Source organism: Protopterus annectens, chromosome 1.part1, assembly GCF_019279795.1.
Source record: "Protopterus annectens isolate FY-2018-M chromosome 1.part1, PAN1.0, whole genome shotgun sequence".
In the NCBI taxonomy this organism is placed as follows: domain Eukaryota; kingdom Metazoa; phylum Chordata; order Ceratodontiformes; family Protopteridae; genus Protopterus; species Protopterus annectens.
This window is the reverse complement of record NC_056726.1, coordinates 1708408049-1708696406: the sequence shown is the minus strand read 5'-3', so window position 1 is coordinate 1708696406 and position 288358 is coordinate 1708408049.

The window sequence follows — 288358 nt, the reverse complement described above, 5'->3', positions numbered from 1 at the left end:
GACAAAGACATCAGCGAAACAAGGCTCACCATGACAAAACAGTAAAGATGCATGACTTGCAACCAGGGGAGAGAGTTCTTTTGAGAAATTTGAGACTACAAGGAAAGCATAAACTAGCTGACTGCTGGGGATCCGAGATTGACATAATTTGTTCTCAGCTACCTAATATCCCTGTCTACCAAGTTTGCCCTGAGGGGAAAGAAGGACCCATTAAAACCTGGCACCGCAACAACTTAATGCCTTTGGCAAAATCAGTGAGACTCATGAATCTGGAACCCAGAATGGCTCAGCGGAAGCCTAACTCAAGGCCATCCAGAAAAGTAAGGCAAAGAGGAACTATCCTCTCCAATGTTCAAGAGCTTGTGCTTCCTCCTGCTGAAGGAGAGGAGGACAGTGATGATGACTGGAGTTTCAGTGGGCTTTTTTATGAGGACATTCAAGACTCCATGAACTGTAATCTCAATGTAAATGCACCGGAATTCGTTCCTTGTCATTTTGAGCAGCCCAGACCTTACAATAGACTAAGTAATGTTTCTGTGCCTCTTGCAGAACCTGATACTGATGGAGGCAGCCCTGCTATGCAAACTTCAGAAAATAGTGTTGTGGACAGTCATACTGTTATGGAAAATGAAAGTGAAGCTATACAAGGGGAGATATTAGAAGTAGACAATATGCCTACTGAAGAATTGGACATTGAATGTGATGTGAGTGACAAACCTTCTGATCAAAATTCCTTAGCTGTCTCTTCCAAACCAAAACTGCAGAGACTGATTTGGCCCCCATAGAGACTTACATATAACAGTTTGGGACATAGTACACAGGCACCTGTGACCACAGCTCATTGGAGAGTCGGCGCCCATAATCCCTTTGCCTCCTACTCCAGTGGTGTCACCCCATCCCAAGTTAAGCATAAGACTGATTACCCTTGGTGGAATGTACCTTTTGAATGCAAAAATATTGCTCAGTTCTTGGGGGACCTAAGATTTTCAAGTGGGGAGAGAATGTAGCTCCCAGTGTATTTCATTGTAGAAGTAATAGACTGTAGTTTTCAATTACACCACAAGGTGGAGCTCTTTTCAGGAATATAAAAGACCATTTTGAAAGTGAAAGAGGAGTATGGAACACTAGCTGAAGGAGGGAAGACTGAAACAGGGAGCTGAAGTGAAAAAGGGCCTTGCAGCATGACTGGATTTTCTTTTCTAGTGCTTTGGGACAGGGTAGTGAAGTGGCAGATTGTGTCCATCTTTTGCTGAAATCCTGGATGATGGTATTTTGTGAAATCAGGAGAGAAGTCTGAAACCAGTAGTTCCACGCCTGCATATGATTGAGCAAGAAAAGGAGTTCCTTTGGGCCTAGTACAGAGAAGCCATAGATGATTACCAGAGTTCTAGCAGGTGATTTTTCTACTTTTCTCATCAGAGGAACTACGGTGCCTGGTCACTAGGATATTCTCGACGGAGTAGTGAGAGGCTCTGGCTGTCATTTTATATTTTTATAGGATTGTGGATTCCCCCCCTAAATGCTTTGTGGATTACAAATAACTGGGATCCATATGAGCTCCAACTTGGGCCCCATCATGCCGGCAGCAAGACTGTAAGTAGTCACTGATCAGTAAACAGGGTATAATAGAGTGTTTCATAGTTGGTCCATTTACAATTGAGCAAGGGGGTTGAGGGTGTTAGTACTGCTCAATGACATTGCATTTTCTCATATTTGTATTGTTGCATTATAAATCTTCATTCTTCAATGACATTGCATTTTGCTCGTGTTAGTACTGCTGCCTTCAATAATTTTGCTACTCAATGACATTGCATTTTCTCATATCTGTATTGATGTATTATAACTCTTTTATTGCTTAATGACATTGCATTTTTTCCCGTGTTTGTATAGCTGTATTATAAAGCTTTACTGCTCATTGATATTGCCTTCTTTGTGCATGTTTGAATGTCAAGACCTTTATTTGTTGAGTTCTGCGGAAGAGGGTAAGTGTATGGTTTTGTTGCATGCATATCTCACTTTGCCTTATTGCTAACTGGTACATTGTTGAAATAATTTGTTTGTGGTCGTGCTATTGCCTTTTAAACTAGATATGTCACCTAGAATAAAATCTGTCATTTTGCCACCTTGGTGTGTTGGGCCTATAGGGGTGTCACCAGAGTTAGGTAGGAAGAAACCCAAATCTACTTCAGCTACACCTGCAGGTGTGCTACAGTTATGTATACATAATACTGCTTGATGTTGTTTGCATGTCAAGCCTCTTGTAGTAAATTCATTCTGTTACACTATGTCAAGCATTGTATGTCACACTGAGGCAGTAAACTGAATACACTCATCTCAAAATCACGTCTGCCCTGTTGCTTGAAGGGGATCTTCAGAATAGTCCACCTTCCAGGTTTAGTTTGATAAACACAATTAAAAAATCAATCCTTTGATATAGCTCACAACAGAAAGCACCAGCACCATCCATGTAGATATGAATGTATTGGAAGTGTTCATGCGAATAGGGAATATAATGTATAATTATATAACAGGTGCATGATTTCTGCAAAGGATTGTTCTTGAGGAGCGTGATAGATTGAGTTCACAGGATTTGTGACTGACATCACTGCTACTAATTATATCAGGGCAGGGGAATTAAGTGTTGAATCCCACACTGGTGCCACAAAATATTTGACAGCAAACTGATACTGAGCATGGCAGATATTTTGTACTGCCTTAGATAATAACCAATATGTGTTACACTAACTAAACTTTATATGGTATAAGTAGAAAACTATTATAATCGCTGGTGCCTTGTGATTTTATCCATCTTGGTTTGAACCCAGAGTTTTATAGTGCACTGTTACCAATAGTAACTAAGACATAACTAAACACCCATATGCAGACACACACAGACATATAACCACAAACATACACAGACACAAAAACACAAATATACACAGACAGCCATACACACACAAATACAAACTCTACCTCAGTTACAAAAACAAACAAACAAAAAGCAAACACAAACAGATAAACAAATATACACAAACAAACAGACAAATGAAATCCATCAAATTACATTTTCAATACCCAAGTGATGCTAAGATTCCCGCTTTGTTTAGAAATTTTTTTTTTTTTTTAGTATAAAAGATTCTTTTAACTAGTCAAAGGACTGGCTGTTAAACTTTTCCATAATGTGACTTTCATACCTTACCTTGCAAATAGTCTCAACAGGTTTAGTGTACAAATGTGTCTTTAACACTGGGTCAGGTTCAAATGATAAATTACCCTCTAAATTCTTAAAAATGCAAGCAAATGCTATTATTCCTCAGACAGTTCTATTAGTAATTAACATACTTTCTTACTAGCATTTGAAAAAACACACATTTATCTCTGTATGTAGTATGCACAAACACAACATAACAAACAAACACACCTACCCTACCTATAAACAGGGGGGGCAAGCCCCCCTGCACCCCCCACACCTCTGCTACTTATATATACTAACTCCGACGTCGCATTAAACACACAAACACATAAAACCCACCACTACACACACACACACTAAAAATCCCTACCCAGTACCCTTACAAGAACACCACTTACCTGAATCCCCAGGTAAACCACACCACACGTCACGAACGTGGCAACACAACGGCGGATTCGACATTTCCGCATTCGATATTATGCAGTTTCGCGTAACTGCACTTTTGACTTTATAGTCTCGAGATACTAAAATTCGATATTTTAGTATTTTGAGATTTTATATATATATATATATATATATATATATATATATATATATATATATATATATATTTATTTATTTTTTTAACATATATGTATATTTCCTAATAAGGTAGGTGGACTGGTCATTCAGCCCTCTCTACCCCTGACTCAAGCTCATCCAGTACAAAAGTATACAAAGTTATACATACAAATTGTAATCTAGAGATATACAGAATAAACCTTGCCTGTGATATAAATAAGACCTGCTGGAAAAGCAGGTATGTATCCCAGAGATTATCCTGTCTATGGAACAGGCTCCCCATCCATGTGAAGCAGAGTTCCTCTCTAACCCAATTCCATGTGAAGGTGAGTTCCTCCCTAACCCAATTCAAGTTCAAGTTGGACAATTGGATAGAGAACAGGAACTTCATCCCTGGTTTGGCACCTATGTCTCTAATGGACACAGGGAGCTTGTAAATGATTTGTCTCCTAGACACTTACTTGTAAATGTTTAATCTCTCAAACCTCTGCTTACACTTATCAATGATATCAGAACTTGTCAGAGATTTGGGATTCATGGCTTGGCTTAAAAAGGCCCTTGTGGTCTTTAGCCTAGTAAACACATATGAACCTATGTTTCTATATAATTAATTACACATGGATGCAGTATAAATGAGACAGTTGTGTTTAGGCATTCTTGTGCATGAGTACACCCAGCACAGAACAAACATACTTGCACAATACGGAAGATACCATACAATAAAGAGCAAACATATTTGTGCATACATATTGAGTAGCAATACAGGAGATAACTGAAATAAATTGTTAAGGAAGATTTTCATGGCATCTAAAATTTACAACAATATGAATATATAGCTATGACACCATAGTCCTTTATGCAGTCTAATTTTCAAATCAAGAGTTTTACTGATTAATTTACAAATAAAAAAGTTTAGAGGTTTTAACACATATACAATTATAATAGTAGGAGGTCTCACTTTCATTTTGTGAAGTTTATACTTTAAAAAAATGAATTAGGAGTTTTTTGAATTTGGCAATTATCCCTAAAACACATGGTATGAATTTTCCTTAGATACATGCTGTCTTAATTTAGATCATAAGGTTTGGAATTTTTCATGGACACACAGGTCTTGTGGAATTTAGCTACACAAAGAAAGGATTAATAGGATAAAAATGTTTTCTCTTGTAGATGACGTTGAGGAGATCTTACTGATAAGAATGAGTCAGCATTGCTTCTCAAGAAGTAAGAAGTGTTCCAGATTGCTACTGTCTTACTGTGAGGTGGGCAATATTGTAGATTTAGTATTTTGTGTATTAGGATGTCAAGTAGTTTAGTGGATCTTCTGTTTCCAGGCAGCCACTAGAAGTTTCTTTAACTGTAATTGTACAACAGTGCATTGCCATTCAAACACAAATATGCTGATTGGACAGCCCAACCAGTGTGCCTGTTTTAAATTGAGCATATGCCAATGGAAAAAAGACCAGCCACTGAAGTATCATTAAGCAACCAGATTTTCTGTTGGCATATGCTGGGGACAGAGTAAAAATAGAAAAATCAGGTACATTCTGCAGAACTAAAGAGACAGAAACATACCCGATTTTCATTGTATTTCTACACTCTCTCTCGAAAAATCTCAATTAAAAAAAAAACAGCAATGGAGATTCTGTTTCTACTCCTGCACCGTAGTGATATAATGTGCAAGTGTGGAAGCACAAGTCCCATATGCAAGCTTGCAGAAGACAACACAGAAGAAGCCTGAAGTGCCGCTATACACATTATTTAGGAAGGATAAGCAATTTCTTTCTTAAATAATGTAATTGTATAATAACAATAATACACTCCTGTCAGTGGGTGTATCAGGATTTATCCACGGTTAGCTTTTATTTAATCACGTGGGCTTCTCCCACATGATCAAACCATACCAACCATGGGTAAATCCTAATATACCCACAAACAGTGGCGGATTATTGCTTAACTATACAATTTTGTGTTTGTTATTCTTTTAAGTAAATAAAGGGAATGGTTTTGTTTTCTGCTAATTGAAATGATTGTGTGTTACCTGCAGAAAGGAGCAAGTTTGTAGGTAGACTGTATTGCAATTTGGCACATTTCTGGCAAGGGATTCTGATGGTTTTACTGACATTAAGTTTATTAACCTATAGAATAATTTCAATCGAAACAGAACTTCATTTATGTCATTTTTGGCATGCATTTTGAATAAGATTGAGGAGCATAAAATGACGTTGAAGTATTCCTGTTGATTTATACAAGAAATTATGTTATTAAGAGTTTCATAAATTCATAGAGTGTTACTAGGCTGGCTAATGAACCAGGGGCATTTCTAAGACTAGCCAACTTTTTCCGAAATATGATGATGTCCTTTATCCGAATAGGACATTGAGGAACATGCATTTATAAGCTGCCTTTGTCCATAAGGGACATTGGTGCCAGGCCAGGTGTAAATTTCCTATTCACCATCCACTGGTCTAGGCTGCATTTAAATTGAGTAACAGACAAACTCAGCTTCATATGGATGGGAAGCCTATTCCATAGGAGGGGCTGTCTCTGGGACACAATTCTCTCTCCAGCATATTCTGTTTAAGTTTCAGACAAAAAACAGTTCCTTAGACCTTGTATTTCTGGTACTGTTTGACTTACAAATATGCAGGAGATTCATAAGTGAGGGGTTTGTGGATGCCTTGTAAGCCAGGCATAATTCACCCTTCAGTGTTCTATAGGAGAATGACTAGAGAGAAGGGGATTTGAGGTGCTCTGTGTAAGGCAGGTTTATTACACCATGTATTCTTTTTGTAAGGAGCCTCTGTGGTCAGTCTAATTGTTTCATATGCCTGGTCAGGTACACACTGAAGGGAACACTGTCCTGTATAATCTGATAAGGGCTGAGTACAGTGGGATTAATGACTTATTTGGACCTAGATGCCATGCCCTAACTTATATGTAGCACAACATAAAAGGTTTTCCTTACCACTGTGGCCATGTGGTGGTCAGAAGTTAGGCTACTGTCAATGTGCGTATCCAGATTCCTGCCCACCGGGTCGACTCTTAGGGGCATATTATCGACATGGCAACTAGCCAGGATAGTTGACTTCCAAAAGGGTAGAATTATGAATTTCTTAGCATTGCATTTAAGACCACCATTTGTTAGTCGGTGATAGGCCTTCTTGAAGAATGCTAGTGTCTGTAGGGGAGATGATGATAACCTCCAGCTTGTAATCATCTGCAAACTTAAGTCAGCTATAAGCCTTCAGCATTTTCTTCTCCTTTAAAGAAATAGATGCCAAAAAGGAGTGGGCCCAGTACCATACCTTGGGGGACATTGATAGTGACTGGTTCCTTGGTGGAGGTGGCCTCACCTATTTTTGACCTCCTGGGCCCAATCAGTGAGCCAGTTGGCTATTCAGAAGGTGATAAAAAAGATTATACCTAATTTAGTGCACTTGTCTATAATGCCCAAGGAGAGTATCATATCAAAATCTTTTGACCAGGTTGAAGTAAGCTACATGCACAGTCTTACCCTCACCCATTGCTTTGGTGACCTTCTCAAAGAAGTCCACTAGATATAATAGATATGACCTTCCTTTAACAAAGCTGAATTGTGATCGGTCCAGTGTTACAGATACCTATGTTCTCATTTATCATTTATCAGTTTCTTCAGTTTCTTTTAGATTTATTATAGATTTTTTTGTCTATTTATGTGTGAAGATAAAGATTATTACAGCAGTTGTGCCGAAGCGACTAATAGTAATAAATAATGGTCCATAAGCATAATTGGCTGAAGTTATCATTTAATGTGTTTTGTAGGAGTAGTTTATCATCTGCATGTTACTTAAAGTATACAGGTGGGAGTTTCAATATTTATTAAAGGCATACACACCTCCAGGCTGGTCAGACAGTATGACGCACAGGAGGCACTCCAGGTGCAGTTAACTGTTGACAAAACACCTATTCAAATCATAGCTAGCTACAGACCCCCAACTATGACTCAGGAGGTCTACTCCACTTAGCTGGACTTACTTGAATCTATCAAGATTCAACCTCTACCCTGATCCTGGGTGGCTTTAACTACCCAACCATAGAGTGGAAGACCTAGCTCAAACAGGAACGATCAGAGATTCTTCAACTTCGTCAGTACCAATGCATTGGATCAGCTGGTTGACACCCCCGCAAGAGGTGAATTATCCTGGACCTGGTACTAACCAACATGAGTAGCCGCTGTAGCACCCCTACAGTGTCATCCTCCTTGGTAAGATTCGACCATAAAGCTATCACTTTCGAAGTCACCATCACCCCTGAACCCCCCCTTGCCAGGGTCGACCAAAAAAACTTTTCCAAAGCTAACTAAAACCTCCTGAGAGCAGGTATAAGCAGCTTCACAGACACCATCCCCTCAGTTGGAACAAGCACAAATGTCCAAGCCTACACCACAAAACTATATGAGCACCTATATAGCTGCATGGACTCAGCTATACCTGACAGGACCAAATCATCCTCCTCAAAGAAGAGTAAACCTGTCTGGTGGACAGCAGCAATAAACAGACTCTATAATAAAAGGAAAAAAATTGCTGTCCAGGACCAAGAAGGAGCAGATGCCAAGTTGGAAGCAATCTCTCCTTTGTCTGAACAAGCAAATAAGGTCATTGGTGAAATCCTCTAAGGCTAACTTCGAGTCCAAATTGGCCACATCCACTAAGGACAATCACAAGGCCTTCTTTGCATATGTCTGCAATGCAGTCTCAAAGGTAACTCCCAAATCTGCTCTGAATTGGTGGCCAAGAATACCACATATACCAATGCCATAGATATAGCCAACCTGCTGGCAGACAGGTTCAGTGAAAACTTCACCCCCTGCCCCCCATCAGTAAACCAGGACATCCCCAGCACCTGCTCCCCTCCCCTCATCACCAGGGAGCAGATAATTAATACCCTCTCAAAGGCAACAAATACAGCCTCCATGGGACCAGACAAATCCCTGTCTGTGTCCTACATTAACTGAGGCATGATCTCTCAGCACCACTAGGCACCCTATTCAACCAAAGCCTGTACACTGGCTTCATCCCAGTAGAATGGAGGGCAGCTAGTGTCATTCCTCTACACAAAGGTGGAGCATCCACCGACCCAGGCAATTATAGGCCCATCAGCCTAACTAGCCTGATCTGCAAGGCCATGGAACAGATTATCATGGACCTTATAAACAAGGACATCGGCAACTTCCAAACGCTTGATCCCACACAGTTTGGTTTTGTCAAAGGGAGATCATGCCTGTTAAACTTGGTCGCCTTCTTCGAAACAGTCACCAAAGCCATGGATGATGGGAAGACAGTGCACACTGCCTATCTTGATCTAGCCAAAGCCTTCGATACTATTCTTTACAGGCAAAATAGATAAACTCTCCCAGCTAGGCATCAACAAATATGTTACCAGATGGGTAGCTAACTGGCTCACTGATAGAATCCACTCAGTCAAAATGGGGGAAGCCACCTCTAGTAGTAGACCCGTAACAAGCTGTGTACCACAAGGATCGGTCTTGAGGCCTCTACTGTTTGGGATATACTTTTCTGAAGTGTAAGCCAAAACCAGTGGTTTGTGGCTGACCAAGTTTGCAAATGACTGCAAGCTGGGCACTGTCATAATTTCCCCTAGTGATGTGAACATCCTCCAAGAGGGCCTTACCCAAACTAATGACTGGTGCCAGAAGTGTAGCTTCAAACTAAATGCCATGAAATACATCATTATTCCCTTTGGGGAAAATGGCATCCCCACTAACATCACATTAATAACATCATACTAAGCATGCAGTCAGTCGTGAGGGACTTGGGCACCCAGGCTGATAGCAACCTGACTTCTGACCACCACTTGCCTCCATTGTACGGAAGGCTTTCTACATGGCCCACCTCATAAGTAAGGGTATTTCATCCAGGAACAAGGAGGTCATAACATCCCTGTATTCCTCCCTTATCAGACCCGTTATCGAGTTCAGTGCACCCTTCAGCATGTACCTTGCCAAGCGCATGCAGCAGTTGGAGAGACCAGTAAAATCCAGGGTCTCAACTACCTATCTTATACAGATAGTCTAAAAGCCCTGTCCCTCTACAAAGTCTTGCACAGACTGCTCAGAGCTGACCTGTGTCTGGCATACAAGGCCATCTCAGACTCAGCCTTGATGGAGTTGCTGTATATCCGAAAGTCAAACGCCACTAGTGCAACCTGGACACAAGGCCTCAACCTGGTCTGTGACATTAATAGACCTTGCTGGGATAGATGTGTGTCCCAATGACTACCCCACCTGTGGAATGGACTCCCTCTCCATGTCAAGCAGAGTACCTCACTAGCCCTCTTTAAGAGGAACCTGGATGACTGGATGGGAAAAAGAAAATATACCCCTAGGGAAAACAAGTGCTGACTTTGTGGGAACATGGGTGAAATTATTGGCTAGGCTTAAAAGGGCCACCGGGCCAATAACCTAGTATTGTCCTATGAACCAATGAACCTAAGTTCTAGGCTTATGTCATTAATAAATAATAAGAACATCAGTAGACCTAGCAAGAATCTCTGTGGTACAATACAGTTTAAAATTCAAGTGAGTAAAAATGTGAAACTGCACTCGAAACCATCCAACACAGAAAAAAGTGCAGCAGGCAGACGAGGGAATACTCCAAACTGTAAAATCACTCTATTTATTGAAACATCCACGAAACAGCTCCACCAGCAACACACAGCATTAACGCACTAATACAGCAGCACTCGTTTTTCGTCCACAAACAACTTGGACTTCATCAGATAAGCCATTAATTACCTTAATTGCCTCTTAAATACTAAATAAAAAACCAAGCTAGCCAATAACAATCACATAAAGGAATTCAAACATGCAAATCAGGCTACTACATTAGGCTCATTAATATTAATTAGGACAATATTATTGAATTTCTATACATACACATATTACAAATCAAATAAAAATTCAAGGGATTCACTTTCCACATTTAAATAAAATCATGATGTTAAAATATTGAGAATTACATGATATATAACCCTAACTAATTAAAATCTAACCTATATTTGAATATTAAGAAATATATATTTAAATACCCATTATGAATATACATCAGTACATGCTTGTCATTAAAATCAATGGGTGCAAGTGTAGTGGTGCCATCTACTGGCTGAATGCATAAACAGCACTATTTCACATTCTAGCAGCTCTTAATTTTAACAAAGGTAAAAGTGAAATATGTTCATTTAAACCAGGTGTTCTTGCTGCTTCCAAAGTAATCTGCCAGCATAATTCCTTGTATTCTAAGAATTCTTCCCAAGGACCACCTCTTTACAACATGAGAAGGTTGTTATTATGGGGCTTATGGACATGGTCCTTAAGCATAATTTTTTGATTTTAACGGGGAATATTTCCAACAGATACAAGGGGTATCTATGCATGTGCCCGCTAATATAGTTTTGGCACATTGGGAGGAAAATTATATTCTAAATTCTAAATTTAACAACTGCTGGACATTATACCGCCATTTTTTGGATGACATTGTTATCTTTTGGACGGCAGGTTATGATAAATTCAATGAATTCTTTGAGTATATCAGTATGACTACTAACTTTCTCAAATTTACATACAAGATTTCAACTGATATGTTACAATATTTGGATGTTGAAGTCTATAAATTGAATAATAATTTCGAAACTAGAATTTATAGAAAATCTACCTTCTGTAACTCCTTCCTTCACTTTAATAGTGCACACCCCTCACACTGTATAAAGAACATTGTAAAAGGACAGTTTGTGAGGGGTAGTCGCATGACTAGTTTGGAGTTAGATTTTACTAATGAATGTGCCCTATTAGAGAAGATGTTTTGAAGGGGTACCCTGAAAGGGGTACCCTAGTATGTTCATTGAAAGTATTAGGAAGGAAGTGGAGGAAGGTAGGAGTTCTAAATTCAGACCCATTAAGGGAATTATATTAGAACTTCCATCTGTTATACAGGATGGTAACAACATTATTCCCCTCAATGATTACCAACAGGCCTTATTATTGGAATATAATGTTTCTAATTTTAGGGTCAGAGAGATATTTCAGAGAGAATGGGATAGGTTTGTGATATTATCAGATATTGACGAAATATCCAAATTAAGACCAAAGGTAGTATATAAAAATTCATGTAACATGAAAAAAATCCTAGAGATGGGTAATAATATAGGAAATACTAACTATAGTGAAAACGCATATCATATGGGAGGAACGAAGAAAATGGGCACCTTTAAATGTGGAAGGTGCCACCAATGTGAGTATATTATGAATGAAGGGGAGATCTATATAGAAAGTAGAAATAGATGGATAAGTAGTAAGGGAAATTTTGGTTGTGATACAAAAGGATTAGTTTACCTGGCAGTTTGTCAAAAATGTAAATCATTTTATGTGGGTAAAACAGAGAGGGTTTTGAGGAGACGTATTCATGAACATTTGTATGAAATTTCAAAAGGTAAAGAAACCAATGCCTTATACAAGCATTCTAGGGTTTGTGAAGGGTATAAATTCCTCTTCTTTGTTTTAGAGCAGGTTATGAAGGATGCAAGAGGTGGTCCTTGGGAAGAACTCTTAGAATACAAGGAATTATGCTGGCAGATTACTTTGGAAGCAGCAAGAACACCTGGTTTAAATGAACATATTTCACTTTTACCTTTGTTAAAATTAAGAGCTGCTAGAATGTGAAATAGTGCTGTTTATGCATTCAGCCAGTAGATGGCACCACTACACTTGCACCCATTGATTTTAATGACAAGCATGTACTGATGTATATTCGTAATGGGTATTTAAATATATATTTCTTAATATTCAAATATAGGTTAGATTTTAATTAGTTAGGGTTATATATCATGTAATTCTCAATATTTTAACATCATGATTTTATTTAAATGTGGAAAGTGAATCCCTTGAATTTTTATTTGATTTGTAATATGTGTATGTATAGAAATTCAATAATATTGTCCTAATTAATATTAATGAGCCTAATGTAGTAGCCTGATTTGCATGTTTGAATTCCTTTATGTGATTGTTATTGGCTAGCTTGGTTTTTTATTTAGTATTTAAGAGGCAATTAAGGTAATTAATGGCTTATCTGATTAAGTCCAAGTTGTTTGACGAAAACCAGCGAGTTGCTGTATTAATTGCGTTAATGCTGTGTGTTGCTGGTGGAGCTGTTTAGTGGATGTTTCAATAAATAGAGTGATTTTACAGTTTGGAGGATTCCCTCGTCTGCCTGCTGCACTTTTTTCTGTGTTAAAATTCAAGTGAGTAATAGATCCGAGTGTACATAAACTTTGAATGTTGTGTTTTTTTAGGTAATTCCTAAACAAACTGACTATGTTTACATCCAAATTTAACTTTACTTAGCCTGGATAAAAATAAGTGATAGGCTAAATGTTCTGGCAGTTAACGCAGAAGAGCAAGGCTATGAATTGGTAATGACATATTTCTTGTTGTCTAGGTTTGGTACTCTCTTCCTCCAGTTGCCTACTGTGTGACTCTGTACAAGTCCCTTAACCAGACAGTGCCCTGTGACAAATGGAAATTTGGCTAAACACCTCAATGATCTTCTTGATCGCATGCCAAATAGGTATCTAAGAATGCTCCATTCATCTTATTTCTACAAGAAGGAAAAAATCAGATGCAGTAGGCTCATAGGTAATTACTAGATCCCATCCAGTCGTCCAGGTTCCTCTTAAAGTACAATCCTGAATATTTCTCTGACTGCTTAAAACAAATGGACTGGAACCCTCTAAAAACCCTTCCACTAGACCATGCTGTGACTTACTTTAATACTTCATTCATTATCATACTTAATAACTTAGCACTACCTAGAACTAAAAGAGCAAAATCCAAAACTGTCCACTAGCTTTCTAAAGAAACAATAATCCTCATGCATAGCCATGATAAATTTTGGAAACTCTACCTAAAATACAAAACTCCTACATCCCTTGCAGAATTCAAACAACTCTGTAATACTATTAAAAAACTAATTCCCTCCAATCGCAAATCGTACTACTCTAAGCTTCAAAACAATCACAAATCCAACCCCAAGAAATTTTGAAGCAGTATCTCAGCCCTTCTTACTCCCAGCAAAAAAATCAACCTTTGTCCTGACCCCACCTCCCCTGATCACATCATAGCCTCCAAATTTAACTCCTTCTTCATAGATTCAGTAGCCAAGCTCACCACATCCTTCCATAACAACTCATTACCTCCACCCACTTCCCTTACGCATAACTCATCTCCTTCTGCTTCTAGTACAAACTACCCTCCTCCCTTTACCCTCAAACTGATTCCCATCAATGCTATAAAAAAAACTTCTCCAAAATCTAAAATCATGTTCCAATGCCCCTGACACCATGCCATCTAACTTCCTTAGACTAGTTGTTGATGGCGTAGCTCTCCCCATCTGATCTGTATTCTAATCAATCATTCCATACATGACTCCTACGTACCCCTCCTCTGGAAAAAAGCCTTCATTATTCCCCTACATGAAGGAGGCAACAATACAGAAATTTCCAACTTTTGCCCCATAGCAATTATTTCCCCTATCTCCAAAATTCTTGAAAAATGTATTCATCTTCAGCTATTACCTCACCTCTTAGACAACCATCTGCTAACTCCAACACAACATGGTTTCAGACCCAGACATAGTACCACCACAGCCCTTCTATCCTTCCTCAATAACATTAACCAAGCTTGCAACTCGGGAAATATTGTAGCCACTCTTCTCCTCAATCTTTCTAAAGCATTCAACACCATTTCCCATAACCTACTTTTGTCTAAACTCTCTCAACTCAGCCTCTCCTCATCTTCCATCAATTTGTTCTCCACTTACTTCTCAAATAGGCATCAAGCTGTCAAGTGGAATAACTGTACCTCTTCTTACCTAGACACTCTGACAGGTGTCCCCCAAAGATCTATCCTGGGACCTTTACTATTTAACATCTTCAATAATGACTTTCATCACTGTATCCCAAACACTAAACTAGTCCAATATGCAGATGATTCTGCTGTCAAATGCTCAGCTAACTCTCTCTCCCCAACCTCATGCATGTAACTCAAGTCGCCTTTACCAGCACAGAGACATGGATGCTAAATAATCACCTTGCTCTGAGTGCATCTAAAACCAAAATTATGATCTTTACCCCATCTAAGAATACCAAATTAGACAAACACTCCTTCTCCTTACTAAGCCAAAACATGACCCCAATTGAAGTAGCTCCCTACACCAAGCTCCTGGGAGTTTACATCGATGAACAACTAAAGTTTGACATTCACCTTCAAACCAACATGAAGAAAACCCACTGGAAGCTCGGAATGCTTTATCGTCATAATCGCTTCCTAACCCCTTCATCCAAGCTTTCCCTCTCTTAACACCTACCTCCTTCCCTCCCTCATCTACGGTGCCCCTATCCTTACCAATCTACAAGCCACATTTAAGGCTAAACTGGCAACCTGTTACAATAAAATCGCCAGGTTTGCCACCAGTTCCAAATCCTCCTCCCACCATTGTGTCGCCTTTCAGTCCCTGAATTGGCTGGAACTCCCCAACTATCTCCTATACATTCAGCTCTCCACTGTTCACAAGCTTATCTTTAAGCCAGCACAATGCCCTTGTCTCTCATCCATTTTTACTTTACATCTCCCTGATCGATCCCTTAGGTCCAACAATCAGAATCTCTTCAACGTTTATAAACCCTTACGTGCTCTTGGGCAACTTCTACTGTCATTTTCCATAGCACGTAAATGGAATTCACTTCCACCCCATATCCAAACCACCCAGAACCTCTCCGCTTTCAAGATCCTACTCCACTCCCATCTCTCCTCTACTTGGTAATACTCCTGCTCCCAGCCCTCCTGATCTCCTACATCTCTCCCCCTTTCCCCTAACTCATAACTCTATTAATACAAGACCTCTTTCCTCCTTAACTTCCCTTTGACTATCTTTTGCTCCCTTCTATCCCTTACACATCATAAGTATTTCTAATCCACCCAAAATTGAATTCTTACCATCTCAGGTTGTTCAGAACCTATTATCATTGTGAACTATAATCATACTGTGACACTGCTTACAATACGTACACTTGATTTTGTAAATATTAGACTAGAGCAATAGATCAGAGCTTCTTAACTCATTGTAAAACTTCTAATGATCCTGCTGATACAGTCACTTTGTATAAATTCTATATTACCTTACAGTGATTCTTATTAACTTTGTATTGATTTTTGTTTTTGTTTGATATTGATTCTATTGATTCTGTTGATTATATTAATTTTGTAGTGTTTGATATGTCTGTAAATGGAGCTTTTCTCCCCAGGCCTCGATTGAAAAAGGGCTCATTTCAGCCCAGTGGACTCTCCTGGTTAACAAACCGCAAATAAAAAAATAAATAAATAGTTGTGTGGTTAGGGAGACCATTAATGAGCCTAACCAAGTTTCAAATAATATCTGAAATGAAGTGTTAAGTGTTTTAACTTAGTTTGTTTTTGTATTTTATGTCGGGGGGAGGGTTGGATCTTTGCTTCTGCTTCTTCATGTTCGATATTGGGAACGTTCAGTATTTTGAGTTTCGGTGTTGTAATTTTTCATTATGGACTTTCGTGATTGTGGTCTTGAGATACTGAAATTGGGTATATTTCGAGATTTGAAAGTAGAATCATATAAATATAGATACAGATATAGATAAACACACACACACACACACACACACACACACACACACACACACACACACACACACACACACACACCAGCTTATTGTACATGGTGTATCTCCATAGAGGATATATACTTCGAATGTAAGAAAATCTGATGGAGGATAATGCCGAAGTGGAGCTCCAATTCCTGGCTGAGATGTTAGGAGGTGTGAGACATATGCAGGCAGGCAGGCAGGCATCTCCACTGTTTTCCAATGTGTATCATGAACTATTTAAGGGATTTTAGCCAACATTTTTGTGGAGCATATGGATAGGTGCCTAAAAACATAAAGATATGAGGACACTTTTTAACATTTTTATTGCATTATCACTTGTGACATAAGCAAACTTGCATTTATATAAAAGTAACCAAACTGTGTTAACAAGTTCACATTTACAAATGGTGTAATCCAAGTGGAATAAGCCAATGAACCAGCGAAGCTATAATACACCTCTTTAATTGCAATACACTCAAAAGAACATATACAATTCAAATAAAAACAATAAAATTTCATCCACTAGATCATGGACTTCATCAGAATCAAATACAGTCGTAGAATGAATCATTTTATAAGCTTTGCCATATTCATCGTTTTTTTTCTACAACACGTTGTCTATCTATCAATTCGTATTTCAAGTAAAGATTAGTGTGCTGTGTGTTCCTGACAAACAATACTAGTGTTGAAATAAATAATAAATAATTTAAACCCCCTTTTAAATAATATCCTATCAAACTTATATTAAATTTGTTGATTAAAACATCAAAATTCAGTGATATATGTTATAATGTTGTTAAAACCAAACTTGTAAAATTACATTAATTCATATATAAACCAAATGTATGGGCTGATTATCAAAGTGCACTTGTGCTAAATAATAAATAAATAAATACGTATATAAATTAAAGAGGAAAAATAAAACAATAAATGTATGCTGGAAAATATGTATATGCAAATAACCTAAGTATTTAAGTACTATATACTGTTAAAGATGTGTATAAATAAATACTTCAGTATGTTAATACAGTCCATAAATATCTTCTAATCTTTTCTATATTATATAAAAAAATGTAAAATAAAATCATAAATATTAAGTATCAAACCATGAAATTATAAATACAAACTATTAAAATTAATAATAGTGTGTATTCTAACTCATATTGATTGATATATAATAAATATAATGAATTATGTTAAATGTGATGAATTGTAATGAATTTACAATAAAAGATAATACATTATAATACATTAATGGCAGAGTTAAGAAAACTGTCACTTCTTATCCAATTGCTGTAGGGGAATTCCACAACATAATTTTACATAGGACACATGAATGAAGTGTTTTATGTTAAGAATGGTCTTAATGATATGTATTCATTTAGTCCTGGCTTTGTGGAAGCGTCAGTCAATATTTGCCATTTTGCCTCTCTAGCCGCTATATAAGCCTTAAGATTGCCTCCCCTAATATTGTAATTCACACGTTCTAAAATTGCAAACTTGAAATAATGTCTATTGTCAGTCTCTTGAATGTGTCAACTTAAGGCATTGCTACTATCTTTCTTTTTAACTGCATATAAGTGTTCATAGATTCGCCTTCTAAATTTTCGTTCGGTTTTACCTATATAGTAACAACTGCATAATTGACATTTAGCTAAATATACAATATTCATGGTATTGCAATTACCATTTACAAATGTAACTCTAGTCTTATTTATATTATCCAAGACTAAATTAACATCTTCATTGATGGTTTTACAATACTGACAACTTCCACATTTGCTAGTTCCTCGAGTATTTCCTTTATCTCTAATCTGTCCTGTGTTCCTTTTCAGAAGGGACTTCAAATTCATTCCCATTTTGTATACAAAAATAGGTGACTCACCCAATACTTCCCTTAAATCAGTGTCGTTGAAAGATACATTCCAATATTTTTTCACCATTTCTTTAATGTAATTTGCCTGAGGAGTATAATATATAATACATGCCCTTTTGTACCCTTTGTCTTCATTTTGTACTACTGTATTGCTAAAACTCAAACGTCCTAAGACAGGGAAGTATTTAATTCCCCATTGTTCAATCACATACGTTTTAACTTCTTTTATGAGATATTCTGGGTACCCCCTACCTATGAATAATTTGCTAATGTATTCCATTTCCTCTATCATTTCGTCTTCCTTTGAAGTCATTCAGATGCTTTTTTCATTTTCAAGGATTCTAAATAATTGTTTGAGAATGTATTTTTCTATATATACGGGAAGAAAAACCATCATTAGTACTGGACACAAAAGTATCTAAGTAAGAAATTCCTTTTCTACTGTAATTGTATGTAAACTTTAGGAACGGACTTGTTTTATTCAAATATTCTACAAATTCATCCAAAATGTTTTCTTGTCCTTCCCATAGGATAAATATATCATCTAGGAACCTTGTATACAATTTAATATATTTGTAGTATTGACTTTTAAATACATTTTCCTTTTCCCAATCCAAAAGTCTGCCTGTAATATTCTCCTTCATAATAGATATAATTATGGTCCAATATAATGCTCATCAGTTCCATGATTACCTTACTTTTCTCAAGGAAGGGTGTTCACCAAGGTACTAGCAGTGGTACCAGGAACTATTTCCCTTCTATCCTGCTGGGCACATGGAAAACTTATAGATTTCATAGCTGAGGTGTCATATCTATTCCACTTCTTCTCAATGCTACACATGCGGGTCCTTCAATGGACCCTACAGGTCCAGTGGTCTCCGCTGTACTCTTCTATATAAATGTCCTGGAGATGAGACAGACAACATGTCTGTAGTCTGGTACATCAAGAGAGGCCATGAGAGTCTGGGAATGGCGCTTTCTTGTAGACCATTTTTGAATGGTCTCTCAATCCTCTAGTAGGAAGATTTTCTGGGGCAACCCTGTTGCGATCTTTTTGCTTCTCACTCAAATGATGCTTATCCTCCACTACCTCTAATCAACCTTGGTTCCCTTATGTATGGTCTTCACAAAGTGAATCTTTGGATTCTAGATCCTATCATCTCATTTCCCATCCTCAAGGATTCAATCTACACACCTTGATTGGCAGCCACTTCCATCCTTGATTAGGACTCCCGTATCTCGTCAAACCTTCCACTAGGAAGGGTTCTCTATTTGGGCAACTCAGAACAATATTGATCCCTTTTCTGTACCTATGTCTGCGGTACTGGACTTCTTAACAGACATCTTTCATCAGGGGGCCAGTTCTTCCACCGTAAAGGTACAAATGGCAGCGATTTCCCATTATCATGTGGGTCATGAGTCAGCTCCCCTCATGATTGCAAAACTTTGCAAAACCTTTCTTAAAACCTATCTTTAGTCCTACAGGCCCTTACTGCTCCTCCCTTTGAGCCTACAGCTTCTGTAGATCTAAAGTACCTTTCCTGGAAGACTGCCTTCTTGGTAGCCTCTATCGTCAAACTGCCTTACCTCTCCTTTTTTCCCGATAGGGTGTTCCTCAGGACCAATCTTTCTTTTCTTCCAAAAGTTTCTTCAGAATCTAATATTAACCAATCAATCAACTTACCTGTTCTTTTCCCCAACTATAAAAGATGGATTGCTAATTGTATTTTGCAGGCTTATGACACCCCTGCTCCTCAAAGGATTACAGCTCACTCTACTAGGGCAGTCTCCGTGCCATTGGATGATATCTGTGCAGCAGCCACTTGGGCCTCGTCTCATACCTTCATTTCTCATTATAAGGTGGATGTTGTTTCCAGATGGAGAGCATCCTTTGGTTCTGCGGTGCTCCGGAACATCCTTCCATGACTACTATATAGAGTAAGAGTTTATTCCTGTGTTCAGGTATTTTTATACTAGTATTCACCTCCTACTCAGATGGAACGTTATGGTGAGTACATAACTTCTAATTATTCCCTATAAGGATCTGCATCCAAAATCCCACTTTTTCCTTACTTCTGCCATTAACCCCTACTTCATAATCTTCCCTTTCAGCTTTCAATTATAGCTTTCTGCTTGTGTTATGTGTAAGTGCCTAACTGTATAGCTCTAAAATGTCTCTTAAAATTAGGTAATCATAAACCTCCTTGTTCTATTGGAAGGACCTACTTATTCTACATGACTCTTGCCCACTTCCCATCTCAGATAAAATCCTTCAACTCATTATTAATTACTATTCACAAGTTCTCCCTGGTTGATAAAAATATGCCTGACCTGTGTATAAAACTAAAGGGAGTAAAAACATTTTTACAGCCTGTATCTTGCTATCCATTCATTCTCTTCCCACATATCCTTGACTACTATAACAGAATCCTTTTTAACCCATACTCCTTACTACTTTATTTTATCATGTTCCTGTAAATATGGGTATTGCATAACCAATTCATATGCGAATGCATAGTTTACAGCTATAGCCTTTATTTTATCGTCATTAATTTTATACCCCGAAAGTACCCCAAACTGTCTCAGAATGTTCTACAACAGAGATATGTCCATTTCTGGTTTTATCATCTACAGAATAATGTCATCCTCAAATAAAGCCATTTTTTCTTGAATGCCAGTTATATCTTTGAAATTCTGAGTCCTTTATTTTCTTTGCCAATGTTTCTAAATGTAACACAAATAACAAGGGGGAAAGAGGACACCCCAGGAGCAAGGAGCTGCTGCAATGTCACCTGTCATTGACAGACATGATTCTTTTAGATATGAATCCAGGCAAATTCTTTTTCCTTATACCTTTAATATTCTATTATGCCATGGAATTATAAATGGTGTACAAACCAATTTAGGTATGTCTTTATTCCAGTGTATAGTAAAAGGGGTGCTACTGTCTCACAAGACCACAGTAGCTGCATTAAAGCAGATCAGAGCAGCTGGATAGTAATTCAGTCCAGATATGTCCTCAAGAAAGAGAGGGGAGATAAGTATGAGGCAATTTGAGGCAATTATTCTGTCCCACAGCATCCTGTAAGAAATTCAAGGTTCTGTTTAGAGGTTCATTAGCTAGTACAAATAGTGCTGGAGACTACTGGCAACCCTGTCTAGTGCCTTTCTGTATTGGGCAGTTTTCTTAAGGCAGGCCATTAATGAATAGCTTGGATTGACCTTTACAGTAAAGATTTCATGCTGCAGATATAAAATGGTTTGGGAATCCCATGCTCTTCATTACCTTACATCTGTAATTCCAAGTGATTAGAGTCAAATTATTTTTCAAATTCTATCATTACAGCCTTCTCTGGCTTTTGATCCTATCAGCCTATAGTTTGCTTGGTTTGCATGATCTTTATTAGGCTTAGGGAGGATTATACTATAGCTGACTTTGATTAGAGATCCATCCCATCCCACTCATGGAAGGCATAAACTGAGCAGGCCATTGGCTTGGATAGCAAGGATTCTAAGGTGTAATACATTTTCTGCATTCAACCTATTTGAGCCAATCAGCCTTCATTTTAGGTGATGTTTGTAATATGCACTTTTGTCTACATGTCTGCAGATTGCACATCTCACTGAGCTATCATCATTATATATATTTTTTGACAAAAGTCTTAAAAGATAGCATTTATCCCTAAGTTGTCCAGCAGAACTGATGCTGAATGGAAAACAACACTGTAATTATCATCTTATGCCTCCTCTCTTTAACTCTATAAGCCACCAAAAAAACAAAAACAAAAAAATTCTTGTTTCCCGCCTTTTCTAAGCTAGATTAGTCCAGATTTCAGGTTTTGCTGAATTCTGGGCTGTGGTACAGTTCCTGAGTTGCCCATATCCTTACTTGGATAGGAGGAAGCTTCTCTGTTCACCAGTGAGAGTGGGGAGCTTTGAGCAGCCAATCTGTCCCTGGAGGAGTGGTCTTAGCCCAGCAACAAGTAGTTTATTGGCCGTTTTGGGCCAATTCCTATCTCTTTCAAGCTCCCTGCTTTAAAACCCGCATTGGAGCGGTTTTGCGCCTGTATACAACTCAGCACAGCTCCTCGTGGTGTCCTGCAGAGTGTTGCAAGCAGCAGAGAGACCAAAGGAGAGACTAACTGATTAAGTATTTCTTTCTGCATTTCTACCTGCGACTGCATTTTCTCACCGAAAAGCGAGTTTTCTAGCATACCTGTGATTTAAAAAAGCTATTTTCTAACTGCACTTCTGTAAGTAGTTTTTTTAGTCATTTTTCTGTTGTTTAACTGTTGTAGGCTACACACTCAAGTGTGCTAGCCTGTTTATAGCATTTACTGTGTTTTTGTGTAAGTTACTGTTGGTTCTGTAAAAAAAAAAAAAAAAAAATATTCTTGTTTCCCGCCTTTTCTAAGCTAGATTAGTCCAGATTTCAGGTTTTGCTGAATTCTGGGCTGTGGTACAGTTCCTGAGTTGCCCATATCCTTACTTGGATAGGAGGAAGCTTTTCTGTTCACCAGTGAGAGTGGGGAGCTTTGAGCAGCCTATCTGTCCCTGGAGGAGTGGTCTCAGCCCAGCAACAAGTAGCTTATTGGCTGTTTTGGGCCAATTCCTATCTCTTTCAAGCTCCCTGCTTTAAAACCCACATTGGCACGGTTTTGCACCTGTATACAACTCAGCATAGCTCCTCGTGGTGTCCTGCAGAGTGTTGCAAGCAGCAGAGAGGCAAAAAGAGAGACTTTAACTGATTAAGTATTTTTTTCTACATTTCTACCTGCAACTGCATTTTCTTGTCGAAAAGCGAGTTTTCAAGCATATCTGTGATTTAAAAAAGCTATTTTCTAACTGTTTGCAATTCTATAAGTAGTTTTTTAGTTATTTTTGTGTTGTTTAACTGTTGTAGGCTACACACTCAAGGGCGCTAGTCTGTTTATAGCATTTACAGTGTTTTTGTGTAAGTTACTGTTAGTTCTGTAAAAAAACAAAAAAACAACAAAAAAATATTCTTGTTTTCCGCCTTTTCTAAGCTAGATTAGTTCAGATTTCAGGTTTTGCTGAATTCTGGGCTGTGGTACAGTTCCTGAGTTGCCCATATCCTTACTTGAATAGGAAGAATCTTCTCTGTTCACCAGTGAGAGTGGGGAGCTTTGAGCAGCCTATCTGTCCCTGGAGCAGTGGTCTCAGCCCGGCAACAAGTAGCTTATTGGCCGTTTTGGGCAATTTCCTATCTCTTTCAAGCTCCCTGCTTTAAAACCCGCATTGGCGCGGTTTTGCACCTTTATACAACTCAGCACAGCTCCTCTTGGTGTCCTGCAGAGTGTTACAAGCAGCAGAGAGACAAAAAGAGAGACTTTAACTGAGTATTTTTTTCTGCATTTCTACCAGCGACTGCATTTTCTCGCCAAAAAGCGAGTTTTCTAGCATAGCTGTGATTTTAAAAAGCTATTTTCTAACTGTTTGCACTTCTATAAGTAGTTTTTTAGTCATTATTGTGTTGTTTAACTGTTGTAGGCTACACACTCAAGTGTGCTAGCCTGTTTATAGCATTTACAGTGTTTTTGTGTAAGTTACTGTTGGTTCTGTAAAAAAAACTAAATATATATATATATATATTCTTGTTTCCCGCTTTTTCTAAGCTAGATTAGTCCAGATTTCAGGTTTTGCTGAATTCTGGGCTGTGGTACAGTTCCTGGGTTGCCCATATTCTTACTTGGCTAGGAGGAAGCTTCTCTGTTCACCAGTGAGAGTGGGGAGCTTTGAGCAGCCTATCTGTCCCTAGATGAGTGGTCTCAGCCCAGCAACAAGTAGCTTATTGGCCATTTTGGGCCAGTTCCTATCTCTTTCAAGCTCCCTGCTTTAAAACCCACATTGGCGCAGTTTTGCGCCTGTATACAACTCAGCACAGCTCCTCGTGGTGTCCTGCAGAGTGTTGCGAGCAGCAGAGAGACAAAAAAAGAGACTAACTGATTAAGTATTTTTTTCTGCAATTCTACCTGCGACTGCATTTTCTCGCTGAAAAGCGAGTTTTCTAGCATACCTGTGATTTAAAAAAGCTATTTTCTAACTGTTTGCACTTCTATAAGTAGTTTTTTAGTCGTTTTAGTGTTGTTTAACTGTTGTAGGCTACACACTCAAGTGCGCTAGCCTGTTCATAGCATTTACAGTGTTTTTGTGTAAGTTACTGTTGGTTCTGTAAAAAAACAAAAAAAAAAACAAAAAAAATATTCTTGTTTCCTGCCTTTTCTAAGCTAGATTAGTCCAGATTTCAGGTTTTGCTGAATTCTGGGCTGTGGTATATTTTCTGAGTTGCCCATATCCTTACTTTTTATAGGAGGAAGCTTCTCTGTTCACCAGTGAGAGTGGGGAGCTTTGAGCAGCCTATCTGTCCCTGGAGGAGTGGTCTCAGCCCAGCAACAAGTAGCTTATTGGCTGTTTTGGGCCGATTCCTATCTCTTTCAAGCTCCCTGCTTTAAAACCCGTATTTACGCAGTTTTGCGCACTGCACAGCATCGCGCAGTTTAAACTATTCCCGGCTCCACAAAGTCTGCTCTTCAATTTTTCCCTTAGAACTAGTCAAACTCTCAAGTTAAGCACTAAACCTTCATTTTTCAGCCTAGCAGTTGCTCAAATTTCTCAGTAAAGCACTAACAAATGCTAGAACTGCACCCCCCTTATACTATATAGAAGTAAAAAGCTCCCTATTAGTCCCACCCGGACAATCAATAAAACAGTTCATTATACTATTCAGGCATGTCCAAAAGGGCAGTTTCAGGTCTACACTCCAGTCCAGCTGGTGAATCTGGGAATCTTGAGGCAATGTTACAATTGCCTTAAGTACACAGACAACCCTCGCCTCCTTCCAACAAACTCAAATATATGTGAGAGATGCAACTATACAGCCAAACTGGAGGGCAAGCACTCTCAACCCAAATACTGGAACAGACAGTCAGGAGGAGAAGGGAACCATTTTCACCCAAAACCAGTCTCACATAGACCAGTCATATCTGCACCAACATACAGGACACATAAACACACAGACATACTCGGAGGCTCTAAATAAAAACCTGCCAAAGCAGCAGAGACCTCCAAAGCAGACATCCAAGCAATCGCTACCCCATAACAATATTCACGTATCACATACTTCACAAAGTCTGTGTGCCACACAAACACAGCCCTTAAGGCTAAATAACACACCAAATATGCTAGTAATAGGAGACTCTATTGTCAGGCACACTGATGTCCCGCTCACCAGACTGAACAAGGAGAAGGTCACTGTAAGCTGCCTGTCGGGTGCCTAGATCCGCCATATAACACAAGCACTCCGGTTACTCCAAAGCAAGTACAAATATGACTCTGTGATTGTCCATGTTGGTGTGAATGACCTGAGATGTACCTCCTTGGACTACATGAAAAGAAACATAGAGGAGTTCTCTGATCATGTAGCCCAGGCCGGTATGACTCTGACCCTGAGTAGCATCTTGCCCTCACCAAGAATTATGCCACAGTATAAAGACAAAATGATCAATTTTAACAATTGGCTAGACTATTGGTGCCATTCAAGGGGGATCCAGTGTCTGTCAGCCTGGGATGACATGCTTGACAAGCCACACTGCTTCGCTAGAGGCGGCTTGCACCTGTCACCCCTGGGCTTTCGAATACTGGCTAAGGCTCTTGCCACCCCCATAGTGCCTTTTTTAGGCAAGGCTCAAAAGACAAACCCGCCTCCATAGACAACACAAGAAACAAAAATCTGAGGGTAATGCTACTCAATGCCAGAAGTCTAAACCTCAAAATGCACACACACGAGGCACTCCTCAGTATGGAGAAAATCGATATCTGTGCAGTAACAGAAACCTGGTTCAAGGCTCCAGAGAGCACCCCAGCACTACCAGGCTATAACTCTTACCATAGCTTTCGGCCCCAGAACCCGGACCGAAATACAAAATGTGGGGGTGTATCCATCTTCATCAAGGATACCCACACCTCCAGGTTAGTGGCATTGCACGAGGCCTCTGAGACCATCCATGTGCAACTAATAGTAGGCAAAGCTGCTTTTCAGTTTGTAGCTTGCTACAGATCAGCCACCTTGTCACAGGACCCCCAGTCAGCTTTCCTGAGAATATTGGAGAATATGAAGGTCTCACCAAAGAACATGATATTGGGTGATTTCAACTACCCAAGTATTGACTGGGAAAACTACTCAAGTCCCAACTCCCTTGCCCAACATTTCCTGTAATTTATAAACTCTAATGCCCTGGAACAACTGGTCACCACTCCCACAAGAGGTGACAACATATTGGACCTGGTCATCACCAACATGGGGGCTCAATGTTCCACACCAGAGGTAAACCCTTGTTGGTAAGATCAGACCATAAACTAATCACACTGGACATCCACATCCCGACCCCACCCCCAGCCAAGGAAACCACTGTGAAAAATTTCTCAAAAGCAAACTTCACACTTCTCAAGACAGAGATGGAATGTTTCAAAGCTCCCGGGCTAATGGAAAATGCTGCCCAATCCGCAGTATCCTTTACAAATGCATTCTATAAGCACCTACAGGAATGCATGGATAGAGCCATCCCAAGTAAAACCAAGACTCACTCCTCCAAAAAAGAGGAGACCAGTCTGGTGGACCCCAGCCATAAATAAGCTATACAACAGAAGAAGGAAACTACTACATGATAGAGCAAAATCCCAAAAAGGGAAGGCATCCCTCATCAGTATTAGCAAGAAACTATGATCCCTCATAAAATCATCCAAGGCCAGTTTCGAAAGAAAAATCGCCAAAGACTCTAAAGATAATCACAAAGCCTTCTTTAGCTATGTCAAAAATCTAGGGTGCAACTCTCAGATCTGCTCTGAGCTGGTGCAAAATGGCAAAAAGTACACTGAACCCACTGACATTGCCAAAATCCTGGCTGACAGGTTCAGTGCAAACTTTAACCCCCCCCCACCCCTTAAAGGGCCCGTGTCCATCCCAGAATAATGTAGACCCCCAGACATCACAGACACACAGGTGAAAACAGCCCTCTCCTAAGCCAAAAACACAGCATCAATGGGACCAGATGGTATCCCAGGCTGCGTCTTACATGAGCTCCAAAAAGAACTAAACCCTCACATAAATTCACTATTCAGACTCAGCCTTACCACAGGATATGTACCCAAAGAATGGCGTACAGTAACAGTTATCCCACTCCACAAAGGTGTCGCCACAACGGCTCCCAGAAACTATCGCCCTATAAGCCTGACTAGCCTGGTCTGCAAGGCTATGGAGCACATCATCATGGATCTCATAAACAAAGACATTGGGAACCTCCAGACACTGGACCCTACCCAATTTGGCTTTGTTAAAGGAAGCTCTTGCCTCTTAAACCTAGTAGACTTCTTTGAAACAGTTACCAAGGCCATAGACGAGGGAAAGGTAGTCCACACATCCTACCTACACCTCGCAAAGGCTTTCGACACAATACCCCACTCTGGCATTATAGATAAGCTCACCAGCTTGAACATTAATCCCTATGTCACGAGATGGGTTGCAAACTGGCTCATGGATAGAACTCACATGGTCAGAGTTGTGGGTGCCATGTCCGACTCTAAACCGGTTACAAGTGGCATCCCACAGGGCTCAGTCCTGGGACCCCTCTTGTTCGGTATATACTTTTCTGAGGTACAGGCAAGCACAGGAGGACTATGGCTGACCAAGTTTGCAGATGATTGCAAACTGGGAGCCATAATCAACTCTCCGGCTGACACAGACATCCTCCAGAAGGGTCTTACGGAGACTTATACATGGTGTCAGAACCATGGCCTCAAGTTAAATGCCAAAAAGTGCATAGTCATCCCCTTTGGGAAAAACAAAGTGCCCATGAACTACCACATAGGTGATAATCCACTAAGTACAGAAGATGTAATTAGGGATCTGGGGACCCAAGTAGACAGCAACCTCTCCTTTGATAATCACATTACCAAAGTGGTTAGAAAAACCTTCTATATAGCCCACCTAATCACGAAAGGGTTCACATCTAGATCAAGAGAGGTCATTGTGCCCCTCTACTCATCCCTCATCAGGCCCATATTAGAGTACAATGCCGCATTTGGGATGTACCTTACCCGACTCCTGCAACAGCTGGAAAGACCCCAGAAGTACCTCACCAAGAGGATCATGGGACTCAACCAGATGCCCTATGCAGCTAGACCAAAGAAACTCCAGCTCTACTCAGTTGCTTACAGCCTACTCAAAGGTGATCTCTGCCTGACGTACAAGGCCATGTCTAACCCGGAATTAATGGACATGCTCCACCTCAAGAAAACCAAATCCCTTAGAGCTACACGTTCCAGGGATTTAAACCTCAGCACAACAATAAATAGGACAAGCTGGAGGGATAGATTCATATCCCAGAGGCTTCCCTCGCTCTGGAATAAAATCCCAGTCCATGTTAGGCAGAGCCCCTCACTGACCCTCTTCAAGAGAAATCTTGACAAGTGGCTGGGAAATCGTAACTTTACTCCGGAGATCACTGCTATGGCCCTACTGGACAGAGGCTCAGGAATCTAATCAAATCCAAATGAGAGGTGTAAGCCAACACATTCTGGCTAGGCTTATAAATGCCCTAGGGCAGATAGCCTAGTACCTACCTATGAACCTATGAATCAATTTTCCAAGCATGTTCTCCAGTGCACATATTCATATATTCATTCTTCATATGTGCAGTTGGGGCATTATGCCAAATATGGAGCAATGCAACCTTTTTTTGTGTTCATACCATTTTAGGGTGACAGCATCCCTGAATTTTTTTAACCTGCTTTGTTCAAGCAGAAGTGCTACCTCACCCCTAAAGTTTATATTTCTGAATCCATACCTTTATACAACTTGGCTTTCACTCAGCTACATAGGCCTTGCATCTGAAACCTATGAAATTCCCACAATTTGTTAACTGGAAAGCTTCCTACTGGGTTACTTTTCATATGATTTCTGACTCCCTCTTTTGTATATTCTACTATATCCAGTTTAGTAATAATCAATGCGTCTAATCTCCAAGTGCATTCAATTATTGCCTTATTATCTAACTCATAATTGAACAACACGCTATATGGACTGTTTGCAGTGAAGGCTATATAACTGATTAAGTATTTGAGCATGCCACTGGCTTGGACACTAGACAACAGTCTAATCTATTTGCTGAGTATACCTCTCAACCTCTTAGAGCAAAAAATCTGGACAAAGCAATAAGTAAAAGAGGGACAAAGGCCCCAAAATAGGGACAATTTTTAAATATTGCTCTTACAAACTTAGAAAGTTGATAGAATAATAGGTTTTGTATTAGCATGAATTTTCTGAAGGATATGAAGTCTGAATCTCAAATGCCTGTCATTATTTTCTAACTCCAGTCTTTAATGATTTGCCACTAATTTGCCTGAAAACCACAATTTTATGAAAAACAGAACAAAAATATGAGGCAAAAATCTGGACAGTCTGTGAAAAATCTATACAGTTCAGAGGAATGTTGCTGAGTGAATAGTGAGGGGAGGCGAATGAATGTGAATTCTTCCTAACAGGGATGCTACATTTGCCATATGTCTATTAAACTTAAGTGTTCTATTCTAAGTTAAATAGTCTGTGAGATAACAAAAACTTGTCTGAAGGTGGGATCACCTACTCCATAGCAGAATATAAAATTCTGCTGAAGTTCCCTGTTGTAAAGACTGGATAACTGGGTATGCCATCTGCATCAGTGTTTCTAAGATATTTTGTAAATTATACTGAATACTGAATTGTTCTTACTCTACCTGGTACAGGGTTGCCACTAGTACAGTTCCTTTCTGCATCCAAAATGTTTCCAATACACCTTCCCTGCTTACCTAAGTGTGTCTGTTAATTCCCATTCTAACTGTTCTTTAGCCCTGTAATTCCCCTTGCTTTTGACACATTATCAAGGATGCATATACATATATGTATACCTATAGATATACATATACATATACGGGTCTATATCAGATAGTCGAAGTTCCGTAACTCCGAACATCTAATGGTCGAACGGTTATGTTCGAAGTTACAGAACCTCGACTACGTAAAAAAAAAAAAATACAACAGACAAAAAAAAAAAATAAAAAATAATAAATCTGCTTATGGAGATTTCCATTCAAATGCTCAAACGTTTACAAATTCGAACGTATTCGAACTTCGACTATGTGATAGGAACCCTACATGTACATATACACATTGTAAAGATAGGTAAAGGCTGCCAGCCTAGCCAGATAGAATTTTGTATATAATTTTGTCATTTGCAAATATTAATGTAAGCCACAGGATTTTTCACTTAAATGTGAAAAGACTGCATTGGATATTGAACTGCAAACGTGTACAACAGTCCACTCTGCTGTAACAAAGCTGATGTCAATTTTTTTATGTCAAAATTTGGAGCCGAGATGTCTAGAGGGAGGCATCCTGCCTATTGTTTTGAGGCCAGAGTTAATGGCTAGAATTTGCATGTATAATTTCTTTTATTGCCCTGGCTTCCTGACCAGCTGCAAGATCAATAGGGCCATTAACCTCTGAGTTCTGTTAGCCTGGGAACCAGAAAGAAATGATGTAATCTGAAATGAATCAGTGGCACTGTGCTATCAATTTAAGGACACAAAGCATGAGAGCATTAGAGCATTTGTCTTGAGAAAATCCAACATCACCAGCACTGTCTTGCTCTATATGTAAGTAAGATCTTAGACTTTAGTGTTTCTCTTAGATATAGCTAGGAAATAGGAAGATTAGACTAGTTTGTTTTTCTGTGATGTCAGAACTTTTCTACTGTATTATTTTAAACATTTCTCAGTTATCTCTGAACTCTTGACTAGCACAGTGTAGTAAGAAATATTGTCTTGTGTTTTTATTATTTATTATTAAATATTTTTAAACCTTTCAACTGTGGCTGTTTTGTGTACAGATAATTTAAGCTCTAGAATACATTGCATATATATACATATATATATATATATATATATATATATATATATATATATATAGTGATACTGCTGTACCAAGTCACTCCAAATAAGCTTTACCGTTCGGTTACACTTACCATTTGGATAATAATATTGCACAGTAATAATTGGACACCCTAATAAGGGCCTTTGAGTAGCTGATAAATATTATCTGGGTGGTGGCAGTGATTTCTACCTTATTGTCTGGGTAAAAGGGGCACAGCTGGAGAACCTGTGCCAGCCTTCCCCAGGAGTGCCTGTGTGGTTGTATATAACTCTTATGTCAACGTTTGTGTGTGCCAGCTACTTGGGCAGGGACACAAAGCACTGGTTGGACAGAGAGGGTACTAGAGATTTTAGCTTGCCCACTAGGCTGAGATCTGGACACTATAGCTGTGCCAGTGGGGAGTCTTATTGGGGGCCAGGAGAGAAAAGGAGAAACCAGCCCCTGACTGACTGTGATCTCTGTGTGCTCTTAAGGGAAATTGTACTTTACTGCTGTGATGGCTTAGTGGTTAACTATTGTGACTATAGTGTACAGGGTCCTGGGTTCAAGACCTGCAAAGGCTGTTTATTTTTGGGGACCCAGGTTGATAGTAGTCTGTCATTCGACACCCATGTAGCTAAAGTAGTTAGGAAGACCTTCTACATTGCCCACCTTATCATGAAGGGATTCTCATCTAGATCAAGGGAGGTCATAGTCTCCCTATACTCATCACTCATCAGACCAATGATTGAGTACAATGCCCCATTCGGAATGTATCTGACCCGACACTTGCAGCAGCTGGAGAGGCCACAAAAGTTCCTCACCAAAAGGATAAAGGGTCTCAAACATCTGTCCTATGCTGCCCGACTGAAAGAACTCCAGCTCTATTCAGTCGCCACCGCTTGCTCAGAGGTGACCTTTGCCTAACATACAAGGCCATGTCAAACCCAGATTTGATGAATATGCTTCACCTCAAAAATCTAGATCCGTCAGAGCCACAAGGGCGGAGACTTAAACCTCGACACGGCTATTAATAGGACGTGCTGGAGGGATAGATTCATCACCCAAAGACTCCTATGCTGTGGAATAAAATCCCGGTATATGTGAGGCAGAGCACCTCGCTGGCCTTGTTCAAGAGAAATCTTGACCAATGGATGGGAGATCGCAGATATACCCCAGGGATTACCTCAGTGTCACTGCTCGACAGAGGCACAGCAAAATAATGGGTATAGTTCCCCGTACTAAAGGGGTGGCGTAAGCCACAAAACTATGGGCTAGGCTTGTAAATGCCCTCGGGCAGATAGCCTAGTATGAACCTATGAACCTATGAACGAACCTACTGTGTACGTATTTATTATCCTCTCCCTATATGGACACCCCTCACTGGTGCTAGTGGTGAGGACTGAAGCTTCTTGATTGCTGGGCCAGTGCACGGGCATCACACACACATATATATATATATATATATATATATATATATATATATATATATATATATATGTACATATACATACATATGCATATACCCTAACAAAGCTTTTGTAATACTAGTACATACTTCCATGCAGTTCTAAACTCTTGAAAACATATTGCATCATTTTTTCACTTTCTGTAACCAGTTGCTAATAGTATGTCTGTCATATGGACTACTTAAGTGGCTAACATTCAGTGAAACACACAATGCGAAAACATTTTAAAAAAGGAACAAATTACATGTTTTTCAAACTCTGTATAGTGTGAAATACTGGGCCAGCACAGCTTGGGCTTTTAAGCATTACTTAAAGCCAACAAAACACAGTCTGTGCTGCAGTTATATAAGTCAGTTGCCAGCAGTGAACAACCCACCTTCAAAACATCCTTACTCATAAACCTCAGAAAACCTAGATAAATCAAACTCCACCTCCCCTCTTGCAAGTTAGATTTTGAGTTTATATTTTTCAGTTTAAGAGTCTTTATCTTTTGACATAATGTTTGCTCTGTCCATAAATCATTTTAGGTACAGTTACTAGCAATGTTTATCTGTTGATAATGCTTGACCTATTCCCTTCTTGTACCTAAAACATGCTGTCAGGTTCCATTTGGTTGATATCCTAAGCAGTTTATAATGCCTTGAACTAATTCACAGTAGGGACATCTGAAGTGGAAAGTTGTTTTCTAAGGCCTTCCTGGCTCATGGAGAGTTCCAGAAGTGTGCACCTCAAAGTTCATAACCATTGTAGCATTCTCTAGCTGAACATCTTAATTAGTGACAGGCACTGTAGATAATTTCCCCAGACATGAGATAATTTTGACCTAGCAGAGGAGCTGGAGTCTGGTGTTGCAGCTAGTAGGTTGTTTTAACTGGTTGCTAACCAGTTTAGTTAGCAGATGTTTCTGCAGAAAGCCATATACTTTATTGTGCTTGGTAAAGGTGTGCAACTTATCATTCTGTCTAATAAGTAGGAATTCTGGGTCTTTAAAAAGGAGGTTACATGACTGCTAAAGCACAGACTTCTTAACTCATTGAATGCCATATGCTTCTGCTTTGTGGCTTTGGAAAAGTCCTCAATAAGTCTGATTTTGTGACCTTTCAGTAAGTTTGATCAGCCCTCCTTAGCTTGTAAAGTTTTTCCTCACCATAAGTGAGGTCGCTCTATTATGATAATAGAGCAAGGTCAGTTATGTTGATTCCAGCGGCCTTAATGCCCTGTGGGCACATTCAGTCAGGGGTTTGTGGGTAAGTGAACCTCTAAGGATGCTGACAGATATTTCACTAGAAAAAGGCTGTAATATCCCTTACTTCAACATTTTCAGGTAACTCCAACAATCTCATATTGTTTCAATACATCCTGTTTTCAATGTCTGCTGTCTCATCATGAGTCACTTGGATATTTTCTGAGTGCAGATTCATTACTCCTGTGCATTCATAAAGCTTCATTTTGCCAGTGCTGGTATTATAGTGGAGCAAAGCTGATGTGAGTGGAAACTGTCAGATGGCATTTATAGCTGTGCTGAAGAGCAGACGATCGGGTGTAAGCAAAGTGATGACAGCTTGTATGTTCAGTGATAACTCCAACAATGTAACTTTCACAACACAGTCTTCTTGCATTGACTGCTGTTTTGCAGCCTCACTCTTGATCAATACATTTTCTTCCAGCACTCCAGCCACCACTGCTGTAAGTTTGTTCAGATTTTCATTCATATTAAGAAAGTACAAATTTTCTTTGGAAAAAAAGACACTACCAGCTTCCACCATGTTTCTCAAGTAGTCATTCTTTCAGCTTTAAAAATGTTGCTGGTGGGTATTTATCTCATAAATGTTGGGCTTACAGTATTAGAGACCTGGCAATCATTTGAGGTAGGGGTGCTAATTAAGTCACTTAGAAGGTTATATGAAAGTACTTTCTATGTGGAGCAACATGAAAAGAGCCAGTACTCTGCCAGTGGCTGGCTCCACCTCTCTCCATCCTCCACCAGCTCTCTGCTACATATGATAAGAGAGCTGATAATTCTGAAGTGCCTAAGTCAAGTACAGTACCTGTTGACTGTCTAAATTTTCACCAAATGTCTATATTGTTTTCTAATATTTTAGGTCTGTTGTGATTTTCTCATAAGCCATTAAGAAATGAAGTCACTAAATAATGTCAGATATTTGAGTTTCAACTTCATATCCTTCAGAAAATTCATGCTAAAAAAAATGTGTTGTTCTAGCAACTTTCTTTGTTTGTAAGAGAAATATTTAAACTCTGTTCCTGACTTTTGGCCTTTGTCCCTCTATAATTTTTGGCTTTCTGCAGATGTCTTGCACTAAGAGGTTGAGAGGAATGAGCAAGAAGAAATATGTTAGGTTTATAATCACCTAAATGCAGTCTTATTTCTTCTTCAATGATAGTGATAAAGCAGAGAGCCCTGAAATAAGATTATGCAGGAAACATATCTCAGCTAGGCTTTGTAGAAACTTGTATGTGCAGCAGTCAGAAAACACAGGCTTCTGCTGCAGAGCCCATGCCAAAAGAGTTAGTGGTGACAAAAATGGAGTGATTTTCCACTGTCAGATCCTGCTGAAGATAAGTAATTGTCACTTTTTGGTTGAAAAACTACCCTGAGTTATCACTACCACAGCATTGTTCTAACATGTTATCTGATGCACCCGAAAGGAAATTTATGCTTTTCTACAGCTTTTCTCTTTTTATATCTGTTCTTTTTAATTGCTCATTTTTAACAGAAACAACCAAATATGTATAAATATTATTTTTATTGTTGACATTCAAAATTATAAAGAGTTTAAAAGGAAATTAATTTACATAAAACTATAATACTCAATTTAGCACAGCACTTATCAAATTAAAAGCAACTTAGTACATGCTTCTAACTAAATTGTCATGACAGTAACAGACTGTCAAAGTGGTTTCTTCATGAAACTCTCCCACTCACTTTTTACCTAGAAAATATGCATATAAATAAATACATTGAGTCATGACATGACTGGGAGACATTGTTTAGTCTGCATTCCACTACCAAACAAAACGTGCAGTGATTTTTAGGATGCTATCTACTGTGTAAAGATAATGCATATAAGTGAGTTACATGAAAATGTCAGTGATATGGAAGGACACAACTTCAGGATTCCCATAGAGGAAACAAACAAATAAAGGCTGCTAGGTTGTTTCTAAATATACACCACAACTAAGTACCTGGCCTGTCAGCTTTAACTATTTTCAGTTTTGCAAATTATTACTGTTTGCTTTTGTTTCATTTCAGAGATGCACTTGATTTTATGAAGTATGAAGTGCCAGTAATCAGACTGCTCGAAGCATGCTGTACCACAAGAAGATGGTCTCTAATGGTTGATGCATAGGACGTCTGATGAGCTTAACCTTCAGTCTCTGATCTCATATACCTCGAAAGCATTCTAACTTAACAAATGAAAAATACTGAATGAATATGTGGCCTTAATTATGTGGATGAAGTGTAAATTCCAAATTTGTCCACAGTTTATTAGAACCTGCTGGACATCAGGATAGAGATGGTAATGGGAGGGTATGCAAGTGTACATATATAAAAGTATGGTTTACTATCAAAGTTTTGGACGGCATTCAGTCGAACTGGGATAGTCAAAAGGCTATTTTCAAGTTGATGGAAGGCCGAACAGAAGAATACTAGTGTGCATTTGCTGTTGTCAGGTCGACGTTCTGCTTGGAGATCACAGTACAGTGGGGATTGGGAAATGTACCCATTTCCTCACTGTAGTGCAGTGTCAGAGTTTGTATATATAATTAGCAGCGGATGAGGAGGGTGCCACCCCCCACACGGGGGGTTGCAGAGAGGCTTGCCCACCTGCAGTACATTAGTTGGAAATGGCTGGTAGGCAGGGTATGCTGGGTAATGTCGAGTATGTTGAATGACGACGTGTCGACATTACCGGTTTCGTTCCTTTGCGTGATCGGTAGTTTTTGCAGATGTCAGCATTCGATGGAATGCATTTTGGACATATGATAATAAACTTAAAAGTGTTATATATATACATGGACGGCGCAGTGGTGCAGTGGTAGCATTGTCACCTCACAGCAAGAGGTTTTCCAGTTCGATTCTTGGCTGGAGTGCCTACTGTGTGGAGTCTGCATGTTCTCCTGCATTCATGTGGGTTTGCTCCGGTACCTCCTCCCAGTGTTTATGTGGGTTTCCTCCCACAGTGCAAAGACATGCATCTGTAATGTTTCTCCCTGGGCCTCTGCTGAAAATTGGCTTTGTTCCAAGTCAGACTTTCCTGATACACAAATGTTAAATAAATAAATATATATATATATATATATATATATATATATATATAGAGAGAGAGATAGAGAGAGAGAGAAATACATAGATATATGTGCACGTGAAGTAAATCATGGCTCAGTTCAGGAATATAATCTTTTGAATGGAGAAAATCTCCAGAAAAATACAAATGCATATACACATTGCATATTTACATTACAGATTATCTCATAGGAATACAAAGTAAATATAATAAGTAAAGGTTAACAATGATAGAATACATCAGTATAGTTTGTAAAACAGCAATAAAAAACTTTTTTTTTACACAAAAGTATCAGCATAGGGTAACTGTTAAGTAGTTGGTCAAATAGTTCAATAGAGATGTGGAATTATAAGAGGCAGTAATGGCGTATTTAGTTCTAGGAGAGTAGGAAGTGGTATTAGAAGGATTAGGTAGGATGGAAACAGGAACACAAAGGTATCAGAACTTGTCACAGCCTTGGGATGCCTGGCTAGGCTTAAAAAGGGTATCAGAACTTGTCACAGATTTGGGCTGCATGGCTAGGCTTAAAAAGGCCCTTGTAGTCGTTAGCCTAGTAAATACCTATGAACCTATGAATGCTTAAATAAGTCAGTTTATACAGGGATAATGACAGAGGGAAGATGGATTGGACTTGGTATGAGAAAAATCTTTTGACTGAAATGTAGATGGATCCAGCAATAAATGAAATATATTGACATCCACCTCTCTGCTGAATGTACAGAGGAAATCATCTAGTGCAAAATCAAAAGTATCACCATAACATGACATTTGAAGTATTTGGAAATCCTTATGATGAGAATATATTAATGTGTAAAGCACATATCCCTTTCACGGGTCTATATTATAACATCGAAGTCTTACAACTTCGAATGTTATAATATCGAACCCAGTAGAGCGAAACACCAGAAAACTGAACAGTCAGAATAGCAAATTTCTTCCCAGGGTAAAAATTTGCTGTTCTGACAAACATACACACAACACAAGCACACCAAAATAAATAATCCTCACACACACACACACACACACACACACACACACACACACACACACATACACACTTCACATAACCATACACTAAACCATACATACACCACTAGCTATCCACTTACCTTAACCCAACCCTAACCCTAAGGTCCGTCACTATCGCACACTCACCTTACCCATTCCCTAACCCTAACTCACCTACCCCACCCTAACCCTCACGTCCACATAATCGCACACTTATCTGACTGGCGCCCTAACCCTAACTCACCTAACCTGCACCCAATCGCACACTCACCTTCGTTCGCACATTTACCTTAACCTGGTCCATAACCTTCGTTCCACAGTCGAGGAAATATCAAAGCTGCAGAAACGGCCCACCGAATACTTTCCCTAGGAAAGTATTCAGTGTTTTGCAGCTTCGCTATTTCCAGCGTTCACTCTACTGGGTTCGATATTATAACATTCAAAGTTGTAAGACTTCAATGTTATAATATAGACCCTCCTTTCACTTGGGCTTTTACCTAATTTCTGATAAAACTGACTTGCAATTAATGATTCTTAAGTAAGAGTCTGAATAATCTCATCATCATCATCATCTTTCATCTTTTCCCGAATAATCTGACACTTTGTAATCATTTATTGTTTTATAATGTGTATCATTCTCTAACTCAGATGAGCAGTTCACTAGAAAATGGCATACCTGTCAAGGAGGCCTTAAGAATGTATATGTGCATGTCTGCTTTTTTTTTATTTTATTATTTGTATTCCAAAAATATTTTTATTGAAGAACAACAAAGAAATTATCGACACAAACCACACCAAGAGAAAAATTAGCAGCAACTTTATCTAATACTCTATCCTATATGAACCCTCATCCTGTCCCTCCATCTCCAAATTAGTCTCCTTCTATAATCCCCCTCGTCACCTCTGTACTGATGGTAAACACCTCCTTCAGTTATACAAACCCAACAAAAACATTGGTAAGACCCTTTACAAATACTCTGTAGCCCATGTTTGGAACTCACTCCCTCTCAACATTCAGCATAAATACCTGTTTAAGAAAGAACTTAAACCTTTTCTCTTGAAGACTTGGTCATGCCCTTGTCAAACCCCACTTGAACTAGTCTCCTCTCTTCTCATCTCATCTGCTTTTCCCTATTAACTTTTTTCTTCTTCTACTTGCTCTTGCAAACTATATTCATACTGTACTTTGTAATATTCTGTAAATCTTTTAATTGTTATTTTGCCTATGCTATGTACTGTTCTCAAATTTTGGAAATTGTACTTGTTAACTGTTATTTTACATATGCATTGTACTGCTGTGCACACATTTTTTTGACTTATACTATATTTCTGTGACCCTACTTTAATATTTTGTAAATATCATAATTACTTGTATTATTTCTGGAGCTTTTCTCCTCGTGTCTCAACTGAAAATGGGCCTCTGGCTCACTTGGACTAACCTGGTTAACAAATGTCAATGAATAAATAAAATAAATAAATAACTTTGCATACAACCAAACTCAACCATTTAAATCCAAGCATACACTATAACACAGATGCTATTCGGTATCTACTTCTTGGAGGTAAAGGCTAATGTCAAGGGCCATTGGCCGACTAAGTTTGTAGATGATTACAAATTGAGAGCTATCGTACATTACCCCATGGCACAAACATCTTACAAGAGGGTCTAACATAGAGAAATGGCTTGTGCCAAAGTCACTGATTAAAACTTAATATGAAGAAATGCATTATAGTACCTTTTGTGTAAAATTCTACCCAGGCTAATTACTCCATCAGTCAGACACTCCTAGGAGTTGCCGAGGTAGTCAGGGATCTGGGAACATATGCAGGCAGTAATCTAGCTATTGATCAATATGGCCAAGGTAGTAAGAAAATCTTTCTATGTTACCCAACTTATAATTAAGGGCATGGCATCCAGGTTCAAGGAAGTCACAGAGCCACTTTATTTGGCCCTTATCAGACCCATCATTGAATATAATGCCCACTTCACCTTGTGCCTGACCGGATATGTGGAACAGCTAGATCACCCACAAAGGTTCAGTACCAGGAGAATCCAGGGTATAAACACCTTGTCCTATATGTATACCTTAAAGCCCTATTTCTATACTCGGTCTCCTGCAGGTTACCGAGAGGCGATCTATGCCTGGCATATGAGGCATCTTCTTGGTGGACCTTTTGCACATATGTAAAATGAACATCATCACAACCACTAGATCCAAGGATTTAAATTTAGCCTGTGACATAAATAAGACTTGTTGGTGAGACAAATATGTATCTCAGAGTATCCCCATGCTCTGAAGTAAGCTCCCCATCCATGTGAAGCAGAGTCCATCCCTAATGCTATTTGAATGTAACCTTGACCAGTGGAATGAAAATTGGAAACTGACCTTTACTCTCTACCCCTCTCCACATAACCTCTAGAAACTTCTTAACTAACATACCACCTCCTAATAAATTCCCATGATACATAGGGACATAGTTGATTTGGGTTGCACAGCTAAATTTATAGCAGCCCTGGTGGTCATTAGCCTAGTAAATACCTGTGAGCCTATGTCATTGACAAAGAAATATCCTTGCCAGAATAGCCAACATCCAAAAGTGGGCAGCTTAGAGATGTGGTACTGAACATCTTGGCACCCAAATTAACATGTCAATAATTCTAAACTACATGGAGCAGAGTTTGGCACAGTCTAAAATCATATGAAGATAATTGGCATCAGATGCCCTATATTTTCAACACTTCCCTAGACCATTACCTAGTTTAGTCTTAAAAAAAAAAAAACAATGGCGATCTTTTCCAGAAATGCAATCATTTAAAAACAACATACCTAAGCACTGGGAAATATTGCTTCACTTAAAAATACAGAATGCCATTCTCAATTTGTTAACTTACAATGTAATAACTCTTGCCACTTCTCAGCCAGTGCTTTTGTTACCTTGTCCCCTGACATATTGAAAAATTTGAATAAAGAACACAGTCTTACCTGATCTTCATTAGGCCATGAAATTCTTGTTGCTGGTCCCTTAATATTCTAGCCATTGCATCCCCATCTGACTTACAAATGCGTACCCTGGTGATCCTTGACTTCACTTGTAAAACCAGCTGCCACCTGACATCCAAGTGTGTCCTTTCTCGATGCCCCACCTGAATTCCTAAGTGTCTGAAACAAACAATTATCATCCTGGACATCTTTTACAAACCAGATCCCCTGCCCTATCCAAGCTCACAAATAAAGTCACAGTTCCCCTCTTAGAAATCCGTTGTAGGCCCACATATAAGAGGTATCTAGCAATGCTGCTCCACTAACTTGAAGGTCCTTGCAGCTAAACTGTTTCTCACACTACAAGTCAAGAGACCAAGGGTCCCATACCTCATTAGAAGACTAACTCTTCCTTAAGGGTAATGAAATCCTTATTTTGCAAAATTCACATCAAACCATAGTGGCTTATACCTCTGTCATAGGTTCATAGGTTCATACTAGGCTATCTGCCCTAGGGCATTTATAAGCCTAGCCAGAATGTGTTTGGCTACTTACAATCTCCCATCCACTCATCGAAGAGAGTCAATGAGGGACTCTGCTTAACCTGACTGGGATTTTATTCCACTCGTGTGTGTAGCTCTCGGGGATTGGATTTTCTGAGGTGCAGCATGTCCATTAATGCCACTGAGTAGAGCTGGAGTTTCTTTAACCGAGCAGCATACCCAGTTTGCAGTCATCTGCAACTTGTCAGCCACAGTCCCTTCTGTGTTGGCCTGTAACTCATAGGAACAAATAAGCTAGTTCAACTGACTTTTGGGACACCAGTCTGCCCGACATGGCTCCAGCAATAACCATGTGGGTTCTTCTGTCCTGAGCCATTTGGTAAATCATCTAGTGACATAGGGGTATATATTTAAGCTCGTGAGCTTATCTATAATGCCTGAATGGGGTATTGTATCGAGGCTTTTGGCAGGTCCAGGTAGGCTGTGTGATGGAGGACCACTGCACTGTTGCGCAACTCTTTGGGCACATACCTGTAGTAAGGCTGAGATTGCACAGTAGTTTGTTTTTAGTTTTGGTTTTCTCCTGAGTGGAGTTCATGTAGGCCCGACACACAGTCTGCTCCATTGATGCTGTGTTTTTTTTTTTTGGAGAGGGTTGCTCTACCCGAGCATCTGAGATGTCAGGGGGGCAGCACTCTGCTGATAGATATTTGCCTTTGGTGGGGAGTGGAAAGTTTTTGCTGAACCTGTCAGCTAGGATGTACTGGGAATTACCACCCACATAACTAAACCAACTAAAGAAAGCCTTCCCCCTATCCCTAGTGTCCTGTTTTCTTTCGAAGCTGGCCTTAGACAATTTTATGAGTGCCTGTAGATTTAGCAAATACATCAGTGAGAAGATCCCTTTCCCCCTTTTTGCTCTATCATTTAGTAGTAGCTTCCTCCTTCTATTGTATAGTAGTTTGTTTATGGCTGGGGTCCACCAGAGACGCCTCGCCTTGGAGGGATTGGGTCTTGTTTTATTTGGGATCGTGATGATCCATGCCAATTCCCCTGCCAAATAAATTTCATAATCTTGTTATGTCAGTCCTTTATAACTGAGGTTCATACTAGATGCCTCAATATGTACATAAAATCTTAGGTGGAGTCAGAGTTTTAACCACTTTAGAACTGCTCAAAAAAGGGTGGTATAGCCTAGACCAATCCCTGCACTTGTCATCCAAATATCGTGTCAGTGGCTTTACATTCAATTGAATCTTCTTGGACCAGTGTAAAGCCATCCAAATTCCTAGATATAAAACCTGTGATACAGCCTTGCATGGTAGATCATATTGCTTCACCAGGGCAGTATATTAGCATTATTAGTTGAGGTATAGATACAGAACTTTTTAAAGTTGACTTTAAGCTCTGAAACTTTACCAAACTCCTCAAAACTAGACAGAATCCCACCAATGTTATTCAGAAGCCGGGACAGCAAAAAAACACAGATATCTGCAAATCAAGGTATTACAACAGACTGCGAAGCTACAAAGTAGATAGCATTTGCCATGTATCTTGCATGCAGCTACTTGTAGAACAATGTCATAGCCAGTATGAATAGCAGCAGAGACAAGGGACACACCTGATAGGTAACCCAACCTAATTATAGAGATGAAGACAGAATCCCATTAACGAAAACCCTTACTTTAGAGCCCTGATATAGCAATTTACCTCTCCTGGTAAAGGACAATGATACTGTTCATTTTAGCATGATTCACAAGAAACTCAATTCAGTATGTTATCAAATTCCTTCTGAAAATCAACTAAGGAGGCGCAAGATTGCTCATGCTTCTTAATAATAAGCCACAAATGTACGAAGTCTGAGCCTCCTGCCTCTGCCTGACAAACCCTTTTTCATTTTCTGGAACTTACTGTGGTAAAATACTGTCTATTCTTTGGACCAAAATTTTAGCATAAATCTTAATCACCATCTGTAAGAGCAAAACAGGATGATAATTCACCACCAAGTATTTGATCCTGCGGGTCTATATTGTAAGTTCGAAGTTTGAAAACTTCGAATCTCATATGATCGACATCATATGAGCGAAGTTTTCAAACATTGAGCATTACAATGGAGATTGCCATAGGGAATATCTCCCTTTGCTTCAATGTAGTGCAATCTCTGAGTTGGTATATTTAAGTAGCTGGGGGTGCAGGGGGCTTGCCCCCCCTGCATAGAGCATTCAGATATATATTTTTTTATTTTTAGTTTGTTTATATTTTATGTTCGATGTTTGAAAACTTTGCTCATATGGAGTCGATCATATGAGATTTGAAGTTTTCAGACTTCGAACATATAATATAGACCCAATCCTGCCTGGTTGAGGTAGGGAGATGGCATTGGCAAGGTTTGCATCATCCAGTAACTTTCCTGTCTTTTCCATGTAGTCATACAAATTTTTGAGAGGATTTACCAGAAGATTCCCATATGCTTTATAGAAGTCTGAAGTCAGACCATCAAGCCTAGAGGCTTTGCTCACCTTAAGTACCTTAATTGCTCTGGAAATGAGGGAGACAGAAATTTCCTTGGCCAGAAGCAAGCTGTCCACTTGGGATATTCACTTCACAGGAAGGTGGTTCAGAAATTCCCAGCACTCCTCCAGAGCAAAAGGATGGTATCAGTAGACCAATATTCCATATAAAAAAGCTCATTAATAAGTGGAGAACTACCAGTCCCACCTTGATCCTGAATACTAATGAGTGCAATCTCCTTTACTCTTTCCTGACTCCATCTCATCAGTATATTTGGAAATGTTATTCCTTTTGCCCAGAAGAATGTTCTATATCTATCCCATTTATTACAAACATTCTGCAGTTCTAAAGTTGGGCACTGAACCTTTAACATATTGACTTGAGCATGAACAGTGGTAACCAGAAAGTTAGACCTCCAATACTGATCATCCAATCTTTTCATCTCCTCTAACTTCTGATTATAACCATCCTGAATACCATATGAGTGAGCCCTTTGCAGCACACTGCAGAAAGACTTAAATGCCCTTTTAAAGGAGGTCCATTTCACAGCTAAGGAGGAATAGAAAATATCCTCATTGAGCTCAAACTATAAAAGCCATTATTAAATGCTGCTGTGTTTTTGATTATCCCTGAGCCACAAAACATCAAATTTCCTTGCATAAAGGTTCATAGACTGGAAGTAGGCTAGCTGACCTTGTGGGTCATTTTTAAGCTTAGCCAATTAACCCATGTGAGAATCAAACGCTGCCCCTTGTGTTTGTAAGGTAAACACCTTAATCATTATGCCAACCTCCCACACTTTACTCCAACCCCTCTCCTGAGTACAGAAACTAATGAATGATTAGAAAAGTGGACCGTCATTCAGTACATATAAATCATGCCTGATATAAGATTCCTGGAGATCAGTTCTACTAGCTACACTAATTATGAGTCCGGCAAAAGCAAAGTCTACAGAGTTTGGTGGAGAAACCTACAATCCACCAGCTCTAATTCCTCCGTGAAAGCACTGAAGACTCTTGCCTTGTTGGGATATTTCCAAAACCAATAAGGCAATGCTAAGTTAATCCATTTGTAACCAAAAACAACACAAATATCCAATGAACCACGTCTGAAAATCATGAAAGTGGCCCATGGCCAAGATGGAGAACTGTTAGCAGCACTGAAACTTTGCTCTGCTTATTTTGATTTATTCTGACAGAATTGTTTATCAGAAAATTCTGCTTATAGTATTTTTTCACTGGAAATTTAATATTTAAGCAGTTACCTGTAAGCGTTTTACAGAATGTTAAATAAATTTGTTAGAGTCAGACTGTAAAAATCATTGAGTTATTCAAAAACAATGTCAATCAATAACAAACAATAATGCAGGAGAAACTCAAGTATCTTAAAGCTCTAATGTACATTAGGAGGCAAAAAAACATACACAAAGTTGTATAGAATTTTGACTAATTTATTCGTACAGTGTTTGCCATTTTATATTATTTACAATCAGCTTTTGCCCACCTCACTGACGTGGTCAGTGACAGGGTCTTTACATCATAGTAACTTAGTAAAAAGTGCTGACATTGTGTTTTTCAAAGAAGTCTTTTCCCATGAGAATGTTACAGCCTTGCAAACACCTGGTCAGTCACGATGACCTCCTGAGGATGTAGCCAATTCAAGGTTCTCTGATTAGTTCGAATACAATAGATGTATGTCTTCTTTTAATGCCTCTTTGTCTTCCTCGTTCCCAGCTGCACTATCAGAGATAGTGTGCACAAGGCTACTCTCCTGGTGGAGGCAGGAAAGAGGATACACATGAACAGATTTATTATTTTCTAACTTTGCAAAATAATCTTTACTTGAAAGACATGAGCCAGGCTGTGTTTGCAAGCTGCCAAGGTCAAATTTCTGATTACACTGCAGCTTGTGCTTCAAGCAATAATATGCAGGTTTATTTCTACTATTATTCTAGTAAGACAGAATTAAATGCATTACATAAACTTTGTTCTCTATTATGGATTTAAGTACATTTATTCCTAACTAAAGCACACATTTCTCTATATATTTGATCACACAACTTATATATGTTTGAATGTTTAAATACACATCTTCCTAAGCAGCACACATTGTAAATATATTTTTCTAGGCTGCATGTATGTAAATATATTTTCTAAGCAGCATGTATAGATTTTTCTAACATTCTCCCTCCTGTTAATGCATTTTATTCTGTTTAAAACATAAACAATATTATTTCATTCCTCAGCCTTTCCCTTTCAAGGGCTTTCAGCTAAGTAAGTCATTGGTTTTATATTTCAGAAAAAGCATCATTTGAAATTAAACTTTTAATTTCAACACTTTGGTAAAAAGTTTCAGTAGCAGATATATCAACAAATTTTTGATTAATCTTTTCATGCAGGGAATTTCACAGTAAACACATGTTCCTATTAGGAGAATACCCACACAAATAGCAATTAAATGTTTAATAGGATGGAACCCCACCCCCCCAAACAGATTCTGGAAAAAGTCCGTCAGTGGGTTTGGGCCTGGTTTAGTCATTGCTGATACTTGCTGAATTACCTCTAGGTGGTCATTGATTTCATGTTGGTTGTCTGGAATGTACGCACAGCATTTTTCTTCGTGTACCACCTCTTGCCGCTAGGGTGAAGTAAAGAGCCATTCGATTTTGTAGCACAACAGTTTTTATTGCATTCAGTTCATTAGTCACCAATTCTAGGGTGGAAAAAGTTGCATTGTTCATGACTTTTTGACAGCTTCCTCAGCTCCCAGATCGATTTGACTGCTCCATAGGCTGGTGGTATTCCTGCCCTGGATATAACACTGTTGCCCAAGTTTATATGAGTCAATTTACTTTTGTCTTTCATTGAATTATGGCCTTTTCAACCAGCTTCGATTTTACCAACTGGATTCACAGGGTTTTTTTCTCACTGGACCTTCAGATTTTCGAGCTGTTTTCCTTACGTTTCGTATTTTACCCAAAGGTAATTCTGCAGTATGTCTTATTGCTGAAACCAGATAACCCAAAAACAACTGCCGGACCAATTCTCAGGTATCCATTTATATGCCTTTTTCCCAAAAATCATTACTTTTGGTACTGATACGTGTTATCCCTGCATGAAACATTTTTCTATTCTTAATAGACAATTGCTTAGTTAAGACTGGATTGTCACATACTGCATTTAATGTAGTTTTCATTGAACTCAGATATGAATCATGGTTAGTATTACAAACAGTACCCTACACTTTTCACTTTAATTTCACATGTATAAGACATTGCTATCTTACCATTTCTCCAGTCCGCCTGGAGGGTATTACTTTGTAGAGACATACAACTCCTTTTTGTGTGAACAGGTATAAATAAAGCAATTTTGTCCTGTGATCTCACAGTTTCTGTATAAAAAACTTTCCAAAGTCTTATTTTATCCCAGAGGGACAGAGGACGTTAAAGTCTATTATATTTTGTTGGTATAGCTGTACAAACTCAGCAATTTGAAATGTGCATAGTTTCTGTATACACTTGCTTCATGGCCAGGTACGTGTTAAAATTTGGATGCCAGTCTATAAACAGTTCATCACGTCTTCTCACTTTCACTTGTGTGGTTGGGTGCAGGAAAACCACAATAAGAGAAAAATTGTCACACTTATAGTTAACAAATACATAGTTAAAATAATTATGCAATAGTTCTTGGGTTGCTCTGCTTTTTGTCTTCTTTACTCTTGGCCATTTTGCCCTTGTGTATCAGTCACAAAGTTTTTATTCAGCTGAAAGTTCTTTTGTCTGAAAAAGAGTTAAACTGCAAAACAGATTTATTCATAACAGTTTCTTTATTTAATTAGCTAGTGAACTGTCAGCCTCCAGCCCTGCAGGCATGAGAGCTTTTACTGAAGCACATAATATGCCCTTCCAAATACTACTTTAAAGGGGATCAAACCCTTTACATTTGTTACTATTTTCATGCTCAGCAATGCTAGAGGTAAACAGCAAATCCAATTCTTCTGAGTCTTACTCATCAACTTTCTTAACTTGTTTTTTTTTTTTTTAAAATCCCATTGTACCTCTCCACCAGTCCTGCTGACTGTGGGTGGTAAGCACAGTGATTCCTTAAGGAAAAGCTTCTACCCATTTTGAAAACATATCTATGATCACTAAACAGTATTTCTTTCCTTCACATTTATTCAATTCTATGAAGTCCATACAAATAGTATGGAATGGATATGGTGGTGTAGGGAAACTCCTTGCTTGTTTTAAATGCTCCTTGTGCATGGTGCTTGTTACAAGTATGACAAGCTGCACAAAATTTTATTGTATAATTTATGTATCCATATGTTTGGAATATTTTATTTACTAACTGTACCATCCCCTGTTGAGACATGGCTCTGCCCATGGCTCAACAAAGCTGCATCTCTAAATAAATTAGACGGTAATATTGTTTTTTCCTTTGGAAATGTACAGTCCATTCTTAAAATTGCACCTTGTTTTACCCAGTTTTGTTTTTCTGCTGTTGTAGTAAGCATTTGCATTGTTTTTAACATGTCTAAATCTAAAATCTCAAAGGGCTGTAATTTTTCATTAAAAAATAAAGTTCCTGAGTCTGAGGCTGCTTGCTTTGCAGCTGCATCAGCTCGTGCATTACCTTTGAAATCTTATCCTGTTGTTTTGTATGAGCTACACATTTACAAATAGCTACTTTGGTAGGCAACTGAATAGATTCTAATAGCTCCAAAATAAATTGCATGATTAATAGGTTTTCACTGGATGTAATCATCCTCTATTTTCTTTATTATTGTGCAAACACATGCACTGTAGAAAAGCATACTGATTATCAGTATATATGTTTACTTTTTTTGCCTTTTACTAAAATACATGCTCCTGTCAAAATTACCAGTTCTGCTGCTTGAGCATACAAGTTGTGTGGCAAAGTTTGTGCTTCTAAATTTTTAGTGTCTGTAACTACTGCATACCCCACCAGATTTTTCCCTGTAGGACCCCTTCTGCATGAGCCATTCACGTAATATGTCACCTCAGCATTATTCAAGGGCATATCTGTAAGATCTTGTCTAGGTAAAGCTAAACTGTTTATATGAGGTTGACTCAGCAGTATGGTCATACATGAAAGATGTCTAGCAGGAGAAAGGTATGCAACTTTTTCTTGTAGCAGAATTATTGCAACTGCATGAGGCATTCTCAATGTGAGAGGGTGGAATAACACCACTGAGGCTGAAGCCTGTACTGCCATTGCTGCTGAAACTACTGCTTGTACACAGTGAGGCAAAGATTGCACCACTGGGTCTAACTGTGATGAATAGTAAGCTATGGGGCATTGCTTATCCCCATGTTGTTGCTTTAATACTGATGTCATGTACCATTGCTTACAATCTATGGTCTAAAAAAAACGTTTGTGATAACTTGGAAGTCTTAAAACTAATGAAGAAGCTATTAACTGCTTCAACCTGCAGAAAGCCATTTCTGCTTTTGTTTTTCATTGTAAAATAATTTGATACCCAGTTCCAACAAAAATTAGTTGTACCTAGGAAAGACATTATTTCTTTTTTAGTTGTTGGTTTGGGTGCTTGCAAAATTGCTGTTTTTTTCCTTTTCTTTTCCACTATTTAGTATTTTACCTTTACTGAATATCACATATTCCAGGTATCTAACCTGTGTTTTTTTTCCCAAAGTTTGTAACTTACTCTTGTTTACTTTGTGTCCTTGTATTACTAAAAATTTTAACAGTGCTACTGTATTCACCCTGCACTGCTGCTGGGTGCTGCTAGCAAGATGTCATTTACATAAAGTAAAATTTGACTACCTTCTGGTGGGGTCAGGGTTGCCAGATTTCCGGCAACCCAGGTAGGGACAAAAAAAAAATAGAAGGTCTCTCACGAAGTGAAGACCAAAAAAAAGGTCTCGCAACTGAAGACCAAAAAAGGTCTTTAATGCGGAACACAGTTCCGCATTAAAGAACTGCTCACTCTGCCTGCAATAAACACTGAGCTTCTCGTGTTTAATGCATTGCAGTTCCGCATTAAACACGAGAAGCGCTTTTGATTGGTACCGTATACGGCATATGGGCCAATCAAAAATCGCTAAACACGGAGCTTCGTGTTTTAATGCGGAGCAGCGGAACACAAGAAGCTCGTGAGCAATTTTGATTGGCCCGTATGCCAGGTATACGGTCAATCAAAAAACAAAACAAACAAAGTGGAGGCTGGCCGATTTAAACCGCAGGGCGGACTCGGGATCAGGCTACTGATCTCGGGACAGTCCCGCCCAAATAGGGACGTCTGGCAACCCTGGGTGGGGTAGACCCTGCCAGATTGCTAGCCATTTTTTGTGCAAATATTATTGGGCTCTCACAATATCCCTGTGGTAGTCGAGTATATGTATACCTTTTACCCTGAAATGTAAATGCAAACCAATATTGACTATCAGGATGTATAGGTATTGAAAAGAAAGCATTGCTTATATCTACCACAGTAAAATACTTCTGTTGTGGCTTTAAATAATTTAACAAGGTATAGGGTCTGGCAATCGTAGGTGCTTTAGGTATTACTGCATTATTCACAGCTTATAAATCTTGTACCATCTGCCATTCCCCGCTTGCTTTTTTAACAGGAAATAGGGTGTATCACATGGTGAATCAGAAGATTCTACCAGTACTCCTTTTTGAGTAATGCTGCTTATTATAGGCTTAATTTTTACTTTTGCATTCTTTTCCAAAATGTATTGTTTTTTTTCTGTGGTTTAAAAGCTGACTTTGGGGTAATTGTAACTGGTCCTGCTGCTTGAATAAGCCCTACATTTAACTTGCCTGTTGACCACAGAGTTGTTGGAATTTTACACAAGACCTTTTCTTTTTCTTTTAATAAATATGCTAATCAGCTGTCCTTACTAGATTGCAAGTGTACAGCTGTATGTGTCTGTGTCAACCAATTCAGTTTTGTTTTTATATCCCTTGTCCTGACATTTTAAATCAGTCTGTTTTCCCATTTTGTTACCTTTTTTTCTAAGTCTGCCCATTTAAAACTTTTGTTTTTTGTCAAGCTGACATGTGGCAGTCTATTGGACTTATACAATCTCATGAACTCCTGAGGTAATGAACAGCTTACTACACTGTTTCCCAGTATCCCAGCATAAAGTTTGTAATATTAATTTGTCAGCAGGATTTTTACTTATATTTCTTATTAGGTCCTGGTGTGCTACAGTAGTATGGAGTACAATGTAACAAGTGCTGCTGATCAGTGTCAAGGGAGGGTACCTTACTGATGGCTACGTTTATCAGTTCTTTGGTTACTGCCCTGGACCAATCATAACTAGGTCCTGGCTGTACCAATAATAGGCTTCACCCTCTGATCACACCACAAGAGCATTCATTTGTCTTTGTGCTTCCATACCCTGCATGGTAGGAACTACTGTTATGCCAAATATTTGCACAAGGTCTTTTCCCAGTAAGTTTACTGGATATTTTTGCAGAAACTACAATTTTACTTTTCTGAGTCATACCTGAAACAGGGTCAGTTATTGCTATATTATGGGAAAGTGGTTCCCTGTATAGCTGTCCATTTGCTGCTTTTACTAATATATAATCAGGTGATTTTAGAATGTTTTGGTAACTTGGAGGGTATATCAAAGTCCGTGACGCCCTGAGTCACACAGGAATTTGACCTTTCTTCCTCCACCAGAAGTGTTACTTCTGGTTTTGTATTTGCTAGGTAGAGCTCCAGGCTCAACAATGCTAAATCTAAAATTTTATTTTCATTTTTATTCTCTACATCTGTTTGTACTTCCTCTATTCCCTCTACTACATTCACATTTTCTTTTGTTTATTAACCTTTCCTGATGATTTTTGGTTATTATCACTATCATATAGTCAGTCCACATCTCCTTTATCTTCTGTCATTGCTTTCTTATTTTGTTTATAGTCCCTAGCTAGATGCCCTTTTACCTGACTGTAATACAAATACTTCAGCTCCATCTTCAGCAGTGAAGACTTGTGCCTTTTTTCTTTTTTACTATTAAAGTGTCTTTCAGTACGCTAGCAGCATTCAAAGTAAGGCTTGCAGCCTGCTTGTTCAGTGATTTATCATATGCCTTGTAATAAAACTACTAACAGAGGCAATGCAACCTTTAAAATGTATATATATATTTTTTTTTTAATTGTTATTTTAAGCATTTTAATAATCTAGCATAATATCCATCTACTGTCTCATTTCCTGTTGTATGCATTAATTAATGCAAGTCCAGTCTGCTCTAAGTTTTCATTTTCAGAGATTCTGTCTGTTAGACCTTTCACTCTGTTGTCTAAAAATGTTTCAGAATTTTTAAGCTTCTGTTTTTCTTTTGCCTGACGCCCTGCATCAGATTAAAGCTTGTTTAAGGAGTTTAACTAGTGAAAGTTTATCTAGTTTACTATCAAATTTATAGTTGTTAACACATTTTGCAAAATATCTCACATTATTTGCTTACTGTAATTGCATATGCTTCACATTATCCTTAGTGCACTGATTTCCCATGTCTTAAAAAGACTGTTACGTAACCCTTCTCTTGTACCACGTGGTATCTTATTTCCCCATATCCACAGTAGTGTCTAGAATGACTGTTTACTTTGCTTTGTTATTCCCTGATCTATGACTCAAGATACAATACTGACTCTCTCTCCCTGCTATCACAAACCTTAGCAATAGCACAGTGTAACCTGGTCCCTGATCTAAAACAAAGACAAAGAGGGAAATTCTTCTTACCTGAGCCTCCTGCTCTTATTGTTTCTCCTTGGGGCCCAGTCTTCCGCTTTTCAGCCACAGATCAGAAAGTGGACAGCCTCTTTACACACAACAATTCAGTCGGAGGTCTTTTCACTTTAAGAAGAACCATTCTTTTCGCAGCTTCTCCCGCGCAGATTTATTAGCACTTATGCACTCTGTGACCTGCAGCTTACCAAGGGAATTCCGGCACGATTAGGACCAAAATGTTAAATAAATTTGTTAGAGTCAGACTGTAAAAATCATTGAGTTATTCAAAAACAATGTCAATCAATAACAAACAATAATGCAGGAGAAACTCAAGTATCTTAAAGCTCTAATGTACATTAGGAGGCAAAAAACCATACACAAAGTTGTATAGAATTTTGACTAATTTATTCGTACAGTGTTTGCCATTTTATATTATTTACAATCAGCTTTTGCCCACCTCACTGACGTGGTCAGTGACAGGGTCTTTACATCATAGTAACTTAGTAAAAAGTGCTGACATTGTGTTTTTCAAAGAAGTCTTTTTCCCATGAGAATGTTACAGCCTTGCAAACACCTGGTCAGTCACGATGACCTCCTGAGGATGTAGCCAATTCAAGGTTCTCTGATTAGTTCGAATACAATAGATGTATGTCTTCTTTAATGCCTCTCTTTGTCTTCCTTCGTTCAGCCGCGCACTATCAGAGATAGTGTGCACAAGGCTACTCTCCTGGTGGAGGCAGGAAAGAGGATACACATGCAAACAGATTTATTATTTTCTAACTTTGCAAAATAATCTTTACTTGAAAGACATGAGCCAGGCTGTGTTTGCAAGCTGCCAAGGTCAAATTTCTGATTACACTGCAGCTTGTGCTTCAAGCAATAATATGCAGGTTTATTTCTACTATTATTCTAGTAAGACAGAATTAAATGCATTACATAAACTTTGTTCTCTATTATGGATTTAAGTACATTTATTCCTAACTAAAGCACACATTTCTCTATATATTTGATCACACAACTTATATATGTTTGAATGTTTAAATACACATCTTCCTAAGCAGCACACATTGTAAATATATTTTTCTAGGCTGCATGTATGTAAATATATTTTCTAAGCAGCATGTATAGATTTTTCTAACACAGAATAATTTAGTTGGTGATTTTTCTTTTACTTTCTCCTGTCAAAACAACTTACTGCTTCATTTTACGAGTCACTTGAAAGGAACTACACAAGAATCTATAATGAATAAAGAACTGGATTCCATACTAACTAGTATCCAAGATATTGCATCAAAATTCGATAAACTGGAGATGAAAACAGACAATATTAAAGAAGAAAATAAGAAACAGATGGAGCTATTGAATGAAGAGATTAAGTAACAGTCACAGCAAATAACAAGAAGTGAAGAAGCAGTAAATGGCATGGATGGGAGAGAGACTGAAAATGAGAGTTACATTGAATTTATTCTCAAACAGAATTCTGACCTCATAGAAAAAAAATAGAAGGTCTTGAAAGTAGGTCAAGAAAAAATAAAATAAGAATCTATGGAATACCAGAAAATGAAGGAGACAGCATGATTTTATTTTTTAATAACTCGCTTCCCAAGTCCCTAAACTTACCTGAAGCTCTCTCATTTGAGATTGAGAGAGCACATAGATTTCTCTCAAACACTTCACTATAAACAATTCACCTTCTCCTAGATCAGTTCTAGTTAAATTCATGTCAAATTAAGATAAAGACTTAGTCCTGAAAACAACCCGGGCTAATTCACCTATAAAAATAAGAGACAAGTCCATAAGGTTTGATAATGACTATACCACTTCTATTATGGCTAAAAGAAAGATGCGTGTTTTGTTAATAAAATCTTAAAGAAAGTAAACATCAAGGCACAGCTTGTATTCCCAGCTGAAATAAGCAAGGGGATTCAATAAAGCCTACATGTTCGTTTTTCACTGTGTGCACATCGTGGTACAATATGCTCATGGCCGCGGAAAGTTTGAGCTTCAGTAAACAATGTGTAGTGGTGTACACCCCCATGCAAACAAGGTAAACACCATGGCATACTAATTACAGCATAAGCAGCTGAACTGCATGCTAATTAACCAATCCAACACAGTTTAGCTATTTGATAAGCTATAAAGCATTCATGTAGACTCCATGCTGGTTTGCCCTGGGCATTCCAAAACTTTTGGAATACAGCCACGGAAAGGAGCCTAAATGGACAGAACATGTCAAGTGCTGCGCTTACAAGGTAAGTCTTGAACCTGGAGTGTATTGTGTATTGTGTAATCATAGGAATGAGTGGCATATCCTAATAGAGCAACACTTCCTTGTTTGCACCATAACAGTAACTCACCTATGCTCCCCCCAAAAAGAACAGGACAATGACATAATTTGCTAACAACCCCTCTTTGAAATGCTAAAAGTTCTATCAAGGGAACTGTCCTTGAAACATTTGTACATATTTATCACACAGCATTCCATTTTCATGTATTGGCAGTCACATATACTTCTGAAATGGCTTGACAAATATGTCCATGCCATCAGTACACTTCTAACTAATGCATAGAGATAAAAGTAAAAACCTATGCTTCAGATATTTTTTAAATACATTCCAGCATATACAGTTTATAGCTGACCAAATGGAAGCATACCTTTTGAAGTGCAGTACCTCTCTGTTCAGATACATCCTGAAGAAATAGCGTTATGTGCTGTCTTTCCAACATAAACAAGTTTCCCCACCATCAGTTTAGTTTGCTTAGCTACACAGTTGCCTTTATGATATAGATTCAAGGCTGTTAGCATGGTCAAGATGCAAATGGGGCGTGAACTCATTAGAACTGCTGAATTCCAAAAAGATGGATCTGTGTATGAGATGTAAACATAGTGCAGGCACTCCCTCATTGTTTGTTTTTAGTGGATTGCAAGTGTGACTGATTAGTGGTTGGGAGACGTAAAACACAGCATTACTGCAGGCTGCCTTACTTCCACTGGGTATGCCAGGTTAGGTCTACAAAGTGTAAAATGTAAGTAAGCAGCACACAAGTCACAGGTTGTGTTCCTTAACATGCAACTTGCTCTTCTGTTGGCAACTGCATATGATTTTATTTCCACTTAATATCCTCACACATTTTAAGGACAGTGATATAAAATGGCTTACACGCTGCATGCCTCAGAGTAGTGCTGAGATAAATGAAGAATGGCCAACAAATACAGAAATGTAAGACAGAGCTTTATATTTGCAAGCAATAATCATGACAGGTTGTGTGGTCACTAGGTTCACCACATCCAAAAATAATAAATGTACAAATAACACCTGTATGGTTTGATCTCACTGTAGATGCTGTTGCAGCTGGTTGTGTGCATATTGATTTAAGTTCTTTGCTACAAATCTGTTTGTGTGGCAAAGAAGGGTAAGGCACCCATCCTGTGTTCTATGGGTGCATTGGAGTGAGAGTTCAAATCCAGAACTATGTAGAAATGTCTCGTGTACTAACATTTTCTAGTTGTGTATGTCATAGATTGCTTTTCCTCCTTTCAAGTACCTCAGCCTTTTCCATAATTTTTTTCTTTTCTTTTTTTTGTGGGGGGGGCACTGTTTGTGCGATGTGCCACTTAGCACAAACTGGACAACTAGCCAGACAGGACCCCAGACAGAAACCAGATGCATTCAATTAATACTATTAGGCATAGTACAAACCTGCTAAGCAATGTTGTGTGATAGTTAACAATGAGAACTTAAGAATGATTAGTAAAATAGGGAATGTCATGTAACCATTCCAGTGGCAACAGGTGTAAGTGTAGGGCTGGAAGGCAGATGATGTTGGGTTGTAGTACAGTGTGTGCAACCTTTGTTTTACTGTTGTGACATTGCAGTGTATAAAATGAACTGCAACACAGACAAGTGAGTTCTCAATCTTCTTGTGGCAGCAAGTATACATGTAGGGCTGCCATACACATGGTTCTGGGTTTGAATACAGCATGATGTTCATCGTGTTTCACTGTTGCAGTCATGACTGTAGGGTTCTCCCCTGCTGGCAGGCAGTCCTCGGTCAGCCAGAATCCCAAAGTCTCGGCTGCTCAGCCATGCTCCCGCCAGAGCCAGGAGTACAAAGCTGACAGCCTTGCCGGGTGATAGCAAGTGCGGTCGGCTGACTCCTGACAATTTTTTCTAAACGCATTTCAGTCCAAGACTTTCTTCTCCTACTCAAAGCTAAGTAACCGTTGGGGAAACTTTTTCTTGCTCCAGTCCGATGTCAGAAAAAGTTAATAATTGTATTTCATGTGGGAAGCAAATACCTCATAAGGATTTTCATTCTTACTGTATTCCTTGCTTAGGCCCTGACCACGACGTAGCTAGTTGTCAGTTTTGTGCTAGATTTAATCAACGTACGACGATTAAAGGGTGATTTTGCATTTCATTACTTCGGTAGGCGTTTCAATTACAAAATGTTGCCGGACACGGTTCCGGCTACCGGAGTTCACAAATGACGCAAGGATAAAGACAGGCCTCCGAGGTCCAAATCAGATGAGATTGTACAAGCAGAGCCAGCTTCAGGTTCACCCGTCATCAGTGAGGTGCTTTTGCAGCCCCTGTCGTCGGCCATTTCGGAACCGATGGCCGAAACTGACTCCCACGAGGAGCCAACTAGGCCTTTGAATATTTCTGTAGCAGGACCTTCGGACAATGCTCCTTCGGATGGGTCCGGAGCCGCTGTGCAGGTACCGGCTTCCGAAGGGGTTTTCAGGCCTACGCAGCTTCTAATAAAGGCAAAGACAAAGGCAAAGACTACTTCAAAATCAAAGACTACAGCCCAGGCCTCTTCTGATCCGGGACCCAAGTCTCAGAAACAGTTACTTAAGATAGCGGAGGACTTACTTACTATGATTAGGGGTTCACATCCCCCTCCAGATAAAAGGCCAAGGCAGGAAGTGTATTATGACTCCTCTGATCAGGCTTCAGTTTCTTCTTCTGACCAGGAATATTCTTTCCCTCCTTATGAGGATTCTGATGCTGAGGAATCCATTCCTTCAGCTTCTCCTCCTGAGGATTTCTCTTTTGTGGAAACTTTACATGAAATGAGGGAACATTTTCACTGGGAAGGACAGGAGTACTCGGAATCTAAGAAAAGACTTAGGGATTTTCTTCTTCTTCCCCAACAGAGAAACTGGCTATCCCTCCTATTTTGGATATTGTGGATGATGCTTTTTCGGAGGCTAACTTAACTCCTGACTCTTTTCCTCCAGATATTATAGGGTTCCTGATTCCCACCAGTTTTTATACAAGAATCCTACTGCTGATCCTGAAACCATTTCTCAGGGCCCTAAGGGGGTTAAGGCCGCTACTGCTAAAAACCCCATTCCCACTGAGAAGGATTCCAGATCTTTAGAAAGATGGGGCAAAAAAGTGTACACTTCAGCTACTTTATCTATTAGGGCTTTAAACTGTCAATTTCATATGCTGAAATACCAGCAATTCCTTCTGTCTGTTTTGAAACAAAAGCTAACTTCCATTTCCGCCTGTGCAGATGATAAGGAATTACATGACTTAATGCATGCCACTGAACAAGTTGGGAAGCATGGTTTACACTGTGGATTTGATGCCTTGGAGGCTTCTTGTAGGGCTGCTGCCTGTGGTACAGTCATTAGAAGGCATGCTTGGTTAAAGGAACAAAACTTGCCAGATCAAGTAAAAGCTAAGTTATTGGATGCTCCTGTTCAGCATAATGTTTTGTTTGGATCTAAGGCTGAAGAGGTGATAAAGAAGATGGAGGACAAGGCAAAATCCATGCAAATGGTTAAAGATTTCTTACAGGTACAGCCACCCAGATTTAGTAGGAATTGGCCTACAAAAAATTGGTCCTTTCCCAATTCAGACAGGCCTCAGAGGGGATACAGATGCTCAGGCCTCAAACACAAGCCTCTTATAGACCAAGACAGTGGACTGCTTCCACCCCTAGGGGAGGAGAGGACAGGTCGCAAGCTCATAGAAAACAGGCTCAATGACTCCCTCTGTTGGGCTGCAGGAACTTCTTGCCTGGAAGCCCCTCTTGGGAAAAAACTTTCTTTTTCACCTAAATTGACTCATATAACCCAAGACAAGTGGGTTCTGGATGGTTTCAAGAGGTTACAAATTCCATTTCATACCCTACCAAGACCAAGCGGATGGCCAGATCTTCCAAAACATCAATGGTTAGAGGCCTTAAACCAGGTGGAAGCTCTCTTGGCTATGAAAGCCATAGAACTGGTTCCACTTTCAGAAATGGGACAAGGTTTTACTCAAGGCTCTTTCTAGCCCCAGAAAGCAAAATTCATGGAGACCCATTCTGGATCTGTCAGTCTTGAACACTTTTCTCGAGATACCAAAATTCAAGATGCTTACTCTACAGCAGCTACTTCCAATGCTGACCAAAAATGCATGGATGGTAACTTTGGATTTAAAGGAGGCATATTTACACATTCCCATCAGGCAGGAATGCAGAAAATACCTCAGGTTCAAGGCTGGATCGAGGCACTATCAATTCTCTGCGCTGCCCTTTGGATTGTCTACTGCGCCCAGGGTCTTCACCAAATGCCTGGCTCCAGTAGTAGCTTATTGCAGACTCAAGGGAATTCAAATTTACCCTTATCTGGACGACTGTCTTATTCAGGCAGACAGCAAGGATGTCTTACTCCAGCATCTAGAATTTGTTCAGAATCTTCTCAAGTTCCTGGGATTCACTGTAAACATAAAAAAGTCAAATTTGACACCCTCACAACAGATAACTTTTCTGGGTGCTCTTCTAAACACAACAACCCAGATGGCATTTCTGACATACGAAAAACAATTACAGCTGGCTTCAACTTTCAAAACTTTGGCAACATTAACTCAGCTATCTGCAAGGAAATTCCTGCAGGCTTTGGGTTACATGGCCTCCTGCATCCTTCTCATACCATACGCAAGACTACATATGAGGAAAATACAGTGGTACCTAAAAAGTGTATGGTCTCAGCATTGCCACAGTTTAGACATACAAATCACCATCCTGCCTTGTCTTCAAAAGGAATTCCTTTGGTGGTCCAAGGCATGTACTCTAAACAAAGGAAAACCCTTCAGTCTGCCTCCAGCCAGTCAGATACTAACCACGGACGCCTCAGATTATGCATGGGGAGCCCATTTGCAGGGCAACTGTCTGCAGGGCCTTGGACAAAGGATCAGAAGCACCTGCATATCAATTTAAAGGAAATGTTAGCCATTCAGAATGCTCTATTGGCCTTCAGGAATCTTCTACAACCAGGACAACTACTGATACGGACAGACAACACCACAGTTATGTGGTACATAAACAAGCAAGGGGATCACATTCCTATCCCTTTGCAGACTAGCCATGAATCTATGGAACACAGCTAGCTTGCAAACTGGACCTTCAAGCTCAGTTTCTACCAGGGAAGCAAAACTTCCTGGCAGACAGTCTGAGCAGAAACCTGTCGGACCCACACGAATGGATGCTGGACACCGAAATATTCAAGATGATTACAGCAGTCTGGGGATGTCATCACATAGACCTCTTTGCATCCCACCTCAATCATCAACTACAGATTTTTTGCACAAGGACATTCCACGAACTAGCTTGGAAAGTGGATGCACTATCATTCAGTTGGAGAAACCTCTCGGGGTATGCCTTCCCGCCTCTACCTTTTCTTCCATGGGTGTTATTAAAGATCAAACAGGACAAGCCCAAGATGATAATTTTGCTGGCTCCAAATTGGCCTTGACAGTTCTGGTACCCAGCACTGAAAAACCCTTGGTTTTACAGACTCGAACCTTCTGTCCCAACACCAGGGTCAGGTTCTGCACTCCCATGTCAAAACTCTCAGCCTGGCGGCCTGGTTAATCCAGGGTCTATGATTCATTCTCTCCTACCCAAGCAGGTTATGGATGTCATTTTAGAAGCCAGACGTCTTAGCACTAGAAAATCTTATGCAGGAAAATGGAAAAGATTTTGCTCCTGGATGCAGGCTCAGGATTCGGATCCTCTTATTCCTAACATTCCTCTGATTTTACTTTACCTGACAGACCTCTTACATAAGGGTCTCTTCTTCCATAAAGATACATGCCTCTGCTATTTCTGCTCATTATAATACAGACCCTCCAATCTTTTCCCACCAGCTCATGAGACAGTTTCTCAGAGGAGCTAAGAACTTAAGGCCCCCCTAGATCTCCACCCATTCCTGCTTGGGATCTCAGCTATGTTTTGGAAAACTCACCTTACCTCCTTTTGAGCCTGCTGCCACATCTGACATCAAGTTTTTATCTTGGAAGACAGCCATCCTGTTAGCTCTGACCTCTGCCAGGAGAGTTTCGGAGTTGCAAGCTCTCATGGCTGTGGAACCTTATATTATTTTTCATCAAGACAGGGTGTCTTTAAGGACTAATCCTACTTTCATGCCTAAGGTGGTTTCCAAAGTGGCTTTAAATCAAACTATTCACTTGCCAACTTTTTTCCCTAGTCCTCAAAAAAGGAAAGGATCTTGCATTCCTTGGATGTACACAGACAACTACGTTTTTACCTGGACAGAACCAAGGACATCAGGAAATCAGAGCAATTGTTTGTTTCTTATGCTTCAATTTCCAAAGGTAAAGCCATTTCAAAACAGACTATTTCTAAATGGATTGCTCATGGAATTAGATTTTGCTATTCACACCATGGAAAGCAAATCCCAGGGAGTATAAGGACTCACTCTACCAGAGCTGCTGCCACTTCAGCTGCCTTCCTCAGGGGAGTTCCTACCAAAGACATTTTGGAAGCTGCAACTTGGAGTTCAGTGCATACTTTTTCTAAGCACTACAATCTACCTCTCTACTCTAAGTCTAGGGCAGGCTTTGCTTCTGCAGTCTTGCAGGGCCTTTAGCCGCCTCTACTTTATGACCACCTCCTTTTATTCTGCTTTGGGATTCAACCCTACAGTCATGACTGCAACAGTGAAACACGATGAACATAGTACAGTTGTGTCGCTATGTAGATGTTCGAGTGTCTTCACTGTTGCAGTCTGCTACCTCCTCCTGTCCCTCTTATTTTTTCTTTTGTGTGGTTCCCTTCTTCACCCTTCTTCTGAGGTATATTTGCAAAGGGTATGGGATCTTACTCATTTTGGAACACCTGACATCTGGGGCAAGAAAAACTGGAGAACATGGCGTCGGCTGTCAGCTTTGTACTCCTGGCGCTCTGACGTCAGGGAGCATGGCTGAGCAGCCAAAGCCGGACCCAGACTTTGGGATTCTGGCCGACCGAGGACTGCCTGCCTGCAGGGGAGAACCCTACAGTCATGACTGCAACAGTGAAGACGCTTGAACATCTACATTTATGGTAAGTGTACACAACTGTACTTTTTATACACTTTTACTGCTGTTCCACTGCCCATTATAGTCACTCTCACTTATAACATTTGCCATGTGGTAGCTGATATTAATTATATGTATGAGGGATGAGACAATAGTATTTTGTCAGTTATGCATTCATTTATCTATGTATTATCACATTTATTCTCAAATGTATGATTGTGGATATATTGTGTACTATATTCCTTTAAGTATACTTCTGCTATTTGGACTTTCATGGCCTTCACATTTGTTAACACCCATACACAAATCCCTGTACATCCAATAATCTTTTATTTGCTTTGCTTGACAATGTTGTGCTCCTCTTACCATTGCACAAGCACTGTGCTGGGCAGTGCCCACTGCCAAGTACTGTATTTGCACTATGGTAAGTGGAGTGCAACATTTTCAAATGGTATGCTTGCACTCACAGTAAACTAAATGATTGGAATTGGTGGGAAAACATCATTCTCCTTTGTTCTAGATCCATGGCAGATGCTTTTGGGAAGGTTTCAGATTTAGGGCATAGAGGTGAGGTGTCCAGGAAGTCAAGATTTTAATTGGACTCCTAAAGAACTACAGTGACCACAGGGGGACTATTCTGGCTCCCAATATAAGTTAGAAGCTTGGGATAGTTTAGCCTGGACTGTAACTGGTGCCACTGGTATCCCACACACTTGTGAACAATGTAGGCATCACTACAATGACCTCTGGAGGAGGAAGAATGATACTCTTGACTGTTGGATTAGGGAATTTAGGACTGTAGATATCCCACACCTTTGTAAGTATCAACTACAGAGAATACTTGTAGGACTTAAAAGCTGAATATAGGCAAAACTGATATTCATAATGGTATTCTGTTCTGTTTTTTTTTCACAGCTTCCAGGGACCGGGAGGTCAATGTACAAACCTATGGGGCTAGACTGGCAAGAATGAGGGAAGCATGTGGTATGTATGCCTCAGAATAGTAGTGTTATTCTAGCATTACAAGTTAAAGATAGCTGATTTGGTACTTTATAGTTGTACCAAATTGAGCATGCATATCTGAACTGTAAAAGTAAGTATGCATGCATTAGCTTGTAGCACAAACCAAGAGTCCAATATTACAATATCAAATTGAGCATGCATATCTCAGCTGTAAAAACAAGTATGCATGGATTAGTCTGTAGCATGAACCAAAATTACAATATTAGATTTAGTTGGAGGTTTGGGGAATCAATGTCCACTGTTCCCAACTATACAATTCTGTTAATTCTTCAGTTATGTGTAATTTAAAGATTTAAAGCAAAAGCTGTATACCAGTGGCACACATGCCCTGCTGTAAAGTGTAATCCTTATAACTGGAACAAGCATATGTGCAATATATGCGCATGTCAAGGAGTACTTGCTGCAATCTGTAGTATAGCGTGCATCTGTTAGGAACTGGTAGTCTTAAAAGTAAAAGTTAAGATAATAGAGTCAGTTAATTGCATCAGTGCATTGTATGTCACATATGAAGGTACTAATTTTATCGCTTTTTTGTCTCACCCCAACCTTTATTTTCTCTTTATTATATTTTAATTTTTTTATTGTTTTATTTTTTTATTATGTGTCGTCAAATTGTGTCCATGTCATCGATGTTTACCACATCACTAAAAGCTGCACAGCAGAGTGGGGTAGGCCTGCTCTATAAGATCTGACAGCCACAACTCCAACAGCTCCAGCACCATTGCTCAGCAAATCTGGGAACCAACCTGGCAGCACCACCTCTGATACCCGTGCAATACCTTCCCCCTTAGGTAGTCCTGCTCTAGAGGCTTGTCCAGTGCTGCCCCATGGGAACAGTGGAAGAGGTGATGATTTTATCACCTGCAATGAATTGCCAGGGATGGTGCTTAGGACTTGCACCACACTGTTGGTGCATGCCTACACTGTGTGGAGAGGCTGCTCTCCCTCACTTTACAAAATACCAGGAGGAGAAGGAGATGCAGACACCAGGCAGTCCAGCCAGTGGTGGAATGAGGTTACAGTGATGACAGCCCAGTGGGTGAGAACTCGATTCTCACTGTAACCCAGCTTGACGACCATGGGTTCATGATGTCCCCTCACTCAGCCCAATCATGGTGTCCCCCAAACTTCTGCGTCCATCACTGTCCTAGTTTCTTGCCTTGTTTTTCTTGTGTATCTTCAATTGCTTCCTCACCTACCCAACTTATCTCACCCACAGATTTCTCTGTCCCGTCCCTTCCCCAACATTCTTTTCCCTCTCTCAAAAAAAAACAAAAAATGGGCACCTGTCTTGAAAAAAAAAAAAAAACAATTGTCCCATACATATCTCTCCACTCTGCATGTGTCTTCTTGACACACTAGATTTGGTCCAATTGGCTGTACAACATGATTGTGTTGTAGTCACCTCTCTCTCTGGAAGTGATGGTCCACATTCAGCTAATATTCTGCACAAATGATCACTTTTTACTGTTGAAGAAATGGATAGCTGTGGTTCTTTCCTACCTCCCTGCTGCACATTCTGTAGTACTTTCCCTTTGTTCTTCCCCGCTTGCTCCCCATTTCACCACTGTTCTATCTTCCCCATTTCTTTTTTTAATGCATTATTGTACCATGGTGTGCATTGTGCACCAATGCGCAGCAACAGTAATGCAAAAGTAGTTAAAAGTATTACATATAGCTGCATCCAAACCTAGTACTATATATTCCCTAAAAGAAATGTATCCCTATATTAACACGTGCTGTCACACAGCAGCTGTATTCCAGTCTCAGTACTAACTGTCAGATTTTGTTCTCCTTGCTTGCTCCCTATTTCACCACTTTCCTATCTACCATATTTTAACACCTTTAATCTAGTCAAAAAATAGAATCACACTCAACATAGATAAGTAGCAGAAAAAGCAATGGATCCCTTCATGTTTTAGGTTCCATGTGTGCACGGAGGTGCACATCACACAGTGATGGTGAGCAGAGGAAAAACCTCTGTGCTATACCAACACACAGCAACATATCTCGTATAAACAACTGATGTCATTTCATTATCACTATGTAACAAAAAGTATTTTAAAGTATTAAATAAACCTGTATTTGAACCCAGTACCATCTGGGCCAACAGAAAAAAAAGGAATGTATTAATGCATTAACACATGTTGCCACAGAGTCAGGTAAGCAGTAGGTGTATTTCATAGACTCAATAACAGATGTCAGGCTTTAGCAATGCAGCTCACATCTATCCACTGCTTACCTACATGCAATCATGTATATCTTGCATGTGTATGCACTTTGCTAACCAGTGCTCAAACCCGCTGCTTACCGCGCTATGGAAATGTTTATATTATGCTGTATTACTGCTGTTTACTATCCATTTCCTGTGTATGACATGACATTGCATGTGGAAACATTACAAACTGAGGGCCAGATCTAACAGTATGTCACATATGTACAATACATCCATGTGTTTGCACCCCCTGAAGCACTGTAACCCTGGGGACTCAGAAGATTTTCCACACATAGATCAACCACACTACAAAAAGTAATATCAAATGTTTTGTGCTATGCAGTGCACATCAATCTGGTAACATGCAGAAATGCAACTATTGACCCATACACCTAAAAAGCCTTATCTGCACAGCTAGTGCAAGAATAAGCATGGACCATATCCACAGGGACATAGGCGACCTTCAACATTGACCCTACCCATTTTGGTTTTGTAAAGGGCAGATCCTGCTTAATGACCCTTGTGGACTTCTTGAATACTGACTCCAAAGACCTGGATTAGAGATGACAGGACATAATGCCTATGCTGAGTTATCCAAGGACTTTGACATTATCCGCCATTCATGTTTTAGTGAAGATCTCCCATCTGGGAATTAGGCCATGCAGTACTAGATGGATAGCCAATTGGCTCAATGACAAAAACACACACTCTCAAAGTTCGGGAATGCATATCCACCACTAGCCCCCTCACCAGTGGAATACCTCAAGGATTTGTGCTGTTCCTTCAGCTGTTTGGGAAATACTTCCCTGAAGCACAGCAAAAGTAGATGGCCTATAGTTTACCAAGTTTGCAGATGACTGTTAACTGGACACACTCTTATGGGGTCCTCCAGTGATGCTAGCATATTACAGAATGGGCTGACACAATCTAATGAGTGGTGCCAAACTCACAGACTAAACCTTAAAGCATGCTACATTGTCCCCTTAGTCAATGATGTATCCCTGCTAATTATGATATACATAGCACTCCCCTAAGCTCAAACACAGTGTTGTGAAACTTGGGAACACATGTTGATAGCAATTTACACGTTCATCACTATGTGCCCATGGTGGTGACATACACAATCTGCATTGTGCACATCATACATATGGACATCTCATCAAAGACCAGCTCTGCTGTACTCTACCCTTATCACACCAATAATGGAGTACAGTGCTCACATCTGTCTGTACCTCACCAGACACCTGCAACAGTTGGAGAAAACACAGGGTTTTGCCTGGGAGACGCCCAGGCCTTCAAACATGACATACATGGAAAGACTGCCATACAGGCTTCTGAGAGGTGACCAATGCATGCCCTGCAGAGCAGTCTCAGCTCCTGCCCTTCTGGAAATGATGGACATCTGCAATTCAAATGAGTCAAGAATAATTCCCCCAGGGTTCTCATCCTAGCCTGTGACATAAACAGAACATGCTAGAGAGACAGATATATTCCACAACAATTCACATTCGTCTGTAATAGACTGCCACTATGTATGAAGCAGTACTCCTCAATTACCCTCTTCAGGTGCAACCTTGTGTACTGTTTGGGTGATTGTAAAATCACCTCTGCGTTGGTACCTATGTCCCTCATAGACATGGCCAGTTGGTGCTGCTCACAAACTTGCTCTGCTAAAAATGGCCATCAAACTATGCTCAGTAAGGATACTTGTGTGTGTACACAGCTCAGCTTCTACACATCCTAGTGCTATTAGATAGTGGGCTCATTTGAACATATGAAGCTATGTGTCTTTGCAGGCCTCCCAACCTGTTGTCTCCCACATGAGCTGCTGATGTCATCTACTGTATGTTCACCTGCAGTCTTATATAAATCAGACTTTTGCTGGAGTGCTTGAGTAATGTACTGGATTCTGTAGTCTGTGCACTTAGGTAGGTAGGGGTTCTGTTCTCATTGCAGTTGACTTGCTGTGTGTCTGTGTCTAGACAACAGAGCAGATGTGTGTATACTACAGTTACTTCTCCAGTTACATGGATTGCCAGTAGTTTGATACTTGCTCATGCCTACACATCCATTTCCTTCAGGTCTCCCAAACTTTTGTCTCTCACATGGCCTGCTGATGTCATCTACTATAAGGTCACCTGCACTCTTGCATAAATCAGACTTATGCTGTGGTGCTTGCATTAAGTAATGTGTTCTGTAGTCTGTGTATCTTAGATAGATACGGGTTCTGTTCTCACTGTAGTCAACTGGGTGTGCCTGTATCCTGTAGTTACTTCTCCAGTTACATGAATTGCCAGATTTTAGTACTTGCTCATGTGTACATATCCATTTCATAAAGGCCCCCCAACCTCTTGTCTCCCACATGGCCTGCTGATGTCATCTACTATAAGTTCAGACTTGTGCTGTGGTGCTTGTGTGAAGTACTGCGTTCTGCAGTCTGTGTGCTTAGATAGGCAGGAGTTCTAGTCTCACTGCAGTAAACTGTGTGTGTTGGTGAGGTGTTGTTTGATATCACAAAGAGCATTTTACATCAGCATGTAGGACACTGTTATCTTCTCCTCAACAGACACTTATGATGCCATCAACTATAAAGTGTTGTCTGACACCTTCCAAGTAGAACTTGAGCTGCAGTGCTTGTGTAAAGTACTGTTCCATACAGTCTATGTACTCAGATAAATAGGGGTTCTATTCTCACTGCAGTCAAGTGTGTGTGTGTGTGTGTGTGTGTGTGTGTGTGTGTGTGTGTGTGTGTGTGTGTGTGTGTGAGCTCATGCTTGATGTTACAGAGAGCATTTTACACCAGCATGTGGGACACTGTTATCTTCTTCTCAATAGACACTGCTGATATCATCAACTATAAAGTGTCATCTGACACACTTCAAGTCGGGCTTGAGTTGTAATGCTTGCTCTGTAGTCTGTGTACTTAAGTAGGCATTCTGTTCTCACTGCAGTCACCTGGCTCTGTGTGTGTGTGTGTGTGTGTGTGTGTGTGTGTGTGTGTGTGTGTGTGTGTGTGTGTGTGTGAGCTGCTCCTTGATATTACAGAGAGCATTTTACACCAGCATGTGGGACACTATTATCTTCTCCTCAGCAGACACTGCTGATGTCATCGGCTGTATCACATTTTTGGATATGCAGAACTCCCACCAGGGCAGGGTCAGAGACTGGTTTGGGGGCCAGGCAGAAGTCACGTCATCCTATACAGTAAAGTTTACAGTGACATGGCTTTTAATCTATCCACATACATCATAGCATGATGTGTAGGCCCTGTGTTATCTTGCTGAGAAAGCCCTGTGGTCTCTCCAGCTGCTACGTTTGTCTGGTGAGGTATATGTAAAAATGTGCATTATACTCTGTTGGTGCTGTTATAAGGTTTGACTACAGTACTGTCATACAGTCTTAAGATCTCAGTATGATGGTGCAACTTATAATGTGCACAACCTAGATTTCACTAGGAGTGTGGACACTTGGTAGTCAAAGTTCAGTTTGGCTGTTTAAATGTGTTCCCAGTGCATGCATCACTGGGTTTCTGCATAGCAGAATTGTTGTTAATGCTGTGATTAACATGGAACTCCACTTCTCAGATGGACAACATTACAAACACACATTTCTGCATTTATTTGTAGATATTGTGCCTTTGTCACCATTCATTTGTAGGTGTGTGTTAGCTCCTCCTGTACTATGTTATCATCATTGGTGGACTCAATGATTTAACACAATATGCAAGAATCAGTCAATCTGGTAAGCCAAAGGCCATATACTTTAGCCTGAACTGCCGAGAAATGCAGTTCAAACAGTGAAGGGCCTAGCACAGATCTTTGGGGTTTGCCAGTGGTGACAGCTCTTCAGGTACAGGATGATTCACATACTTTAAAATTATGTGTTCTGTCAGTGAGTCTGTTATTTACTCATTAACTGATGTATGGTTTAATCCACAGCTTGGGGGTTTCCTCAATGATACATATGTGTGTGATCATGTCAAAACCCTAGGCCAGATCACAATAGGCAGTATAAACTGTCGTACCTTCACCCAGGCCTATCACACAGAATCCATGTGCTGTGACAACATCACCAATCACCAATGGTGTGACCCAGCACATACATCTTCCTGATACAGTTGAATACACAGTTGAACACACCCTGCACATGGCCTATGTTCCCATACACGGATGTGCATCAACATCTATCCACCTAGGTTGGGGGGAAAGCACCTGATGCATGCATGTATAGGGGCATCCTGACTCTCCTCTACTGTGAGGTAGACCAACATGCTATCATGGACCTCTTCTACACATACATTTGCAATATTCCAGGTGTATGTAATAGACCTGTTTGAGTTGTTACCGGTAAATCAGGTCCGCTCCATCAGATAGATATCCTCAAAGAGGTCATTGAGAGCATGCATGATGACAACAGTATCGTCTTTTGCAACTTGAACTGCTCAAGGCATTTTTTTTCGAAACATCTTTATTAAATTTTTTATGACAAAGACAATCTTACATTTATATAAATGAAAAACATACAAAATTATACCACTTTAGTTGCAGACAGTTTACATCACAGACACCACTGAAACTACTGTAGATGCAAACATTATACATCACTTATAAACCATCCAGTTATTATCAGTTAAGCATTATATTGCTCATTCAAATCCTGCTTCTTAAACCTCGTTTGTGCTCTGCATATATTGTTTCCACAATTCACATTTTTTCCTCGTTAGTTTGCTCCTTCCCTTTTCTAAAGATCTCAGTTCCAGTTGTTTTATCTCTGTTATTATATTCACTACTTTTAGTAAAGGTGATCTAGACTTTGATTTCCATTTTCTAGTAATTGCTTTTTTGGCAGCCATCATAATTAGACTCAGCAAGGCTTTCCTATGTTTAGACAATTCCGATCCTGTAGCATAACTCAAGGCATTTGACAAAAATCCACATTGAGGTATTCAGTCAACACTGTCATGTGTGGCTAGGAACAGCTATATCACCAAATGGGTAGATCAGTGTATGACATACATGGCATCTCACTATGCTGAAATGTGTGACATGACATATAGCTCAGGTCCAGTGATCAGATCAGTACATCAGGAGTGTCTGCGAGGCCCTTTTCTGCCCATTAGTTAAGTGATGGACATTACAGATGACACACATCCTGTGTCCAAACAGCCGCCTGAAATACTACAGTTTGTAGGCAATCATTGACTCCAACTGTGATATTAGTATAATATAGAAGACAGTATCAACACATACCAAAGACTGTTGTCACAGCCATGACAACACCTGCACTGACAAGACACATGCAAGGATTTGTTGAGTCAGGAAACAGACATACCACCCAAGTATAATGTGGATATCCCACCCTATAATCAGACCAGTAGGTATGTGACCTGTCTCCTGGAGTACAAGATAAGTGGAACATCCACCAGCATGTGGTCACAATGCTGACTACTCCCTTGAATGTAACTCAAGTATTGGGTATGTGAAGGACATGCACATCAGAGGCCATAATAAAGTCATGGTTCCCACCCTTCACCAGAGCAATAACTCTGTACAATGCACCTTCCTTCATGTACCTCCCAACACATCTTCCAGTGATGTGTAACTGAAGTGTACCACCTTTGTCACAGCGCTTATAAGATTTTCTTTCTGGGGAATATACATGACTGTCTGATGGTGTGGAACACAAATAGGTTCAGAGGTTCATAGGTGTTTACTAGGCTAATGACCATAAGGGCCTTTTTAAGCCTAGCCATACATGTCAAATCACTGACAAGTTCTGATACCATAGATAAGTATAAGCAGGGGCTTGAGAGATGAAGCATTTACAATCAGTGGCCTGGGAGGTGAACCTTTTACATGTCTGTATCCATTAGATACATAGGTGCCAAACCAGGGATGAAGTTCCTGTTCCTCATCCGATTGTCCAAGTTGTAGTTGAATTGGGTTAGGGAAGATTGCTGCTTTACATGGATGGCAAGCTTGTTCCTGAGATGGGGTAGTCTCTAGGATATATACCTGTCTCTTCAGCAGGTACTATTTATATCACAGGCAAGGTTTAAGTCTTACATTGGGTAATTCTGGTGCTGTTTGTTTTGGGGATATGCAGGAGATCCATCAGAGTCGGGGTCTGACAATGCCTTGTATGCCAGGCATAGAGGTCCATTCAAAAGCCTGTAGGAGACAGAACATAGGGCTCCAGGGAGCACCCCTGCAATATTAGGCTACAACTCTTACCACACTTTTCGGCCACCAAACCAAGATCGAAACACTAAAGGTGGAGGAGTGTCCATATTCACACCTCCAGGCTAGTTGCCCAACACAATGCATCTGAAATTCTTCAGGTGCAACTAACATTGTAGCTTGCTACAGATCCCCCACCATGCCCCAAGATTCTCACTACACCTTTCTAAACATACTGGAAAATATTAAGATACAACCAAACACCCTAATACTGGGTGATTTCAACTACCCTGCCATTAACTGGGAAAACTACTCGGGTACCAACACCTTTTCCCAACAGTTCTTTGAATTCATAAATACCAATGCCATGGATCAACTAATCCATTGTCCCACCAGGGGTGCCCATATCCTCGACCTGGTCATTACCAACATGCGAGATAGATGCTCCACACCAGTGGTCACCCCCTCATTGGTCAGGTCTGACCATAAGCAAATCACCCTTGACATCCACATCCCACCCCCACCCCCCAGTAAGGAAACCTCCTTAAAAAACTTCTCCAAAGCCAACTTCATGCAACTCAAGTCAGAAGTGACAAACTTCATGGCACCCATGCAGACGGGATCTGAAAGTTTGACTGCTGAATCTAAGGCACTGTACGAGCACATCCACTCGTGTATGAATCGTACCATCCCAAATAGAACCAAGATGCTCTCCTCCAAAAAAAGGAAGCCAATCTGGTGGTCTCCTGCCTTAAACAAACTATACAACCAGAAGGAAAAAACTGTTGCAGAAAAGATGAAAATCCCAGGATGCAAAAAATCCCTTACTAGCCTCAGTAAGAAGCTGTGATCCATCATAAAATCCTCAAAAACTAGTTACGAAAATAAAATTGTCAAAGATTCCAAAGACAACCACAAGGTATTCTATAGTTATGTCAAGAATCTAAATGGCAATGCTCAGATCTGCTCTGAGCTACAACAGAATGGCATTAAATATACTGATCCCAAGGATATTGCCAATATCCTGGCAGATCAATTTAGTGCCAACTTCACCCCCATCTCACCCCTAAAGGGGCCATCTCAATACCAAAAGATTGCCAAATTCCAGTAATCACGGCCACACAGGTAGAAACCGCACTCTCCAGAGCTAAGAATACAGCATCCATGGGACCAGATGACATCCTGGGCTGTGTACTACATGAACTAGAAAATGAACTGGCACCTCACCTAAGTGGCATGTTTAATCATAGCCTCACCTCAGGCTTCATGCCCACTGAGTGGTGCACAGCTACAGTTATCCCACTCCACAAGAGGAGATCCACTTTGGATCCCTGGAACTACCGTCCCATCAGTCTGACGAGCCTGATCTGCAAGGGCATGGAACACATTATCATGAAACTTATAATCAAAGACATTGGCAACCTTCAAACACTGAACCTCGCCCAGTTTGGATTCGTGAAGGGCTGATCTTGCCTCCTGAACCTGATTGGCTTCTTCGAATCAGTCTCCAGAGCTGTGGACGAGGGTTAGGCAGTCCACACAGCCTATCTGGACCTCGCCAAGGCCTTTGATACCATCCCCCACTCTGGAATCATAGATAAATTTACTAAGCTGGGCATAAATCCCTACGTCACTTGATGGGTTGCCAACTGGCTTACTGACAGATCCCAGAATGTAAAAGTAGCCGACTCCAAATCCAGCTCCAGACAAGTGGAGTACCTCAGGGTTCAGTCCTGGGGCTGCTCTTGTTTGGCATCTACTTCTCTGAAGTACAGGCCAACACTAAGGGACTCTGACTAACAAAGTTCGCAGATGACTGCAAACTGGGAGCCATTATTGAATCCCCAAATGATGTGGATATTCTACAAAAGGGCCTTACAGAAACAGATGCTTGGTGCCAGAGCCATGGGCTCAAGCTTAATGTCAAGAAATGTATAATTATACCCTTTGGGAAAAAACATGTACCCATGAATTACCACATAGGTGGCAGTACACTAAATACCGAAAGTGTGATGAGAGACTTAGGGACACAGGTGGACAGTGGTCTCACCTTCGATAACCACATTGCCACAACAGTCAGGAAATCCTTCTATGTGGCATGCCTCATCACTAAGGGCTTTTCATCCAGAAAAAAGGAGGTCATTGTCCCACTGTACTCATCCCTCATTAGACCCATTATAGAGTATAATGCCCTGTCCGGTATCTACCTTACAAGACATCTGCAACAGCTGGAAAGGCCGCAGAAATACCTCACTAAAAGAATCACACATCTAAAGCAGATGCCATATGCTGACCGTCTAAAAAAACTCCAGCTATACTCTGTGGCATATCGTCTACTTAGAGGCAATCTCTGCTTAACATACAAGGCCATGTCAAACCCTGAGCTGTTGGACATGCTCTCCTTAAAGAAATCCCAATCCCTCAGAGCAACACGCTCCAGGGATCTAAACTTTGCCATCACAATGAGCAAAATACGCTAGTGGGATAGGTTCCTGACCCAGAGACTCCCCATACTCTGGAATAGACTGCCCATACATGTCAAGCAGAGCACCTCCTTGGCCCTCTTCAAAAGGAACCGTGATGATTGGATGGGAGATAGGAAATTCACCCCGAGGATCATGTCAGTCGCCCTGCTAGACAGGGGTCCAGGGAAGTAAATATTGTGGGAAGAAATATCCAGGGAATTGTTAAGGCTAGGTTTGTATAGGCCCTAGGGCCGATAGCCTGGTACCAACCTATGAACCTCTGAACCTAAGGCCTTGAAGCAGTCTGCATAGGACATTTTTCCATATGCTTTGAATTCTTTTAGTGAAGAGCCTCTGTGGATGTTCCAGTTGTTCGATATACCTAGTTAGATACATAGGAAAGGGTGCATTGTACTCAGTGATAGGTCTGATGAATGTCAAATACAGTGCAACAATGACTTCCTGGACTTAGATGCCATACCTTTGTTTATAATTTGCGCAGCATAGAATGATTTCCTCAGTATTGCAGACACGTGGTGTTAATAGGCTAGATTACTGTCTATGTGTGTTCCTAAGTTCCTGACTGCTGGGTCAACTCAAAGGAGTGAGTTGTGAATATGATAGTTAACAGGGGTGGATGACTTTCTAAAGGATACTATTATGCATTTCCTGGCATTTAGTTTTAGTCCATGGCTCTGACATCAGTTGCTTGTCTATGTCAGCACTTCCTGGAGAACATTTATGTCAGTGTGGGATTCAGTAAGATCTCCTAATTTGCAATCACCTGCAAATTTAGTCAGCCAGAGACCATTGACATTTGGCTTGGCTTCAAAGAAGTAAATGCCAAAAAGGAGCGGTCCAAGGACCAATCTTTGATGGACTGCACTTGTGACTGGCCTCTTTGTAGAAGTAGACTCCCCAGTTGTAACTTCCTAGGTCCTGTCTATGAGCCAGTTGGCTATCCACTGGGTGACATATGAGTTTGTACCTAACCTCTTGAGTTTGTCAACAAGACCCAAGTGGTGTATTTTGTCAAATGCCTTGGCCATGTCAGCGTAGGCACTGTCAACCATTTTTCCCTCATCCATCACTTTGCTGAACTTCTCAAAGAAGTCCACCTGGTTGAGTAGGCATGACCTGCCTTTGACAAAACCAAACTGGGTGGGTCCAGTGTCTGGAGGTTTACTATATCATTATTGATCATTTCCATGATAATTCTTTCCATGGTTTTACATAAGACTAGTAAGACTTATGGTTATGTAATTTCCAGGTTCTGTAGATAGACCACTTTGTGCAGAGGGATGGCTGTTCTCTAGTCATGAGGCACAAAGCATGTTTGGAGGCTACAGTTAAATAGTAATTCCAGAGGACTTGATAGGTCATGTTTTGTTCTATTTATAAGGCATCCTGGGATATTGTCTGTGCCGACTGATATAGTGTTCTTGGCCTTAGGGAGTTGTGCTGCCTGTTCAGCTTATTCACACACAGCAAACATTGGTGTTTGACAACATTAATGGCATGTATATTATTCATGTGGATTGTGCCGTAGATATATGCCAGGCACATAAGGCAACTAACCTGCATTGTCGATACTGTCACATACAAATATAGCAGTGTCCCTCCTAGCAGCTCCTGCAGATATTACAGTACCAGGACAGTGTGATTGGTTACCCTCATAAAGTTTGGATGCATCATAATAGTTGTCAAATGTGTGTGTGCAGGCTCATCTGTTATCAGTCCACATCACATATGTTATGTCAGAAGCAGGGGGTATTAGTGATGGTATTATTCTGATATTGTCCATGATAGAAGTTGGTTCTTGTAATGTTTGCCATGATCTTTAACCTGTGGCCAACTTGCTGGAGACGTCTGCTGAATGTTCACTCATATTCAGGCATATCTATTTGCACAGCTTCACAATATGCATCCTACTCCAATTTTATGTCAGATCCCTGATAGATGTTCTCTGTATTATTCATGTAAGGATGCTTATGTCACACACACATCCTCCCCATTGTTATGTTACCTTGCGTGAGTCACAGGCAGCTAATTTTCAACGTACAGTCCATACTGTACCATATAGATATGTGCTTGGTGTTGCTGCTACTACAACCATCTTCCATTGACATGCCCTCCTATGCTGTAGATGCAGGAGTTTTACCTGTACTCTTTCTCTGTGTTCATTCCTACCAGTCATCTGTGTGTCCCTAGTCAATGCACACACTTCCTTTGGTGATCATTTTACATGGCAGCCCCATGTCCTGTTACAGATCATTAACTCAACTTCAGTACAGAATGCTAGGAATGGGATCCTACAATACTCTGCATTGCAAGTACACTGTTCTGTACTGTGTTTGGACCATATACTTTGCATTCATACCTCTCAGCTGTGCAGATATTCCTAGGATGCCCGAATGTTTTCCTTATCAAATATGTAACTTTCTGCCATATCACTGGGATGATGTCTCTACTAATGTGACAAAATAATGCATACACTGAGTGCATACCTCTCATCTCCTGATCTGTGCAGAGTATGCAGTTTTTGTCTCATATTTTGATCTTTTCCTCATAAAATTTATTTACTGGCAAATCATTGGCATGTCATTACAAGTGTAGTCAGAAACTGTTGACTTGACATTTGAGTTTCAAATTTCGTGCTCTTCAAAAAGTTCATGATATTGTACAACCTATATATTCTATCAACTTCCCATGTTTGAAAGTGCAATATTAAACATCTGTCCCTATTTATGGCCCTTTGTTCCCCCATTTTTATGGTTTTGTCCACATTTCTCGCTCTAAGAGGTTGAGAGTGTTACATTCTAAAAACATTCCTATGTGACATCTGTGTCAAATATGTCCCTATTACTAGTTATTTGTCCTCTTATTAAGTTGGCCTCTGTGCAGATGTGTTGCACTAACAAAATGACAACAATCTGTAAAGCCCTGGTGATCACTGTGACATTTTATGCAAATCCGTGCACCGTACACTGAACTGCTATCCTCGTTCGCTTAGATGGTGTCAAAGCCACCAACACTACTGCGAGCCACAAAACCCAGCTGAAGCGTGCTGCACCACATTAATATGCATTGTGTGTAGGTGAATGCTGCACACCGTCTCGCTAACATGTATACTCCGTGTAGCCTGAAGCCTACACAGAGTTTATTGAATCCCCAAGACATCTTTATGTAGATAGATAGCTATATCCACATCACATCTAAATATATAGACATATATGTCTATATCTATATATAGATACATAAATACAGTTCTTAGCTGCAGTTCACTGGATGTTTTTTTTTTGTTTGTATATTTATTACAACCTATCTGTCTCCTATCCAGGTCTGGGTCTAGGACCATATTGAAATCACCATCAGCAATCATAAAAACCTCCAAGCATGGATTCTCCAAGGTGTTCACATAATTCTATCCATGTACTAGGAGAGTCTTCATTACAGCAGTAATAACTGATTAATACTCATCTGGTATCCCCAGAATGAATTCTTACTAAAACCCAACTATCATCCTGATTTGACCAACTCTTAGGAATAATCCAGTGCAGAGAAGCTTTTAAGCAAATTGCCTTATCTTTTTTAGATGTACTGGCACAATTGTAAAAAAACTCTCCCTTTCACCATTTCCTCGTTCATTGAACAAGGGCTTTCAACTTCATCTGCTGCAAAAGGAATACTCCAATTGCTAACCTTAGAAACCACAATGTAAGGACTTTCATATTGACTAACACATTAATACATCTTACATTCAAAGTATTCACTCAAAAAAATGCTGTCTGCATTGAATGATCTTGCTTATTATTTGCATGTAGGGGACCCTGACTGTTAACCATCCCAACCTAAAAAAATGTGACAACTAGAGAACAAACCAACAGTTGGCAACCTTGAAAATCTATGGATGACTGGATATACCACCCTCTCACCCACTCACTAGTAGCTTTTTGTGCAAGAACAGATCATAAAATCTCACAAAATGAAGGACAGGGAACACAAAGGACTGTGGAGTATAATATTTATCCTCCTACATGCTCCTAAGCCTCACCAAAACTATAACCTCCATCCTTGTACATTCAAAGTGTCAACTGGAGGAAAAGAAATGCTTAAGGCAATTCACGCGACTGGCCATTGAAACAGTTATAGAGGTAGAAAGCAAAGAAAGAGAATTGTACATAGACCCAATAACAACAACATTTTAACCCTGTGCATTTCAAATATACATTAAAGCAGTTAAGCTGAGATTATTCATGCTAATGTCACAGATTATCCAGTAAGGTCTACAGTCATTAGAACAGATCAGTCTCTAATGCACTTTTGCACTAATGTTCTTTTAAGGATTCAGAGCAGATTGGCTATTTAGGTATTCCTTAATCTCACATATATCCAATGGGGTAAGGTTCATGTCTGGCATACTGTCCCCTCCCTCTCCAGATGATACACCATGTCCACTTTGCTTACTGGTGATTTTGCCATAAACACTGTAGCTTGTACCATTTTCAAACTTTTAGTGAGCGCCTCCTTGATTTTCCAGTTATAGCTGGAAATCCAGGACTCATTTTCTGTTCTTGCTCCAGGAAGATTTAGAAGGCGTATTAAGACTGTCCCTTTTTTTACTATCCCCTTGAAGTGCCTCAAGGTAGGTTTTTCTCCGATTCACTTCCCAGTCATGCAGGAATGCCTCAGCATCTCCCTGATCCTGAAATGAAAGCTGTTTTTTTGTCTCTTTCACTGGAAGTAGCATAGCTGAATAATGTAAAGACACACAAATCCTAGCCAATTTCCCTTGGTGAGAATTAAACCCTGCTCCCAATTGAGTGGGAGGATGCCAACTCCCAATCCTCCTTTTTTGATATATATATATATATATATATATATATATATATATGCAAACAAGTCCCAGAATACACCCAATCACTGTTGCCAGTCAGAGCCGCAAAACCAACCGGCGAGTGAGCTATGATAACTTGGCTATATCCAAAAAATGGCAAACTGTTTGTTTAGCAAGTCCACAGTAAATTCAACAAACACGCTAGCACCAATTTGTTGACACTGTCAGAAACAAGTCAGGTAAGTCCTGTGCATACATCCAGTAGAACACGTTACAAATGCAGTACGTTGTTACCCAAATCCACGAAACATTCGAGTCACGGAATCTTGAAAAAAATCTTTTATTGGTAAGCGCTTTCACGGTTCAATACTACCGCTTCATCAGACAAATACTAACGGTTAAGTCACATCTTAAATGTCAAAAGTTAACAAAACACATGATTTCAAAGACCTATCATATTGATTTAACATACATTCAAAATTTAAAACTCTTAAAACTCTCGCCAGGTTCCTATGACGCTCCAAATAGTGCGTCAGTTCCAGCAACATAGTCATGCTATGCGGTTGCCATAGCAACTGAGTAAAACAAAATAAAACCTTGAAGCATGCTTATAATAAATAAAAACAAGTCAGATGATGGCAACAATAGTTGCTCAGGATCGCTGTACATAAGTTGTGCACGTCTGCACCACGGCGTCACAATCCAAGCCCTCTGCTGCAGAACGCCATCACACAAACCCCAGTCAATGATTCGGGGAAAAACATTTTACAAAAACAAGCACCAAAAACATATACATAAAAATATTGCACTAAAATCGTGTATACATAAAAACTAGAATTGTTGGCTTACACTCGTTATGATATTGCTTGAATGGAATTCAGGCACTAAAAATATGACACCATAAATAGATATACGGATGTGTGGAGGCATCAAAGAGATGGTAATGGTGGACTGGTGTGTATGGACATCAAAGGAACCTGTGCCTGCCATAATGACCGAGTGTGCTACGGTGCTATGGTCCAGACCTTCTGTTGCATAGCACCCTCACATAGACCTCGATCTATATTGGAGGAGAATGAATACTAAGAGGCTAAAAATATATGAAGCGCTAAAAGTATCTCTGCACAAAAGAACTGGAAGTGTGGACATAAACCAGTTGTTAAAATACTACATGAATGGAAGTCAGGCGCTGAGGATGATTGGGTGATTTGATGTACACTGAGGCATGACACCAAGTATGGTATATGGACATATACATGAGTATACGATTATGTCAGAGAAATCTATGCCTGGGGTGGTAATAATGGACCAATGTGTGTAGGTGTGAGAGAAACCTGTGCCTACCGTGATAATAGGCATTAGTGACAGGTATACAAATTAAGATGAAACATAGGAATGAAAAATGATGGGAACTATCGCAGACTTCTGTTCTTGAGATACGGTTTCAATGAAACTGTATCATTGAGGCCCAGACCTCTATGGGCTCCAAGTCTCAATATCCAACGCAACTCAGCCTCTTCAGTCCTGGTACATATGTCTCCCATGCGTGTAGACATTGGTTCTACGTGTAGAACCTGAAACAAGAAGCGGTGATCCAATCCATGTTCAAGCATATGCTTGGCCAAAGCACTGCTGGAATCCTGTCTCTGAAGACAGTAATAATGGTCTCTGATCCGCTCTCTCAACGAGCGATTCGATTTACCAACATAGAATTGAAAGCAAGTATTGCAGTGTGCCACATAGACTATGTTACGGCTCATACAGGTTGCATTTGTATGTAGCTCCCACAGTCTTCCACTTAAAGGGTGTTTGAAATAATGTGACTCATCGACATAAGGACATTGTGGACAGCTGCCACATTTTGAAGTTTTTTCAAATCCTGTGTAGATCGTTCTTGTCGTGTTGTTGTAACACAGCAATTGTTTTAAACTTGACATATTGCTGTATGAATAACTTGGAGATGAGCCAACAATTGCCTTAACTTGGTCATCACAGCATAAAACATTCCAAGAGTTGGATATAACTTGCTTAAATATATCAACATTGCTGCTGTATGGGACAACAATGCGCTCTGCATCCATTTTTCTAGGAGTTGAAACCTCCGTGTCCTGTTTCGATGAGAAATAAGGTCTTGCCCTGGTCTTGCGTAATTCATTCATACCTGAGTAGACACTCTGTATCTCACTGTGAGAATAGCCACGCCCTTGCAAACCTGTTTGTAGAGTTACCAATTCATTCTTGAATTGAACGTCTGTACTCGATAGTCTGGACATACGCATGGCTTGTCCCTTGATCACATTTCGAAATATCTGGGGATTATGCATGCTTTGTCTATGCAGAAAAGATGCTTTGTAGCATGATTTTCTGTGTATAGACGTGTCCAGGTTCCCTCCTGTCTTGGTTACATGTACATCCAAGAAGTCTATCTCGTTCTTCGAATACTCAATGGTGAACCTTATGAAGTCTGTGGCTTCATTCAATGTGGAATAAAATTCAAGCAAAGTTTCTTCTGAGTCATTCCACAGAAGAAAAAGATCATCCACAAATCTTTGGTAAAATGCAATGCTAGGATTACTAGTGATGAACTTGGTTTCATACTCTGCCATAACCAAGTTGGCGTAGCTGTTCGCACAACTTGTGCCCATTGCTACGCCACTGGTTTGTTGGTAACAGGTATTGCCAAAAAGGAAGATGTTGTTCTCTAATACCATCTCTATAAGGAGACATAGAAAGTCCACTTTAATGTTGGAAAAATTCGTTGTTCTAAGTAAAAAGGATTTCACATACTGTATACCTTGCTCATTAGGAATACAAGTAAATAAGGACGATACATCCATTGTTACTAAATACATGGAATCTATATTATCCAGTTCCTGTGTTGCAACAAAAAGATTCTTCAAAAATTGTTCTGTGTCACGTAGAACAGGTATATATTTGGCTAGACATGTCTTTAGTTGGTTATCCAGGTATATAGATACCGGTTCCGTCAGCCAACCGGCTCCAGATACGATCGGTCTAAATTCCGGTGTCCAAGGATTCTTGTGAATTTTGGGTAGGCCGCTTATGGTCGGAACAAGTGGAAATTCTACCTTGAAATATGATAGAAGATCCTCATTCATCAACCCCATTTTATAACATTCATCTAGGGTGTTAAACAGTCTGTCCTGAATTTCAGATATACTTTCCAGTGAAATTTCTTTGTATGATCCACACGCTAGATGTTCCATCATCTTGCTTGAGTAATAGTCACTGTCCAGTATAACAATCGGACCACCTTTATCAGCCGCCTTCATGACGATATTTCTATTCTGCTTCAATCTGTTTAGAGCCTCTTTCTCATTTGATGTTAGATTGCTCACTCTAGAGCTGTTGTATTCCATTTGTTTATACAGTTCTGTTTCCACAACCTTCACAAAGGTGTCCACATTAGATTGAAGATGGGGTGTAAATGTACTCTTCTTTCTAAAATTCGTCCTTGTATCTGCGGCTTGCGTGGTATCTTCAGAGCCATACATAATTCGCAGAGAAATTCTTCTGGCAAACAATCTAACAGAGAGAAGTGCTTGGCTGAGATCCATGGAAGAAGTGGGTATGAAAGAGAGTCCTTTGTTTAACACTCGGACTTCATCTTCTGTTAAATTGTATCTGGATATATTATGCACTAGAGATGGTACTGTATCATAACAGTCAGATGCATCATGAATAGATCTTATGTTGCCGGATTCCAATACTTCTGTAAAGTTGACTGTTGTTGTGGGAGTTCTTTCCGTTTCGCTGCATGTCCACTGTCGAAGTCCAATGAGCGTTTCCTGTTTGCTCTGATGGGAAGTGGAAAATCCGTGCAATTTTGTCCTTCCAATTGAATCCTCCTCCTCACAACCCCTGTCGAGGTGTTGTTGGCCACATCTATGGGCCTATCTTTGTCTTTATTTAACAAAGTTGGATTTATTGAATCATCGCTAGGAGTGGCATATACCGAGCCATTGCCATCTGGTGATATTAGATGATTCGGATCTATTACCTCAACAATATTGTTATCTGTACCAGATCTAGCGTTGTCTAGATTAGAACCATGTTGTGTTGAAGGTGGAGCTTCTTGATACTCCACTGTTCTATGCTTTGCAGGGACCTGCATTGTTCTTCTCCCATTCTGTGTCACATTGCCACTGTCCATATTAGGTAATGTACTAGTATCTCGTACACTAAACCTTCTTCTATTGTTAGAAAAGCTGGCAGTATGCATACTATTCTCTGCACCTCTCGTTGCCCCGGGTGCAGTTCTTTGTCCATTGACAGAAGTTTTAGGCCATACAAATACATTGTTATGAGAAAAATCATGGGAGTCTCTAGCTAATTTTCTCCTTTTGTTATTCATAATGTTCTTCTCATATCTACCCAGTCTCTCCATGGTTTCTTGCAAATAACCATCCACTTCTTCCACACCACACTGTTCCATAAGCTTCTGTTGTAATTCTAAAATATTATCTATCGTAGTTTTTTCAATTGGTTTAAAGAAATCAATTAACAACTTAATATACTCATAACTTGCTCTTATATTAATTTGCTGCCATGCGGCCAGTAATTTGGGATAAGTGTTCCCATAAGTAGGCATTGTGAGGATACGTAATCCTCTTGGAATGACATTGTTCTTAAGGCAAGCTTCCATATGGAAACGTTGTGCTGTGAGTCGTTTAACTCGGTACAGCTCATTTTCAAACTCTTTCTTAGTTTCTCTGATTAAATACTCATTACGTACCTCCATGTTGTCATCCATCATGTCAGTCGACTCACTTGTCTGCATCAAGGGATTATAGCTGTCTTCCAAAAAATGCATCAATCTCACATTAACGGCCTCACGAGTCCTATCTGTAGAGGTCCTGTCTGCTGCAGCTCCTTCCATTTCGCAATTTAAATATAATCCAGCACCCAAGCGATGAACCAAAAAGCAAGAAATGCAAACAAGTCCCAGAATACACCCAATCACTGTTGCCAGTCAGAGCCGCAAAACCAACCGGCGAGTGAGCTATGATAACTTGGCTATATCCAAAAAATGGCAAACTGTTTGTTTAGCAAGTCCACAGTAAATTCAACAAACACGCTAGCACCAATTTGTTGACACTGTCAGAAACAAGTCAGGTAAGTCCTGTGCATACATCCAGTAGAACACGTTACAAGTGCAGTACGTTGTTACCCAAATCCACGAAACATTCGAGTCACGGAATCTTGAAAAAAATCTTTTATTGGTAAGCGCTTTCACGGTTCAATACTACCGCTTCATCAGACAAATACTAACGGTTAAATCACATCTTAAATGTCAAAAGTTAACAAAACACATGATTTCAAAGACCTATCATATTGATTTAACATACATTCAAAATTTAAAACTCTTAAAACTCTCGCCAGGTTCCTATGACGCTCCAAATAGTGCGTCAGTTCCAGCAACATAGTCATGCTATGCGGTTGCCATAGCAACTGAGTAAAACAAAATAAAACCTTAAAGCATGCTTATAATAAATAAAAACAAATCAGATGATGGCAACAATAGTTGCTCAGGATCGCTGTACATAAGTTGTGCACGACTGCACCACGGCGCCACAATCCAAGCCCTCTACTGCAGAACGCCATCACACAAACCCCGGTCAATGATTCGGGGAAAAACATTATACAAAAACAAGCACCAAAAACATATACTTAAAAATATTACACTAAAATCGTGTATGCATAAAAACTAGAATTGTTGGCTTACACTCGTTATGATATTGCTTGAATGGAATTCAGGCACTAAAAATCCAAAACTATTGTTGCCATCATCTGATTTGTTTTTATTTATTATAAGCATGCTTTAAGGTTTTATTTTGTTTTACTCAGTTGCTATGGCAACCGCATAGCATGACTATGTTGCTGGAACTGACGCACTATTTGGAGCGTCATAGGAAGCTGGCGAGAGTTTTAAGAGTTTTAAATTTTGAATGTATGTTAAATCAATATGATAGGTCTTTGAAATCATGTGTTTTGTTAACTTTTGACATTTAAGATGTGACTTAACCGTTAGTATTTGTCTGATGAAGCGGTAGTATTGAACCGTGAAAGCGCTTACCAATAAAAGATTTTTTTCAAGATTCCGTGACTAATGTTTCGTGGATTGGGATAACAACGAACTGCATTTATAACGTGTTCTACTGGATGTATGCACAGGACTTACCTGACTTGTTTCTGACAGTGTCAACAAATTGGTGCTAGCGTGTTTGTTGAATTTACTGTGGACTTGCTAAACAAACAGTTTGCCATTTTTTGGATATAGCCAAGTTATCATAGCTCACTCGCCGGTTGGTTTTGCGGCTCTGACTGGCAACAGTGATTGGGTGTATTCTGGGACTTGTTTGCATTTCTTGCTTTTTGGTTCATCGCTTGGGTGCTGGATTATATTTAAATTGCGAAATGGAAGGAGCTGCAGCAGACAGGACCTCTACAGATAGGACTCGTGAGGCCGTTAATGTGAGATTGATGCATTTTTTGGAAGACAGCTATAATCCCTTGATGCAGACAAGTGAGTCGACTGACATGATGGATGACAACATGGAGGTACGTAATGAGTATTTAATCAGAGAAACTAAGAAAGAGTTTGAAAATGAGCTGTACCGAGTTAAACGACTCACAGCACAACGTTTCCATATGGAAGCTTGCCTTAAGAACAATGTCATTCCAAGAGGATTACGTATCCTCACAATGCCTACTTATGGGAACACTTATCCCAAATTACTGGCCGCATGGCAGCAAATTAATATAAGAGCAAGTTATGAGTATATTAAGTTGTTAATTGATTTCTTTAAACCAATTGAAAAAACTACGATAGATAATATTTTAGAATTACAACAGAAGCTTATGGAACAGTGTGGTGTGGAAGAAGTGGATGGTTATTTGCAAGAAACCATGGAGAGACTGGGTAGATATGAGAAGAACATTATGAATAACAAAAGGAGAAAATTAGCTAGAGACTCCCATGATTTTTCTCATAACAATGTATTTGTTTGGCCTAAAACTTTTGTCAATGGACAAAGAACTGCACCCGGGGCAACGAGAGGTGCAGAGAATAGCATGCACACTGCCAGCTTCTCCAATAATAGAAGAAGGTTTAGCGTACGAGACAATGGTATATTACCTAACATGGACAGTGGCAATGTGACACAGAATGGGAGAAGAACAATGCAGGTCCCTGCAAAGCATAGAACAGTGGAGTATCAAGAAGCTCCACCTTCAACACAACATGGTTCTAATCTAGACAACGCTAGATCTGGTACAGATAATAACATTGTTGAGGTAATAGATCCGAATCATCTAATATCACCAGATGGCAATGGCTCGGTATACGCCACTCCTAGCGATGATTCAATAAACCCAGCTCTGATAAGTAAAGAAAAAGATAGGCCCATGGATGTGACTGCTAACACCTCGACAGGGGTTGTAAGAAGGAGGATCCAATTGGAAGGACAAAATAGCACGGATTTTCCACTTCCCATCAGAGCAAACAGGAAACGCTCATTGGACTTCGACAGTGGACATGCAGCGAAACGGAAAGAACCCCCACAACAACAGTCAACTTTACAGAAGTATTGGAACCCGGCAACATAAGATCTATACATGATGCATCTGACTGCAATGATACAGTAGCATCCCTAGTGCATAATATATCCAGATACAATTTAACAGAAGATGAAGTCCGAGTGTTAAACAAAGGACTCTCTTTCATACCCACTTCTTCCATGGATCTCAGCCAAGCACTTCTCTCTGTTAGATTGTTTGCCAGAAGAATTTCTCTGCGAATTATGTATGGCTCTGAAGATACCACGCAAGCCGCAGATACAAGGACGAATTTTAGAAAGAAGAGTACATTTACACCTCATCTTCAATCTAATGTGGACACCTTTGTGAAGGTTGTGGAAACAGAACTGTATAAGCAAATGGAATATAATAGCCCTAGAGTGAGCAATCTAACATTAAATGAGAAAGAGGCTCTAAATAGATTGAAGCAGAATAGAAACATCGTTATGAAGGCAGCTGACAAAGGTGGTCCGATTGTTATACTGGACAGCGATTATTACTCAAGCAAGATGATGGAACATCTAGCATGTGGATCATACAAGGAAATCTCACTGGAAAGTGTATCTGAAATTCAGGACAGATTGTTTAACAACTTGGAGGAATGTCATAAAATGGGGCTGTTGAATGAAGATCTTCTATCATATTTCAAGGTAGAATTTCCACTTGTTCCGACCATAAGCGGTCTACCCAAAATTCATAAGAATCCTTGGACACCGGAATTTAGACCGATCGTATCTGGAGCTGGTTGGCTGACGGAACCGGTATCAATATACCTGGATAACCAACTAAAGATATGCTTAGCCAACTATATACCTGTTCTCCGTGACACAGAACAATTTTTGAAGAATCTTTTTGTTGCAACACAAGAACTGGACAATATAGATTCCATGTATTTAGTAACAATGGATGTATCGTCCTTATTTACTTGCATTCCCAATGAGCAAGGCATACAGTATGTGAAATCCTTTTTACTTAGAACAACGAATTTTTCCAACATTAAAGTGGACTTTCTATGTCTCCTTATAGAGATGGTATTAGAGAACAACATCTTTCTTTTTGGCAACACCTGCTACCAACAAACCAGTGGCGTAGCAATGGGCACAAGTTGTGCGAACAGCTACGCCAACTTGGTTATGGCAGAATATGAAACCAAGTTCATCACTAGTAATCCTAGCATTGCATTTTACCAAAGATTTGTGGATGATCTCTTTCTTCTGTGGAATGACTCAGAAGAGACTTTGCTTGAATTTCATTCCACATTGAATGAAGCCACAGACTTTATAAGATTTACCATCGAGTATTCGAAGGATGAGATTAATTTCTTGGATGTACATGTAACCAAGACAGGAGGGAATTTGGACACGTCTATACATAGAAAATCATGCTACAAAGCATCTTTTCTGCATAGACAAAGCATGCACAATCCCCAGATATTTCGAAATGTGATCAAGGGACAAGCCATGCGTATGTCCAGACTATCGAGTACAGACGTTCAATTCAAGAATGAATTGGTAACTCTACAAACAGGTTTGCAAGGGCGTGGCTATTCTCACAGTGAGATACAGAGTGTCTACTCAGGTATGAATGAATTACGCAAGACCAGGGCAAGACCTTATTTCTCATCGAAACAGGACACGGAGGTTTCAACTCCTAGAAAAATGGATGCAGAGCGTATTGTTGTACCCTACAGCAGCAATGTTGATATATTTAAGCAAGTTATATCCAACTCTTGGAATGTTTTATGCTGTGATGACCAAGTTAAGGCAATTGTTGGCTCATCTCCAAGTTATTCATACAGCAATATGTCAAGTTTAAAACAATTGCTGTGTTACAACAACACGACAAGAACGATCTACACAGGATTTGAAAAAACTTCAAAATGTGGCAGCTGTCCACAATGTCCTTATGTCGATGAGTCACATTATTTCAAACACCCTTTAAGTGGAAGACTGTGGGAGCTACATACAAATGCAACCTGTATGAGCCGTAACATAGTCTATGTGGCACACTGCAATACTTGCTTTCAATTCTATGTTGGTAAATCGAATCGCTCGTTGAGAGAGCGGATCAGAGACCATTATTACTGTCTTCAGAGACAGGATTCCAGCAGTGCTTTGGCCAAGCATATGCTTGAACAAGGATTGGATCACCGCTTCTTGTTTCAGGTTCTACACGTAGAACCAATGTCTACACGCATGGGAGACATATGTACCAGGACTGAAGAGGCTGAGTTGCGTTGGATATTGAGACTTGGAGCCCATAGAGGTCTGGGCCTCAATGATACAGTTTCATTGAAACCGTATCTTAAGAACAGAAGTCTGCGATAGTTCCCAACATTTTTCATTCCTATGTCATCACTCAACTTCATCTTAATTTGTATACCTATTATCACGGTAGGCACAGGTTTCTCTCACACCTACACACATTGGTCCATTATTACCACCCCAGGCATAGATTTCTCTGACATAATCGTATACTCATGTATATGTCCATATACCATACTTGGTGTAATGCCTCAGTGTACATCCAATCACCCAACCATCTTCAGCGCCTGACTTCCATTCATGCAGTATTTTAACAACTGGTTTATGTCCACACTTCCAGTTCTTTTGTGCAGAGATACTTTTAGCGCTTTATATATTTTTAGCCTCTTAGTATTCATTCTCCTCCAATATAGATCGAGGTCTATGTGAGGGTGCTATGCAACAGAAGGTCTGGACCATAGCACCGTAGCACACTCGGTCATTATGGCAGGCACAGGTTCCTTTGATGTCCATACACACCAGTCCACCATTACCATCTCTTTGATGCCTCCACACATCCGTATATCTATTTATGGTGTCATATTTTTAGTGCCTGAATTCCATTCAAGCAATATCATAACGAGTGTAAGCCAACAATTCTAGTTTTTATGCATACACGATTTTAGTGTAATATTTTTAAGTATATGTTTTTGGTGCTTGTTTTTGTATAATGTTTTTCCCCGAATCATTGACCGGGGTTTGTGTGATGGCGTTCTGCAGTAGAGGGCTTGGATTGTGGCGCCGTGGTGCAGACGTGCACAACCTATGTACTGCGATCCTAAGCAACTATTGTTGCCATCATCTGACTTGTTTTTATTTATTATAAGCATGCTTCAAGGTTTTATTTTGTTTTACTCAGTTGCTATGGCAACCGCATAGCATGACTATGTTGCTGGAACTGACGCACTATTTGGAGCGTCATAGGAAGCTGGCGAGAGTTTTAAGAGTTTTAAATTTTGAATGTATGTTAAATCAATATGATAGGTCTTTGAAATCATGTGTTTTGTTAACTTTTGACATTTAAGATGTGATTTAACCGTTAGTATTTGTCTGATGAAGCGGTAGTATTGAACCGTGAAAGCGCTTACCAATAAAAGATTTTTTTCAAGATTCCGTGACTCGAATGTTTCGTGGATTTGGGTAACAACGTACTGCATTTGTAACGTGTTCTACTGGATGTATGCACAGGACTTACCTGACTTGTTTCTGACAGTGTCAACAAATTGGTGCTAGCGTGTTTGTTGAATTTACTGTGGACTTGCTAAACAAACAGTTTGCCATTTTTTGGATATAGCCAAGTTATCATAGCTCACTCGCCGGTTGGTTTTGCGGCTCTGACTGGCAACAGTGATTGGGTGTATTCTGGGACTTGTTTGCATTTCTTGCTTTTTGGTTCATCGCTTGGGTGCTGGATTATATATATATATATATATATATATGTATAGAAATGTTTACATTATTGGAAAAGTACTCAAATTTGCAGCTGTAATAAGATCATAGTCTTAAATCTAATGAGACAATATGCTGCAGTGACACCAGCCACCTACAAACATTGTTTTCCATTACTAGTCGGCGAGAAGGGCTACTGCTACAATTAAGTCAGATCAGGTGATGTAATCATCTAAAGGGACAACTGTTGATCCTGGTGATCTTCTATTTCAACACTAGAAATACATAATCTGAAGTAGGATGTTCATTTGTCAGCAACCTGTGGGTTACGGATCCGATATCGGATCCGAGCCGGCAACTTGTTTCAAGCTAATGGATCCGAGCTCCTAGCTCCTACCTTCACCCATAATCCCCTGCTAACCCTCCATGACCTCAGATCTAGTTTGCCGCGCTTGTGGATGGCTGGATCCTTGTTGAGCTCGTCAGATAAGTGAAGAAAAGTTACTTTTTCTAAGTACTTCTTGTCAGGAATTTCTTTTTTAGTTAAAATTAATACTTTTAAAGTGTGTCGGTGTTAGGTTCCTTATTTTTTTTAATTAGTACCCTCCCTTCGCTGGTCGTTAGTGTGTGAGTGTGTGTTGCGTTTCTTTTGGGGCCTGTGTGTGTGTGTAGTTGCTTTTCTTTTTCTTTAAAAAAAAAAAAAAAAGAATGGCTGAGGCCCCAAAAGCCATATTTTCTAAATGTACCGAGTGTGGCCATAAGCTCTCCCCGGATGATGGCCACACTCGGTGCGTTCGGTGCCTTGGGGTTGAACACCTCACCTCGGGCTGTACGATCTGTGCAGTGTTCAACCCCAGGGCACTGAAAGAGCGGAGGTCGAAGCTGGTCCTGGCGGGACTTTTACCCCCGGATTTGGCTTCGGCCTCCGCTACCTCTGCTGCTCCCGTGGCTCCACCACAGCCTGTGGTCGCTGCCACTCCTGCCTCCGTCCGGGACTCAAACTCCCGCTAAAGTGTCGGAGGACAGGGAGGCCAGGAGGGAGAAACAGAGGGAGAAGCACCACAAGCGGCGGGCCGAGACCTCCGTTTCGGCCCCGCCAGCTAAGCGGGCTTCTCCCTCCACTGCTTCTAGGTCTCCTCCTCCTTGTTTCTCCCCGGGGCCCGAGGAGGAGGAGACCCTATCTCCGTCGAAGTCATCGAGGCGGCATTCCAGGCCTGCCTCGGTGGCCTCCTCGAGATCTACCTTCAGTTTATCCGATGCAGACTTGGACCGGATGATGCAAAGATTCATCCAGACCCAGCTGCAGATGGGAGTGCTCTTGCCTCCCCCCCTCAGGGGGGGGGGCTCGACACCTTTTTTCCACCCAATTGCTCCTTCTCCGACCCGCTACCCAGGTTCGGAGCGCTCGGAGCCAAGCAACCTTGGAGCCGGGGGTGGGTCGGCGCTGACAGTACTTGGTACTTCGGATCCGACCCTGCCCTCGAGCCTGTCGGATCCGACCTCTCGGAGCCGTGGTCCGAGCTTTGGATCCGGGGGATGCAGTGTGCCTTCGGCTCTGTCCAGGTCAGAGCACACTGGTCCCTCGGATCTGACGGTCTCGGTGCCGGCTCCGATCCCTTCATCGGATCCGAGTGGGAGCCGACTTTCGGATCCTTTGGAGAGTGGCTCTCCCTTGGCCTTCGATGTTGTGGAGAGGGCTCTGTTGAGAGCATCCAGACCCCCGGTCCTTGCATCAACTCCTCCCTGCACTCCCTCTCTGCTGGGCCAGGCTTCCATCACCCGGCCAAAGGGACAGCCTGCTTCGATGTCACAGATAGTTCCATTGGAACAAGATGTTGCTGGCGAGGCCTCCTCGGACAGTCCCCCCGAGGAAGCTCCCCGCAAGCATAAGTGCAAAAGGAGGCACGTGGACTCCCCTGAGTCCTTAACCGAGGACACGGACTTGGAGGAAGGGGAAGGCTCCCCAAGATCGCCCCCTGAGGATTTCTCCTTTGGAGACATCATGGAGATGCTGAGAATCAGAGGTGGGTGGTCTGCCCCTAAGTCTTCCTCTGACGAGTCCGTGTTTCTGGAGGCATTCGAGGCAGGCCCGTCTACCTCTTGGGTGTCCCCTCCAGCCAACCCCCTGATGGAACTCATTACCACCAGGGCGTGGAAGGATCCGGACACCGTGGAGCCAATACCGAAGCGACCAGATAGGATTCTTAGCCCCCCTTCAGACCGATCACATTGGAGTAAGGGGCCCCCCGTAGATGCCATGTTGACGGCGGCAGCCACAAAGAGGGAATTGGCTCAGGAGAGTCCCTCAGTCCATCCACCGAGCAAACAGTCCCGTTTGATGGATCGCTTAGGGAAGCGAGTCTTTAGTTCAGCGACCTTCTCAGTAAGGTCTCTGAACTATATGGCACATGTCATCAGGATGCAGCGGGATCTTATCAAAGAATACGCTGCATCCCCCCCTGAGTCCATGTCGGAGGAGGACAAACAATTGTACTCCACCCGAATGGCCACTCTGAGATCGATTTCAAACACCTCTATGCGGCTGTTGTCCCACGCCACAGAGGGAGCCGCTAGGGCTAGCGGAGCAGGCCTAGTCATGAGACGTCAGGCCTGGCTCCGTCATTGCGACTTTACGGAGCCCTTTAAAGCGTCCTTCGCGAACGCCCCTTTTGATGGTTCTGCCCTATTTGGCAAAACAGTTCGCGAGACACTTGTCCAGAGCGAGAAGGACGGGAAGACGTTGTCTGCCGTCGGAGTCCGCTTCTCTGCTCCCCAGCGGTCCTTTTCAAGGAACTAAAAGGGTCAGAAGAAGATGTGGTTCCAGAAATCACAACATTCCCAACCAGCTCCAGACAACCAGTCCTACCGTGGCAGAGGTGGACAGGGAGGATGTCGCCCCAGGGGCAGAGGGGCTCCGAGAAACTTTGGGTCCAGAGAACCTTTCTCTGAGCGGCCCGCGCAGCAGCCCTGAGGGGTTGCCCGACTGCTCCACTCTGGAGGCAGTCGGGGGGCGTTTCTCGAAACACCTAGCAGCATGTGAGTCCATCACAACAGACCGCTGGGTGCTTTGCATCATATCCAGAGGGTACAAAATACCAATACTTCATGTCCCCCAATCCAAGAACCTCCCCAATGTACCACCCGATCAGAGGGAGGCTGCAGCCGCAGAAATACAGCAGCTACTAAGAAAAAGAGCCATCCAGCCCGTCCCCCAAGACCAGCTCGGATTAGAGTTCTACTCCAGGTTCTTTTTGGTGCCAAAAAAGACGGGGGACTTGAGACCCATCCTAGACCTTTCCCACTTGAACCTGTCAGTAACCAAGGAAAAGTTCCGAATGGTCACTCTTCAATCTATCCTCCCCCTTTTGAGGGAAAACGATTGGATGTGCTCTATAGACCTCAAGGATGCGTACTACCACATCTTAATGGACAAATGATCCAGGAGGTTCCTTCGCTTCCGGCTGGGGGGCCAGTTACTACCAGTTCAGGGTCCTTCCCTTTGGCCTCACCACAGCCCCCAGGGTGTTCACCAAAGTGTTAGCAGTGATTGCGGCCCACCTGAGACTCCAGGGAATTCAGGTCTTTCCGTACCTGGACGACTGGCTCCTGACCGCACCAACAAGGCATCTACTTTGCTCGGCCAGAGACTTCTTTCTCCATCTAGCCCCACAACTAGGCATTACTATCAATGTCGGCAAATCTCTACTGGCTCCGACGCAGGTCATAGAATTCATAGGTGTCAGAATAGACACCAGAGATTTGCGAGCCTTCCTAACTTCCGAGAGAATCAGGAACCTACAACTTCATGTGCGGGCTATCCTTCATTCAGAGGCTTCACCAGCGGAATTGGTCCTGAGGGCACTAGGCTCCATGGCAGCAGTGATTACACTCCTTCCATGCGCCCGTTTGAACATGCGAGTACTGCAATGGACTCTGTTAGTGCAATGGTCCTTCCTATCCCTTCCTCTCCACCATCCCATTGCTATCAGCAAGGCTTGCAGGAGGGCGCTACTATGGTGGCTCCAAGCATCGAACTTCCATACGGGCCGTCCCTTCTGCACCTCTCCCCCTATCGCCACGGTGACCACAGATGCTTCCCGCCTCGGGGGGGGGCATTATTCAGGCAGGACAGTCCAAGGCACGTGGAACGATACAGAGACCTCCCTGCATATCAACGTTCTGGAGATAAGAGCAGTGCTGTTGGCGTTGCAAGCACTTCAGAGCTTTCTCCCCGCAGGAACGATTGCAATTCAGTCGGACAACATGTCGGTGGTCTGGTATATCAACAAACAGGGGGGAACCAGATCTTACCCTCTATGCTGCGAAGCCATGAGAGTGTGGGAATGGGCGATCTCCACCAACCGCTTTCTGATTACAACGCACATTCCAGGGAGGACCAACATCCTAGTGGACAAGCTCAGCCGCACCCTTCTTACCCCGTACGAGTGGTCTCTCAATCCTCTAGCATCTCCATCAAACACCAAATGCGACAATTTCTTCGCTCTAATCCCCCCTCCAGGGGAAACTCCAAGAGATGCTCTGGTGCATGCTTGGCCACCCGGTCTACTCTATGCCTATCCTCCTCTGCCAATGATGATACAACTCTTACAGAAAGCCTCGCGGTTGGGGAGCAAGATGATTCTCATTGCCCCATTCTGGCCTCGACAAATTTGGTTCCCTTACCTGTGGTCTCACCTTGTGAATCACCCTTGGATTCTAGATCCCATTCCGGATCTCATCTCCCATCCGTTGGACTTGCCAACTCCAAACCTGGACAATCTGAAACTGACAGCTTGGTTGCTCCAGTTCCACTCCTAGTTAGGACTCCCGGTATCTCTTCACCAGTCAAAGCCATCCTCGTGGCAGCACATAAGCCCTCCACCAGGAAAGTGTATCACAGTAAATGGAAACGTTTTTCCATCTGGGCGGAGCACCACGATCTAGATCCCTTTACGGCTCCTCTTCCATCCATATTAGACTTCCTAACTGAACTCCTTCAGAAAGGCGCTAGTTGTTCAACTGTCAAAGTGCAATTGGCAGCCATATCTCATTACCATGTGGGACATGATACAGGGCCCTTGAAGTCGGCCAAATTGTGTAAAACCTTTCTCAAGGGTACCTTCTTACTTAGACCCCCTGTAAAAAAAGCCGTACCCCCCTGGGATCTTACATTAGTTCTTCAAGCCTTGACTGCTCCACCCTTTGAACCCGCTGCTTCAGTGGATCTCAAATTCTTGTCATGGAAAACAGCATTCCTTGTAGCCATTACTTCAGCGAAAAGAGTGTCGGAGCTTCAGGCTCTTTCTGTAAAGCCTCCATACCTGATATTTCACCCAGATAGAGTGTACCTCAGGATCAATCCCTCCTTTCTTCCCAAGATAGCATCAGAAACCAACATAAATCAATCCATAAATTTACCGGTTTTCTTCCCTAAATATCAAAATAAGGGAGAGTACAAGCTGCACTCATTGGATGTTCATAGGCAGCTTTGTTTTTATACTCATAGGACAGCTGGCCATAGACAATCTGACCAGCTGTTCGTTTCCTTTGCCAAAATTAACTTGGGGAAAGCTATCTCTAAAGTATCTTTATCTCGCTGGATTTCCCAATGTATCCTACTGGCTTATCAAGCCTCGGGTAGACCCGCACCAGAAGGAGTTCGTGCTCATTCCACCCGCTCCATTTCTACTTCTGCGGCCTTCAAATCTAGAGTTCCTTTGGATGATATTTGTTCTGCAGCCACTTGGGCTTCATCTCATAACTTTATCAACCACTACAAGCTAGACCTGCTTTCTAGAGGGAGAGCATCCTTTGGCTCTGCGGTGCTTCGTAATATCCTTCCATGATGGCCACCCAAGGTGCAGGTAGCTGGGGACTCTGTCCCACAGGTTGCTGACAAATGAACATCCTACTTCAGATTTAGAAGTTATGTACTCACCATAACGTTCCATCTGAGTAGGTAGTTCATTTGTCTGCAACCATCCCCCCCTCCTTCCCCCTGACCTTCTTCGGATCTACTAGTTGTTAGATATCCTTTGTTGGATATATATTGAGAGGCAAACTCGATCTGAGGTCATGGAGGGTTAACAGGGGATTATGGGTGAAGGGAGGAGCTAGGAGCTCGGATCCATTAGCTTGAAACAAGTTGCCGGCTCGGATCCGATATCGGATCCGTAACCCACAGGTTGCAGACAAATGAACTACCTACTCAGATGGAACGTTATGGTGAGTACATAACTTCTAATTATTCCACATTTAATACACCCAGAAACACAGGAGCAGTGCCTAATTTTGCAAGGTGTAAATTTACAATCTCAGCACTTGCAAAGACTTCAGATGTTTCCACCAGCAGCACATGGATGGGAGTCGGAATACATTATAATAACAGAGAGAAAAATGTTAAGATGGCCAGCTATCTTTAAGTTAGACGACAATTTTCTAGCAGCCCTAAAACATCCTCTCACTGTCATTATCATTTAGACATTTAAATGTTAAATGTCTTAGATGGAGAGGATTGGGTTCTTTTACTACAATCCTATGTTTTCTCTCCATGATAGGGTAGATGTATCTGCTTTCAGCAATGCACATATATCTTTTTATATGAAATTTAGGGGTCCATACCTTCCACTCTTTCCAGCAGGCCTAATATCCACACATTTTTCCTGCTGAAATGGTTAAATAAATCATGCAGATTAGCTCCTAGCTGCCAGGCATGTGCCAAAAGCTTGGTGATCTGTCTTGTGTTTGCAGTAACCTATTACATGTGGCATATCATGTCCTGTTGCTGCTCATTTAAAAGATCCTATAACTTCTCCAGCTTATTCTCATATTTTGCCAGTACTGTCTTTATGAAAGTAACATCCTTCAAGGTAGCCTTCATGAGCTCCATTAAATTATCTAAGGAATGCTTTATGGCAGAGGTATATGTGGTATGTCCATTGAGAAGCCACCAGTATACCCAATTCGAATTCAGGAGCTCTACAGCATGAATGTCAAACCAGCACTGTAGCCTTAATTCTCATTCTTTTGTACTCAGAAGCTATTAAAATGGCCACGAATAACTGACAGCCAACTTCCTGACACAAAAAGGGGGGGGGGGCTTCAAATCATATTTGCATTGCATGCACGTCAGAGTGATCCTTTCTATTTTATTTTATTTTGTTACAATTTAAAATTTGTTAACTGGGTAAATAGACTCGTCCATGGACCCTTTCTGAGTCATGGCCTAGTCCAAAGGGGCACACTTAAATAAAATATACAGAGGCAATTTTAATGTAACCAGTCAACTAGGATTTGTTTGGGAGAAAAATGGAGAACTCAGTGAAAATGCACACAGATGGGGAGAACACAGCATACTTCCCCAAGGTCATTGTCAGGACTGAATCCCAGTACCTGAGGTAGTAAAGCAGAAATCTTGCCACTGATCCATCCACCTTCCTAAATGTTTCCAGATGCTGGATGTACATATTACAACAAACAGGCATTTAAATTTCAGTAATATTTCACTCTAATTTGTATGTTTTATTGATATAAAGTTAAGTGATGACAAATTTGAAAGCTTACCATCACTAGCAGAGTAATCAGAAAATCTAAACTGCTCTTGCTCTTTATAGCCACAGAGTGGCAGTGAATGTACGTGCATAGCATGCATCATTACACTTTTAGTACATCTGTTATTGAGCACGCTGTTACATTCACACAGAATTTCATTAATGCTGACTAATTACACAGCATTTATGTTTATGCTTGAGATTTCCTCTTTCTCAAGGTGATTTAATCTGTCATAGCCGTAATGTGGAGAAATATAACGTGAGCTAGTTATACCAGCCAGACAATTGTCATACTGTTATATCAGTTTTTAAAATTGCGTGGCGACAGGTTTGGCTTTTCTTCAGACTGAGAATGCTTCATACATGTTGTTGAACTCTTGTTTATAGCAAATGCTTACTGTGCTCCAATAAATCAGAGACAAAAGACATAATACAAAATAGTACCCCAGTACATCCAGTTACACATCTAACTGTGACCCCACCTCTGAGTTCCACGGTTTCTAAATCTGGACCATAGTGTAATGTGGAGGCATTGAGCCACGTAAGCTGTTATAACTATGAGCTGCCTACTTCGCGGATATTCATTGGTAGTCTATTCTATTCCTCTGTCAAAATATTTGTTGCCCATAGCTGCATTAGTTACAGTATGCTGTTAGCTGGTCACTCTCTTAAAGCTATTCACTGCCTTATTGTTATTAGCTAGGTGTTCATTGTCTTCCTGCAATTAATTATAGTTCACTGTCTTACTGTTACTAGTTATCTGTTTAATGTCTTATTGCTGCCTGTTAGCCATTCACTGTCTTAGTGCTGTTAGCTGTCACTTCACTGCTTTATTGCTATTAGCTAGCTAATTACTGTCATACTGTTACTAGTTATCTGTTCACTCTCTTATTGCTGTTAGTTAGCTGATCACTGTCATACTGTTACTAGTTATCTGTTCACTGCCTTATTGCTATTAGTTAGCTAATCACTGTCATACTGTTACTTGTTATCTTTTTACTGCATTATTGCTAGTAGGTAGCTGATCACTGTCATACAGTTACTAGTTATCTGTTCACTCTGGTATTGCTATTAGTTAGCTGATCACTGTTATACTGTTACTAGTTGCCTGTTCACTGCCTTACTGCTATTAGGTAGCTGATCACTATCATACTGTTACTAGTTATCTGTTCACTTCCTTATTGCTATTAGCTGGCTGATCACTGTCATATGGTTACTAGTTACCTGTTGATTGCCTTATTGTTACTAGTTAGCTAATCACTGTCATACTGTTACTAATTATCTGTTCACTGCCTTATTGCTATTAGCTATAGGATCACAGTCATACTGTTACTAGTTATCTTTTCACTCTCTTATTGCTACTGGCTGCCCTTAGTCATATTGTGAGTAAAGCTGCTCTGCTAACTATTCTGTTGCAGCACTTCATATTCTTAGGCTGTATATGAATTGTCTTATCCTGACAGACAATGAATCTTCTTCATGTGCATAATACTATCCAAGAGACAGAGTGAGAGAGAGAGAGAGAGAGAGAAGTACATATATAACCTGGAGTGTACCGTCTCACATAAAATAAATGAACTTTGTGCACCACACTGTGCGACTCACTTATCTGCATGAATACATCAAACCGTCATAAGCTGAGGCTGTCAAAAAGTGACTTATAAAGTCTCCTATAAACAGAAAGAGCAAATCTACACTGAAAACTGCTAATACAAAATTACCACCCCCACACATTAAGGAGTCACCAAGAGGCAGCCTGTAAACACTCAACTGCTAGTATGTTTGTGAGTGCAAATAAAAATATCTTAGTAATTGGTGACTATGTTGTAAAGCACACATGCTCAGTTTTATGAGGATGCACATGGATAAGGTGAGATAAGGTGACAGCAGTTGTTTCTCCTGCACCAAGATCCTTGATATTACTAGGGGTCTCCAATTTGTTACTCAGGTATGGATAAGACTTCATGGTAGTCAACATGTGTGTGAATTTCTCGTGAATTCAGTGTTGAGCAACATGCAAACAAACATAGTCAATGTCACTATTCATGTGTCAAATGTAGGCAATACTTTTATCTTGAGTAGGGTCTTATCTTTGCCCAGAATGATATTCAGATACAAAGAAGATGTAATTGTCTTCAACAATCAGCTAAGTAGTTGGTGTAATCCTCAAGGAAGTCAGTATGTATCAGCCCAGAAGGAGATGGTAGACAGGCCAAATTACTGTGAAAGGGACTTCCTTCTCCTCGCGTTCTGTGGTTTCCACCTCCTGGTCAAACCACTCGATGTATCATACTCCTTTTTGTGCAAAGTCTGGTTATTGGATATCCCATCATGGTAGATAAAATTACAAATTTTGACTATATCAAGGTCACAGTTTTCAGTGTGATAAGTCTGAAACATACATTGCCTTGTCTTGAGAATGTCCTGTAGCTTGAACATACCCACATTTGCATCATAACCGAGACTTGGCTTTATTATAAAGGGAGCATACCCTCAATAACTGGTTTTATTGTTTACCATGCATTCAGACTGGAAGAAAACTATTAAGGCATTTCCATATTTGACAGAAACCGTATCAACTCCAGATAGGTTTCCTGTTCTCCAACTTACCTAAAAAAACAAATGGTCAGTTTATAGCCTCGTATAGGACACCTTCCATGTTCTCTAATGACCATGAGATATTTCTTAATGCATTCACTGAACTACCCATAATGAAAAATTCTGTTATGATGCATGATGTTACCTATGCAGCCATTAAATGGTACAGCTATATCTCAAAATATCAGGTACATTACCATTTGTTTATATGTAATGGGAAATATAAACATACACCATCTTGGGGTCCAGCAGTATAAATAAGCTCAATAATAAAAGAAAAAAAAGCTTCTGAAGTCCTGCAACAAATCAGATCTACCCATATTAATGATTCTATCAAAACTATCGGCAAACAACTGAAAGCTGCTATAAGGAAGTGCAGAGCAACACACAAACTGAAATTAGCATCAGAAACAAACCACAGCTATACATCTTTCTTAAATTAAAAAGCAAACTAAGAAACAGTGCTTAGCAATGTCCTCAAATAATCTCAAGTGGCGTCGCTCACTGTGATCCTATAAACAATAACTAAAACACATGAAGATAAATCTAGGGATTACTTTACCCCAGAAACAGTCATTAATATTTCACAACTCTCTGTGTCTTTTACACCCACCCAAGATCATCTGGTAAAACATCATTATTGTGCTCACAAAAGTAAACATATCACTTCATTGGGCCCAGACAATGTATGTGGATGTCTGGTGAATGTCATCAAAGATGTCTTCACAGAAACCCTCCTAGAACTTATTTAATTTCTGCTTAGACATGGGGTAAAATGCACAGAGTAGCTGTTGTCATGCCCCTTTAAAAAGGAGACCTTACCTCAAGAAATATAAACCTGTCAGCCTAACTGGTTTAATTTGCAAAGCCATGAAATACATCATGTCTGACAGTGTAACAAACATACATAAAACTAGACTTTCACCAATTTGTTTGTGTAAAGAGCAGGTCATACCTACTCAGAGTAGTAAACTTCTTCAAAAAGGTCACTGGAATGATTTTATTTTATTTTTTTAGTTAGTTATTTCTCATTTGTGTACTAGGATAGTCCAGCTGGGCAACCAATCCCATTTGCATTGGAAGCCCAGGATGGCAAACTTCAATCTAAAAACAAAATGTTACAAAATAACTACAATTCCTATGAAATCTGTTTTGAAAGTTACAGTAATAATGAGCCCATGTTATATAATTAGCTTTGAAAAGTAATGTAAGTAGCATAAAAGGTAAGGAAGTATAAAAAAGCATTAGAAAATCATGAAATATATTGATGTAAACTAAAGCAGATTACAGAGCTCAGCAGCAGGAAAATATTGTAAACAAGAATTCGGTATACTTAAGATACAGTTAATTTGCATAGTTAAAATAGAAGATACAGTTAATTGGCATAGTTAAAATAGTTGATGAGAAAAAAAAGATATTTTTTGTGATTAAAAAAAGATGGGATATTTTCAGGAAGAGTAAAAGATTAATATTACAGTATAGTAAAGCCAACACAGTATATAAGAGAAAGGCAAGAATGGTGATGAGGTGAAGGAAATTGGTACAAAGATATATAAGAAAAGCAATAAATGGGGAGGCATATTAAGTCAAAGAAGAAGGAGTTTAAAAAAGTAGTCTTGGTTCAAAACACATTGGGCTGGATTTATGAAAGCTTGCACGGAGTGCTAGAAGAGTGTAGGAGCTCACGCCGGCAATATGCCTGCCGTGCGATCCAGGTACAGCCTGCAGGGGCGTGCACGAGAGCTGCTAAAGCTGCTCTTGCATGGACAGCGTCATGGTATGCAAACTACCTAATTTGCTGGTGAAAGCCATGCAAATGAAGTAAATATGCGATCCAGGAAACACTAACTTGTCCGTGGAAGATTAGTGTTAGCTGCGGAAATGTACTCTGTTGGTAACGGAGTACCGTTCTGCAAATAGCTAAACGGAGCTATGACAGCTCCAAATAAAGGATGCATACAGTTGAGGAAGCATGCCAATGGCCAAATATAAGGCCATTGGCATTTATAAATGTTTAAAAATATAAAAATGTAACTTTTTTCCCCCGATCTCCGATGTTTAAGCATTGTGCAGCACAGCACAAACATGTGGCGCTTATAAAAACAAGAAAATAATTTAAAAAAAAAGTCAAAAATAGGCATTTTCACTAAAAAGCTTATTCTGCCATGCAGGTGAATGGCAGGCTGAAGACAACATGGCCACTGAGTAGTGGTTGCTAAGGGAGGGAAGCTCAGTGTGAGAGATGTAACCATGCATTAGTAGACAATCCTATGCAAATGAGGATAAGGATAGTGAATCCCAATTTTCCCCAGCATGTGAGCCAGGTGAGTAGGTGAGTAGTAGAGCAGAATATAGGTGACATCACGAGGGGGTGTGTCAGACAGGCTGTAAGCTAATTGGAGCACAGTGGCTTATGTTTGCTTTGAGTTGCTCAGGATTGCAAGAGGTGTGCCTATAGTTGTTCTGTTTGAAAACCTCAAACCAAAGGTGCACAATGTTAAAAGATAGGAAACTCCTTGCAAACATGCACACAGCGTGTGCGCGCGTGCGCTTGTTTGCCCTGCGCTTCCCCCCGGGCGGAAACAGAAAAGCAAAAGGAAGGAAAAGAAGTAGTAGGAAGTTAACCAAGGAGAACTAGCAGAGCTGCCAGGTGAAATATATCAGAATCAGCCAATTACACAGGCAGCAGACTAGCCCAGCACTTTAAACTCTGCAAACAGCATTCCCCCGTTTTTTTTCCCAAGAACTCTGCAACACTGCAGTATACAAAGAGGGAAAGCTTAAAAAGCTTAAGTCAGACAAAATGTTAGGGGCTGCTCTTGCTATCATAAACCAACATGTGCAAGGTGCTGTGGGTGGTGATGTTGTGAATGCTGTTGAGCTACCCACAGTGAGGAGACGGAGAAGAGTGTACAGACCCAGGGTATCCTACCAGGGGCTACATGAGCTGGAGATAGTGGAGCGCTGTAGAGTCGACAGAGACCTCCTACAGCAAATTGTTGAGCTGTGCTGGCCAAGCCTCACACACAGAACCAACAGAGGGGAACCCATCCCAGTGGATACCAAGGTATGTGTTAGCCTAAGAATACTAGCTACAGGTACCTTCCAAAGACCAACTGGTGATATGATGGAGATTTCACAGGCATCAGCATCCAGGGTACTCCACCAGTTCCTGGATGCCATGTCAGCACATGTCGGTGACCACGTATATTTCCCCAATTCCTGTGAGGCATTGGCCAGAAATATCCATCTTTTCCATCAAATAGTAGAATACCCTGAGGTAGTGGGCACAGTAGACTGCACGCACATATGCATCAAAGCACCACCCGGTGAGTGGGGTAGGATCTACATCAACCACAAGGGCTTCCCCTCCATCAACTGCCAGGTCATGTGCGATGCCCAGGGCATAATAATGAATGTGTGTGCTGGCTGCCCTGGAAGTTATCACGATTCCCACATCTGGCATCTGATGCAGCTGTACCAGAGATTTGCCAATGGGGACATCCCTGATGGTCACCTAGTGGGGGATGCTAGATACACACTGGAGCTGTGGCTGATGACACCCTTCAGAAATGCACACAGACCTGAACAAGAACTCCATAATGACGCGCACAAACAAGAAACCTAATTGAGCGTGTGTTTGGGATGCTGAAGTCACAGTTCCGGTGCCTGGACACATCTGGTGGAGGCTTGCAGTACTCACCAACTGCATGTACCCAAATTGTTATGGTATGTTCCATGCTACACAATATGATCCTGCAGAAACAGCTGCAGCAGGACCGGCATGGGGCAGGGCCAAACAGTCCCCCCACTATTGCCAAGGCCTGCACAGGCACAGCATGACTCAGAGGAGGAGCAACCTGAGCCTGCCCCAGTAGGCAGAAGGAGGCATGCCCAGTATGCCCTGGCCTTGGCAAAGAGGCAACGCATAGCACATACACTGACTCGGTAGGAACCCTGGAAATTATACCTCTCTCTGACTCACACATACAGTAAAAGGGATGCCTAACTTGACACTACCTGTTTTCAAACATGTATAGGGAGTGTAATATGTGCATCCGATATAGGCAGCCCTGCAGCACCACCTGAGGCATGAGTGCCCTATTTTAAGCAATATAAAGCACTGCTAAGCACATTTTACCAGTATTGAGCACATTTAAATACAATTGCACATAGCTGCGCACCGCTCTAACCAGCGCAATGTCAGGCAACGTTGGGCAAAGTTGGCAACGTTGGCCAAAGTCGGGCAAAGTCAGGTAAACATGCTCACACCTGATTTACTGTTCCTTAACCAGTCAGGCCTGCCCAGCAGGAAAATAAAAAGCAATGACAGGGCTTGAACTCAGGATACTGTGCACTATAGTCACAGTACTGAACCACTAAGCCATGACAGCATTTCACTGGCACAGACACAACTTAAGTCACTCACACATACCAGTTGGGAGGGGTCACATACCTAACAGTCACAGCCAGCAGGACAATTGTAGACAAACGCAAACACAAACAAATGCTGTATCATGCACTCTGAAGAGGCATATGAGTAACCACCCCCCAGGCCTATGCAGACAGATAACAGCAGGCCAGGCAGTGTGATGTAGGTTGGGTAGGCAATGAAGTCACAAACTAATATGCGTGTAATTGGAAGCTAAGGTCTGTAGTACAGTGGTATGCCTCAAACCAGTATGATAGGCAACAGTACAGACTGAAATGGAGTACCTGACATAGCATTGCAGGCCTAGCAAATGTGTATAAGTGTCAGGTGTACCCCTCATCCCATGTACACCCACAGGAACAATCAGGTGTGCCCCCCCCCGGGTAGAAATGTACAAATAATAGCTGTCCCCCCTGTATGTAGAAATGTTGATAAGTCTATGCAAATTGACTCATGGAAGCCCTGCAGGCACAGCGTACTTCCTGTCGATGTACAACACAAAGGTGAGCTCTGAAGTAAAAACGAACTTGAATTTTCACACACATATATAGTATATATATGACCATAGTGAGCATGCTCACACACTTAAACAAATTTAGCAAATGTCAGTCAACATACTGAAAGGTCATACTGGGCATGCTCACACACTTAAACAAATGAAGCAAATTTCAGTCAACAACATACTGAAAGGTCATACTGAGAATGCTCACACACTTAGGCCATGTCTGAGTACAGCAGTGGGCCACACATATCTGGCAGTTACAATTCTTACTCCAGACACATGTCACTATTCACCAATCCTGCCTTGTGCACACAGTGATATGAAAACAGACCCATATAATATATTGGACCCCTGTCATAATCAAGCGATGTAATACAAGTACTTAAGTTGTTCAAAGAAAGTGAAAATCCAAAGAAGATCAATAAATCTGTGAGCAGTATCATCAAGAAACAATGAGCACTCCTAACATTATACAAGCCATGTTCTGGCAAAAATATTGCCAAAGAGTCCATAGAGAACCATGAAGCTTTCTTTAGCGATGTCATAAATATCAATGTAAACTCATATATGTTCTGAGTCAGTGCAAAGTGTAAATGAATACATGTACATAACTGACATTGCCAACATCTTATCAGACAGGTTCATACATATTTACCCCCCCTCTCACTGACAAAAGGGCCTATTACCATACTTGGAGATTGTGAAAAGCCAGAAATTACATATACAATGGTTAAACAGCTCTATCCAAACCTAAAAACACAGTGTCTATGGGATGACATGGTGTCCCTGGCTATGTCATATGTGAACTCCAAAACAAACAGACCCTGCACCTGAACAGTCTGTTGAGACTCACCCTCTGTACAGGATATGAAATTGTTGAATGGGTTACAGCAACGTTTGGCACACTCCACAAGTGTTGGTACACAGCAGACCATGGGAACTATTGTCTTATAAGCCTGATCTGCAAGGCCATGGAGTCCATCATTATGGAACTCATAAACAGAGCTATTGGGAGCCTACAAACACCCAACCCTACCCATTTTGCTTTGGTCAGGGGCAGATCATAGTCACTAAACCTGCTAGACAGTTTTCCAGGCAGTTACCCAGGACATACATCAATGAAATGAGCTCCACACAGCCTACATAGACCTTGAAAAGCCCCTTTCCAACATCCCACACACATGTCGTATCCACAAAATCAACAACCTGTGCATAAACACGTGTGTCATCTGATGGATTACCAACTGGGGCACAGATAGATCCCACAAGGTAAGAATTGTGGTCTCCCTGTTGGACTGTAAGCTGGTAAGAACTGCTGTCCCCCATGGCTCAGTCATGGGACCCCTCTTGTCTGGTGTATACTTTTCAGAAATACAGTCAAACACACGAGGGCTATGGTTAGCAAAGTTTGTAGATGACTGCAAAAAGGTTGTTATAATCGATGTTTGGGACAACAGAGACATCCTTAAAAAGGGTCTCAGTCAGACAGATGTGGTGTCAAAATTATGGCCTCGAGCTGCAGTCATACAAATACCACATAGGTGCCAACACCCTAAATATGGAGGTAATAATAAGGGATCTATGGACACGTGGATAGTCATCTCTACTTCCAGAAACACATTCACAAAGTCGTTAGAAAATCATGCTATGTGTTCCCACAAATTGCCAAGGTCTTTGCATGTAGGTCAAAGGAGGTTCCCTCTACTCACCAGTCATCAGACCCTTCAGAGAGTATCACGGCACACTTGCGATGAATCTGACTAGGCACCTTCAGCAGCTGGAAAGACCACTGAAGTACCTCAACAAGAGGATTACTGGCCTCAAACAGTTGCCCCATGCAACAAGACTGAAGTAACTCAATCTGTACTCTGTTGCATACTGTCTACTCAGGCAATCTCTGCCCAACAGACAGGTCCATGTCCAATTCAGAACTGATGTACATGCTCTATCTGAAGTAAACCCAAGTTCACTGTGCCACATGCTCTAGAGATATAATCATCACAACCATAAATAGAAATTGTTGGAGGGATACATTACTAACTCACAGACTTCCCTTGCTTTGGGACAGGCTCCCAACCTACATTAAGCTGAGTCCCTCACTGACACTCTTCCAGAGGAGCCTTGATGAGTGTATGTGAAACTGAACTTCATCAGCTCTACTACACAGAGGCATAGGGAGCTAACTCAATGTGTGGTGATAGCTGCACACTCTGGCCATACTAATATATGTCTTCAGGCAGATAGCCTATTACCTACCTATGTACCTATATATATGTAGGGGGAACACAGTATAATAAGCCAAAGATGGATGAGCAGAGATGTGTGTAAGAAGGTGACCATGACAGGGAGCCATCCAGGATTGTCCCACCCAGCACACATCCCAATGGCACAAAAGACATGAGGTGCACATCTCACCCACTGTACATAATAGCCACCTGTATCTGTAAGCATTACAGTGTATGTGGTGCATGTGCCTGCTGCACAACATGACTGTACAATGAAGTACACATCTACTATCTGTAGACATGTACCTGTCACATAGGTTCATAGGTATGTAGTAGACTATCTTCACGAAGGCATATATTAGCCTAGGCAAGTAGTGCAGCTTTCACCACCTCATTGGTTAGTCTCCTAAGCCCTATTTCTAAAGGTTAGTACCATAGGCCCCTTTCTAGTGGGTCTGCTGATGTGATGCCTGGTGTGAATTGTCTGTTTCCCATCCACTCATCAAGGTTCCTATTGAAGAGTGTCAGCGAGGGGCTCTGTCTGATGTACATTGGGGCTCTGTTCCACAGTAAGGCAAGTGTCTGGGATGGTACTCTATCCCACCAGCATGTTGTATTCATTGTTGTGATGAGGTTCATATCCCTGGAGTGTGTAGTGCGACTCAGTTTTGTTATCCGTAGATGGAGCATGTTCAACAGTTATGTGTTGGACATGGCTCTGTATGTTAGGCAGAGTGTGCCTCTGAGTAGGTGGTACGCAACGGAGAACAGATTTAGTTTTACCAGTTGTGTTGCATAATACAACTGTTTCAGGCCAGTAATCCTCTTGGTGAGGTACCTATGTGGTCTCTCCAGCTGCTGGATATGCTTAGTCGAGTACATCCAAAATGGTGCATTGTACTCAATGATGGGTCTGATGACTTAAGAGTAGAGGGCCACCACTACCTCTTTTGATCCTGATGCAAACCCTTTGTTGATTAGGTGGGCCACATAGGATTTCCTAATCACTTTGGCAACATGGTTGTCAAAGGAAATATGCCTATCTACTTGTGTCCCCAGATCCTTTATTACCTTCTCAGTTTTTAGGGGGTAACACCTATGTGGTAGTTTGTGGGTACTTTGTTTTCCCCAAAGGGGATTATTATTATGCATTCTTTCACATCAAGCTTGAGGCTATGATTCTGACACCACTCGTCTGTCTCATAGAGTCCCTTCTGGAGAATATTTGTGTCATCTGGGGAATCTATTATGGCAAACACTTTACAGTACCCAGCAAACTTAGTCAACCACAACCCTCCTGTGTTGGCATGTACTTTTGAGAAGTCTATACCAAACAGGAGGGGCCCCAGGACTGAACCCTGGGGGACACCAGTTGTTATTGGTTTAGAGTCTGACATGTAGCCAGCAACTCTTAATGTGTGGGATCTCTCTGTGAGTCAGTTTGCAATCCATCTTGTGATGTATGAATTTATGCCCAGGTTGGTGAGTTCATCTATGATACCTGATTGGGGAATGATGTCAAAGGCCTTAGCTAGGTATAGGTAGGCTGTGTGGAGCTCCTTTCAATCATCTGTAGCCTGGGTAACTGTCTCAAAGAAATCCACCCAGTTCAGGAGGCGTGATCTGCATTTGATGAAGCCAAACTGGGTGTCCTCAACTGTTGGAAGGTTCCCAATGTCTTTATTGTTGACTTCCATTGTGATTGGCTCCATTGCCTTGCAGATCAGACTCATCAGGATCATAGAGCATGAATGCCAAGGGTCTTTTGTGGCCCCACCCCTGTGGAGTAGGAAGAACGTTGCTGTGCAACATTCTATGGGTACATATCCTGTAGAGAGGATGTAGAGAGAGGTGTAGTTATCCTTGATGAATATGGATAAATCCCCACCCTATGTGCTATGATCCAGGTTCTGATGCTGGAAGGTATGGAATGAGTAGTATCCTGGTAGTGCTGGTCTGCTCTCTTGAGCTTTGAACTAGGTTTCTGTTACTGCACAGATATCAATATTCTCCATACTGAGAAGTGCCTCGAGTGTGTGCATTTGGAGGCTGAGACTTATAGGTTCATAGGTTCATAGGTTTATACTAGGCTATCTGCCCTAAGGCATTTATAAGCCTAGCCCAAATTATTGTGGCTTACGCCACCCCTTATATGAAAAAATACTGTGCCCATTAGTTTGTTGTGCCTCTGTCCAGCAGTGACACAGAGATGATACGATCTCCCATCCACAGGTCTAGATTTCTCTTGAACAGAGTCAGCGAGGTGCTCTGCCTCACATGGACCGGGATTTTATTCCACAGCATAGGGAGTCTCTGAGTGATAAATCTATCCCTCCAGCACGCCTATTTATATCCGTGCTAAGGTTTAAGTCACTTGCTCTAGTGGTTTTGGTGGATTTGGATTTTTGAGGTGGAGCATGTCCATTAATTCGGGTTGGACATGGCCTTGTATGTCAGGCACATGTCACCTCTGAGCAGATGGTATGCGACTGAATAGAGCTGGAGTTTCTTCAATCTGGCAGCATATGACAGATTTTGGAGTCCTTTATCCTTTTGGTGAGGAACTTTGGGGTCTCCAATTGCTGCAGATGTCGGGTGAGATACATCCCGAATGGGGCATTGTACTCGATCATTGGTCTGATAAGTGAAGAGTACAGGGGAACAATGACCTCACTAGATCTGGATGTGAATCCCTTCATGATCAGGTGGGCAATGTAGAAGGTCTTTCTAACCACTTTAGCAATGTGAGTGTCAAAAGAAAGGCCACTGTCAACCTGGGTCCCCAGGTCCCTGATAACCTCTTCTGTGCTTAGTGGATTGCCACCTATATGGTAGCTTGGGGTTACCTTGTTTTTCCCGAAGGGTATGACTATACATTTTTTGGCGTTTAACTTCAGGCCATGGCTCTGGCACCAGCTATCTGTTTCCGTGAGTCCCTTCTGAAGGATATCCGTGTCCGATGCACTTTCCACTATGGCCAGTTTGCAGTCGTCTGCAAACTTTGTCAGCCAAAGTCCTCCCATGTTAGCCTGTACTTCTGAGAAGTAGATGCCAAACAATAGGGGGCCAAGGACCGAGCCCTGTGGGACACCACTTGTGACCAGCTTGTGTCTGACACAGCGCCAGCAACTCTAACCCTGTGGGTTCTGTCCTTAAGCCAGTTTGCAACCCATCTTGTGACATATGGGTTTACATTTAAGCTGGTAAGTTTTTCTACAATACCCGAGTGGGGTATTGTGTCGAAAGCCTTTGCAAGGTCAAGGTAGGCTGTATGGACTGCCTTTCCTCATCAATGGCCTTGGTGACTGTTTCAAGAAGTCACCAAGTTCAAAAGGCATGATCTTCCCTTGACAAAGCCAAACTGGGTCGGGTCCAATGTCTGCAAGTCCCCTATATCTTTGTTTATGAGCTCCATTATGATCCTCTCCATAGCTTTGCAGACTAGACTTGTTAAGCTTATGGGGCGGTAATTACCAGGGTCCGTGAGGCCGCCTTTGTGGAGTGGGACCACAGTTGCTGCACGCCACTCCTTGGGCACGTATCCTGTGGTAAGGCTGAGATTAAACAGCTGCCTTATGTGCGGGTTTAATTCCTCATTTAGCTCGTGTAGCACACAGCCGGGGACACCATCCGGTCCCATTGATGCTGTGTTTTTAGCTTTAGAGAGAGCAGCTTTTACCTGCGCATTTGAGATGTCGGGAGGCTACACTCGGCTGGGATAGTTATCTCTCCTTTAGGGGAGAGGGGGTGAAGTTTGCACTGAACCTGTCTGCCAGTATGTTGGCAATGTCTGTGGGTTCAGTGATTTTTGTATCATTTTGGACTAATTCTGAGCATAACTGGGAGTTTCCACCCAGGTTCCTAACATAGCTGAAAAAGGCCTTATGATTGTCCTTTGAATCCATGGCAATTTTTCTCTCAAAATTGGCCTTAGTTGATTTTATGAGTGCTCGTATTTTTTTACTAATAATGATCAGGGGTGACTTCCCTTTTATGGATTTTGTTCTATCATGTAATAGCTTTCTCTTATTGTAAAGTTTGTTAATGGCTGGGGTCCACCAGACTGGACGTTTGCCCTTTGTGGAAAGAGTCTTGGTTTTATTTGGGATTGCCTGATCCATGCAGTCCTGGAGGTGTTCATAGAAGGCATTTGTAAGGGCTTCCGCAGCTTGGGTTGTGTTTCTGGTAATGAGTAGCATTTAGCTCACTTTGTGGTTATTTGTGTTGGTTATGGGGTTTGGTTTGTCCTGAGTGACCAGTGTTCCACACCTGAAGTCAACGCCTCATTGGTCCAATCCAGCCATAAGCTAATTACCCTACATATCTACATTCTGCCCCCACCCCCCATTAAGGAAACCATGTTAAAAATTTTCTCCAAAGCCAACTTCATGCTTCTTAAGACAGAAGTGGTGAACTTCATGACACCCATGCAGATGGACAATACAGTTACAACTACTGAATCCTACACAATTGCACTTTATAAGCACTTACATGAGTGCATGGATCGTGCTATCCCAAACAGAACCAAGACGCGATCCTCCAAAAAAAGGAAGCCAATCTGGTGGTCCCCTGCCATAAACAAACTGTACAATAGAAAGATGAGACTGTTGCAAAAGAGTAAAATCCCATGAGTGGAGGAGCTTTCTGGTCAGCCTCAGTAAGAAGCTGCGATCCCTGATAAAATCCTCCAAAGCTAGTTACGAAAACAAAATCGCCACTGATTCTAAAGACAACCACAAAGCATTCTATAGCTATGTCAAGAATCTCAATGGCAACACTCAGATCTGCTCTGAGTTACAGCACAATGGCACTAAATATAGAGACCCAACTGATATTGACAGCATCCTGGCAGATAGGTTCAGTGCTAACTTTACCCCCCCACTCACCCATTAAAGAGCCCATCTCTATAGCGGAAGAATGCAAAGTTCCTGTAATCATGGCTGCACAGGTAAAAACCACACTCTCCAAAGCCAGGAATACAGCGTCCATGGGACCAAACAACATCTCAGGCTGCGTTCTACACGAACTACAGAACGAACTGGCACCACACCTAAGTACCATATTCAATCATAGCCTCACCTCAGGCTTTTTGCCTGCTGAATGACACACAGCGACGGTTATCCCTCTACACAAGGAGGAAGCCACCACGGACCCCGGGAACTAGCATCCCAGTAGCCTGATGAGCCTGGTCTGCAAGGCCATGGAACATATCATTGTGGAACTTATAAACAAAGACAGTAGTAATCTCCAAACTCTGGACCCCAACCAGTTCAGGTTTGTAAAAGGCAGATCATGTCTCCTAAACCTGATAGACTTCTTTGAAGCAGTCACCAAAGCCATAGACAAGGGTAAGGTGGTTCACACAGCCTATCTAGATCTTGCCAAGGCTTTCGACTCCTTCCCCCACTCTGGAATTATAGATAAACTCACTAAACTAGGTATAAATTCCTATGTCACAAGATGGGTTGCCAAGTGGCTCACTGACAGAACCCAGACTGTGAAAGTAGCAGACTCTAAATCCAGCTTCAGACCAGTGACAAGTGGAGTACCACAGGATTCAGTCCTGGGTCCTCTCCTGTTTGGTATCTACTTCCCTGAAGTACAGGCTAACACAGAAGGTCTTTGGCTAATGAAGTTCGCAGATGACTGCAAACTAGGAGCCATAATCAAAACTACTAATGATGTGGGCATCCTACAAAAGGACCTCACTGAGACAGATGCCTGGTGTCAAAGCCATGGCCTCAAGCTCAATGCCATACAGTGCATTGTCATCCCCTTTGGTAAAAACTCTGTACCCATGAACTACAACATAGGTGGTAGTATACTTAACACCGAAAGTGTGATAAGAGACCTTGGGACACAGGTGGACATTAGTCTCTCCTTTGGTAATCACATCGCCACAGTAGTCAAGAAATCCTTCTATGTGGCACACCTCATCACAAAAGGTTTTTCATGCAGAAAAAAAGAGGTCATTGTTCCCCTCTACTTATCACTCATTAGATCCATTATAGAGTACAACGCCCCTTTTGGTATGTACCTCACAAGACATCTACAACAACTGGAAAGGCTGCAGAAATACCTCACAAAGAGGATTACCGGCCTCAAACACATGCCCTACACAGACCGTCTGAAAAAACTCCAGCTTTACTCCGTCGCATATCGCCTACTCAGAGATGACCTCTGCCTAACATACAAAGCTATGTCAAACCTAGAGCTGTTGGACATGCTCCACTTAAAGAAATCCCAATCCCTCTGAGCTACACACTCTAGGGACCTAAACCTTGTCACCACAATAAAAAAACATGCCGGAGGGATAGATTCTTGTCCCAGAGACTTCCCATACTCCTGAATAAACTAGCTATCTATATCGAACAAAGCTCCTCATTAGCACTCTTCAAGAAAAATCTTGATGATTGGATGGGAAATAGGAACTTCACCCCAGGGATCACTTCTGTGTCTCTGCTCGAGAGTGGCACAGGAAAATACATTTCTTGGGTGGCAAAAGCTAGGGTACCTTTTTGGCTGGGCTTGTATAGGCCCCAAGGCCGATAGCCTAGTACCTACCTATGAACCTTTGAGCCTTGCCTAAAAAAGGTAATATGGGGACAGCAAGAGCCTTGACCAGTATTCAGAAGCATAGGGGTAACAGGTGCAAACCATCTGTAGTGAAGCAACGAGGCTTGACTATCATGTCATCACAGGCTGACAGAGACTGAATCCCCTTTGAATGACACCAGAAACTCAGCCAGTTGTTGAAGTTTATCTTCTTTCTGTTATATTGCAGTATCATGTAGGTGAAGGTAAGATGCTACTCAAGGTCAGGGTCAAACCAGCCTGGGCTACATGATCATAGAGTTACTATATATCTCTTGTCATGTTGTCCTGGGAGGTATGTCTCAGACCATTCACACTGACATGTACAAAGAACATGTCATATATGTACCTGGTCTGGAGTGATGTAAGTGCTTGTGTTATGTGGCAGATCATAGCACCTGACAGACAACTGACAGTAACCTTCCCCTTGTCCAGCCGAGTGAGTGGAACATCTGTGTGCCTGACTATGGAGTCACCTATTACTGGTGTGTTGGGTATGCTGTTTTGCCTTAGGGCCTGTTGTAAGGCACACTGCTTTGGTGTATTATGTATTTTCTGGCATGTGCTTGGAGGTGAATGTTGCTTGCTTGTCTGCTTAGGAGGACACTCTCTCTTTTTCAGATTAATATTTGTATTCTCCGGGTATGGTAATGTGTATTTATGTGTGTGTTTTGCTGGTGCTTATATTGTAGGTCTATGTGAGACTGTTGGTGTTGTGGTTGTATGACCCTACTCCTCTTGACTGTATTGTCCAGTATTGGGTTGACAGAGCTTAGCCACCGGTTTGACCCTGTGTGTGCCAGCATGTGGTGCATCAACCCATATATGATATGGTCGTGGCCTATGCATACAATACACTCACAATACACCTAGTATAAGCCTGCTGAGGTTAGCAAATGTGAAAAAAACCTTTGGCAAACTGTTAGCAAGTAATGTCTGTATTGCAGCCTGTAACTCCATATTGCTTGCTGAAGTGCAAAGACGTACTTAGTTTGGATTAAGAACCCAGCACTTGCCAACTGTGTGTGTGTGTGTGTGTGTGTGTGTGTGTGTGTGTGTGTGTGTGTGTGTGTGTGTGTGTGTGTGTGTGTGTATGTGTGTGTGTGTCTGTCTGTCTCTCCCTAGGGAGAGAGCAACCTTTTTGGAGACTACTCACACCCCTTAAAAGTGGTATACTCATCTTTGTCGTCTGATGATGTCACCATCCTACAAATATACCTGTGGAAAGGTGCAATCCCAGTAATGTGCATAGCGTGTCGTGCAAATGTGTACTGCTGTAGTATCAAAATGTAGTTAGGTAGGGGTTTGATTCTTGCACTTGCCAACTGTGTGTGCATGTCTCCCTGAGAAGAAGCAACCTTAAAGTGGTGTACTCATCTTTGTCGTCTGATGATGTTACCATCCTACAAATATACCTGTGGAAAGCTGAAATCCCAGTAATGTGTATAGCATGTTGTGTAAATGCGTACTGCTGTAGTATTATAATGTAGTTAAGTAGGGGTTTGATTCCTGCACTTGCCAACTGTGGATAAGTGTCTTTGTCTCCCTGGGGAGGAGTAACCATTTTGGAGACTACTCACACCCCTTAAAAGTGGTATACTCATCTTTGTCAAGTCTGATGATGTCACCATCCTACAAATATACCCGTGGAAAGCTGAATTCCCAGTAATGTGCATAGCATGTTGTGTAAATGTGTACTGCTGTACTATCATAATATAGTTAGCAAAGAGTTTGTATCTTGCACTTGCTGACTGTGTGTGTTCCGGGTGTGTGACACCGTTGGTCAATGTGGAGTGGGTTTTGATTTTTCTAGTGTATGACATATCACAATAACAACTGTATGTGCATTACACATGTAAGATAGCTGTGGGGCAAAGCCATATACATACATGTAACCTAAATTATTTCATAGGTGGGTACTTTGCTTTCTCCATAAAAGCATGTTATCTTTGCCAGAGCGTGCTGGCGCTTTCCAGGCCTTAGGTCACTTCTGTATGTTCGTGACAAGCTTAGCCACTGCAGTGATCCCTGGGCTACATCTTCTGTTTCACATCCACTCATCACGGTTTCTATTGAAGAGTGTGAGTGAGGGTTTATGCTTGAGGTATATTTGAATTCTGTTCCAAAGCAAGCAAAGTCTGGCAAAGATAGATGACTAATCATTATAGGTGTGCAACAACCTCTGGATCTGCATGCAAACCCTTTATTGCTTATGTGCTCCACAGAGGGATTTCCAAAACCCTTTGGTAATGTGATTATCAAAGGAGAGATGACTAAACAAATGGCTCTATGTATACATTAGTACCTGTTCCACATTTTGGGGACTACTACCTATGTGGTACTCTGGGGATACTTTGTTTTCTAAAAGTGGATAACTATGCTTTCTTTGGCTTATAGCTTTACAGCATGAGTTTGACACCAGGTATCTGTCGCTATGATACCCTTTTGGGGGATGTGTGTGTCATCTGGAGAATAAAGTATAGCCCACAGTATGCATTTTCATCAAACGTGGGCAGACATATCCCTACTGTGTTTGCATGTACCTAAGAAAGCTATATGCCAAACAGGAGTGGTCCCAGGACTGAGTGCAGGTGAATACCACTTGTTACTGGCATAGAATTGTACATGGAGGCTGCAAATGTTACTGTGTGTCCTACATCTGTGCGTCAGTTGTCAATCCATCATCTAACAATCATTTATGGTCAGTCTGTTGAGGTTATGTATAATACCAGAATGTGGGATGGGTATGAATTGCTGGTGAGCTATAGCTTGGCTGTGTGGACCTCACCTCCCTCACCTATAGCCTTGTTAACTGGCTTGAAGTCTACTAGGTGTAGGATCCATGATCTGGCCTTTAGAGAACCTAAGTGGGTATGGTGCAGTGTTTGCAGGTTCATAATGTCTCTGTTAATGAGTTCCATAATGCTGTGCTCCATAGCCTTCCAGATAACATTTGTCTGGCTTATAGGGTGAGAGTTTCCAGGATCTGTTGTAGTTCTACCCTTAATCAATTTATGTTAACATTTGCACTGGGTGTGACGAGGGTGGACAGGATTAGGAATAAGTATATTAGAGGGTCAGCCCAGGTTTGAAGGTTAGTAGACCAAGCCAGATAGGCAGGATTACATTGGTTTGTACATGTGCTGAGGAGGGATGCAGAGTATATTGTGAAATAGATGCTAAGGATGAATCCGCCAGGTAACAGGAAAAGAGGAATGCCTAAGATGAGGTTTATGGCAGTGGTGAGAGAGGACATGCAGGTGGATGGTGTGACAGCGCAAGATGCAGAGGGCAGGAAGAAATGGAAACAGATGATCTACTGTGGCGACCCCTAATGAGAGCATCTGAAAGGAGAAGAAGAAGATGTTGTAGCTCAACCCTTGTGGACTGTGAACACCATTACCGTGTGTCATTCCACAAGTATGTAACCTGTATAGAGGCTGCATCTAGACAGAGTGTTTAGGTGAGTGGTGACTTCATATGTCAGCTTGTGTATGACACAGCCAGGGACACTGTCCAGTACCATTGCCACTGTGGTTTGGACTTTGGTAAAGAGTTGTTTTAACTAGAGTGTCTGTGAATCATCAAGTTTTACATTCTTCAGGTCTGGAAATGTGGCCCTTGTGTAACGACAGGGTGGGGAAATCTGCTTCAAACTGTCTGACAAGAAATTGGTAATGTCAGTCAGATAAGTGTACTTTGTGACCATTTACATTAACTGTGACCCTATCAGAGATTTCCCCTGTAGATTATAAACAACACTAAAAAAAGCTTTAGTGTTGTCTTTGGAATCCTTGCCATTTTGTATTTTTGAAGCTTGCCTTGTATCTTTAATGAGGGCTTGTATTTTCCCAATGATACTGACCAGAGAGGTTATCCCTCCTTGGTATGTAACTCTTTTTTGGTACAACTTCACACCTTCTATTATATATTTAGTTTATGGCAGGGGTCCATGAGACTAATGCACTTTTACTGTATAAGTGAGAATTTCTTGTGCTTGTGATAGTACGGTCCATGCAACCCTGTAGGTGAACAGTGTGCATTACTAAAGGATTATGCAGCTGGGACAGTGTTAACCTTAGTAATGCAAACCAATGACGGATAGCAACAACAGCATCACCCACAGCACAGTGTCAACCCGTGTCATACACACACATGCATACTCAAGTTCCAAAATGTGTGTAGTACAATGCATACTGGCCACCAATAGAAACTATGGAGTGTGAACACTGCAAAATGTGTGTAGTACAATGCATACTGGCCACCAATAGAAACTATGGAGTGTGAACACTAGCCAATACAGGGCATGTCACCCTGCCCATGTGTCCAATATGCATGTACATGCAGACAGTGCACCTCCACCATGTTCACAAATGGACACCTGCAAACATGTGTTGCACACACCCCACACTTACTGTCCACTGTATAATGCATGCTGACACAACTACACACATCAGCCAAGTGGCACATGGGCAAACAAAACACAATTGGAATAAACACTGGTGAAAACAATACAACATTGCTAATTACAGCTTTAATGCATCATGCCTGCTCAGCTACACCTTCAAGGATATCATTACACTTTACTGCTGGCAACATGCTATACATCCAACCATTGCTATACTTTATTAAAGTCACCCTGTGCATCAGCACCATGTTAGCCTGTTCCTGCATCAATGTTACAGATGACAGGAGGTAGCACAGGTTTCATCATATGCCAAGGTGTGTTGTTGGTTTGCCAGAGGCCTACACTGAACCATACAATCGACAAGTGTGTGTGTGTGAGGGCCATGAGTACTGTTATGGGCCTGTGTTGATGTCATGTGTGCGGGTATGTGTTTGCCGTAGGTTTCTGGTTTATGTGTGTGTGTGTGTGTGTGTGTGTGTGTGTGTGTGTGTCTGCATGCACACAGTTCCACCATGTGGCTGCCATATATGGGGATTTGTGAGACAGCTACAGACTGTACCTGGCAGGCTTTACAGATCACCGTCTCTGGCGACGGATACGGAACCTGTGCCTGGCACGGGTGCTACAGACAGTATCGTACTAATCCAGATTGGGTACTTTCTGAAGATGTTGACATATGTCCCCTGGATGCAGGTCCCTGCTGGGACTGGCCAGAGCCACGTGCACGTGGTCTACTAGGACGGTCTATGGACAGCCACCCCCAACATTGCTGGGGCTGGTACTGGCACTACAGTGGTGGCTGCGACTTGCTGGACGTCCACGGCGACCTCCAGCTGGTGATGTTACTGGCATACATCCATGTCGATGTCTCAACCGTCCCGCACTGTCCTGACATATGGACATGACATTGTGGAGGACATCCAATGTCTCACCCCAACGTCTATCAATGACCTCAGTGTAGTTACATATGGCACCTGCTAGGTCACGGATACTGTGATTTACAGAGGTGTAATGAGCCCTCTGTGCCCTTAGCCCCTGTCTGGTGTACCGCTGCATTTGTGCCTGCGCCTCCATGACAGCCTGGAACATGCGTGTGGTAGAAAGAGGTGTGGCATGTCTGCCAGGGGCATGATGACCAGCAGTGCTGTGACGAGAACCCCTGGGCATCTACCTATGTGGTACTGTTCCGGACATCTGGCTATGGCTGCTGTGTCCTAATACATTGTGCCATAGATACCACACTGTCCTGGCCAGTGCCAACCATACACTGTCTCTCAGCTAAGGGCAGTTCTGATGATGGATGTACAGGCAGTATGACTGTGTGCATGGATGGGGTGGAGACTTGTGTACTGTCAATTGGTGGCCCAACAACAGACCCTGACAAACCTGCCTGTGCCTCAACATACCTATCCTCATCATCACTGTCTGTCTCAGTGACATCAGTTCCCTGCTGTATTGAACCAGCCCCACCTCGCCACCTGTGAGAGGAAAACAGGAAACACACTTTAAGACCTGAACATGACTTTAGACCACATGCAGACATGCGCACATGCACACATGCACACACACCAAACTACACTCCTCCCGAAAGCAGACACACATAACACCAGCAATCACAGAACATACACAATAGCAGGTGATGGTGGGGTACAGTATCACAAGCAAAACAGTCATATCACACATGTCAGAATGCAGGACATGTTGCTCAACAGCATGCAGTGCAAGTATAGTCAGTCCTTGTTACTAACAGTATACATGGCTTTGAATCATGTGTTTTGTTATTAGGTGATGGCCCTCCCCCTGGAACACAATGCATACATGGACACACCATTGCTGTGCAGGTATTCATAACCCTGTGATTTACTGTGCACCATAGCTCACAGGTGTACATACCATTGCTGGATGTGTATCTGTGTGTCAGATAGGTATCCAATGCTGATTACAGCCTCTGTGTCTTTAGCAAATAATTGTGGACACATTTTTAGTACATGCATGATGAGTATACACACAACATCATCGGTGGTGCATGGATTGTTGTTGTTTGTCTTTTTGGCTTTTCCCGGTAAGGGGTCGCCACAGCGGAACTCCGGTCTGCTAATGATTGGCAGTCATTTTTTATGGTGCCGAGTTGCAAGCCCAACTTCCAACCTTCAGCGAAGGCACGCCCATTCACGCATGTCTTTCGGAGGCCACTTGACCGTGGGGAGGACATGCAGATTCCACACAGAAGGCGCTCCCCGCACACTAGCTGAGAATCGAGCGGGAGAACCTCTTGCTGTGAGGCAACAACACAACCGCTGTACCACCGCGGCTTATTGATGGAATACCATTCGGTCACACACCCAATGTACGGTACTTATGGTGAGTGTAGATCATATTGTGGACATGCCAGTCTCATACATGACATGGCATGCTAAAACACAACTGCATATTTAAACACTACACATACCCAATATGTGTCATATGATCTAGCCACTCAATAGCATCACAAGACATATATGTGTCAGTTGTGCAAATGGTGATTGGTATGCATACTGTTTAGAGATGCATATGTGTGCACACATGCATCATTATGGTGTGTAGCAATGACAGCTATGTGTAGTACTGTGGTTACAATAACTGGATGGGGTATAGTACCATAGGCCATCATCATGAAGCATCAGGTGGTCACTCAAGGCTACAAATGTTTCACAAACCAGCACTAATCATGCTTTGCCAGAACTGTACTACCTTGGCTAAATTCACCATTTCACAACCAGTTGTTACGTGAGTTTGTAAGGAGGACAATAAAGAGCATTCCCTGACATGAATGTGTAGTGTGTTGCAGAGTGTTTAAATGCCGCAGGATAGGCCTCTACCCCTCAGGTATATTATGTGTAATGTGTGGATGAGATTTTGGATACTGTAGTGTGTCTTTGCAGAGGGTTTGGGAATCCCTTATGTGTAGCATGTTAAAATGCTGTGTGTATGACATAGATGTGTATGTTATGTGCATGTTGAGTATCAACTGTGCCTATCCAATGGTCACTACAGTCTAGCCACATTTGTTTGAGATGGTCTGGGTATTGCATGTGTTTGAGACAGCTAATCACATTAGTGAGATGTGCGTGCTCTTACTCCAAACATGCACAGCATGCATTATGGGTAGGTGTGTTACATGTGTACATGGCCTACACCTTAACTATGACATGCACTTTTTATTTACAATAATAAATGTAGAACACGCTCACCAGCATCTGTCTGCTGCCTTGATGTCACCCCAGAGGGACCTACATAGAGATGAGACAGTTTGTCAGTGGCCACAGCTGTGGCATTGCTACTCTGTGTTTGCAGTCTTACATTACAACAACAGTTTACATTCACAGGGCTACAGATTATGTTCCAAGTGATCAGTATTGCACAACAACAGGCTCCACATCTTTGAACGACACACTCCATATCTCACATATGCATGATCTACCAATACAGATAACAGTAGTCTACAGATATGCCATGTTACCTGCATGCTCCATGTGTACTTGCTGGGTGGCTCCAACCTCCATCATGGTGTATGTTTGCTGCTGGTGTTGGGCAGATGCCACCAGGCTCATGAGCATCCTCCACTCTCGTGAGGGGGGGATCGATATTTACACGCCTCCTGTTGCAAGCTGTTGTCTACGCACATCAACGGCACACTGACGGACATGTCTGAGAAGATCACTGCAGTGGTGGCGTACCTGCTCATATGTCTGGTTATGCAGGCCTACCTCACTGACCCTGCGCACAACATCTTGCCACATTGCAGTATGCTCCTGCTGGTCCTGGCTGGTTCGTGAGAACATGAGAAGGTAGTGCTGATTCATACTGCTAGTAATGATATCATCTTTAGCACTACTGTAACTCGGGTTCCTGTGGTGGGCCATGATCCCTGGAAGACCTAAATACAAAAATATGTCTGAGCAAGTCATATGGCACATTTAACATTATACAGTACAGATATCACTGAACTGCCATATATAGCAACCTATAAGCTAACCGAGAGTGAAACACTGTAACTGACACTTATCACTGCTCACCCCACAACTGCTTGAAAGTGCCTTGCTCACTCTCTATCTAATGAACCATGTTTTGCACAGCAACAAAATAAAATCACTATATAAGACTATACAAGAGTACCTGGCACACTGTATACAACACAATGCACCACCTAGCCACAGCAGATATACATCAAGCTGACGTGTAAAGAAATATATCATCCATCACAATCAGTGTAAGGTCCAGTAACTGTATTACTATTATACCATACAACTTGTTAATGGCAAAACCGTGGCCAAAATATGTGCACAACTGGGAATATAGGTCAAATACTGCTGTAGTACACTATGAATGTTGCTAGATATGCAGTTATATGTATTACCACACATATGTCAAAGGACATGTTACAGACATACCCACACACACATCAGACATAATTACAGGACACAAAGGTATGACAACCCAGATAAGCTTTCAGTGTGTACTATACAGTACTGTGTCAGTACTTACACAACCTTAATCTTGAGAAATGTAATCTGTGATGAATACAGGGACCACACAAAACAGTGGATGCAAGCAATGTGGACATACATCATACTTTGCTGTACAGGCCCAGAGCTTTATTTAGTACTACAGTACACACAGGATTTGCATTCAACATCGGTACCAATCAATAATCATAGATGTAGTGCTTTAGCCTTCAATGACACACCCTAGTTAAAACCAAGGGGCTTAATCACACTGTATGCAATGGCACTTGTTCTGCCTAGCAACAGAATACACAGCTTAATATCATAACATAAACAGTTTCCCACTAAGCTGCCCCAAAGATACATATCTTTGACGCATTCACAAACATATTGACCATCACTGTCAGTCAACAGTACAGAGAATCTATTGCAACAAGTAGATGTAGGTGTGTATGAGTATCTAGAAATATATATATATATATATATATATATATATATATATATATATATATATATATATATATATATATATATATATATATATATATATATATATACATATACATATACACATCCATTTGTCTACATATACATTTCACCTTTCATAGTGAGAATATCAATTATACAAAGGATGTAAGGTGTACAGTAATGTAATAAAATTGCACATTCTTGGGATTAATGGATTGAAGGTGTTCACAGCCCAGGTCGCTTTAGCAGGCCTTAATGGCTTCAACATTGCAAACTGAGCAAACCACCCACGTGTTTAACCACCACATGTCATATACCAGCACTGTATGATGTCTTGTTTGTCACACACTAAAATCTACATACAAATATGCGCACACTAACCTTCACCAACATGTATATCCCCCCCTTCGCAAACAGTTGCAATATGTCCCCTGCTCTATGCACATATACAGATGTGAATATATATGATGCATATATATTTCTCCGTATGTGTGTGGCATACACACACATGTTTCACACTGTTGTAAGTTTCTGGACCTCACAGCTGAACTGTTGGGCCTTGCTGCAACACAAGCAGGTGTCACATACGAACACAGACTAACATTAGGGGGGGTATATATGGCAACAGATGCTAGATAAGCATACTAGACTGCTACAGCAGTTGCCAATGCTAAGCTACACTTTAATATAACTATCATGCATGTGTTGTTCTGTCTCACCCATGTTTATATAATGTCAGAGCTAATCCCCCCAACAGCCATTGGCCACACTACTGTACAGAACACAGATAACATGGATCAGATCTTTGACATTTAATGCTGAGCTACACATTTCACAGGTATGTCCCACTGCCCACATGTACACACAGTATTGTCCATAGCAGTAGTTAAGCAGAACATCTGTGCATAAAGAAGTACTGCTGCCACATATAAATTTTTCACATTATGTAGACTATTCTTTAATAACGTCTACTACATGCCAGTAAATACATATGTGTCACATACCTTTCCTTTGTATAATTTGGTAATATTTCTTTTTCCTTTTCTCTGTCTCTCTCTCTCTGTCTCTCTCTCTCTGTCAGTCTCTGCAATAGAGTGATGGAGTTTGTTGGCAGAGATTGCAACCTGCTTTTGTAGGAATTTGCACATGAGCATGTGATGGCCTCTGCACCAATTAGTGGCCACCATTTGCTAATTGCATGCAGCCTGCTGTGTAATAATTGCAGTAATCACTGTCATAGCAACCCAGTACTATAAATTGCTGACTCATGTAGGCGTGGCCCTTTCAGCTTTCCAAGATGGTGATCGTCCTTGTTTGGTGTGGGCACCATTGTTTAAGACAGAAGGTTGGTATAGTTCTTATATCAGAAGCCAGGGGTGTAGCCAGAGATTTACATGTTGTACTCAGACCTAATGTGGCTGCTTCCAGTACCCACTTGTCAGTGTAGAAATGTACTCACCCCTCAAAATGCTACCCCAAGATACATGGAAATATGTACTTTATTTTCAACTGTTACAATTAACTGCCATACAAAGCTAGTTATAGAGATGTATTCCTTTGGCACAAGAATTGTTTGTGAACTGCTTTACTGTGAATATTCATTTACTCAGTTCTAAACATTTTGTGCTTTTTTAGTGTTGACATGAGCACAAGCTGCTCAGAAAAACCAGACACATTTCAGTACTGTGAATATGCTTACCTACATCCTTGGTAGACCCTGCACACACAGGTATATTCTACATTTGGGTAGGGTTGCAGAAGTACAGAGAGCGTAAGTAGTATTGTGTGGATTTTATCTTACTGGACTTACAGGGTTGCTGTGTACATGTTAGTTTATCAAGGCAAGTAGTCTGTCTACGTAACTCCCAACTGTGGATCTATCCACATGATAGCCAGAGAATAGCCTGTTATTTTTTGTCTGTGCACCACACAGGTCTTTTCAGCAATAGAGCAATGGCATTCTTACAGTTGGTTGCTACCAGTACATGGCTACATCCATTTGTATTTCAGTGTTGTATTCCTACATAAGGGTATGCTTCCAAAACTCCTTCCAAAGCTATTTGCACAGTGTGTAACAGCAGAAAGGCTAATATGCCTATGTGTTTCTGCCTCTGCCAGACCTCTCAACCAGTCAGGTACATATTTGAACAGACTCAGGGAAAAGTCAAGAAAAAGTTAGGGACAATCAGGGACACCTTTATAATATTAGTGCCATTAAGTTAAAACATTGAGAGAATCAGACCATATGAATTAATACACCTTTTCTGAAGTAAAAGAAATGTCTAACTCGTAATTATTGTCATTATTCATTAAGTGTAATTCACCACCTTTCTGGCCAAAGTCAGTCGTTTTAGGAGGGATTCAGAGGGGACAGAGCTAAAATTTGTGTCAAAATCAGGGACAGTTGGGAGGTATGGCCTGTGCCCTAAACAGATATACCAGTGTTTGACCTGCTGCGATACTCTGTGGGGTTGTAAAGTGATTGTGTAACATTATTTCCTGCTAGAATGGCTGCTTCTCTTATCACAGTCATGTAATGTAATCCCACAACAACTGTTGGTCAACATCCACAGAACAAGTTGTGTGGTATGGTATTCTTAATTTTCCTTTACATTCACTCATTCTGATGCATGATATAATTATTAAAGCACCAACTTGATGTATATCTACTGTGGCTTAGTGGTACTTCATGTTGTGTAGTGTGTGCAAGGTCCGGGGTTCGAGACTTACAGAGGTGTTTTATTTTGCTCCTGAGCAGAACAAGGGCCCTCACATACAGAGTGACAAAGGCACTTTTAAGCAGTTGTAAGCGGGTTTGCGCATTGCTGCGCATTGCTTAGCCAAGTGCAAACAAGTGCAAACTCACGCAAACCCGCTAACTACTGCTTAATAGTGCTTACTCCCACTCACCCCTGCTCTAATTTCTTTGAAAGAAAAGAAAAATGGGGAGATAGGAAAGCGGTGAAAATGGGCACAAAGAGGGAAAGACAGTATGGAAAATAGCTCAAGATGTGCAGGACTGGTGTAGGGAAGGTCCATAGCTGCCCATTTTTTCAACAGCAACAGCTGTGCATAACCTATAAATTTGGAGGTAGATATGAACCCTTCAACCCCTGAGAGCAGAGTGAGGACAACAAAGTATGTTGTAATGCCAATTAAATAACATTTCATGTGTCCAGTGGACATGTGTGCAAAATGGGCAGTTATGTATGGGGCATAATTTTTTTTTGGGGAGCAGATTGCCCTTTTTATTCCAGGTGAAAGTGGAATGTGGGGTAGGGGAAGTAGGTATATTTGGGGAGGTAGGTTGGGGAGGTAAACAGACAAGACAAACAAGATGCATACAGGGGCGGTATATGACACATGTGGTGGGTGAACACCTTTGACGGGGAGGGATGTTTGGATATTGCAAGCCCATGAGCCCCCAGATGGAAACAGTGGGTCTGAGGTCCCCACCCATGGGCAGTCACCACTGCACCTTCACGGCCCAGAGGGTGGCTGTGCTGGGGGCTGTGTAGGAGGGGCAGGCTGACCTGGGAGTTGCGCCACTCGGGCCTCAAGCTGGCATAGAGGTTCTGCAACAAAACATTCAATCTCTCTACGCACCACAGCCCGGACCGTTGGAAGGTTGATAGGTGCTCCTCCACCCACGCTTGCACGGGGGGCCGAGCCCCATCCTCTGCAGTGCTTTCACCTGAAGGTGGCACAGGGCCAATGGAGGAGGAGGTCCCAGGCTGGGCACCAGATCTGCTGGTGCCAGGTGCCATGGCCAGCTGAGGTGGGACAGGTGGGTCCGCTGGGACCGGCCTTCCCATACGAACTATGTTTTGGAGAGTTTATTAAAGATATGGGTTAGTAACAGTCAACAGCATTCCCAATTAGTTATAGCAGCATGCAGAAGTATTCCCATTAAACCAACACACCAGATTTTCAACAGTTGAAAAGCAAGCATAACACATGCATGTATAGAACATTAGTGGACATTACAACAGCATGCAGGTTGAATTGATGGCAACAGGCCACCAATATTGTGGTATTTTAACAGGGCACATGCATAGAAATAAATGCAAATATTTATAAACCAATAGGACATCTGTCCCAACAAATGTTTTGAGATTAGACATACGGTTGAGATGTGGAATTGCATTTTTTATGCATGTACAGTAGGGTGGGAAAAGATAGCTCAATTAGCAACTTATATATCCTTCTAGTTTTCACTACATCCCTATTAACTGCAGTTATATGTCCCTTACATGTATTATTACACTACCCAATGTCATTATATTGTGCAATTGGATTTTGCTAGATCATTATATACATGAGCTGCAGCTTACATACAAACTGTCCAAGATGTAGATGTTACTGCAATGTATTTTGAGAGTTGCTCACACACACTACTGCTAAGATGGAACACTGACAGATCTATTTTCATATAATTATCTAGATATGTTCAGGTGAAAGTATCAGTTATATGTTAACAGCTCCCTACATTTCTGGCAGCACACTGGCATTTCTGGAGAACACAATACCAAGCTACTTGTGCCAGATTAACCTGTACATGCTGGCCATGAACCAACAGTTGAGGGCTGTACATATGCATACAAGGTACTGGCACTCCCTTCATCCACGTTATATGGGCCTACCCAAGTGTGGGTTGACATTGCTTAATACAACACTAGTATTTGTAAAATGCAACAGTACAACATATCAAAGAAAATGACACAAACGCACTCCATGAATCATACATTTATTAAAGGATTATTACACCTTTATTTATTGGGTTAAAAGACTTTTTGAAGGCTCTCTCATTTATTTTATATAACAGTACATGCAGAATAATTACTAACCTGCCTCATGACGCAGCCTTTGCAGCCTATCTTCATGGGCTTGCTGGTTCATAGCCCAGACACCTGCAGCTGTGAAGTAAATGCAGTAATATTGAGACATACCTATCCATAGTATAGACAAGCATAGCATTTCTTAACTACTTAATATAATGGCTACTTACACAGTACTGGGGCATTAGGCATCGTACGGGATTCATGGATCCACTGGTCCAGTTGATCCTCCCTACGTTGCTTCAGGTCAGAATAATGGTGCCTGACCTGCTCACCAGTCCGAGGAACACCAGTGGCACTGGCGAGATCATGGGCAAGACTGTTCCAGGCCTCCGTTTTATATTGGGTACCCTAGTACTGGCCCCGCAGGAGTCTTTCCTCATGATTGCGGACAAGGAGCCAAACCATTACTTTGGACTCCTGTATGCCCCAGCGTTGCGCTCTAAATTGAGTGCCTTCTCCAACACCAGCCATGCTGACTGCAGAAGAAAGCTACAACCAGTTATAGCAAGTATTCCTGTCTGTGGAGCTTAAATATACCTCATTTCCCCGCACTTATTTGTGATTGGCCAGTTTTGGAAAAACTCAGCTGTAGGCACACTGCTTAGCTGATGTTGGCAATGTTTAAAATTCCTTTGATAGATATGTGTCTGTTGAAAGTGCATGTTTGTGAAATGCTGTCATGGCTTAGTGGTTAAGTACTGTGACTATAGTGCACAGTGTCCTGAGTTCCAGCCCTGTCACTGCTTTTTATTTTCCTGCTGGGCAGACCTGACTGGTTAAGATACAGTAAAGGAGGTGTGAGCGTGTTTAACCGATTTTGCCCGACTTTGCCCAACGTTGCTTGACGTTGCTCAACGTTGCCCAATGTTGCCCGATGTTGCGCTGGTTAGTGCGGTGCGCAGCTACGCGCAATTGTGTTTAAATATGCTCAATAATGGTAAAATGTGCTTAGCAGTGCTTTATTTTGCTTAAAATAGGGCACTCATGCCTCAGAATGCATAACCATTTCACCTTCATATATATATAATTCGTTCACTACTACATTTAACATTTCAATGCTTTTTACAAAACTTATACATAAAAAATGTCAGGAAATATTTTTGTATACAGATTTCCCACAGAAAATGGAATGTACAGTAGTGGGACTCGAACCGGGAATGCCTCCTCTCTGTGCGAAGGCTCTAACCACTAAGCTATCGCTATTTTGCTTAATTTGCATATATTTTTCATATTATCCTCTTCTGGTGTCTAAGCTGCTAACTGTAGCTAAGCAATGGGCAAACCCATGCAAACCCGCGCAAATACAGGCAGCTATATTGGAAGAAAAAAAATTATTTTTATTTTTAATTTTGTCAGTTGTTTAACATATGGGGGAGTGTAGTGTTACACTGTGCACATGTGAGCGGACTAGCTCATGTAACTCGAAATTGCGACATTTCTTCATTGCAGGGGCGTGGATTTTTGGAGTGTTCGGCAGTCCGACACGCCCCCTACACTCGTCCACACTCCGTGTAAGATTTAGAGTTGAGGCAGCACGCCCTCATTAATATGCATGGCGCTGCCATCATACTCTTACACTAGTGCTTCCGTGTAAGTCTAATCTAGTCTTATATGGAATATTAGTAAATCCGTGGGATTATTTTATTATTTAATGGAAAGTGGTCTTTCACTGCATGTATCATAAATGGCTGTGCCAAGAAGTTTAACAACATCCCCTTGTAAGCAGTGTAAATTGGCTAAAAGATCCAAATATAAACTCTTACAAGTTAAGGTAAGGGTAAAAAGTAGAACCCATGTAGTTAAGGTGTCAGGAACCACTTCATGAAACAAGAAGTTAACTTGTGCTGTTCCTTAAGGTTCATTGCTACAATTCCTACTTCTTGGTAAATGCTTGTTCAGGTTCCTAATTGTAAACACAGACCAATGGCTAACCAAATGTGTTATTTACTGTAATCTAGGCATAATCATTCACCCCCCACCCCAGATATTGAGTAGCTACAGCATGTACAGCTCCTTATATTTATTTATTATTTATTTATTTATTTGTTAACTAGGTTAGTCCAACTGAGCCAGTGGCCCTTTTGCAGTGGACACCCAAGGAGAAGAGATCCAGTTATTACAAAGTTTCAAAAAGAAAAACATCTGACAATGAAGTTATATGCAAACATTACAGTTATGTGCTTTACATGAGAACATTAGAAATTTACAAAGGCCTGAGAATGAAGTTTACATAAACATTACAATAATGTGCATAACATGCAATACAAAAGTTAGAATTTTTTTTAATCAGCAAAAAGAGAATGAGATGCAAATGAGATAGAAGACTTGCAATAAGTGGGTGTTAAAAGTGTGAGAGGTAGTAAGGTGGGATTTAAGTGGGATCATTGCAGTGACAGGTGATGGCATTTAGGAGAAACGTTTTAAGTTCAGATTTAGAGATGTATGTTAGAAATTATTTGGATGTTAAGGGGACGTTTGTTCTATGCATGGGAAATACTATATTTGTAAAGAAGTTTACCAATATTTTGTTTGGTTTATAGGTGTCCAGAAGGAGGTGGTCAGAGCTGAAAAGCATTCTGGGAGGGCTATACTGTGATATTAGTGAGGCTAGAGCAGGACTGGAAAGTGGTTTTAAGAGTAGAGTACAAGTCATTTGCAGCTGGGAGTAAAGCAGGTGCTGGGGGAAGTCAAGCCACTGGAGTTTTTTTAGTGCATGGCAGTAATGAGATTTGTAGGGTTGGTTATTAGCAAATTTTGCAACACTTTAGTATGATTGACAGAGTTTAGCCAAAAGGATAGAGTGTAGATGTGAAAAGATGGGAGAGGCATAAAGTAGACATGGAAGGAGGAAGACCTGAGCTAGTTTCTGCCTAGAGTCATGGGCTAGGTATTTTTTATGTCTGTAGAGTAGGCCGAGTTTTTGATTGGTCTTTTTGATACAGTGCTGAATATGGGTATCAGTCTTTAACTGGTCATCGATAATAACACCAAGAAGTTTAGTATGTGGGTCAGGTTGTATGATGGCATTGTTGAGAGAAGAAATAGTGACGGTTGTTTTGAGGTTAGAGAGAGGTTTTGGAAAAAAGAGTAGTAGCTTTGTTTTTTTGGGATTTAGAATTAGCTGTTTGTTGGTTAGCCATTTTTCTACAGCTAGGAAGCTATGCTGAGTAGTAGAGAGGAGGTTAGAGAAACTATGAACAGGTAATAAGGGTAAAATCATCTGCATATTGTGTCAGGGAGGATGCTGTATAGGAAGTACACAGTTGGTTTGTGAAAATACTAAAAAGTAGAGGGCCAGGAATTGAGCCTTGAGGCACCCCAGTTTGGATTGGTAAGTAAGGGGAGCAGGTAGCCTGCAATGTTACTGATTGTTGTCTATTTGTGAGATAGCTAGAGAACCGTTTAATAGTAGAAGGAGATAACTTGAGTTGCGATAGTTTATTGTGAAGTTTGGAATGTGATACGGTATCATATGCTTTAGAAAGGTCAAGAAAGAAGCAAGAAACCAGTAAATTATTGTTCATGGCTTCGGCAATGGTTTGAGTAAAGGACAGTAGGCAGTAGATGTACTATGATGGGGTCTGAAGCCATGCTGCGTAGGGATTAGGAGGTTATTATTGAGAAGGTACTTAATAAGCTGTCTGGGAATGGATTTTTCAAGAAGTTCAGATAGCGGAGAGAGGCTAGCAATAGGGCTGTAGTTGGATGGCTCATTGCTGTTGCCTCCATTGTGTAATGGATTGATAAAGAATTAATCTGATGTTGTTAATCTTCACCTAATCCTTGAGGGTGGGTTCGGTTCTGAAGCCTTGGAACCGGCTTGGACATTCTTTTCCAGCTTGCGCTCTCTAAACTCTCGAGCCCGGCTCTACCCATATTGCTCCTCACAGAGATTACCCCAGATCTCGTTTGCCGCATCGTAGACCAGATGTGCCTTCATTATCTCTCGAGCCTTGGCAATTTTGTGAGTTATAAAACTTATTTTTCTATATCTTTAGCTATAAAATCTGTAGTACTTAATTCTATCTACCTTATCTAAGCTACCTGCTCCTCTTCTAACCGAAACCTAAGGGCTCTTCAGGTTTCAAGAGATGTACCAAATGTGAGGGGGAAAATGCCTAACTCTGAGGGGCATACCCTGTGTGTATATTGTTTAGGCGAAATACATTTGCAAGAAAATTGTACTATTTGTCACGGATTTTCCTCCCATACCTTATTGGAAAGAAAGAATAAGCTTTTGTTGAAAGGCTTGTTAAAATCTCCTTTTTACAAGGCCATTTCTGGATCTAAAGAGAAAACTGGGGAAGCAGGAACTTCTTCCCACAGTTCAAAAAAGAGACCTTCTTCAGTTCCAAGCTCTTCAGAACCAATGAGAAAAATTTCTAAAACTTCTTCAGCTCTGAAAAGTTCTTCAGCACCGGGAGATTGTCGGTGCCTAGCAAAACACCTTTGGAACACTCTGATGCCTCGGCTCTGACTTCAGAGTTGCCTATTGCACCAAGGATGTCGTACTCTCCTTCTGTCGATCTGTTTAAGAACACTCCTTTCATGGAAGTCAGACAGTCCAGATCTCCTTCCATGGTATTGGTGGGGTCTACTAAATGTTTATTGGAACAGGACATTATGAGGTTAGTGGACCAGCTGCTAGTGGCAAGAGGATTAACTTTGGTTCCGAGCCAAGCCGGCATCGAAACTGCTCATTCCATAACACCTACATACACTCCTCCTCCAACTCTATCTGAGCCCTTGGAGTCCTCGGTTCCAACAGCCCCAGCTCCAACTGAGTCTGTTCTGACAACTTTTCCATTTTTGGTTCTGACTACAGCTTTGAGTTTTTCCAGATCTTCTGCACCGGGGGATTCCTGGGGTAAGAACTCGACAGTCGGTTCCGGGATGCATGATATTTTTTCGGCTCCATCTGACCCATCCCTGCCCCTCAGAGCATCAGCCCTTGTAGTTCAGACTCAGGCTCCAGATGCGGAGGTGGTATCCTCGGTGCAGGGTGTGACCCTGGTAATGAAGCAGCCTTTTTCGGTTCCGGGCTCCCACTTCTCAAGGGGGGGCTGCCTTCCAGATCATGGAGAAGGCGCTATTCCTTGGGGATTCCCAGTCATTGCCATCCCTGTTGGGGCAAATATCTTCCCCTTCCTCTCAGCTGGAACTGCCATTGACCTCATCCCCTGGACAGAGGGTGCAAAAGCCCCAGGTAACACCCACTCTGGTGGTTACCTCTTCGGAAACTTCTCCAGAACCTCCCCCGGAATAAAGACCTTGCTAAGAGGAAGTGCAAGAGGAAGCAACTCGACTCCCCAGAGGAGTCCTACACCGAGGATACTGACTTTGATGAAGGCGAAGGTTCCCCAAGGTCACCCCCTGAAGATGTTTCCTTTGGGGACATCCTTGAAATACTGAAACAGAGGGGTGACTGGTCACCCACACAACCTTCCACAGAGGAGTCAGTATACCTGGAGGCTTTTCGCACCCAACCCTCCACTTCTTGGATTTCTCCACCCGCTGATGAACTGGTGAAATTGATCTCCCAGTGGGCTTGGAAGATATCCAACCCCATAGAGCCTATTCCCAAAAGACCTGACCGTATTTTGTCTGCACCAAAGGAGGAACCACATTGGTCCAAAGGAATCCCTGTTGATGCTTTGATGGTAGCAGCAGCCACCATAAAGGAACTCATAGAAGAGAGTCATACTATCCATCCTCCTAACAAGGAATCCAGGACCTTGGATAGACACGGGAAGTGCGCTTGTGCTTCAACAACCTTTGCGCAAAGGTCGTTGAACTACATGGCACACTTTACAAGGTTACAAAGAGACTTAATTAAGGAACTTTCTAACACCCTGGCAGGAACAGTAGCTGTGGAGGTTCATGATAAGTTCTCTTCCCAGCTTGTGACCCTTGAATCAATCTCCAGTTTGTCCATGAGGCCCATAGCACATGCAGCAAGGGACGTTCAGAGCAGTGGGTTCAGGCATAGCCATCAGCCGGCATTCCTGGACAGGCTTATGTGACTTCATGGAGCCATTCAAAGTGTCATTTATCAATGCACCCTTTGACAAATCTACCCTTTTTGGCCCAAAATTTAAGGAAACTCTGACTAGAAGTGAGCAGGATGGCAAGACCCTGTCTGCCATGGACATACGTTACTCTACTTCTCAGCGACCCTACATGAGGAATCAGAAGAGTGAGAGACTATGGTTCAAGAAATCCAAAGGGCCTTTCTGTAACTCATGCGGTATAGATTTCCCCCAGGGCAGAGGGGGAAGCAATGGAAGGTGCTGCCGTAGGGGCTGGAATGGACCACAAAGTCAAGGGTCCAGGGAATCCTTCTCTGGTACTTCCTATCAGCATCTCTGAAGGGATGCCTGACTGTCTTCCTCTGGAGGCAGTTGGGGGGTGATTATCCCTGCACCTACCAGCCTGGCAAACAATAACCTTGGACAAATGGGTGCTTGGAATAATATCCAGAGGCTACCAAATCCCCTTGTCCATGAATCCCAAACCTCAGAGAAAACTCCCAGATGATCCACCCAATCAAAGGGAGGCAGCAGCTTTAGAAATTCAAAAGCTGCTAAACAAAAGAGTCATCCAAAAAGTCCCACCAGACAAGACAGGATCCGGGGTTTACTCAAGATTCTTTTTAGTGCCCAAAAACGGGACTGAAGACCGATTTTGGATCTAAGCCAATTCAACAAATCAGTCCATCATATCAAAGTCCGGATGGTCTCGGTACAAACCATACTTTCTTTCTGGGAAAAAGGCAACTGGATGTGCTTGATAGACCTCAAGGATGCTTATTACCACATAAAGATGGAGAAAAGCTTCAGAAGGTTTCTACACTTCCGGCTAGGGGCCAATCACTACCAATTCAGAGCACTGCCCTTTGGACTCAACATGGCCCCAAGGGTGTTTACCAAATGCATGGCATTAGTTGCAGCACATCTCAGACTGCAAGGTTTTCGAGTATTCCAATATCTCAACAGCTGGCTCCTCACTACTACCACCAGGCATCACTTAGAAATAGCAAGAGACTATACCCTGGCTGTCTGCACATCCCTAGGCATTTCAATAAATCTCAAAAAATCCCACCTGCAACCCTCACAACATTTGGATTTCATATGGGGTGCAACTAAACACTATCTCAGGGATAGCTTCCCTTCCTCCAGAAAGATTACTGAACATCAGGGCTCTGGTGAGACAGATCATTCAGAACGACAGAGTCCCAGCAAGATTAATTCTTCAAACTTGGGTTCAATGGCTGCCACAATCACTCTGGTTCCTCTAGCAAGGTTGCACATGCGATTACTACAGTGGTTACAAGCAATACAATGATCTGAAACTCATCAACCATTGTCTTAACAAATTTTATTAACCAATCTCTGCAGACAAGAACTCAAATGGTGGCTTCATTCGGGTCAGATTGTCCTGGGCCAGCCCTTCTCTCTACCTCAACCCAAAGCAATTTCATGGCACACCAGAATATTGGGGCAGTAGGGGCAACAACCACACTTTTTCATCCCCATACACTCAAAATTTTGCTTATTTTGGTGTTTGGAGCAACTGTGTTCTAATATTGTTTTCAAATTCCTGCCCCTTTTGAACACCACTCATGGACCCGGCCCCATATAATCACGAATGATGTTCTCTTGTAGGAGAAGACACCAATTATTTTCCAGAATTTATTTAATTGAGAGACCTTCAGTAAAATGGATTGTAATAAAAGAATTCCTGAAGGTCTCTGTGTTTGTGTTGGTGGTCTCAGCCATAGGTGGCATTGATGTAGTATCCCCACCATCTAGGACTTCCTGACATCTGTTGTTGGTCACACAAGGTCCTCCCAGAATTAGCACAAAATGATGAGACTCACGTTTATTGATCACCTCTAGCATCAAGTTATCTACAAATTTTGTAGGATAGCCACGTTTTAAAAACATGTTTTTCAGCAATATGCACTCATCCCAAAAGGCAGTATCTTCTGTGGTCATTCAGGCTGCCCTTGCAAACTGGCCCATGACCACTGCCTTTTTCTGTGTTATAGGGTGCAGACTGTCAAAATGGAGAAAACTTTCGAATATGTGGGTTTTCTATAAAGTTTAGAGGTGAATCTTCTGTTTGTGTTGTCCTTGGTCAACCATATATTCAGGTAGTCTATGTTCACATCATTAGTCTCATAGTTGAATGCAAGAAATTGTTGTTTGATTAATATATGCCAAAAAATGGGGGCTGTTGTGAGCTTTACCATCCCACAGGATGAAAATATCATCCAAAAAGCGTGTGCAGAATCTACATGATGCAAAAAAGTGGAGTTAAATAAGAACATCTTTTCCCATTGTATTATAATAATGTTGGCAAAAGGACCTCTACATGCTGCACCCATGGCTACCCCGGGTCTATATTAGATAAATGAAAGTGTATTTAAACAAACGCTGCAATGATCGAAAATCCAGGACCTCAATATGGTTTTTGTGAGATTGCGGTACAGTGAAGATCAGAATATTTGCCCTTTCCTCACTGTAGTGCGATCTCAGAGTTGGAATATATAATATTAAGTTGTCTATCTCGCCTTCATTCTTGCTGGTTGGGTTCGGAGCTGATCCTTGGCTCCGACTCGGCCATCTTCAAAAGCTCGAGAGCTGCTTACTGGCTCGAGGCCCCCCCTATATCCCATGATGCCTGGCGCTAGATACCCAGATCTCGTTTGCCGCTTCTGCTGCGAGGTTGCGTTTACTGGCTCAGGTCGTATTTTTTTTCACTTTATTGATTATATTAGTTATAATACTTAGTATCATACATAGTTGTAGGATTTGTGGTGTTTGTTAGTGTTTAATTTCCCCTTGAAAACTCGTTTTCTATAGAGAGTTTTCCCCTCCTCCCCCCACTCCCGTTTTGCCTTTTTAAGGTAAGCCGTTTTAGTTAGAGGCTTATCCTTGTTTTCTTTTTTAAGGTAGAAAAAATTTTTCATTAGAAATTGTGGGTAGTTTGTAGGTCTTATATTATAGAGTGTGTGTGCTGTTAGTGTGTGGTAACTTGTGTGTGTGTTTTTTTCTAGTTACCTACTTCCCTTTCTACTCTTTCCTTGTATTTGATTTTTTCCTTTACAGGAATGTCTAAAGACACGAAAGTGTCTGGATTCAAGAAGTGTGACTCATGCTGTCAGAAAATGTCTCTGACAGATGGTCACACTTCTTGTGTCTACTGCTTGGGCACCCTACACCTGCAGGACTCTTGTTTGGTGTGTCACACCTTTAGTCCAAGAGTCTTGCAGGAGCGTAGGAATAAGCTTATCCTTAGGGGTTTGCTTAAACCTGAAGGATCACTGGCCAAGACTCAGTGAAACCTTCCAGGCCATCGAAGCCATCAGCTCCCAGTTTGGAGCCATCGCAGGGTGTGGCTTCTGCTTCAACTTCGATTCCGGCTGGAACTGAAGTACCTATCTCCAAGTCAACTTCGGCTCCGACTGGAGCCGAAGTACCTATCTCCCACTTGGCCCCGACTCTTCTGTCGGAACCGTCAGGGAGTCGAAAATGCTCCAGGTCACCATCCTTGGAGTCGATACACTCGGCTCCAGGGTCACCCTTGTTGCAATCGGAGCGAAGTCATCAATCCCACTCTTCTCAGTCGTCTATACTTTCTGATCATGATTTGGAGAGAGTAGTGAGCAGGTTTTTAAAATCTCAGGCCCTGGCTAAAATGCTATCCAGCCCCCCTCATCAGGGTTCAGCTCTACCTGTCTCTGCAATAGTTCCTCCTTCCACTCATCCCTTGAGTTCAGAGCCGGAGCATGCTGAGGCTGGAATCGTGGGACCGTCGGCACTGATACCTCCCCTCTTGGTTCCATCCTCGGCTCCGATCTCTTCCATGGTGCCGTCCTTGGAGGGATCTGGGCGCTGGGACTCCATCTTCGGCTCCGAGGGGGGCGAGTGGCATCGGACCCTTATCCGACCCAGTTCTGCCTCTCGGAGCATCGGCGCGGGTGAGTTCGGCTCCTACATTGGCTTCGGAGCCGTCTCTCTTGGTGCCGGGGAGGATCCCGGTCTCTTCGGAGCCAGAGCCTTCTCCGATATCAGGAAGGGGCGCCTTTGAGGTCATGAGGAGTCTGCTGGCATCTGAGTCAGCCTCACGGTCAGTCTCATCGGCTCCTCCCCCCATGGTGCCTGCTCCTGCCTCGGCCCCTTCTCCAGACCCCAAGAGTGGGGAACTAGTACTCCAGGGCACCCCATTGGGTGTATCGTCCTCTTCCGAGGCCTCCCCCGTTCATTCAGAGGAGCCCCCTCGAAAGAGGAAATGCAAGAGGAAGCATATTGACTCCCCTGAGTCTGTCACTTCAGGTACCGACTTAGAGGAGTCGGAAGGGTCCCCGAGATCCCTCTCTGAGGACGTGTCCTTCTCAGACATCCTTGAAATTCTTAGGCAGAGGGGGAACTGGACTACCCTTAACCCTTCCAAGGATGAGTCGGTATTCCTGGACGCGTTTGGATCCCGACCCTCCACCTCCTGGGTGTCTCCGCCTTTCGATCCACTGATGTCTGTGGTGGCTCGAAAGGCGTGGTCAGCTCCAGACACAATGGAACCAACTCCCCGCAGGCCCACAAAATTCATTACTGCCCCTCAAGACAAGCAATTTCTGACCAAGGGTGTTCCCGTTGATGCCATGGTGGTAGCAGCGGCCATTAAAAAGGAGTTGGCTAAAACTTCTTCGTCTGTCCACCCCCCTAAAAAGGAATCTAGGACAATGGACAGATATGGGAAGTGGATGTTTTCCTCAGCGACCTTCTTTATGAGGTCTCTGAACTATTTCTGCCATTTTACCCGCCTTCAAAGGGATCTCCTTAAAGAGCTAGGAGATACCCTTCAAGATCCATCAGCTACGGGGCCCAGGTTAAGGTTGCCTCCAAGCTGGCGACTCTAAATTCGGTAGTAAACTCCTCCATGCGGCTCATCTCTTATGCAGCCGATGGCGTGAGTAGGGCCGCAGACACAGGCGTGGCTCTGAGGAGACATGCTTGGATGCGGTTATGCAACTTTGCGGAAACCTTCAGGGTGTCTTTCACCAACATCCCCTCTTATGGTTCTGCTCTGTTTGGACCACAGGTGAAAGATACCCTTACCAGGTGTGAGCAGGAAGGCAAGACTCTCTCTGCTGTGGGAATCCGTTTTTCCACTCCTTCAAGACCGTATCCTAAAGGTCAGAAGAGTGGGAAAATGTGGTTCTGGAAACCCAGGGAGCCGTGCCTGACACACGTGGAGAGTTTCCCTCCAGGGGCAGAGGAGGGAACAACAATAGACGCTGCCCTAGGGGCAGAGGGGGGTCCTCAAAATCAGGACCAAAGAGAATCTTTCTCTGACAAGCCCTTCCAGCATCCCTGAAGTGTTTCCCGGCTGTCCACCTTCAGAGGCAGTTGGGGGAAGATTATCTCTGTACCCAAAAGCCTGGCAAAGTATAACACAAGACAAATGGGTACTTTCTATCATATCCGAAGGCTACAAAATCCCCTTCTTTCGCACTCCACACTTTACCAACAAATCCCTTCCAGATGTTCCACCCAATCTAAGGGACAAGCAGTTCAAGAAATTTCAAAACTGATAAGAAAAAGAACCATCCAGTCAGTCCCAGCAGACAAACAAGGATCCGGAATTTACTCAAGGTTCTTTTTGGTACCAAAAAAGACAGGGGACTGGAGACCCATTCTGGATCTCAGCAGACTAAACAGGTCTGTTCAAAGAACAAAGTTCTGGATGGTCACGCTACAGTCCATTTTACCCTTTCTGGGTCAAGACAATTGGATGTGCTCCATAGATCTTCAGGACGCGTACTACCATATCAAAATGGACAGACGCTCCAGAAGATTCCTCCACTTCCAGCTGGGAGCCAGTCATTATCAGTTCAGAGCTCTGCCCTTTGGTCTCACCACAGCCCCCAGGGTGTTCACCAAATGTTTGGCAGTAGTTACCGCTCACCTGAGACGGCAAGGATTCCAGGTGTTTCCATATTTAGACGACTGGCTTCTTACTGCAACCACCAGGCATCACCTGTTGCAAGCCAGAGACTACACCATCCAAACGTGCTCCAAACTAGGCATCACAATAAATTTCGAAAAGTCTGCATTGTCGCCTTGTCAATCTATCACCTTTATAGGCGCAAACTTAAATACAAGCAACATGTCAGCGAGACTTCCAGTAGACAGAGTGTTAGCTATTCGACGACATGTGCAGGTCTTATTAGGATGCAAAAGGATTCAGGCCAGATTCGTCCTAAAAACATTGTGTCTCATGGCAGCGGCTATCATACTAGTCCCCCTTGCACGTTTTCACATGAGGATTCTTCAGTGGATGCTGTTCACACAATGGTCCTTCCAGCAACTCCCAATGTCTCACATAGTAATGATCACACAGTCATGCAAAAACCAACTTGTTTGGTGGATGGTTTCCCCATCATTACACCAGGGCAGACCATTCGTTCTTCCTCCTCCGATAGCTACGGTGACCATTGATGCCTCCCTGATAGGGTGGGCGGGGGGGCATTTTCAGGGCGGAACAGTCCAAGGCACCTGGCAGCCTTACGAGTACCATCTGCATATCAATGTCTTGGAGATGAGAGCAGTGCTTTTAGAGTTGCAAGCTCTTCAGAGCTCTCTTCCCACCGGGACCATTGCAATTCAAACAGACAATATGTCAGTAGTATGGTACATCAACAAGCAGGGCGGAACCAAGTCCTACCCCGTATTTCGAGAAGCACTCAGACTTTGGCAGTGGGCGATCTCTTCCCAACGGTTTCTGATAGCAACGCACATCCCTGGGAAGTCCAACGTTATAGCAGACAGGCTGAGCAGGGCAATTCTCATGCCTCACGAGTGGTCTCTCAATCAGACTGTGGCGGACAAAATCTTCTGCAAATGGGGTCAGCCTTGCTGCAACCTTTTTGCCATCCCCTTCAACAGCAAGTGCGACAATTTCTTCTCTCTCCTTCCTCTTCCTGGACACATCCCCAGAGACGGTCAAGTTCACGATTGGCCTCAGGGACTTCTTTATGCATTCCCTCCGTTTCCCCTGATTCCCAAACTAATACAGAAAGCTACCACATTGGGATGCAAAATGATCCTCATTGCCCCTTACTGGCCTCGACAAATTTGGTTCCCGTTCCTGCATTATCACCTTCTGGAGCAGCCCTGGACCCTGGACCCACTTCCAGACCTCCTGATCCATCAATCGGGTGGGCTGCACCATTCTCTTCGATCTCTCCAGCTCACTGCTTGGTTTCTCCACTTCAGACCTTAGCCAGGCTTCCAAACATCTCCCACTCGGTGTGTGAAATCATCTTATCCTCGCATAAGTCTACCACTAGAAAGACTTATGCTAGTAAGTGGAAACGTTTTTCCTTATGGGCAGAGACCAGGAATATAGATCCCTTTTCAGCCCCTGTGCACCATATTTTAGAATTTCTAGCGGAACTTTTTCAAGCTGGATCCTCTTCTGCCATGATTAGAGTTCAGCTAGCCGCAATTTCAAACTTTCATATTGGCCTATCTGATACAAGCATCATGTCCCATAAGCTTTGTAAAGCCTTTCTTAAAGGGGCCACTTTACTCAGGCCCCCAGTAAGAGATTCCCCGCCTCCGTGGGATCTGAATTTGATTTTGGCTTCCCTGATACTGCCCCCCTTTGAACCGGCAGCTTCTTGCTCCTTGAAGTTTCTTTCTTGGAAAACCTTTCTTCTGGTTGCTGTTATGTTGGCCAGAAGAGTTTCTGAACTTCAGGCTCTTTGTGTTCGTCCTCCTTACCTAGTTTTTCACAATGATAGAGTTTCTCTTCGGACTAACCCTTCCTTTCTTTCAAAGGTTACTTCTGATAATAATTTGAATCAGTCCATAGACCTACCTGTGTTTTTTCCAAATTATTCCAACAAGGCAGAATACAAGTTACATCAGTTGGATGTTCAAGACAATTACGCTTTTACTTGCATAGAACCAAGCAAATCAGAAAATCAGATCAGTTGTTCCTGTCCTATGCTGAAGGTAAACAAGGTATACCAGTGTCGAAAGTAACCTTATCTAGGTGGTTGACATCTACTATTACATTTATATATCAGTTAAGGAATAAAGAGCTTCCTGTAAACCTAAAGGTCACTCCACCAGAGCTCTAGCTACTTCAGTGGCTTTTCAGGCCAGATTGCCAATGGAAATTATTTGTGTGGCAGCTACATGGGCTAATCCACATACCTTCATTTCACATTATAAGCTGGATGTGGCCTCCAGGAGCAGAGCTGATTTTGGTTCCACTGTTCTAAAGAGTCTGTTCCGATGAGCCACCCAGGATTGAGGTGCTAGGTGCTGTCCCAACCAGCAAGAATGAAGGCGAGATAGACAACTTAACATTATGAAGTTATGTACCCACCATAACGTTCCATGTTAGTTGTCTTCTTCTTGCCTTCTTTCTTGCGTCCCACCCTCCATCCCCCTATTCTAGTAGACCGAGAAGAGTTCCTTATGTTTTTTTATCACTGGCTGAGCCTTCTCTGGCTATTACTCCTGACTATCAGTCTCTCCAGTAGGTTCAGGTATCCTACTACAGTTTACTGTGTTATTATAATTGTTATTATTATGTCTGTAGTTAGGCTTACCAAACAAAATCTGGGTATGTAGCGCCAGGCATCATGGGATAAAGGGGGGGGGGCCTCGAGCCAGTAAGCAGCTCTCGAGCTTTTGAAGATGGCCGAATCGGAGCCGAGGATCAGCTCCAAATCCAACCAGCAAGAAAGAAGGTGAGAAGAAAACTAACATGGAATGTTATGGTAGGTACATAACTTCTTATTTAGTGAGGGGTGTGAGGGGCGCAGCCTCCCACAATTGCGAGTTCGAGGTCCGGGATTTTCGATCATTGCAGCGTTTTGTTTATCTAATATAAACCCGCTAGCTCTGTTTGTTGTAAGAACAAATCACCTCCAAATTTAACAAAATTATTTTTCAGTACAATCTCCAATAAATTGACATAAACATTAATTTGGTCTTGTAGGATATGCTTCTCCATCAAAAATTCAGAAAACCATTCCAGTGCTAAGTCATGAGGAATGACCGAATACAAGTCCTTGGCATTCACAGTGACAAAGGTGCATATGTCTTTGAAGGGATGGTCATTCATTTTTTGTAAAAATTCCCACGAATCACGGCAAACATGTGGCTCTTGGGTAACCAAACTTTTTAATCCAGTGTCCAAAAATTTGGACAAGGGATGGGTGACAGAACAACAGCAATCAACAACTGGTCGCATAGCTGGTTGATCTTTGTTTTTGTGTATCTTAGGCAAACCAAACGTGGGGGATCTTAGGGTGCATCACATTTAGATAGTTATAATCATCAATCAAGATTTGTTGGTCCATAAATTAGTCATTTAGATTTGCCTTTTTTCTATTGTAGGCAACATTGTATTCATTCACAGACACCTCCTTATAGGTGTCAGATTCAAAAATGGACCTTATTTTCATATTATAGTCACACACATTCATCGCGACCAATCCACTCCCTTTGTCAAGTTGCATGGAAAAAACGTGAGCTATTTTGGCAGCTGCGTCTGAAGCCAGTAACTGGCCTGGACTCAATGAACATGTTTCAATAGCATGTTTGCTCAAGTTAAAAGCACTGGAAAGATGAGCCCTAAATACAGGGTTTATATTTTACATATTTTTACATACTTTTGCCATCATTTTTCTGATTTTATAGGGAATGCGTTTTATACTCTTTTTTATTTATTTATTTTTTATTTTATATATATACATTTTTATATATATATATTTCCTTGTTTGCAAATGTTGTCAATTGAATTGACTCAGTGCTACACATTGTGAATTTCTTTGTGGTGGCTCTTTTAAGATGATGCTTCATTTCGTGAGGGCTTGGCGGTCATATGATTGAACACAAAAGTTACAAATTTACAAATTGTGTGTACACTTTCAGCAATATTTATCTGATGATGTTCATGTATTTTTGTGAACAAAATCGCTTATCTCTTATAGTTTTAAACAAGTTTTTATTTCAAAAAGTTTCTAGATTAAAGTTTTTCTGGATTTACTTGCAGCAGTTTGCTTCCTTGAGACGTCCACTATTACATACTGAACAAGAAGAAAATACTTTATCAATGTATTTTGGTAATGAAGGCCAAAATACTCGTTCTCTCACTCTTCTCTTAGTGGATGCAGATTCTGGGTGACCACTCTTGTTGTAAGAAAGCAGGAACAAAAAGTTTAGGACCTCTGAAAATAATGCCATCTTCCAGCAACAATTCATCTCTGTAAGGAAAATAGGTTTGCACTTCACGTGGTACACTAGATTGCTTTGATGGCCATCCAGCATTAATGCAGCGATTGAGCTTCTGCAAAATTGGATCAGTCTGAGTGCAATCTCTTAACTCTTCATGTCTAGTGGTAGAAAAATCATGCACTGACATCTTATCAAAGTCAAAATTCTCTGTGTCAAGCTGTTCTCTAGTATTTCTGGGTGACGTGGATAAGGTATCAGACAGAGCAATTTGCCTTTCATGTAGACGATTTTGAAATTGTACTTTTGCAATTTGAGCATCATTCTTTGTAATCTCGCTGGAGCGGAATGCATAGGCTTCTTTAGAATAGTAACTAGAGGTTGGTGGTCAGTTTCAATCTGAATAGCTCGACCATAAATATAATCATGAAACTTTGAATATGCAATATTATTGCCAAAAGCTCCTTTTCAATTTGAGCTTACTGAATCTCAGTTTGAGTTAGTGTTCTAGATGCATAGTCTACTGGTCTGCCCTATTGAAGTATAACTGTGCTAAGAACAAATTTTGAAGCATCACAGGAAAGAGTAAATGGTTTGCTCACATCATAGTATCTTAATGTAGGTGGGGTGGCAATTTTCTGCTTAAGGTCTTCAAATGCCTTCTGGTGTTGTTCTAACCATGACCATGCAGCATTTTGCATGTTAGCTCTCTTAAAGGTGTTGTCAACTAACTGAAGCCTGGTGTAAACTTGCCTAAATAGTTGACCATGCCTAGAAAACATTGTAGAGTCTGTACACTATCTGGTGTTGACATCTCAAGAATAGTTGCTTGCTTGGTTGGGTCTGGTCTCAAGCCAGCACTTGTAAACAGATGACCTACGTGTGTAACTTCTGGAAGTCTGAATTTGCACTTCAGAGGATTGAGCTTCAAGTTTACTTCACATGTTCTGCCTAGAACTTTCTTGACGTTTCTGTCATGCTCTGCTTCACGATTCCCTCCAACCAATAAATCATCTACTATTATGGCACAAGGATAACCCAAAACAAATTTGCTACATTGCACACTATAATACTTCAGTTGCAGAATTCATTCCAAATGGCATCATTAGGAATCTTTATCTACCAAACGGAGTACCAAAGATAGTTAGAAATGAAGATTTGCGATCAAGCATCATTTGCCAAAATGAACTCTTTGCATCCAAGACAGAGAAAACAGTGGCATTTGGTACTAAGGCTGCAACCTCTTTGACTGTGCACATTGGATGATATGGTCTCTTTAATGCTTTGTTCAGATCTCTTGGGTAAATACATATTCTGATTTAGTCTGAGCCTTTTTGTGAGTTGCTACCATGGACAGCACCCATTCAGTTAGTTCTGTGACTGGACAAATCACACCTTGCTACACCATTTTATCCAACTGAGCCTTAACTTTATCCTGCATAGGTATCGGAACTCTTCTTGCTGGGCGGACTACTGGAGTGACCTCTGGGTCTAACTTCATGGAATACACAACTGGAAATTTGCCTAACTTGTCATCGAAAACATCAGCATACTATGAGAAAATGGCTTCAGAAAAATTAGAACACAGAAATGCACTTACATGAGGAACTTCTTTAGCAAAAGATAGCAGATTCATTCTTAAACTATCTTTGAGACCCAGTAAATATTGCACTGGTCTTCAGTCTGCATACAATAGCAAGTTGTAACAGTTCTCGGCCAAATAACATGAAAGCATCACTGAACCTTTGAGTTGTTCATTAGTTTTCACTTTATCAAATGTGTCTGCTGATATAACATTACACTTTGAACCAGTGTCTGCTTCAAGCTCTGTGGATCTTCCATTAATCTGGACAGTACAAAACACTTCACTTCTTGTTAATAAATTCACTGCATCATCTCTTTCATTAAGCACTGATACACCATCTACACAGAAAGCTGAGCGCTACAGCTATACTTGATCAACTTGCTTCTTTGTGCGACCTTTCTTTACAACTTTGTGAAGCTTATTTGATTTGCACAACTTTTGGAAATGGTTTCAATTTTTACACTTGTGACATTGCTGACCAAATGCTAAGCATTTCTCTCTTTTAGACTCATGATTTGCACCACAATTGCAACAGTTAGCAATAAAGCTAGACTTGGGTTTTGCTGATTCATGCTTGTACTGCACTGAGCTGGAGCAAGCTCCTTTCTTAGAGCTTAGGTTCATAGGTTCATAGGTAGGTACTAGGCTATCAGCCCAAGGGCTTACGTAAGCCTAGCCAACAAGGTTCCCTGGCTTACGCCACCCAAGAAAGTTATTTTCCTGTGCCACTGTCGAGCAGAGACACAGAAGTAATCCCCGGGGTGTATTTCCTATTTCCCATCCACTCATCAAGATTTTTCTTGAAGAGTGCTAATGAAGAACTTTGCTTGACATAGATGGGTAGCCTGTTCCAGAGGATGGGAAGTCTCTGGGACAGGAATCTATCCCTCCAGCATGTCCTGTTTATTGTGGTGACAAGGTTTAGGTCCCTAGAGCGTGTAGCTCGGAGGGATTGGGATTTCTTTAGGTGTAGCATGTCCAACAGCTCTGTGTTTGACATAGCTTTATATGTTAGGCGAAGATCACCTCGGAGTAGGCGATATGCTACGGAGTAAAGCTGGAGTTTTTTGAGGCGGTCAATGTAGGGCATTTGTTTGAGGCCAGTAATCCTCTTTGTGAGGTACTTCTGCTGCAGATGTCTTGTGACGTACATTCCAAAAGGGGCGTTTTACTCTATAATGGGTTTGATGAGTGTCAAGTAGAGGGGAACAATGACCTCTTTTTTCCTGGATGAGAACCCTTTTATGATGAGGTGTGCCACGTAGAAGGACTTCCTGACTACTGTGGCGATGTGACTATCAAAGGAGAGACTACTGTCCACCTACTGGAAAGCTATGTGTCTTCCCTGGAAACCATGTAGCTGCCATGTGCTTGGGCCTGCGATTGTTTGTCACGTGTTGCATGCTATCTACATTTGCTCTGGAGCTAACTGAAACCATGCTGTTGCCACTCGCACGCATACTTGTGTGTTTTTCTGTCACCTCATGGATTTGACAAATGTCTATAGCTTTAGCCAAAGTTAAATCACTGTTACGAAGTAAAATGTTTCTCACAGCAGCATTGTTATGTTAATACCACACACAAGCCTGTCCTTTATCAACTCATCTTTTAAGTCACCAAACCGACACGTTTTAGTTTTGTTTCTCGGGTCAGTTATATAAGCTGCAAATGTTTCCCCTGGTTTCTGATCTCTCATGTAAAACAAATGCCTCTCTAATGTAATATTTGTCTGGGAGTTACACATTTCCCTGAACTTGCTCTTCAGACACTCGGGGTCTTCTCTTGATTCAGCCTGTACAACAATATGATGGTTTTCACCTTCTCCTTCATATACTACAGGTATATACACAAATGAGCGCTCTCTTTCTATGGCCTCTGACCCAGCTAGCTTTAGCAAAATGAATGCCCAGGTGCATTCATCTCTGTCTGCATAAGCTGCATGTATAAAAATATCATACTCTTGCTCAAATATTCTCCAGTTCTCTGCAATATTCTGATCAAATACAAGTGGTAGGCGTTTTTGAAAGCCATCTGCCATATTAACACATACCAATGAAGGGCATTGCAAATAAGCACAAACATACACACATGCACATATGCCAGTATTTGTAACTTTGTCCATTGGTTTCATGCTTCTGAATTTATACCTTTTGGGCTCTTCAAAATTATTTTTTTTTTTTATTTATTTATTTTTTTTTACATTTGTTGACCGGGCTCGTCTAACTGGATATATGTCCATTTTCAGTAGAGGCCCAGGGATATAAGCTCCAAAATAAAAATATATTATTAAAAAAATTCATTTGACAGTTACAAAGGATAACTTTTAGCACATTGATACAGTTCTTTTCAATATGACAAAATACAAATTAAAAACATATGACAAAAGAGTTAATTTCCTATTCCAATCTAGAGTAGGAAATATCATCTGGTTAACGCTCTTCCAAAGTAATTTATAGCTGATTGCTTAGCTTGTATTTATCATTTCAGCATAAGTAAATAACTTGGTCTAAGAAGAGAAAGTAGAAAGAATGAAAACGTGTAACAAACAAGTAATGGTTAGTTGGGGTTACAACTAGGACATAGCCAGTGTTTTCTGAGGTATATTTTAAGTTTCTGTCTGAAAATTGATAGGGAGGAAAGTGATGTAAGATCACTAGGAAGTAGATTCCAGTTTTTCCCAACTGTATTTGAGAAGAGAGAGGCCCCTGCCATGTTGTTGGATGTGGTTGTATAAACTAGTAGTTTATTAGAAGAGCATAACGTGTTCAGATTTTTATAGAGACAGATCATGGAAGATAGTATTGGAGTCTTATGAGGCTGGTAAAGGGTCTTATGGGCAATTGTAAGTTGGTTAAAAATTAGCTGATTCTGAAGGTCCAGCCAACCTAGCTGTGATAGATTCTGACAGTGATGTGTTCTGATGGGTTGTCCAGTGGCAAATCTGGCAATGTTACTGTAGGATTTAGCTAGTTTCAGGAGATTATGGTTAGATAGGTTAGTATAGATAGGAGAGGCACAAATAAGTGTAGAGATTAGGTGGGAGTGGGCGATAGTAGATCTGTCTAGTGGAGTAAGGAATGGTTTAATCCTGTAGAGGGAGCCCATTTTTTTGTTGACAGTTTTTACTGTATTGTTTATATGAGTATCAAAGGAGAGGTGGTTGTCAGTAGTTAATCCTTGGAGTTTGGTTGTCATATCAGGAGATATGAGTGCTCCATTTCTAGATGTAATTGAGAAATTAATTTGGGAGGATTTACGGGTAGGAGTAAATAGTAAGAGCTTTGTTTTTTTAGGATTCAGTAGGAGGCAACGTTGAAGAAACCATGTTTCAACTATACAAAATACTGATTGAGTTTTTGATTGCAGTTCAGATGAGGAACTGGCTGAGCAAATTATTGTCAAGTCGTATGCATATTGTATACAAGTGGCATGTGGAATAGCTAGGTATAGGTCATTGATGAAGATTGAGAAAAGGAGAGGGCCTAGAATGGAGCCCTGAGGGACACCTAGAGTAACAGATAGGTGGAAGGATAGGTGATTTTCCCAGAGAATTGCTTGCTGCCTATTGCTGAGGTAGGAATTGAACCATTTTATGGCCTGTGAATCAAGAGAAAGAGATTTGAGAATATTTATTAGCAGTGAGTGGTTAACCATGTCAAAAGCTTTTGACAGGTCAATAAAGAGAACAGATGTAAGAATATTATTATTTATGTTTTTGTTAATGGAGTTAGAGAAGGACAGGAGGGTGGTTGTGGTACTATGGAATGGCCTAAAGCCATGTGCTTTATGCCATTATGCTAATGAACAAACTCATAGTACCTTTGAATAATTGGACTTTGCGAAATAAACTTCTCGGGCACTTTAACATTCTTGTAATATTGTTTTGCAATGCTGAAGTCATTTATCATCATTTACGAAACATCTCAAACAACTTTATGATGCGAATGAAATAAACTCTCGGGCACTGTAATACTCTTGTAATATTGTTTTTCTAAAGTCATTTATTAACATTTAAAAAAAACATTTCAAATAACTGCACAATGCGAATAAACTGGACCTCTCTTGCCCAAAATTCAAGAACATATCAAAGGAATTGCACTTTGCGAATAACTGCACACAACATACTGAAATGTGCCCAAAATGGCAGTACCTTGCTAGGCAACTCTTTACAGTGCAAGAGACACTCTGTAATGGCAGCACTTTGCGAATAGATATACCCAGCACAAGAAACTTTTAAAAATGTCTATACTTTGACTGTATTTCACGAAATAGTTGCACTTAGCACACAATAAACTCTTCAAAATACATGCACAGTAATAAGTACACATTGTAAGCACTTTTACACACTTTGAGATACTTTGAATGACTTTAGTTATGCCTTTGATACAATATGAAGTCGTAGTTATGCCAAAACACAGCACTTTGCCAAAACACATGCAGTCGCTTTGCTTTATTTTTGCTTAATGTGCCCTTTTGCCCTTATTATATTCATTTTGCTCATTTAAGCCCTCTTTATGCACAATGTACTTTTCTTGTGCTCGTCTTACTCTAAACCTTTCCACTTTTGCTTTAAACACACTCGTTTTGCTTTAGATATGCTCGTTTTATCTTTAAACATACTTGTTTTGCTTTAAACATGCTCATTTTGCTTTACTGTTAATTGTTTCATCAAATACCTTTATTTTAAACATTTCTTTTAGTTAACAAACGTTTTGTGCCTTATGCTTGCTCAGTAATGTGGTTTGTGCCCTTGTAATGCCCCCCCCCCCCGTTTTGTCTTTTCTATCAAATAAACAGTTTATGCTACTTCTCATTACCTTTGATTCTTTTCTGGCTATTTTTGTGCTCATTTCTCTTAGTTTTACCTTCATTGTCATCTCTGCACCTCATGGTTCTGAATATTATTCTCTGTGATTCCAGTTCTGACACCATGTTGCTCTCCTACATTGGACACAATAGAAGAGTCTTCATGGGTTCTGTTCAAGCAGCTTTACTTTATACACACATCTCTATAGAAGTTTATTGATTTAACTTAAGTAACTTATATACAAACTAACAACTGCGATCTTGCATGCTCTCACTCTGGCTGCTCTTACAAAATGGCACTAGGGATGGCACGTGTCTAGAATTTATATGTGCACATACAGCCTTGTTATGCTTCCTAAAAATACAGTATGCATCATTTGCACTCTGATCTACAATTTCCATATATCTGGGATGGTGGATTCTTGAATAGATCTATTGATCAAGATAGAGATGGGGTAGGCTACTGAGTGAGTGGCTAATTTAAGAAAGGGGGTGTTGTCGGAAGAGGGGGAGCATGGCTTCAGCTTAAGCAGGAGAGATTTAATGTAAGATGCTGGGATGGGGTCGAGTGGAAAAGAGGGAATATTGCTGAAATGTGGAGTGGGGGGTATGTTTATTGTTCTCACCATTCTGGGTGAGTTTATGAATTGATTCAATGAAGTATGAATTTAGAAGAGTGGCAGTTACAAGGGAGGGTTGTCAGGGTAGGGGTTGGGGGTAGAAGGGTTGCCTAGTTGCAGGATCTTATTAACATAGTGCCAACATTTTTTTGTGTTAGACTTATGGGCGAGTGGGGGATTGGAGTAAAATTTTTTCTTATCTGTATTGATGTGTGTTTTAGCCAGATTATGTAGTTGTTTATAGGTTTGGAGCAGAATTCATTTTATTCCATTGTTTCCTGGTGCTGTCTCTTTTTTTTCATAAGAGTGAGTGTATATTTTGAGAGCCAGGGGTTGTGGGTTTTTTTTTTTTTTTTTATTCTTATTTTTCTGAGTGGTGCCAGGGAGATAAGGATGGAGAGAAAAGTGTGATTGAAATGAAGGACAGTATAATTTAGAGAGATGTGTTTCAGAACTGACCAGTCTATAGAGTTTAGCATGTGATTAAAGGTGTCACTATTAAAAGTGGAGAGATTGTGGCCATCTGTATAGAGATAGTATTTAGGTATCTGAACAGCATGACTAAGAACTCAGATAGGAAGGTGGTCGCTTAGGGAGTCTGGTAGGGTAGTAGGGTTTTGATACAGGTTAGGGTCAGTTGTTAGAATCCAGTCAATACTGGAGCTACTATTATTGTTTTTATTGAATCTAGTAGGTGTCGTAAGTAGCTGATGAAAGCCATGTAGGTTGATGGTGAGAGATGGGCTGGTGTTAGATAGCTTTAGCCAGTCAATGTTAATGTCTCCTAACAGAATGGTTTCATAGCTGATATTGAATGATAGGAGAGTATGGATTCAAGGATGGAAATGTTATTACCTGGTGGGATATAGATAGCAGCTAAGGCATATTTCTTTTGTGGGTTAAGGTGACAGTTTAGGATAAGTAATTTGGCAGGGTTGAAATATGGAAGGGTTATCGGTAGGGGCATAGACTGAGTGGTTTGGAGTATATAATGGTGATTCCACCACCTTTCCTAACCATTCTGTCTTGCCAGTAGATATTGTAATGGGGAGGGGGGGATTTCAGAGTTTGAGATGTGGGCTTTAACCATGTTTCATTTAGGGTTAGGATGTGTGGAGAATGGAGGGTAATCCAGTAGTGTATTTCCCTGGTTTTATTCATTATGCTCTGTATGTTAATTGAGTAAATACTAAGATGTTTTGGATTGGGGGGAGGGAAACTGTTTAGACTGGTGGCTGTTGGGATGGTGGAGGAAGTTGTAGGAGAAGAAGGACCTGGATTGGGGTGGATATCCCCATCAGTTAGAAGTGTGTTTGGGAGTGGTAGAAGTTTGGAGTGGTAATGGTAGTGGTTGTGACATAAGTATTTTAGCTTTAGCTTAGGTGGTAAGGAAATGTATGCTACGAATGTGTGTTTTTGAAGTTTTGAAGTTGGGAAGGGGAGATGTTTAATAGAGATGGTAAGCTAGAGCAGGTGTAGGATAATTTAGAGTTGTAAGACATAGTGGTAATCTGATTAGACGTAGTGTAAAGGGAAAATGGTGGAACTGCATGAGGTCAGGGAGCAGGGATAGGATAATTGGTTGAGGTGGGCTGGGTTTTGTATTTGGGTAGAGAGTATAAATTAAAGGAAAGCAGGGGTGTTTGAGAATGGGGTTAGGGGTTAGGGTAGGGGAGTGGAGTGAGCTTGAGCGTAGCTAGGGCAAACAGAGCGGGCTGACACCCTGTTTGAGGATTGGAAGGTTTCTCTAAGAAAAACAATCAGTAAGAGTACATCAGAGATAGAAGTTGTATGCTGCTTACTAGTCTGCTTACTAGACTGCAGTGGTGGTTTTTATTCTTTTTTACATTAGTATTCCCCTTTGCTCTTTGTTTGTTGCACACTATGTAGCGAAAGATAAAAGTAGCTTGAGACTTTGCACTTTCATTTGATGTTTTATTAGTGAAGAATAAGTACTGAGGGGTAGGAACTGAAGGCTATGACTATTGAGAGGGACTCAATACCTTAACATAACAAAACAAATAAGTTAAGCAAAATGTATCACGAGTGAAATGGATGAAAAGGGTGGGAGGGCTAAGAGGAAGAGGGTTTGCAGCTGTCGCCCCTGGGGTATGCCCTCTAGCTGATTGTAACAGATTTTAATAAGTCATAGCAGTAGTCACACAAGCAGGCACCTACACTGCTCTAAGTGGCAACAGTAGAGTTCCTGGAGTTAAAGCTCGGGTTGCAATCTTTATCTTTTGATGATTATTGGTGATTATTGGTTAGAGTTTCCTTTGTTTTTAGCCGGAGTGAGAGGAGTCCTCGCTTGCACAATTGTGTGTGGGGGGGACCGCAAGGTGACCAGGTGCTCAGTGGTGCTAAAGTTGCAAAGAAGACAAAAGGAAGGAATATAAGACTAAAAGCAACAAAATAAGGACAACAAAATAAGCAGAGACATCATATATATTCTACAAAAGGGCCTTACAGAAACAGATGCCTGGTGCCAGAGCGATGGGCTCAAGCTTAATGCCAAGAAATGTATAGTTATCCCCTTTGGAAAAAAAAAACATGTACCCATGAATTACCACATAAGTGGCAGGACACTAAACATCGAAAGTGTGATGAGAGACTTAGGGACACAGGTGGACAGTGGTCTCACTTTCGATAACCACATCGCCATAACAGTCAGGAAATCCTTCTATGTGGCACACCTCATCACTAAGGGCTTTTTATCTAGAAAAAAGGAAGTCATTGTCCCACTGTACTCATCCCTCATTAGACCCATTATATAGTATAATGCCCCATTTGGTATGTACCTCACAAGACATCTGCAACAGCTGGAAAGGCCACAGAAATACCTCACTAAAAGAATCACAGGCCTAAAGCAGATGCCATATGCTGACCATCTAAAAAAACTCCAGCTATACTCTGTGGCATATCGTCTACTCAGAGGTGATCTCTGCTTAACATACAAGGCCATGTCAAACCCTGAGCTGTTGGACATGCTCCACTTTAAGAAATCCCAATCCCTCGGAGCCACACGCTCCAGGGATCTAAACCTTGTCATCACAATGAACAAAACATGCTGGAGGGATAGGTTCATGACCCAGAGACTCCCCATACTCTGGAATAGACTGCCCATACATTTTTCAGCAGAGCGCCTCATTGGCCCTCTTCAAAAGAAACCTTGATGATTGGATGGGAGATAGGAAGTTCACCCCGGAGATCATTTCAGTCGCCCTGCTAGACAGGGGTCCAGAGAAGTAAATATTGTGGGAAGAAATATCCAGGGAATTGTTATGGCTAGGCTTGCATAGGCCCTAGGGCCGATAGCCTAGTACCAACCTATGAACCTATACAGAAAGCAGAGCGAGTTAACATAGCCCATTAAAAGTTACCGAAAACATATACATTGTGAGTCTACAACCAAACTTATTTAGGACCCCTATTAGGGCATAGAAAATCCAGTTCAGTGAACGGCATTTTCAGTGCACTTACATCGAACTGTCGATGTCGACAGTTCATCAAACTTGTCATAGTGAGATTGCGGTACAGTGAAGACTGGAAAATTTGCCCTTTCTTCACTGTAGTGCAATCTCAGAGTTGGTATATATAATTAGCAGGGGGTATGGGGGGAGAGCAGAATTCGATGAATGGCATTTTCAATGAAATGTCGTTTGTTGAAGGGGGTTTCGATTATCTAATATAGACCCACTTATTTAGCAGCACATTCAGTGTAACTAGTTAGAATATCCCATTACAAGACAATATTGAAACAATGTAGCAGTTTCACCAGTTTACCATAAATATCATTTAGCACATTACAATGTATTTTTAACTTACACAAAGTATCACTTCCTCAGCACTATCATTTTGAGGAGTCCTGAATCAGATTTAGTGAAAATGGGAGCCAGCAAAACAAAAACCTAAGCTTCTAATATCCAAATATAAACTATATCAGTAAAAATAAACTAATATGAACTAACAGTGTGCAGAAATTGGCTGACATCAAATGCAGCAAAATACAATATTGTTAACTTTAGTAAACAACTGTCATTTACAACCCCACTCAAGAGTGACATAGTCAGGGATCTTGGCACCTTGGATGTCTCTCCCTCTCATTCACCCATCATTTAACATCGGTGCTCAGGAAATCCTCCTGTCTAACTCATCTTATTCCCATAGGTCTAACATTTAGATAAGTGCATCTTTTGGCATGTATCTTTTGAGAAATATTTTATAGTTAGAAGTACCATACACATACAAAACTAAATGATTACTGATCTAATGACCCCTAACTACCAAGGCAGGCTTGAAGCCCTGCCCATGCACTCTGACAAAAATCTGATGAATATGAACTAAGCATTTTACTCTCTGCCAGAATGTAAATAAAACACTCTGGAGGGTCAAATCTATCTCATCTCAGGGAAAAAAATTCCTTTGGATCTAAAACACAAAGGCACTCTCACGTCCTTCAATATAACCTTAATATCAGATCAGACATTTATTCCTAGCATGATCAGTTTTGCTGTTCTGGAAATGGGAGGTCCATCATGAGGGTTTGAATTGGCAAAGTACAAATAGTCTCTAGACTTTCTTTCTTTTAATTCATATGATCCTGTGATCAAAAACAGAGAAGTGTCACATGAGTAATTATTTGATATCTCAGGATCTGCTTTAGCAAATCCTGTAATGCTCAGACTGAATGGCCAAAAAAACAGACTTACATATATTAAGTCCAGGATGGCCATTGCTCAGAATATTCCCTTTTCTCTAAGGTGGTATATGTAAATTTGGGTGGTGCAGTGGGGTGAGGTGAGGTTTAACCTTCAAGCAAAAAAAGGAGTTTAGAGGAGAAGAATAATGTTTGATATTTACTTTTTCTCCTGCATTTTCATTTTCTTTTTCTTTTTAGGTATATCAGTAGTTGGTGCTAAGAGTCTCAACATTTCAGCAGGGAGCCATATCACATGAGATAATGGAGCAATTCAAAGAATGTTTGAATTGAATAGAAGAAGTAAAAGTATTTAGCAGTATAACAACTCATATTACTATAATACTTGAGCAGAAATTAAGAGAACATCTTTAAGACTTTTTACTTCATTTTATGTCTGTCTGGAACCACAGAGCTTTTCTTCCATAGATTGTTGTAGTCAGTAAATCATCATCACCATCATCTTCATCAAACCCTTTTCTCATTTTTACATAGAGTCATGGCATCACATCAACTGTCACTACCTCTCTCTCTCTCAAGTCAGACTGAATGTCCTACTATTTTTGACAGTCCCATGCCCAACTGTTGCAGGTCTTCTCTAATGCACTCCCTCCATCACTTGCCCGGTTGTTCTCACCCCCACTTGCCTTTTTTCTGCCACTCTCAAATCTGTATTACCAAATTCACTTCTGCCTTCCCATGTATGTGATCAAATAATTATACTCTGTTTTACATGACCATTTCTACAAGGGGGGCTACTTTAGCTTCTGCTCAGATGAACTCTTTTATTTTCTGTCACACAGCATGTATCCATCTCACTTACATCATCTCCATCACCTCAAGTGTTTTCACTTTCTCTTCTTTCACTGCATAACCTTTTATGCCACACAAAACCAGTAGTGGCTGCCCCCCCGTTTTATGCATATTAGTTTTTAGCCTCTTTAGGAGTTTTGCTACACGATACCACTAGCACTTTGTGCCACTTGGCTGCAGCACCTCTTATTCTAGCTTTGCTCTCCCACTCAATATTCCCTTTAGTCTTAGTTTTCAGCTTCTTATTTCTCCACTTCCACTTTTACTTCCATGTTCACTGTTTCCTCTATACTCATTTTCATCCTATGATCTTTCAGTTTTGCATTCCAGTCTCTATCATTTGATGAACTTCTTGTTCGGAGTCTGCTTTGTAGTGCCACTTCTTCTGCATATTGCAGTTTGTTAACTCTGACCTGTCTGCTAATGCAGTCCATCACTAGTATGTACAGGATTGGACTCAGACCTGAACCCTGGTGCACACACCCCCTGCCACAGGGATCCACATTACGAGTCCAAACATTTGTCATACTTATGTTACTGGGTCCTTGCACAAAGACTGTACTCATTAGACCAAGTTTCTTGGGACTTTGAACCACTGCAGGGCTGCCCAGATCAGCTTTCTTGGGACCTTGTCACATGTTTTCCCCAAGACTATGAGTGCTCAGTTAGACTCTTTCTTTATATTTACCTTTGCCTACAGTATTTGTCTCACTTCAGTCATGTGGTCAGTAGAACTGCATCTTGAACTAACTCCAAACTGCTCAGCTCTCATCCTGCTTTCTATGATTCTGTATAATAATAATAATAATAATATTAATAAAAAAAAAAACAATTTATTGCATCAAAAGTAGTTACAAGGACTTTCCCCATCTTACCTGTGTGTCGTAAATCCCATGGTTGGCAACCATGGGAGACAGCACCAGCACAAGTTACAAGTGCAAGTTTGTGAGTGTGTGTGTGTGTGTGTGTGTGTGTGTGTGTGTGTGTGTGTGTGTGTGTGTGTGTGTGTGTGTGTGTGTGTGTGTGTGTGTGTGTGTGTGAGCTTGCATGCATCTGTGTGAGTCTGGAGGATCTTGGGACATCTAACCATGTATGTGCTGCTAAGGGTTTACACTCCATCTAAATGCAATTACTGAGAATACATTATAGTGGCTATATTTGGTTGTTTAAATTCATTAATTAGATGACAATCAGAAATCTGAGCTTTACACAGTTAACATTTGTGGGGGGTGTGTGTGTGTGTGTGTGTGTGTGTGTGTGTGTGTGTGTGTGTGTGTGTGTGTGTGTGTGTGTGTGTGTGTGTGTGTGTGTGTGTGTGTGTGTGTGTGTGTGTGTGTGTGTGTCATTTGATTCATAGGTTTATTGGTACTTACTACTCAATCTATGAGGATCTTAAGATCTTTGTTTCTGCATACGTTTGTGTGCATGCAAGTACTGTGTGTGTGTGTGTGTGTGTGTGTGTGTGTGTGTGTGTGTGTGTGTGTGTAGACATGATGGGATGCAAAATACTTTCTCCATCAAAAATTATATATCCTGCATCATTTTATATCAAAGATATAAAAATATGTATATGGTAATATTTAAAGAACTACAGAGATCCCATTTTTTATATGCAATAATGACCCTCATGATAAGCATTACAAGGCAATAATGTATCCTGTAACAGTGCAACAAACCTGGTGGGCAATCTCTATGTAATGCCCACCATGTTATGCATTATTGCTTGTTTGTGACAGGAAGCAATGAACATGAACACAACTCCATCTACTATACAACTGCATCACTACTAAAAAGATCATTGTACATTTCACAAACTTAATATACAACGTTTGCCTGTCTTTTAAATCTAAGAGCTTCTGCAGCTATTGGCATTTCTTTCATTTAAGAAGATATACAAACTTCTCACAGGGTGAAGACAACATTTGCCAGATGTATGGTTTTTCAAATAGGAAACATATTCTTGAGTTGTTATCTTGACAGATCTTTTCAACATTATCACATAATAATATTGGACAGCAAAACAGATATATGCAGAGTGAAAAAATGTATCACAAGTAAAGTAATTATTCAAGATCAAATATTTTTTGGAAGTAAGGTGTTCATATCTATTTCCAGTTTTGACAAATTTACATATATTACATCACTTTTCAAGTTATGAGTCAGAATGTTTCTGAAGCCAACATGCAAATAAGATATTTTAATCTGTTGTGTTAAGAATCCTGCCTATAATTAACATAGCTTTCAAGTTCTAAAGCTTCTTAAAATCTGCTAATCATTCACCCTCATAGCATTTCCTTGTAAATAGTTTGCAACCACATTCCTGGTGTCTTGCAGAAATCTGCTGAAAGCATATTGTTTGTCTCTCTTCTGTTCCCCTTTCCTTCTTACAGTCATCTTAATGTTTTGTTTAATTAACTATTCTTTCACTTACTGAATCCAAAGATTCTTACAAATTTTTACAGTCAGAAACTTGGACCATATTCATTCATCCTTTCATTCATTTGGTCATCCTTTCATTCCTTTTCCAGTATCCACTCCTTTTTTAGGGTTGTAGGGGAACTAGAATCAATCATAGCAAACAATTGACATAACATAGGGTAGAAAGCCAGTCTTGAGTTTAGGATGTCATGCCATTCCACAGCACACTGTATGCACGACCACCAAATGATACTCTACCCACATATAGTCACACACACGCATGCAGACACACACACACACACACACACACACACACACACACACACACACACACACACACACACACACACACACACACACACACACAGAAAAGCACCTTTGTGTGATATAGAGGATTGGCCATTCACCTATCAGTATGTTGTGGCTGTGGAATGAAACAGAAGGCCCAAGTGAAAATTCATATGAACACGGGAAGCACCTACAAATTCTGTGCAGATGGCACTCCAACTCGGAACCAGGCCAGAGAATTAAGTGTTGTGAGGCAGCAATATTATCCTCTCTACCACTGTGCTGCCTGTGGTCCACAAGACATTCTGCATAATTTTATTTACCTGGTCAAACAGGCCTCTTACCTTCTGCAGAGTCAAATAAAAAAAAAAAAAAAAAAAAAGTATGGCCAGAGCAAAGAAAATGCTGTTTGCAAACTCCATATCCTAAAGGGACAAAGCCATGACTATCTTGAAAGTTATAGAAGTGTGACCACTGTCTCAAGAGGCTGTAAGAGCTAACAGGGAATGTTGTGAATGAGTAGCCAATGTCAGGCCAGCAATCATGGTATTAGGGATGCAGATGTGATTCACTATTTGAGTGACACCTAATCAAACTAGCAGGTGTTGCATCCTTGAAGCACAAGCCTGTGAGCAGAATTTGCCAATGTATACCAACACACACACACACACACACACACACACACACACACACACACACACACACACACACACACACACACACACACACACATATACACGCAGCCAGAGAACATGAGAGGGCAGATAGCCTGAGGCCAGCAGGAGCTTCAGAACTTATAGTGGTTAAACAAGGTTGGGAGGTTACTCCTAGGGTGAGGATGGGCCACCCCCACTGTACCCAGAAACTGACCCACTCATTATCATCCAGTTTTAACTAGTAGTGGAATGAGTAGGCTGATGAGATTCCCTGGAAATGAATGAAAGCATCGTAGTACTCTTGCCTAGCATGAGAGTGCCTGTCTCTCATCTCTGATAAACCAATTGGCCCATCTGTTTTAATGCAATTCAGTCATCAGGTAGGTCAGGCAAAGGATTAAAAAGAAAATATTGTGCACTAAGTGCATCAAAATAAAACTAGTCATGAGCATAAAGCCAACCATTAACATGCTTAAGTCATAATTATTGTTGCTGCAGTACTGTGAGGGTAAAAGAAATGTTTTCAGTCTTGCAAAATGTTCATAAAACAAAATGACTGGACTTGATATACTCTGGGGAAATGTGAGATAACTGATATGATGGTGGCAGCACGTAGCAATGAAACTGCTCTTGGATTTAGCACAAAATGATTGCACCATGCTTTTGACAGCATATTAGATGAGGCCTTCATAATGACAAATAAACAGAAGTCCAGTAATTTGACAGCTTTGGTGGCTCAGATCATCACTACTATGGTTGACAAACTTTGCACTAAATAATACATTTCCAAATGGACTGCTAAATCCATCCACAACCCATTCTTCACATATAGGGTCGGGGGGGGGGGGGCACTTCAACAGTGACAATCATCTAAAAGCAAGTTTTATACCACCAGGTGTCCAGCCCTGCCACAGTAGTTCATCCACACCACACATATTTACACATCTATAGTCATTTTAGAGTGCTCAGTCCATCAACTACATGTCTTTAAAATATGGGAGGAAGCCCATGTGAACACAGGGAGGACATGCAGACTCCACACAAAAGGTATCCCAGCTGAGAGTCAAACCTGGGACTCTCTTGCTATGAGGTAGCAACACTATCCAGTGCACCACTGTGCCACCCTTACTGCTCCTTTGCAAGCATCATAAATGCACAAACTCTACACTGACACAGAATTACCACCAAGAAATAAACCAATGACAAAGTAAAAGGAAGAAAACATTAAGAACAATCACTAGTGAAACAATACCTCAGATTAATGGGTCTGGCCAAGGGGAAGTTGGGACAGGGCACTGCATTGCAGAAAGTACACTTCCTGCAACTCTACAACTTGATTTTCTCCCCCTTTTTTGTAGACAGAACACACAAGACATTAATTCTGATCAACAACCAATCATCAAAGGTTGCAAAAGATTTATTAGATGCTTTTGCTTACACTCCCTGGCATTAGAGTGAATCTGCTACAATCCGAAATCTTTCTAGACAACTTACAAACCTACAAACTGAGATGGTCCCCAGCTTACATATGGGTAAAAAGTTTTTTCCTTTTACTTGGGGTATGCATATATACACACACATACCCTACACACTCTTTTTTGAAATCTACAAATTAAATTTCAGCTTTAATGCAGTGAACTATATCTGTGGGTCCACAAAAAGAAGTGGTTGTGTTTGAGCTGGTGGGTGAAAATGTTAGCATCTAAATTACTCTTTTACCTGAAAATGTATTTTATTTTCAGGTGCCCCCCCCACCCCCACCAACAGTGAATAGCAAGTGGCTATTAAGAATCAAAATTCATAAAAAACAATTAATCCATCTGAATAGCATAGAGGAATAAAGCCCTTACTGCACCTCAGGTGACCCATGTTCAGGTAGTGGCATGAGTGCTACAGGAACCAGATGGGGGAGAATGGGATTGAGTGACCAACAATGGCTTGCTCATAATGGAGGGAAGGAGGTATTCTAGGCTAGCAGCATTAAGAGTTGGTCAGGCACCATCTTGCAAGTGGAATATTTTTTGATCTAGAGGTTGTGCATGTGCAGAAACATGCATGCATCTCCCAAAGTTAGCAGTTGCAGAGATCATTTGGCTACTGTGGGGTAGGGGGTTAGGGTATATTTGTGGGGTAGGGGTTGGGGTACATTTGAGGTGTAGGGGGTTAGGGTACATTTCTAGATCATAGGATTATAGGAAGTTACTAGGCTATCGATCCTGAGGCCCTTATAAGCCTAGCCAAGAGTTTAGCCCATATTTAGACAAGTCAGTACCCAAAGCCCCTGTCCAGCGGGGACACAGGTGGAATCCCAGGGGTGTATTTTTTGTTTCCCATCCAGTTATCCAGGTTGCACTTAAAAGGGGATAATGAGGTACTCTGCTTGACATGGAGAAGCAGTCTATTCCACAGATGGGGGAGTCTCTGGGACACAAATCTGTCCCGCCAACAAGTCCTGTTGATGTCACAGACCAGGTTGAGGTCACGCGTGCTGGTTACTCGAGTGGAGCTTGACTTGCGTATATGCAGCAGTCCCATCAAGGTGGGGTCTGAGATTGCTTTGTATGCCAGACAGAGGTCACCTCTGAAGAGTTTGTATGAAACTGAGTACAGGGACAGGGCCTTTAACCTATCTGTGTAGGGTAGATGTTTGAAGCCCTGGATTCTCCTGGTGAGGAACCTCTGTGGTCTCTCCAGCTGCTGCATGTGCTTTGCAAGGAACATGCCAAAGGGGGAAGTGTACTCAATAATTGGCCTTATAAGGGAAGAATACAGGGATGTTATGACTTCCTTGTCCCTGTATGAGAGACTCTTACTTATGAGGTGGGCCATGTAGAAAGCTTTCTGTACAACAGAGGCAACATGGTGGTCAAAAGTCAGATTGCCATCAACCTGGGTGCCCAAATCCCTCACGACTGACTGTGTGCTTAGGACGTTGTTATTAATGTGATAATATGTGGGGATGTCACTCTCCCCAAAGGGGATGATGATGCATTTTTTGGAATTTAGCTTGAGGCCGTGCTTCTGGCAGCAGTCATTTGTTTGGATGAGACCCTGTTAGAGGAAGTCCACATCACTCGGGGAATTGATGACCGGGCCCAACTTGCAGTCATCTGCAAACTTGGTCTGCCTTGGCCCACTGGTTTTGGCCTACACCTCAGAGAAGTATATCTCAAATAACAGAGGCCCCCCAAGACTGATCCCTGGGGTACGCCACTCGTTACAGGTATACTGCTTGAGGTGGCTTCCCTTATTTTGATTAGGTGGGTTCTATCAGTGAGCCAGTTTTATACCCATCTGGTAACATATGGATTGATGCCTAGTTGAGAGAGTTTATCTAGTATGCCCAAGTGGGGAATAGTGTCAAAGGCTTTCGTCACGTCAAGGTAGGCGGTGTGCACCATCTTCCCCTCGTCCATGGCTTTGGTGACTGTCTCAAAGAAGTTGACCAGATGTAACAGATATGACCTTCCCTTGACAAAGCCAAACTGTGTGGGGTCAAGTGTTTGGAGGTTGCCAATGTCCCTGTTAATGAGGTTTATGATAATCCATTCCATGGCCTTGCAAATCAGGCTAGTTAGGCTGATGAGTCTATAATTTCTGGGATCAGTGGATGCTCCACCTTTGTGCAAAGGGATGACAGTGGCTGTCCTCCACTCGACTGGGACAAAGACGGTACTCAGGCTTTGGTTGAGTAGGGTGCCTAATGGTATTGCAAGTTCATGCCTGAGTTCATGTAGGATGCAGCCTGGGATGTTATCGGGTCCCATGGAAACTGTACTTTGTGCATTTGAGAGGGCAGTGATAACCTGCACCCTAGAGATAAGGGGAGGGGGGCAGGTAATGGGGATGTCCTGATTTACTGATGAGGGAGACAGAGGGGTGAAGTTTTCACTGACTGTGTCAGCTAGTAGTTTGGCTATATCTACAGCAGTTGTGTATGTGGTGTCCTTTACCACCAGTTGTGAACAGATTTGGGTGCTTCCTTTGACATTGTGGGGTAGGGGGTGAGGGTACACTTCCTGGCAGCAACCTGACACTGTACTAGAGTCCTCAGTCTCATCTCTGACCACAGATGTGAATCATGTTGAGCTTGTGGGATGCAATCTGGTTGAGTCTTAGGCCTTGTTTTAGTCAGGACATCTATAGAAGTGGCACTCCACAGTTCATACTCACATAAGGCTATTGGTTGATACATGAAGCCATTACCCTGCCTACTCACAGTATGATTTACCCTAAGCAACACCATCAAAATCCTTAGAAAGTTTTACAATATTCAGCTAAAAGGAAGAGTTTTGGTGAACCAGTTGCCATTGTGAGGCCATCCAGACTTAGAATTGGTGAAAGAAGGGTTTCGTTGGTGGATTGGATAAGGACAGGTGAGTTCTTTATACCATCATTATTAAAAAAGTTTAACAAGGTGCAATGGTTTCACACACACACACATACACACACACACACACACACACACACACACACACACACACACACACACACACACACACACACACACACACACATGCGCACACACACACAAGGACACACACACACCCTTGATAAGTGCAAGCAGAGGCTTGGGAGATGAAACATTTACAAGCAGGTGCCTAGGAGATGAATCATTTACAGCCTGCCTTTGTCCATTAGAGATATAGGTGCCAGACCAGGGATGAATTTTCTATTCCCCATCCAATTGTCAAACGTACATTGGAATTGGCTTGGGGACGAACTCTGCTTCACATGAACGGAAAGCATGTTCCAGAAAAGGTTACATGTCTGTCTCTCCAGTAGGTCCTATTTTTTATCACAGGTTAGGTTTAAGTTTTTAGAATGGGTAATTCTGGACCTCTTTGCTTTGCAAATATGCAGGAGGTCCATCAGAGTGTGGACTAACAATGCCTTGTATGCAGGCACAAAGCTCTCCTCAACAGCCTGCTGTAGGAGACAGAATACAGGGATAGTGCCTTGAGGCAGTCTGCATAGCACATATTACTTACACCATGTATTCTTTTAGTGAAGAACCTCTGTGAATGTTCCAGTTGTTGATTATGCGTGGTTAGGTACATACCAAAGGGGGCATTGTACTCAATGATAGGTCAGATGAATGCAGAATACAGTGGAACAATGACTTTCTTGGACCTAGATGCCTTACCTTTTGTTTATAAGTTGCACAATATAGAATGATTTCCTCACTACTGTAGACACTTGGTGGTCAAAGGCTAGATTACTGTCTGTGTGTGTCCTTAAGTCCCTGTCTACTGGGTCATCTCTCAGGAGTGTGCTGTCAATATGATAGTTATCAGGGGTGGATGACTTCTTGTCAGATGCACATTCTGTCATCAGGTAGTCAGGGTGATATATTGTCATGATGTGTTATGTTTGACTCTCATGTAGCCAGGGTGATATATTGTAATTCTGTGCTACATTTGACTCACAGGTTGATAGGGTGATACACTGCCATGCTGTGCTATGTTTTTGACTGTTATGTAGCCAGGGTAATACATTGCCATGCTGTGCTACGACTTGTCTCACATGTAGTCAGGGTGATACATTGTCATGCTGTGCTATGTTAGACTTACATGTAGTCTTGTATTTATTATAGTGTGGATTTAGGAACCTAGAGTGACTTACGTTTTACAAACACAAAGAAGGTCAAACAGCACAGGTTCATCATTTGCTGCATACAGACCTGTCAGACATCAACACCATGAAGTCAGTATGAGATAGGATAGAATGATAAAGCTTTCAGAGAGATGTTCTGAGTAGTGCAAAGAGCTCATACTGTAATTGTGTTTTTTTTTTGGGGGCGGAAATTATGTTTTTTTTTCTCTATTTGAACCACATCCTTGAATAGATATGTGGCAGTGGGGGGCATTATATTCAATTATTGACCAAATAAGGACATAGTAATGACTGACTGTAACTCCTGAAAGATATTCTTTTCATTAGTTAGCTGAGCTAGATAAAATGATTTTCTAATGACAGTAGATTTGTAATAGCTAAAGGACAGTTCATCTTCAACGAATTTACCCAGGTTTGTAATGATGGCATCAGTTTTGTTTCTCAAAGAGTACAATTCAACATTTTTGTTTTTTAGTGGTCAAAGATACCAAAACGTTTATGACATATACTCTGTTGAGTGAAGTGGCCATCATTTTGAGTACTAATGGTTGCAAGACATTTGCAGTAATCAAAAAAGTTAGTCATACAGAGACACTCATTTTCAACTTTGATATCAGCACACTAGAGCCGAAGAGTAATAATCTCAGAACAGACCTCTGGGGGACACCACTAGTGATAAGTCTTTTGGTAGAAACTGTGCCAGCGCTGCTTATAGAATGGGTTCTGTCCGTTAAATCATTTTTTTTGTCATGCAAGTTATATAGGAATTCATTTTTGGATGGTCAATTTATCAACATCATTATCATTATTATCACCATCTCCCCTTTTCCCTTTTTCTACATGGGGTCTGGGTGTTGTACCTCTTGTCGCCATTTCTCCAGATACAATGTCACTCTTCTATATTCATTAACACTTATGCCTGATTCTCAAAGGTCTTCTATCATACAATCCATCCACCACTTTGCTGGATTCCCTCATTTCCTCTTGCCTTTTTCCTGTCTGTCCAAATCTTCTTCACCAGATTGTTTTCTGCTTTCCTGCACATGAGCATGAACCACCGTAATCTGTTCTCTTTGACTTTTTCAGCAAAGGGAAGCACAAAAGGGCTCTAAGTATTTTTCTGCAGTTCTCTTATATACTGTAACTGTACTTTAGCAATTTCAAAAAATGTACTGTCTGCTGCTGCTTTAAGTAGTTAATTGCACTGTATTATATTATATCTGTTAGTTGTAGGGCTGTTGTAGGTAGTTTGTGTAGTATTTTTACACATGGGCAGTTCATCTTCAACGAATTTACCCAGGTTTGTAATGATGGCATCAGTTTTGTTTGTCAAACAGTACAATTCAACATTTTTGTTTTTTAGTGGTCAAAGATACCAAAACGTTTATGACATATACTCTGTTGAGTGAAGTGGCCATCATTTTGAGTACTAATGGTTGCAAGACATTTGCAGTAATCAAAAAAATTAGTCATACAGAGACACTCATTTTCAACTTTAATATCAGCACACTAGAGCCGAAGAGTAATAATCTCAGAACAGACCTCTGGGGGACACCACTAGTGATAAGTCTTTTGGTAGCAACTGTGCCAGCGCTGCTTATAGAATGGGTTCTGTCCGTTAAATCATTTTTTTTGTCATGCAAGTTATATAGGAATTCATTTTTGGATGGTCAATTTATCAACATCATTATCATTATTATCACCATCTCCCCTTTTCCCTTTTTCTACATGGGGTCTGGGTGTTGTACCTCTTGTCGCCATTTCTCCAGATACAATGTCACTCTTCTATATTCATTAACACTTATGCCTGATTCTCAAAGGTCTTCTATCATACAATCCATCCACCACTTTGCTGGATTCCCTCATTTCCTCTTGCCTTTTTCCTGTCTGTCCAAATCTTCTTCACCAGATTGTTTTCTGCTTTCCTGCACATGAGCATGAACCACCGTAATCTGTTCTCTTTGACTTTTTCAGCAAAGGGAAGCACAAAAGGGCTCTAAGTATTTTTCTGCAGTTCTCTTATATACTGTAACTGTACTTTAGCAATTTCAAAAAATGTACTGTCTGCTGCTGCTTTAAGTAGTTAATTGCACTGTATTATATTATATCTGTTAGTTGTAGGGCTGTTGTAGGTAGTTTGTGTAGTATTTTTACACATAGGCTTCTAAACAGCTATATCACATTCAGAAAGTACTTTTTTGTGCTCTTGTGGCAGACCTTAGCTGATCTAACCTGTCTGAGTTGGTGATTGCTGGTGAAAGGCTTATTGTGTGCTTTTCAAATTGGTAGTTCACTTAAAACTTGTTTCTCTATCCTTTTATTTAAGCCTCATGTTGGTTAGCAGTGTCCTGTATAGATGCAAAAGTCTAGAAGCTCAGATTTTCCCTAAAGAACTGTCAGTGAAACCTTTCCAAGCTTTTCTGCTGCTCTAGGAGCATCTCAGTTGTGCATTGAATAGCATTGCCTTATTGATCAGTCTCACCCTACACAAAGTAGATGTCCCTCTTGTAGTCTTAGCGCTACCAGCACAGTCCTGTCAAATTAACCCTTTCACTTCCATAATAAAACATATAGTAAGAGTATTTATTTTATTTATTTCAGTTTGATTACCGGGTAAGTCCACTGGGCCACGAAGTACCCATTTTCAGTGGAGGCCCGGGGAGAAAAACTCCAAAGGCAGTACAATCAAGGTTACAAATGCACAAGATAAAAATACAGTAGAAATGTCCAAACAGCAAGTATACATAGTAAGAACACTGCAAAATAAGAACATTTTTTTTTTTTTTTTTTTAACTAGGTACTAACATAATTTGCAATATTTTCATCCATACAGTCAACTGAGAGTCAGCTAAAACCATTTTGGTAGAATTAGGAATGAAATCAGAGAGCAGATTGGTGCAGGAGTAGAGAGGGGCTTAGTGTATAAAATCCTTGAAATTATATAGGGTGAAAGTAAGAACATTTCCATTTGGAAGATAGGTGTAAGAAGAGTTGGGTTTTGAAGTATTCCGTGTTAGGTATAGTCCTAAGTGAAGGAAGGAGAGAGTTCCATTTTCTACCTAGAGAGAAGGATAGTAGTAGCTGGCCAGCGGGATGTTTAGGTTTGTGAATGAAGATTAGGTTTTGGTGTTCTGATCTTAATGATCGGTTAGCGATGTAAGGGGGAAGGATCTTGGAAAAGGCTGGGCATTTTTCTGGGTAGAATATTAATTTGTGAGTGGTCATTAGTTGAAGATAGTCAAGGTGGTTAGGGAGTTCTAACCAGTTCAGAGATTGAAGGGTAAGGCAGTGATGGGTTGAGGTTTTGGATTTAGTGGCGAATTTAGAGATCTTATTATAGCAAGCTTCAAGTTTAGAGGTGAGGGAAGCAGACAGATTAGTTAGAAGAGGGGCACCATAAAGTAGAGATGGAGGGAGGTAGGAGGTTGCTAAGGTGTGCCTAGAGGAGTTTGAAAGAAATAGATTATTCCTGTAGAGCATACCTAACTTTTGGTGTTTTTTTTATGTTTTGTTGTATGTGGAGATCGAATTTGAGGTGTTCATCAATGGTAATGCCAAGGAGTTTAGCGGAAGGGACCACTTTTATAGGGGTGTTGGTTTGACTTAGGACGTTAAAAGTGTTTTTGTCAAAGGAAGAAGCCTTGGTAGGGGGGAAAATTAGTATTTTAGATTTATTGGAGTTGAGGGAGAGATGGTTTTGGTGCATTCAGTTTTCTGTAGTGGAAAAAGCTATTTGTGTTTTAGACAGAAGTTCAGAAAAGTTGGGGGCGGCACAAACTAAGTTAGAGTCATCAGCGTATTGGATGACTGTAGTGTTAGGGAGGGCAGTGTGAAGGTTATTTATAAAGATGTTGAAAAGTATGGGACCGAGGGTGGATCCCTGAGGAACGCCGGTAGGAGTAGGTAAGAAGGAAGAGGTAGAGTCCTTCCAGCTGACAGCCGGAGATCTGTCAGAAAGGTAACTGGAGAACCAGGAAAGAGTATTAGGGGAGAGATTAAGGTTGGAGAGATGAAAGAGAAGGTGTGTATGGGAGATGGTGTCAAAGGCTTTAGAAAGATCTAGCAGAACAGTGGATACAAGAAGTCCAGAATCTCAGGCTTGATTAACTGTTTCTAAGAAGGAAAGTAGGGCAGTTATGGTGCTGTGGCCAGGATGGAAACCATGTTGGGTGGGTGTAAGTAACTGATTCTGAGTTAAGTAGGGTAAAAGTTGGTGGTGGACACATTTTTGTAGAATTTTAGATATTGGAGAGAGTAGGGCTATGGGGCGGAAGATAGAAATGGAGGTGTTTTTACCTCCTTTGTGAAGCGGTAGAATGTAGGCTGAACGCCAAAGTTTGGGTACGTATGACTCTTTTAAGGATCGGTTGATCAGGATGCTAATTGGGAGAGCAATTCCTTCGGCTGCGCATTTGAGGAAGGAGGGGGGAATGTTGTCGGGGGCATTAGAGCATGGCTTTAGTTTGGATAAGAGCTACATCGTGGAAACTGGTTTGAGCTGGAACATAGAGGGACAGTTATTAGGAGAGTTTATGAAGTTGGAAGGATTGTTGTCAGGGAATGTTTTGGTTAGCTTAGCTATAGAATCTGTAAAGAAATTGTTGAAGTGAGAGCTCAGTTCCTTGTCAGTTAAACTAGGGTCAGGGCAGGGGTTATTTCTTGACCCAGTATGGAGAAGAGAGTTAACAGATTTCCAGAATTGTTTTGGGTTGTTATTATTATTGGACTGAAGTTTATTGTAGTAGTTTTTTTTGTCCAAGGAGATTAATTTTTTTTACTTGGTTGCGGAGTTGGGTATATTGGAGCAAGGCAGAAGACAGTTTACTTTTCTGAAAAAGCTTCCAGGATTTGTCTCTGAGATGCATAGTATGTTTAGTCTCTTTGGTCAGCCAAGAAGCAGAATTGGCTTTGATTCATTTGTTTCTTAGGGGGGCTAGGGAGTTAAGAGTATTTAGGAAGATAGAGTTAAAATGTTCTACAGCATTGTCAAGGGAGAGAGTGTTAAGGATTTGCCAGTTGATTTGTTTGAAAATGTTAGAGAAAATTGTGGGGTTGAAGTTGCTAAGATTACGAGTTTAAATGTAATGATGTTGGAATTGTGAGGGGTTAGCTGAGCGATGAATGAAGGCAGGGAGATGGTCACTAAAGGAGTCAGGGATAGTGCCAGATAGAGAGATTTTGTTTGGATGGGAGACTAAAATCCAATCTCTGATGGTCCCTGGGGGGTGGTTTTTGTTAGGTCGGGTTGTAGAATAGATTACTTGGGAGAAGTTGAAAAGGTTGATGGCTAGGGAGGGGGAAGGTGTGTTGATTTTGTTCCAGTCAATGTTGACATCACCTAGAATAAAGGTTTCATATTTTATTTCAGATGAGGCCCAGTGGAGAATATTCTCAAGGGTGGAGATATTATCGCCTGGGGAGATGTATAAGGAAATGAAGCAGATATTTTTATGTTTATTGAGTCGGAGGAGACTTGCAGTTATTTCAGTATTTTTGAATTGAGGGGTTGGGATATGCAGGGGGATTATGGAGAGAAGGTTAGAATAGATTAGGGCAGAGCCTCCACCTTTTTTATTTAATCGGTCACTCCTGAGGATGCTGAAACCTGGAGGTAAGATTTCAGAATCAGAGATATGAGGTTTTAGCCAGGTTTCGGAGATGGCTAAGATGTCAGGTTGGTTGTGATTGATCCAAGCATGAACATGGTGAATTTTGTTGTTAAGGCTCTGGGCATTCATAGTGAAGACCTTAAGGGTGCTAAAAGAGGAAGTTGGAGAAGAAGGAGGAGGGGGAAGAGGCTTATTTGAAGTAAGGGAGGAAGGGGAAGGAGGGAAGGAGTTGTTTGTACTGAGGCAGGGGCCAGGATTAGGATGAATGTCTCCAGATAAGGCTAGGAAATTACACGAGATAACTTTATGCCTTTAAAGTTTGGAAAGTAGGAAGTTGTTTGGGGTTAGTGGAAATATAAGAGAGAAGCTTTTTGTAGAGGAGGAGAGTAGTTTGGGATGGAAAAGGTGCAGTAGGTTTGTTGGGATAAGGGAGGGGGAAATGGAGTGGAAGTGAGAGAGTAGAAGTGGTTGCGGGTGAGTGAAAGTGATAGTATGAGTAGAAGGTAGGTATGGGTGAATTTTTAAGGAGTATGACGTAGCATGATAGAAAGGAATAAGAAAGATGAGAAGAGAGAAGGGGAGTCCGAAAGTAAAGAGGACTTGGGAGGGCATGTTTGGAATGGGTGGGGTATGGAAGGGAGAAATAAGAAAGGAAGTAGAGAGCAGTTGTGGAGAGAAGGTGAAGGAGTGGAAGGGAGATATAAATTTTGGAGTGGAGAGGGGAAGATTAAGTGTAGTGAGAAGAGGGAGGAGTAAGAGTGGGTGGGGAAATAAGAGGGGGATTGAGATTGGTTAATTGATGTAGGAATTGAGGGAGTGGGGAAAAGATTGTGATTGGTTAAAAGAAATGGAGGGAGGAGTTAGTGAGGTATAAATGTAGAGGTGCTGGGGGCAGGTGGAATTTGGGGGCAGGGTAGGGGAGCGGAGTGAGCCTACAGGGCGAACGGAGCAGGAAGAGCAAGAGGAGGAGAAAGTGAGGAAGACAATCAGTAAAGAGTGAGTAGTCAGAATGTAAGTTTAGCAGAGATGTGAAAATAGGTAAGGTAAGTGAAGCAGAGATGTGAATGGGTAGTGAGATATACAGATAAGTGGAGTTAGAGGGTAGATGCAAAGGAGAAAGACAGTGGGAGAAGGAAGAGACTTCAGAAAAGGGATAGAGGAGGGCTGAATATAAAGCAAAGAGTGGCTAGGAATCCTGGACAGTAGAGAGGGAGAGAGCAGAGGAAGGAGAGGGAAAAGTAGTGGGGACAGCAAGAAGGTAGGGGAGCGCCACCTAGTGGTCAGTCAGTCTGAAGCAGTAGACACCCCAGGGGGAGAATCAGGAAAGGGAGGAAGGAGCTATCGAGTTTCAGGATAGGGGGTAGGAATTACAGGGATAACTGAAGCAGCAGAGAAGGGGGTTGAATTTATGGGGAGAACTAGGAGTCCAAGCAGTAAAGAAGAGGGGGTAGTGGCTGCTGGCTAGTCTGGCAGGGAAGCGTACTGCAACCTAGTAGAATCAACTTATTAACTGCACAGAGTTACAATAGTACACATACTTTCTTGAATCCTTGTTGTAGGAGAACTCAGGGAGCAGTAAGGCCTTATAGTTTTGGATTAAGAGTTTGCTTTAGCCGGTTCTTGGCCAGAGAGTTCAGGAGGGTATTTTCAGGAGGTTGGGGTAGGGTAGGCAGGAGCCCAAGCTATAAAATACAGGAGAAAGAAGAAAGATTTTAAGCAGCAGTGAAGGCATCAAAGGTACACAAGAAGACAGTTGTCAGGCATTCATAAAGTAATTTTGAACAAATAACATGCATATTGCAGCAAGAAAAATAAAAAAAACACTCTTACAGTCTTACAGAATCACACTGAAACAGCTAAACACAGGTAGATAAACAGAGATACACAGTTTTTTTGCACAGAGGAATTAAAGTAGTAGACAATTTAGATAAGCACACCTAGCTGAGTTGCGAGGCTTCAGGCAAACGCTGAGAAGCCAGGTGATATGAATACTGTAGAAATTCCAGCAGAACCAAGCACAGCAAATACCTAGAACTACAGTTTGGGACAACAAGCTAAGGATTCTGATTAAATAAGCAAGCCCCAACAGTTAAATTACAGCGGTGAGCTACAAGCATTTACAGGCAGCATTGGTTTGAATACTGTGAAACTAGCATGGATTTAGTTAAAAGAAGAGCCCCAAACAGTTAAAAACACAGCCAAGAGCTACACAAACAAGCATTTAGAGGCTACATTGGTTTGAAATACTGTGCGACTAGCACGGATTTAGTTAAAAATAAAGCAAGCCCCAAACAGTTAAAAACACAGCCAAGATCTACTCTTGGGAACCAAAGCATTTTGGTGACCTTACTTTGAGTAATGTGCGACTAGCACTGGGTTAGTTAAATTAATAAAGCAAGCCCCAAACAGTTACGGCAAAGCCAAATGCAGCACGTTGGAAACTAAGATTTGAGCTTTCTGTATTGTTGTTTCTTTTAAGCTTATACAGATTACATAAGTTAGAACCCTCAGTGACTAGCACTGATTATGTTAACACTGTCAGCTATCACAGATATACAGGTAGGAATACTGTAAAACTTAGAATAACTTCAGTAAAAAATAACGACAACAAACAAACAAGTCCCTTGCAGATAAGACGCCAGTTTCGTGAGCAACGCGCTATCTATATGGCGTGTGCAATGGAAGAAACAAGTACAAAAATTCACATTTAAGACAGCCGAAAATGTACAATGAACAGTCCTGTGTTACAAGTAAGCAGAAAAGCCAGTAAAACTTACTTCTTGGGTGCAGACGCTGGAGCCAGGGTAGCACAGCAGCTGAGGGGTAGAATAGGGAAATAAAGATGGCGTCTATTTGGAAGCGGGAGCTATAAAGAGTAGGAGAGGAAGTGGGCGGAGAAGCGGGAGAGAGGGGGCAAGGGAGGAAGAAGAGGGGACAGAGAGAGCAGATACAGGCCAGAAGTCAAGCGGGAAGAGCCAGAGGAGAAAGTGAGGAAGACAATCAGTAAAGAGTGAGTAGTCAGAAGGTAAGTTTAGCAGAGATGTGAAAATAGGTAAGGTAAGTGAAGCAGAGATATGAATGGGTAGTGAAATATACAGAGAAGTGGAGTTAGAGGGTAGATGCAAAGGAGAAAGACAGTGGGAGAAGGAAGAGACTTCAGAAAAGGGATAGAGGATGGCTGAATATAAAGCAAAGAGTGGCTAGGAATCCTGGACAGTAGAGAGGGAGAGAGCAGAGGAAAAGATGTTAGAGGGCTGTAATAGGGGAGATAAGGAAGGAGAGGGAAAAGTAGTGGGGACAGCAAGAAGGTAGGGGAGCGCCACCTAGTGGTCAGTCAGTCTGAAGCAGTAGAGACCCCAGGGGGAGAATCAGGAAAGGGAGGAAGGAGCTATCGAGGTTCAGGATAGGGGGTAAGAATTACAGGGAGAACTGAAGCAGCAGAGAAGGGGGTTGAATTTATGGGGAGAACTAGGAGTGCAAGCAGTAAAGAAGAGGGGGTAGTGGCTGCTGACTAGTCTGGCAGGGAAGCGTACTGCGACCTAGTAGAATCAACTTATTAACTGCACAGAGTTACAATAGTACACATACTTTCTTGAATCCTTGTTGTAGGAGAACTCAGGGAGCAGTAAGGCCTTATAGTTTTGGATTAAGAGTTCGTTTTAGCCGGTTCTTGGCCAGAGAGTTCTGGAGGGTAGTTTCAGGAGGTTAGGGCAGGGTAGGCAGGAGCCCAAGCTATAAAATACAGGAGAAAGAAGAAAGATTTTAAGCAGCAGTGAAGGCATCAAAGGTACACAAGAAGACAGTTGTCAGGCATTCATAAAGTAATTTTGAACAAATAAAATGCATATTGCAGCAAGAAAAATAAAAAAAACAATAGGTTACACTCTTACAGAATCACACTGAAACAGCTAAACACAGGTAGATAAACAGAGATACACAGTTTTTTTGCACAGAGGAATTAAAGTAGTAGACAATTTAGATAAGCACACCTAGCTGAGTTGCGAGGCTTCAGGCAAATGCTGAGAAGCCAGGTGATATGAATACTGTAGAAATTCCAGCAGAACCAAGCACAGCAAATACCTAGAACTACAGTTTGGGACAACAAGCTAAGGATTCTGATTAAATAAGCAAGCCCCAACAGTTAAATTACAGCGGTGAGCTTCACGAAAGAAACAAGCATTTACAGGCAGCATTGGTTTGAATACTGTGCAACTAGCATGGATTTAGTTAAAAGAAGAGCCCCAAACAGTTAAAAACACAGCCAAGAGCTGCACAAACCAGCATTTAGAAGCTACATTGGTTTGAAATACTGTGCGACTAGCACAGATTTAGTTAAAAATAAAGCAAGCCCCAAACAGTTAAAAACACAGCCAAGATCTACTCTTGGGAAACAAAGCGTTTTGGTGACCTTACTTTGAGTACTGTGCGACTAGCACTGGGTTAGTTAAATTAATAAAGCAAGCCCCAAACAGTTACGGCAAAGCCGAATGCAGCACGTTGGAAACTAAGATTTGAGCTTTCTATATTGTTGTTTCTTTTAAGCTTATACAGATTACATAAGTTAGAACCCTCAGCGACTAGCACTGATTAAGTTAACACTGTCAGCTATCACAGATATACAGGTAGGAAAACTGTAAAACTTAGAATAACTTCAGTAAAAAATAATGACAACAAGCAAACAAGTCCCTTGCAGATAAGACACCAGTTTCGCGAGCAACACGCTATCTATATGGAGTGTGCAACGGGAGAAACAAGTACAAAAATTCACATTTATGACAGCCGAAAATGTACAATGAACAGTCCTGTGTTACAAGTAAGCAGAAATGCCAGTAAAACGTACTACTTGGGTGTGGACGCTGGAGCCAGGGTAGCACAGCAGCTGAGGGGTAGAATAGGGAAATAAAGATGGCGTCTGTTTGGAAGCGGGAGCTATAAAGATTAGGAGAGGAAGTGGGCGGAGAAGGGGGAGAGAGGGGGCAAGGGAGGAAGGAGAGGGGACAGAGAGAGCAGATACAGGCCGGAAGTCGAGCGGGAAGTGCCAGAGGAGGAGAAAGTGAGGAAGGCAATCAGTAAAGAGTGAGTAGTCAGAAGGTAAGTTTAGCAGAGATGTGAAAATAGGTAAGGTAAGTGAAGCAGAGATGTGAATGGGTAATGAGATATACAGAGAAGTGGAGTTAGAGGGTAGATGCAAAGGAGAAAGACAGTGGGAGAAGGAAGAGACTTCTGAAAAGTGATAGAGGAGGGCTGAATATAAAGCAAAGAGTGGCTAGGAATCCTGGACAGTAGAGAGGGAAAGAGCAGTGGAAAAGATGTTAGAGGGCTGTAATAGGGGAGATAAGGAAGGAGAGGGAAAAGTAGTGGGGACAGCAAGAAGGTAGGGGAGCGCCACCTAGTGATCAGTCAGTTTGAAGCAGTAGAGACCCCAGGGGGAGAATCAGGAAAGGGAGGAAGGAGCTATCGAGGTTCAGGATAGGGGGTAAGAATTACAGGGAGAACTGAAGCAGCAGAGAAGGGGGTTGAATTTATGGGGAGAACTAGGAGTGCAAGCAGTAAAGAAGAGGGGGTAGTGGCTGCTGGCTAGTCTGGCAGGGAAGCGTACTGCGACCTAGTAGAATCAACTTATTAACTGCACAGAGTTACAGTAGTACACATACTTTCTTGAATCCTTGTTGTAGGAGAACTCAGGGAGCAGTAAGGCCTTATAGTTTTGGATTAAGAGTTTGTTTTAGCCGGTTCTTGGCCAGAGAGTTCAGGAGGGTATTTTCAGGAGGTTAGGGCAGGGTAGGCAGGAGCCCAAGCTATAAAATACAGGAGAAAGAAGAAAGATTTTAAGCAGCAGTGAAGGCATCAAAGGTACACAAGAAGACAGTTGTCAGGCATTCATAAAGTAATTTTGAACAAATAAAATGTATATTGCAGCAAGAAAAATAAATAAAACAATAGGTTACACTCTTACAGAATCACACTGAAACAGCTAAACACAGGTAGATAAACAGAGATACACAGTTTTTTTGCACAGAGGAATTAAAGTAGTAGACAATTTAGATAAGCACACCTAGCTGAGTTGCGAGGCTTCAGGCAAACGCTGAGAAGCCAGGTGATATGAATACTGTAGAAATTCCAGCAGAACTAAGAACAGCAAATACCTAGAACTACAGTTTGGGACAACAAGCTAAGGATTCTGATTAAATAAGCAAGCCCCAACAGTTAAATTACAGCGGTGAGCTTCACGAAAGAAACAAGCATTAACAGGCAGCATTGGTTTGAATACTGTGCGGCTAGCATGGATTTAGTTAAAAGAAGAGCCCCAAACAGTTAAAAACACAGCCAAGAGCTACACAAACAAGCATTTAGAGGCTACATTGGTTTGAAATACTGTGCGACTAGCACGGATTTAGTTAAAAATAAAGCAAGCCCCAAACAGTTAAAAACACAGCCAAGAGCTACTCTTAGGAAACAAAGCGTTTTGGTGACCTTACTTTGAGTACTGTGCGACTAGCACTGGGTTAGTTAAATTAATAAAGCAAGCCCCAAACAGTTATGGCAAAGCCTAATGCAGCACGTTGGAATCTAAGATTTGAGCTTTCTATATTGTTGTTTCTTTTAAGCTTATACAGATTACATAAGTTAGAACCCTCAGCGACTAGCACTGATTAAGTTAACACTGTCAGCTATCACAGATATACAGGTAGGAAAACTGTAAATCTTAGAATAACTTCAGTAAAAAATAACGACAACAAACAAGTAAGTCCCTTGCAGATAAGACGCCAGTTTCGCGAGCAACGCGCTATCTATATGGCGTGTGCAACGGGAGAAACAAGTACAAAAATTCACATTTAAGACAGCCGAAAATGTACAATGAACAGTCCTGTGTTACAAGTAAGCAGAAAAGCCAGTAAAACTTACTACTTGGGTGCGGACGCTGGAGCCAGGGTAGCACAGCAGCTGAGGGGTAGAATAGGGAAATAAAGATGGCGTCTATTTGGAAGCGGGAGCTATAAAGAGTAGGAGAGGAAGTGGGCGGAGAAGGGGGAGAGAGAGGGCAAGGGAGGAAGGAGAGAGGACAGAGAGGGCAGATACAGGCCGGAAGTCGAGCTGGAAGAGCCAGAGGAGAAGAAAGTGAGGAAGACAATCAGTAAAGAGTGAGTAGTCAGAAGGTAAGTTTAGCAGAGATGTGAAAATAGGTAATGTAAGTGAAGCAGAGATGTGAATGGGTAGTGAGATATACAGAGAAGTGGAGTTAGAGGGTAGATGCAAAGGAGAAAGACAGTGGGAGAAGGAAGAGACTTCAGAAAAGGGATAGAGGAGGGCTGAATATAAAGAAAAGAGTGGCTAGGAATCCTGGAAAGTAGAGAGGGAGAGAGCAGAGGAAAAGATGTTAGAGGGCTGTAATAGGGGAGATAAGGAAGGAGAGGGAAAAGTAGTGGGGACAGCAAGAAGGTAGGGGAGCGCCACCTAGTGGTCAGTCAGTCTGAAGCAGTAGAGACCCCAGGGGGAGAATCAGGAAAGGGAGGAAGGAGCTATCGAGGTTCAGGATAGGGGTTAAAAATTACAGGGAGAACTGAAGCAGCAGAGAAGGGGGTTGAATTTATGGGGAGAACTAGGAGTGTAAGCACTAAAGAAGAGGGGGTAGTGGCTGCTGGCTAGTCTGGCAGGGAAGCGTACTGCGACCTAGTAGAATCAACTTATTAACTGCACAGAGTTACAGTAGTACAGATACTTTCTTGAATCCTTGTTGTAGGAGAACTCAGGGAGCAGTAAGGCCTTATAGTTTTGGATTAAGAGTTTGTTTTAGCCGGTTCTTGGCCAGAGAGTTCAGGAGGGTATTTTCAGGAGGTTAGGGCAGGGTAGGCAGGAGCCCAAGCTATAAAATACAGGAGAAAGAAGAAAGATTTTAAGCAGCAGTGAAGGCATCAAAGGTACACAAGAAGACAGTTGTCAGGCATTCATAAAGTAATTTTGAACAAATAACATGCATATTGCAGCAAGAAAAATAAAAAAACACTCTTACAGTCTTACAGAATCACACTGAAACAGCTAAACACAGGTAGATAAACAGAGATACACAGTTTTTTTGCACAGAGGAATTAAAGTAGTAGACAATTTAGATAAGCACACCTAGCTGAGTTGCGAGGCTTCAGGCAAACGCTGAGAAGCCAGGTGATATGAATACTGTAGAAATTCCAGCAGAACCAAGCACAGCAAATACCTAGAACTACAGTTTGGGACAACAAGCTAAGGATTCTGATTAAATAAGCAAGCCCCAACAGTTAAATTACAGCGGTGAGCTTCACGAAAGAAACAAGCATTTACAGGCAGCATTGGTTTGAATACTGTGCAACTAGCATGGATTTAGTTAAAAGAAGAGCCCCAAACAGTTAAAAACACAGCCAAGAGCTACACAAACAAGCATTTAGAGGCTACATTGGTTTGAAATACTGTGCGACTAGCACGGATTTAGTTAAAAATAAAGCAAGCCCCAAACAGTTAAAAACACAGCCAAGATCTACTCTTGGGAACCAAAGCATTTTGGTGACCTTACTTTGAGTACTGTGCGACTAGCACTGGGTTAGTTAAATTAATAAAGCAAGCCCCAAACAGTTACGGCAATGCCAAATGCAGCACGTTGGAAACTAAGATTTGAGCTTTCTGTATTGTTGTTTCTTTTAAGCTTATACAGATTACATAAGTTAGAACCCTCAGTGACTAGCACTGATTATGTTAACACTGTCAGCTATCACAGATATACAGGTAGGAAAACTGTAAAACTTAGAATAACTTCAGTAAAAAATAACGACAACAAACAAACAAGTGCCTTGCAGATAAGACGCCAGTTTCGCGAGCAATGCGTTATCTATATGGCGTGTGCAATGGAAGAAACAAGTACAAAAATTCACATTTAAGACAGCAGAAAATGTACAATGAACAGTCCTGTGTTACAAGTAAGCAGGAAAGCCAGTAAAACTTACTACTTGGGTGCGGACGCTGGAGCCAGGGTAGCACAGCAGCTGAGGGGTAGATTAGGGAAATAAAGATGGCGTCTATTTGGAAGCGTGAGCTATAAAGAGTAGGAGAGGAAGTGGGCGGAGAAGGGGGAGAGAGGGGGCTAGGGAGGAAGGAGAGAGGACAGAGAGAGCAGATACAGGCCGGAAGTCGAGTGGGAAGAGCCAGAGGAGGAGAAAGTGAGGAAGACAATCAGTAAAGAGTGAATAGTCAGAAGGTAAGTTTAGCAGAGATGTGAAAATAGGTAAGGTAAGTGAAGCAGAGATGTAAATAGGTAGTGAGATATACAGAGAAGTGGAGTTAGAGGGTAGATGCAAAGGAGAAAGACAGTGGGAGAAGGAAGAGACTTCAGAAAAGGGATAGAGGAGGGCTGAATATAAAGCAAAGAGTGGCTAGGAATCCTGGACAGTAGAGAGGGAGAGAGCAGAGGAAAAGATGCTAGAGGGCTGTAATAGGGGAGATTAGGAAGGAGAGGGAAAAATAGTGGGGAGAGCAAGAAGGTAGGGGAGCACCACCTAGTGGTCAGTCAGTCTGAAGCAGTAGAGACCCCAGGGGGAGAATCAGGAAAGGGAGGAATGAGCTATCGAGGTTCAGGATAGGGGGTAAGAATTACAGGGATAACTGAAGCAGCAGAGAAGGGGGTTGAATTTATGAGGAGAACTAGGAGTGCAGGCCGTAAAGAAGAGGGGGTAGTGGCTGCTGACTAGTCTGGCAGGGAAGCGTACTGCGACCTAGTAGAATCAACTTATTAAATGCACAGAGTTACAATAGTACACATACTTTCTTGAATCCTTGTTGTAGGAGAACTCAGGGAGCAGTAAGGCCTTATAGTTTTGGATTAAGAGTTCGTTTTAGCCGGTTCTTGGCCAGAGAGTTCTGGAGGGTAGTTTCAGGAGGTTAGGGCAGGGTAGGCAGGAGCCCAAGCTATAAAATACAGGAGAAAGAAGAAAGATTTTAAGCAGCAGTGAAGGCATCAAAGGTACACAAGAAGACAGTTGTCAGGCATTCATAAAGTAATTTTGAACAAATAAAATGCATATTGCAGCAAGAAAAATAAAAAAAAAACAATAGGTTACACTCTTACAGAATCACACTGAAACAGCTAAACACAGGTAGATAAACAGAGATACACATTTTTTTTGCACAGAGGAATTAAAGTAGTAGACAATTTAGATAAGCACACCTAGCCGAGTTGCAAGGCCTCAGGCAAACGCTGAGAAGCCAGGTGATATGAATACTGTAGAAATTCTAGCAGAACCAAGAACAGCAAATACCTAGAACTACAGTTTAGGACAACAAGCTAAGGATTCTGATTAAATAAGCAAGCCCCAACAGTTAAATTACAGCGGTGAGCTTCACGAAAGAAACAAGCATTTACAGGCAGCATTGGTTTGAATACTGTGCAACTAGCATGGATTTAGTTAAAAGAAGAGCCCCAAACAGTTAAAAACACAGCCAAGAGCTACACAAACAAGCATTTAGAGGCTACATTGGTTTGAAATACTGTGCGACTAGCACGGATTTAGTTAAAAATAAAGCAAGCCCCAAACAGTTAAAAACACAGCCAAGAGCTACTCTTAGGAAACAAAGCGTTTTGGTGACCTTACTTTGAGTATTGTACGACTAGCACTGAGTTAGTTAAATTAATAAAGCAAGCCCCAAACAGTTACGGCAAAGCCGAATGCAGCACGTTGGAAACTAAGATTTGAGCTTTCTATATTGTTGTTTCTTTTAAGCTTATACAGATTACATAAGTTAGAACCCTCAGTGACTATCACTGATTAAGTTAACACTTAACAGTTAACAGATATACAGGTAGGAAAACTGTAAAACTTAGAATAACTTCAGTAAAAAATAACGACAACAAACAAACAAGTCCTTTGCAGATAAGACGCCAGTTTCGCGAGCAGCGCGCTATCTATATGGCGTGTGCAATGGGAGAAAGAAGTACAAAAATTCACATTTAGGACAGCCGAAAATGTACAATGAACAGTCCTGTGTTACAAGTAAGCAGAAAAGCCAGTAAAATGTACTACTTGGGTGCGGACGCAGGAGCCAGGGTAGCACAGCAGCTGAGGGGTAGAATAGGGAAATAAAGATGGTGTTTATTTAGAAGCGGGAGCTATAAAGAGTAGGAGAGGAAGTGGGCGGAGAAGGGGGAGAGAGGGGGCAAGGGAGTAAGGAGAGGGGACAGAGAGAGCAGATACAGGCCGGAAGTTGAGCGGGAAGAGCCAGAGTAGGAGAAAGTGAGGAAGACAATCAGTAAAGAGTGAGTAGTCAGAAGGTAGGTTTAGCAGAGATGTGAAAATAGGTAAGGTAAGTGAAGCAGAGATGTGAATAGGTAGTGAGATATACAGAGAAGTTGAGTTACAGGGTAGATGCAAAGGAGAAAGACAGTGGGAGAAGGAAGAGACTTCAGAAAAGGGATAGAGGAGGGCTGAATATAAAGCAAAGAGTGGCTAGGAATCCTGGACAGTAGAGAGGGAGTGAGCAGAGGAAAAGATGTTAGAGGGCTGTAATAGGGGAGATAAGGAAGGAGAGGGAAAAGTAGTGGGGACAGCAAGAAGGTAAGGTAGCGCCACCTAGTGGTCAGTCAGTCTGAAGCAGTAGAGACCCCAGGGGTTGAATCAGGAAAGGGAGGAAAGAGCTATTGAGGTTCAGGATAGGGGGTAAGAATTACAGGGAGAACTGAAGCAGCAGAGAAGGGGGTTGAATTTATGGGGAGAACTAGGAGTGCAAGCAGTAAAGAAGAGGGGGTAGTGGCTGCTGGCTAGTCTGGCAGGGAAGCGTACTGCGACCTAGTAGAATCAACTTATTAAATGCACAGAGTTACAGTAGTACACATACTTTCTTGAATCCTTTTTGTAGGAGAACTCAGGGAGCAGTAAAGCCGTATAGTTTTGGATTAAGAGTTTGTTTAGCCGGTTCTTGGCCAGAGAGTTCAGGAGGGTATTTTCTGGAGGTTAGGGCAGGGTAGGCAGGAGCCCAAGTTTCTTGAATCCTTGTTGTAGGAGAACTCAGGGAGCAGTAAGGCCTTATAGTTTTGGATTAAGTGTTCGTTTTAGCTGGTTCTTGGCCAGAGAGTTCAGGAGGGTATTTTCAGGAGGTTAGGGAAGGGTAGGCAGGAGCCAAAATTTATTGAATCCTTGTTGTAGGAGAACTCAGGGAGCAGTAAGGCCTTATAGTTTTGGATTAAGAGTTCGTTTTAGCCAGTTCTTGGCCAGACAGTTCAGGAGGGTATTTTCAGGAGGTTAGGGCAGGGTAGGCAGGAGCCCAAGTACTTGGGTGCGGACGCTGGAGCCAGGGTAGCACAGCAGCTGAGGGGTAGAATAGGGAAATAAAGATAAAGAAGTATGCTATCATGGATAGGCAGTTTCCCATCATCTATCTAGCCAACCTGATAGACATGGGCATTCTGAGGCAATGTAGCAATTGTCTCATGTATACTGACAACCACTTACTCCTAAAACAAATACTTTCTTTGAGAGATGTAGTTACACTATGAAATTGGAGACAAGACTCTCCCATGTGGACAAGTTGCATACCAAACAGGTTGTTAGCACACACAGACACTTCCCACACTAAATAAAGACATGACACATAAACCCACATATGTGGAGGTACTCACTAATAACTTACCAAAAGATCAGTGGCCTCTCAAATGGAAACCACTTACAAACATGACAATGCAAAAAACAACAACATATAATAACTCACACACCAGTGTCTAAGTAATAAACCCATAAGGCATAACACCACAAAATCTAATGTATTAAGTCATAGGTGACTTCATTGTGAGACACACAGATGTTCTCCTCACCAGGCTGGATAAGGAGCAGGTTACGGTTAGCAAGAAACTACGATCCCTCATAATATCATCCAAGGCCAGTTTCTAAAGAAAAATGCCAAAGACTCTAAAGATAATCACAAAGCCTTCTTTAGCTATGTCAAGAATCTAGGTGGCAATTCTCAGATATGCTCTGAGCTAGTGCAAAATGGCAAAAAATACACTGAACCAACTGACGTTGCCAACACCTTGGCTGACAGGTTCAGTGCAAACTTTACCCCCCCCCCCTTACCCCCAAATGGGCCCGTGTCTATCCCAGAAGTATGTAGAGCCCCAGACATCACAGACACGGAGGTGAAAACAGCCCTCTCCAAAGCTAAAAACACAGAATCAATGAGACCGGATGGTATCCCAGGCTGCGTCTTACACCAGCTCCGAAATGAACTAAACCCTCACTAAATTCACTGTTCAAACTCAGCTTTACCACAGGCTATGTACCCAAAGAATGGCATACAGCAACACTCATCCCGCTGCATAAAGGTGGTGCCACAACAGATCCTGGGAACTATCGCCCCATAAGCCTGACTAGCCTTGTCTGCAAAGCTATGGAGCGCGTCATTATGGAACTCATAAACAGAGACATTGGGAACCTCCAGATACTAAACCCTACCCAATTCGGCTTTGTTAAAGGCAGATCCTGCCTCCTAAACCTAGTTGACTTCTTTGAAGCAGTTACCAAGGCCATAGATGAGGGAAAGGCAGTCCACACAGCCTACCTGGACCTCACTAAGACCTTCAACACCATTCCCCACTCTGGCATCATAGATAAGCTCACCAGCTTGAACATTAACCCCTATGTCACGAGATGGGTTGCCAACTGGCTCATGGATAGAACACACATGGTCAGAGTTGCGGGTGCCATGTCCGACTCTTAACCAGTTACAAGTGGTGTCCCACAGGGCTCAGTCCTGGGACCCCTCCTGTTCGATATATACTTCTCTGAGGTGCAGGCAAGCACAGGTGTACTATGGCTGACCAAGATCACAGATGACTGCAAACTGGGGGCCATAATCGACTCTCCGGCTGACACAGACATCCTCCAGAAGGGTCTCACAGAGACAGATACCTGGTGTCAGAACCATGGCCTCAAGCTAAATGCCAAAAAATGCATAGTCATCCCCTTTGGGAAAAACAAAGTGCTCATGAATTATCACATAGGTGGTAATCCACTAAGTACGGAAGAGGTAATTAGGGATCTGGGGACCCAGGTAGATAGCAACCTCTCCTTTGATAATCATATTGCCAAAGTGGTTAGAAAATCCTTCTATGTAGCCCACCTAATCACAAAAGGGTTCACATCTAGATGAAGAGAGGTCATTGTGCCCCTCTACTCATCACTCATTAGGCCCATAATAGAGTACAATGCCCCATTTGGAATGTACCTTACTTGACACCTGCAACAGCTGGAAAGACCACAGAAGCACCTCACCAAGGGAATCATGGGCCTCAAACAGATGCCCTATGCAGCTCAACTAAAGAAACTCCAGCTCTACTCAGTTGCTTACCGCCTACTCAGAGGTGATCTCTGCCTGATGTACAAAGCCATGTCCAACCCGGAATTAATGGACATGCTCCACCTCAAGAAAACCAAATCTCTTAAAGCCACACGCTCCAGTGAATTAAACCTCAGCAAAACAATAAACAGGACATGCTGGAGGGATAGATTCCTGTCCCAGAGACTTCCCTCGCTCTGGAATAGAATCCCAATTTATGTTAGGCAAAGCCCCTCACTGACTCTCTTCAAGAGAAATCTTGAAGAGTGGATGGGAAGTCATAAATTTACCCCTGGGATCACTTCAGTGACCCTGCTAGACAGAGGCCCAGGAAACTAATTTAAAAGGGAGGCGAAAGCCAGTACATTCTGGCTAGGCTTATAAATGCCCTTGGGCAGATAGCCTAGTACCTACCTATGAACCTATGAACATACGAACCTGACTGCCATTTTGTAGTAAGCTGTTGAGATGTAAGCATGTATGTATGTAAGGTCTGTCTGTTAATCATTTCTTTTATATTTAATGAAGCTGCTATCCATCCTGATGTGTTTCTGTATAATAAAGCATCTTAAACAAACTACTCCGCCTGTTTCATCTCCTATGTATAGAAGGACGTGCGACACAGAGGATTGTTTTACCTTGCGATAATTCTAAATACTGAAGGTAAAGCAAATGCGCACTGATTGCTGATAACAGCTGTCAGAATGTTTTTTGCATAAATGTCACTATGTAAAATGCTGATTGCATAGTGTCTCTGTCAAACAAAAAGCTGACGACTATACCTGAAAGAACTGCTATCTCTGCTGTCTATGATCTCTTGAGTATCTTCCTTCTACAGTGCTCATAATCCCAGAGAGTTAATGACTTTCAGAAATGTAAAACATCTAAAAGTTTTACCATACAGTTAATAGTAAGTGGACATGCAACAGTTTTGACAGACATTCATCTCAACTGTACTTTATGAGGAACATTCTGAATATTGAGCCAGAAAAACTCCCGGTTTCAGGCTATTCCACATTGGAAAGGCTTGTCCCACATTTGCTGTTGGGATTTTTTAAGACAATGTTCATCCTAAATACTAATGAATATTAATTCATCCAAAGTCTTCTGGAGAACTTTTTACAAGTATAAACTACGTATCTTTAACCATACTGTGAGATTTCTACTTAATGCAGTTAATAAGTGATGTTCTGTAGTCCTATCTCACCTTCTTTCTTACATATGGGTTCGGAGCCGATCCTCGGCTCCAACTTGGCTGATTACAAAGCTCGAAATCTCTCAGCTGGCTCGTGGCAAAGTAGTTATCCCATAGTGCACTAGTAAGAATCCCCAGATCTCGTTTGCCGCATGTACAGGTTCAGAAGTGCTTTCTTTCTTGGCCGTGGCTAAGTTGGATTTTTTCTACATTGTTATTGTTTTTAGTGATATTTTTGCATATAGTATTAGCTTAGTTTATATAGCTTAGTCGTAGTTACTGTAGGTAGAAAACAGTAGTGTGTTTTTGCAATTTTGTGATGTTTTTGTTGAGAACTTGTTGGCTGTTGCTTCCGCAGACCCGTTTTGTTCCCCGAGTGGTATCCCTTACCTGTGTGCTAGTTTTTTGATATAGTTACTCTTATTTGCACAGGTCCATGTTTGAGTTAGAACCTTTTCTAATATTGTATTTTCACTAGAATAGTATTCTTGTTGATAGCTGTGTGCAGTGTTTTTACTATTCTTATTAGCTAGTAATTAGCCTGTTGTTGAAATTTTGCAATTTTTGGTAGCTTTTCTTCTTGACTTAGCTTCTTCTCTGTTTTACGGCTAGGTTTGTTTAAGTTAGAGGACCTAGTCCTCTATTAACCTTTTTCTGGTGTTGTTTCCTCAACAGGGCTAGGCCCGTTTAAGTTAGAGGACCTAGTCCTCTGTTTTTGCTAGTCTTTGTGTGTTGTTCTTGAGCTGGGCTAGGCCCATTTAAGTTAGAGGACCTAGTCCTCAGTTGTGTTTCCTTGTGTGCAGTGATTCTTGCAGGGCTAGGCCCATTTAAGTTAGAGGATCTTGTCCTCTCCTTTCTGCTTTCCCTAGTGTTTCTGTTTGAGTAAACATGTCTAAGAAGTCTAAGGACATAAACCTTTGGGTTTTAAAAAGTGTCTTAAATGCTCCCAAAAAATGTTAATAACTGATGGACATAGTAATTGTGTTTACTGTCTCTGTGCCATACATCTTCAGGAAACATGTTCTTTCTGTCACTCTTTCAGTTCTCAAGTTCTCCAAGAAAGAAAGAACAAACTGATCCTGAAAGATCTCCTTAAGCCTTCATTTGAGGAGGATTTAGCCAGCTCTTCATCCTCACAATCCAAATCTCATTCTTCAAAGAAAGAGAAGGTCAAGTCGGCCAAGAGACATTCTCCCACACCGACTATTTTATCTGGACCTCCTCAGAAAATATAGAAATTGGACAAACCTTCTACCTCTTCAGCTCCACTGCCTTCGGAGCCGGTCGAGGTTATCGATATCGACACTCCAGTGTTGGACCCAAGTTTTTCGGAGCCGATCACTGAAAATGTACCTTGGAGCCGGTCTAGAGAGTTATTGCCAGTCTCCCCAACTCTAAGATCTCCTATTTTGCAGAGATCTAGGTCACCTACCTTACCGTCCAGATCCTCCAAGATCCTATCTGAAGAGGATATAGAGAGAGTAGTGCTTAGACTCTTGAAGTAGTCGGTTTTACCAAAATTGTTGCTAGTGCCGACCCAATCAGTTCTGGAGCCATCTAAGACCATACTCCCTGTTGCTGTTCCTCCTCCGAGCCATGTTGGTCCTTTGGATCCAGAGCTATCGGTGCCACTTGTTTTGGAATCCTCAGTTCCATTACCTCTTGTGTCTGTCTCAGTGCTGAGTTTTGCTCCAACATCTTCGGTGCTGTCCTTGGTGTCTAGGAGCCGAAGCTCACCAGTCAGCCCAGACAGGGACACTTAGACCTGAACCTCTTTGGTTCCGGGCCTACCTCTCGGTGCGTCAGCTAGGCTGAGCTCGGATCCTACGTCCGTCTTGGAGCCAATCGCTTTGGAGCCAAGGGTTACTTCCGTTTCCTCAGAACCGGGACTGTCCTCGGAGCCAGAGAGATCTGCATTCGAGAGGATGAGTAGCGTGCTGTCTAGGTCTTCAGCTCCACACAAGGGTACCGATGCTCTTCTCCCTCAAGCTCCGACCTCTGTCTCAGCACCAACTCTCTCTCTTGGCAGCAGAGACCCGCAGCCTCAGGAGACCCCGTTGGGTGGTCCCCAGTCTTCTGAGACCTCCCCAGAATACCCTTCTGAGGAGCCCCCTTGGAAGAGAACTTGCAAGAAGAAGCATGTAGACACCTCTGATGAGTCCATCACCTCAGACGCTGACCTTGAGGAGTCTGAAGGGTCCCCTAGGCCGTCCTCTAATGATATCTCCTTCGTAGATATCATAGAGATCCTGAAACTGAGAGGCGGCTGGCCCACTGTCACCCCTTCTGATGAGGAGTCAGTGTACCTCAAGGGTTTCGGGTCTCAACCTTCAGCCTCTTGGGTGTCTCTACCTTTCGATGAGCTCTTGGACCTAGTTAGTCAAAAGGTGTAGGAAACTCCTAATGCTGTGGAACCAGTCCCCAGAAGACCGAGCAAGTTTCTTTCAGCCCTTAAAGAGAAATAATTTTTGACCAAAGGTGTGCCTGTAGATGCCATGGTGGTGGCAGCAGCCATAAAGAAGGAACTAGCGGAGACTTCTTCATCTGTCCATCCACCGAACAAGGAGTCTCGAATGATGGATAGATACGGGAAGCATATCTTCTCTTCAGTGACATTTGCACTCAGATTGCTGAATTACCTCAACCATTTTACTAGACTGCAAAGAGATCTCCTAAAGGAACTAGGGATACTCTCCAATATACATTAGCTGAAGGAGTCCCTGAGAAGGTTACTGCTCAGATGTCCACCTTAAACTCCATTGTTAACTCCTCCATGAGGCTGATATCCTATGCAGCAGATGGAGCGAGTAGGGCAGCGGGTTCAGGAGTTTCCCTTAGGAGACACTCCTGGATGCGTTTATGTAACTTTGTGGAGCCCTTCAAATCTACTTTTACCAATGCCGTCTTTGATGGTTGCTCTTTGTTTGGACCAAAAGTAAAAGATACACTCACCAGGTGCGAGCAGGAAGGGAAAACTATCTCTGCCGTGGGAATACGTTTTTCCGTCCCTTCTAGACCAAACCCTAAGGGTCAAAGAGGCGGGAAAATGTGGTTCAAGAAATCCCAGAGATTTTTCCTGGACACAGGATGATTCCTTCTTCAGAAGCAGAGGAGGAGGAACTAATGATAGACGTCACCCTAGAGGCGGGGGGGGGGGGCCTGCAAATCCAGGGTGGCCACAATTCCTTTTATGAACGTCCCTATCAGCACTCCTGAAGTGGGGCCGACTGCGCTTCTCTGGTGCCAGTTGGGGGTTGCTTATCTTTGTATCCAGAAGCCTGGCATGACATCACTCAAGACAAGTGGGTACAAAGAATAATTACCAGAGGATACTCCATACCCTTCTCTTTCCCACCCCTTACCACCAAGAAAATCCCAGATGTTCTACCCAATCAAAGGGATCAAGCAACCATAGAAGTTCAAATGTTGCTTCAAAAGAGAGTCATCCAAACCGTCCCCGCAGACCAGATAGGATTCGGAACTTACTCCAGATTATTTTTAGTGCCGGAATGAACAGGGGACTAGAGGCCCATTTTGGACCTCAGCAAATTAAATGAATCAGTGAAGAAGTCCAAGTACCGAATGGTACCACTGCATTCTATACTCCCTCTGTTAGGGAAAGACAACTGGATGTGCTCCATAGACCTCCAAGATGCGTACTACCACATAAAAATGAGCAGAGCATCGAGGAGTCATTTACACTTCCAGCTGGGAGCCAGTCATTACCAATTTCGTGCTCTGCCCTGTGGTCTCACTACAGCCCCCAGGGTGTTCACCAAATGCATGGCGATAGTGACAGCTCATTTGAGAAGTCTTGGATTCCAAGTGTTTCCGTACCTGGATTACTGGCACCTGACTGCCACTACCAGGCACCTACTTCTACAAGCCATGCATTCAGCCATCCAGCTCTGCACTCAACTAGGGATTACGATAAATTTGGAAAAGTCTGCCTTGTCGCCCTCTCAATATGTGACTTTTATAGGCGCAGAAATAGACACAGTCGCAATGATGGCTCGTATTCCTGCAGACAGAATACAAAATCTAAGACAACAGATATACAGTCTACATCCTCAACAAAGAGTCAAAGCCAAGACGGTGCTGAAACTTTTCGGGACCATGGCCTCTACTATAACTGTCGATGTTAAGTTGTCTATCTCACCTTCATTCTTGCTGGTTGGGTTCGGAGCCGATCCTCAGCTCCGACTCGGCCATCTTCAAAAGCTCGAGAGCTGCTTACTGGCTCGAGGCCCCCTATATTCCATGATGCCTGGCTCTAGCTACCCAGATCTCATTTGCCGCTTCTGCTGCGAGGTTGTTCTACTGGCTCAAGTCGTATAAAACTTTATTATCTTTTTTCTTATTATAAAAACTGTTAGTTTTAGTGCAGAGTTAGTCATTTAGTTTAAACTGTTGTAGCTAAGTCATTACCTAATCCTTGTTACTTCTCCGCAGAAACTCATTTTAGTTAGAGAGTTTCCCCTCCCCCTTCTCTCCCCTTCTCTCAGAAAGGTTTTCTGTTTAAGTTAGAGGATAACCTTTTCTCTCTATCTCGTTAAAAAAAAAAAAAAAAAAATTTCCTTTATTATCACTGTTAGTTGTTTAGTGATAGTTAATTATAATTTTTTGTTTGTAGTAGTGCAAGTATTTACATTGCTTGTAGTTTTGGTTGTGGTAACTGTAGTGTGTCATTTTTAGTGGTTAGTTACCTTAATTTTTCTGTGTGAGTTCCTTGTTGCTTGGTTTTTCCTTTAGGATGTCCAAGGATCCTAAGCCGTCCGGATTCAAGAAGTGTGACTCATGCTGTCAGAAGATGTCTCTGAAAGATGGTCACACTTCTTGTGTTTATTGTCTGGGTGCCATGCACCTGCAGGACTCTTGCTCCATTTTCCATGCTTTCAGTCCAAGAGTCCTGCAAGAGCGCAAAAACAAGTTGATCCTGAGGGGTTTGCTCAAGCCCCAAGATTCACCGGCTAAGGCTCAGCCTGCCAGGCCACCTAAGCCTTCGGCTCCCAGTTCGAAGCCATCATTGGGTGAGATTATACCATCCATCTTGGCTCCGGCTGGAACCGATGTTCCTCCCTCCCAGTTGGCTCTGATACGTTCTTCGGAGCCATCTGAGAGTTGAAAAAGATCCAGGTCTCCTTCTCTGGAGTCGATATGTTTGGCTCCGAGATCACCTCTGCTCCAGTCGAAGCGTAGTCATCGCTCATCTCACTCTTCTCGGTCCTCAAGGCTTTCGGACCATGACTTGGAAAGAGTGGTCGGTAGGCTGTTAAAATCACAGGCCCTAGCCAAAATGTTGTCCAGCCCCCCTCTTCAGGTTTCGGCTCCGTCCATGTCTGTAGATATTCCTCCTCCGACTCATCCTTTGAGCTCGGAGCCGGAGTTCATTGGTATTCGAGTCGTGGAACCGTCGGCTCCGATACCTTCTCTGTCGGTTCCTTCGTCAGCTCCGATCCCTTCCATGGAACCGTCCCTGGAGGGGTCTGGGTGCCGAAACTCCCTCGTGGGCTTCGAGGGGACGAGTGGCATCGGACCCTTGTCCGACCCCGCTCCTCCCCTCGGGGCTTCGGCTCAGGTGAGCTCGCCTCCCACATCTGCCTCGGAGCCGTCTCCCTCGGTGCGGGTAGGGATTCTGGTTTCTTTGGAACCGGAGCCCTCTCTGCATCCAGACAGGGATGCTTTTGAGGTGATGAGGAGTGTACTGGCCCCCGAGTCAGTCCCACGATCGACCCCATCGGCTCCGCCACCTAGGGTGCCTGCGTCAGCCTCTGCCCCTCTTCCAGATCCCAAGCATGGGGATCCAGCACTCCAGGACACCCCTTTGGGTGTATCTTCCTCTTCTGAGGCCTCCCCTGATCATGCAGAGGAGCCACCTCATAAGAGGAAATGCAAGAGGAAGCATGTTGACTCCCCTGAGTCTATCACATCAGATACCGACTTAGATGATTCAGAAGGGTCCCCAAGATCCCCCTCTGAAGATGTCTCCTTCTCAGACATCCTTCAGATGCTTAGGCAGAGGGGGAACTGGGCTGCCCTAAGCCCTTCCGAGGATGAGTCTGTATTTCTGGACGCGTTTGGATCCTGACCTTCCACCTCCTGGGTGTCTCCGCCTTTCGATCCACTGATGTCTGTGGTGGCTCGGAAGGCGTGGTCATCTCCAGACTCAGTGGAACCGACCCCCAGAAGACCTGCTAAATTCATTACTGCACCACAGGACAAGCAGTTTTTGACTAAAGGTGTCCCAGTTGATGCCATGGTGGTAGCGGCGGCCACAAAGAAGGAGTTGGCAGAAACTTCTTCATCTGTCCATCCTCCTAACAAGGAGTCCAGGACGATGGACAGATATGGGAAGCGGATGTTCTCTTTAGCGACCTTTTCCATGAGGTCCCTGAATTATTTGTGCCACTTTACCCATCTTCAAAGGGATCTCTTTAAAGAGCTTGAAGATACCGTTCAAGATCCATCAGCTGAGGGGGCCCAGGCTAAAGCAGCCTCCCAGCTGGCGACTCTTAATTCACTGGTAAATTCCTCCATGAGGCTCATTTCGTATGCAGCCGATGGTGAGAGTAGAGCTGCAGGCACAGGCGTTGCCCTAAGGAGACACGCTTGGATGTGGCTATGTAACTTTGCGGAACCTTGCAGAGCGTCTTTCACTAACACCCCCTTTGATGGTTCCTCTCTCTTTGGATCACAGGTGAAAGACACAGACACATCTGACACAGATATCCTTCAGAAGGGCCTCACTGAAACGGATAACTGGTGCCAGAGCCATGGCCTAAAGTTAAACGCCAAGAAATGCATAGTCATACCCTTCGGGAAAAACAAGGTTACCCCTAGCTACCATATAGGTGGCAATCCACTGAGCACAGAAGAAGTCATCAGGGATCTGGGGACCCAGGTTGACAGTAGCCTTTCGTTTGACACTCATGTTGCTAAAGTAGTTAGGAAAACCTTCTACATTGCCCACCTGATCATGAAGGGATTCACATCTAGATCAAGGGAGGTCATCATCCCCCTGTACTCATCACTCATTAGACCTATGATTGAGTACAATGCCCCATTCGGAATGTATCTGACCCGACACCTGCAGCAGCTGGAAAGGCCCCAAAAGTTCCTCACCAAAAGGATAAAGGGTCTCAAAAATATGTCTTATGCTGCCTGACTGAAAGAACTCCATCTCTATTCAGTCTCATACCGCTTGCTCAGAGGTGACCTGTGCCTAACATATAAGGCCATGTCAAACCCAGATTTGATGAATATGCTTCACCTCAAAAAATCTAGATCCCTCAGAACCACAAGGGCGGGAGACTTAAACCTTGACACGGTTATTAATAGAACGTGCTGGAGGGACAGATTCATCACCCAGAGACTCCCTCTGCTGTGGAACAAAATCCCGGTACATGTGAGGCAGAGCACCTCGCTGGCCTTGTTCAAGAGGAATCTTGACCAATGGATGGGAGATCGCAGATATACCCCAGGGATTACTTCAGTGTCACTGCTTGACAGAGGCACAGCAAAATAATAGGCATAGTTTTATTCAAACTAAAGGGGTGGCGAAAGCCACATAACTTATGGGCTAGGCTTATAAATGCCCTTGGGCAGATAGCCTAGTATGAACCTATGAACCTATGAACCTAAGACACCCTTATCAGGTGTGAGCAGGAAGGCAAGACTCTCTCTGCCATAGGAGCCCATTTTTCCACTCATTCCAGACCATATCCCAAGGGTCAGAAGAGTGGAAAGATGTGGTTCCGGAAATCCCAGGGAGCCTTGCCGGACACACGTGGTGAGTTCCCATCCAGGGGCAGAGGAGGGAACAATAATAGATGCCGCCCTCGGGGCAGAGGGGGTCCGCAAAAATCAGGGCAGCAGAGAATCCTTCTCTGAGAAGCCCTTCCAGCATCCCTGAAGGGTTGCCCTGCTGCCCATCTCTGGAGGCAGTCGGGGGAAGATTATCACTGTACCCAAGAGCCTGGCAAGACATAACACAAGATACATGGGTACAGTCCGTTATATCCGGAGGCTACAGTCCCTTCCAGATGTTCCACCCAATCTAAGGGAACAAGCAGTGCAAGAAGTCTCAAATCTGCTAAGAAAAAGGGCCATCCAGCAAGTCCCAGCAGACCAACAAGGATCCGGAATTTACTCAAGGTTTTTTTTGGTACCAAAAAAGACAGGGGACTGGACACCCATTCTGGATCTCAGCAGACTGAACAAGTCTGTAAAAAGAACAAAGTTTCGGATGGTCACGCTACAGTCCATTTTATCCTTCCTGGGTCAGGACAATTGGATGTGCTCTATAGATCTTCAGGATGTGTACTACCACATCAAAATGGACAGATGCTTCAGAAGATTCCTTCGCTTCCGGCTGGGTGCCAGCCATTATCAGTTCAGAGCTCTGCCCTTTCGTCTCACCACAGCCCTCAGGGTGTTCACCAAATGTATGGCAGTAGTTACCGCTCACCTGAGATGGCAAGGATTCCAGGTGTTTCCATATCTAGATGACTGGCTCCTCACTGCTACCACCAGGCATCACCTTCTGCGAGCCAGGGACTACACTATCGAGACTTGCTCCAGGTAGGTATCACAATAAATTTTGAAAAGTCTGCATTGTCACCCTGTCAATCTATCACCTTTATAGGCGCAAATTTAAATACCAAAGACATATCAGCGAGCCTTCCACCAGACAGGGTATCAGTGATTCGCCAGCATGTGAAGATTTTGTTAGCATGCAAAAGAATTCAAGCCAGGTTTGTCCTCCAAACTCTGGGTCTCATGGCAGCAGCGATCATACTCATCCCTCTAGCTCATTTTCACATGAGGATTCTCCAGTGGCGGCTTCTTTTCACCCAATGGTCCTTCCAGCAGCTTCCCATGTCTTACATGATTATGATCACACAAGCATGCAAGAAGCACCTTGCGTGGTGGACGGTCTCCACATCAGTGTCCCTCGGCAGACCATTTGTACTCCCCCCTCCAGTTACTATGGTGACCACGGACGCCTCCCTGATCGGGTGGGGGGGGGGCATTATCACGGCAGAACAGTACAAGGCACCTGGCAACCTCACGAGTACCATCTGCATATAAACGTCTTGGAGATGAGGGCCGTGCTCTTAGCGTTGCAAGCTCTTCAGGACTCTCTTCCTACTGGGACAATTGCAATTCAAACAGACAATATGTCAGGAGTGTGGTACATCAACAAGCAGCGCGGAACCAGATCCTACACCTTATGTCGAGAAGCATTCAGACTCTGGCAGTGGGCGATCTCTTCCCAACGGTTTCTGATTGCAATGCACATCCCTGGGAGGTCCAACGTCATAGCAGACAGGCTGAGCATAGCAATTCTCATGCCTCACGACTGGTCTCTGAATCAGGTAGTTGCGGACCAGATCTTCTGCAAATGGGGCCAGCCTTGCTGCGACCTTTTTGCAACTCCCTTCAACAGCAAGTGCAGCAATTTCTTCTCTCTCCTTCCACTTCCCGGACATTCTCCCAGAGACGCTCTAATCCACGATTGGCCTCAGGGACTTCTTTATGCATTCCCTCCTTTTCCCCTAATCCCGAAGCTAATACAGAAAGCTACCATATTGGGCTGCAAAATGATCCTCATTGCCCCTTACTGGCCTCGACAGATATGGTTCCCATTCCTGCATCGCCATCTTCTCGAGCAGCCTTGGACTCTGTACCTAGTTCCAGACCTTCTGATTCATCAATCGGGTGGGCTGCACCAATCCCTACGATCTCTCCAGCTCACTGCTTGGTTGCTCCACTTCCAACTTTAGCCAGGCTTCCAGATATCTCCCCCTCTGTGTGTGAAATCATTTTGTCATCGCACAAGTCTACGACTAGAAAAACTTATGCTAGTAAGTGGAAACGTTTTTCTTCCTGGGCAGAGGCAAAGAGTATAGACCCCTTTTCAGCCCCTGTACACCACATTTTGGAATTTCTTGTGGAACTCTTCGATGCTGGGTCAGCTTCCGCTACGATTAGAGTGCAGTTAGCTGGAATTTCAAATTTTCACATTGGCCTGTCGGAAAACAATATCATGTCTCATAAGCTATGTAAAGCCTTTCTCAAAGGGACTACTCTGCTCAGGCCCCCAGTGAGAGATCCTCCACCACCGTGGGATCTAAATTTGATTTTAGCTTCTCTAATTTTGCCCCCTTTCAAATCTGCAGCGTCTTGCTCCTTGAAGTTCTTATCTTGGAAAACCCTTTTTCTGGTAGCTATTATGTCAGCCAGAAGAGTTTCGGAACTTCAGGCTCTTTCTATCCGTCCTCCGTACCTCGTTTTCCACAATGACAGGGTTGCTCTCAGGACTAATCTTTCCTTCCTTCCTAAGGTCTCATCAGAGAATAACTTAAATCAGTCCATAGACCTCCCTGTATTTTTTCCTAACCACTCCAACAGGGCGGAATATAAGTTGCACCAGTTAGATGTTCACAGGCAACTACGCTTTTATTTGCATAGAACTAAGGACATTAGAAAATCGGACCAACTTTTCCTGTCTTATGCTGTGGGTAAACAAGGACTTCCAGTCTCCAAAGTAACCTTGTCCAGATGGTTGACTTCTGTCATCACATTTATATATCAACTGAGGAACAAACAATTGCCTGTCAAACCAAAAGGTCACTCCACCAGAGCTTTAGCCACTTCGGTGGCCTTTCAGGCTAGGTTGCCCATGAAATCTATTTGTGCTGCGGCTACCTGGGCCAACCTGCATACTTTCATTTCGCATTACAAGTTGGATGTGGTTTCAAGGAGCAGAGCTGATTTTGGTTCCACTGTTCTGAAGAGTCTGTTCCGATGAGCCACCCAGGACTTTAGGTGCTAGGGATGCTGTCCCAACCAGCAAGAATGAAGGCGAGATAGACAACTTAACATAAAGAAGTTATGTACCTACCATAACGTTCCATGTTAGTTGTCTTCTTCTCGCCTTCTTTCTTGCACCCCACCCTCCATCCCCCTATCCTAGTGGACCGAGAAGAGTTCCTCTGGATTTTGCACTGGCTGAGTCTTCTCTGGCTATTCCCTTCTGACTAGCAGTCTCTCCATTAGGATTTATGCATTCTAGGATAGGATTCCTTTCTTATTATGCCTGCAGTTAGTCTTACCAAATGAGATCTGGGTAGCTAGCACCAGGCATCATGGGATATAGGGAGCCTCGAGCCAGTAAGCAGCTCTCAAGCTTTTGAAGATGGCCGAGTTGGAGACGAGGATCGGCTCCGAACCCAACCAGCAAGAAAGAAGGCGAGAAGAAGACAACTAACATGGAACATTATGGTAGGTACATAACTTCTTTTTCTGCTAGCCAGACTACATATGAGAATCCCGGGGACAACCAATGTGATAGCCGACAAGCTCAGCAGGGCAATCTTGATGACTCATGAGTGGTCTCTGAATCAGAAAGTTGCAGAACAGATTTTCCGCAAATGGGGACAGCCTTGCTGCGATCTGTTTGCCAGTCCAGTCAATGCCAAATGCAGCAGCTACTTCTCCCTTATCCCCCCACTGGGGGAGACATTGAGAGACTCACTTGTTTACAATTGGCTCCCGGGACTTTTTAATGCATTCCCTCCCTTTCCGCTGATATCGAAGGTGATCCAGAAAGCAAAGACCTTGGGAAACAGAATGATTCTTATCACTCCTTACTGGCCTCATCAGATTTAGTTCCCTTTCTCGGGCCTCACCTTTTAGACGATCCATGGACTCTGGACCCAGTTCCAGACCTTCTGACACACATGTCAGGCACCTTCAACCCCTGCCTCCACACCCTCAACTTGACAGCGTGGCTTCTCCACTTCCATCCCTAGTCAGGCTTCATGATTTCTCACCTGCAGTTATTCATATCCTCACGTCTTCCTACAAGCCTTCTACGAGAAAATTATACGCTAGCAAATGGAAAAGATTTTCTATCTGGGCCAAACAAAAAACATAGATCCTTACACAGCGTCCATTCCCTTGGTGTTAGAATTCCTAACCAAACTTTTTCATCAGGGATCAGCTGCTGCTACAATCAAAGTTCAATTGGCAGCGATCTCCAATTTTCATTTGGGACAACATGAGTCTAATCTTATGGCTCACAGATTGTGTAAATCTTTCCTAAAAGGCACTACCTTCCTAAGACTTCCTTTTCAGGAACCTGTATCTCCTTGGGATTTAAATTTCGTTCTGTCCAAACTTACTTCCCCGCCTTTTGAACCCACACATTCTTGTGAACTGAAGTTTCTTTCATGGAAGACCATTTTTCTAGTAGCTGTTACATCCGCCAGAAGAGTGTCAAGAGTTACAAGCACTGTCAGACAAACCTCCTTACTTGATTTTTCAGAGACAGAGTTTCCTTTCGTACAAATCCGTCCTTCATCCCCAAGGTTTGCTCTCAGTCTAATTTGAATTAAACTATCGAACTGCCAGACTTTTTTCCTAATCATTCAAACAGTGCAGAATATAAATTTCATCAACTTGATGTTCACAGACAGTTAAGATTCTATCTACATAGAACCAAGGAGCTTAGAAAATCAGACCAATTGTTTGTATCTTTTTCTGAGACAAGAAAAGGTATGCCATTCTCTAAGATAACTTTATAAAATTGGATTTCAAACTGTGTCTCGTTTATTTACTCTTCCAATGGCAAGGAACTCCCATTTAAAATTAAGGCTCATTCTATCAGATCCATATCCTCATCTGCTGCTTTTCAAGCCAAAGTCCCAATTGACAGTATTTGTGCAGCAGCAACTTGGGCTACCCCTCATACCTTTATTACTTATTACAAATTGGATTTGGCCTCAAGGGGTAGAGCCTCCTTTGGTTCCACGGTTCTTAGGAGTATATTCCCGTGAGCCACCCGAGAAAAAGGTGCTAGGGACTCTATCCCATATGTAAGAATGAAGATGAGATAGGACTACAGAATGTAAAGAAGTTATGTACTCACCATAACGTTCCATGTTTGTAGTCCATCTCGCCCTTCATTCTTACGAACCCACCCACCTACCCCCATCCATGTACCCTTGGAGGATCTGGAGACAAGATAGTATTTATCTTCTGTAGGGTGGAGACCTTTCATCTTTGTTGTTCCTTGTGGAAATATTTTCTATCACTTTTTTAGACAGCAGCAAAAAGATCTGGGGATTCTTACTAGTGCGCTATGGGATACCTACCTTGCCACGAGCCAACTGAGAGACTTTGAGCTTTGTAATTGGCCGAGTTGGAGCTGATGATCGGCTCCGAACCCATACGTAAGAATGAAGGGTGAGCTGGACTACAAACATGGAATGTTATGGTGAGTACATAACTTCTTTTTTCACCTTTTACCCTTTTTGTTTTAGATTATGAGAAATACTGGAAAGGTAGATCTATGAATACAGACTCATTCTAATGTTGAAATTTGGTCATATCTACAACTCTTCCTCATTTTAGCTCAAAAGTTTGCTTTGTCCATCCTAATCCCTCCTAAACTCATGATTTTATGAGAAAATGTGGTGGATTATTACTTAATAAATAATTGCAATAATCAGAGTTTCACTGTACTTGTACTTCAAAAAATGCATTTAACTTGCATTGCCTTATTTTTGGCAACTTTTGAAATTAATAGTAGTAATATTTTGAAAAGTTTCCTTGATTCTGGCAGTGAGAAGCTGTGTGCTATGCAGAGTTCACACTCATCCAAGAGACCATGTTAAATTCTAACACAGTTCTAGTGGCAGGGTGAGAAACAAAATAAACACAAATGAGGATGCAAAAACTAGAAAATAAAAGGTTATATACGTAATGTAACAAGTTTTATGATAGACAAAAGTGCTTAATGTAATTTCCATTCATGTATTTTCTGAAATTGCAGCCTTGGCTTTTTTTTTTTTTTTTTTTTTGTGGGGCTGATGATCATGGTTCTTTCTGTATATTAGAAAAAACAAAACTCTTATTTCTTAAGGCACTTTCAAAACATTCAGGTCAGGTCAGTGAGAAGAGCACTTTTATGTAGGCAAAAATCAGGTTGGTGCAGCCCACTTTCTAGACAGTCAAGTGAAAAATCTGTTTGCTTAAAATGACTGAGTTTATTATATGCAAAGATATTCCTCAGACTTTGCACATTGGTAGAAATCAGGACATTTGAGTTGAAAGCATATACGTTTACAATATGGTAACACATGATCTGATGTTGTCAATCTTCATCTCTTCTTGACTAATAGTTATGGTTCCGACCCTCGGAACCGATCCAGCTGTTATACAGCTCACACCAGCCAAAAAATCTCTTGAGCTGCAAGTCTACCCACAGTTCCCCTCTCTAAATTACCTTGAATCTCATTTGCCGCTTTCACGAATCAGACATGTCAGCCAGTGATCTCTCACAGGTAAGTAAATTTCTGTTTTCCAATAGTTATTCCTTTTTTATTAATAGTTAAAATTTCTTGCTGTTAATTCTAACTTTGTTGTCTACTGTTTGGTTTACCTGAGTGAGTGAGTTTCCCCTCTTTTACATCTGTAAATATTTTTCACCTACCATCACTGGTAGTTCTTTATCTTTACCCTTGTGGTAACCTTTTTTACTATTGTTGGTAGAATTTTTTCTCTTAAATCCTTTTTCTGTGAGTGTGAGTGTGTCTCCTTTTTTGACAGTTATGACTGAAAACCCTAAATCCTCTATCACAGGATTCAAACAATGTTATGAGTGTGGCAGAAAGTTGCCAAACTCAGATAACCATGATAAATGCATCTGTTGTGTGGGTGTGCCCCAGATGTTGGTGGAATATACCATTTGTCAGGGTTTTAGTAATAGAACCCTGGCTGAGAGAAAGAACAAACTAATCCTCAAAGGGTCCCTTAAGGCCCCTTTCAAGGAAGCCTTATCCAAGGCTGACCAGTCCCCTCCAGCCTCTGGCTCTAAGTCTTCTTGATCGGTGCTGTCATCTCCATCTGCACAGACCATTAAAAAACATAAATATGCCTCTAAGGGTTTGTCTTTGGAACCAAAATCAAAAGATTCTAAATTCCTAAATTGTTAGAACAGGCAAAATCTTTGGCACCGAAGACTTCTTTGGTTCCGTTGACACCAGATACATCTACAGTTCAGAGCCTTAGTTCTTCAGCTCTGACAATTACTAAGGTTCCGACTTTGGTGCCTACTGTTTCACCCTCAGTGCAATATACGGCTCAAAAGCCATCCACATCTTCAGAATCCAGGCCTGTCTATTCATCTTCAGTTGATCCCTTTTTTGGACAGTTACCCAGTCCATTTATGGAGAGACTAGAGTCTCTGTCAACCCTATTTATGCACTCCACCAGAAATCTGCCAGAACCAGAAGTTGTTAAGTTGGTGGACCAGATCTTGGCAGCCCGGCATCTTTCTTTCACTGTTCAGACCACTCTTTCTCCTAGAGCAGCTGAGTTCTCTCCCACAACACCCAAGTACTCTCCTCCTCTAACCTCAGCCCAGGTTTTAGAGCCTTTGGCTGTGTCCACCCAGGTTCCTATGACTTCACTGCCAACTGTACCCTTGCCCTTGGTGCCGAGTCTGGCTCTGGCCCCTTCAGTACCATCGACTCCGTTGGGCCTCCAAGAGCACGGAGAGTTCATGTCTGTTCTGAGCATTTCTATGGAGCCGACCGTATCCCTTACAGCTGCAATGGCGGTGGATGCTTCCTTGGTTCCAGTCTGCCAGGTGGGGCTCTCGGGGGGGGTGTTAGCCTGTTTCCCAGTTTGCCAATCTCAGTTCTGGGCTCCCATCCCTCCTCAGGGGTCCTGCCTTTCAGGCCATGGAAAGGGCTTTCGCCACTGCATCTTCCCATGTGGCTCCTGGGTTATTGGAGTCCCCCTTTGAGGCCCCAGGCTCTTCAGTTCTGACACCTACCTTTACCCCTGGACAGCATGCATCAGGTCCCCAAGACTTACCTTCTAAGGTTATCCCTTCTTCTGAGTCCTCCTCAGATGTTCCCAATGAGGAGCCCCATTGGAAGAGGTCATGTAAGAGGAAGCATATTGATTCTCCTGAAGAATCCATCATCACGGAAGACATGGATTTTTCGATGAAGGGGAGGGTTCCCCATAATCACCCTTGGAAGATGTCTCCTTTGGAGACATTTTGGAGATCCTGAAGCAGAGCGATGGTTGGAAGCCCATCTTTGGAGGAATCTGTGTACTTGCAGGCCTTTGGTGCATGCCCATCTACCTCCTGGGTGAACCCACCTGCTGTTGATTGAATTAAGCTAATGCCCAGTAGGCTTGGTGGGCTCCTGACACTGTTGAATCTGTCCCCTGGAGACCTGATAAGATTCTTACTGCCCCAGATGACCAACCCCACTGGGCTAAGAGTAGCAGATGCCATGGTGGTAGCGGCTGCTATTAAGAAAAAACTCGCTAAAGAAAGTTTTACTGTCCATCCCCCAAACTGAGAGTCCAGGGTGATGGACAGATTTGGGAAGTGGGTCTATGTGTCATTGACCTTCTCCATTCGGTCTTTGAATTTTTTCGTACGTTTTACTGGACACCAAAAGAATCTGGTCAAGGAGCTGTCAGATACCCTGGTGGTAGTTGTGGCTGAGGGCATCCAGGAGAAAGTACTCTCCCAACTAGTCACTCTGGAGTCGATATCAAACTCGCCTGTGAGGCTCATTGCACATACAGTTGAAGGGGCAACCAGGTCAGCAGCTTCAGGCATTACTATATAAAAACACACTTGGATGCGCCTGTGTGAGTTTGCGGAACCATTCAAATCTTCCTTTGTTAATGCTACCTTTGATAGATCCTCCCTGTTTGGTCCCAAGGTTAAGCAAACCCTTTCCAGGTGTAAAAAGGATGGAAAGACTTTGTCTGCTGTGGGCGTGCATTTTTACACTCCTCAACAATCCTACTCCAGGAATCAGAGGAGTGGTAAAATGTGGTTCAGAAAATCACAAAAGCCTTTCCAGGACGCATGTGGCTTGGACTCCCCTTGGGGCAGAAGGGAGGAGTTTCAGTGGAAAACACAGTCCAAGAGGCAGGAGTGGTCCACAGAATCAGGGTTCCAGAGATTCATTCTCCGGGCAGTCTTATCAGTCCTCCTAAATGGAGGCCTGATTGCTTACCTCCAGAAGCAGTCGGGAAAATTTTCCTTACACCCAAATGCCTGGCGATGCATTACTACCGTTGCCTGGGTGCTAAGGATAATTTCCAGAGGCTACCGAATTCCATTCAACCTTTATCCAAGAACTCCTGCAAAATTCCCTAACATTCCACCCAGTCAGAGAGTTCAAGCAGCAAATGAAGTTCAAAAGCTGCTAGAAAAAAAGAGTCATCCAAGAAGTCCCACCAGACCAATTAGGATTCGGTTTTTACTCAAGATTCTTTTAGTGCCAAAGAAGACAGGGGACTGGAGACCAATCCTGGATCTCAGTATTCTAAACAAAGTTATCCAGCAAATAAAATTCTGGATGGTCATGGTTCAGTCTATTCTCCCCTTTTTGGAGAAAGATGATTGTATGTGGTCTATCGACTTTTAAGACGCATATTACTACGTAAAAGTGGACAAGTGCTCTAGAAAGTTTCTCCACTTCCGAATAGGAGCCATTCATTTCCACTTAAGGGTGCTGCCCTTTGGTCTCACTACAGCCCCCAGGGTGTTCACCAAATGCATGGCAGCAGTAACAGCACATCTCAGGCTGCACAGATTCTGAGTGTTTTGTTACCTGGATGACTGGCTCCTCAATGCTTTCACCAGGCATCTACTGCAACAGACTATAGACTTCATACTGGACCTGTCCCACCAATTAGGCATAGCAGTCAATATTGCCAAATCCCAGTTAACTCCATACCAAAACATGGAATTCATTGGAGCTCGTCTCAACACTTCTACTTGCGTTGCGTCACTTCTTTTTTTTTACAGGTTGCAGAAAATACAGATGCAAGTTCAGCCACTTTTGTGCTCAAACAGAATTCCTGCTCAATTAATTCTACAAGCTCTGGTCTCCATTCAGCTGATGTCATATTGGTTCCACTAGCAAGATTCCACATGAGACTTCTCCAATGGATATTAGTAAATCAATTGTCAATTCTGACTCATCACATGGACCACTTAATTTTCATTTCCAGCCATTGCAAAAACAGTCTCTGTTGGTGGATGCATTCAAGAGAGATTCTTCAAGGTCGTCCCTTTGTCTTCCCCAGCACAAGGCCATAGTGACCACGGATGCTTCCCAGAAAGGGGGGGGGCATTATCTAGGGAAGACAGTCCAAGGCACTTGGGCCCCCTCTGAGGACAGCCTACATATCATTGTACTGGAGTTATGGGCAGAGCTTCTGGTGTTGCAAGCATTTAATTCTGCCTTACCTCTAGGGATGGCAGCTATTCAGTCAGACATGTCGGTAGTCTGATACATCAGCAAACAGGGGGGAACCAAGTCCTACCCACTGGGTCAAGTAGCCCTTTGAGTCTGGCAGTACACTATATCTTCCAACCGCTTTCTGATAGTAAGACATAACTTCTTATTAACTGCCTGCTGGACCCTTCCCATGTTGGATAAAGGAGTTTGTATGTCTCAGTGAAGATATGAGCTGTACCTTGTTGGGCCACACAAGATGGGTGGGTTATGACTAAGGGATGAGACTAGAAACTGTGCACTGGAGAAGGTAATGGGATGGCACTATTTCTGCCAAACACACCTGGGGGAAAAGCAACCAGAGACATGTCAATATGACACCAGAAAATGAGACCTTTGGCTTTGAAGGAGACATGTACAAATAATGTTAGAGGGGGGTCTATATTATATAATCGAACTTTCAAAACTTCAAATCCCATATGTTCGACAATATATGATCGAAGTTCGAATATATAATAAAAAAACAAAAAACTTACCTTAATGGTGCACCCCCCACACCCCCCTACTTAAATATACCAACTTCGAGATTGCACTTCAGTGCAGAAAAGGGAAATTCTCCCATTCTGCACTGAACGGCGCCATTATGCTTAACCTTCGAACACTTGAAATGTCAATCATATGGTGTCGACCATATGACGTTCAACATTTCAAGCGTTCAAGGTTCTAATAGGAACCCGTTAGAGGTTATGACATAGTTGGATTACAGCTGAAAGACTGTCATTTCAATGAAGTGCTAATTGTTGAAATGAATGCAGGTACTGCAAAGGACTATACACCACTGAAACCATTGAAGCATGGAACATAAGAACTATGAATGAAGATAAGCGTGATGTGGTTAAGGATGAAAACTCAAGAATAAACAATGAATTTCTGGGAACTAGTGAGTTACAATGAACTGAAATGGGTGCTTCTACATCAGCTAATTATCAGATCCTGTACTTCAGACAACAATCTGGTAGAACAAATGGAGCCTTCCTTAGCAAAACAAGACAAGAAGCTAACAGTGTCTTTTCACAAAGTAGGGAATAAAACTGAAGAAAACAAGAAATGCATCCAAGCTAACTAGATGTGTAATAGAGGTATATAATGGACAGGAATTAGCCATTGTGAGAAGAACATCTAAGAAAATAAGGACACAAGTTTGTAATATTGTCCTTTAGACAACAAACATATCCAAACAGAAAGAATATTAAAAAGGCAGTATGGCTGCTTATTGAGGCTACAGACAGAAGGATATCAAAAGGCAATAATGATAGGAAAACTTTGTGAAACTGGGTGCAGAGTTTTAAAGTAACAAGTAAGTACATTTTAATGAATGGTACATAGAAATGAAAAAAGACAACAGAATAAAAAAGACAATATATCAGTTCACGAAAATTGGTAATATTAAGGGAAACTTCCAGGCAAAAATGAACATGATAAAAGGCAAAGACTGAGAGAATCTACCATAACTAGAATATATTAAAAAGATGTGGCATGAATACACAGAAGGACAGTGTAAGAAGGACTCTGCTATTACAGGGTATGTCCTTTGCCCTTTGGCCCAGGTCATGCCTGAATAATCCCCATACATGCCAAGCAGAGTACCTCGCTGGCCCTCTTCAAGTGCAGCCTCGATGAGTGGATGGGTAACTGCAAATTTGTCCCAGGCATTCCACCTGTGTCCCTCATGGACAGGGGTGATAGGTGCTGATTGGGGGTTACTAAAGGGCAACCATTTGGCTAGGCTTGTAGAGGCCCCAGGACTGATAAACTAGTAAACTCCTATGATCCTATGATCCTATAAGGCCTTCAAACCAATGTACCTACCTGGTTAACACATGTATACATTAATAAATAAATAATCACTGATAAATACAGGGGTATTTTTCTGATCTATAGCCAGAAATTCTGGACAGTGAAGTTAAATGGACCATAGAATGTTTTGCTAGTAACAAGATTGCATGAAGTGATGGAATTTTTAGCTGAATTCTTTAAATACTTACAAAATAATGCTGTTGTAATGCTGCTTGGAATAAGCACATCCCATGATGACCATTTCACTGGCATGCTTAGCAAATCCTGTCAGATTTTAGATGCCAACTTTCTGCCTTAATTTTATGTATGTACCCTTATCAGGACTTCAGAAATTAGACTTTGAAAAGGGAGATAGGTATACCTGTTTCAGGACTACAGAGAAGTCTCCTGTAAACATGAGTATACTCTTATAGGATACACAGGAACTCTGCTTTCCTAACTAGTACTCTTACAGGAAGCAGTAGGTTTGGTGGGGATTTGAAATTTAAAACTGTATCACTTAGGTGTTGGTAATTCGTTTTAGAGAGGTTTCTAAGACACATTTGGTGAAAGGGGTCCTGAAATATCTGTGGTTGTGCATTAGTGGTAGAACAGGTTTCCCAGTCTATAGCTCGATAGTTTGGATCATTTAGAACAATGTTATTGGATTTAGTACTGAGTGATTCAAGTTCCTGTAGATCAGCATTGTGGCTTTCTTGGGTCATAAAGGGAGTTCAGTAGATAGCTAATATGTAGTACAGGACCTTTCTGAATGTTATTTAGACAAGAAGACAATGTAGTGCATCATGGTGCTTTATCATCCTTGAAATGAGTCTCTTCTGGATGAAGACTGAGACACCACCACCTATTTTCCCTTACTGTGCAGTTGCTGGTCTAACTATGTAGCCCTGTGCCATTTTAAAACATGTCTCAATCACTATACAGACATCTATGTCCTCAAGGGTAAGAAGGGCTTCTATAGAGTGGAGTTTCCTGTTTAGGACCCTAACGTTTGTCAGTAACACCTTAATATTTTTCTTAGATTGTTTCATTATGCCAATAGGTTTATCAGACTGGCACTGTATAGAAAGGGCACTATGGAAATGGACAATCCCCCGAATTTACTAATCTTCCATGCAGGACTAGCTTAGTCCTGCACAGAAGAGGCCATTTAGGAGCAGGGCGGCAGCACACCATGCATGTTAATGAGGCGCGCTGCCTGAGCTCCTAATCTTACATGGAGAATGTAAGAGTGCAGGGGGCATGTCTGAGTGCAAAGCTCTCAGAATATACATGCCCCCGCAATGAAGAACAGCAGAAAGGCCTAAGAAATGAGCGAGACTGCTCATAGGTGTCCGCATATCCCCACCAACATTCCCCCTTGTGTACCACAGCAAGTAAATACAAATAAAATGAACAAACCTTTTTTTTTATTAAAATCCCGATTAAAGCTAACCATAGGTGCATGGCTGTGCCCACTGCTTAGCTACGTTAATGCAACTTAAATGGCTGAAGAAGATAACAGGGAAGATATATGCAAATGAAGCAGCATAGCGATAGTGTAGTGGGCAGAGCATTCCCTTTATCAGCAGGCATTCCCGGTTCGAGTTCCACTGCAACACATTCCATTTTCCATGGCAAAGCACGTTATGACCAATATTTTTGTTGTATAACCCGCTAAATAGCATATATTTGCGAACTGGAGTACTGCAGTAAATGCACATGTGAGATGTCAGTGTCATAATGAATAAAGCACTAGTAAGCAGGTTTAAGCACCAATAAGCAGTAGTAAGCATATGTATGCACTAATAAGTGTGTTTAAGCCCATTTGTGCAGGGGTAAGCAATGCGCACACAGGTTAAGCAATTTAGAAGCAAAGTCTCTGTAAGCATCAATAACCGGAGGTTAGCAGTACTTACTCTCACGCAAACCCTCTTACAACTGCTCAGAGGTGCCTTAATCACTCTGTATCATACTGCCCTTGTGCTGTCCAGCAACAAAATAAACAGCCTTGCAGGTCTTGAACCCAGGATTCTATACACTATAGTCACAGTAGTTAACCACCAAGTCATCATAGCAGTACAGAAGAATGAGGTATCAGCAAACAAGTCTTCACTATAGTAAAATCAAACTAAACCTGTGAAAGGAATCAGTATACAGGCATATGTTCCATAACCCACTATATAGCATAAATATGTGAACTGGAGTGCAGCAGTAAGCCCAGAAGTCCGGTGTAATTGTAATAGAGTGTTGAAGACCCCAATAAAACACAAGGACCCCATATAATGTACATACACATGAATCATGGATACCAGACATACATATAAGATGTAATGAATAATAAATCAATGCCAAAAAGAAAATATAATGCAAAGTCAAATGTAAGCAACACTAGGCATTGCACAGGCCAGCTTAGGAGGTGTAAGCAATGTGTAGGTCAGCTAACTCAATGTACCCAGTGTTATATCCCTTTAAACAATGCCAACCTTAGGTAAGCAGGTTTGCCCATAGCTTAGCCTTTTCAAAACTGGCCAATCATGAAAAAGTGCGGGAAATCGGCCCCTCCCAAGAGGCAGGAATACATCTCATAACTGGTTCTAGCTTCCCTTGCAGGCACCATGTCAGGAAGGGGAGAGGGTGTGTGCTTTCGGGCACAGTGCCAGTGCATCCAGGAGTCCAGAGTCATGGCAGGACTCCTTGTCAAAGATCATGAGCAGAGGCTGCTGCAGGGCCAGTACCAGGGCTCCCAGTATAAGGTGGATGCCTGGGACCATCTCGCCCGTGACCTCACCAGTGCCACTGGCATACCCCAAACTGGTGAGCAAGTCAGGCATCACTATGCCGACCTGAAGCGGCATAAGGGGGACCTCTAGGAGCAGTGGATCCAAGAAGCTAGAATGGCAGGGGATGTCCCAGCTGTGTGTAAGTATCACCCCACTATGTGTGTAATAATTGCCAGCTCATGTATATCATGGATAGGTATGGCTAAATATTCCTCTTATGTCCTCCACGGCTGCAGTTGAGTGGGCCATGAACAAGGAGGCCCATGGCAGTCGCCTGGAGAGGTTGCTATGCGAGGAAAGTCAGTAATACTCTTGCATGTACTGTCATAGGAAATAAATCTAAAAGTATTAGTAAATTAATTGCCTGTATAAAACATGTATTGTTTAAGGCAAGTATTGCATACACCGGAGAATATGGCAGGAAGAGACTCATATAGTATGTATGTAAATAAAAGCGTAATAGCCTGACACTGCTGGACTGCATGTGTATACTCTGGTATCATATGGTAATGTAGATTTGCATTCATGTAATAGTACTGTTGTACTAAGCACTGTTAACCACACCATGCACCATAAATAGAATGTGTAGGAATGCCCGTATATGACTGGTGTAATCCCCAGATGCCATTTAGTACACCTGAGAGACACATAGAAAACAGTGAAAAGGCCAACATCAAAACCTAAACAGCATGTGCAACTCAGTTGTAAACTGTTGTTTTTTTAGCACACACAGCCATGGTTCGAATACTGCAAGTGGTAGTAGTCTGCATACAGAATCATACCCCACAACTGTACAGATATGTCCCGAATGTCCAGTAAAGTGGTCCATATCTGTTACCTGTCAACCTGTCCCCCTGGGAAATCAGTGGGATGATCTCAGATGTATAGGCAGCAAACAGGAAATACAACTGATTGACACAAATCTATGAGAACAAAGCTGGCACGCTAGCAACTCCCCAAAACCTTATGAGACTAAGAAGAAGCTATGGCCAGAGTGTGCACAGTAACAGAGTGAGATGTATGTGCATAATAGTATTGTGGAATCTGGTACTGTGTGTGGCAACATTCAGGTAGTGCTAACAAACATTTCTCCCACAGGTCTGTCAGATACCAACACTGTGCCCAGAAATACAAGAATGATAATCATAAGGCTTTCTTTAGTTATGTTAGGAACCTGGGTGGGAATGCCCAGATATGCTCAGAATTAGTCCAAAATGACAAAAAATACACCGAACCCACAGACATTGCCAACATCCTAGCTGACAGGTTCAGCACAAACTCCCCCCCCCCTTCCCCACCAAAAGGGCAAATATCTATCCCAGCAGAGTGCTGCCCCCCTGACATCTCAGATGCTCAGGTAAGAGCCGCCCTCTCCAAAGCAAAAAACACAGCATCAATGGGACCAGACGGTGTCCCGGGCTGCGTCCTACATGAACTCCAAGAAGAACTAAACCCAAACATAAAACTACTGTTCAACCTCAGCCTTACTACAGGATATGTATCCAAAGAGTGGCGTACAGCAACAGTGGTCCCTCTCCACAAAGGTGGTGCCTCAACGGATCCTGGAAACTATCGCCCCATAAGCTTGACTAGCTTGGTCTGCAAAGCTATGGAAAGGATCATCATGGACCTCATAAATAAAGATATTGGGGACCTACAGACACTGGATCCTACCCAATTCGGCTTTGTTAAGGGCAGATCCTGCCTCTTAAACCTGGTTGATTTCTTTGAAACAGTCACCAAGGCCATTGACGAGGGGAAAGTGGTCCACACAGCCTACCTGGACCTTGCAAAAGCCTTCGATACAATACCCCACTTGGGCATTATAGATAGGCTCACCAGCTTAAATATAAACCCCTATGTCACTAGGTGGGTTGCAAACTGGCTCAAGGACAGAACCCACATGGGTAGAATTGCTGGAGCCATGTCAGACTCCAAACCAGTTACAAGTGGCATCCCACAAGGCTCAGTCCTGGGACCTCTCTTGTTCGGTATATATTTCTCGGAGGTACAGGCTAACACGGAAGGACTGTGGCTGACCAAGTTCGCAGATGACTGCAAACTGGGCGCCATAATCGATTCTCCAGCCGACACAAGCATCCTACAAAAGGGCCTCATAGAAACAGACAACTGGTGCCAGAGCCATGGCCTCAAGCTAAATGCCAAAAGTGTATAGTCATCCCTTTGGCAAAAACAAAGTGGCCACAAATTACCACATAGGTGGTAATCCATTAAGTATGGATGAAATAATTAGGGACTTGGGGACCCAAGTTGATAGCAATCTCTCATTTGACAACCACATGGCCAAAGTGGTTAGAAAAACATTTTATATAGCCCACCTAATCATGAAGGGATTCACATCTAGATCAGGGGAGGTCATCGTGCCTCTTTACTCATCCCTCATCAGGCCCATAATTGAGTACAATGCCCCTTTTGGGATGTACCTTACCAGACACCTGCAGCAACTAGAAAGACCCCAAAAGTACCTCATCAAGAGGATCAAAGGGCTCAAACAGATGCCATATGCTGCCCGGTTAAATAAACTCCAGCTCTACTCAGTGGCATACCGCCTGCTCAGAGGTGATCTGTGCCTGACGTATAAAGCCATGTCCAACCCGGAATTAATGGACATGCTGCAACTCAGAAAATCCAAATCCCATCGAGCTACGAGCTCGAGAGACTTGAACCTCGGCACTGAAATAAACAGGACATGCTGGAGGGACAGATTCATAACCCAGAGGCTCCCTTCACTCTGGAATAAAATCCCAGTCCAGGTTAGGCAGAGTCCCTCATTGACTCTCTTCAAGAGGAATCTTGATGAGTGGATGGGAGATAGTAGGTTTACCCTGGGTATCACTTCTGTGTCACTGTTAGACATAGGCACAGTATACTAACCTCGAAAAAGGGCATAGCAAAATTAATTTAAAATGGGTGGCGAAAGCCAAACACACTCTGGCTAGGCTTATAAATGCCCTAGGGCAGATAGCCTAGTATGAACCTATGATACCTTGTACTGGTACTGTTTACATTGGTATTGTATGGCATTGTAACTGATGCAGTTGCTCTGAATAATGAGGTATTACTCATCACTGTTGCCCACACTGTCCTACAAAATATAACTGTCTAGGAAATCTGTATAAGAGAGTTGTAATACAAGGTCAGACTGCAAAAGCACAGGAGAATTATAAAACAGAAAGCAGATAGGAGATATACAGCAATATCTATATAGAACACACAACTCTGATGGATAGTGCTTAACTTGTAGTAGACACAGCCATGGTCTGAATCCTGGGAGTGGAAGTAGGCAGTATACAGAATCATATCCCACAACTGTACAGATGAGAGCAGAATGTCCATTAAATGGGCCCATATCTGTTGCCTGTCCCCCTGGTAAGTCTGTGGGATGATCCCAGATGTTTAGCCAGCAAACAGGCAATACAAGTTATTGTCAAACATCTATGACAACAAACCTGTCACTGTAGCAACTCCCGAAACTGTTAGGAGACTAATAAGCCAAGTATGTCCTATCTACACCCCCATGTTGTCAAGCTGTGACCAGAGTGTGTACAGTAGCAGAGTGAGATGTATGTGCATAATACTAATGTGTAATCTGGAACTTTATGTGGCAACATTCAGGTAGTGCTAACAAACATTGGGAAATAAAAAACATTATACCCTGTACTGGTACTGTTTACTCTGGTATTGTAGGGAATTGTGAGTGTTGCAGTTTTTCTGAATAATAAAGTATCACTGATCACTGTCACCCACACTGTGCTGCATAATATAACTGTGTAGGAAAGTATGTATATGTGTGTGTCATGTCACTAAAGGTTGAAGAGGGCAATGGTCTAGATATGTCCTAGTACACCTGCATGTGGTCAACACATGGCCAGAGTCTGTGCAGAAAGAGTTGGATAGCTATGTGCACAACATTAACCCGGAATCTGGGAGTAAGTGTAGAAACAGTTAGTGTTAACAAACATTCCCTTTTCAGGTATACCAGGTAAGAGGTGTATACTGCAGGTAAAACCAGTTCAGGTATAACAATGACGACAGCCATATCACTGTCCAAACTAAGACTATAGGGTAGTGCAGTAAGACTTGTAAGGTACAGATAACAGCACTGACTAGAAAAGTAATGTTGTCTACAGGAATATACTAGTTGTTAATTGACATCGTTCTCCCCCCCAACCATATCTCCAACAATAAACAGCATACCCACCCCAACCAGTATGCAATGACTCCAGTGTTCTGATCATGTCTTATTGTTTGATAAATATTTTAATTGTTCCCATGCATGTGCTATATTGAATTATTCCAACATTGGTGGCATGGTGCCATCAATGTACCTGCATGCTGTTCTCATTACCACTGTGGTCCCATATATGCATGTGTTCTGTTTGCTATGCAACTGTTCCCTATCTGGTGTCTGGGTTAATGGGAATATCTATTCATGCTGTTATACCTAAGCCTGGAATGTGCTGACTATTACTAACCCACATATGATGGTAAATTCTAAACACTGTAGCACGTTTGGAAAGACTGATCACACCTGACCTACCTGTCCCACCTCAGCTGGCCGTGGCACCGGGCACCAGCATGTCTGAGGCCCAACCCAGGACCTTCCTGTCCATTGGTCTTTCACCACCTTCGGGTGGAACTGTCTCAGGGAATGGGTTTCATCCCCCCCCCCCCCGGGACCGGGCGCAGACAGGATCCTGTCACCCATTGCCAGGTCCAGGTTGTGCTGCGTAGTGAGCTCAACCAGCAGTTTGGTGATCTGCTACGCCAGCTCGAGGGCCGTGTGTCGCGACTAGAGGGTCAGCTTGACTCTGCGACTCAACCTCAGCTTAGCCTCCTTCGGGGCTATGAAGGTGCAGTGGTGACTGCCCATGGGTGGGGACCTCAGTCACACTGTTTCCACTAGGGGGTTTATGGGCTTCCAATTTCCCAACACCACTCCCCATCAAGGTGTTTACCCCCACATGTGTCACATATTGCCCCTGTATGCTTCTTGTTTGTCTTGTCTGTTAACGTACCCAACCTTCCTCCGCAAATATACCTACAATCCCTCCCCAACATCCCACTCTCACCTGAAAAAAATAAATAAAAAAGGGCAATCTGTTCCCCCCAAAAAATCTTGCCCCATACATAGCTGTCCATTTCACACGTGTCCACTGGACACATGTAATCAGGTCTAATTGGCATCACAACTTATTATTGTTGTCCTCACCTCCCTCCCATGGGTTTGAGCATCCAAATCTACCTCCAAATTCAGTGTATATGCACAGCTGCTGCTGTAGAAGAAATGGGCAGCTATGGACCTTCCCCACATCTTTCCTGCACATCCCTAGCTATTTTCCCTACTGCCTTTCCCTCTTTGTGCCTCTTTTTCACCACTTTCCTAACTACCCTTTTTTCTTTTCTTTTAAAGAATCTAGCACGTGGGTAAGCAGGAGTAAGCACTTTTAAGCAGCATTAAGCGGGTTCACGACTGTTTGTGTGGTGGTAAGCAATGCCTACACTGGTTAATCAGTTTAGAAGCTAGCTGAGTATAAGATACTGTAACCAGAAGTTAGCAGTGCTTACCTCCATGCAAACCCGCTTGCAACTGCTCAAAAGTGCCTTAATCATTCTGTATCCTGTGGTCCTTGTTCTGCCCAGCAACAAAACAAACAGCCTCTGCATGACTCGATCCTAGAACCCTGCACACCATAACCAAAGTGATTTACCACTAAGCCATGTCAGATATACATAAGCCTCATGTTTTCACAAACATATCATCCAGCACAGTCATTCAACAGTACAGGGAATGTATTCCAACATGTAGGTGTAAGTGTGTGTGTGTGTGTGTGTGTGTATATATATATATATATATATATATATATATATATATATATATATATATATATATATATATATATCTACATAGATAAAACATAAAATAAGTGCATAACGATTGTCTGTATGTATATTCCTCCAGGGAACAATGTTGCTACCCTAGAAAACATTCTCCATTCGTTATCCAGCACCTGTCCTCAAGAAACCATAGTACTTGGAGATTGCAACATAGATTGGAATACCTGTTCCTCTGAATCTCCATCCACCCACGTAAACCTATATGAGTTTACACAACTCATATCCACCACCATCAGGATAGGTAAACCTAATCATAAAGAAAGTATACTAGACTGGATCCTTATCAATAGCCATCCCAACAGTACACATCAGGTACCCTCCCTGACGACCTAAGTGACCACGTTCTTACCTACATAATTAGGCATAAAGCCATAAACCCCCATCAGTCCATCCTCAAAACAATAAGATGCAAGAAGTATTTTAACCCTGCCAAATTCCAGGATGAACTTAAATCTTGTAATTGGTCATTACTAAAACAATTACCTCTGGACGAAGCTGTTGCCTACTTTAATAACAAATTCCTTATGATCCTAGGTTTTTATGCTCCCGCCCGCTCCATTAGAATAAAAACAAAAGTTGCACCATTGCTTCCTAAAGACACCAAATCAAAATTCACCCTCAGAAACAGAGCATGGTCCCTATGGCGTACCACATAACCCCCCCTAGACCAAATTACATATCAGCAGTTAAGAAATGAGACTAAAAAAATCTGTTTTACAAGACAAAAAGAGCTATTACTGCCATCTACAATAGAAAAATCAAAGTAACCCTCAAAAGTTCTGGGCAGGCATAAATAAACGAATGCACCCTGGTCAAACCACCACTCCTACCCCCATGGCTACCATAGATAAACCTCCTGAGGATGTTGCAAATACCTTTAACTGCTTCTTTACTGAGACTGCCCAATCCCTAGCTAGTCAGCTTCCTCCTAGTAGCCCTAATTTAAAGTCCTCTTTTCTTAGTACTCACCTCTCCTTTAGATTTCAACCAGTTACCACCTTTCTTATTCATGCCCTACTCAAAAAATTAAAACCTACCACTCTATCAGCTGATCTTCTCCTGGCAGAATATCTGCAAAAAGCTGCAAATGCATAGCTTACCCCATCTCTATTCTAATTAATCTAACTATAGCAAATGCCACCATCCCCTCCATCTGGAAAATAGCCTATGTAATACCACTCCATAAAGATGGTAGCTCCACTGAATTATCTAATTTCACGCCCATAGCTATATTTTCACCATTGGTCAAAATTATGGAAAAATGCATCCATAGACAATTACTACACCATCTTATCCAGAACAATCAACTGGCTAACTCTCAGCATGGTTTTAGGCCTCATCACAGCACCACTTTAGCCCCCTTGCCTTCTCTAACATAATAAAACCATAACTGCAACAATAATAATCTATCCTCAGCCCTCTTCTTGGATCTCTCCAAGGCATTCAACATGGTAGATCACCAACTACTACTTCATATCCTGAAAACTAATCACTTAGATAATCTAGCTCTCCAGTGGTTCCAATCTTATCTGAATGGTAGATAACAGGCTGTCCTATGGTAGAATAAACTATCTACTGTCCTACCTAATACCCTGGGAGTCCCCCAGGTCTCTATACTGGGACCCCTTCTATTCTCCATTTTTATTAACGACCTCCACACTATCATCCCTAATGCAACATGTATTCAATATGCAGATGACTCCACTCTGATATGCTCAGCTTCCTCCCAGTCAGATCTGTGGACATTATCCAAGAATACTTTTAACACAGTGGAAACTTGGCTATCTGACCATCATCTGATCCTAAACCCTAATAAAACAAAGTTGCTACTTTTCTCCCCCACTAGTAGGAACAATGCCTTATCCTTCTCCATACAGTCTAATAATGGTACCACAATATCCCCTGACCCCTGTACAAAACTCCTAGGTGTCAACGTTGATAAGTTGATAATAACCTTAAATACGACATGCATGTCAATAATACTATTAAATCCATCAATAAAAAAGTTGGGTCGCTTTACAAAATCAAGCCTTTCCTAACCCCAACTGCCAGAACTGCCATTGCCCGTTCTCACTTACTCTCAACTCTACTTTATGCTTCCCCTTTACTTACCAACCTAAATAAAATGGAACTCAATAAACTATCTAGTTCTTATAATCACATTGCCCGATTTGCAACCGGTATGCCCTATAGGACACTTCACTGTAATAACCTAAAATCTCTTGGGTGGTTAGAACTGCCTTGCCTAATTCAATATAACCAGCTTATAGTGGCATATAAAGTACCGAACCAACATGAAAATATACCTGCACTCAAAAACATTATATACCCCTAGAGCAACCTCAGACCACTGCGTTCTTCTAATAGACTCTTTGTCCAAACTGTCAAAACCAACAATTCAGCTGGTGCCTCTCTGTTTACCATCTCTGTTGGTAAAATTTAGAATAACTTTCCCGCAGACATTACCCTAGTATCCACCGTAAGTCAGTTCAAGAAAAGCCTAAAACAGTATTTTAAGTCACACTGGCTATGTCCTTGTTCTAAGCCTGACTAGTACTTGAACTATTATTGTAAGGTAACATTTTCATGGCTACTCTACTGGATTGTAATTTCTAAGATTTTTACCTTATCTAACCTTTTTTTTAAATTGTACAACTTTCTTACTACTATAGACTGTTGACAGTTACTAATATATTTTAAGTTTTATGTAATATATTTAAGGTTTATGTAATGTCTTTCTGTTTGTACCTTGGAGCTTTTCTCCCCGGGCCTCCGCTGAAAATGGACATGTATCCAGTCGGACTATCCCGGTCAACAAATGTAAAATAAAATAAATAAAAATAAATATATATAAATATAAACATATATACATACAAATACATACATCTATAGATATATATGTCTATATGTCTGTCTATATATATATATATATATATATATATATATATATATATACAGCAAGTTATATATATGTAAGCAGACATATATATATCTATGTAGATATATATGGACATACATTTGTAGATAACAATGGGAACATAACAAAAACATATATGTCTACATGCACCTTTAATGGGGTTGAGAGGCCCCAATCAACATACATCTTGTACGAATAGGTATACCCCCACACAGCCAGACACGTCTGCCCTGCAATACACTACCAACTGTTGCAGATCCCATAATCAGGCCCTGATACAACATGGGCACAAGATGTTAACAGTACTCCATCGCACCTGTATGATGTCAGGCTGGTATCAATAACAAATCATGCAGTGTAGCCTGACTCCCATAGGGAATGTACAATGTGGAAGCTATCAACATCCCTAGGATACATATACACAGACACATATATGCAGATAAAGATAAACTATATATATATATATATATATATATATATATATATAGTAACTGCACATACACACGCAGAGATATGTATAGTAAGATACATCTGTAGAAGGTGCACACAATATGGAATAGCCACTATGCCTACAGTTAAAACCTTAACAACTGGACACCGTATGAGCCACCCATACAAATGACAGTCGTTGCCTGCAACATATACCTACAGAGAGGTCAAAGGATATAACACCACACACAGGTTTGCATAAATGGAATACCTTTAATTGTGTACTATTACATTTGTAAATGCCGTGTCATATAGATGTTCAGACACTGACACCCATATAAACAGAGTAATGCAACTGTGAAAAAGTTATACTAATACAGTAGTCTGGAAAGTTTACAAATGTTGCTGTCCAGGCCAAAGCCTTCAAGTAGTACAATAGTAAAGACAGATTGGGCCACAGGATACCAAACAATCAACAGTAAGTAATGCAGATGTATAGTTCAGCATCCTCTGTCTACACTCTGTGCACAATCCCTAGGGAGTAAAGACCTTAGTTGACACAATGGGATGTAACTGTTACATAACAAGGCATGACTGGCACCATCACAAGCACACTGACAAACAGAACAGTCTGTAAGGCAGGAGGCGGTAGGCCTGCATTTACCCAAGGTGGATTGTATGGTAATGTACATCCAGATACCTTAAGGCAGCATAGACATGGTGTGTGTGGGAGGTCACATCTGCTTTATCATGTACGCCATTGTCTACTGACAAACATCATAAGGACATCATAGGACAATACCACTGCTAGCACGTAATGCTACTGTGGACTACAGCAGAGATATTGGCCAGTGCATGTGGGCAGTCTGACATACTCTGCAGTCCAGAGGTATACACAGAACCCCTTATTGCAAGTCATGTGGACCAAGCCTGACAATGTGGATGTTAACAGCCATGTAGATGGGTATAACACATAACTACTGGTATACATTTGCCCCCATAGGTTATGCATTCGCACACCCCTGTCTATCCTGACACATGATAGCCGCTGGTACAAAGGTGCCATGGCCACATACTAGCCACTAGATATTGACATACATATGTACAGCATCCCACTGCTCTGTCTGACATACATGACTGTTATGTCGGCCCAGCAGCAGTACCTCTGGCAAGTATTTGGACATGCTGCTAGGCATGTAACAAAGCACTGTGCAGGCTACAGGCAGACTGGCTCAACACTGGCCTACATTTCCTATGGGGGAATGCACATGTACCAGCATGTATAGGAGGCCCTACAGGCATGTCACAACACAGAGTGTGATACACCTGTGTGAAAGTGCATAACCGCAACCAAAGTGAACACAGCCACATATGGTAAGCTAGTGTAATATTACAGTATATGGACTATCTGTTCAACACCATCCTCATATGTGCCATTCACACACTAACCCTACATATACTGGGCCGCTACACAGTGTGGTCTGAAGCCTGTCTGTGGTATGAGACATGTGTGTGTATGGCCCTACAAACATGTAAGCCAATAGGGTAACATACAGTGGAGCAGCATGTAATATCAGATAGAACAAGACCAAGTGCAATGACATCTATCACAGTCTATACACAGGCCAAAGTACATATTAACAATGCACACAGTGTCGACAATCACCATGAGTACACAGACCTCACTACTGTATACACAACCACAGAATGTCTTAGGTTACATCATAAAATGTAACCCCTACTACACATAACGTGTAGCAGTCTGATATCTCATGGGTTGTTATCAGATATGATGACACTAATTATGGTGTACAGCACATATGCACCTCTTACTGCATGACATATATACAAAGGTTGACAGAGCTGTGGCTGGAGGCACATACACAGGGCCAATATTGACATGCTGCTGTGATACCCTCATACATTTACTGTTGTAACAGGGTTTGTTGCAACATATGTCCATGAGGGATATGAAGTCAGTAACTCTTACGGCTGTCACCATCCGCAGACTGCAATTCTCACACTGCCTTCTGCAGTTCACAGATAGGTGCTCTGTGGGTAACACATGAAACAAAAGGCACCACATACTGCCCAATCTGCAGATGACCCTACAGATGGGGGGTTCCTCATAAACATAGCACTGACATGGCAGCTATTAAAATATGTAGGATAGCCATATCCACACAGATACCCTGTTAAACCAGCATTACTCCAAATGCAGTGTAGCAGCACTTACAGTCTGTAGTCAGGTCAGGCAAATCCCCCTCTTGTGTGTTGCCCTATTTCCACAGTGTATGTTGTTAGAGGTAGATCCCCAATCCATCTGAGATGCTGTTTGCCAAACAACGGATCGAGTTCCTGCTCACAGTGAATGTAAAGGCCCAACACCAACATGATGTTCCTAGATATTGGAGTGTGTTTCCATGCAATTGGCAATGGGAATGTTACCACAGCTTTTCCACATGCAATCGGCTAGAGGAGGGCTGCAATTCGTGCAGAGGCCATCAGCCGATCATGAGCAACACTTAAAATACACATGCTGCTGCCAAAGCAAAGCAGGTGTAAGTCTCCACATTCACCAAAGAGGGAGTGAGAGAGGCAGACAGAGGCAAAGAAAAGTCAGGGAGGGGTGGGAGAGTAAAACATAAGCATGTATGTGTCACACACCTACCAGTACAGGGTATCAAACCCCTGATGACTATGTAATGCTATCACATGTCTATGCAGTTATTGGATGTGCCACATAGGTTACATGTTGAGGAGCCTTCAAAACGTATATGTGATAGTGAGTGACATCTGCAACAGGGATATGGTAGCTATACTGTAGGTGTAGTACATGTGCCTGTCTGCATGAACAGATGCCAGCATCAATACAGCCACACTGTCACAGGGACGCACACACATTGACACACTTGGCAGGGCGAGGAAAACAAATCATCACTAGTGAGATTGCCGCAACACATTACTGTGCAGGTATCACATGCACCACAGGGGTCATACGAAGGTTATATGGGCAGAGGGTATGTGGATGTGTTTGATATCAGATCGCATGCTTCCGTATGCCAATGGGGGTTGTAGTGAGTGTGAATGTGGTCATACGCATTATACAACACACACACACACACACACACAGACACAAGGTGCCAGTACTGACATGCATGGGTGCATTGCTTCACTGGTGTGTAGTGGTCGACTGTGCCAGACAGCTATACAAGGCTAGGTGATGGGTATACCTTGGCATCAGGCCACATGACAATGGTCTGCATTGTGGCTCAGGGGTGTAGTGTCTGAATTTGACTACACAGGTGGGTATTGTATTCACCATCCAGTCACCTGGGTGACTATTGCATGTGGCCAATGCTGTGCATTGCTTGCCATGTAAGTGTTCCTTAGTCCATGACATGGATGGTGTCTGGGATGTGCACACCTCCCACATGCATGTACAGTGACATGTGGAACTGTACCTGGGGTGTCTGGCCCATGTTGTGTACACAGATTGTTATCATCAGATGTGCCGGTCCTGGCCTTATAGGTTCATAGGTATGTACTAGGCTATTGGCCCAAGGGCCTACGTAAGCCTAGCCAGCAAGGTTCCATAGCTTACGCCACCCAAAAAAGTTATTTTCCTGTGCCACTGTCGAGCAGAGACACAGAAGTGATCCCCGAGGTGTATTTCCTATTTCCCATCCACTCATCAAGATTTTTTTGAAGAGTGCTAATGAAGAACTTTGCTTGATGTAGATGGGGAGCTTGTTCCAGAGTATAGGAAGTCTCTGGGATAGGAATCTATCCCTTGAGCATGTCTTGTTTATTGTGGTGACAAGGTTTAGGTCCCTAGAGCATGTAGCTTTGAGGGATTGGGATTTCTTTAGGTGCATCATGTCCCAACAGCTCTGGGTTTGACATAGCTTTATATGTTAGGCAGAGATCACCTCGGAGTAGGTGATATGCTACAGAGTAAAGCTGGAGTTTATAGCACAATATGTATTTTAGTTTTTGTGTTCATTTACTTTAAGGGGGTGTGGTTTAACAACATGTGATTCGTGTGACAGTCTTTAAAAATACTTCTTGTGAATTAAACATTGTCTGATGAAGTTCTCTTGATGGGACAAAAGCGCTTACCACTTTGTATCTTGTAATAAAATCTTTATTTTGTGGACTACCAGTGGATTATTCTTGTGTCTTACATTGTGGACCGCCAGTGGTTTCTTTTTGGAGTCATTCCCTTAACCACTTCTGCAATTTGGTCAGTAGTTTTCTTCTGTGTTGGTACTGGTTTCGTTATCTGAGTAATACTGGGTCGCTCACATAGTTCACCTGTCCTTGATGTCACATGTAGGGGTATGGATATGCACCTCAGACTCTCGGCTATTTCACATCTGTTATCCCTTTATGTTGGACATTGTGATATATACTAGGGCCACCATATAAGAAATTTGCAAATCCCGCTCACCATTGAGTCCAGTTGTTACACACTCACCGCCACCTTCACACAGGATACGAATTACAAACACAGACACACACACACACCTGCTATGTCTAGGTGTATTTCACAGTGAATGACATCAGCAGGATTTCCAAAGTAGGGCATTTGAAGTGTAGTGAGCATGACTAGCCTAAAATCATTACTCTTTACACAGACAAACAGACACACACACACACACACACACACACACACACACACACACACACAGTCGCCAAGTCTGGGATTAGAACTCCTACAGAACTATTTTATCACACTACAGCAGTTATAGGATGCGCCACACAGATTACTGGGCTACAACTTTCCCAGAGGTGTATTTCAAGGTGGATGACATCAGCAGCCTTGCCAAAGTAGGGCATTTGAATTGTAGGGAGTGTGACTAGCCAAAAAGCATTGCTCTCTACCCAGACAGAGACAGACAGACACACACAGTTGCCAAGTCTGGTATCAGAACTCCTACCTAATTATTATATCACACTACAACAGTATGCAGTTGTATAACGTGCCACGGAGATTACTAGACAAGCACACACACAGTTGCTAAGCTTGGGATTAGAACTCCTATCTAACTATTAGATCACACTACAGCTGTATGCAGTTATAGGATGCGCCATGGAGATTACTGGGCTGCACCTTTCCCAAAGGTGTATTTCAAGGTGGATGACATCAGCAGCCTTGCCAAAGTAGAGCATTTGAATTGTAGGGAGTGTGACTAGCCTAAAAAGCATTGCTCTCTACATAGACAGGACACACAAACAGTTGCCATGTCTGGGATTGGAACTCCTACCTAACTAGTTTATCACACTACAGCAGTACGTATTTATAGGACACGCCACTGAGATTACTGGGCTACAACTTTCCCAAAGGTGTATTTCACAGTGGATGACCTCAGCAGGCTTGTCATAGTAGGGCTATGGGGAGGGCAGTGTGTCTCCATTGGCCATAATTCATTCATCTAGAGGTTGACACACCACATGCACTCACACGCAGGGTCATATTCCACAGGTACGTATATACAGCTGTTAGATGACTACTTCCTTGTACAGTCATGTTGCACAGCTAGCACTTGCACCACATAGTCTGTAATGCTAACAGATACCGGTGGCTAGATTCTACAGTGAATGACATCTGAACCTCATGTGGTTGTAGCCATTTGGGTGTGTGCTGGGTGGGACAGGCCTGGATGGCTCCTTGTCACAGTCACTCTCTTCCACTCATCTATGTACGTCTACTTTTGGCTTATTATAGTGTGTTGTCCTTGGATATATGTCTGTATTCCTATCCACTGTGTGTGCAAAGCATGAGTAGTGCATCTTGAGGAGTGTCTGCACTAACATCTGCAACTGCCAGATATGTCTGGTCCACTGTTGTTTGCAGACATGGGCTTCATGTGTTTAAGTGTGTGAGCATGCCCAGTATGACCTTTCAGTTTGTTGTTGTCTGACATTGCCTTCATTTCTCTAAGTGTGTGAGCATACCCAGTATGCCCTTCTGTACTGCATGTGTGGATCAATTCCAGGTAGTTTGTACTCCAGTGCAGATCTTTGTGTTGTACACTTACAGGTAGCAAACTGTTTCTGCAGGCTATCCGTCAATCATTTGGCAATATGGGGACAAAGTGTGCAGGGGATAGTGTGTACTGTACGTGATTGTGTCGGTGCTGCTTCAGCTACATGGTACTGCTGTTAGCAGAGATATTCAGACATGTATACTGTTATACACTGTGATGTTTTCTATCCTCATGTACTGTCAGGTGGATGTTCCTGCTCACAGTGATGTCTTGGGGGACAAGGGTGACTGCAGCTGTGTGCAGTATTGTGGGCAGACACCTACGTACTCATGGTAAGTTGTGCCATTCTGGAGGAGGAGCTGCAGACACTTGCTGCTGGGTCTGTGTACCCGGTTCATCACCTTGGTACAGTGCTGGCAGGGGATCCCATACATGTACATCCATCAGCATGACAGTATGGCCTTATCTTGCTATGGCAATACCTCACAGCTGTACAGATTCACACAGGTTACCCAGAGGCAAGGGCCATGAGTCAGGACATTACCCCTATTGTGGTGTATGGGCAGGTATGTAGCCACCCATTTATTTGTTTAGAGTCAGGGATAGTGTGCGCACACAACTTTGTGTTGGACCTTGAACATTCCATGCTGCCCACGCTCCACCCCCCGTTATTCTCTCCTCTTCCTTACATTATGCATACATTCTCTGATACTTTCCCTATGGTTAACACCCTATCACGGCTGTGTGTTGGTGTTGGTCCACAGTTCATGCAGTGGGACATAGTGGACATGTTACTGTTGTTTGTCCACATGGCCTTGCATATGGCGTATGTGGAGTGTGTTGTGTTGTTAATTGGGTATCCATGACATAACATGCATTGACAGTATGTTTGGGACACAGGCCCTTGGAAGAGGCCGGTGGGCCATTAGCTGTTAATGCGGGCCAGATGTGGCAGGTTGTAGCATTCTGTCAGTCCTACAGTCTCAGACTGCCATACAGTATATTCCCCTGGGGTGACAGGGTAGGTGTGCTAGGTGTTCATGCCAATACCTTCTATCAGTCTTGATCAGGTGGTGTGGATGCTGGCAGGGTGCTACTTATAGTTGGCGACACACCTGCATGGGATACCTGCACTGCATGCTGCATTCTTTCGCTATTGCCATACACAGGTAGTGTCTGATTGTACCCATTCCCCACAACAGGGGTGCAATCAATGAAGTACCTGTGGGTGGTGTTTGCGTGAGCTGGGTGCATGTGTGCTATGGACACTACTTGAATCTGACACACAGATATGCATTGGGCTTTCCAGTTATGCTTGCATGTGCAGGTACATCAGCTGTTTCCCAATACATCAGTCCTACCTCCTTTGTGATCTGCGAGTGTTTGGGCAGACAACACAGGTATCCCCTACTACAGGACCAGATAATGTGATGCGTACCTGTATGTACTAGTCCAAGGGTGTGTCCATTTCACAGTGACACAATATATACTGTATGTCTGGGGTACTTTCCCGTATGTACTGCTTGTATATATAGCCCAACAATCATGCCATGTCAGTCTTTCAGATGGTGTCACATATTATCACCATACATTTGCAATGGCTTACTGTTAGCTTGTGTTATACTGGTGTTTATTGTGTTTGGCACTGCAGTTGTGAGAACTTGCTCCTGTCATCAGCGGTAGTGGGCAATGGCCACCAGGTCTTACCTCAACATGCATACATACAGACCACTCTCACACAATATGAAACACACACCAACCTAACACACACATACCTGCATATTGTGGAGATGCTGCAACCTATCCTGCTACTTTGGCCACCTCTGTGCATCTGTGCTCCACTGGTATTATACCTACACATACATGTTACTACATTTCTACATAGGGTTGTGCAGGGGTACACCTGACTGTTATGTGCATACATCAGAAGGGGGGGCACACCAGACCATTACTACATAAATAAGTATAGTTGGGGAGCACACCTGACTGTTTCTACATTCCTACACAGGAATGGGGGGGGGGGCACACCTGACTATTTCTATATTTCTTCATAGGATGGGGGGGTACACCTGACTGTTTCTACATTTCTACACAGAATTGGGGGGGGCACACCTGACTGTTACTACATTTCTACACAGGATTGGGGGGTGGGCACACCTGACTGTTATTACATTTCTACGTAGGGGACACACCTGACACTTGTAGACATTTGCTATGACTGTACTGGTATACCAGGTACTCCATTTCTTTCTGTATTCTAACCTATCATGCTGACAAGAGGCATATCAGTGTACTACAGGTTTTAGCTTTGATTGACCTACATATTAGTTTCTGAATTCCTACCCTTTAGAACTAACATCCCACTGCCTGATCTGTTGTAGTCTGTCTGTGTAGGCCTGTGGGGGTTACCCCTAGGCATCATTCAGAGGCTATAGCACAGCCTTTTTTGTGTTTGTCTACACCTGTCCTGCTGGCTGTGACTGTTGCTGGATATGTGAGCCTACCTGACTGGCATGTGTGAGTCACTTACCTTGTGGGTGTCCCACCATTGCGGGTGGGTATGTCGGATTAACATAGTGCACTCCATACACATGTTTGAGCACAGGTAGTGTCATGTTTGGCATCCTTTTTACTGTATGTGAGAGTCAGAGAGAGGTGTTATTCCCCGGGTCCCTCCTGTGTCAGTGTATGTGCTATGCGTTGCCTCTTTGCCAAGGCCATGGCACACTGGGCATGTCTTCTTCTGCCTACTGGGGCAGGCTCAGGTTGTTCCACCTCCGAGTCACTCTGTGCCTCTGCAGGCCTTGGCAATGGTGGGGAGCTGTGTGGCCCTGCCCCGTGCTGTTCCTGCTGCAGCTGTTTCCACAGGATCATATTGTGTAGCACGGCACATACAATAACAATTTGGGTACATATAGCTGGTGAGTACTGCAAGGCTCCACCGGATGTGTCCAGGCACTGGAACCGTGACTTGAGCATCCCAAACACATGCTCTATTATAATTCTGGTCTGTGCATGTGCCCCATTATGGAGTTCTTGTTCAGGTGTGTGTGCATTTCTGATGGGTGTCATCAGCCACGGCTCCAGTGCGTATCCAGCATCCCCCACTAGGTGACCTGCAGGAATGTCCCCATTGGCAAATCTCTGGTACAGCTGCATCAGATGCCAGATGTGGGAATCATGATACCTTCCAGGGCAGCCAGCACATCCATTCATTGTTATGACCTGGGCATCGCACACAACCTTGCAGTTGATGGAGGGGAAGCCCTTGTGGTTGATGTAAACCCTACCCCGCTCACCGGGTGGTGCTTTGATGCATATGTGCGTGCAGTCTATATCACCCACCACCTCAGGATATTCTGCTATTTGGTGGAGCAGTTGCTTATTGCTGGCCAATGCCTCACGGGTGTTGGGGAAATATACATGCTCACCGACATTTGCTGACATGGCATCCAGGAACTGGTGGAGTACCCTGGATGCTGATGCCTGTGAGATCCCATCATATCCCCAGTTGGTCTTTGGAAGGTACCTGTAGCTAGTATTCTTATGCATACACATACCTTGGTATCCACTGGGATGGGTTCCTTTTTGTTAGTTCTGTGTGTCAGGCATGGCCGGGACAGCTCAATAATTTGCTGTAGGAGGCCCCTGTCCACCCTATAGCGCTCCACTATCTCCAGCTCATGTAGCCCCTGGTAGGTTACCTTCAGTCTGTACACTATTCTCCATCTACTCACTGTCAGTTGGTCGACAGCATTCACATCCTCACCACCCTCAGCCTGTTCTTCAAGTTGTTGTATGATAGCTATTGCAGCCCCTGTCATTTTGTTGTTTTGTCTGTTAAAACTTCCCCGCTTGTATACACCGGTGGTGTAGAGTATGGGAAAAACCAGAGTGGAAGGTGTTTGCATAGTTTATAGTAGTGTTCTGGGCTGGGCTGGTCTGCTGCCTGTGTAATTGGCTGATTCTGATACATTTCACATGCCAGCTATGCTAGTTCTCCTTGATTAACTTCCTGCTACTGTTTTCCCTTCCCATTTCCTTCCTGTTTAAGCCCAGGGGCGTGCCGCGCAAACACAGTGCTCAAATGTGCACAGAGCTTTTATTTCCTGGTTTACCTTTTTTTTTCTTTAAAACCCGGTGTGCGGCGCGCACACCCGCTTAGGCAATGTAAAGAGTGCTAGGCAGACTCAGACACACCCCCTTGCCTAGCTGTGCTAAGCTAGGAGCAAACCTGAGCTACAGGGCTCCAATCCACTTACAGTATGCCTGACACACCCCCCTATGATGTCAGCTAACTCCTAGGCTTGCACCAAGCTATCCCTGCTCTTACACTGTTGGGAGCTGATTAGCATGTTGGGGAAATCTGGGATTCATCATCATTCCCCTCATTTGCATAGGATTACATGATAATGCATAGTTACATGACTCACACTAAGCCTCCCCCCATAGCAACCACTACTCACTGGCCCTGTTGATTTCTGCTTGTCTTTGACTGTAATGGCAGATTAGTGATTTTAGTTAGAATGCTTATTTTAGGTTTATTTTCTTATTTTCCCCCCGATTCCGTTTGCGCGCTGCTGCCCTACGCTTAAACAGCTGAGATCGGCTAAAAAAAAATAAAAGTTGATTTTATTTTTTTTTCAACTGTTTGCATTGCCAATGGCCTTATACTTGGCCATTGACATGCTTCCTGAATGATATGCACCCTTTATTTGGAGCTGTCACGGCTCCGTTTTGGAATTTGCAGAAATGTTCTCGGTTACTAACCGAGTACATTTCTGCAGATTACACTAGTCCTGCATGGCCGGTTTCCAGCTTCCTGGATCGCAAATTCACCTCATTTGCATGGATGTCTCCTGCACATGGGGTAATTTGCATGCAGGGGCTGAGTCCGTGCAGGACTAGTGCAGGAACGCTTGTGCACGCCCCTACAGGCTATTCCTGGATCACATGGCAGACATATTGCCTGCTAGAGCTCCTGTACTAATCCTGCATGCCGTGCAAGGCTTGCAGAATCTGGAGAAATGTCTTTGCCAGTAATAGAAACCCTAGAGGGAACAGATGCAGGCCATCCTTGGAAAAGAAGAGAGGTCTGTCAACATACCTCTCAACTGTCCAGATTTTCACAGAATGTTCAGATTTTTGCCTCATATTTTTAGTCTGCTTCTCATGAAATCTGTAGTTTTCTGGCAAATCATCAAGGACTTGAAATCACTATAAAGGGATAGACATTTGAGTTTCAGACTTCATATCCTTCATAAAATGCAAGCTAATGCAAGACCTGTATTTATAAGAGCAATATTTAAAATTTGTTCCTATTTTTGGGCCTTTGCCCATCATTATTTTTGCCTTTGTCCAGATTTCTTGCAGTTAAGAGGTTGACAGCTATGTCTGTTAATCATATTCTCTCAGGCTGACAAATATTGAACCCTCTTCGAATGACACTAAAAATGAAACCAATTATGAAACCAGTTATTGAAATCAATTATATTTTGCACATATTGCAACATTGTCCTTGGCGAAGGTAGAATGCTGCTCAATGCAAGGCTCATATATGCCAGGGAAACATAGTCTGATGTTTTTCTTTATATAGTCTGGTGAGGCACATTTCAAGTCACTGACATCCACATGTACTATGACAGAGTCACACTGGTACTTGTTCAAGAGCTTGTGTGTGTGTGTGTGTGTGTGTGTGTGTGTGTGTGTGTGTGTGTGTGTGTGTGTGTGTGTGTGTGTGTGTGTGTGTGTGCTCTGACAGATCTAAGCACCAGACAAGCAACTAACCATCACCCTTTCATTGCTCAGCCTGGTAATAGCTATATCTATATGTCTTACAGTGGAGTTACCTATAACTAGAATGTTGGTTGGGTAGATGCCTGCATTACAGACTCAGCATCCATCATATCGAGACTCCTTGTCCTATGTCAGGAGGCAGACTTACCTTGCTGAATGTGCTTTGTGTCAGTGTTGCTTTATAGATATTTTTGTATTTTGGACAAGTAAATCTTTAGAACCTAAACTTATGATTGATATGTGTATTGTGATGGCCTTAGCGAGGTGTAGTATGTGGTGTAAGATGATTTTGGTATCTGAATTTACTGTGTGTGAGATATTTTGTGTCCAAGAACATTATATATGTACTTCTTTCGCACTCTGCTTTATGCTGTTTGAGTAACAGATGACTGTTAAGCAGCATGAGATAATTTATACACTGTCTCAAGACACCCATCTCCCTCAGGCTGGCTACAGAAGTTGCAGGGAAGTGCTTTCCATATTTTTTGAAAGGAATGACTGGGGGGATGACTATGATCTCTTGGAATGTGGTTTGTTTAGGGTAATGTTTGGGTGGGCTTTCTACTAAGGGATGGGGAAATCCCTAGTTTTCTAGGAGAGGGCACTGCAGCTCATGGTGTGCTTATTTGCACTTGGCACTGGGAGGGGGCACTGCAGCTCATGGTGTGCTTATTTGCACTTGGCACAGGTAGTTGAGTCTCAGACCTAGATTTCTAAGGTTTTATAGATTTTTTTGGTCTCTTATATGGAAAAAAAATTGTGGGCAGGTAACCCACTACAGAGTGAGTGCAATGGTGGTGGTGCACTTTTTTCTTCTCTTTTTGATGATAATCATGCTTCTCACAGTTCAGCATTTTCCACACTTCTGAGTCTTGAATAAAAGACCTTGGATGAGTGCAACTCTGGACAGGTTATAGCAAAAGAGATGAAGAGGGATCAAATAAATGAAGATAATAGTGGAGCTCTGTGACTTCAGAACCTGAAGCAAATCACAATTCCCTTAGTCCTATGAATAGCAGCTAAAGTCCTAAGACACTTTACTTTTGAGACAAAATGAGACAAGTGGCAGAAAATGTAGAAATAACTGTGTTAAAATCAAGGCAACTGAAAGTACAATTTAAATATGTAACAAGATCCAGATGATGTCTGAAATGAAGGCTAACACAAGCTTTAACAGACTAAGGAGAGGAACTTTCCAGTTTGATCTGTCAGTGCCCAGTACGATGAGCATTGGAGGTGAGACTGGGAAGAGCTTCCAATGCCAGATATACAGTAGGGGTAGACGCTCACACGCCTTCATGTTTGCATAACAGAGAAAGAGGGGGTGGGAAACAATGCTGATTTTGTATTCATTTAAATGCACTTCCCTTGATGCAAAATGGAGTACAAATGCTTTGTTTGGTTTTGGCTTCGTAGAATTTTACAGCTTCTAAGAGTCTTGAAGCAAATATGGCTGACTGTTCATTTAATATAAAATACCAGGAGGGTGGAAACAGTTTACAGCCAACAGCACTTGTCTTCCCAGAACTGCAGAACGTCTACCAATGGCACTGGGTTTAATTACCACAAGCTCTAAATACAGCTCACACAGTGGGGTAAAACTGACTGTTTTAAGTATGAAAAGTGACTATAGCACAGTAAGTAGATGAGTAATGCTGATTAATCTACTTAAGAGCTGAGAAAAACAGCAAAGGAATCTGTGAAATCCAACTAAATGTGTAACTGTAGCTTCAGATTCAGGAAGAGATAGTAAATGCAGAAAAAAAATGAGAGAGCCCACTCAGAACTGATTGAAATACCTAGACCCAAAAGAAAGACTACATGAAAAAGCACTACAAACTATAAAATGCCTTCAATTAATAGCTTTAAGTTTATATTCAGAGCAAACACAAAACAAGCATGACACAAAACCGATTCAAATGATAGGATAAGTTCAGTAGTTTAAATGTACTTATCTGGATATAAAATGGAATACAACTACTCCATGATTTTGAGTTCAGTAGAATGATATAAAACAACTAAACATGCAATATAAATGACATACAGTCTAATCGAATGAATTTAGTACACACAGTTTGGTCAAAAACAGCATGCAGTGTTATAGAATGAAGAACTTAACATAGTTTAACAATTTCAAATTATTTACATATGTACACCCTTTTAATATTCTGACTTAAAATGCATCTTGGAGGAGACTTCACATGCTGCTCCCATATTAAAGAAATCCCCCATTTAATATGCTAGGCATAGTGAGCTATAACATCTTCAGGTAAGAAACTAGTATGTATAGTATCCACCTGTAGAATATTACAAAAGCAAGTATGCAAATTGCAATAGGATATGTCAGCTTTGAATATACCACTTTTTGGTGAGATCTAAAACATGGTTTTGAGGTCATGGCAATATTCTGTTCCATTTTATAACCTGAATGTATTAACATCATTCCTTTTCATGATACTGACTTTATAACCTTTAGTTTTTACTCCTCCCATATGTGTAACATTTTCAAGATATCCTTTCTAGATTGTACTTTAATACTTGTTTAACCCATCTTGTGTTTGCAATGACTTATATATTTTATCACTTTAGGCTCATCTGCAGTTGCTTGTGATGAAATTTCTTGAGCTTCATTTGTCTGCAGAAATAAATATTACAAGATGGAATGCCATTCACTATTCTCTCCAGATGATTGCAGCAAAGATTCCCTTATTTTGGGAGATTACTATCTTCTCCAAGTTGCCATGATCATGGAGTTTGTATATATAAGTTCAGATGATGTGGGGAGCTTGTCTCTTACATCGGGGGTGCAGGTGGCTTGCCCCCTACATGGGGGGAGGGGAGTGCAGAGAGCATACCCATCTGTGTTTCTGGAATTATTTTTCGGTATTTCGGATCGTATGCTTTGTGGAAGTTGACAATTCCCAGTGGAACCTTTATTCTATTACTACTACATTTTAGTGTGTTTAATCCTTGTGTGTATTACACTTTGCAGACAATCCCTGTCTTCCATGAGATGTGTTCTCTAGTGCTGTAAATGCATACATTTTATGTCACTCTTGTTGGTGGCGTGATGGCAAATATTCATTTATATCAGACCACACACTCTCTAAGTAAACTAAAAATAAAAAAAGCCTGGAGAATAAGTTATATGCAGCATGGTTTTCTGTAGACTTGAGTTAATAAACTATCTGAAAAGAAAGATTACAGGCATACTCAATTCCTTCACCACACTTTAACTATAGTTGAGCAGCTGTGGTACAACCTACAGCTTTTATATGCACAATTTAAGAGTTATTTGCATTCTTTTCTGATATGTATTATTATTTCTGATCTGTATTTCTGTTTCTGTACTGTTTTAATCTATGTTAATATTTTTTCTCAACATTACTGTACCGCAAAATGTTTCACAGTGATGCATTTAAATAATCCATTCAGCTTAAAATGAAACTATTTTTATGCATATGACAATGTTCATTTAGCACATAAGTGCAATGACGTGCAGCTATTTCTAGATTTCCCTTGAGCACTGTTTGACATATTTGGTAAAGGTTAATGTAGTAATAATAAAACTGCTAGCAATTAAAGAGTAAATTCATTAGTTTAAAGGTTAGTTGTAGAACTTGTATGTTAAAGAATGATGAATGAGTCCTTCTATCTACAACATATATATTTAGTAAATTTAATTAACTACGATAATTTTACTTATAAGTAAACAACTGCAGAAAAAAAGCAAATTGGGAAAAATAAACTAATTATCTACCTTTGTTATCATTAGCACAGCGGCAATATGAAAATGTCTCAGAAAGTCAACAACCAGAATGTGACGTTTAGGAGTATGTATTTATTCATTAATTTGTGTGTGTATTTAATTCATTATTTTATGGCAGCTTTCAACTGCTTGCTGACTGTATAAATGATCACTTATCCAAAATTATTTTCTGTCTTACCTTACTTTCTAAAAACACTGCTCTTACCTAGTAAAGGTAAATAACTTTTTAGCAGTGGCCATTGTGGTCAAACATTTACATCAGCCTCACAGATAGCAGGACTCTGGATGTCATAGGAACATCACAATAGTCACACATAAAGCCTATGTGTTGGGTTGTATTTCTGTTTAGTTTGCATTTTTACAAGAAATAGTTACATATCAGATTTCATACTAATAGATAAAATGGGAAACAGGAAGACACAGTGACTGGGTATTCACTTCCAATGGTATTGTTGCAAAATAGTGAAAAACTGGGATAGACAGTAGGGCACAGGTTATCCAATTTCTGGAATGAATTTCTTATGACAGCTTGCCTTGCCTTAATGAGGGAATAAGCGATGATTAGGTTTAGTACTTGTGTGGCCACAATTGGTGACTATTAGCTCACTAGTGAGTAATAACAAGTAGATGGATACGATTGTGGGTAAGCACCAACTTCACTCCCATGGTTCAGCACTGACAAAAATATGGTGAAATACTAGCATGGAAATAACACCAAGTGATATGCTTACAAATCCTGTCATATCTACTACTGATATTTTATGTACCATAACAAAGCAGATCCACTCAAAAAATAAAAAGTTGCGTGTGTGCAAGTTTGTAATTTTAAAGTAAATAACCAAACAAGAAGGTGAACATGTTCTTCATTCACGTGAATGCAGTACAATAGTTCACCAAAGTATTCTTTCATTTCAGAAGTACATGAATCAATGGCATTCAAATGTATATATATCAGTACTGTTGCACTTTTGTTAAGGTACTTGGCTAAGAACCACAAGGGCCTTTTTAAACCTAGCCATGAATCCCAAATCTCTGAGAAGTTCTGCTACCCTTGATAAATGTAAGCATGAGCTTGGCAGATGAAACATTTACAAACATGGGCCTGGGAAATGAACCATGTACAGGCTGCCTGTGTCATTCTTGCTTTAAAAATTACAATAATCTCCTTCTTGTTTTGATTTCTTCACAGAACAGAAGAACTTCCAGCTTCAACCAGAGTGATGTGAATGAACAGTTTGAGACTCAACCTAGTTAACTATTGCAGTGGATAAGTGTACACACCCCTGTTAAAATGCGATATAAAAAATGAGTCCACAATAAATAATTTCAAAACTTTTCCCACCTTTAATGTGACCTATAACCTGTACAATGCAATTGAAAAACAAGCAAATCTGTTAGGGAGAAAATATATAAAAAATAAAAAATGTACAATAAGCTGGTTGCATAAGTGTGCACACCCTTAAACTAATACATTGTTGAAGTACCTTTTGATTTAATTACAGCATTCAGTCTTCTTAGGTGCACACCTGCCATCAATTAAAGAGACTCTGATTAACCCCAAATAAAGTTCAGCTGTCCTAGTAGGATTTTCCTGACATTTACTCAATTGCCTGCTACAGAAAAAGCCATGGTTCGCAGAGAGCTTACAAAGTATCAAAGGGATCTCGTTGTTGAAAGGTATCAGTCAGGAGAAGGGTACAAAAAAATTTCCACAGGATAGGATATACCATGGAACATAGTGAAGACTGTCATCAAAAAGTGGAGAAAATATGGGACAACAGTGACGTTGCAAAGAACTGGACATCCCTCCACAATTGATGAAAAAATGAGATGAAAACTGGTCAGGGAGGCTGCCAAGAGACCTACAGCAACACTGAAGGAGCTGCAGGAATTTCTGGCAAGTACTGTTTGTGTACTACATGTGACAACAATGTCCCGTATTCTCCGTATGTCTGGGCTATGAGGTAGGGTTGCAAGTCGGAAGCCTTTTCTTACTCAGAAAGACATCCAGGCCCAGCTAAAATTCGCAAAACAATACATCAAGTCTCCCAAAAGCATGTGGGAAAATACATTATGGTCTGATGAGACCAAGGTTGAACTTTTTGGCAGCAATTCCAAAAGGTACATTTGGCACAAAAACAACACTTCGCATCACCAAAAGAACACCATCCCCACAATGAAGCATGGTGGTGGCAATATCATGCTTTGGGGTTTACACCTACCAAGTCAAGCAGATGGGGCCTCAGTTTAACATCTCATCCGAAGGACAGCATATTCTGGAGTGCAGCATTTCCCCTCATACTGGCAGCAGTTGAACTACCTCATGTGGTAATAGAAGCCACAGCCTTCTGGACCAAAGGTGAGCGTGCTACCTGTTGCTTCACTGACATTGCTTGAGTCAATACTTAACAGTAAATACTTCATTGATGCTATTATTCAGAACTATAAAAGGAGTGTTGGAAATCTTCATTTCAATTTCAGGTCTCACAACAAAATATATACTTCTTACTCATCTTTGGATTTCCAAACTTTTCATGTTTGTAGAGGACTCATCCAAGTAGAATGGGACAGTGAATTTAAGAGCTAAGAAAACTATTTTGAAAGATAAACCTGCAGTGTCTCAGACTAGCCAAACATAAAAATCGAACAGCTTTTTTTCTCCCCCTACTCTGCATACATTATTGAAAATTTACATAAAGGGAGTAACTGATATTATCCATATTATGCTGAATACTGCACATTTACAGTAACAAAGAAAAACAGGAACATAAGAATACACTAACAAGCAATCAAAGGCACCATAGAAAGCTTAGCAATATGCACCTTTGAGCAGATTCACCTAACAGTTCGTGTCACCATTTTCAAGCACTTAGTAGCATTCACCTCCCAAATAATGTAGGACTATGCATGATAACCTTGGAGTAATTTTATCTACAGCCATCAAGACCAACCTTTAAGGCAGTCAAAGTAGAACTTTGTTTGACCTGTACTGGTAATGTATTTCATATACCTGTGAGTATATTGAGTTAGGAACTTATCTCTCCACTAGATTTGAAAAGATTCATGAGACCAAATAGGATTGTGTCTTAAATGTCTTGAAATAGAGATACTGTTAACCTCATAGGAGCCAGAATGCTACTGTGTATAAAGAAAATCACGCTAATCTATTTTAACGGCTTTAATTTTCTTTGTTTAAACCATTCCAGTTGTACAGTATACTTGGGTTTGCCCATAGGAAAAATGACATTGTATTTGATAATCATAATCACCATCATCGACCTCCTTTATCACACTTTCTAAATGGGATTGGGGTGTTGCTTCAACTTTCGCCATCTCTCTCAAATCACTGCCAATCTGCTACCTTTGTTGGCAGTCATACCTGACTATTGCAAGTCTTCTCTCATAAAATCCAACCATCTCTTTCCTGGATGTTCTCATTTCCTCTTCCTTTCTTCCTGTCTGTCCAGATCTTCTTTATCAGATTGTCTTCTGCTTTCAAGTGCATTTGCATAAACCACCATAATCTGTTCTCTTTGAGATTCTCTGCAAATGGAGCTACTTGGGTTTCTTCTCTGATGTCCTTGTTTCTTCTTCTGTACCACAATGTGGATCCTACCCCCCATCACAGGCATTCCATCTCCATCACCTCTCTTTTCCTCAACTGCTCTGCATTTGCTGCTCAGGTTTCTGTACCATAAAGTAATACTGGTAAAACTACTGATGTTAAGTTGTCTATCTCGCCTTCATTCTTGCTGGATGGGTTCGGAGCCGACCTCGGCCACTCTAAAAGCTCGAGAGTTGGTTCCACCGGCTCGAGGCTCCCCTTATATCCCACAATGCTAGGCGAGAGTTACCTCAGATCTCGTTTGCCGCTACAGCTTCGAGGTTGGTTGCTTCTACCGGTTCCTGGTGAGTGTTAGCTTTTATACTTAAAAGTTAGTCTTTTTTCCCCCTTTTAACCATAATTCTTCACAAATCAGTGTAGAATATAGTTTTTATCCCGACCCTATTTTTTCCGTTTTAAAGAACCGCTGGTTCTTCCCCTTTGGCCTTCCCTTCCTTAGGGTGTGTTTGTGTAGTTTCTAGTTTTTACTAAAATTTGTTAATTATTTTAGTATTAATATTTTTCTGACAGGGTATAACTGTGTGTTTGGTGTGTGTTAGTGTACACCTGTCAGTTAGGATAATGTCAAAGGAAGCAAAGGTCTTGATTCAAGAAGTGTGATGCGTGCTGTCAGAAAATGTCTCTGACAGACGCTCACACTTCTTGTGTCTACTGTCTGTTTTGCACCTGCAGGACTCCTGTGCTGTGTGCCATGGCTTCAGCCCCAGGGTCCTGCAGGAAAGAAAGAACAAGTTAATCTTGAGAGGCTTGTTAAAACCAGAGGATTCCTGTCAGTTTCAACAGGGAAGCCCTCTAAGGCATCGAGGTCTTCGGCTCCGGCTTGAGCCGAGACCTCAGGTTGTTCAACCTTTGCCTTTATCGGCTCCGGCTGGAGCCCATAAGACTCAGTCCACAGTTTCTCTGGCTTCCTCAGCTCGGCCGGAGCCGAGGTTATCGAGGTACCTGTGTCGGCTCCGACAAGATCTTCGGAGCCGACAACCAGAAAGAGGTCTAGGTCACCTTCTCTTGGCTCCGTTCATTCGGCTCCAGGATCTCCCCTGCTGTCTGAACGGAGCCAAAGGTCTCATTCCTCTAGGTCATCGAGGCTTTCCGATCATGACCTTCAGAGGGTGGTGAGTCGACTACTTAAGTCCGAGGCACTTGCCCAGATGCTTCAGAGCCCGACTCATCAGTCGGTGCCTGCCCGTCCATCAACTCTTTCCTCCTTCGACTCTTTGAGTTCGGAGGGTCGTGTCGGAGCCGAGACTGAGCCGAGACAATTGTCTTCGCCCGCCGCCGCTCCGCTTTCTTCTGTGGAGGAATCTCGGCGCGGACTTCCTCGGCTCGAGGGGTGAGTGGCATCGGACCCTTGTCCGACCCCCTCCCTCTCGGTGCTTCGCTGGTGAGTTCGGCTCCGACATCGGCCTCGGAGCCATCACTGTCGGTGCCGAGGGGTCCTTAGCTCCTCGAGCGGGACCTCTGGCTCTGCCTGACAAGGGTGCTTTCGAGGTCATGCGGAGTGTGTTAGAGCCTGGCTCTACTCCACAGTCGGCTCCGTCAGCCCCTCCTCTATGCTGCCTCAGGGTAAGTCGACTCACTCCCTCATCCCGGACCGCAGAGAGCCAGCTCCTCAGGAGCCCCTTTGGGATTTCATCCTCTTCCGAGGCCTCTCCTGATTTGGCAGAAGAGCCCTCGGAAGAGGAAGTGCAAGAGGAAGCACATTGACTCACCTGAGTCTATCACGTCGGACACAGATCTGGATGATTCTGAGGGTTCCCCGTTCCCCTTCTGAAGATGTCTCATTTGCAGACATTCTGGAGATCCTTAAACAGAGGGAAATTGGCCAGCCCTCAACCCTTCAGAGGACGAATCTGTGTATCTTGAGGCGTTTGGCTCGTCCTTCCACCTCCTGGCTGTCCCCCTTGACCCCCTCATGCAGGTGGTTGCTAAAAGGCATGGACGGCTCCTGATTCAGTGGACCCCACTCCCAGGAGACCCTCCAAATTCATCACAGCTCCATCAGACAAGCAATTTTTATCAAAAGGAGTTTCTGTGGATGCTATGGTGGTAGCTGCCGCCACAAAGAAGGAACTGGCTGATCCTTCAGTGCCTGTCCATCCACCTAACAAGGAATCTAGGTCCATGGATAGGTACGGAAGCGGATGTTCTCCTCAGCGACTTTTACCATGCGTTCGCTGAATTACCTGTGCCATTTCACTCGTCTTCAAAGGGACTTGGTCAAAGAAGCGAGTGAGATGTTGAAGGACCCTACAGCTGCGGGGTTCCAAGAAAATGAACACGCAGCTGGCTATCCTTAATTCCATTTCCAACTCCTCCATGCGCCTTCTCTTATGCGGCCGATGGAGCGAGCAGAGCCGCAGGAACAGGGTAGCCTTTAGGCACGCCTGGATGCGGCTATGCAACTTTGGAACCTTTCAAGACGTCTTTCACGAACTCCCTTTGATGGATCATCTCTTTGGTCCTCAAGTGAAAGAAACCCTGACTAGGTGCGAGACTGATGGCAAGACCCTTTCTGCGCCGGAGTCCGTTTGACTCCTTCTAGGCCTTACCCCAAAGGCCAGAAGGGTGGAAAGATGTGGTTCCGTAAACAATCTCAAGGGACTTCGCCTGACGCACAGAGTCGTTTTCCTACCAGAGGCAGAGGTGGGAATAACAATGGTAGACGTCGCCCTAGGGGCAGGGGGGGTCCGCAGAACCAGGGCAATCGGGAATCCTTTCCTGACAAGCCCTTTCAGCATCCCTGAGGTGTTGCCCGACTGCCCATCTTCGGAGGCAGTTGGGGAAGATGTCACTGTACCCAGAAGCCTGGCTATCCCTGACACAAGACAAATGGGTACAGTCCATCATTTCAAGGTTATTCCATCCCCTTCGTTTTCCAAATCAGTCAAAAATCCCTTCCAGATGTTCCACCCGCTCAAAGGGATATAGCAGCTTTGGAAATTTCAAAACTGCTTGCAAAAAGAGCTATTCAGCCAGTGCCAGCAGACCAACAAGGATCCGGAATCTACTCAAGGTTCTTTTTAGTTCCAAAGAAAACAGGGACTGGAGACCAATTTTGGATCTCAGTATCTTGAACAAATCGGTCAAGAAAACAAGATTTCAGATGGTCACGCTGCAATCCATTCTTCCCCTATTGGGAAAAGGAAACTGGATGTGCTCTATAGACCTTCAGGACGCGTACTATCATATAAAAATGAACAGGCGCTCCAGAAGATTCCTCCGCTTCAGGCTGGGAACCAGTCATTTTCAATTCAGGGCCCTGCCCTTTGGTCTCACCACTGCCCCCCGGGTGTTTACCAAATGCATGGCAGTGGTAGCTTCTCACCTGAGACGACAAGGATTCCAGGTGTTTCCATATTTGGACGACTGGCTCCTCACAGCTCCCACCAAGCATCTCCTTCTGATGGCCAGAGATTACACCTTTCATGTTTGTCAAAAACTGGGTATCTCAATAAATTGCGAAAAGTCTGTTTTGTCGCCTTGTCACCTACATAAATTTAGATACTGTAAACATGTCTGCAACACTAACGAACCAAAGGATATCAGACATTCAAAAATTGGTGTCACTTCTTCTCAACAACAACAGAGCCAAAGCCAGGTTAGTTCTAAAGGTGTTGGGAATCATGGCAGCGCCATACCTCTCCCATTGGCCAGATACCACATGCGGATCCTTCAGTGGATGCTCTTTTCAATGGTCATACCAGGAACTTCCAATGTCTCACACCATTATGATCACGCAAGCGCAAAAGCATCTCATATGGTGGATGTCTTCCCCCCAGCTCCTGTTGGGGAGACCATTTGTTCCACCTCCTCCGGTTGCTACTCTGACAACGGATGCCTCCCTGATCGGGTGGGGGGGGCATTATCAGGGCAGGACAGTCCAGGGCACATGGCAACCAAACGAATGCCACTTGCACATAAATGTTCTGGAGATGAGAGCAGTGCTGTCAAGCCCTTCAAGACTCTCTTCCCTTGGGAACAATTGCAATCCAGACGGACAATATGTCTGTGGTGTGGTACATCAACAAACAAGGTGGAACCAGATCATACCCCCTGTGTCGAGAAGCACTCAGACTGTGGCAATGGATTTCTTCTCAGCGGTTTCTGATAGCAACGCACATCCGGAAGTCCAATCACATGGACAAGTTGAGCAGAGCTATTCTCATGCCTCACGAGTGGTCTCTGAAAGACTCTGTAGTGAGAGATATTTCTCAAGTGGGGTCAGCCTTGCTGCGATCTTTTGCTACTCCCCAAAACAGCAAGTGCAGAGAATACTTCCTCTATTCCCTTTACCAGGCCAACCCAGCAGGGACGCTTAGTCCAACTTTGGCCCGGGACTTCTGTATGCATTTCCTCCTTCCCACTGATCTCAAGTAATACAGAAAGCTATCGCTCAGAAGGCCTCATTGATCCTCATTGCTCCTTACTGGCCTCGACAAGTGTGGTTCTTCTACATCGATTTCTTTTGAGCGACCGTGGAACCTGGACCTAGTTCCAGATCTTTTGATCCATCAGTCGGGTCAGTTTCATCGCCCTCCCTCTGAACCTCACTGCTTGGTTCCTCCACTTCCAACCGTAGCCAGGCTTCCTCAATTATCTCACTCTGTTAGAGATATTTTGATAGCTTCCCATAAATCTTCCACTGAAAGATTTATTTGAGTAAATGGAAACGCTTCTCATATTGGGCACAAGGAAAGGACATAGATCCTTTCACCGCTTCCATCCAACTAGTCCTTGATTTTCTTGCTGAACTCTTCCATGCAGGTTCATCTCCATCTACTCTTAAGGTTCAATTGGCAGCTATTTCTAATTTCCATGTGCGATTTCTGAATCTGCCCTAATGTCCCACAAACTCTGCAAAGCCTTTTTGAAAGGAGTTTTTCTTCTCAGACCTCCTGTAAGAAATCCTCCTTCTCCTTGGGACCTAAATTTAGTTCTTGCTTCTTTGATTCTTTCCCTTCGAACCTGCAGCTTCATGTTCCTTAAAGTTATTATCATGGAAAACTCTCTTTCTGGTGGCTATCACATCAGCTAGAAGAATTTCAGAACTTCAAGCACTCAGTTGTCGTTCTCCTTACCTTGTGTTCCATAAGGACAGAGTTTCCTTACGAACTAACCCGTCCTTTTGCCTAAGGTGGTTTCAACATCAAATCTAAACCAATGCATTGACCTCCCTGTCTTTTCCGGAGTATTCAAATAGGTCTGAACAAAATTACACTGCCTGGATGTTCATCGTCAATTAAGGTACTACTTGGACAGGACGAAACAATTCAGAAAATCTGATCAGCTGTTTGTCTCCTATGGAAAGCAGAAAGGGACTTCAGTTTCAAAGGTATCATTATCCAGATGGCTAACAGCACTGATTCCCCTTGTTTATGGGGTTAGCCACCAAAACTGCCTAATAAACCTAAAGCCCATTCCACCAGAGCTTTGGCTACTTCTCTAGCCTTCCAAGACAGACTGCCTATTGACACCATTTGTGCAGCGGCTACTTGGGCTACTCCTCACACTTTTATTTCCCATTATAAGTTGGATTTAGCTTCTAGGCATAGAGCTAATTTTGGTTCCACTGTTCTCAGGAGTCTGTTCCGTTAGGCCACCCGGGACAAGGTGCTAGGACGGTCCCATCCAGCAAGAATGAAGAGATAGACAACTTAACATATAGAACCTATGCTGTTACCATAACGTTCCATGTTAGTTGTCTTCGTCTCGCCTTCTTCTTGCGTCCCACCCTCCTTCCCCCTGGCCTGGACAGACCTAGAGGAGTTGTGATCGTGACCTCTCTTTCTACCACCTCTTTCTTAGTCATATGCTATTATGCATATTTCTTATTTCAGGATATAGGTCACCCTTTCTTCCTGCTGTTAGAGGTGGATTCTGTTCACAGTTATACTGTTTTTTGATATAAGCTGGGTTAGCTTACAAACGAGATCTGAGGTAACTCTCGCCTAGCATTGTGGGATATAAGGGGAGCCTCGAGCCGATGGAACCAACTCTCGAGCTTTTAGAGTGGCCGAGTCGGAGCCGAGGTCGGCTCTGAACCCATCCAGCAAGAAGAAGGCGAGAAGAAGACAACTAACATGGAACGTTATGGTAAGAACATAACTTCTATTTTTGTGCTTCTTATATTTTAGCTTCTTTGGCATTCTTCTGTAACACAGAAGTCTTCTGCATTGCAGAAGAGATTTAGATTCCCTAGATCAAATATTTCTGATGCCATCTGTCTTGCTGATGTTAGTAAATCTATCAGTAAAGTTTCAGAGGATGCCTTGTATGCCAGACACCGATGACCTCTTAGCAGTCTGTAGGATACTGAGTATAGTAACAGGGCTTTGAGTTGGAACATGTAGGACATGTTGTTTAGACTTAGTATCCTTTTAGTAAGGAACCTCTGTTTGTGTTCCAGTTGTTACATGCCTGGAGAGATACATGACAGAGGGGGCTGAGTAAAGGGGGAAATGATATCCCTAGATCTAGACACAATCCCTTTGTTTATACACTGCGAAATATAGAAGGGCTTTCTTACAACAATATAAGAATGTTTGTCAAAAGTTAGGTTTCTGTCCACATAAGTTCCAAAATCCCAAACAACTGAGCCAACTCTTAGAGGTGTATTGTCAATGTGGTAGTTCCCTGGGGTTGATGACTTCCTAAAGCATATAGTAATGCATTTTTTGGCACTTAGTTTCAGACCATGATTTTGACACCAGTTGTTTATTTGAGACAAACTTTCCTGCAGGATAGCTAAGTCATTTGGGGATTCAGTGACTGCTCCTAGCTTACAGTCATCTGCAGACATAGTCAGACAGAACTGTTTGGTACTGGCGTTTACTGCAGAAAAGTAAATGTCAAACAAGAGTTGTCCCAGCACAGAACCTCGGGGGACACACTGGTAAATGGTCTCTTTGTGGGGGTAACTTCCCATATTTTGATTATCTGAGTCTTATGTATGAAGTATGAAGAAGAGTACCACTTACAACATATGAGGTGTTAGTAGCTTTTTTTGTTTGTTTTAGCATTTAGCCAGTAACTATTCGCTTTACTCCAGGTATGTGCATAATTGTAGCCCTTGCTGGGGCTGTTTAGTATCAGTGGATAAGGGGATAATAGATCCAGCTTGCATTTATCAAAAAACTTAGCCAACAACACCTCTAGGATATTGACTTGGATAGCTGCAAAATAATGCCAAACAGGACTGGACCCAGCACTAATCCCTGTGGTACCCCACTAGTTACAGTTTTATACTCAGAGAAAGTACTAACAACTTTCACAACTTGGTATCTGTTGGATACCCAGTTTGCAATCCACCAGACAATTTAAGGGGTTGCGTTACATTTTTATCTAAGCATGGGAAATAGTGTCAAAAGCCTAGGCCAAGCCATGATAAGCAGTGTTCACAGGATAACTATGATCCATAGCCACTGCAAACATTTCAGAGAAGCTTACTATGTTGAGGAGACGGGTCCTGCCCTTTACAAATCAGAGTGTTTGGGATCTAAATTAGTTAAGCTGCTATCCCTGTTATACTCTGGAACAGGCTACCCATCTATGTCGGGCAATGTTTTTCATTAGCACTCTTCAAGAAAAATCTTGATGAGTGGATAGGAAATAGGAAATACACCCCGGGGATCACTTCTGCATCTCTGCTCGACAGTGGCACAGGAAAATAACTTTCTTGGGCGGCGTAAGCCAGGGAACCTTGTTGGTTAGGCTTACATAGGACTTTGGGCCGATAGCCTAGTACCTACCTATGAACCTATGAATCCCCTGGATTTACTAATCTTCCATGCAGGACTCTGCATGGAAGCGGCCGTTTAAGAGCAGGATGGCAGCGCGCCATACATATTAATGAGGCTCGCTGCCTGAGCTCCTGATCTTACATGTAGTGTGTAAGAGTGCAGGGGGCATGTCTGAGAGCAGAGCTCTCAGAATATACACACACCCACAATGGAGAACAGCAGAAAGGCCCAAGAAATGAGTGAGACCGCTCATAGGTGTCAGCATATCCCCAGCTACATTCCCCCACATGTACAGCAGCAATAGCAAAGACAAGTAAAATGAACAAACCTTTGTTTATTTTAAAATCTGATTAAAGCTAACCGTAGGTGCGCCGGTGTGCCCATCGCTTAACTACGGTTAATGCAGCTGAAATGGCTGAAGAGGATAACAAGGAAGATATATGCAAATTAAGCAGTATAGCAATAGTGTAGTGGGCAGAGCATTCGCCTTACGAGCAGGCATTCCCGGTTCGAGTCCCACTGTAGCACATTCTATTTTCCAAGGCAAAGCACGTTATGACCAATATTTTTGTTGCATAACCCACTAAATAACATATATTTGTGAACTGGAGTACTGCATTAAATGCGCATGTGAGGTGTCAGTGTCATAATGAATAAAGCACTAGTAGCAAGTTTAAGCACCAGTAAACAGTAGTAAGCATATTTAAGCACTAGAAAGCGAGTTTAAGCCCATTTGCGCGGGGGTAAGCAATGCGCACACAGGTTAAGCAATTTTAAAGCTAACTGTCTGTAAGCATATATAACTGGAGGTTAGCAGTGCTTACCCTCGCACAAACCTGCGCAAACCCACTTACAACTGCTCAAAAGTGCCTTAATCACTCTGTATCTGACGGCCCTTGTTCTGCCCAGCAACAAAATAAACAGCATTGCAGGTCTTGAATCCAGGACCCTATACGCTATAGTCACAGTAGTTAACTACCAAGCCATCACAGCAGTACAAAAGAATGAAGTATCACCAAACAAGTCCTCACTATAGCTGAAATCAAACAGAACCTGTGAAAGGAATCAGTATACAGTCATATGTTCTATACCCCACTACATAACATAAATATGTGAACTGGAGTACAGCAGTAAGCCCAGATGTGAGGTGTAATTGTAACAGAGTGTTGAAGTCCCCAGTAAAACATAAGGACCCCATACAGTGTACATGCACATTAATCATGAATACCAGGCAGATATATAAGATGTAATGAGTAAGAATTCAAAGCCAAAAAGAAAATATAATGCAAAGTCTAATGTAAGCAATGCTAAGCATTGCACAGGCCAGCTTAGGAAGTGTAAGCAATGTGTAGGCCAGCTAACTCATTGTGCTCAGTGGTATACCCCTTTAAACAATGCCAACCTTAGGTAAGCAGGTTTGCCCATAGCTTAGCCTTTTCAAAACCGTCCATTCACGGAAATGTGCGGGAAATCATCCCTACTTAAACCCAATAGGCGGGAATACATCTCATAACTGGTTGTAGCTTCCCCTTGTAGGCACCATGTCATGAAGGGGAGAGGGAATGTACTTTCAGGCGCATCTATGGTGCATCCAGGAGTCCAGAATCATGGCAGGACGTCTTGTCAAAGACCATGAGCAGAGATTGCTGCAGAGCCAGTACCAGGGTTCCCAATATAAGGCGGAAGTCTGGGACCATCTCACCCATGACCTTACCAGTGCCACTGACATACCCCGAACTGGTGAGCAGGTCAGGCATCACTATGCCAACCTGAAGTGGTGTAAAGAGGACCTCTTGGACCAGTGGATCCAAGAGGCTAGAGCAGCAGGGGATGTCCCAGCTGTGTGTAAGTATCACCCTACTATGTGTGTAATAATTGCCAGCTCATGTAAATCATGGATAAGTATGGCTAAATATTCCTCTTATGTCCTCCACAGTTGCAATGGAGCAGGCCATGAACCAGGAGGCTCATGGAAGTCGCCTGGAGAGGTTGGGATGTGAGGCAGGTCAGTAATACTCATGCATTTACTTTCATAGGAAATAAATATAAAAGTATTAGGAAAGTAATTGCCTGTATAAAACCTGTATTGTTTAAGGCAAGTACTGCATACACCGGAGAATATGGCAGGAAGAGTCCCATATAGTTTGTATGTAAATAAAAGCGCAACCTGACAATAAAGGTCTAACTGCTGGACTGCATGTGTATACTCTGGTATCATATGGTAATGTAGATATGCAATTATGTAATAGTACTGTTGTATTAAGCTTTGTTACCCATACCGTTTACCATAAATAGAATGTGTAAAAATGCCTGTATATGACTGGTGTAATCCCCAGAGGTCATTTAGTACACCTGAGAAACACATAGACAGAAAAATGGGAAAAGGTAGACAACAAAACCTGAACAGCACATGCAACTGAGATATGAACTGTTGTATTTTTAGCACACACAGCCATGGTTCGATTCCTGGCAGTGGGAGTAGTCTGCATATAGAATCATACCACACAACTGTACAGATATGTCCAGTAAAGTGGCCCATATCTGTTGTCTGTCAACCTGTCCCCCTGGGAAATCAGTGGGATGATACCAGACGTATAGGCAGCAAACAGGAAATACAACTGATTGACACACATCTATGAGAAAAAAGCTGGCACACTAGCAACTCCCCAAAACCTTATGAGAGTAAGAAGCCACGTATGTCCCATTTACACCCCCATGTTGTCAAGCTGTGGCGAAAGTGTGTACAATAACAGAGTGAAATGTATGTGCATAATAGTAATGGGGAACCTGGTACTGTGTGTGGCAACATTCAGGTAGTGCTAACAAACATTTCTCCCACAGGTCTGTCAGATACCAACACTGTGCCCAGAAATACAAGAATGATACCCTGTACTGGTACTGTTTACACTGGTATTGTATGGCACTGTGACTGATGCAGTTGCTCTGAATAATGAGGTATTACTCATCAGTGTCACCCACACTGTCCTACAAAATATAACTGTCTAGGAATTCTGTATAAGAGTGTTGTAATACAAGGTCAGAATGCAAAAGCACAGGAGAATTTTAAGACAGAAAGCAGATAGGAGATATACAGCAATATCTATATAGCACACACAACTCTGATGGACAGTCTTTAAGTTGTAGCAGACACAGCCATGGTCTGAATCCTGAGAGTGGAAGTAGGCTGCATACAGAATTATACCCCACAACTGTACAGATAAGACCAGGATGTCCAGTATATGGGCCTATATCTGCTGTCTGTCCCCCGAGAAGTCTGTGGGATGATCCCAGATGTTTAGCCAGCAAACAGGGAATACGAGTGATTGTCAAACATCTGTGAGAACAAACCTGTCACTATAGCAACTCCCAAAACTATTAGGAGAATAATAAGCCAAGTATGTCCTATCTACACCCCCATGTTGTCAAGCTGTGACCAGAGTGTGTACAGTAACAGAGTGAGATGCATGTGCATAATACTAATGTGTAATCTGGAAGTTTGTGTGGTAACAGTCAGGTAGTGCTAACAAACATTGCTCCCACAAGTATGTCGGATATGAACACTGTGCTGAGAAATAAAAACCATTATACCCTGTACTGGTACTGTTTACTCTGGTATTGTAGGGAATAGTGAATGTTGCAGTTTCTCTGAATAATAAAGTATCACTGATCACTGTCACCCACACTGTGCTACATAATATAACTGTGTAGGAAAGCATGTATATGTATATGTATATGTGTGTGTGTGTGTGTGTGTGTGTGTGTGTGTGTGTGTGTGTGTGTGTGTCAGGTCACTAAAGGTTGAAGAGAACAATAGTCTAGATATGTCCTGGTACACCTGCATGTGGTCAAGACATGACCAGAGTCTGTGCAGAATGAGTTGGATAGCTATGTGCACAACAACAACCCAGAATCTGGAAGTATGTGCAGAAACAGTTAGTGTTAACAGACATTTCCTCCCCAGGTATACCAGGTAAGAGGTGTATACTGCAGGTAAAACCGGTTCATGTGTAACGATGATGACAGCCATATCACTGTCCAAACTAAGGCTATAGGGTAGTGTAGTAATACTTGTAAGGTACAGATAACAGCACTGACTAGGAAAGTAATGTGGACTACAGGAATATACTAGTTGTTAATTGACATCTTTCTCTCCCCCCACCCTATCTCCAACAATAAATTACATACCCACCTCAACCGGTATGTAATGACTCCAATGTTCTGATTATGTCCTATTGGTTTATAAATATCTATATTTGTTTCCATGCATGTGCTATATTGAATTATTCCAACATTGGTGGCATGGTGCCATCAATGTACCTGCATGCTGTTGTTATTACCACTGTGATCCCATATATGTATGTGTTCTGTTTGCTATGCAGTTATTCTGTATCTGGTGTCTGGGTTAATGGGAATATCTATGCATGCTGTTATACCTAACCCTGGAATGTGTTGACTATTACTAACCCACATATGATGATAAAATCTAAACTCTATAGCACATTTGGGAAGGCCGGTCCCAGCGGACCCACCTGTCCCACCTCAGCTGGCCATGGCACCAGGCACCAGCATGTCTGGAGCCCAACCCAGGACCTCCTTGTCCGTTGGTCCTGCACCACCTTCAGGTGGAACCACCTCAGGGGATAGGGCTCGCCTTCCCCGGGAGCGGGCGCGGACAGGAATCTGTCACTCGTCGCCAGGTCCGGGTCATGGTGTGTAGCAAGCTCAACCAGCGGTTTGGTGATCTGCTACACCAGCTCGAGGGCCGCGTGTTGCAACTAGAGGATCAGCCTGGCTCTGCGACTCAGCCCCCAGCACAGCCACTGTCGGGGCTGTGAAGGTTCAGTGGTGACTGCCCATGGTTGGGGACCTCAGTCACATTGATTCTGCTAGGGGGCTCATAGGCTTCCGATTTCCCAACACCCCTCCCCATCAAGGTGTTTACTCCCCACATGTTTCATATACCTCACCTGTATGCATCTTGTTTGTCTTGTCTGTTAACCTACCCAACCTACCTCCCCAAATAAACCTGCTATCCCTCCACAACATTCCATGCTCACCTGAAAAAAAAAAAGGGCAATCTGTTCCCCCCCAAAAATCTCGCCCCATACATAGCTGTCCATTTCTCACATGTGTCCACTGGACACATGCAATCCAGTCTAATTGGCATCACAACTTATTAGTGTTGTTCTCACCCCTCTCCCAGGGGTTTGAGTGTCCAAATCTACATCGAAATTTAGTGTATATGCACAGCTGTTGCTGTAGAAGAAATGGGCAGCTATGTACGTTCCCTGCACCCTTCAGGCACATCCCTAGCTATTTTCCCTATTGTCTTTCCCTCTTTGTGCCCCTTTTTCAGCACTTTCCTATCAACCCTTTTTTCTTTTCTTTTAAAGAAATTAGCGCGGGGGTAAGCAGAAGTAAGCACTTCTAAGCAGCAGTAAGCGGGTTTAAGAATGTTTGCACGGGGGTAAGTAATGCCTACACAGGTTAAGCAATTGAAAAGCAAACTGAAAATAATAAACTGTAACCTGAAGCTAGCAGTGCTTACCTCTGCGCAAACCCACACAAACCTGCTTACAACTACTTAAAAGTGCCTTAATCACTCTTTATCCAGTGAGCCCTTGTTCTGCCCAGCAACAAAATAAACAGCCTCTGCAAGGCTCGAACCCAGGAACATGCACACCATAGCCAAAGTTATTTATCACTAAGCCATGTCAGATATACATAACCCTGATGTTTTCACAAACATATCATGCAGCCCAGTCATTCAGTAGTACAGGGAATGTATTCCAATATGTAGATGTATGTGTGTGTGTGTGTGTGTGTGTGTGTGTGTGTGTGTGTGTGTGTGTATATATATATATATATATATATATATATATATATATATATATATATATTAATATCTAAATAAATATAACATAGCTATATATATGTAGATATAGGTATAATATAGAAATATACACACACACACACACATATATATATATATATATATATATATATATATATATAAATATATATACATACAAATGCATACATCTGTAGATATATATGTCTACATCTATATGTCTATATAGAGCAAGTTATGTATATGTAAACAGATATATATATATATATATATATATATATATATATATATATATGTATATATGTATATATATATATAGGTATATACGGACATACATCTGTAGATAACAATGGGAACATAACATAAACATTTATGTCCACATGCCCCATTACTGGGGTTGAGAGGCCCCTAGCAACATATGTCTTGTTCAAATAGGTATCCCCCCCCCCTCCACAGCCAAACACGTCTGCCCTGCATGGGAACATAACATAAACATATATGTCCACATGCAACATTACTGGGGTTGAGAGGCCCCTAACAACATATGTCTTGCTCGAATAGGTATCCCCCCCCTCCACAGCCAAACACGTCTGCCCTGCAATACACTACCAACTGTTGTTGATCCCATAACCAGGACCTGACACGACATGGGCACAAGATGTTAACAGTCCTCCGTCCCACCTGTATGATGTCAGGCTGGTATCAGTAACATATCATGCAGTACAGTCTGGCTCCCATCGGGAATGTACAATGTGGAAGCAATCAACATCCCTAGGATACATATACACAGACACATATATGCAGATACAGATATATATATATATATATATATATATATATATATATATATACATATATACGTAAGTACACATTCACCATATGTGGAAGGTACACACAATATGGAACAGCCACTATGCCTACAGTTACCATTTTACCAACTGGATACTGTATGAGCCACCCATACAAATGACAATCATTGCCTGCAACATATACCCACAGAGAGGTCAAAGGATATAACACCACACACAGGTTTTCATAAATGGGAAAGGTTTATTTGTGTACTATTATTGTTGTATATGCCATGTCATATAGCTGTTTATACACGGACATCCCTATAAAGTGAGTAATGCAATTGTGAAACAGTTTTACTAATACAGTAGTCTGGAAAGGTTTACAAATATTGCTGTCCAGACCAAGGCCTTCAAGTAGTACAATAGTGAAGACAGACTGGGCCACAGGATACCAAACAATCAACAGTAAGTAATGCAGATGTGTAGTTCAGCAGCCTCTATCTACACACTGTAGACAATCCCTAGGGGGTAAAGACCTCTGTTGACACAATGGGATGTAACTGTTACATAACAAGGCATAACTGACACCATCACAAGTACACTGACAAACAGAACAGTCTGTATGGTAGGAGGCAGTAGGCCTGCGTTTACCCAAGGTTGATTGTATGGTAATGTACATCCAGATACCTTAAGGCAGCTTACCCCTGATACCCCCACATGTTGTAATATCCTAGGTTAGTTATGGTGCACCCCCGACTCAATAATACAGGGCCATATACCGCTGTTACATGCACTGGCCTGCATAAGGGCACACATGTATTGTGTAGGTGAAGCCCACACATATATGGCCCCAACCCCACCATATGTGTGTGGGACACAGCAGCAGTGGACTGATGGCAGGAATGGCAGCATGACATACTCACAGACCACTACAGAACAACCCCTAACAGCATGTCATGTGTACAAAACATGGTATGTAGGTGGAGGACAGAGGCTGGAACACAAGCCCATATGTGGGAAACTGTTGTCATACACTAAGCAAGTTGCTGGTGTTACAGGATAGTCTGCAACATATCCTTTGTCAGTGATTTAAAGTTAGAAACAGAAATGGATGTAGCCATGTATTGACAGCACTCAACACACACACTGCCAGTGAAATATCTATCACAAGACCTGTGTGGTGGACAGACAGAACATAATAGCCACACCTCTGGCCAGCAAGAGAATAGGCCCACAGTTGAGAGCTATGCAGACAGGCTGCATTCCAAGGTAAACTACTATGTACACACAAACCCTGTAACACCAGTACTATACAATGCATACAACAATTCTACTCACACTCTGTCTGTGGTTCTGGAACCTCCCACAAATATGTAGCTGGCCAGAGTGTGCAGATTCTCCTATAATAGGTATTGCTACCTGCTGTCTGTAACACTGATGCCCACACACAGGAAGGATGTCCATCAGGCAGGAAAGGTAAAGGGACCATGCCCACATGTAGGGATTTGTAGTAGGTGGTTGCCATGACAGTGGTAATTGGAAGTACGACACAGCAAGCTGCATACAATTAGCAAGTGGAGCACACTGATTGGTGCAGAGGCCATCACCTGATTATGTGCATCACCTACAAAACCATGCTGCAATCTATTCAAACCACCTCAATCCATTTACTGGAGAGAGAGAGAGAGAGAGAAAGAAAAAAAAAAAAGCCTAAGGCAAACCAAAAGCCAAAGGAAAAAAAACTATACTAACATCCAGCAAACTATCCAGAACAGACATCATTCCCACAACAGGTATGTGAATTATATATGCATGTAAGTGAATGTAGTACCTGGTCCATAATAATGGGATAGTTGACGTGGAATGATTTATATGTGCCATCAGGTGTTGTAATGATGCTCAACTGAACAACTGCTGTGGACAATAGTGTCTGTCTCTGTGGGTAGTGGGCCATATCCATCAACCGTGCAGAGCAGCAGTGACTGATAAGATGTTAACCATCATAGTGTGTGTTGTGTAATGGGAAGTATGTATATTACGTGGCCAATAGCTGGTGGTGGAAGTAATGCTATTATGAAGGACACATGGGACCCACAGCCCACCCCTTGCAGGATACTCAGGTTAATCTGTAATGTAGCATGCAGGAATGCCATAGGTGTGTGATAGGGTTACCTGCAATCGGGTCCTACATATACCCCCCTAATGTCAGGCTGTATCCATATATGACATCTGTATGTGTTGTAGCAAGGCATAACAGTGCAGCTGTGCAGGAAGGTGTTGTGAGGTTGTGGATCTGATGTCTGAATGTACCCCACATATAGGTATGCATATGTGTACATATGTACACATATAATATATATATATATATATATATATATATATATATATATATATATATATATATATACACATGTATGTCCACAAACATACAGATACCCATGTGTAGACATATCTATGAGCACATATATACATCACATATATCTACACATATATATAGATATATACCTATATGCACTTCTACATATATACAAACACACACGCAAACATATATGTAAATACATGCCCCCTATATTACTACCACAGTGATGCATGCAATGTGCGAGGCAACAGCACACATAACAATACACACAGATATCTACAGCTGGCAGTGTGTGCAACATGGATGGGTATGTCACATGTTAACCCCTTGTTGGGGCCACATTGCCCTTGTCTGTAAATGGAATGGGAATATGGGGAAGTATGGCAGGTATAGCTGGTGAGGTGGTCAGGGTTGGTAGATATAGAGGACAGTCTACAGGGGTGGTATATGACACATGGTGGGTGAACACCCTGGATGTTGTGTGTGGTCTGTGATGTGGATGCCCCATGGGCCCCAATATGGACACAATGGGAGCAAGCATCCCACCCACAGCTACTCACAACAGCAGTCCATGTCCTGAAGGTGCTTGGCCTAGAGGCTGAGCAGGAGGAGCATGTCGGCCCTGTGAATGTGTACTGGGTACCTCAGAGTGATGTAGCACATCCCACATGTGTCTGTGGAGCCTGTTATGGAACAGACCATGGACCTGACCTCAGGGGACATGAACATATCGTGTGTGCCCCCGTGGGGTGGAACAACATTCCCTGGGTTGGTTCCACTTGATGGTATTGCTGGACCAGTACATGAGGAGGTCCCAGGGTGGGACACACATGTGCTGTGGCCAGGTAACATGGGCAGATGAGTCTGGAGAGTTGGTTCTGCTGGCCAATAGTACATATACATGTTATTGTGCCACTGTTATAGAACATTTGTTGTTTGTAATAGTCTACACAATATCGTAACATGTCCAACAGCATGCACAGATATCCCCAATAACACAGAATGTCAGATGTGCAGCAATCACAAAGCAGCCATACCACAGGCATGTATGGAACCATAGTGACCCTGACAATGGCATGCAGGTGAATAGCCTGTAACAGGCCAGCCATGATAGTGTCCACACAGGGAACATGGCTACAATCACATAGCAGAAAGTGTGGTACAATACAGTATCTGTCCTATTGGTAGGTAAGCTGTAGCCATACCTAATGAGTTGTGTGTACAGTTTGTTGTAGCTGATATGGTGGGGGGTTACAGAGATGTGTATTAAGAAATGTGGTAACTTGCTGTATGAGTTGCACTGACCTGTTTCCATCTTTATGTCTTTCAGCCAAGATGTCACATGCACGTTTACCAACGTATTCAGTGGCAGAGAATGAAGTGCTGATCACATACTTAAATCAGCACTACCCTGTGCTGTTTGGCAGGGCCGCACATGACCAGCTAGAGAGCACCGCACTGTGGAATGACCTAGTTCACAGGGTCAGTGATGTCAGACTGCACAACCGCAGTTATGAGCAGGTCCGGCATCATTGTACTGACCTGCTTCGCAATGCCCATCAGCTTGCTGCTGCTGCAGTCCAGGGATCATCTAACCAAGGGAGGGGGCATGCCATCCACCCCCCTGACATGTGTGGAGGAGTTCCTGGCCAGCCTCATGGCACCTGCCCGTTCGGCCAGCCACCAACTGCCGAACACCTTTGTGATGTGGGTGTCACCCATACACCGGCCGAGGAGCATGCAGGTAAGGACACAGGGTGCATCAGTAGACCACTGTTGCATATACATCCGCATCGGTACAGGTAGTTCATGCATATCTGACATGTCAACAATATATTGTGTTGCTGCATAGTAGTGATAAACAGATGTCCAGATGTGGTAGTAATGTGGAAATGTACCATTGATGTATTGTAATACTGCACCCACCGTGTAGCATTGCCATAGGTGTGGCCACTGACATTGCATCTCTCACCCTCTTATGTAGGTCCCTCCGGGATACCACCAAGGCAGCAGCCTGTAGCTGGTGAGTATGGTTTATGTAGATGATTGCCAACACACTGGGCATGTAATGGGTATGGTATATTCCATGCACAAATCTAACACACCTACCCAGAATGTATGCTGTACATGTGCACGTATTGTTGCTGTGAAATGCACGGCATCACAGGGGTGACCATGATGGGGCATTGGAAGGGTATCAAAATACAAAAATAAAAACCAGCGAAAAAACACAAAAAGCAAGTGAAGCCAAGAAAGGTTACTCAGCAGGCTATTAAATTAAATTCCAATTTAATGTGAGCGCTTTCGATGGGGTCAGTGCCCCATCTTCATCAGACAAAATAAAACTTTAACATAGTGTCTTTATATAGACGTACATTCATTAATTAATTATACAATTATCTTTCTTCATTGAACTACTTTATCTGTTTTTACTTTATTTAAAAACTTGCAATGTAACATTAATTTGTGCTTATGTAAATACAAAAAGTACAAAAAATGTGCACTACCTGTGCGAATACTATTAAATACTGCTATCAAAACATAATAAATTTAACTAATTTTAACTAACAGCCTTGGCATCAAAACTCATAATGACACGTAGTTGCACATTGTGCAACCTTAAATGTTGCATTTACTTATAATTAAAAACCTCATTAAATACAGTGCATACATGCCTATTGCGTATGCTATTATTTAAAAATTATAGTAATAGTAAAAGTAATAATAGTATTAATAATAAACAGACTTTGTTCAAAGTCCTAAAATTCATTGTTGTGTAAATATACTTTAAAATGGTTATATGCCCTACCTTATGCTTGTCTTCATGTGCTTACCCCTATTTAACATCTTATATTAAATTCACTTTTATATCTTACCAAAATTCCTTCTATTTAAAACTTTACTAGTGTACATATGTATATATATTTTTATTATTTCTATTTTGACCACTTCTATTTATTTTACTATGATTTATATGATTTTTTTTTTAATTCTCTTTATTAACTATTTTTAACAATACATATTAAAAAAACATCAAGAAGATCATAAACATAAATACAAATTATACACTGAAAAACAACTATATACAAGTCTCATTTACATCCTACCGAACAGAGTTCATATTTTTGTTAACCTCATGTCAGAATAACATCCACTAAAAATTTCCAAGAATCCTTCTGTAGGGGTTGCTGCTTCATGGAGTACCAAATATATTTGTACGCTAATACTTGCTTTCTAGCTACTTGTTTAAAATCTTCCCATGACAGTGTACATCTGTTTTTCCAATTCAAAGTGATGTAATATTTTATTAACATAAATATTGTTATAAGAAGATGTATATGTTCCTTTCTATGACCTGTTGGGGGGATATGTAAAAGAGCAAATTTCCATGATAAGGTTGTTTTTCATATCCCATTTTTTCTAATTTGACCCTTAAGGCACACCAGAGCTTGTATGAGCATTTACAGCTCCAAAATATGTGTATGTTATCTGCTTCTTGCAAGGGGCAGAATTGGCAGTAAATTGGCGTATCATGATATAACTTATTCAGAATCTGAGGTGTAAAGTAAGCATTGTTTAGAATCATAAGTTGTGTGTATCTGAACTTTTGAAGGGGAATACATTTGGAGAATTTTTGAATAGCCTGGGCAATTTTGTTGGATGTAATGGTGGAGTCCTGTTTTGTCCAGTAGCTAGAATGCACAGCTTCTCTGTTGCATTTAATAGAAAGAATGATTTTATATACATACGATATCATTTTTTTTACGTTTGAACAGATCCCATAATGTTTTACAAGTAGCTATATCTGAGTCTGAAATATTAATACCGTCCCAATATTTGCAACATGCCTCTTTTAATTGTCTTAAAATAGTTGTATACTTGGGTGATAGTTTCAATGTGTTCCTCATGTTACTTACTGAGTCATATTTAAATGGAAAAAAATCCAATACCACTTTGTCCTTCAACATAGGGTAGGGATTCAAACTGATCAACTTGTTATTCAATTTAATGTTGGGGTTAAGATGTATTGGTTGAAATGTCATGTATGCAGAAAGTAAGTTCAAGGAGTCAAAGAGTTTTTGTATGATTGTAATTTGTCCCTTTATATCGTTTTGTAGTCTATACGCCCTCCTAGAGTTTTTGTCTAAAAATGGGAGTGTCTTGGGATTAAAGTGCAACGTTTTAATATAGTTGTAATATAATTTCACCCAGATCGGGTACCATTTAGTGGGATCCTTAGTATATTCTGCAATATTGATTATTCTACTACATTTGTTGATTTCATAATATAGTCTGAGATCTGGGAGTCCCATTCCACCTTTATCCTTGGGCTAGATAAGTTTTTGATAACTTATCCGGATGGGTTTTGGGAACCATAAAAATTTCGATAGTGTTGTTTGGGTATTCTTGAAGAATTTATTGTGTATCGTTGTATTAGATGCGCTAAATATATAAAGTAGTCTTGGGAGTACATTCATTTTAATAATGGCCACTTTGGATAAAAAGGGGAGCTTAAGTTGTGCCCATCTATCTAAATCTTTTTGTATAGTTAACCAAACCTTACCCACATTTTCTTGATGATATTTATATGTGTCCTTATAAAATGAAATTCCAAGATAGTGTAGATGGTCTTTGATTTTGATATTTTGTGGGGTAACAAGATTAGGGTATTGTGAATAGTAATTTAAGGGAAAGATTATTGATTTATCTATATTCATCTTATAATTCGAGAATCTTGAGAAAATCTCTATTGATTTTGTTATCTTATTAAAGTCTGAACTGGGGAGGGAGTAATAAATATTCAAATCATCTGCATATGCGGAAAGTGCAATTTCTGTATTATATAAAACAGGGATATTATGAAAAGTTTTTTGTTTTATTAGCAAAAACAATGGTTCAATAAATATATTAAATAAAAGAGGTGATAACGGACATCCCTGTCTTATCCCATTATTAATTTCTAGTTTCTTTGAGCTATATTTATTTATTTGTAAAGTGGTATAAGCCCTCATTTGAAGAGTATTAATGTAATGGATGAATTGTGTAGGAATATTAAATTTTGGTAAAATAGATGCCAGGAATTGCTTGTTAATTCGGTCAAATGCTTTAGATGCATCAATAGCTAATGTATATAAGGGAGTATGATTTACTAGAGATAGAGATCTCATAGCATCAAGAGTACGAGTTTGGTCTACTGTTTGTCTGTTATTAATAAACCCTGATTGTTCTGGAGATATAATTTTTGTAATAACAGATTTAAGTCTAGTAACTAATATATTCGCCAGAATTCTCATCTCTAGATTAATAATAGAAATGGGCCTATAGTTGTGGGGATTAGTCGTATCAGTATTCGGTTTGGGTAAGAGGATGGTTCTAGATGCATTCATATGCAAGTCAGTGATGCCAAAACGTATAATGTAAGCGAAAAGGTGGTATAAAATAATTGAGATTTTGGAAATAATACATTTGTAGAATTCAAAATAAAAGACAAATCCGTATGGAGTAAATGCTCTGTTAAATGCAGCAACTATAATCCAAAAATGACAACGTAAAAACAGAGCAAAACAATGAAGGGGTGACCAGTCTTACTATAATGTTCCGTTAGCAAAATAATCAGCTTAAAAAATGATCCGACGTAGACCAAAGGTAAAAGACAAGAATTTATTGCAATATAAGTTGGTAGGTTAGCGCTTTCACTGGTTAGCTTCTTCAGACCTCAATACAAACAACCTCTCACTCAACATTGCTTAAAAAGATAAAAAGGCGCCAAATTAACAGGCGTACTAATCCACATTAAAAACACGTGATCAAAACAAACATAACAATTCTAAAGTGAAATGAATATCATAATAAGCCTAAACTTCTAATGAAAACAGATAGAAATACACATCTAAATGTGTGCAATAAATGAAAACAAATGCATTAAAGTGTAAAGTTATAGAAAAAGTATATATGGCTGTTATGTATACAAATGCAAGATCTGTCACGTGTTAATCATATACAAGAACTCATTTATGATATCTCAGTCTCCTATGTTTTAACAATGGACGTAGTGGAACCTTTCCATTAAGTCCTGGGGGCACATCCGCTCTAAATTTAATTATCCAGTGTGTTTCTCTAGCCTCAGTGTAGTTCTCCACATCCCCCCTCCTGTGTGTTCGAAAGATCTGTTCAAGTATCCTGAACTTAAAGGAATGTGAACCATGCTCATAGATGTGTTTGGCAAGTGCATTATGTAAATGGCACTTCCTGATGTTATATGCGTGTTCACGAATCCTGTCCCTCAGGCAACGGTTCGTTTTTCCTATATAGAATGCGGGGCAGGCCACGCACGTGGCCAAATAAACTACATCCCTGGACATACAACTACCACTAGCCCGTAGGGTGTGTACACCTAGTCCCATGGGATGAATAAACACGGGGTCAGTAAGGATGTAAGAACAAAAATTACATCTATGGCAGGGTGCCATATAGGTCACTAACTCTAGTGTTTGATGATGTATAGGCTTTGGATAACACAGAAGATTTTTAAGGTTCTTCTTGTTACGATATATAAACTTAGGTCTGTCGCCACTAATTTCCTTGATTTTAGGGTCCACAGATAAGACGTGCCAATGTTTAACAAAAATATCTTTAATGGGACCAATATCTTTAGTGTAATAAATGGGAAAAACAATTTGTTGACTCTGTCCAAACAGACTAGTGTTAGTGTGTCCATCATCCCCACTCACTGAGTAATGTACATCAGCTCCTTCTGAAAAATATGGCATTGCTCTAGTGTCCCTAAGACTCATGATGTCTTCCATACCTTTACTGACATCCAGAGAATTATAGCTACGTTGTCTCAACCTCTCCTCGAGATCCATGACCCCCATTCTGTATGACGTCACAGGGTGTATATCTAGATGTACGTATCGCTTGTCCACGGACAATATTTCTATATACAAACCCCGGATGCATGCTATGGCGGTGTAAAAGGGTGTTTCTATGGCACGACTTACGATACAAGCCTGTGTTCACCATCCCATTGTGTAATTTCTCAACATACACATCAAGAAATCATCTGGACCCGGTGCTTTATTACATTTCAAACTGTTAATAGCTGTAAGAATTTCCGATTGTGTAAACTCAGCTGACAGAAGATCCTGTTGTTGTTCATTAATTTTAGGAAATATTAATTGTTTGAGGAATAAGTGCAATTCCTGTTCATTATATGAGGCAGGAGTGGGGTTATACACATCTTCATATATTTCCTCAAAGACCTTAATTATGTCTTGTGTATTATTGTATTTATTGTTATGAAAATTAATTTCTGAGATATTTGGGATAGGCTTATGATGGTTAAGTAATCTTGCTAAAAATCTGGAACGGAGTTGGGACCATTGCGAGTAATTTGCTATGTTTTTGATTTCGTGATACGTCAGGTTCTCTGCTTGGAGGGATAATAAATTTCCTTGTAATTGGGATATGGTATTCTCTAAGTCCGGTGAGTACTTCTGTTGAAGTTCTATCTCAAGTTTAGAAATTTCTCCCTTAATACTATTTTCTTTTTTAATAGTGGTTTTCCTATGAAATGCAGATTTATTAATTAACATCCCTCTAATTAAGGCTTTAGTGGTAGCCCATATTATGTCAGTCGACGTGTTATCCTCTACAATGGATAAGATGCATTTGTCAAGTAAAATTTCAATTTCTTGTTTAATATCATTTTTATTAAGTAAATTAGGATTCAAGTGCCACCAAATTGTAGTATTTTTTGGAGAATTGTTATGTGCCCAATCTATAACTAGTGTAATTCTAGAATGGTCTGATAAATACCTAGGTTCTGTATGGAACGACAGAACATAGCATAAAAAAATATCAGATATTAAGAAGAAATCCAGTCTGGATCAACTCTTATAACATTGAGAGAAGAATGTAAACCCTTTACTGCCTGTTTGTGAGAAGAGATTAGAATATGGATCAGATAAACCAAAATCATTTTTAATTACAAAAAGTGCTGTAGTGGCTTGTGTATTATACTTAGATTTGGTGTTGGTTCTATCTGTTTTGGGATCCTGAATAGAATTCCATTCACCCCCTAAAATATAGTAGTGATTAGGGAAGGACCTAAGTAGATTATAAATAACCATCAAAAAAATTTGTTGTGAGGTACACGGTGCATAAATGTTTATTACTAAAATTGGTTTGTCTAGATTATTAACTTTAGTTACAAAGTAGCACCATCTACCTTCTGGGTCTGAGTCTTGGTTTATAATATCATGCTGGAAGGAATTTTTAATGATGATGGCAACTCCTGCTTTATTAGTTTTATTTCCTGCGGCTATGACAGTTTTAACCCATTTTTTTTTACCAGTGAAATTCCACTGCTCCTTTACTAAGTGGGTTTCCTGTATGAGAATAAAGTCCAGTTTAGTTTTAAAGAGTAGATGCATAAACAGTTTTCTCTTATTATCTGTTTGTAACCCCTTAGCATTCCATGAAGCTAGCGTCCACATATTATGGTTAGGAAATGTAAGCTTAATTTCTGGTTAATACATGTGTTAATAAATAAATTCAATATAGAAGGATTCCATATAAAACATGCAATAGTCAGATATAGATGAGAAACTCTTCCAGACTTAACCCTCTGCCTAACCACTAACTCACCTACTCTGGAAGAATGTGGGATACATTCATCCGTTTGACACGTAGTTGTTAAACTAAAATGATGACAAGTTTTTTTTTTAATTTAATAAGCTAAATGCACAGAATAAACAGTATCCCAATCCTAAACATCTATCACTATAGAGCATCGAAAACTAAACTATCCTTACTCAATTCTGATCCACAGATCAAGCACAAAATGAATGTGTTGTGAGAATTCTTAATGTACATATATAATATTGTTAACAGCTTTAAGAAGGGATCTATGTATATTGCAACTCTACTACATAACAATAACATTTAAGTCAGCAATCTATAAACATAAATTATATATAGTCCACCACAACTTCACAGCCGGAGGTTATACAGTATTAATATATTTATTACTATGATTTATATGAATTTTATATTTCACCACCATTCTACCTAAAAAGTGCCTTTAACTTCAAAATGCTTTTTATTGATGCATATTCAGTAAGGTCTGGTGGGATATGTGCTGATGTACGAATTTGCCACATTAATTCATTTTCTTCTAATTTTAATTGCCACAGTCCACCCCTTATTTCATATTGCACCTGTTGCAATAATGTATATTGAAATCTGTGATTTGGATTGTCTACTATGTGTTTAGCCAATGCGTTTGTGGTGTCCCTTCTATTAATGCGATATTGATGCTCATAGATCCTTTGTTTAATTTTTCTTTCTGTCTTTCCAATATAGTATGATAGGCAAACTTTGCAGCACGCTACATACACCACCCCTTTAGATTCACAATTAAATCTACCATTAATTAAGTAGGTCATATCTCTTCTCATCACTTTGTTTCCCAGTTTAATGAATTTGCATTGCTCACATGTTCCACACTTATTCATTCCCGTGATCTTATTTTGTTTCTTTTTCTTTTCTAGCAAACATTTTAGATTCGCCCCCCCTTCTGTATGTGAATCCAGGCTTATCGCCCAGGACTTTAGTCAGACTATTGTCTTCCAGGATAATTGCCCAGTTTTTATTAAAAAATATCTCTTATTCTCTTGTAATCTAGAGAATAGGTAAATAAAAAATTCAAGCCCAAATTTTGGGCTGAAACCCCTATGCTTGTGCTTTGTTGGTTCGGTATTATCACTGTGTTATAGTCATAACCATTTTGTAATAATGGTCTAAAATGCTCTGAAGTCCTTTTAGTATTGACCTCCTGGATAATTTCTTCCAAGAACACTTCTGGGTAGCCCCTTTTGATGAACATTGCTTTCAGTAATTCACATTCTTTTACATAATCAAAGTAATCAGAGACCATTCTTGCCGCCCTTACCATCTGTCCTTTTACAACAGCTTTTTTCTGATGATAAGGGTGGCTACTAGAAAAATGTAGGAAAGCATTAGAGTGCATAGGTTTCCTATAAACTGTGGTCCTGTATCTATGGTTAACTCTATCCTTGGCTAAGTTTATATCAAGGAAATTAATGTTGTCCAACTCAATGTTATATGTAAATTCTAGAAAATTGTTCATACCAGTAATACTTGCTATGAAAGCCTCTATATGTCTTTCTTCTCCCTGCCATATCAGGAACATGTCATCCTGATACCTGGTATACCATATAACATTTTCTTGGAAGAAAGTGTTATTGAACAGTAATGTTTTTTCCCAATATGCCATTATACAATTTGCAAAACTTCCACCGCAAGCTGACCCCATCACTTCTCCCGTATTTTGAAGATAAAATTGCCCGTCAAAAATCATAAAATTATTAGATAATACCACCTCTAACAATGTCTCAACTAGGTAGATGGTTTTATCATCTACTTTTTTAAGGGCCATAAACTCCCTAATCCATTCAACCCCCAGAATTTGCGGAATCACTGTGTATAATTTATTTACATCTATTGTGAGAAAGATGTTACTGTCCTTATATTCCAGTTTATTAATATTATCTAAAAAACTCCAGGAAGTTCCTGTTGTATGAGGGGTTTCAACACATTGTCAATAAATTTAGCACAGGCGTATGTTATTGATCCTCTACCATCAGCAATGGGTCTAAAAGGCGGGTCAATACAGTTCTTATGAAGCTTAGGGGAACCAAAAAGGGCAGGAATTTTTGGAGCTGACATAGATAAATATTGATATGTGTCTATATCAATAATTCCTTCCAGGAATAAGTCATCCAATATGCCTCTGATCTTTTTATAGGCTCCATTGACTTCATTAATACTAACTTGTGTGTAGACATCTGTGGACAAATAACAGTTTATTCTTCTATTATATTCACTTTGATCCATAAAGGTCAGCCCCCCACCTTTGTCTGGTTTCATGACCCTAATATTACACACATTCAATAAGTCCAAGAATTCCATTTCTCTTTTAGTAATATTTACTTTGTTTGTTTTACTATTGTGTGTTTCACTTAGCATTGATCTTAAATCCATCTCACACATTTTTTCAAAAATACTCAAAGTAGCATGTAAAGGAGGGTTAAAAATACTAGATACTCTCAGTGTATTAGTAAGTGAAGAGTTTGTTCCCATTAGGGAAGTGAGGTTTAACTTACGTACAAACAATTTTAAGTCCACCATGATTCTAATCACATCAGTCCTTCTATCTGGAACAAAAGACAATCCCTTTGCAAACAAATCAACCATATTTTGTTCTATAGTCAAAACTGTATAGTTAAATATTTTAAAGTCTCCTTCTGAGCTCGTAAGAATCTGTAGTTTTTGTTGCGAAATTTCTGTCATCTCCTTCGCTGATTCCGACGATTCCTCCTCTAGCCCTGATTCCTGTTCCCATTGGGGTTATTGTATCGCCCGTTTCGGCCCCTTTGAAAACCCTGTTGGTTATTTGAGTTATTTGATTTGCCATTAATTGTCTCATTGTGCTGATGAGCTCTATTATTGTGGGCATTATTACGCATAATTCTTTCACTATGGTGTAGTGGCTGCACCTGTGCAGCTTCATTTTCATTTTTGTTACCTATTATCTGGTTTGTTTCTTCTGTGTTGGCCTCATTCCGAAGGTTAGATATCCGCTGAGGGCTAGACAAAATTTGTGAGGTCTTGGGTGGTAATGGATATGCTTTGTTATTGGCATATTCGTTTAGGTCTCTACTAATTTTTTTCTTTTTAGTAGCCAAAAGTTTTGTTAAAGTGGCCTCAATGCTAGAAAGAATTCTAGCGCATTCATACTTATACCTAGGAAACTCGCTGTCCCTATTAATGGAGTGTTCTAGTATTTCGAGCTCAGTTTTTAAATTATTAATCTCAGAATTATAAAAATTAATGAGTGATTGCAAAAATTCAACACCTTGCTTATCGAATAATGATAACAGCTCTCGGTGAAAAACTGAGTTCTCTACTAACCCTATAGAGTAGCGCCATTGGCGCAACCCTCTGGGGATAATTTTCTTGTCAATACATTCTTCCAAATATGCCACCTCCAATTGCAACTTGCGGCATTTAAAAAGTTTGTGGTCAAAGTCATTTAGCAAAGTACTAATTGTACTCACCCTCAGATTCTGTTCTTGTTCAACTCCGTTAGGTGCTTCACTTCTAAAAAAGTTTTTATTACTTAAAAAATTAGCCATAGTGGGAATTGTGCTGGATCCCACTACTTGTAAATAGTTATCTTGATGGTTATTTAACTGCTGTGGAGAGCCCAAATTATTACTTATTTCATCTTGTATGTTGTTTCCGCTTCAGTTAGATGTTACTAAATGCAACCGCTCAGGTTCTCTCCCTCCAGCTGAATCGGCTTGTGCCGAACCTGTTTGTGGGTTACTCTGATTATTATTTCCTGTCTCGTCCATCCTCTGGGTCAAATTCTCAACTCGACCAAACAAGAGTTGTACCAAGGCTGTAAGGTTCCCTATGGCATTCGCCTCCGAGGGAACCATTGTAGTATTCGAAACTTTACCATCCTGCTGTGTAAACAGGGACTGCGAGTTACTTCCAATATCACTTTCTGTGAACCTAAGCTTCACAAGAACTATACTGAGCCGCCTTTTAGACCCATTGTTGATGGTAGGGGATCAATAACATATGCCTGTGCTAAATTTATTGACAACATGTTGAAACCCCTCATATAGCAGGAACCTCAGATTTGTCGGGATTCCTGGAGTTTTTTTAGATAATATTAGTAAACTGGAATATAAGGACAGTAACATCTTTCTCACAATAGATGTAAAAGACTACACAGTGATTCTGCAAATTCTGGGGGTTGAATGGATTAGGGAGTTTATGGCCCTTAAAAAGGTAGATGATAAAACCATCTACCTAGTTGAGACATTGTTAGAGGTGGTATTATCTAATAATTTTATGATTTTTGACGGGCAATTTTATCTTCAAAATACGAGAGTAGCGATGGATTCACCTTGCGGTGGATGTTTTGCAAATTGTATAATGGCATATTGGGAAAAAACATTACTGCTCAATAACACTTTCTTCCAAGAAAATGTTATATGGTATACCAGGTATCAAGATGACATGTTCCTGATATGGCAGGGAGAAAAAAGACTTATAGAGGCTTTCATAGCAAGTATTACTGGTATGACCAATTTTCTAGAATTTACATATAACATTGAGTTGGACAACATTAATTTCCTTGATATAAACTTAGCCAAGGATAAAGTTAACCATAGATACAGGACCACAGTTTATAGGAAACCCATGCACTTTAATGCTTTCCTACATTTTTCTAGTAGCCACCCTTATCATCAGAAAAAAGCTGTTGTAAAAGGACAGATGGTAAGGGTGGCAAGAATGGTCTCTGATTACTTTGATTATGTAAAAGAATGTGAATTACTGAAAGCAATGTTCATCAAAAGGGGCTACCCAGAAGTGTTCTTGGAAGAAATTATCCAGGAGGTCAATACTAAAAGGACATTATTACAAAATGGTTATGACTATAACACAGTGATAATACCGAACCAACAAAGCACAAGCATAGGGGTTTCAGCCCAAAACTTTGGCTTGAATTTTTTTTTATGTACCTATTCTCTTGTTTACAAGAGAATAAGAGATATTTTTAATAAAAACTGGGCAATTATCCTGGAAGACAATAGTCTGAATAAAGTCCTGGACGATAAGCCTGGATTCACATACAGAAGGGGGGGTGAATCTAAAATGTTTGCTAGAAAAGAAAAAGAAACAAAATAAGATCACGGGAATGAATAAGTGTGGAGCATGTCAGCAATGCAAATTCATTAAACTGGGAAACAAAGTGATGAGAAGAGATATGACCCACTTAATTAATGGTAGATTTAATTGTGAATCTAAAGGGGTGGTGTATGTAGCGTGCTGCAAAGTTTGCCTATCATACTTTATTGGAAAGACAGAAAGAAAAATTAAACAAAGGATCTATGAGCATCAATATTGCATTAATAGAAGGGACACCACAAACGCATTGGCTAAACACATAGTAGACAATCCAAATCACAGATTTCAATATACAGTATTGCAACAGGTGCAATGTGAAATAAGGGGTGGACCGTGGCAATTAAACTTAGAAGAAAATGAATTAATGTGGCAAATTCGGACATCAGCACATATCCCACCAGGCCTTAATGAATATGCATCAATAAAAAGCATTTTGAAGTTAAAGGCACTTTTTAGGTAGAATGGTGGTGAAATATAAAATTCATATAAATCATAGTAATAAATAGAAGTGGTCAAAATAGAAATAATAAAAATATATATACATATGTACACTAGTAAAGTTTTAAATAGAAGGAATTTGGTAAGATATAAAAGTGAATTTAATATAAGATGTTAAATAGGGGTAAGCACATGGAGACACACATAAGGTAGGGCATATAACCATTTTAAAGTATATTTACACAACAATGAATTTTAGGACTTTGAACAAAGTCCGTGTACTATTAATACTATTATTAATTTTACTATTACTTTAATTTTTAAATAATAGCATACGCAATAGGTATGTATGCATTGTATTTAATGAGGTTTTTAATTATAAGTAAAAGCAACATTTAAGGTTGCACAATGTGCAACTATGTGTCATTATGAGTTTTGATTAGTTAAAATTAGTTAAATTTATTATGTTTTGATAGCAGTATTTAGCAGTATTCGCACAGGTAGTGCACATTTTTTGTACTTTTTGTATTTACAGATGCACGAATTAATGTTACGTTGCAAATTTTTAAATAAAGTAAAAACAGATAAAGTCGTTCAATGAAGAAAGATTATTGTATAATTAATTAATGAATATACGTCTGTATAAAGACGTTTGTTAAAGTTTTATTTTGTCTGATGAAGGTGGGGCACTGACCCCATCGAAAGCGCTCACATTAAATTGGAATTTAATTTAATAGCCTGCTGAGTAACCTTTCTTGGCTTCACTTGCTTTTTGTGTTTTGTATTGGAAGGGTATGTCAGACGCCTACTAACATCCTGTCATTGTGGAATGTGTTCACAGGCAGTAACATAATGGTGGGAGACATGGCCTACAGTAGGGACATGTTTGGAACAACAACCCTATACAGTGCAACACCAGTGTATATACCTGTAGGACAATGGCAACTGCTGCAGAGATACACTATGGCATATGGCATTACAGTAGTCCGCATTATCAGCTGGGACATGTGATGTTCAGTGTATGGGACACTGCAAACCGACACACATGTGTAGGGCTTACATGTCATGCATCTGCAAAAAGGGTAAAGGGGGGGGTGTCAGCATGATACACCAGTGCACTGCGGCAAGGATCCTAAGGATGCTATTAATGGCAATATCCACACATAGGCAGGTTCAGGAGCTGTGGCAGATGTAACCCTACCCGCACAGCAATAGTGATGGCAGTGTGTGAACACCAAGGGATGTGCACATGAGTAGACCTTGCAATCATGCATAGTAGGGGGACATGTTTAGGGCAGACTGAACATACACTGGCAATTGCAGATGGCCCACGCTGGTATATCCCTGCCAGGAGTAGTGACTGCTGTAGTACACACAACAAGAGGTGCGTCAAACCATCATAGCACACATATGCCCACACAGAGTGTATGCATCGTGGTCAGCATCCACACACCTAACACATTCCATAGACACTGCATGTGAAAGGACAGGACATATGTCACATACCAGGCACATGTACTGTTAAGATATGCAGTGATGTTGTCCTAATGCAGATCACGGATGGGTACGTCATATCAGGAAGGGTGTGTACACCCCCCATAGCCACGGTATGTTCTGATGGTTGTTAGTGTAAGAGTATTGGATTGGTCATACATGGTCCGCTGATATTGAGAGCTGTAAATCAGGCATCAGGCATTCACAAATGACAACTGTCCACATATCATCCCAGGTATGTGTTGCTGAAAAACATAGGGGCTGTGAGCATTAAAGCTGACATAACTGAGACAGTACTAAAGATTCTGCAATTGTTTATACACCTGTGAGGTGTAGTGCACAGTACATAGCAGGGTGCAGAACAGGTGCACAGCAATACTGTGTAGATGGGTGCAGTGGTATCCAGGGGAAGGGGCATCACCTAGTGACACAGCACATGCATCATACACATGTATAATGTTGCTAGCATGGATTGACTATAGCTGAACTGCCTGCTGTTCTGTACCATATTTTCTGCATGTTGACAGATAGGTAATAGGAGGACTGTGTGTACTATCATTGTGCAACCTCACCTGTATGTGTGTGTGTGTGTGTGTGTGTGTGTGTGTGTGTGTGTGTGTGTGTGTGTGTGTGTGTGTGTGTGTGTGTGCATCTTGGTGGTTAGTTTGTCTGTAGGTTCACTCTTTTGAAGTAGAGGGAGGTTGATGCATGTAGGATACGTATGTGCATGTGTGTGTTTGTGTGGGTGGCCATGTATGCACATGTGGATTGTGGGGTGTTCATACAGCTGTACCACCCTTTGGGACCGTGCAGTACATGGACATGTACTGCCACATTACACACCAGGAATACCTGTCATGCGTGTAATCACAGGACAGCTGATAGTATAATATGGTCTGTAGCATGGAACAGGCATTGAGAGGGAAGGTAGACACCAGGTACACCCTTAATATCGCATTCAGCAGGGAGGTCACCTACAACACATGTACGCAGCACTACAGATGCATTGGGGAAGTACTAGTCAACAGCAACAAAAATGTATTCTCTCCACAACGTCGAGCCAAACACAATTTATTAAAAGTGACAAAGCTTTCAGATATACAAATAATCCTTCCTCAATGTCTTACAAAAATTAAAAACTCAAACTAATATTTATAGTAAAAACATGTGACGCAGCCATTAATTAAATAGAGTGAACACCCAACTCTTAAAGAAACAGAGATAACAAAAACAGGAACAGATATATACATATATTTCATTTCTTCTTAATTTTCCTTTGTTTATTTTTCAAGACAGGTTTCAAAGTAACCTGCTTGTTTAATCCTGCACCTTTATCGGCTTGAAGCCTAACTATCCATTCATATTCCTTGGTTTCCACAATATTATTATGGTCACCATGCCTAATATCAGAGTAAACTATAGATATAACTCTAAAATCAAATTCATGTTCAGCGCCCATCTGGGCGATTAAAGGACAGAATTATTGAACATAGGTCAGAGATCCGTAGGAATGTTTGTAGCAATTCACTTGCTTGTCATATTTCCCAGATGGGTGCTGACCCTAAATTTGATTTTAGAGTGTTCTGCTTCGACTGTTGAACTTTTGGGTATGCCTATTGTTTCTGTACTTAATAACTATGGTCATATGAGGAATGATTCTAATGTTATGGAAACGGTTGATGTTAAGTTGTCAATCTTGCCTTCATTCTTGCTGGATGGGTTCGGAACCGAACCTCAGCTCCGACTCGGCCTATTACCAAAGCTCGAGAGCTATTTTTCACCGGCTCGAGGCTATACTATGTCCCATAATGCTAAGCGTCATATACCCAGATCTCGTTTGCCGCTTCAGCTACGAGGTTGCGTTTTCACCGGCTCCAGGTAGTATTTAAGATTTTTCGATATTTATAGTTAGTTTTTGATAGATATTTTTCCCTGAGTTTTTTCCTAATAGTGTTAGTAGTCTCTCGACTAGTCTTCCCCCCCTTTATTAATAGTTTTCCTTACTCTTTCCACCCTTAAGGGGTTAGGCCTTTCCCCTCTTTGTAGTAGTTTTTTGTACAGGTTCCATTTAGTGTGTGTGTGTGTGTGTGTGGAATTTTGTTTTGTTTTACTGTAGTAAACTTATTTTTTTCTGTGAGAGTGTCTTTTCAAGTGTTGTGTGTGTATCGGTTGTGTCAGTATACTTGTCTAGACCTTTTTGTCCCGTTCCTGTGGTATCATGTCTAAGGATACCAAGATATCGGGATTCAAGAAGTGTGACTCGTGCTGTCAGAAGATGTCTCTGACAGACGGTCACACTTCTTGTGTGTATTGTTTGGGCCCTCTGCACCTGCAGGACTCTTGTTCCATCTGTCATGCTTTTAGCCCAAGAGTCCTGCAGGAACGCAGAAATAAGCTCATTCTAAGGGGCTTATTAAAGCCCGAAGGTTCTCCTACCAAGCCTCTGCCAGGAAAACCTTCTAAGCCCGCCAAACCGTCGGCTCCAGGTCTGGAGCCGGCATCGAGCGGACCTTCTTCTGCCTCGTCGGTTCCGGCTGGAACCGATGCATCGAGGCCTCATTCAGATCCGACCTTGGTGTCAGAGCCGTCTCCAAGCCAAAAGCATTCCCGATCTCCTTCATTGGAGTCGGTCAGGTCGGCTCCGAAGTCCCCTTTGCTGTCGGAGCGGAGCCATAGATCTCACTCCTCTACATCTTCCAGGCTTTCGAACCACGACCTCGAGAGGGTAGTCAGTAGGCTTTTGAAGTCGCAGGTGCTCGCCCAGTTATTGCATAGCCCATCTCAACAGACAGCGGCTTCCCCAACGCCTGCTCCAGTTCCTCCTCTGACTATTCCTTCGGAGCCGAAGGCCATTGAGGTTGATACCGTGGGGGCATCGGAACCAATTCCACCCTTATCGGTTCCTTCATCGGCTCCGATCCCTTCACTGGCTCTGTCCTTGGAGGGATCCGGGCGCTGGGACTCCCTCGTCGGTTCCGAGGGGGCGAGTGGCATCGGACCCTTGTCCGACCCCATTCTCCCTCTCGGAGCATCGGCACAGGTGAGTTCAGCCCCGACATCGGCCTCGAAGCCATCCCTCTCGGTGCCGGGAGGAGCTCTCATCTCTTCAGAGCTGGGTCCCTCTTCTCTGCCTGATAGGGGTGCCTTTGAGGTCATGAGGAGCGTGCTGGCTCCTATACCGGTGCCACGGTCGGCCCCATCGGCCCCTCCTTCCATGGTGCCTGCTTCGGTCTCTGCCTACCCTCCTGAACCCAAGCGTGGAGAACCAATGCTCCAGGTCGCCACATTTTGCGTACCCTCCTCTTCTGAGGCCTCCCCTGATCCTGTGGGGGAGCCCCCTCGGAAGAGGACATGTAAGAGGAAGCATGTGGACTCCCCGGAGTCAGTGACATCTGACACCGACCTGGATGATTCGGAAGAGTCCCCAAGGTCCCCCTCTGAGGATGTCTCATTTTCTGACATTCTAGAGATCCTTAAACAGAGGGGGAACTGGTCTGCCCTCAACCCTTCCGAGGACGAGTCGGTGTACCTAGATGCATTCGGTTCTCGCCCTTCCACCTTCTGGGTGTCCCCGCCTTTTGACCCACTCATGGAGGTGGTGGCTTGGAAGGCGTAGACGGCTCCGGATACTATGGAACCAACTCCCAGAGGCCCACTAAATTTATAACAGCCCCTTCGGACAAGCAGTTTCTCACTAAGGGCATCCCCGTTGATGCCATGGTGGTGGCGGCGGCCCCTAAGAAAGAGTTGGCTGACCCTTCAGTTCCTGTCCATCCTCCTAATAAGGAATCTAGGACTATGGATAGGTATGGCAAGCGGATGTTTTCTTCAGCGACCTTCACCATGCGTTCGCTGAATTATTTGTGCCATTTCACCCGTCTTCAGAGAGACCTTCTCAAAGAACTAGGTGATACCTTACAGGACCCATCAGCTGCGGGGTCTCAGGAAAAGATCAACTCCCAGCTGGGGACCCTGAACTCTATTGTAAACTCCTCCATGCGGCTCATTTCTTATGCAGCCGATGGAGTGAGTAGGGCTGCAGGCACGGGCATTGCTCTAAGGAGACACGCCTGGATGCAGCTTTGAAACTTTGCTGACCCCTTCAAGGCGTCCTTCACTAACACCCCCTTTGACGGTTCTGCTTTGTTTGGACCTCAAGTGAAGGATACATTGACCAGGTGCGAGCAGGAAGGCAAGACTCTCTCTGCCGTGGGAGTCAGTTTTTCCACCCCTTCTAGACCATACCCTAAGGGTCAAAAGGGTGGAAAAATGTGGTTCCGGAAACTCCAGGGAGTACTGCCTGACGCACGTGGTGAGCTTCCCTCCAGAGGCAGAGGAGGAAACAATAATAGGCGTTGCCCTAGGGGCAGGGGGGTTCCACAAAATCAGGGTAGCAGAGACTCTTTCTCTGACAAACCCTTCCAGCATCCCTGAGGAGCTGCCAGACTGTCCACCTTCGGAGGCAGTCGGGGGAAGACTATCACTGTACCCAGAAGCCTGGCATTCCCTCATGCAAGACAAATGGGTATGGTCGATCATATCCGAGGGTTACAAAATTCCCTTTATTCACACCCCACATCAGCCAAAAGGGCCCCTTCCAGACGTTCCACCCGGTCTGAGAGATCAAGCAGCACTAGAAATTTCAAAGCTGCTAAGAAAAAGGGCCATCTAGCCAGTCCCAGCAGACCAACAAGGATCCAGAATCTACTGCAAGTTCTTTTTGGTACCAAAAAAGACAGGGGACTGGAGACCTATTTTGGATCTCAGCAGGCTGAACAAGTCGGTTCAAAGAACGAAGTTCCTGATGGTCACGCTACAGTCCATTATACCCTTTCTGGGTCAGGACAATTGGATGTGCTCTACAGACCTTCAGGATGCGTACTACCATATCAAGATGAACAGGCGCTCCATAAGGTTTCTCCGCTTCCGGCTGGGAGCCAGTCACTACCAATTCAGAGCCCTGCCCTTTGGCCTCACCACAACCCCCAGGGTGTTTACCAAATGCAATGGCAGTGGTTGCGGCTCACCTGAGATGACAAGGATTCCAGGTGTTTCCATATTTAGATGACTGGCTCCTTACTGCCACCACCGGGCACCAACTACTCCAATCCAGAGATTACGCTGTACAAACGTGCAACGCGCTAGGCATCTCTATAAATTTCAAAAAGTCTGCCTTGTTGCCTTGTCAGTCTATTACCTTCATAGGCACCATTTTAAACATGGCAGAGCTGTCAGCAAAACTGCCTACGCAAAGAGTTTCAGATATTCGCAGCCATGTTCAGATCCTACTACAGGAGAGCAGGATCCAAGCCAGATTTGTACTAAAAACACTTGGTCTCATGGCAACAGCAATCACTTTACTCCCCCTAGCTCATTTTCATATGCGGCTCCTGCAGTGGATGCTGTTTTCCCAGTGGTCCTTTCAGCAGCTCCCCATGTCACACAGCATTCTAATCACTAAGTCATGCAAAAGACACCTCTCTTGGTGCATGGTCTCCCCTCAGGTACTCCAGGGCAGACCTGTTGTTATTCCTCCTCCTGTTGCCACTGTGACAATGGATGCCTCCCTGATCGGGTGGGGGGGGGCATTTTCAGGGCAGGACAGTCCAGGGCACTTGGCAACCCTTCGAATGCCACCTGCACATAAATGTCTTGGAAATGAGAGTGGTACTTTTAGCGTTGCAGGCCCTTCAGGACTCTCTACCCTCCGGGACTATTGCGGTTCAAACAGACAATATGTCTGCAGTGTGGTACATCAACAAGCAGGTCGGAACCAGATCCTACCCCCTATGTCGGGAAGCACTCAGACTTTGGCAGTGGGTGATCTCTTCTCAACGGTTTCTGGTAGCAACGCATATTCCCGGGAAGTCCAACGTCATAGCGGACAGACTGAGCAGGGCCATTCTCATGCCCTACGAGTGGTCTCTCAACCAGCTAGTAGCAGAAAAAATATTCAGAAGGTGGGGTCAGCCTTGCTGTGACCTTTTTGCAACCCCTCAAAACAGCAAGTGTCAAGACTTCTTCACCCCCTTCCCTCTCCCAGGTCTCCCCCACAGAGACGCTCTAGTCCACGATTGGCCCCGGGGTCTTCTGTATGCCTTTCCCCCCTTTCCCTTAATTACTCAGTTAGTCCAGAAAGCAACTGCCTTGAGATCCAGAATGATCCTCATTGCCCCTTACTGGCCTCGACAAATTTGGTTTTCGTTCCTGCAACGTCATCTACTGGAACAGCCCTGGAATCTGGACCCAGTGCCAGATCTTCTGACCCATCAGTCGGGCGGGCTGCATCAGTCCCTTCGATCTCTCAACCTCACAGCTTGGTTGCTCCACTTCCAACCCTAGCCAGGCTTCCTTTAATCTCTCAGTCAGTTCGTGACATTATCCTCGCTTCTCACAAGTCTACTACTAGAAAGACTTATGCTAGCAAATGGAAGCATTTCTCTATTTGGGCAGGGCAAAAACAAGTGGACCCCTTTACAGCTCCTGTCCAAACAGTTCTTGAGTTTTTGGCAGAACTTTTTCAAATGGGCTCTTCCTCAGCCACCATCAGAGTCCAGCTGGCGGCTATTGCAAATTTCCATGTTGGCTTGTCAGAGACTAGCATTATGTCCCACAAGCTTTGCAAAGCCTTTCTAAAAGGAACTCTCTTACTTAGGCCCCCGGTAAAAGATCCTCCCCCACCGTGGGACCTAAACTTGGTACTGTCGTCTTTAATTCTCCCTCCTTTTGAGCCAGCGGCTTCCTGTTCATTAAAATTGCTCTCGTGGAAAACACTCCTCTTAGTTGCTATCACCTCAGCAAGAAGTGTCTCGGAACTTCAAGCACTTTGTGTTCACCCTCCTTACGTTGTTTTTCACAAAGATAGAGTCTCACTTAGAACTAATCCTTCATTTTTACCCAAAATACTCTCTGAGAAAAATCTGAATCAGACCATCGATCTTCCTGTCTTCTTCCCAAATTATACCGATAGAGCTGAACGAAAGTTACATTGTTTGGATGTTCACCATCAATTACGTTTCTACCTGGATAGAACTAAGCAGATGAGGAAATCAGACCAGCTCTTCCTGTCTTACGCAGAAGGGAAGCAAGGCCTCCCAGTTTCCAAAGTAACCTTGTCCAGATGGTTGACTTCTCTTATCATGTTAATTTATCAATTGGGGCATAAGGAGCTCCCTACTAAGCCTAGAGCTCATTCAACCAGAGCACTAGCTTCTTCAGTAGCTTTTCAGGCAAGGTTGCCAATGGATTCCATTTGTGCAGCGGCCACATGGGCCTCTCCTCATACCTTCATTTCTCATTACAAACTGGACATGGCCTCCAGAAGTCGGGCTGATTTTGGTTCCACTGTACTCAAGAGTCTGTTCCATTGAGCCACCCAGGACTAAGGTGCTAGGGACGCTGTCCCATCCAGCAAGAATGAAGGTGAGATTGACAATTTAACATTGAGAAGTTATGTACTTACCATAATGTTCCATGTTAGTTGTCTTCTTCTCGCCTTCTTTCTTGAGTCCCACCCTCCATCCCCCTAGCCTGGAAAGACCTAGAGTATCTTCTGAGATGTTTTTTGTCACCAGAGTTATCTCCTCACTAGCTCTCTTGCTCCCTTTTTGGTAGCCCTTGCAAGAGATATATGTAGAAGAGGTTATAAATACATATGTTTAGATAGATATCTTCTCTATTGTGGTGGGACATGTATGTCCATAGTGTTAGCTATCAAACGAGATCTGGGTATATGACGCCTAGCATTATGGGACATAGTATAGCCTAGAGTCGGTGAAAAATAGCTCTCAAGCTTTGGTAATAGACAGAGTCAGAGTCGAGGTTCGGCTCCGAACCCATCCAGCAAGAAAGAAGGCGAGAAGAAGACAGCTAACATGGAACGTTATGGTAAGTACATAACTTCTCATTCCTTCTGAAATGTTGAATGATGATTGTATTTTTGATGATATAAATAATACTGCTGACCGTGTATTAACTAATGATAATGATGGGGCAACTGATACATATGTATCTGGTTTACAGACTCATGTAATCTTGCAGAATGTTAATATTGAAGAAGGGGCTAATCACTTTATAGATGTCGTTCCTACTGATGAATCAACCGATATAAGTAATAAGGAAATACATCCATCTGTGGTTAACCTCTCTACATACCAGCTTACTGAGTTTGAATTATTGTTGTTATCACGTGGTATTAAGTTCATTTCTTACTTCACGGATGATATTGTTAACGCTGTCACTGATTTGGGTTTATTTCCTAGGAACCTGAATTTAAAAAAATATTTATTGTAGTAGCACTAATAACATAGGGAACCAATTATGGAGAACTAGTACTTTTATCCCAGTAAGTGACCCTGTTATTTCAGTATTCAACGCTTTATGTGAAGAACAGATATGGGAGTTATATGATACTACTTTAAGTTGTAGATATCATAATTTACCCTGTTTAGAGCATGAAGCTTTAAAAACTTTACAGAGCAATGCACAAATTATTATGAAGGAAGCGGATAAAGGGGGAGCAATTGTCATTATGGATATGAAGCAGTATATACGCTCGATGATGGATCTTTTAAATGGTGAGTGTACTTTTAAGATTATTGGTAATAGGGAGTTAGATAGTATAATTAGCAGAATTAATATGTCTTTGTACGATCTTCAGATGAATGATATTAGTCTTGAAGTTTTTCACTATTTGACTGTACCCTGCCTCACTACTCCTGTTTTATATGGACTCCCGAAGATCCATAAGTCAGTTGAACAACCTCCAGTGAGACCTATTGTCTCTAGTAGTGGTTGGATAACTGAACCAATATCAGTTTATCTCCAGTCTAAGCTAAAGGAATATCTTAAATTTGTTCCCAGCTATATCAAAGATAGTGGTGATTTTCTCTCCCAACTTTATAATTGGTATGATGGATGTGTATCTCATGATTTCTTGATGGTTACTTTAGATATAAAATCCTTATTTACTGTCATCCCGAATGGTTATGGGATTGATAACATTAGACAAATATTGAATGAACACTGCCCTGATAATGGTAGGGATTCTGAAACCATCTGTGAACTTTTGGATTTGGTTTTAGAGAATAATGTATTTATTTTTAGCAAACAAATATACCACCAGGTATCAGGGATTGCTATGGGTACGGCTGTAGCAAATACATATGCTAACCTGACCCTAAGTAAGTGGGAAGAGAATTTTGTATATGGGATGAGTAACCCATATGCTGATAAGATCCCATTTTTAAGCGTTTTGTGGATGACATTTTTTGATTTGGGAGGGTGCTCCACAGGATTTACATAACTTTTTTATGTATTTGAATAATACTGTTGATTTTCTTAAAATTGACATGCAATTTTCTGCGCAGTCCTTGAGTTTTTTGGACATACAGCTGTTGAATACTGAACATGGGATACAAACTAGCGTATATAGGAAGGATGTTCAGGTTAATAAATATCTTCATAAAAGAAATATGCATGCAGGGAGAGCATTTAAAAGTATTCTAAAGAGTCAATATTTGAGAGTCAGTAGACTCAATACTGAATTGAATGTATGTAATACTCAGATGCAGGAGTTGTCTGAAAACATTTTGGAGAGGGGCTATAATGCAACAGAAATTGAGACAGCTAGGAGGGAAGTGCTGGAGAATAGGGACTCTCTTGCTAAACCTTATTTTTCTGCTCAAGAAGATCTTGATGTTAATAATCGTAGCAAGGCTCAACCCCTTAGATACCTAATGACATACAGTAGAATTAGTAAAACTGGTGAGAATGTTATCAGAAAGAATTTGTTTATTCTAAAATCTATACCTGGCCATGAAAATTGGCTTCTGGAACAACCTCTGTTTAGTTATAGGAACTGTAACAACTTAAAACGCTTGTTATGCTATAAGGATTTTGCTTTGAATAAAGTACAAGGCAGTGAATTTAATAGAATAGGTACATTTCTGTGCTATAATTGTTCTTGCCGTAATAGTATTAATTCATGTCCTGTGTTTATACATCCTAATAGTGGTAAAAAGTTTACCTTCCACTGTACAGCAACATGTAATATTTCTAGTATTATATATCTTGCGACATGTAAAAAGTGCCTAGGTTTTTATGTGGGAAAATCAACTAGGCAATTAAAGGACAGAATTATTCAACATAGGTCAGAGATCCATAGGAATGTTTGCAGCAATTCACTTGCTTGTCATATTTCCCAGATGGGTGCTGAACATGAATCTGATTTTAGAGTTATGTCTATAGTTTACTCTGATATTAGACGTGGTGACCATAATAATATTGTGGACACCAAAGAATATGAATGGATAGTTAGGCTTCAAGCCGATAAAGGTCCAGGATTAAACAAGCAGGTTACTTTGAAACCTGTCTTGAAAAGTAAACAAAGGAAACTTAAGAAGAAATGAAATATATGTATATATCTGTTCCTGTTTTTGTTATCTCTGTTTCTTTAAGAGTTGGGTGTTCACTCTATTTAATTAATGGCTGTGTCACATGTTTTTACTATAAATATTAGTTTGAGTTTTTAATTTTTGTAAGACACTGAGGAAGGATTATTTGTATATCCGAAAGCTTTGTTACTTTTAATAAATTGTGTTTGGCTCGACGTTGTGGAGGGAGTACTTTTTTGTTGCTGTTGCTTTTGTACTTTACTCTCCACTTTACCACTCTTTCTACCGTTTTTGTGATTGAAGTACTAGTCAACACCAGGGAGTGTCTCCATATATTACAGTTGTCACATGATAGGCTGAATGAGCAGCATATCTGGCATGTACTAAGCATTACATACACATGCCACACCAGTGCTTGATATGATGGACAGAACATAGTAGCCCACACATATAGGGGCCAAGCTCATGATGTCCGGACATACAGAGGGTGCATACTGAATGACAGCAGTAAGGCCATGTAAAACCACTACACACAGGTCATGCATGAAATGTAGTAACAGGTCTTGTGGTGTGGCTGCTTGTGTAGGCATTTAGAGGACTGATATGTTAAGGAGTGGTATCAGTGTGTGTATGTTAACAAGTGTGGTGCAGGATGGCGTACCACATGGACATATATGTGGGACTGTATGTAAAGCCATGGACAGGTAGATATTACGGACGTGTGTGCGTGTGTGTGTGTGTGTGTGTGTGTGTGTGTGTGTGTGTGTGTGTGTGTGTGTGTGTGTGTGTGTGTGTGTGTGTGTGTGTGTGTGTGTGTGTGTGTGTGTGTGTGTGTGTATACTGTTAGGCAGTGCTGTACGGATTTTAAAGTGCATTTATTGTTTTCCCCCACTGGTGATGAGGTGCGTCAGGGTCCCTCCTGCATGCAATCTGATGTTGGTGTCCATACAGACACCAAAGATAATGATAGTACTGTTGAGACACAGGTGGGGTTGTCAGGGGCCGACACTGCACCAACATTTGACATCCCCCTTTTAGCCACCCCAACCCCGCACACAGTTTCAGTGCCTATACATACCAAATCACTAGTGGCCATAGTGGAGGGGCAGCTGGCGTTTGGTGGCAGTGCACAGGAAAGTGTGGTAACCATGCCTACTGTGTCCGGTCACAGCAGGCATAGCCGGATATCTTGCAGGGCACCACATAGGCGGATGTCCCAGGGTGCTCGTGGTAGGGCCACTGGACATCATGCTCCTGGCATAGGTGACATAGCTGGTACCAGCAGGTGCATGTTTCAGGCTGTCATGGCGGTGCAGGCACATATGGAACGTTACACCAGACAAGGCCTGAGGCTGCAGAGGGCTGCTCTCGCATCTATAAGCAACAACCTCCGTGAACTGTCTGGTGTCATCTGTGCTTATATCGAGCTGATGGCTAGACAGCATGGTGAGATGATGCCCCTCATCGACTGCGGTGTGTCCGTTCTTCAACGTGTGGTGGGGGATGCGGTGATGGCTGCATGGATGTGGGCCAGCAACACCAACAGCTTGCAGTCAATGTAGGCGTGCTAGGACACCAAGGGGCTCCCGTAGTGGCAGTAGCAGCCCTAGCAGTGCGAGGGTGTGCTGTCCACACCACACTACAGCAGGCAACGTGGACGTGGTCATAGTCAGTCCCAGGAGGGGCCTAGTACCAGCAGACAATTGTCATCATCAGGTGAGAGTAGCACATCAAGGCCTGTACCTGGACGTGCCCATGGAACCCCTGGCAGGCACAGTCCATGTGTCCATGGCTGGAGGCAGTGAACTGCACACCCTGCCAGGTATGGTCTGCAGCTGTCCATAAACACCTGTGTAGGGCAGCCACATGGCAGAACTGTGTGCATGCATATCCACACACTATGCAAACACACCTAGGGCAACCTCATACCTACACACACCACATCACCACGCCCAGCTCACCACAGTACATTCCTCACCCACACACATGGTGTCAAATGTATGGGCCAATCTCGGCCTCTGGCAACCAACATCACACCCTGTGCATATGTTGATACCTGTGCCACATCCCTATCATCCATACTATCAATGCAGGGACAGGCTGATATGGTTTTGATGTACATGGTGACTGTACTACAGTGTACCACAGTACTGCAGTGTAACATGTTGTAGGGAGTAGAGTGTAATGCATATATGGCAGGTAGTATAGCTGTCCAACAATGATGCCTTATAGCTGTTAGTAACACTGGTTGGTTGTGGTCTCTATAATGTTATCCATTTGTGTTGTAGGTGTACATGTGTCGGCACAAGGATGCCCTGTGCATATGATGATACCTGTCCTACATCCCTGTCATCCATACCATCAGTGCAGGGACAGGCTGATATGGTTCTGATGCACACGGTGACTGTACTACAGTGCACCACAGTACTGCAGTGTAACATGTTATAAGGAGTAAAGTGTAATGCATAAATGGCAGGTAGTGTAGCCATCCAGCAATGATACATTATAGCTGTTAGTAACACTGGTTGATTGCAGTCCCTATAATGTTATCCATTTGTGTTTTAGGTGTACATGTGTCAGCATGAGGATGTTCTGCAGTCATATTCCACAATGGGGAATGTCACTGTGGTGACACCATGGCTGTGACATATCTGGGATACAGTTGAACACATGTCACAGATTACTAAAATGGTTATTGCCTGTGCCATATGGACAGGTGACCCGCTGAGGCCTGTGTACACTGCAACCTGATGTAGACCCATCCACATACATGCACACTGTTACTTGGCAACACTGGGACTAGACCCTACCTAGCTATGTAGTGATACTGAAGTATGTGGTTTACATTGCACACACCACACAACGTTTAGGGTGAGGTGTGTCCCAGGTTACATGTTACATGCAGAACATCCCCAGACATGTACAATATGCTAATGGGGAATGTAATGGGTGTATATGGACAATACCTAGTGTGACATACCGTCATATACACATTAACAGACATATAACAGCCAGACACACATCCGAGATACCAGGGCCTATCGCTGCTAACTAACTTGATCATGTTTCCAATGTGTTACAGGTAGGCTGCACACAACACATGCATAACTGGCTTGGATTGTGGTATCAGTTACCTGTATGGGTAATGGTGACAGTGGTAACCATAACGTGGTACATGGGACATATACCGGGTGTACCTTGGTGTAATGACAGTGTACAGAGCACCCACATCCCCCAGTAGATATTGTACTCCCTGAAACCCATGAGGACACTCTGCCATACCCACCATCACACATTGGCCGTGACTGCAATACAACCCATAGTATACCCCAACAGTGGTACTACAGGGATATGCATGTAATGCACACACCACACGCGTAGTAGAGTGCTGCATTGTCATGCCTCACCTATGGGCAGCAACAACCCTATCTGTACTACTGTGTGGCAATGGGTATTGTAATAGGAGTATGTGGCCTCAGAATGCTGTACCCTACAGATATATGGACATGCAGAACTACACACACTTGCCAGAACACAACAGGTATCCAATGTCTATCAACCCATTTGTAAAACACTGTTGCACTGGTACTGCAGGGCTCATGTAGCCAGTATGGGTGGGAGCTTAACAAGGTACATGTAATGTCCCATACAGCAGCAGCCATAACTGACTATGGCAATGAGTATTACACTGGTTGTGAAGGCCCTCATGGAATTCCCAAGTACAGGTGTGCTAACACAAAGACACTGCTATACTCAATCATGCACACGTACACATATGTCAGTACAGGGGTGCATCGCTGCAGGTGGTCATAGCTGTGTACCTAGCTATTGTCCAAGGGGAGATGGGTTGTGCAGGGGTTGTGTGTGCAGTAGTATCCTGCCACCTTCTGGGTGGCAGCGGGCAGTCTATCGACAGACACTACTGTGGTGACCCTCAGGGTGAGAATGACATGCATCAGCCCATCCTTCAGGTGCCTCCTGCACATGGCCACTGAGGTGATCATATTGATATGTATGCAACATGCATTACAACACATGGTTCATGTCTGTGATGGAGACCTGTACCCAAGCATGTTCGGTTCACTGTGGTTGTGTAGTGGAGGTACCCATGGGATGTGGTGCATATAGGGTGACATTTCCCATATGTGACAGTTCTTACACAGCTGGGCAGACATGTCAGTATCAATCAAGCTTAGATTGCCTGTACATATCCCAGCTGGATACCTGCCATCTGCACATCTGTACGGAGACTGACAGTCATCAGCTTGGCAAGTAGCTATGCAGTAGCATGAGTGTGTTGGCAGATAGACATCTGACAACAATATGTAGGCCATAAGAATATGTCGGAAGCCCTCAATAACATGTGCTGTACAGACTGTAGTCTACAGTTACTTTCCACATAATGGATCATTACCCAGTAAGGGGTATATGCTGCAACACAGCTCACACACCAGGGATACAACAGGGAGGCCTCAGTGTCTAGCTATGCCCGCAGGTGTGCCTGTTGTCAGTACTACATTTAGCACTATACTCTTGCCTGGGTTAGCACTGTCAACAGCAGTACTGCCATGATACAATACATGCCAGTGTGACAGCAAGTACCCTGGGCTGCTACACCTGTATGTAACACATTCACATGGATAACAGTGCTGTACAGGCCTCATATATGTCTGTGTCCCACACATGACACTCACACTCCTTGCTACTGTAATGACAGCACATAGGTACATGTATTGTACATGACATTACATGCACTTATTACAGATGTCATTACCCTGCTATGTTATCAGACTGAGTGGTGTGACCTGGTTACCAGGGCTAAGCTATGCTTAGCAAGTATCAACATTGCTGCAGTATAACAGCTGAGCTGATTTGTGTACTAGTAAGCTGAGCCTACACTGTGTAAGTGCCCGTATGTTTACCCATAGCTTAGCAGTGCTTAGCTTTGACCAAATCTGCGCAAACATGCTTAAAGCTGTGCAAAACTGCCTTAACCGCTCTGTATCTAACAGCCCTTGTTCTGCCCAGCAACAAAATTAACAGCCCTTTCAGGTCTTGAACCCAGGACCCTGTACAAGGAAGTCACACCACTTAACCACTACGCCATGACCACTGTGAAGACAGTTGTTGTTTTTCCAATATAGCTGTCAATACACATATTGAGTAGTATTGAACAATTGCCTTTAGTTCCTAAATTGTGTAGTCCTTGTTATTAATATGACTGTTGCATCACATATGTTGTTTTATCATAATGTACACATATCAGATACATGAGATACATCTGGGAGGGTATACACAACCATGAAGTTTACTCATGACAGGAATATATTTATATATATATATATATATATATATATATATATATATATATATATATATATATATATATATATATATATATATATATATATATATTTATATATATAGATATAATAGGTCTATATATGTCTACTTGTACATACGCATGTATACTCATACATATGCCTGTATACACATCTGTATAGTGCTACATATATATGGCCATGTGTACATCTCTTCGTACGAACATATATATATATATATATATATATATATATATATATATATATAGACACACACACACACACACATATATGTTTATATAGATATATGTATGTATGTATAGATATACGTGTATGTCTATATAGATATATGTATATATAGCTATGTATGTATGCACATCCTATATGTGCAGATATGCCTAGTTAGGTTGGTATATATGTAGATATCTGTAACTATATGTGCATACATATCTATTTTGATATACCTACTACTGTCAATATATATGTAGATATCCATACGTATATGTGCATATGCATCTCTATCTGTATATGTGTAGACATATATTGCTCTGTATATGTATATAGCTGCGTGTTTATATGTGTATCTATGTACATATACATATCCATCTATATATGTCGATTTGTATATATATATATATATATATATATATATTTATATATAGATATCTGAATAATTATATATACATATATTTTCACCATATGTCCTGAACATGGAATGTAGCCATACCTCAGCCCATATAGTCCCAACTTCGTAGTGCAAGGGGATGCCAGGAATGTATAGCAGGTATATTTGTAGACTATTGCTACTGTAATAGGGATTGTCTTCACAGACATGGTGTGTGTAGGAGGTCACTTCTGCTTTTAACATGTGCACCGTTGGCTACTGACAGACATCCTAAGGACATCATAGTACAGTACCGCTGCTAGCACGTAAAGCTCCTGTGGACTACAGCAGAGATATTGGCCAGTATATGTGGACATTCTCACACATTCTGGACAGTCCAGAGGTATACACAGAACCCCTTAGTGCAAGACATGTGGACCAAGCCTGACAATGTGGATGTTAATAGCCATGTAGATGGGTATAACATTTAATGACTGGTATACATTTGCCCCCATAGGTTATGCATTCACACACCCCTGTCTGTCTTGACACATAATAACCACTGGTACAGAGGTGCCAATGCCACATACTACCCACTAGATATTGACATGCATCTGTACATCATCTCACTGCTCTGTCTGACATACATGACTATTAAGGGAGGCCCGGCAACAGTACATCTGGCAAGTATCTGGTCTCACTGGGTAAGTACACTAAACTGCTAGGCATGTAACAAAGCACTGTGCAGACTACAGGCAGACTGGCTAAACACTGGCCTACATTTCCTATGGGGGAATGCACATGCACCTGCATATATAGCAGGCTCTACAGGCATGTCACTGCACAGAGTATGATACATCTGTGAGAAAATACATAACCACAACCAATGTGAACACAGCCACATATGGTAAGCTAGTGTAATATTACAGTATATGGACTATCTGTTCAACACCATCCTCATATGTGCCACTTACACACTAACCCTACGTATACTGAGCCGCTACACAGTGTGGTCCGATGCCTGTCTGTGGTATGGGATGTGTGTGTATGG